Source organism: Ixodes scapularis, unplaced genomic scaffold, assembly GCF_016920785.2.
Source record: "Ixodes scapularis isolate PalLabHiFi unplaced genomic scaffold, ASM1692078v2 PGA_scaffold7__128_contigs__length_106722199, whole genome shotgun sequence".
NCBI lineage: Eukaryota > Metazoa > Arthropoda > Arachnida > Ixodida > Ixodidae > Ixodes > Ixodes scapularis.
The window spans coordinates 72978411-73222203 of NW_024609882.1; the positions used below are offsets into that span (position 1 = coordinate 72978411).

The window sequence follows — 243793 nt, forward strand, 5'->3', positions numbered from 1 at the left end:
CTTAAGAATACTTCACATATCGGAACGAGAATGTTGTGAAATGAAAGATGTTCTTTAATCCCTTAGATAAAATATTCAAGCATTTTCCCGGGATCTTTTAACTTGAATGACGTTGACAAAAGCCTATCGAAACCGATCGAGCAGTTGCTGCAATTCTTATAGTGAGTCTAAAGATACGCAGAGATCCTTGATTTGTACTCTGTTTTACCTCAAGTACGAGTGCAGCGAACGCTACGAGACGACAGGGCCAATCAAGCGAGGACAAAGGGGCAACATCACGAAGTACATCGCCGGGTGATCCACTCAGATGCAGGAAGTGCACCGTGACATCGCGCCTTTGTCGCTGCTTGACTGGACCTATCCTTTAGTTGTGGAGATGAGTATGAGTAGTAGTAGTAGTAGTAGTATGCGATCTAGTTGAAAAGGAATCCAGCGATTGCTAGTGCGTTCAGGACGCTCATGTCACCGCTGGTGGGGGGGATGGAAGTGTGAGAAAAAAGGTGGATAGGAAAAGGACGAGGATATGAGTGATATAGGAGCCTCGTCTGGTATACGGCGTCCCTTAGCGAAAACTAATACGTTTGAAATATACCACATTTTAATTTGAGTATATTTGAAATACAGTTCATAATTTTAAGTACACGAAAAATAGACCGAAAATATAAACTTCTTTTTTTTTACTTGGTACTAAAATATACTTCTAAAAATCATTTTAAAATACCTTTACTTAAACTACATTTGAAGTTCCCTTCATGCGTTTTGAAATATGTAAATACTAAATTAATAGGCACAAAATACCTTTCACGTATATTTCTTGAAATATTTATTTAATTCATGCAAAATATACTCGAACCCTAAAAAAATGGAGCAATCAAAAATACGTGCAGAATACTCTTAAAATACCTGAAAATCGTAAATACTGTTGTGTTATACTCGAGGTACCTTTTGACTTCAATACTTTGGTAGTTTGACTTAAACTACCAAAATATTGAAAAGCTCCCCTTCTAGAAGTTCACTTCAAGTAGATATGGAGTACACTGAAGCGCCTAATTACAACATTTGATTAGTTTGTCAACTGAATTGCGCAGCATCGCACTGATAAATCAGCCCAGTTTATGTTATTGTTTCCTTTTTTCTATCAAGGACACACCTGATCAGTTCCTTGCACACCAATCACAAACGGGGTTCGGGGACTACAACTACAATATTTGCTGATACTGGAAAGCTTCAGCAGGTGCTGTGACCAGATACGTTTGGAGTGGTTTTGTTAGCACAATGTTAGTTCACTGAACGTGTATACTCACCATTGTACGTGATGTGAATAGTGACTTTAATATAGCGATATTAACTACCATATTAAATAGTTAACTACTAAAATGAAAATGCAAAACAACTACTGTAAAATATTTATTTTTCGCGGGCTCAATATTTCGCGATTTAGGTCAAAGTTCGAGTTTTGGAATAATTCGCAAATTCTAATTTTCGCGACGCGCTGGGATCGCAATATAGATTTTAATATTTTTGCATTTTGCCGGAATTGTTCACGGGACCTATTTTTCGGAATTGTAGGCGATTCGCGAACTTTGCGAGAATTAGGTCCTCACGAAAATAAAGCCGTTTACAGTATTTTAATGTGAAGATACTGCCTTGATTCGCTTCGTCCTGAGTGGTGCTACGCAGAGAAGCAATAACATGTATTTTATGAGCCGTTTGTGTGGATATTGTTTTAAGGACGGCGCCGAATTGTTATTAGTTGTACCAATGCCTTTTACTAAGAGATATCGTCCACGAACTTCAAAACACTGTTTCCTTTTTGACAGACTCCCGAGGAGAAGATCGAATACATGGAACCTTAATAAGCGCAGAGGTGGTCACCGAAAAAATGATTACCTTCAATATGTAGGCTATATAAGGCTCTAGAGCAGTCAACGGGACTGTGAATGGGCTGTTCAGTGCGTCATGGTGTTTGTGTTTGTGTTCGTTTCTAATGTACCTTTGTGAGATGTATCTAGTAGTGCCTTCAAATACCACAGGGACACCATTTGCTGACAAAATCGAAAATAAAAAAAAAATTGTGTAACCGGTTTTTAATGCACAAATGGCATCATGCATGTGAAGGGATAATATTTTTGGTATATCTAAAATATTTTTTGATTCATATTTATAATGTATTTTGAATACATTACGCGCGTATTTCGAATGCGGCCAAAATAATACAGAATAAATACAAAATTAATATCCGTACTAAATATATTTCAACTATGTTTGAAGTACGGCCTCTTTTTGCTAAGGGGTCCACCACATATTTGATGCTTTGCAGTCTTTAGTCCTTGTCTTATGTGGCGGCTGAAATTATTTTGTCACATATTCACTATGGTGGTACTAGAGTCACTATATAATCTAGGCTTAGAGTAACGACACTGAGTTGCGCAGCGGAGCAGCGGCGACCATATTAAGTCGGGAAAAAAGCGCCCGCGGAAAGCTAGGCTCAAGGACACAATACCCCCTCAAACGCTCACCATTTCCAACTTCTTTGTCCAAACTTCGGGGCAAAAAATAATCCCAGTGCGAAGAAAAGCCACTTTTCGGGCTGCCCGCCCCTTAGCAAAAAGAGGCCGTACTTCAAACGAAGTTGAAATATATTTAGTACGAATATTCATTTTGTATTTATTCTGTATTATTTTGGCCGCATTCGAAATACGCGCGTAATGTATTCAAAATACATTATAAATATGAATCAAAAAATATTTTAGATATGCCAAAAATATTATTCCTTTACACTCAAGATGCCATTTTTGCATTAAAAACCGGTTACACAATTGTTTTTTTTATTTCCGATTTTGTCAGCAAATAGTGTCGCTGTGGTATTTGAAGGCACTACTAAATACATCTCACAAAGCTACATTAGAAACGAACACAAACACAAACACCATGACGCACTGAACAGCTCATTCACAGTCCCGTTGACTGCTCTAGAGCCTTATATAGCCTACATATTGAAGGTAATCATTTTTTCGGTGACCACCTCTGCGCTTATTAAGGTTCCAAGTATTCGATCTTCTCCTCGGGAGTCTGTCAAAGGGGAAACAGTGTTTTGAAATTCGTGGACGATATCTCTTACTAAAAGGCATTGGTACAACTAATAACAATTCGGCACAGTCCCTAAAACAATATCCACACAAACGGCTCATAAAAACATGTTATTGCTTCTCTGCGTAGCACCACTCAGGACGAAGCGAATCAAGGCAGTTTCTTCACTTTAAGATACTCTAAACGACATTATTTTCGTGAGGACCTAATTCTCGCAAAGTTCGCGAATCACCTACAATTTCGAAAAATAGGTCCCGCGGCAAAATGTAAAAACATTAAAATCTATATTGCAATCCCAGCGCGTCGCGAAAATTAGAATTTGCGAATTATTCCAAAACTCCAACTTTGACCTAAATCTTGAAATATTGAGCCCGGGAAAAATAAACATTTTACAGTAGTTGTTTTGCCTTTCCTTTTTAGTAGTTGACTATTTAATACGGTAGTTAATGTCACTGTATTAAAGTCACTATTCACATCACGTACAATGGTGAGTATACACGTTCAGTGAACTAACATTGTGCTAACAAAATCACGCCAAACGTATCTGTTCACAGCACCTGCTGAAGCTTTCCAGCATCAGCAAATGTTGCGGTTGTAGTTACCGAACCCCGTTTGTGATTGGTGTGCAAGGAACTGATCAGGTGTGTTCTTGATAGAAAAAAGGAAACAATAACATAAACTGGGCTGATTTATCCGTGCGATGCTGCGCAATTCCATTAACAAACTAATCAAATGTTGTATTTAGGCGCTTCAGTGTACTCCATATCTGCTTGAAGTGAACTTCAGAAGGGGAGCTTTTCAATATTTTGGTAGTTTAAGTCAAACTACCAAAGTATTGCAGTCAAAAGGTACTTAGAGTATAACACAACAGTATTTACGATTTTCAGGTATTTTAAGAGTATTCTGCACGTATTTGTGATTGCTCCATTTTGTTAGGGTTGGAGTATATTTTGCATGAATCAAATAAATATTTCAAGAAATATATGTGAAAGGTATTTTGTGCCTATTAATTTAGTATTTACATATTTCAAAACGCATGAAGAGAACTTCAAATGTAGTTTAAGTAAAGGTATTTTAAAATGATTTTTAGAAGTATATTTTAGTACTAAGTAAAAAAAAAGAAGTTTATATTTTCGGTATATTTTTCGTGTACTTACAATTATGAACTGTATTTCAAATACACTCGAATTAGAATGTGGTATATTTCAAACGTATTAGTTTTCGCTAAGGGGCTGCCCCTTTGTTCACATTGTAGTCTACCTCTCGCGTCGAAGATCACACAAAAGAGGCTTTGGCAGCGCTGGATGTGGTAAGGAGGTTATTTGACTCAAAATGGCGGTGTGCCGGCATCGAACAATGGTGGAAAAAAGTGCCGCTACTCTGAAACGTAGCTTTATATAGTGACTCTAGGTGGCGGTTTGCTGCCATGAGCGGAAGCCGCGAAAGTATTTTTTTTCTTCTCGTTCAATTTGCGTGGTGTTTTGTTAGGCCGAACTTGCCGGAGTAGTCGGGGCCATCGAAAAGTTTCAAACGTACTGGCGTTCATTCGGAACTACAACGCGCCAGCGCGTAGCAGACGCCTAGTCTGCAGCCAAAATGGCTCCGGCAGACGCGTTCAGAGCGAAGGGGACAAAAGTAACCGGCATAACTATGACGCCGAGAGTTTGGTCGTCGCCGAAATCACTTGCTGTGTTTCTAGACTCAACATAAACACGGATCATGAAAGGTTACCAACTTTGTGACGGCAAAACTGGGTTCAGAACAGTGCCCGGATACGTCAGAGGCAAATATGGCCAGCGTACACGAGCATGCGGTCGTCGACCGGCTGGCGCTCGGTATAAAAATCGCTTCGTTTGTTAATAGTCGGATTCGCATTACAGGTTAACCAGCGCCAACGGAAATCAACAGCGAGAATGTCGGGAGCACAATTCGTGCTCCTAGTGTTTCCATCCCGAGACGGAATGTGAAAAACATTGAGGGCATGACGAAGATAAATCTCGCAGGTTACAAGCAAATTTTCTCTTGTGTTTTCTTTAGCAATCAGTTCGTGAAGTTGAAAAAGAACGCACGCTACTATATTATAAACACCATACATTATAGCTATGCAATATTTAGCAGTGGTGAGAATAATTTACGCTCCCTTTAAGCTGATGTTTATTGGAATATATCTATGGAAGAACGTTATCAAATCTACAGCACAGGAGACATATTTTACAGCAGAGTTCACATTCAACGATGTACATGTCATTTATTTGGGCAAAAACACTTTCCTCGTCTTTATGATTGGTCTATTAGATATAATTACCGTGTCGCTCAAAATAGTCTATCCGATCACTGAAACGTTGCTGAAACCGATACGTGTGTGATATATTAACGCGATTATTGTAACTCTACATTAAAAAGAAAAGATCACCATTTGTTAGTGGAACGGCTCAGCACGCTGCGTTTGTGTCATCTAGAAGTCATCCTAAAATTATTGAGGTAGCTAAAAAGTAAGGTGAAATACTTCTTATTCCTCATTACAAATTAGCATTGCTACGCTATTGAAACTTGCAATCCAGTTGCGGCCACTCATTCGATACGGTTCAGAACTTCACAATTTCTTTTATCTAAACTTGGGGCAGAAACGAGCAACACGCCAAAGAATATTTTCATGAAAATTACACACAAATAATTAGCAATACAGTGAAATCATATTTCTCGCGTTGGTCTTGGGACGGTTTGAAAACAATGTCGACACCAGCCAACCTGTGGAGCATTATATACATTTGCCCCAAACTGCAGCTCCGTATATTCTACGCTTCGTCAGGGTACGAATCCCTTCAAGTGCAATCCAAATTTTGTTGTGGCATAATTAACTTTCTTTGAACTCGAATCCTGGAGAATTGACTGCGAAGGTTATCCGCCATTCGAATTTCAACGAGCCGTACATCCCTTAAGCAATACGAAGGACGCGGAGGCAAGTAATGCACTGTGATTTACGTAAAAAATACTGTTTTATGACAAACAACAGCATTTTCTGTCAATTGGAGAGAGATATATTCTGTCAGGTTTGTTTCACGCAAAAAAAAAGTCTGTTATAAAACAGACAATCTCTTTTAATGTTTTGTTATAATAATAAAAATCATTTTCGTTTCAAAAATTTCTCTGCTTTGTAACCTAAACAGGTATGATCAGTTAATTCGGGTAAAAAATTCCATTTTCACTTCTTGCAAACATTTTCTGTAGAAATAATTGAAATTTTCTATTATATGTATGTTATTTAACAGCTATTTTTTACAGTGTACGTATGTCCAATGTCCGGGCTGTAAAATTTATAATAAACATACCATGATAACTCTTATTAAATAGCAAAGAGTAGCTTATTTTAAGAATATCAAAAGTAAACTACAACGACGCGGTCAAAAATTCACTAGGCAGAATGCTTAAGCCACTTAGTTGTATTTTGCACTCATTAGGTTCGTTCATACTAACTCGAACCGATGAATATACAAAACGTTTTTGCAAATACGTCGGAAAGGATCAATAATTAAAGGAACATCAATTCATGGATACTTAGAGATTGTGTTAGCATGACTATTGGAGAACGCCAATGGCATCCGCTGCTTGACGCTGCTTTCGCTCTTCACCGGTTTCGGCAGCCCTTCGTTCACAATCCGTCTTATTTTGTCGCCTACTTGAACCAGCACTAGTACTTGGTTCACACTCCATTTTGTAGTACAAACCAAGGCATACGCGCTCCGCGCACCTGCAAGTTCAGTGCACGAATCTTAAAGAGCATAGCATTGAAAAAATACGTATCATCCTTCTTGAATCTGGATTTAGCTCTGATCACGACAGAGAGTTGAAGGAAGCTTTTTTTATTCACAAATTCAATTCGGTAGCTTGTGTTATTAATGCAAGTCCAGGCGTGCTCACTTGGCTGCCGCGCTCTGTGCAGGGCCGAGGCCAAACAATTATTTTGGTTCTGCACGGACTGTGCTAGCCGAGCGCGTCGATCACATTGTTGCGCCAAAGGCGCCTGCTATCGTGAGCTCGTTCTGTGCCTCTCGTGAACACCCTCGCGAGCGTGCGTCCCGGTCAATTCCTGGGTAAATTCCTGCGGTAAATTCCTGGGCGCGTAAGCATAATTCAAATATGACATAAATACTTCATAAAAAAAAGTGAAAGCCGTTTACAACTTCCTGTAACACCGAATTAGAGCGCAGCTCTTGAGGAGGAGGAGGGAAGGGTACTTGGGGGGGGGGGGGGGTCACGTGACCTTGGGGGTCACGTGACGATGCCGATGATGTCATCAGTGACGTCACTGATGACGTCATCCGTGATGATGACGATGACGATGCGGATGCCGGTGACGTCATCAGTGACGTCACTGATGACGTCATCAGTGATGATGACGATGACGGTGCGGATGCCGGTGAGGTCATCAGTGGCGTCACTTATGACGTCATCAGTGACGATGACGATGCGGACTCCGATGATGTCATCAGCGATGATGACGATGACGATGCGGATGTCAGTGACGTCCTCAGTGACGTCACTGATGACGTAATCCGTGATGATGACGATGACGAGGCGGATGCCGGTGACGCCGTCAGTGACGTCACTGATGACCTCACCGGCATCCGCATCGTCATCGTCATCATCACTGATGATGACGATGTGGATGCCGGTGACGTCATCAGTGACGATGACGTCATCGGGGAGGTCACGTGACCTCGGCGGGGGTCACGTGACCCTGGGGGGGGGTCACGTGACCTCGGGGGGTCACGTGACTTTGGGTGTCACGTGACCTTGGGGGTCACGTGATCCTGGGGGAGGGGTCACGTGACCTCTGGGGGTCACGTGACCTTGGAGTGACCTTGGGTGCCACGTGACCTTGGGATGACCTTGGGGGGTCGCGTGACCTTGGGGTGACCTTGGTTACGCTGACGCCGACAGCGACGCCGACGCCGCTCAAGCCGGGAACGGGCCCCTAAGAGCTGCGCTCTAAAAAAAGAAAGCCGTTTACAAATCCCTGTAACGCCGAATTGGAGCGCAGCTCTTGAGGAGGAGTAGGGAAGGGTACTGAGGGGGGTCACGTCACCTGCGGGTAGTCACGTGATCTCGGGGGAGGAAGGGTCACGTGACCTCGGGGGGGGGGGGGGGGTCACGTGACCTCGGGGATCACGTGACTTCGGGGGGTCACGTGATCTCGGGGGGGGGGGGTCACGTGACCTCGGGGGGGTCACGTGACAGCCCCCGGTTACGCCGACGGCGACGCCGACGCCGACGCCGACGCCGCTCAGGCTGGAAACGGGCCCCTAAGAGCTGCGCTCTAAAACTGCCACGGCACTCTTGCGCTGTCAAGATCTCCGCTCTCGAAGCGGTGTTAATCGCGAACACATCCTCATTGCTGTTTTTGTGTGCGCTCCGGTTGCTCGGGGGTGATTGTGCTTAAGAACTGTAACAAAAACTATGGCAAATACTACCAATCAATTTATTTAGTTTTAATGATTTCTATTAATACTGTTTATAATTACTAATTTTAAAGATTTACCATATTTTTGTTGCTCCTGTTCCGAATATTTTTAATACCCTTCATAGTCACCCTTCCTTTTCCACACGAACGTCAACAAAAAGAGGACAATTGACACACCATCCCACCCTGAAGAAAAGCGGTCTCCGCTTGAAATGTTGGTGAACTAAAGGCCTTCCCTGGAACTCCTCAACTTTCGTTATATATATATATATATATATATATATATATATATATATATATATATATATATAAAGTCTTTTTTGTTCTTAGCACCGCATTGTGGCAAGCTCTTCAATATCAGCCACCGGAGAGCACGATGCGTCTCGAGATGTCCATCGAGACAGGTTACGCTCGTGACGTCATAGACTCTCTCGTGGCCAAGCGTGCCGTAGGAGCTTCGCCACTTGGTGACCTCAACGCGTTGCTACCTCGCTTAGTCGAAGTGTCCAAGCACTGAACGACCACCAATACCATAGCTCACAATTCTTCTCGCCCCACCGCCACTACGGCTTTCGCGGAGTGGTAGCGTTCCAGGCTACCTATGGGGTTATGTGTGCTCTATACCCCAACTCGAAGATTATTATTACGATTGCGACATCAGTCACCTACGCCGCTGTCGGCTTTCTTGCAGCGAGATCGCAGACTCGCAGTCAGGTGAAGTGGTTATTCGGTCAAGCCGTTATGTTGGTTGGCCCAAATACTACTTTAGCATCATTATACTCCTTTTGTAGTGACGTTCTGGCTACAAAAAATTGTTACCGCAAAGCGTGGCATACGACCACGCGCGAGACGAACGTATGACATGGAAAGCTTCGGTACTTCCTCGTCTTTCGCAAATTAATGTACGAGTGCACCGGCGTTTCACAATCGTCGATACATTACGCTGCTGCCTATGCCCTCTGCCGCACAATAGCACGTTGTGTCGCCATAAACGCCCAGAATGATTGCGAACCTTCAATCCAAGCAACGACGCAGACCAACTTTTCGAAGGGGACGCCCACCTCGCTGTCAAATTCATCAACATCGGAACCACCCTACGAGGTTTGTTGACGCAGCCTGGCGTGGCCTACCCAACGGTGGCACTCTCCGCCAATCCCTCGCGCTCGTGTACTGGCCTAATTCATATACACTAATACGCCGTAATTCTGAGGCTCAGTGCAGCTGTTGCGGGGTCAATGACAACTCAACCCACCAACGGAGCTTCAGGGACATCTGCTGCATTAAATTTGCGAAGCGTTTAATTCGTTTCGGAGTGTATTTTTAGGCATTTTCCAACCAACAATATTTTTTTCAGAAGTCATGGCATTAAATAGCTCATATTTAGGAAAATAATTAAACACTAAATTATTGTTCTTTAAGTTTAGTTTGAAAGCTGAAGCAATTCGAAGTTATCGTTGCGGCGTTACCAAAAGCAATCTTGAAATAGGGATTACTTAAGAATGTGTTACTCCATTAAAAAGACAGAATAACAACAGTTTAAGCGATTCATTTGCTTACAACCTGCCCGCATACACCCTATATGTCCTTTAATTTATTTTGTGTGCTTGCTAAACGTTCATGCAACAATAAAGCCAGTCTTTAGTACTCAAACTTCTAGTTCAACAATTTGAGAAGCCAGCTTGTGCACACTACTCAATTAAAACTGGCCTGAAACCGTGAACCGTCACTCACTACGTTACTATAACATACCCATTATTAGATGCGGGGGCATCTCTTGCTCGGGTCTATGTCCCGCGGCGTCGTAGTCCGCACTCACACTACGCATGCGCAACTCTCCTCCTTCCTTCTCTCCAACAGCTGCGCGTTACTCTCTCCGCTCTCTCTCTACCAGCTGCGTGCACTTCGCGTGCGTTCGCTTCTACTGACACCGCGCGCGCATGCGCAACTCTCCTCCTCTAGTCTCCTCTCCTTCAAGTGCGAATATAAGCAGCGGTAGCGCGCTGCGCGCGTTCAGTTCACCGCTGTTGACTCCACTCCAGTACTTCCGATGAAGTGTGATGGAAGCAACAGTCCCGTCAGTTAGTGGGTTGGCGCAAGCAAGCGTCAGCACCGCCCCACAAACTAACAGCAACGCTACGTCCACTGAAGACAAAGCTGCGCAGCGAAGGGCATGCGACGCTGAGCGCAAACGCTTGAAGCGAGCGGCAGACCCTGAACTACGGCAACGAGAAGCGGCGCCCATTCGTCAACGTCGAGCGGCGGATGCTGAACTACGACAACGTGAAGCAGCGGCGGTTCGAGAACGTCGAGCAGCAGAACCTGAGTTTCGGGACCGTGAAGTTCAACGTAAACGTACGAAGTGAGCGGCGGTACCCGACTTTCGAGAACGGGAAACCGCGTTGGTTCGTGAACGTCGAGCAGCGGAACCTGAGGTTCGGGACCGTGAAGTTCAACAACGTCACTAACACCATTAAAAACACCGTTAATAACGGTCCGCGATGCTCCGCATCACCCCATGGTTCACCTCGGGAAGATGGTGTAATTTTTTTACTGAATACAAGGTGTGTCATGTTATTTTACGTCAGGAGTGACGCGTTACTTTTCGCGCTAGTCTGCATAACATATGAGCACGTAGGTGTGTTGCTACAGGATGTAAGCGTTTGACACGGCTAAAAACAAACGGTTGGCATTGGAAACTAACTATTATTTACATATTTACATTTACATATTTATATTTTTGTACATATTGTGATGTTTCGGAAATTGCAGTGTCTAGCCTCGCGCGCTGCTCGATTGAAAATCATATAGCGATTTCATGACCTTCTGTGTGATAACGCAACCTCGACACAAGTTACGATTTGACAGAGTTGCTGTTGCGAATGTTCCTAAAACGCTAACCAAATACACTTGCTTATCACTCGATCAAAAAAAAGCGAAGAAAGGTTATTAGATTTTGCTTTCAGTAAAATTGTTAATTTATTACCAGAGACACAAGGAGTTACGAGGAATGTCGTTACATACGAACCACGCTCCGTATGAGCCTGCTTGTACACGGCAGGTCAAGCGAAAAACAATGAAGATCGAATGGGATTCAAATAGAATTTTAGCAATGCGTTATCGTAATATCGTTTCTGCTACCCATATGCTGGTCCCAAACAACGAGCCTCTTGTAAAAGGAAAATGCCTAAGTCAACGTTATCTTATAATCCGTTACAATATGCAAACTATGGCGATTATGATATGTATAATTGCGCCGCGGTACCAATGCAGTAAGTTCCTGACCCGATTCCACCACGGTGGTAAGGCTAAAAATGTCACGATTACGTTACTGTAAAATATTCCCCTAGTTCTGTGCTGGCTGGCGATGGAAGTGTCAAAACTCTTCAGTTGCACTCACGCAGCTCATGCAACCTCCAAGGTACATGGTGTTCGCTCCAGATTTGACAACAAAAATGCCTGCGGACAGGAACCAAGCATGTTAGTGGCAAATGTATTGCATAGATACGTAGGCTTCGATCATGTCTGCAGACTCTTAATGCGTTGGCATTAGTAGCCTACTTACATGACAGTGAAAAGCTGACGCCGTTCGTGTGCAGACGAAACAAGGGGAAGGAAAGCGCGCTAGAGAGAAGGAGAGCAGTTAAGGACAAAGACGAGATGGACGTGACGTCACGGGGCGGAAGCCAATGCGCGCGCGGGAAACCGATGAACAGCGAAAGGAGCACCAGACAGCGGATGACGCTGCTGAGCGTGCAAGGCGGGCGAACGAGACAGAAAAGCGAAAGCAACGGCTAGCTCGGGTGGCCGAAATGCGGCTCAAGAAACGGCAAGCCGACGCTGGTCTGAGTGCAACAGAGGCTGGGGCGAATCGGGCTCTTCACTCCCGCTTCGCCGAAAAGATATTAAAAGAAGATTCATTGGCCCTTGAGAAATTCATTGACCCTTGAGAAAAACCACACACGACTTCCTTTTGGGACACGCTAACGCCGACATGCGTGGCGTTTCCCAGAGGTCATGATAACGCATTCTCAAACGATCCACCATTGTATTTTCCTTTAATTTTGTGTGGCCAATATGGCGGGTTCGTGATGCCGCCTTTTGTATGATGTACGCAAACCGCCTTTTTTTATGAAGTACAAACAGTGTGACCGCGACCTTAGAGGCAACATATTCAAGTAAGAAAGAATATTCAGTATCTAAGAACACTATTTTTAGTGATAACGACGGGCTTATCAACAAATCACGATAAAAGAAAGAATAAACATGTAGTACAAAGACAACACAACCGCATCCTTCAACCCCATTAATACGCTCCTCGTCCAGCAGTACTGTCAACAAACTTGGCTCTTCTGTGGTATTAAGGCTTTACGCCTGCGTTCCTCCTGTTAGCCTTTTCTTTTTTTTCTTCTCTCTTTCGAGGTTTCTGCATGCTGGTTTTTATTGAGCCCGGGGACACCCTTAATATCTCTTGGTAGCTTTCGTCTCATGCGATGTCGGTCGCCACCGTCGTCCCATAACGCCGACTGAGGACTCGGTGTCGTAAACAGGGCGGCACAACAACGCCCCGGGGACCAGTTGGGGACCGGAACCAAGGGTTGTGTTAACGCCCGCGAATGACCCGACTGCGAAGTGACCCTCCGAAGCCCGTTATTAAAAGCGCCTATCGGAGAGAAACACGGCAGAGGCACGAGCACCATAGGTTTATCTCATGTTCGGCGCTGTTCAATCATCAGAGTGGTTGATGATCGGGCAGCTCTAATCTGAATATGAATACACATGATAACTTGGAGGTTATATTCTAAAGAGAGTATGATATAATTAATATAGGCTCGACGAAAGAAAGCCCGATGGTTATGTTACAATAATAAATATGAATAAATAAAAAGGTCGAAGTTAATAGCATTTTCCCATCTGTGCTCTTTTCGTTGCCCTAGGTCTAGTTTTGAAATTATAATGTTCTCAATAATGTCAAATCGGAGCAGATGCATTCATACTTAGAGCTGACTGTAGAGTGCCTTAAACACTCGAGCTTTAATATAATTCGTTGCAGTACCAACACTGGCTAGAGCAATTAAAGCAAAATCAATTGGCGGGCTAGTTGTTGCCCAGAGAGAAAAACACAGCGCAAAAGTAGAGGACCAGTAAAAGGAGACGACAGGTCAGCACCTGTCCACTCGACTCCTTCTACTGGTCCTTGCTTTTGCTTTCACTCTGCTTTTTGCCTGACACCTATTGAAACCTGAATTCAATGCCTGCTTTTTTTTTCCACGAACCATCACGCAACAACAGCAATAACTTGACTTTTGGGTGCCAAGCGTCTGGCAAAGTGCTCATGAAAGAGTAGTCCCAGCAAAACATTAGTCAAAGTATTAGGCGTCAAACATCAAGCGTCCAGGTCTCAATAGTCTCGGCGTTATTGGCTAAGCACGCACTTAAATCACTCTCTACTCGGCAGAAAGCTGTAGTATATGGCCATCAGTAAAATCAACCAGAAAATCTTACCACTTTTTATGGCGTCAAGCTGAGAAATTTACCGCAGCTTAAGTTTATTTACGGGATTCCGCGGCCATCATGTAATAAAATTAAAATTAAACTAGTAAAAAAACGAGTATCATTTATATCATGCCTATTTAAGAATCGTTAAACGAAGAAAATGAAGGGGAGTGGACGACTGCGTGAAGGCTGAGTATTACAAAGTATTATGAATAGAACACTCAGTCTCTGTGTTTTTTAGATGTGATTTCGGTCTTTGAAACACTCTATTTTGTGCTGGATGAATAGATCTGGTACGTGGTTACAACCATCCTCGGATAATTCAGCTGATACGTAAATTGTTCTTTTGTTTGTTGTGTTTGTTGTTGTTTTTTGCGGGTTCACGGTTGGATACAATTTTTCGAGCGTAATTCAGTAATACGTAATTTTTTTTTAGTTATTTTGCGGGTTTACTACGCGGGGGTCACATATAAAGCAGAGGTTACTTCCAAAGCCTCTGCCCCTTGAAGTTCAGCACGTCAAGAAAATTACACAATATTCTAAACGACACTCAGGAAAAACAAATAAGATCATAAATTAGCAGTAAGCAGACGGCAAATTTGTTTTATGTTTAGGCATCCATGTTTTTAGCGCCCTACACAAACTGCTCCAATGAGGATTACTTGTAATGATAAAAATTTAAAATAAATATTGATTTTTGTGAGCCAGATGATTTTCTAGATTTCTTCAGTTCATCACGGCGATTGGCTTTTTGCGTGCCAAGCAAGAAAGTAGACAAGCAGACGTGTTTTAGAAATATATATATATATATATATATATATATGTATATCGTCTGACAACATAATAAACGCGGGAGTCGGCTTATTATCTCCATGCTTCTTTGTTCAGAATTTGGTTTTCGGCGTTAATATCTTTAAATGCTACAATGACTTTGGAAGCACAGCCTTAAAGACCCTTGAATAAACTATAGGCCACCAAGTTGATGACATATCAGTAAGGCCCGGTCACGCGCTTGCGATATCTTAGGACCGAGTACCTTGAAACCTCTTAAAATCTCTCATGGCGAGGGGACACACTGGCACCACCTGTTAGGTAGCCGTGAAACACTTTGCGATCCCGTATATTTCCTATTTTTTCGTCTATCATGCTTTCTTGGCTCGAAAACCTTTTTGTCGGTGTTTTAAACAGCCATTCCTCATATTTAGTACGTACGTTTGGCCTCGTAAATACTGCAAAACCTTCGATCTCTAGTGAAATGTAGTTCCATGGTCACTGCATAGATGGCGCTAGCGTGCCCGTGTGTTCTTTTGTCCTAAGAACTTTTAAGGGGTTTTCAGGCACACTTTTTAAGGAGTCGGAAGTGTGTGAGCGGGCCTTAATGTTTCGTATGCTAATGCCGATTTGTTCGACATTGGCTGACGTACAAAAGCGGCGGTAATGTTTGCCGCACAGTTTTTTTTTCGTCGTTTTAGTTTTGTTGGCCATAAGAAACTGACTTCCTGTGCAATACGCTTACGCGAGTAACACTCCCAATAAAATTCCTCACCTCAAGGAGCTCGAAAGGAACGCTGACGCAGCATGCTATGAGTTGCCTGGGACGTGTCCAAGGTGAACATTTCAAGGATTTTGAATACATGAATCCCCGAAGACATGAATATGTCGCGTGCCTAATCTTATATTTTACATCACTTTGTCATCAAACAGGAAAATAGCAGCCTAGCGTCTTCACTGCCCAGGCTCTACCCTGGCATTGTGTTAAACGCATAGAAGCCTGCAGCTGGTCTTCAAATTCCTTCATTAGCCACCAAAAGGCTGCCACTGTCATGGGCAGATACCATACGCTAAGATGATTATAGTTTACGTAGTTTGCAGACTATACTTTTGAAAGCGTCTATAAATTATCTATACTCACCGCCGTCCTGCGTTTCATATTATCATATATGGCCTTTAGAACAAAACTCCTTTCAATATTCAACGAATCAGCTCGCGATCTTGAGCTTATCGGCATGCGCTGGTTTGCCGACCCTTTAAAAGAGTTCGTTCTGTATACCTTTAACACCCTATCTGACCGGAATATATGAGAAACGCAGGGCGTTGGTCGACATGTTCACGCTTCGTGATTCGTATTTCTTCGGCGTTCTACTCTGTCAATGCCTCAATTTCATTGGCAACCGAGCGATGATAAAGTGCTAGGGACGTGTATCAAACGCCTTGAGGTTTTTACGGTGTCAGTAACTATAGCATTTTTTTTTCTAATCTTGCTGTCAGGAAGCAGACGCGTGCTTCTCGCTCAGTGTCGGACCGTATACGCCCGAAGCAGGGTTGTTCATGTGGGTCCCGTAGTGTACTACCGGGACAGCCTATACCCTATCGGAAGTAAGAGTGCTCGCTTCGGCGCTCTTGAATGCCCTGCAACTCTCAGTACATTCACCTTACTAAAAGGCCGAGCGGTCATCGTGCAAACAGACTGAATTCAAACTGTATGCTAATCCCCCCCCATGCCTGTCTAATAAATTCAAATGCGCCTCTGACACATATTTGCATATAGTATCGGCTACTGTCCCACACTCATGAGGCGCATAAACACCACCATTGAAGAACAAATAAGGGAAAGTGTTCTCTACTCAAGAGATACGTCGGGAACTAAAAGAAGCCCATGTTTCGATGCAAGCAGATATGATGATTTAGGGCGCAATTTTATTTTGGAACTGCACTAGCATCTTCGTTTCTGCCGTACTGGGGTTGATCGTTGACGTAAGTCGGGCACTTTATTCCCTGAAAGCCCGTATACTTCCTGGGGAATTTATTGCAACCGCGCTCAACTCTTATCCTGCCTTCCGAGTCATGTGCGCAGCGATATATAGGTGGGGACACAAAAAACAGAGATTCCAGATGAGTTCTCTTTTCAGAGTCTCTAGCGTGCGCTGCCGGCGCCTGGCTCCTTCGACTACAACCGCGCCGTGCCGAACCAGAGCGCGGTTGGCGGAGCGCCGGAGCGGCAGAAATAGCAGGCCAACCACAGCGCGGCGGGAAATCATATTACAGCAGACTTGTACCTAGTTCAAGTACTATACTCAAGTTACTGTAGTTTAACTACTTTTCTGAATAGGTCAGCGACTTTCGATTACATTTTTATATCGGTATTTAGTTGTTTACTTTGATTAGTTTTTCGAGTAACTTCTATTCAAATTACAAATTACTCTCGAATTTTAGTGGGAGGTTTGCTTACAAGCAAACATTCCTGCACAAAAGGGGATAAGATGTTAGAAGATCAGCTTATATTTGCAGAAGCATTTGGCATAGGCTAGGCGGGAGATGTGGTTTGGAGGGTGCGAAACACGCTAAAATGTTCAGGAGCCCCCCACTGCAACAATTCCCTACAAGGTGCGTGGAGCGGACAGACACATCGCAAGTAAGACCGAGTAACTGCTGGATTAGCGCCGAAGTCTAGCATTTCTATGTGTCCCAAATCTCAAGGAAACATGACCCGTTTGAAGAAAGGCTTGTCCTCGCTTCTCCCCAAGTTCGAAACTTTTGCCCATTACAGGAGGTGAGCACATTGCATTCTCGCTCAAAGGAGACAACAATATGCAGCACCCGCTCCGAAGCTCATCTGGTGCTTCCGTAGTTTGTGCTGTACTTGAAGATTCGCGTGATAAAGGGCAACGCAAAGATGGTCGTTTTGTGTAGCGTTTCCTGCCAAAACTCAGAATATGCAGGTCTTCCAAGCTTCGAAGATTGTTCGAGAAACATTAGTAATTCCCCCAACGTTTTTACATAAAAAAATAATAAACAATCAGTTTTGGCAAGTACTTGAAGTACATGGGATTTAACGTATTACTTTAAGTAGGTTAAAAAAAAAACTTGTACTTTACTTGAAATCCATTCTCTGAGCATGTACTTGTACTTCACTAAAATATTCTGACCTAATAAATCTTCGTAAAAAAAAAAAAAAAAAAAAAAAACTCCCGGTTTTAAAGTACATTTTTAAATTTGGAAACAAGAAATAGCGTATCGTCATGTCAAAACGCGCTATCGTCTTTCAATGCGTCATCTGGTCATTCCTGTGAGTGAATTAGTGGCGGCTATAAGACCGACACAAATGAGCGCCGTATAAGTTGATTGTGTTAAATAGTTCGGCAGCGAGAGTAAAATAGCTACTCTCTGGCGACATGATTACATCCTATATTTGCCATCATTTCTGAAAAAAAGGGTATGCCTCCGATAACCCCTTGAGCAAGGCATACCAAAAAAAGCACACTCTATAGAGAACGAAAAGTCATCACGAAAGATCTGCTAAAAAGTACTTGTACTTTACTTTGAACAAAGTACAGTCTACTCATTATAATTTACAAGTACTTTTAGATACCCTTTACGCAGCACCATAAACAATGAAACACTGCCCTCAAGATCAAGCTCGGGCAGTGCTAAACCTTAAAAGGAGGGTGTAACGATTTCCGTACTTCGGTCTAAAATTTGTGGCAGTTTCCCTCTGACACTTCTCAAGTAAAGAAACGAAAACCAATTTCGCTTGCGTGTCCTAGTTTTTGTGTAATAAAATGATAAATATTGGCATTTCTTACGCCCCTCAACTCACTCACAGTCTTCAGGATCACGCCGTGCGCAGTGACGTGTTTCGGGGTGCCGTGTAGGTTCTCGTGTGCTCTCTCGGAGGACGCTTCCTCTTCCTTTCTCTGCTGACGTTAGCGGGTGTTATGCTGCAGCTTAGAGCCGAGCGAGGTCACGTAAGCTTCTCGCCGTAGTTTCCTCGGCTGCCACTCGCGTCTGCAGGTGGGGGAAGAAGCTCGACTTCTGCTTTGCGGTTATGTGGCGGAATCGCGACATTTTAAAATGAAGGAGATGTTTTCTCTCTCCTCCGGGACACAATAAATAACGTAAAAATGACGAGATGCAAGTTCTTTTAATATTAAAATCGTTGTCCTTTAATGTAGAAATGATACATTCGCAGTACATCACTGATCAAAACTTAAAAAAGTACAAAACGTGAAGAGAAAAGCCTCTTTATATTTGTCAAACAGAATTTCTCTAACAGCTAGATCAAAACCTATGTACTTACTTTTTCCCATACAAAAAGTAACTTCAAAAGTAATTCGCTACTTTTTACTGCAGTTAGTAATTGAACCAATTATTTCTTTTTTGAGTGATCTTACTCTGCTCAAATTATTTTTGAAGCCAATAGTCAGTAACTTAACCTAATATGCTGTTTTTTTAACTTGTACATGTCGGCATTACAGGGTGAGGAACAGTGCGGGAACGCTTGTACACAGGACGGCGTTTTTACGTCTCCAGCAGACTTGCACACGTTACTCGAAAAAACTAAGCGATCAGAATTGCAATTACTTTTGATTTCAAAGTATTCAATTAGATTACATGATTAGTTGACAAGAAAAGGAAATTGTTACTTTTCCGATTACTTCAGATTTTTAAGAACGACAAATGTTTCTACCATGCAGTTTGAAGACTTTCGTACTTTCCAATATTGCATTAGACTCACCGAATTTCAAGAAACTTACCTTCTCAATCCCCAAATTTTCGAGGACCATTCTTCTGTCGGAAACAAGGTTCAGGGGTTATTTACTAGGAAACTTGTAGATACAACATAAGTTCACCGTTCAAAAGTGTAGAAGGAAATAAAATCGGTTACGGCCTTAGGGGAAGCTTGTTTCTAGTTCTTTACTCTAGACGGGACAGCTAGAAACTACTCCCCTAATTAAATGTCTGAAGTCCAAACATTCTTGTACGGCCCCTCTAAAATAGCAAGCTAATGTTCGTTCGAGTAAGTTCTTTGTCAGATATCCTTTTCTTCACAACGTATTTGGTCGGCATCGTTACAGAGTACATACGTACTTTAATAATGATAATAATGATACTTTATTTTGTGGTCGTGTCTAAATACGGCCACGAAGGCCTACTTATTGGTACACTATAAACAAAATAACCATCACATTGAAGATGCATCTATCTGTTGAGGCACAGGTTAATCAATACTAGCCACACAATTAACAAACGCAATACACACATATACCAAGAGGCTACAGTTAACACAAAGCGCTAAAATCAAAAGAAAACACAATGCTAGAAACGCAAACAAAATTTCACACTCTATAAATACTTCACCATTTTTAAAAACGCATCTGTGTAGATGTCAAGGTCAGGAACAGAAAGCTCGTTATAAAGGTGCTGGATCCAAGACATTGGCGGGGCATGGTATGGTGTATTTGGGTAAAAATGCCAAAGAAATCTACTAGTACGAAACGGTACATGAAAGTTCACAGATGATAAGAGTGAAATACTATCAATCTTACCACATATAACTTCATGTAAAAACGACAAATCACGAATGGTACGCCGTTTACGTAGCTCTCGTAAGTTAAAACATTTAAGTAGTGATTCGTAACTATAATAAGTTTGAAGTGCTATTTTTAAGGTATTGAGAAGTAAAGTAAACAGGGGGGGGGGGGGGGGGGGTTACGACGTCCTGTGAATCTTCGAATAGATGTCGATTGTGTAGCTGTCTCATCTCCGCACATTAATTGTAGCGCTGTTATGGCGTAGACATCAAGTCCAGGCTGGGACATTGTAAAAGTGTGCCTATCTTAAGTTTCGATTTCTGACCGGCAAGCCAAAAAGCATACTTTAGATTCCCCGCAAAGCCAAACTTGAGTCGCACTTCTGGCGAGGTAAGAAGAAAACACATTGCAAGCTCACTGCATGGTCTAAGGTTGATTTCTTCAAGCATTCCCTCTGTGCCCTCGCAACTCCGTAGATAATAAAAAGTCGATGAAAGCACGAAACTGTAATACACTTGTAACGCAGAATGTGTTTCATCAGCCGATTTCTCTGGAGTACTTTAACGTTCGGCTGTAAGAACCGGCTGTAACGGCCGGCTGTTACGACACCGAATTACGCCCATGGGGGATCCATGTAAGAAGACTTCAGTCCCTCGGTAAGAATTTAAATTCACCGTCTCGAGATTGTGAGCCAAGTGTTTTGCGGACTAAGCGATCCAGAGTCGGTGAACGGAGCAGGCAAAGGCGAAGGCATTCGCGGGACGCGCTACCAGGCGGTCGCGCGATTCCCGGCCTTTCCTCGCACGTTGCGCCATCTCACGGCATGCGTGAGAAATGAGAGGGAATCTTCGGTACGCGCTGCCATTAAGATGTCCTTCTTTCCTTCCCTGGAAAGCCTATCAAACATTCTGTGCTAAGGAGTCTTTGTCAATATAAAGCTTAATTTTTTTTTTTTTTGTTTTGTATGTAGACAGCCGGTTTTTGCCGATGTTACGGCCCATGGCGAGGCAACACGTGTAATCCGGGAGTCGACGAGCCCATTCGCAAGCGGACTTCCCGAAACGTGAAAACGAATTATGTGGGAATGTTTTTTTGTAAGCTGTCCCAGCCGCTGTGTAATAACACAGAAATAAGTGGCAGCGGACAGTTGTCACTTCCGCGCGTGGCAAAGTCACGACCAATTTTATCTCCGCAGATGCCTAACAGCACATCAACTTGCGTTGTTCATGGTGTATATGCGCGAGTGAACACGCACACACATTTACAGTTTTTCTTTTACTTCATAACATTCTTAAGTAGTAATTCAATTACAGTAATTGAATTACTCTGATTTATTTAAACTTCTTGGTAATTTGTAATTGCAATTAATTACTTTTGACCAAAACAATTGTAATTGTAATTTAATTGCCTTCTAGCGTCAGTAATTGCAAAATTTCAGGCACAATTACAATTATTTTTGAAAAACTTTGCGGCGCCGACAGAACTTCTCTGACAGCCTCAGCGCTCGCACAAGCGGCATAGCTCTTGGTGAAACACTCGCACAAAGACACGCACTCACACATTAATAGCATCGCATTGTTTGTTGTTTTGTTGCTTACACTTCCGGCTGAGCGACAATCCTTTTTGGAGCGTAGCTCAACGGCGTCGTGTTGCGGCGTCTGCTGTGCGAGCAGAAACCAATAGCGTAAACATGTCAAAATATCGAAAGAAAAATAAAATTGAGCTTCAGCTTTCAGTTGAACTAGAAATTTTTAATTGTGTATGAAGTGTTTCTTTTTTCTTTTTTCTTTTTTTTTTTTGCCAGCTTTTTTACGTTTTCTTTCGGTACGGTCGCATATTTGTGTCTTTGTATTATTTTCAATTTTATTTCTTGTTGATTTTACTTCGTATACACCAACTCATGTTTACAAACAAACCGGAGCGCCCCTAGCGGACGTCACCGGCGCCGCGCATGCGCCGTGGATGGTGGGCAAGAAGCCCGCCGTCGCCCATAAACAAACCATTGAATTGCGTTGTTGTCGGCGTCGGTGGGAGTCCCCGTGCTCTTTTTCGCGTTGGAATTGTTGATTCTACGTCCTCCTAACAATGTCTGACTACTTGAGCGGCTTCAGCAAAACTATCAAGGCAAAACTTTGCGTGAATAATGTGACGTGCGGCGGTTCATTTCACGTGAACGCCGCAGAATGGGCGCTAAAGCCTGACTCCCACGTCGAGATTCTGCTCGCTATTTTCAGTCGCGACGTCGCTTGGACTGCAAAAGCGTGGACCGTAGCTGAGATGGTGGACATCGATACTGAAAACCTCAAGTAGAATCGGGCATTACAAGTCGGTGATGGCCACTGGTAACAATGATCAACAACTTCTTGTATCTGTTTACACTTAGCCGACTTACCCCAACCAACCTTCAAAAGTGTTTTGAGGCCTGCACTTAGTTCTTATCGCAATTACCGGGTCAACGTTTGGTTTACGAGCCGCTGTCGTTTGAACGAACTGACGACAAAAAGCAGCCAAGTTTGAAAGAGCAGACGACAGTTCGAACGCACGCGCAATGGAGTGCGAGCAAGAAGCACCGCGTCCCGCGTCAACAAACCATTCGAATGTCACGTTGTCGGCGTCTGTGTGAGTCTGCATACTCTTTTTCGCGGTGGAGTTGTCGATTCTACGTCCTCATCGCAATGTCTTACCACTTTAATCGCCTGAGCGAAATCATCAAGGCTGTTACGCCGCTAAACTTTGCATAAATAATTTGACGTGCGGCGATGTATTTGCATGACCGCCGCAGAATGGACGTACAAAACCATGATGAGACTCTTCTAGATATTTTCGGTCGCGACGACGCTCGTGCTGAAAAAGTGTAGAAGGTAGCGGCAATGATCGACGTCGATACTGAAAATCGGAAGCGGGAACAGACAAAGCGTAACAAGTAGGTGATGGCTACCGGTACCAATAATTAACATCTTGTATCTACTGTTTACACCAAGCCTACTTAAGTCTTTTGAGGCCTGCAATTACTTCTTATTGCAATCACCGGGTCAAAGTTTGGTCTACGGGCCGCTTTTGTTTGAACGAGCAGACGACAAAAAGCAGACAACTTTGAAAGAGCAGACGAAAGTTCAAACGATCAGGCGGCCGTGTGAATTTGAAGACGCACTGAATCCTTGAGTGGTCCGGACAACTTGGGGTTTTTTTCTCGGTCATGTTGGAACAAAGCAAATACATCTGGCGACTACAAATTGTGGCCCGCACACGCAATCGTAGTTCGACAGCGTCAGGTTTGCCCTTTTGACGGCTGCTATCCACGTTCTCGGACGAACGGAGGGTGCAAAAACACATGAAAATTGATCTTCAAACCTTCCCAGACTCTCTTGGTAAAGCCCCCATCGCAGCATTTTGACGAGAAGGCAGGTTTTTTGTCTCGTTTCTTCCAAAGGAACACAGGAATGCATGTCTGGCACGGCGACTTCTGCCCACCACCCCAGACCGGAAGTGCGTCCGGCGCGCCACCACCGCGGCGTGACGTAGGAGAGTTGAGTTGGTGTATATTTTTTGCGTAAGCATTTTGGAGACTGACCTTGAACCTGTGAATATTGTTACCAATGATTCGGGAGCCCCGATTCGGTCTTATATATTCCTGAGCCATTAAAATTTCAAATCAATGTAAATAATTTACAATACCATGATATTTGTATGTCAATGCTGTCGTATTAGCGCGTGTGGATCTGAGTTTCATATTAACACTTGTCATATATTCATATATGACTAATTGTCATATTTTTATTTCCCGGGCTAACAAAACTCTGTCAACACAATTTTTTCTTTAGCGATCTGGCGTGTTCCAGCACATGCACTAATATATTATTATTTATAAAAAATACAAGAACGTAGTACTTCATTGCCTCAAACTGTCAAGCTACATCATTAATTAAAAAAATCCATAAAAGGAAAGTACAATAGGTGGCATTTATGCAGCGATGCTTAAGCCTCCTCAAACATTGGGGCAAGGAATGAACAAATACGTTCCCATTCTATACAACTCGTTTAAAGTTATGTGGACCAAGTCGGGTCGCTCTCAGAAATAGGCAACTTCTTAAAAGTAATCTGTAATTGTAATTATTTACTTTTTACGTAGTAGTAATTGTAATTGTAGCTAAACTACTTTTGAAGGAAAGTAACTGTAATTGCAATCAAATTACATTTTGAAAGTAATTTACTCGGGTACGCATAATCACTACAAATACTGAGTACAAGGAATATTGGTATGTGACGGAATAAAATTAAATACAATTCGAAGATCGTGCATCCGAACCCTCCAATGACGGAAAGTTGAGACTGTTGAACAAAGGGACTAAACGCGACGACTAGAGATTAATGAATGTGATTGAAGGTCAACGAATCCAACGCCTCCATAGTCTCTAGGATAAACAATAAGGTCGAGCTCTTTCAAAGCACGGGACGAGTGGAAATACGGCTAGACCGGGAGCGGAACAGGCTGAGCTATATATTGTGTTCCGGGGGCACATTAGGGAATGCAACAACATCACCAATCGACAGGATTCATAGATCTCTAGAAAGTATGCAAGTTCCGCCGAGCGTTCGCTGGCGGCTAAAGTTGGTTTGTAAAACCAGAGAGGCGTCGGGAAAACTGCCGCCGAGGTTGAGCCTGTCACGGTTCAGCCTCCGAGGTGGAACACCCGATTTTTTTTTTTATCGTTGGGATGACTTTCGGCTATACTTCATGGCGAGGCGTTTCGAGCCTATTTACGCTACGGGCGCTAGAAGAAACTATTTCAGTTTGGTGAAAATAACTCCTGGAGAAGGGGTACAAGAGGGACAAATAACAGACACATATCTCCAAACACAGCTAGGTAACTTGTGCGCGACTGGAAGAATCCGACTGGTCCGTGTGTCGAACCCGGGACCTCTCGACACCCGGATTAGGCGGATTTTTTCGGTCGCGCACCAGTTACATAGCTGTGTTTGGTGATTTGTGTTTTTCCTTTGTCTCTCTTGTTCCCCTTCTCCAGGGATTATTTTCGTCATTATCGTACAGTTCGCTTGCACCTTTGCATTTCACTGCATTATAATCTATTTCAATGTATTTCAATAACATCACATTAACTTCCTTTGTGAAATTGTTCAATTTCCAGTGAACGTCCAGGCACACCTGAAATCGTTTCGGCATTTTACATGCAATGCAAGTCAGATGCATTTTTCATTACACAGAGGACACAGAAGCAGAAAAGCGAAGCGCCATAAAGCAGGCTCAAACGACGGGATCACGGTCCTGTTAATTGCTCCTTCGCGTCATATGTCTTACATTTTAGACACAATAATTTCGCCGGTCTGCATCTTCGCATTTAATTAGGATCCAAATGTTTTTCTCTTTAATCGGAAGTAATTCAAATGAAAAGGATTGGGTTTATGAATTCTGTCTCTTAGTGAAGAGCACACTACAGGCAAAAATGGTTCATCTTTTTTTTTTATTATTCTGTGAACCTTGCGGTCTGTACATGCGAAAAACGGAAATAACAACTGTTCATTATTTACTCAGACAATTTAACTAAACAAAAACAATATGCATTAAAATATTCAGACATGCCCTCAATCGCTTAAATGGGCAAATAATTAACTGAATATCTAATCTAAACAAAAAGAAAGACAACTTACGCGGGCAGAGCGAAACAAACAGTAATTTGAATTGCAAGTACTAGTCCACTCGCTAAAACAACTTAACTAATCGAATAAGAATAATTCATGCGAATGTTAAATCATTGCAAAACTACAAAAATTTACAACTTGCCCAGGTAGAGTATTACATCAACTGTCCGCTATACTGCGCTTGCCATATTCTCAAAACCTAAGCTGGTTTAATGGTTTTCGTTACCTGAAATGTGAGTATGCACCGCTGCACTATAGCTAAGGAAACACCGCATTGCTGCTATAGCAGCCCAAACTGCCGCGCTTGTGTCAAATACGTAATCCTGGCTCTGGGATAATAAAGATTGATTACGTTAACTTGCTCCGCAAGTTTCATTGTGCTTCCCATGTTCAGCAAATTTTTATGCATAAGAATCCCAGTCAACAAAGAACAACACTTGTATTTCATAAAACCTTTAAATAATGTCATTCTTGGGCGCCTGAAGTTGGGCGTGTCTGCCAAAAATACTAAAATGATTGACACTCGTGCCAAGAAATATGTGGGAGCCCGTTTTCTCCCTTTATGGATGAACTGTATACATTGATGGTATTCGTTTCTTAGAATAGAAACAAAGCTGTCAAAGCTTAAGCCACGATTATGAGCTTGCCTTTTATTTGCATGTGACCTCCAGGAAATACGCAAGAAACTCGAGGGCAACTCGCTGTGGTAATGCAGCCAGAGGTACGGGCGCGTGTGCTTGAGCCCCGATTCAAGCCTGACCAAGGACACCTAGAATGATGAAAGCCTGTGCACTAAAAGTTTGACGTCATTGCAGTGAGATTGAGCGAAGACGCAGATTGGACACGAGTGAGAAGTCAACGTTTGGCTGGGCCTCGTATCCAATCAACGCGTCGAAGCACGCTCCACATATCCGGCTCGGGAACCAATTTTTGAGCTGGCGCCATATGACTGTGGCGACGTTTCATGGAGGAAGAGGACGATTCTCGTAGGCCTGGATTATTCCAGGTGGCGTGAATGCAGCACGAAGAAAAGCAGTCGTAGCACGTTCCTTGGTGATTGGATATTTTCGGTGGACTACAACCGAGGAGAAATAATTTACCTACAGTTTTAGTTTGCATGGATGTGGTACACAGTCCCCGCTGGGCTCTCTGCGAGATAGCTGTTTTCTTCTGGAACCCCTTCCCTTGTCTCGGTAACTCCTATTATTAAGAACTGAAAGATTTGCATCTATTCGGGTCCATCCCATGTTATCTGGAGGCTGAAAAATCCCATTCCCGTGTCCCGTTTTTTTTAAATATTGTTTATGATTGAAAACGAAAGAGGTGTCTAAAGACGGCCAGAAAGGCAGCCGAAATTTCACTTGGGCTTCGAGCATTTTTCGACAGGTGCACTGTCAGTTTAAAGCCTTTGCGCCGGCGTGGTTCACGCCGGGCTACCTTGAAAACGTGTGCATGAATGAGGACGGTTTGTCGAACCGAATTCCAGTCATATTGCGCATATATCACGGCGTCTGCTAGAAATGGGAGCGAACCTTCGACGCAATTGTTCCATGTCGAGGCGGCGCCGTTCAGATACCTCTCCCGTCTTCCGTCGGGTTCCAATAAACGAGCAATTTTTTTGTTAGATGCAGTGAATGCTCACCGAGAACAACCGAAACTGTGGGAAAAAATACTCCCACCCCCCTCTCCTATCAATTTTTTTTCTTATTTATAAGGAAAGTAGTTTTTGGAACTTCGGAATTCGAGATATTAGCCACTAACGACGAAGGGTAAATGTAGGAAGGAAGAGGGGGAGGGCTTAAGCACAAAGTTTCGACATTCTTAAACCCCTGGCTGCAACCGTGCTCTTGCTCTTTCAGTTGTCAGTTTGATTAATGACACGTTCACGAAGCTTGCACCCTGGCCTCGTTGACTTGGAAGCTGATCTTGCGGCAGTAATATTAGGAGGCAAAGGAAACAACGCAACCAAAAAGAAGAAGGAGGAGGAGTTGGAGGAGGACGATAGATGTATATGTCTTTATGGGACCACTGACGTTGACAAAAAAAAAAAACGTATGGTGGGGTCTATTTTGTAGGCGTTTTACACCTCGTGTTCTCTACCACCTCAAAATACACTTTTTTTGGAGGTTTTCCAATAAACATCTACAGTTCTTTACTTAAAACTTACTACCTTTCCGAAGCAAAACCATTTGAGACATATAGCTTTTAGTCCTACAGATATTATTGTGGTTTAAAATGGGTCATCGCTGTGTTCCAGATAGTAGACTACAGCATGGCGCCAGAATATAAGAAAATAATTAAAGCAATGTTTCCACGTTTGTTGTATCAAACCTATTTTACATGTAACGCAAGTCAGATACATTTTCAATACACAGAAGACACAAAAGCAGAGAAGCGAAACGCCATGAAGCAGGCTCAAAGCACGGAATCACGGTCCTGTTATTTGCTCCACCACGTCATATGTCCTACATTTTAAACACAAAAATTTCGCTGGTCTGCATCTTCGCATTTATTTATGATTCAAATATTTTTTTCTCTTTTATCGCAAGTAATTCAAAGTAAACGGATTGGGTTTATGAATTCTGCCTCTTAGTGAAGAGCACACCACCGGCAAAAATGAATCATCTTTTTTTTTATTATTCTGTGAACCTTGCGGTCTGTACATACGAAAAACGGACATAACAACTATTCATTATTTATTCAGACAATTTAACTAAACAAAAACAATATGCATTGAAATATTCAGACGTGCACTCAATCGCTTAAATGGGCAAATAATTAACTGAATATCAAATCTAAAAAAAAAGACAACTTACGCGGTCAGAGCGAAACAAACAGTAATTTGAATTGCAAGTATTAGTCCACTCACTGAAACAACTTAACTAATCGAATAAGAATAATTCACGCGAATGTTAAATAATGCAAAGCTACAAGGATTCACAACTTGCAAGGGAAGAGTATTACACTCAATCATCGTCCGGCAAAAAAAAGAAGACATAATTCCTGCATTATTTGAGTCAGTAGCCGAATAAACCTAAAAGAAGGCGGTTCCTAGCCGATACATGCTGCAAATTTTATGCCAAGTGCCACTTAGGACAAGGCAGGTTACTGTAGCTGCACCAAATAGAGAAAATCAAGTTACTATAGAACCTAAGCTCAATAATGCTGCCTGCGGTGCAGAATCGGCGTAGCTAAGACCAGAAATGTCACGAATAAGTCAGTGTCACGAATAGGGTGAACTTGTGCCGCCTTCGACGTCGCGGGCGTTAAAGGCGGCGTGACAGCTGGATTGGACGCTGGCGAAAGACTACCTCCATAGTGCACCCTCTGCACGGCGCGTCACAGCTGCTCTTAGAGTTTTCCCCGAAGCATAGAACATTCGACCTCAATTGTTTTGGAACTTTGCACTGTGATTATAAACAAAGTACATGATTCTCAAACATCCTTCAATATTCCATTAACTTAGCAAAACCTAAAAATAGCAGGCGACAGGAGGGATCTCACGCTGGCGGACCCCGTCCGCCAGCGTGAGAGCCACACAAGTGGCCGGGGTCCGTTGTCGACTAAACTACGCCGTCGTTTTTTTTTTTTTTTAATTTTAATTGTTTGTCTTGGAATAGGTGACAAATAAGTCACACATACAATAAACGAATTAAAACAAAAAACTTCAAAGGCTCTTGTGCACATTTAAAAATCAAGCGGATCAAAGACCTTCAAGTACCAGTGGTGGTCGCGAGCATCTCAAGAAGCGGCAAGACGTCCGGGGTGGCTGCTGCACCTCAAAGATTTCTTTAAAAAAACGCGTCCTTTCAACAATATGCGTCTGCGCAGGACGAAGGTCGGCACCCGCGTGTCTTACAGCCATGCTGCAGCGCCACAAGCTATGAAGTTCGACCAGCATAATCAAATAATTAAGCACAATGTTAGCTCCTCTAGCTACTGACCAGTAAAAAACGCCACTGTTGTGTTAACGGTAGGTCTTTTCTAAGGATCTTCTGAAGGGCGTCCCAAAAGAACACTGCGTCCCAGCAGTTAAGAAAAACATGTACCCTTTCCTCGAAAATGGTTTGACGGGTATGGTGTCACTGTGCAATTTGAAAGATGAAATATTTTTGTGAAAGCGTGGCCCCTAATTCGCTTGACACACTTTAACACATCGAGAGCATTTTCTGCCCTGTACAACGAACGGTACAGCGGAGTAGGAAGAAGGAAAATAAGCACGTCTTTGGTAAAACGCTTTCGTGACACACTGGACAAATACTCGAGCGACAACCGCGTTGCCCAAAATCAATATGCAGACACAACCTCCCAAAGAAAACCGGGTACAACAGAACTAGAATCAATATCAGGCGAAATAATAAATTCTGGCAATGCTCTGCTTAGCCGCACCTGAATGACTGGGCTCTAAAAATGGTCCTTCTGGTCTCTTAGAAATCGAAGCATATTAATGAGTTGTCCGACAAAAAGGTGCGACAGCCTCGGCTCGCCCTCCTTGTCACGCACAAAAAGATTGGTACGACTCGTTCTTTCTCACGGCGCGCTCGAAATAAGCACAACAAAAACACGGTGTAGGCGCTGCATGTTGAACCGCGAACCGTGCAACGGCTGCAGCACGTACCGGACCTTCGCAGCTAAAATGGCGTCGCTGTCTGAGGCACGGGCAAACATTGAAAAGCCTCTACACAATTCACCCCCCCCCCCCCCCGCCCTTTCACCGTCTCTCCCCTTATCCGCCCTCGCGCGCAACACTTGAGCATCATTTCAATACTCCTCATTGTCGCGGTACTTTTCCAGCGGAACTCCAAGATACCGCACCGGCCTGTCGGACCACGTAGCACGTTAAAAAAACATTAGGATGTGCTGCCAATTTTTATGCTGAAGCCCATGACACGTTCGCCAATTTACAACACTACATGTGTTCTCGTAGAACTACTCTGTCATTCCTACAACTTTCTTTACACTCCGCACATAAATAAGCCCACTACGTATCACATTTAAAACAAAAGGGGTCTAGAAAAATACAAAACAGCAGCGGCAAAAGCGGGCATCCATGCCGCATAGAAGAAAAAAGGGGGATGCACGAACTCACACTCTTATTCACAACCAGACTTATAGCCCAGTTGAAGTAAGCCATGCGTACCCTATCGCGTAGCACCGGACCTAAATTAACATGCTCTTAGGTGAAAACAAAAACAATTTTCGTGGGACACGTGGTCACAGGCTTTCTCGTGATCTTTCTATAGTACTGCAACCTCTTGTTGGAAATCCTCGCAACACTCCGAAAAATAGTTCGCGCTACATAAAAAAAGTTTTTTTTTCTTGATTTTTATTGAATTGGAAATAATTTACACATAGGGCCCTTGTCGGACTTCTTTCAAGTTAAACCGACCAGGCTACGCTGGCGGAAATATTTTGAAATCGTCAACATTATTTTCAGTACGGAGTGAACTGAATGACTGCGGCTTTTGCATTACAACTCGTTGCAAAAAGAATATATAAAAAAGTGTTACCACGAAGTTACCAAAACGTTGGCAAATTTTCTAATTTTGCTGTCAACAGAAAGTAAGCACGGCTCATTTCAACCCGTAGTCAAAGCATTTTAAAGCATTTCTACAGACATTTACTTGGTAAAGCAAAAGGTATCTACACAAAATCAACATGATGTGGTCCTTTCTGTGGACCACATCATGAGGAAGTCAAAGCCAGAAAGAAAATCTCTAGAGTCAACAAGAAGTTGGGTTCACCTCTTCAATCAAAAGTGTGAAACCTTATACATATACAGCGACGGCGGCGGCACGCAGCCCTCTCCCGTGACGTCACGGAAGGAGAACTTCGGCCGGCTTTCCCTCTCCAGCTGCACACTTCAGGAGAAACACGCGGTTCACCCTGAGCGTCCCGGGAGCTCGCGCATGCGCATTTTGTTCCGCACTTTTTTTTTTTTCGGAGTTGAGCAGGGAAGCGGCTGCCCTCCCGCTGCGTTGTTCAGTCAGAGCGCAAACGCCGGCGTGGCAACGTGTACTCGCAGGCTCTCTCCTCCCATCGCACGCCTCTCACCCCGAGCCTTATCCCTAGAGAAAATCCGGTGAACCGATGTGAAGTTTGACTGAATAAGATGCTGTGACTGCTGGTGCGACCAACGAAGGGATAACGGAGGTAGGAAGAAGGAGAGGCGACATACCGGCTAACGCCAGCTAAACGAGAAAATCCTCCAGTGAAGCCGGAAGTAGAAGTCGCGGTCTGTGGGAATGCCCCCAAGGATGACCAAAACAGCTGTTGGTGTCAAATGAGCTGTCTTTCCGCCCAATAGCGTCTTTTCGTTTTAGTCATCGTTGGGGGTGTGTCTCTACGAACCGGATATCTTCCGGTTTGGAGGGACCGGAAGCTTCCTACCTCCGTGGAAGGGATCAAAGTGCGCATTGTTGTAATCGAGTGGCGGTCAACAGACGTCTTTGTTCGTGTCTCCGCGCTCGTGGTGATGGAGTTATGACGCCGCCGTAGGTGGATACGCTGTTAAATATCCACGCGAAGGCTTTCTTTAATCATGTATGTGCTTGTCTGTATGTGTGTACGTGCATTCCTGTATTCGTGGTCCCCTTTCTTTTGAAGCGTAGTAAAAGACTTCAGTATTTGGTTTATCCGAAATTTCTAAGTATACGGTGCACATTGAAAGGTTAAACATACAACACACCTTGATGATAAAAAGTGTGATGCACGTTTGTTTATAACTGTACGTGCCCGTACCATTAGGTCATGACCGCAAATGTTTGTTTGTAGTCCGCGTTTACATTCTATGGTGCAATGTTTTGTTGTCAGAACGGATTAAAGGCTAACGATATTAAGGAATTTCACGTGTGGATGTCCCCTTTTAGCTTTTTTTTAAATATAATTAATGGTTTATTTCACTGTTTCCTTTCATAATTGATACACATATTTTATTTCACTCTCTAACACCCGCGCACGTCTCACCAAATTTTGGCGCACAATCGTTACAGAGTGCCCCTTGCGAACTGCCTCTTTCCAATGCGTTCAGCCAATAGAAGAAGCACTGTTTTGCGACCTTTTGTTTTTGTTTTTTGTTTTACCTAAAATGACATCCCACAGCGCTAAAAAAACGAAATGAACAAGCCAGCTTCTGAAAGATACGACACGCCACTTTCATCATTTCAAGCCATCGCCATCCCAAGACCAACTATAGCATCTCAGCAGCGGCAAGAAGTCTCAAATCAAGAATCAAAAATATTCTAAAGGACATGTTGCTCTGTGTGTTTTTACAGAACCAACATCGATCCGGCACTGTGCTTCTATCAAACTGTAACTTCAAGGATCTTTTACTAGACCAACAGGAACGGAGCTTCGTCTCACCCAGTGCTTCCAAGTAGTGCGACGTTCTTCTGCTCCAAATGCCAAATAAAAAACAAAACAACAAAAAAAAAAAACAGTAGTTTACCCACGCCTTTTTCGCTATGCCTGATTCATATATGCTGACTGATGTTTTCGACAGTTTGTGTGTAGCAGACGACGAATAACTTTCCCAGACCGTATATTCCGTCCCTCGCTCCGTTCCACTTCAGTCGAGCTCGACAAGCAAAGCATTAAACCTGGAAAAGATAAAAACAACTGCCCATTACTTTTTTAACATGTTTGTGGAGAGCTAAAGATAATTAGCGTCACTTTAGGAGCTGGGAGTATCTTGGTCTTTCGGAGTGTCGAAGAGGTCCACTTCTCCGACCGCAAATGTCCATAACCTGTTCAATGTCTCCATACTTGGTGCAGAAACGAAGTGCACTAAAGGTACACTTGTTGTGTACGTTTATGAAACGAAAATTTATAGGAATCGTAATAGTTCCAGATTTTGAGTTCACTAATTGAAAATGGGAGCTTCAGCAAAGAATTTCGAAAATTCCTACCAATAGGATGTTTGAGAAAAGTATTACGAAAATTGTGTTCCGAAGAACGGTTGGCTAAGGGAAAAAAGTCTCCCCCTGTTCGGAATACCAATGCGGTGTTCGCGGCGCTAACGTTGCTGCACCCACGTCCGTTTGCAGTTAGGACATCAACCACGAAAATAGTACAACTGTTTTTCCTAGCCTCCTCGCTGTCGACGTCTCCCCTTATTTTCCGAAGTTTGAGGACTGACAACTACAGCGAATGCCTTAACGACGGCCAGCAGATCCTGTCAGTGCTCAGACTCACGTGATAAGCAGGTCCCAATCTATCCCAGAACAAAAGCAGAGGAAATCTTTCTTCCCCAATAAAAAACAGGTATAAAAAAAAAAAAAAATAAACGTCCTAGAACAAATTGGGACCGCGGGAGCAGCATTTGCAATTGGGACCGAAAGGAGCAGCATTTGCTGCTCCTTTCGGAGCAGCAAATGCTGTGACCTGCAGAAATCGTGCCCTGTACGAAGAGCTCTTAGCGAGGTGACGGGACATCGAAATTGGCTCCTGCTTTGGGATCCCGTGGAAAAGTCAAAGGAGGTCAAAGTGGCGTCCGCATAGGAATCACCTGTGGACGTGTTGAGCATTTCCAAGAGACTCTTGTGTGACGCAAGCCTGCTTTCGCTACTTCACCGGTTTGCTATTTTTGATTGTGGATATCACTTTCAGTAAGGGCATTGACTGACTAAAAAGCCATTAAGGAGGTTTAGTAGTTCGTTTCGATAACTCCGAAAACGACACCCGATGCTTCGCTGACGCTTTTCAGCATATATCGTATTGTTAGGAAGTATTCTTATTGCAGGTATCGGAACGACCTGCTCAAACACCATCTTACCGCAGCGTGCGTTTAAGAAAATGAGAAACAAGGACGGTTCTTTCTGGAAATCTGCGAGGCAATAACGCATCTGGCCAGAAGTTTTCCGTCCGAGTAATGTCTCGTATAAAGGAATAAAAGCTTCAGGTAAGTCTTGCAAAGATATGTACCATCTTTTTTATGTTTGGACGTGCTGAAAGTATTGTAATTGTTACTATAATAGTATAGAATTGATGCATTTATTCAGTAATGCAAGCCGCGTAGAAGGAAGCCGCTTGAAGTATGAACTGCGTTTAAACCTAGCTTAGCGTGAATATTGATTAAAGATAGACCACGCGAGAAACTCCGAATGCGCCTTTTGCAAATCGTTTTCATTCACGCCCAACAAAGTGTGTCATTTCTTGCATCAGAGAGACCAGTGGTTCTCAAGCATTGATGTTTCGCGGACCCCTTGTGGATCGGCAGATATTATGGAGAACCCCGCTCGTGATGAGGGTAAAAGAAAGGTATAAGTTAATTATGATATTGACTTAAGAAATGAATATGGCTAAGGGATACTGTGACATAGACGTTTCTCAATGACATACGTCCGCGAAAACTCACCCAAAAATTGAAACGCTTGTTTTGAATCTGAAAAATACACATTTTATTGCCGGGCTTGACAAATGAGGCAGGGTTTCTCGGTCCCCTAGAATGCCTTCGCGGACCCCCATTTGAGAACCACTGACATAAATCATGGTTACTTTTATCTTGTTTTTATGCAAACGATCATTATATTTTAAACTTATGTCCGTGAAACAAACAAATGTGTGAACAGACAGAATAACATAACCACACAATTACGCGCATTAATTTAACAAATACGAAAAATACAGATAAAAGCAATAATGGTTATTGTGAGTCGCAAAGAGAGGGGAGGGATTTCAGTAAAATTTCTCTACATCCTCAAAAATATTCAGGCAACCAGAACAACCAGTGTATGTAACACTCACAAGAGACACTGCGTAGTGCTCCAGCACTTTAATATTATGATACAAACTACGCCGGGTTCAGCAATTTAATAACCACCCCCATATACATAGCTTACACTTTCTACACTTGGACAGCGATAATTGGAAAAAGGACGCGTGGGAACGTAGATTCTGCTGCGCAAATGAGGCACTTACGCCACCAGAAAGAAGGGCGGACTGATTTCACGTGAGTCATGTATAGTGCAAGACAGTGGCGAGAGATGGCCCTAACTAGCAAACACCGAAGGACTATGTGGCATGAGGCTTTCATGGTACGAGTGGCGCTTTGGGTGGTGGGTTTGCTATCGCTCCAAGAGCGGGAAAATGAGACGAGAGACGGCGCTACCATGCGAAGGTGACGGCGCCACCTGGGTAATGCTGGGCGCCAATCACGCCTTCATGATGTACGGGTAACATAAAAAGACTCTCGCAGGTGTCGTTTTTTGGTACTCTGAGTGACTTCTGTTTCCAGAGAACTATAACACTTTGAACTGGTTCATGAGAGAACAAGAGATACGCTCTCTGAGAGCATTGATACAAACAAGATAAATATTGATTACTGACAAAATTGTCCAAAAATAAACATAACTTTTCAAGAAGCTAACGCTGTCTAATACCAACAGGAAATTGTGCTACACCCGCTCCAGCATTAATCATATGAATAATATTAATATTGAAACTAAGAATATCCTAACACCTAAGTGCCCTTTCAAGTTAAAGCAAAATCAAGAAGGTTACACGGTACGCGTAGTATATTTCCACATGGACGGGACGCGCTTGTATTCTTTGACGGGGGGGGGGGGGGGGGGGGGGGGGGGGGAGGGGAGGCAGACACCAATATTAGGCCGTGGAAACGATTTTCAGCTGGTGTCAACTGAAACTGGTCGGTGGGAAATGGAATCGTGAAACCACTCGGCGTCGTATCGACCTCGGCGAAGGCGCGGAAAAGTAGAGAAGAAAAAGGCGCGGTTCTTAAAGCGATTCGATCATAGCGCCTATCTTCTGCCGCACGCCTAAAAACCAAGAAGAGTAAGAGTCCCCCTCCAGAATGAAATCCCATATGACGGGCGCCGCCACCCAGACGTCGAGCCGCGTGATCCTAGCTTACGATGTTATCCGACAGACACCCTCGAAACACGAATATGGATCCAGGATATAAATATGAAGTCCCTGTGCGCCGCTCAAAAAATAAAAAAGGAAATTTAAAAACAATTGAATCCTGGATCCAAGCCGTTAGACACGAGATAGGAAAAAGTTTTTCATACGTGTAATATTTTTAGTTATATTTAAATACATTTTTACGCTAGAAATATTCAGATGCAGACGATGCAAATAAATAAATAATGCATTTGGATGCAATGTATGTGAATATATTTTTTACGTATTGCATGGCTGCGATGCATTTTATTTTGTTGCATTTTTTTATGTGCATGTTTACAAACAATTACTATTGTCTTTTAGACATTTAGAAGAAACCCGAGACTGAGGAAATAGGAAAGCTAACACCAAGAGAAGAGAAAAAGAACTTTTGTTCACTGTCTGTTTTTCTTCTTAATTTAAATTGCTCGTGCACGGCCTGCACATTCTGTCTTGGCTGCTGCTTAACGCTTTTATTTGTCCCCCTATGTTGTGAAGTGAAATATTGCCATAGCTCTACAAATTATTTACTTTAAGTTTGTAATGCTCACAACCAGGCACGTAGCCAGGGGGAGGCCCATGGGGCCCGGCCCCCCCCCCCCCCCCTTGAAATCTTCCATTTTGCATGGGTCCTCCTCTCCCCCCTCCCCCTCATACAGCATTTTGTCATGAGTGGGCCCCCCCTAAAACAAAATCCTGGCTACGTGCCTGCTCACAACTAAGGCTTGAGGAATTTCAGCGTAGTCATTTTATAAATTATGATTATAGAAACCTCGGTGTAACAAAACCCCCTCACAAAAAGAAAATTACTTTGTTTTTAACATACAGCTTAAAGTGATGAGCGTTGAATTATGAGGAAGCTTAAGAGCAATACTACAGTCTCCGATAGCCAGGTACAGCACTCTAAAGAAGTTCTGTAGTTCGATTCAAATAAATCAACAATATACCTTTCAAATGGCTTTTTATAAATCCAATCAGTTATAACAAACACTCAGTCTCTATGGTTCACTCCTCAACTCCGAAAGCTGTCAAATAAAAAAAAAACAAAAAAAAAACGTTTGTTCAGAAATACAAAGCGCGGTGACTCGGAGGAATACTGGCAACGTTATAATCCCGCAGCCAATGAATACAAAAATCAGTCGGGGAGACTAAATATTACTTTTTAATGAGTGCCTCCCATCTATGCTAATCAATAATCCTAAACAATTTTGGAGTGTAATGGATCCCACTGTTGAGCGTTCCCTTTCACTTAAAAATGAGTCCGGTAAAATGATTGCCGATTCATTGTGTTCGACTATTCTCAATGACATGTTTTCTAGTGTATTTAATAATGTTACCGATCCATTTTGTCCATCAGATCCTTCATATGACTTTTTTTGCACGAATCCAATGGTCATTGATGTGAATGGCATTTTAAAAATGATAGAGTCAACTAAAAAATCGTCTGGTGTTGACAATATCAATTAAAAGTTTCCAAAGAATACGAAATAATATACATCAATCATTTTGTCTAAACTATTTGAGCAATCTCTTTCACTAGGTCAGCTTCCAAACGACTGGAAAACTGGAAGGGTGATTCCACTACACAAGACTGGAGACAAACATTCCCCTTCTAACTTTAGACTTCTTTCACTTACAAGTATTTGTTGTAAAGCAATGGAAAATATAATTTATTCTACTCTGGTTAATATTTTTTTTAATCTAATTCATTCTTCGGCGTTAACCAACATGGTTTTAGGATATCTTTTTCATGCGAGACACAACTTGTAAGAATAACAAATGATTTCCATCGGGTTCTAGACAGTGGTTCAAAATTGACAGAGTTTTTCTGGACTTCTCCAAGGCATTTGACAGGGTCTCTCATAAACTTCCTCTTCTCATGCTTCACAAACTTAACATTGAATATCATGTACATTCATGGATTCGCTCATTTCTGACTAATCGTTCATAGTTTGTAATTTGTAATAATACCGATTCGTCCGAAAATTCAGTAACGTCTAGAGTACCTCAGGGATCTGTGCTTGACTTCTTCTCTTTCTCATTTACATAATGATTAACCATAGAATGTTACCTCTTATCTTTGTTTATTTGCAGATGATTGTGTTGTATACCGCGAAATTATTAACAGTTCTGACATCTTACTTCTTCAAAATGATCTCGATTCCATATCAAGTTGGTGTGACACTTGGCACATATCATTAAATGTTGACAAATGTAAACATATGATAATTTCTAGGCAAGTTAACGATACTCTTTCCTATATCCTTAATAATATAACTTTAGAGCAGGCTGACACTTATCTGGGCGTTCATATCACATCTAACCTCTCAAGGGAATCCCATGTTCACCACGTCATTTCCAATGCCAACTGCATGCTTGGCTATCTAAAACGTAATTTCTTCCAGGCTCCTTCGACTTATAAACTTTTTTCTATAAAACACTAGACCGGCCAAAACTTGAGTACGCTTCTGCTGTTTGGGATACTCACACTGAGAGCCTCGTTGGCGCCTTGGAAGCTGTCCAGAATAGATCTGTGCGCTTCATTCTTTCTAATCACCATCGTACATTAAGCGTAACCTATATGAAAAAATGCCTAACCTTGCCAACTCTTTCTTTATGCCGAAAGTTTTATCGATTAAGTTTATTTCAGAACATATTTTCTCACGACCCAATCTTTAAGCCTGAACTCCTACTGGAGCCATCCTACATATCATCACGCAATGATCACATACATAAAGTCGAAATTCCACAGGGCCAGACTAATACCTACTACAAATCATTCATACCCCGTAGGTCTGCTGAGTGAAATCACCTTTCCACATTTAACGCCAGAATTGTTAATCCTGTTGATTTTAAAAATGCTGTATCGATGCTACTAGAACTTGATTCGTGATTTGAATGTTCTTTTAACTTGAGCGTAATAATCCCACCCCCTCTGTAATGCCTTGGGGCCCCGAGGGTACCAATCAATGGAATGAAATGAAATCCTAATTATTTCTATCAGAAGGGTATACCATTAAGTTCAAAATGTTGAGCCTATATGTTAAGCGAGTATAGCAAGCTGAATCACGAAGAAATAAGTGAGCTCCATGTATCGGTTGGCTATATTATAGCATCAATCGATGTTCCACAGAATTCAAACGTGTTGTACACAGAACCGCTTGCAAACAGAGGGTTTGAAAGTAATAAGGTTCACAATAGACCAGTACTTATCAAAAAATTATGACATAAGAACCACATTACAAATCTCACTATCATCAAACCTCTAAAGACAAGCACGTAAATACATGCTAAAATGTATCAGCACAATAAAAGTTTGTCCAAACGGACACTCATAAGGTAATTTTGTTCGCGCGCCCGAGAACTTTTGAAGGCCACCAAATATCAAATTTCAGCATCACTTTCACGTTTGTGATCGTTCTTCAAGCAACTATATGGTACGCGGTGGCATTCGTTAGGAAGTGTTTGGACGAAACGAAGACGAAATCCGCTGCACATTAGCCACCCATCAGCTGCTCCCATATCCAAGACAGTGTGCCAGACGTCACATCCATTCTGAAAAAACTACAATGCAGCCAAGTGGATTGAGTTACGTGCGTTGTTCAGACACGTCAGTGCTTGTACCAATAAAGAATTTCAGCAATGTTGGTCAAAATGTGTATATGTAAGCAGGGCTCCTGCCTTTTGCTGTACCATGATTGATATTCACGTTTATAGCATTTTAGGCGTTATATTGAGGCACCTGAAATCGTCGAATTACAAAGAACTTGTATTCGTCACTCAGACCTCCACCCTGATCATTATGCGAGCTAAAATATTCATCAACCTTCTAGGTAGGTAATGTCCCTGAGCCGCTGATGCGCTGAGATTGAGGGATTTTCCGATTGGGTCTGGTGATTGCGACAAAGGCCGTTGGCAGAGTAGGACGCGCAAAAAACAAGCAAAAACAAAAAAAAATTTAAGAATTCACCAAGGTCCTAACAATGCAGGACGCCGTAAAGCCTCCCTAGCTGATTATCATGCTCCCGTACTTCGACTAATGTGGAAATAGTCAGGCAGCGCTAGTAGCTAAAACAAACGTGCCTATTAAGGGCGTTCTTTAAACTACGAGGAATCACTGCAGAAAAATTCTTCTCTGATGCATCACCCGCGCAAGTGAACGTGTCATGAAACCGTTGAGAACCAAAATTCAGAATCGTAGTTTGTTACACACTAAAAAAAAGCCCGCTCGTAATCTCAACGGGCTTACCCGGAGAGCCGGTCACCGCTGTTAACCCAACGCACAAGCGCCTGTCTTTTATGCAGATCACTCGAAAAGCCAGCCAATCACTTGAATGTCCAAAGAAAGTATACACAATTTGCGACGTTAAAAAACAACTAAAAATAACCTTTCTTATATAATGCTCGACACAACAGGAGTGTGACGATCAGCTATCAAGCATAATGAGAACAGAGTAATCGCTCCAGTCGCTACTAAGGATATATTCACAACTATAGGCACAAAAACTTAAGAAACACAGGGTACGGACTTGCAATACCCTGCGTTTCTTAAACTGTCAGTGACAATACTTTCGAAATTTAGCTTCGTTTGTTGAGTGGAAAATATTAAGAACATCATTGAGCAAATAAAAGATAAAAGAACACGTTATAAAATCAAGCAATTTATAGGATTATCCATTCAGTAGCAGGCAGTAGGAAGACCAAAACGAACATTTGCCATTTTTTTAGTTTAAGTTTTAACAATCATGACCTTTAGAATTTCTGGCATTTATTGGAAAAAAATATTTTTTTCATCGCCAGTATTTCAGCTTTAGTGAAGCGCATAACATGATTTCGTGTTATGCGCCTTGTGAAACAAACTTTACATCAATTTTTTCACTAAAATTAGTCACGCTTACGTGTAAAGATTTAACCTTGAATTTAATACATCTGAAGTTTCTGATGTTTAATAAGTCAGTAGTCTAATTCAATACGTTTGGCATCATGAGTAATTTAGTTTTCGTACGCGTAATAACTTCTAACACTCTTTAGGAATATCCTTAATTAACCTATAAATCAAAGAAATGTTTTCCTGTAATGTGAAATATAAAATAAAAGTTATAACAAACGGCGAACCATTCACAGAGAAAAACAAAATCTGGAGATCCTTATGTCTTCGAACCTTGGCCCTAGAATTAACGAACATACATATTTTTTCCTTCAAAGATAAATTTAAACATTAATGAAGGATCTATGTGAAGCTGACTCAAATAAATCAAAATCAAAATCAAATCAAAGTTTATTTCGACAACCGTCGAGGAATACAGCTGTCTGGAGGGCCGTCACAAAAGGCATCGACATGCCTGACAAGGCGACAGCCCCCCGCCATCTCCACGTCCAGACAAAATGAAAGACTTAGATGACGAAAACTACTTGATCATGAAAGATCAAACATAAAACCCCATAAGCGGTACAGAACACTGTAAACAAAGAGAGGAACCAAGGCTTGAAACTTATACTACTTTGCGAGCTTAAAAACCTGACGCGTTCTTAAATCACTATACGGTTCAGATACCCCAAAATAAACATAAGCATAGCCATTAAACATATCCAGTGAGAAGCCTTTAGGTTTTGCAATGATTTTAATTTATGCAATCTCCTCTTTCAAAGTACACCTGAAAAAGAAAAGCATAAAAACGTTTCCTCTTTATCAAAGCCCCATTTCTTTCTCATTCTGAAATGAAGTAATTCTATATTGTACGTCAGAAGAACACCAAAATATTAAAAGAAATAACAAAAACATAAGAGCTCCCTCTTATGTTTTTTTATATTTTCTTTATTTTAACCGCTCTTAAAACATCGACTTTTCCGGCTTAAACAACGGAAGCTCACCAGGAACCTGAGATCCGTCAGGGTCATATAGGCTTCCGGTTTCTTTGTCACAACTAGCTAAGAAATCTAAAGTCCATAGTGATAGGTCCCTGTAGCCTCTATAGATTAAAATAAATCAACAAAAGTAGGGTGTGGCTTCCAAAACATCTCACCAATTCAAGTACGATGTTAAAGTAGTTTGGTTTATTTAACATTCACATCTTAAGCCCAGACTTGTAAATAACGCGTTACAAGTAATGGATTACTTCTAATCGATTGCATTTTAGTGTAATTTTGTAACGCTTCATTTACTTACTTTAAGGAGTAACGATCCCTGTAATTGAATTACTTTTTGGTGTAATCGATTGCGAAATTACGCATTACAACTTTTCCTAATTCCTTCGTTTGTTGTTGTTTTTTTCTTTTTCTTTTGGGGAGGGGGGTTAGATATGCTGGAGTCAGTCAGCTCTGGGCAACGGTCTCTTTCTTTTCTTTTTTTTTCGAAACTACTAGGCACGGGATTTTGAGGATTAGTAGGCCACTTCACTATGCTTCGTTTCCTGGGTACATTTATTTTTGGGGACACCGGAGACTACGTCCGGGTATGAAAAATGACCTTATCCGGCCTCTTGTGAGTAATGTATTTAAACAGCGCTCTTTTTATTTTGTTTTTATTTTTTTCTGAAGAGGGAGGTGTTGGTGTCACTCAGTCAGCTCTAAGCAAAAACAGTCAAGGCTTTCTTTTTTCCTTGGGAAGAACTGAGCGCGAGACCCCATGGATTATGTTACCGTAATAAAAAAAATGTTGAATAAAAATTAACGTGGGAAGTAATCGATTACTTTAGAGTAATTTTTCTATTACTTTTTTGAGGTTGTAATTGTAATCGTAATCGGTTTCTTTTTATGGTGAAGTAATTGTAAATGTAATCGGTTACTTTTTTCAGCAACGTGTACAAGTCTGCTTAATTCGCATCTAAAAATGCTAATCAAGCAAATACGTGCTTCGGACAGAACTTGTCTATGCCTAACAACAAGAGTAAGTCAGGATTGTGTTTTTATTTCTTTCATTTGAAAGATTTATGTTTTATTGTTAATAATTCAAATAATTATGACCCAGCGGAACGAGTCCAGGTGTGTCTGGCATATTGTGGAGAAACTATATTGCCTCCGTGTAAGATATTTTAGTTCTACATGGCCCGTTCCTACCATTGCCGTTGGAGACGGCACAGCCTGTCGCTACCTATCACGATAACAACCAGCGCCGTGACAATTCAGTTTTGGCGATGATTATTTGATTTCCTCGGAGCGTGGTGTCGGCTACGGTGTAAGCAAGTAAACACCATCCCACACACCGGAAAGATTTGACACGACACACTCGACTAAATCCCAACCGGTCAATTCAAACACGGCGCGGTCTGCTTCAGTCGTCTTTATAAGAAGTATCCAGGTAAGAATTAAACAAAAAACACAAAAACATATAGTATTTTTGGCTGGAAATGACGCGGCATCTTATTGCTTGACAAAAAAAACCTTTTTGTATATTTCGATTGCTAAGAGAAAAAAAGGAATAATTTGACGTCACTCAATTTTCACCTACATTATTATTTTCTCGAGTCATTGGCGGTAACGTTCCTGCCGGAGTCGCTTTGCATTTCTAAAACTTGCACGATGTAAAGCGACTTTATAAAATTGCACTTCGCGTGATTTATAGATCATAATTTAAAGTGAGTCTGTCACTATAGTCAGTTGCAGGTTAAGAAAGGTTTCAGAAGGAATGACGACTGGGGCGGAAGAATCAGACGGAACGCTGAAGAGAGGAGGAGATTTTGTCCTCTCCTATCCAGCATTCCATCTGCTTCCGCCCCCCCACCCTTCAATTACATCCGAAACTTTCCTTAACCTGTATCTGACTATAGTGCAGATGCGGTACTCTGTTTTGAAAAATTATATACGGAAAACAGAAGAAAGTACACAAAACAAAAACCAACAACACATGTAAGCAGAGATTAACGTGCGCATTCTATCAGTAGCAGGTTGTTTCTGAAAACGAGGCCACACAATGTGACAAAAGTAAATAATGAGGCGCTAGAAACATCGTTCAGTGGAGTCGTGACGAAATTGAGCCTCCATTCCCGTGCTGGGCAAGAGCGCTAGTAAATAATCCAGAGGGGGGGGGGGGAAATTTCTTTCCATTTTACTTTCGCTTTGTTTTTATTGAATCTAGATAAATTCAGATTATACGATATAAAATTCGCAAGTTCTAAAATTTCGTCCATTTTCGTTCCGTGTCACTTTCAAGTGCACAGCGCTAGCGCCACAACTTGCCGATCTATTCAATAATCTTATTCTCACTTTGATAACAAATTACATAAGTTGTTTTTCCTGTCACCTTGAAGTGCACAGCGCCTGCGCGACAACTTGCTTATCTATTCGATAATAGTTATTTCCTATGCAAACTAACCGCGACCATCTATCGGTTGTATTGATACACTTCCAGCTTCCGTATTATTCAACATTCTGAAATATCGAGACTCTATATTTGTCTTGAAGTTATCTGAATAATCATTAATAATAATTTGGGGGGGGGGGGGGGGGAGAATGATGTCTGGCTAAATTTTGAAAAACCCTTATAAGTGAACCAAAAGAGTGTTAAGGCGATTGCCATGCAGTGACATCAACTTGTGGCCTCACTACTAAAGACTACTAAAGAAAGAGTTACACGAGTTGAGTTACGCTGGTTTACGAGCATCTTCATTATTTTTTTAATTAAAATTGCTCCTCCGTTGGAACGTATTTTTAAATACATTTTCGAAGCAATGTTACCTCTCTGGTACGCGAAGAACTTTTATATACGCCGTAGTTCTCAATTTACTTATAATTTGTTGCAGCATCTTTTTGTGTAATCTTTAAATAAAATTTTTGTGTTGTTTAAACTCTGGTATTCGGAAGGAAACTTTAAGATATCTTAGAAGAAACAGAAGAAGGGTGACATACAAGGGTCTCAAAGTCAGCTAAGGAATCGTTTTCGTACAACGCTTTCATACCCTTCTCCCGAAGTCGTCCACAACGTGAAACGAACGGACACACACACACAAACACACACACACACACACACACACAACAAAAGCTTTGTTTTCAAAGTGATTCAATGCACTGTCGGTTCGTTCCAAAATCATGTGTTCGGACCAAACTGATTTAGAATTGAGCCATTTCAAAACAAAGTGTTTGTGTGCGTTTTTCTGACGTTGTGGAAGTCCTTGGGAGAAAGGTATAAAAAAGTTGTATGATATAAATTTTGTTAGTTGAGTTTGATACGCTTGTGTATCACATTTCTTCTGTTTCTTTACGATATTTTCAAGTTTCCTTCCTAGTCCTAGGGTTTAAACACCATGATTAATGCACACCAGCTTGACTGCACCTTAACCATGTTTTAGAGCTCAGCTCTTAGGCGCTCGTCGGCGTAACCGCGCGCGTTGCATTATGGGATGTCACAGACCTATACGCCAATTCAATGCCATGCTAAATTTAGCGAAGGAACTGAGTTGGTGTATAGATCTGTGAAGTCCCATAATTCAACACTGCGCATTCAGCTTCCACGCTAAATGTAGCGGTAGAACTGACACGTCACATGACCTAAACACCCATCCAGTTTTTTACGAAATTTAGGGGAAACTGTGGGAGGAGGGGAGGGTATGGAGGAGGAGAAGGGTCCTCCGTACCCTCCGCTCCTCCGCCTAATTATAAATATTACGCTAAGAGTAATTAATTGATATATATATACATATATATATATCCCGGGCACTTCACACCATCGTACGTGGTCTCCGAGGAGGATATAAACGAATATGTGCAGATGAATGAACCGTACTTAATCCAATTAATCAAAGAATCAAAGTTTTCAGGAACCCGCCGAAAGCCAAAAATCGGCGGAGCCAGGATTTGAACTCTGGGTCTCCCAATGTCCGGTCGGGTGTGCTAACCTCTACACCACTCCACCTTGGCTTTCTGGCGTTTCCTACCTGTCTTATTAATGCACAAGAAACGAAATGTATCCAATCGCAGGTGTTCTGGAAACACACGCCGCCGCGTGGAACGCGGTACGACGCTTAGTGTCACGTGGTACGTGCTCGTTTGTGCTCCAGAAATCCTCCTACTGTTTGTCTCGTCCCGTGTACATGCAGTATTCTTTGTTTGTGAGCTTTAGAGACGCGGTATCATCATCATCTGCGAGAATCAAGAGCCACGTTATTGAATATACAACACGGGCACTTCACACCATCGTACGTGGTCAATACCTGGCTCCACCGATTTCTGGCTTTCGGTGGGTTTCTGAAAACTTTGATTCTTTGATTAATTGGACTAAGTACGGTTCATTCATCTGCACATATTCGTTCATATTCGTTTATATATATATATATATATATATATATATATGTATATATATTTTTTTTTCCTCAAATTTTTTAGCACGGTATCTTGAAAAATCAAAATACGTCTTGCATTACAGAGATTTGTAAAGGTCTTTAAATTTTTCCTACTTTTATGATTGTTAAACATATTTTATTTGGCGTTCCTCAACACGCGTCTGGCAAATTATGATCGAGGGATGTAAATTTTGAAGCTGATGACGCCTTTCATAAAACGCGCTTGTCTATATTGTCTAGAAATAATCAAAATCATTAAAAAGTGTCCTCTTTCCCGTTAATTGTCATCCTTGCCAAAATAGTACAATATGCATATAAACTTACATTTGCGTCTGTCCGTTTTTTTTTTAATGCAAATAATTTTAATGTGAAATAAAACGTGAGGCGTTAAGGTCAGCACTATATCAAAAATAAATAAACTCCATAAGAGAAAATTAAAGACGATTTGAGAAAGTGTTTTACGAATTGCAGACTATTCCTTCAGACCTAGCCATATGTACGTGTTTAAGAACCACTTTCGATAAGTTATTCAGGCGTTAAAGGGGCTTCAGGGATATTTACGGCGAACTTTCAGAAGGTGGGTCATGTATGGTGTATAGATATTTATACTTATTAAACAAACCTTTCAGCTGCATGCGTGTTCGTTTGCTTAAATAACAATTAAGCTTTAGTAGCAAGGGACTTTCACAGAAAATTACGGCTAGGAGGGATTTATGAAGCTCGGATTAAGGAGGGTCATATTTCGCGAGCCGGGAGTCAAGCTTCCAGCTTTAAAACTCGCTTCTGGTGGGAAAACATAATGCAGCCTTCTTACGCCTCGAGGTGGAGGTCGGGTTCCCAACAATGGGCCGAAGGGGCTCTACTCCCATACAAAGGTGGCGCTGCTAAAAACGGCGGAACAATTAGCGAACCCTTAGTGGAAAGTCCACGCTCTTTCGAGTGAAAATGACGAAAGGCGTGCGAAGGAATCATCACACATACGCAAACACGCGAAGAAATGAAAAGCTAAGAAACGAGGTAATATATAGTTCAATATAAAATTTGACATTTAACTTAAAAAGGATCACAAATTAAAACAATCTGTCAACTAAATATTACGTCTCCCTCGACAACGCAAACCAAAACAGAAATAAAAATAAATCGTCAGTTCCCTAAAAGTTATGTGTGTACTTCTAATTCGGAGTTACAGGTTCAGTTGGTTTAAAATATAGTTACAGTTATCATAAGAAATGCTGGGCGTGCCGAGTCTTGGACATTCAACTACTGCTCCGCGATCAATGAGATGGCTGCGTTAGTTTACAAGAACGCCACAGGACGAATCAAGGAGCCAAAAGAGTAAGCTTAAAAATCCACACCTTGATTTTTTTAAAGATTTTCAGTGACTGCAGACACCGCAACTTCAGGAAATAAACATAAGTCCTTTGTGAGTTATTCTATGCGTGTAAGAGCGAAAGGGGCTGGTGTCGTTAGCTTGGAAAGTAAGATACAAATCCTTTCTACTTTTGTCGGGATCATTAATATATCAGTTAAAATGTAAGAGACTAATGTGCTGCCTCGGAAACCACAATGCTTGATGGGCATCATAGATAACAAACTATCACCAATGCTTACACACTGAGGCCGTCACTTTAGAGTTTTTCGCGAATTGTGGTTCGAACCGAATAGCAACGCGTCGTCCATAGTCTTCGCAGTGCTAGGGTGACCACATGACAACGGGTCTCTTGGCCACTGTTGAAACAATAGATGACGCTGCGCTATTCGATTCTACGCAGTATTCGCAAAGCCCTACTCGTCATGCCAGGTGCTCGTGTCGGCACTTGATTAAAGTGCTTTTTTTATCTTAGGGGATATTCTCCGTTTTATTTCAAGTCTGATCGCAGCCGGCGCAACGACTGGACGGAGCCAATCAAGCCGCATTCCAAAAGTGCATTGTCAGGGAGCTCCCTGTCCTTGTGAGTTTCGGTATATCCTATAAACTAAAGAAGCATATCATAAATGCACCGCGCTGCTGCTATTTTTTTGTGCTTTATTGATTTAGCCGACGATAGCGAGCCCACAAAAAGAACGGCGCCGTGTCGATGCACTTACGGTGGTGCTTTATTGGCCCTATTGGATTCCATGGTCGGCGATGTTCGGACTTGATCTTGCCGATCGAACCAGATGAATACACATACAACCTGTAGTGCCCTGACGCTTCGATTCCACTTTGAACACTCCGCAAAAATCGGTTTCTCAACGTATCAAGCTCGGATTTATTACAGAGATTGCGGGTTGGTGGTGCATGCAGGAAGTCAAACTATCAATGAATAAACTTACCTCGTTTAAGAAAGAAAAAGGATAACCCCTTTAGGGTAATCTACGGCGCCATTTCCCGGGCGACGCAGACGGTGTTCGTTGACTTGGACACGCTGCCGAGAGATGGCGTATGCATCGAAACTTTTCGCTAGGTTGTCTGCTGTCGAACCCCGAATCCGCGCGACCCGCGCGCCTTCGATGTGCACGCCATCTCCCGGCAGCGTCTCCAAGTAAACGAGGACCATCTCCGTCGTCCCGAAAATGGCGCTGTAGAATGCCCGAAACACGTCGTGTTTTTTTTTCTTTTCTTTCTCTCTTTTTTTTTTTTTTTTTGAGCGAGCTAAGTTTATTTCGACGACGTCATTCTTGTCCAGCTCGCTTGCCCCTTTGCATTTAATTGCATTATAATTATAAGTTTATTCGTTGATATTTTACCTCCTTGCGTGCACTACCCATACATGGGTAAATTACATTCAAAAGGTAATTTAACTAAAAAATAGAATTACTTTGGCTCAAAAGTAGTTTAACTACAATTACAATTACTACTTCGTGAAAAGTAATTTATTACAATTACAAATTGCTTTAAAAAAGTAATGCAATTACTTTACAATTACTTATTTCTGAGATCGACCTGACTTGGACCATGTAACTTTAAACAAGTTGTATAGAATACGACTTATTTGCTCATTCCTTGTCCCAATGTTTGAGGAGGCTTAAGCATCGCTGCATAAATGCCACGTATTCTACTTTGATCTAGATGAGCATCGTACCGGCGTGCGGTCGTGTATCACTATTACGTGATGCACGTTAAAGACCCCAGGCTAGCGGCTGTACCGCAATGGCTAAATTTCTCATCTACAGCTGGGAGACTCGTCGCCCCTGTGAGGCAGACCACGTTCTAGGCTGTATAAACACACACACAACCCAATTAATATTATTATATTATACTTTCCTTTTGTGAATTTTGTAAAATGCATGATAGAATTTGAGAGTTTGAGGCAATGAAGTACTACATTCTTATATTTTTGTTATAACTAATAATAAATTAGTTCCAATGCTGGAAGTCGCCAGATCGCTAAAGCGAAAATTGGGATGACAGTTTTCTTAGCCCGGCAAATAAAAATGCGACAATTAGTTATATATCGATATTCGACAAGTGTTGATATAAAACTAAAATCCACACGCGCTAATACAACCACATTCACATACAAACAGCATGGTATTGTAAATTTTTTACATTGAGTTGAAATTATGATGGCTCAGAAATATATAAGAACGGAATTGAGGCTCCCGAATCATTGGTGACAATATTCACAGGTGCGAGGTCAGTTTCCAAACGCTCATGCAAAAAATATACGAATTAAAATAAGCAGGAAATATAGTTGAAAATAATACAAATACAAATGTGCGACAGTACTGAAAGGCGTAAAAACCTGGCAAAAAATACTTCATAGACAATTAAGGTTCCCCAGATCAACTAAAAGCTGAAGCTCAATTTTTTTTCTTTCAATATTTTTGCATGTTTACGCTATTGTTTTCTGATCGCAAGCAGACAGCGCATCACGGCTCCGTTGTGGCAGGCTTTAAAGAGGATTACCTCTCAGCCCGCAGTGTTAGCAACAAAACAACAAAGAATGCGACGCTATTTATGTTGCCCCTGTGTGTGAGTGCGTGTCTTTGTGGGAGTGTCTCACCGAGAGCGAGGCCGCTTTTGCGAGCGCTGAGGCTGTCAGAGAGGTTCTGTCGGCGGCGCAATGTTTTGCAAAAGTAATTGTAATTGTGCCTTAAATTTTGCAATTACTGACGCTAGAAAGTAATTAAGTTAAAATAACAATTCCGTTTGGATAAACGTAATTAATTACAATTACAAATTATTAAAAAAGTAATAAAATTACAGCAATTCAGTAACTGTAATTGAATTACTACCCATGTATGGCACTACCTAGCCGCACCTCTGTAGTAAATCTCAGCTCGATAGGTTAAGCACCCGATGTTCGCGGACCGCCCGAAGCGGGATAGAAGCGTTAGCGTACATGCTGTAGAGCAGGCCTCTCAAACGCGCGGCCCGAGGCCCGCGACTTTCTGGGACGTGTCTCGCAAGTGTCTTGTGGCTGTGAACGCCCATTCCTATTCTTTGAGCGCTTCATGTGTCATCGAAAATGACCTCTTGTTCATTCATTTTCACTGGAAACGTAGCTCTTATGACATTTTAAGATATTTGGCACTAATCCATTGTCTATCAGATTGAGGATTGGTTAGCTTAGGGGATTGCCCGTTAATACAGAAGTATTTTCATAAAATTCTACTATAATCATTGCCAGGAAAGCGAAACATAGCGTACAAAAAATAATTCCTTTCGACAGATATTGAACTCGGATAGTTTCCGTGTGAATTAAGTGACATGGTAACCATTATGTGCGTGCTTTCTAGTTGCATTGAAACATTTCAGCGCGTTGGCTGGATGGTGGTATTTTAAGTCCTGTGATCCCAGTATACTTCGTTTCAGCTTCGGTCCGAGCGCGTCCGATGTTATGAGCCGAATGGCCAATCAAACAGCGAAAGAGACTCAACGTCATGGCGTGATCTCTGCAGTTAATAGGACCAGCCGGTATTCGCCGTCTCTCTGTGCGTGCTCCTCCGCCGGCTAGTGCCATCAAGTGCAGATAGCACGCCATGATGTTGCGCTTTTTGAGCTGTTTAATTGGCCCTTTGGCTCATAACATCGACCGCGCTCGGACTGAAGCTGAAACGAAGTATAGGTACAGACCCGAAGTGATTGTAGGAATAAATCAAAGCTAAAAACGGCACTGCCAAAGCGGCAATTTTACAAAGAGTGAATTGCACGAGATCTCTTCTTTATGACATGCCTGGGTGTCGCTGAAAAACCCGGCTACTTTGCAACGTGGACCACCATTGCTGATTTTTATGCTTGTCCTGATATATATTACGCCCCCTCTTCCCCCCTTCCCCTCTGTCCTATTTCAGCATTGCACATTTCCTGGGCGGGCCATCTGGCGCCTTAACTCAAATCAGTTTGAGTCTTGAGACCCTTGCTCTAGAGAAGGGCAAGGGAGTTGAGAAAAATAGAGACCGCGAGATTCTAAGAAATGCCTGCGCGTCTACTTACCCGGAAAGCACTCGAACAGCCAATCTTACGATCTACGAAAACAGCTCAGCGAATGATCAGGTGGAACATCTGTTTATACCTTAATATTAAGTCTGCGCTGTAGCATTACGCAATTCAAGCATTACGCTTCGCTTTGCGTAATGCCAGAGCGCAGACTTCAATTTTAGGTCCTAAACGTATGTTCCGCCTCATCATTCACTGAGCTAATTTCCTAGAACGCAATGATTGGCTCTTTGAGTGTTTTTTGGGTAAGTAGACGCGCAGGGCATTTCTTAGAGTATAGCAACTATAATAGTTTTGTGGGACAAAAGAACAGACCAATTTCAGCACTCTGTCGTGTTTTCATGAATGTCACTGCTCTTGGTTTACTGGGGGAGAGTGAAGGGAGGAAGGGGAGAGGGAGGGGCGGACTTGAGACTTAGGTAAACACACCTGAATGATTCACGTGCTACCCTTTATCCGGCAGCCCGAATCGCATACCCGATAAGTACCTGAAAATCAGGGAACCGGCTAAAAGCTAGCGCGTGAATCAGGTAGGTGCATTTACCTAAGCCTCAAACCCCCCTCTCGCTCCTCTTCCTCTCTCCCCCGCCGTAAACCACGCGACCTGATGTCCATGAAAATGTGCCAATAAGAGTGCCAAACTGGGCGTGTTGAGTTACTCCGCAAGCTTTTTCGAACAGACACCCCGCCTGCCCCCGGTTTCCTTGGGGGTTTCGGTGAATTTCACTGCGCCCTTCACGTGTTCAAATCGCGCAGTTTTTTTTTTTTTTTTTTAACTTTGCCATTTATTTGACGTTTCTTGTCAGGTGGAGGGACTGACACTTTCTGCTGCAGTAGGCGTACTCAAATGTTTTGATAATATGCTTCAGCGCTCTCAGGGTATCTGGGTCTTTTATCAACTCATTACAAAAGAAAAATAACTGAAAGCAAGAAAAGTAAAAAAAGACAGACAAAACATTGAAAATGTTTCTTATAGTTAATTTTGGGTTCCAGGAGAGCGTGCTGCTTTAAATAAAATGTAACCTAAATTAAATTATATTAAAATATATACAACACATACACTAGTCAAGAAGCCTAGAACATCTAGAAGCATTGCTTCATCTCACACGTTGTTCCCAACTTTGACGTGCATTCTGCTTCCACGTTGTGCCCTTGGAATGCTATCTCCTCTACGTAGCCATAGTGACGAAGTAGTCCAAAAAGTCTTGCGTTATGTATAACTGGCGACGTCACCACATTTAGATGAACTACAATAAATAAAACAGCGCAATTAGAACGCACAGAAGGTGAGACATACACAAGGACAGCGCTTTTTGTTGACAGATACGCAAACACAACGGACTGAATAAATAAATAACATAAAAAGAGACGTTCTGATAATTACATTTTGTTATTTTAATTAAAGTTTTGGCTGGAGGTGTGAAAGTTTGCTCTCATTTCCACTTTAGAAAAATCCGTGAGACGCATATTTTCTAGTTGGAGTAGCCTTTGAAGGTGTGCAATGAAAGCGCATAAACAAATTCAGCCAGTACCGCTGCAAATGTAGAAACAACTAAAAAATCAAGCGAACTAAGTGAATAAGAACAAAGGCCCGGGTCAACATCATCTGTAGCATTACATGAGGGGGGTTGAAGTACCAAACAGGCTAGCATAAAAAAATTATGCTCCATGCGAACAAAGGAAATGATGGGGAAAGGTGTTAAGATAAAGCGTTCGTAATTCGCATGAAACAAGGATGAGGGCGCAAGAAAAAAACGTAAATTAATCTGAGAGTGCGAGCACAACGCAAAGTAATGCGGACTTAATTAAGTGCAATACCATACTTCTCGAGTGTTACTCAGAAGGACACACGACCAAAAACACAATTACGATCTTGGAACACAATGTTTGCGCTAGGACACGATTTAATACTTTTGTCCCTACCAGCCACAATAATTCCTCCTCGTTCCCCAAACATCACTATCATTCCTGCACTGCCATTTTGGTCTGTCTTGCTTTTTTTTCATCTGTATCAACTTTGGAAGCACACTTAAAGAAACGCAACAATCTCCGGAAGTGCCTTAAACTTCAAAAAAACCAAAAAAAGAAAAGAAAAAAATACTCGAAACCCGGTGCGCGAGTTTTTTTTCTCCTGAGTTATTGAAGAACAGCGGGCGTTTGAAATACATGTTTATACGGTAAAGGGGTCTTGCTTACATTTTTGGAATCCTTCAGTGTGTGGCCACGCCTCGCGTCTTTCTAAATATTAATTTTCTAGAAAAAACAAGCAAAAAAAAAGAAAAAACTGACGTGCCAATTTCCTAAAGTGAATAAACAAAAGATTTCGGCTTTTACCGAAGAACATTCTCTTCACTGTGACTGCTTCCAAACAAAGCGGGGTCTTTTTTCTGCTATTTCGTTTTGCAGGAAAAGCTCTGTTTCAGGAACTGAAGCTAAATTTTAGCATTTCTATGTTTCTTCCTTATTAAGTTGCGTTTCGACAGCTGAGGTTTATATTGTAAATATTTTGGGAGGCAGGTCATTTAAGAACAATCACACACACACAAAAAATTCTTCTGTGAAAACAACCTATTAAGGCTGAGGTCCCACGACGGCCATATTGAAAAAGCTTAAAATGTGACCCCTAGATGGCAACACCGATCCGTCTGGCCGAGAAACTGTAGTGTGACTCGTGGCACCGATGTTCCGGCTATACTTTGTTTCAGCTGAAGCCGAGACGCGGCCGATGCTACAAGCGCGAGTTCCAGGCTTTCAGCGTCCCTGCCAAGCACGCGTGCTCGTGTAGTGCAAGCTCCGTTCAGAGCCACATGCTCGTGCTTGTAGCATCGGCTGCGTCTAGACTTAAGCAGAAAAAATTATTTTCCCCTGTGCATGTTGTGCCTTCACCTCGTGCTCTCGCTCGCTCAACGCAGTGCCAGCGCTGTTTAGTTTGCCCGGCTGCTAAGCAAAACAAGCTAGCCTAGCCAGCTCATCTATTAGAGGACACCGAGCTGGGTGACATTTATTCTCTGATATGGCCTTCTGATCCGTGGTGCACCAATTTCTACATGTTTTTGTGCAAAACATCACCAAGTGAGAAAAGGGCATATCGGCTTGACTTGTTAATTTTTCGTAACTAAAAAAATAAAGTTACTAGGCTGAAACGTTTAGCATGCCCCCTCTTTCAAGACACAGGTTGATAAGGACATCTCCCAGAAAGGTAGTTATGCTCGGCGATTGACTTAACTGATCAATACGATAACAATTGTAAAGCGACTGGATGTTACAGAATACTGCATCAATTTAAAAAAAGTTGGAACTCAAACTAACTGGGGATAGTAAAACATATTATAAGACAAAACTCAGACTGGAGAAAAAAGTGAAGGACCTTGTCTGTTGTACCTTTGACTAAAACCCCGAGACTAGGACGAGAAGGGACGTACAAACACAGTCTCAAACACAGCTGAACTTTATTCGACAACGAAAGGGCTTATATCGGCATCAAATTATACACAAAACACTAGAGACGAGAGAGAAAGAAAGAAATGGGGATTCCCATGCCACATGCAGTACAACAAAGCAACCGGTATAATAGAGATGAAAAGCAGTGACCATCTTTATACAATGAAAACAAATAAAATTTATTTTTTCAGATTGTTCACACCGGATTGCACAAAAAAAAAGAACACCAAAAAGAAAGACGTTTTAAGGATTCCTCAAAACGTGCACTTTTCTGCTGAAAGCCGGAACACTAGAAAAGGAAGAACGCAACGAACAAAACGACGAGGAATCCAACACAAAGCAAACTGATCTTGATATATCTTAAAATTGGACAACAGCAACCGAAACCTCCTAGGCCGCAATGAAACACTTGACCTCACGTGCCAAGGCATCAAATTTGTAGGAACCTTTTATGGTCTGTATCCAAAGTGAGTGATGGCTTATTTACCGCATTCCCATGGTTCGCGATTGGTTCACGGGCTTCCGACATCCAAAATACTCGGGGTCTTCTGAAGACAGGACGTCACCAGTTTTTGCCAAGTGCCGTTCCCATTTACCACAACTCGAATAAGAAAATCCACCTTATGGCCTTTCAAGAAAAACTTGATTCCAAAGGTGTCTCTTAAGGTTAAGTTTATGTTGGAAACCAAGGACGGAAATTCACTGCCCTTCATTATACTAACAATCTCCCGCTTGATTTATCTAAGGTTTCCATCGAACTGCCTAATTGACCCCTCTATGGCCATGTCTGGTTCTTTTGTGAGCTCATTCACTGGTAATGCGACAAATTGTCCAAATTTCTCAGTTTCGAGACGCATGATTTCTTTTTCTTTTTAACTTTTGTTTCACGGAAGTAACTTTTCCGAAATACCTACGGTCAGTCCGGAAGACGAATTAACCAGGGAAGACATCATTTTCATCGATGTTAAATCCAATGCAGTTTTTTTTTTCAGTAGGATTCGGCAAAACATTTGACAAGCTCTGGGTGGCTGAAACGATATCAATTTTAGAACGGTTTCCCGTTTTCGCTAAACTTAGTACCGTTAGCCAGGCACACTTGAGTTTGCTGCGTCAGCTCAAGGGCGAATGGATTGATGGCAAACTCACACACTTTTGATGCAACTGAGGAGAGAACCGGTTTTCAAACAGACTTAGGAAGTATGTTCCCACGTAAGGTACAGACGTAACATTGAAGTCCTTTTTTCTAGAAAATTCTATTACGTGAAGAGAGGGGAACAGTCAAACGTCTCACAAATGAGTGCAGTCAACAGATTTTCGCTGAGATGGTTGTGTCGTCCTTCGTTTTGTTTTTCCCTGTCTCGAGATTTTGTTCAATAAATTTGTTTCGCAGGAAGGAGCTGCATACTCGTTGAACTATAGTTCCTAGATAAAAGCTGTGCCTACTGTCAATTGTAATTTTTGAGGTGCAGCCTAAGTTAATCAGTTTGAGAAGAACGTTCCAACATCTCCGATAGCTGATACTTCGCAGCGCCTTTGTGTATGCGTACAATATTGCTATCAAAGCGTAAAACGTATCCGGGAGTTTTCTTAATTCAAGCACAGTTTATTGTCAAGATCTTAACTTTGACAAAAATATATAATTTTTGAGTTTACTCTTGAAATTAAAGATAACACAAACGGCAAGATAGGCTTTTTTGTGTTCTTTTTTTTTTTTGCCATTAAGCGGCCGAGGCCATAGATAAAGTTTCTCCCACCGGTTGAAAATGACAAGTTTGACCGCTCGCTTTTTTTTTTTTCACTTCTCAAGCTATGCATTTAAACTCCTCTCTGACATTATGAAAATAAATTTCGCAAAGTTAAAATAAATAAAAAATATTGTATTTTAAAACAATAAAATAAAATGTCGAACAATCTCCCGTTGGTCATATTCCGCAATTTTAATTACCTTGATATCACAAGAATTCTCTAATTATTTGCTATTTATTATTTAATAAAAGTTCAATATTATTTGTACAAAGGAAAATGACTTATCTACCTTTTCTTTATATACCAAGGTATTATCGCGATCTATCATGAAATGTAAATAAAATATAGTATTTTGTGTATATAACCGGAAATAAAGCTTGAATCTTTTGAAATGTGCGTTGAAAAACGGCACGCTTCTTTGCGGATTAACACAACTTTTTTACTTCTAATTGCACACCATTACAGGTATTTTAGGCGCAATGTTTCGGCATTTTTTGGTAATAATTTATATGAATGCAAAAGTATTGTCTAAAATATCACCTCTGCGAGAACTCTGTCACAACGCTCTAGTGACAAGTATCAAATTTAAATTGCAGTCCCACAAAAAATATATCTTTATTTAAATTTTCTGATATAACAACCATTCGCTGCTACAGTGAACCACGAAGAAAATAAAATGGGTGTCTATTAAGGAAATACGTTTAAAGTTTGTTAGGTTTTTGAAACATTTTTCTCAGTCAGAAATAGAGCGTGCAATCCCCAGATATTTATCTATTTTCACAGCAAAAACCAACTACGCATCGCCGAACGTTCGTTCTCCGCCTAAATGTAGTGCTAGCGCTCTCAACGAGATGCCAAATTTTCACCACTAACCGTCACATTTTTTACAAGTTAGAAGTAATTATTTAAAAAATTTGAATGAAATGTGACCTATTTTTGCGCGTTTTCGGTAACTAGCGCTATAAACATCTTACGGCGCGAGTTATCGAATACGAGCGAAAATCGGTCTCATTTCCCAATTTAAACATATCCCATCGGGAGCTCTGTCAGAGTCTCTCCATTAAAATTTAATATAATCCAGAAGTGTCGAATAAATAAACGGTTACTGCTAAAACTTTGGTATCTGGTTCGCACCGCTAGCGCTACATTTGAGCGAAAATGAGCATTCGGCAATGCAAAGTTTATTATTCCGGTTATACAAAAAAGGACAACCCTGCCAATCTTTTGCGAGGACAGCCGGTATTTAGCGGATATTATTTTGCAGATATAATATTGAATTTAAAGCAACTGAAAGAAACAGTAACTAAATAATTTGATTGCCTTGGTTAAACATGGTACACAATATTAGCGCAAAGGACGAACACAGGAACAAGGAGTAGACGGGACAGAGCGCTGTGTGATGTCAAGTTCTTTTTGTGATATCTTTTGTGGTATCAAGTTTCTTAAAATACATTATGTGGGTCACCTAATTAAGAACTTTTTAAACTTTACCAAAATTCATCAAAGGAGGGAAGTTCGACTTTTCTTTTAGTCAAAATTATTCTAAAATGCTAGCTTTTAAAATTGTTCTTAATGCTGATTGTTTGTAATGCTGAGTCAGGTCCAAGAAGCCCCTGCTGATTTCGACCTGACTCGATACAAAATGGAGATCGTTGCATTTGTGAATGAATTATAATTATTAGTAGTAGTAGTAGTATAGTAGTAGTAACAGTAGTCATTGATAGTAGTAGTAGTAGTAGCAGTAGTGGCACTAGTGGTTGTAGTAGTAGTAGTAATAGTAGTAGTAGTAGTAGTAGTAGTAGTAGTAGTAGTAGTAGTAGTAGTAGTAGTAGCAGTAGTAGTAGTAGTAGTAGTAGTAGTCATTGATATAATGAAAGAGCCCCATTTTACTATGTTCCAGCATGATTTAATAAACGCCCGCCAAGTGGTATGAATGCCACAACAATGTATAAACTGAGGAAAGCACTGAGAAACATTAAGGTGTAACCCCCCCCCTCCCCCTCCTCCCCCGTCCCCCGGTGTTAACTTTGGTTTTGGTCTTGGTTTCGTTTCGTTTTGTATATGCAATCAATTTGTGTCTGTGTGTTTCGTTTGCTGACTGCCACACGCTGCCAGTCTAGCCAGAGCAGGCTTTGGCAGGTCTGTTCTTATATCAAAACGAGCTGTTGGGCTAGTTGGTTTTGCATATTTGCAGTGTAGCGCAAGGACAAAACAGGAAGGAGACAGAGATAGGAAAGAAGGCTACTCACAATTAGATATTTACTGTATGTATCGTGAAAGAGGTAAACGAAGTGACAAAAGCGATGCAACTCAGAAAAAGAAGAAAATGTACAAAATGCAATGCACACTAAAGGTCGTGAAAGAGGTGAACGAAGAGACAAATGCGATGAAACTCGGAAAAAAGAAGACACTTCGATCTACACTGGTGATCGATTTAAATTACCCCTCCAAAAAAGAAGAAAAAGATGACTGAAAAAATATTTTCAGCGACCCGCAAATGTCTAGATATTGCTGCTCTTTTTTAGACAGTGCGACAGAGGGCGCACTTATGCACTTGGTCCCTTGAGTCATGACACTTTTAGCCACGACCTACTGTAATCATGACCTGCCGACAGAAGGGCCCCTATGGGACCAGCAGTCACCGGCGGAGTGCCTCGTTCCTCCGTTGAGGGCGCGCGGTAAATGTTTTTTCTGGGACCCACACGCACCTCACAGCCTGCCTTCGGCGCGGCCTCCCACCCCTGCCACTAGCTGATTACCGCTCTTCCTTCTATTCCGCAGAGGGTCCACCTCGCCTCAGAGTTGCGCCAGTAGCGGTACCAACCGTTTCTCAATGTTGATCTAATCGCCTCTGTCTGGCTGATTAGGGCACGAGGGGGCAGTGCCAGGAGGTAGAACCAGATTTGACTACAGCACCGAAGTGCTTTTATGTTTTCGGGCTCTGCAACTTGTACTTGAGATTGAACCGTAACGATCCACCAATGGTATGGTTTACAGCTGTGGCGACAGGTCCGGTTCTATCGGTCCTGTCTCAGCGTCCTTGCCGGTTATGGCAACCCCCATCTTGGTCATAGCCCACGGTATAGGCCTTCCTTGACCAACGCAAGCCAGATGACGGAGTTCTTTTGGAAGACCTACGTCCCTCATCTGAAAAGTCTCCGTGCACCCAGGACACTGCGGAAAGGTGAGTATGTCTCTTTACTAGTGGATGTAGCTCTCCCGGAAGGCATACGTTCAGTCCTCGAGCATGGCCTGGATTTTTGCACAAAACCTACACAGCGAGGTGCAAAAAATGGCGACAAACTTCCAAGACATTGATGCCATGGGCCAACAAGATGTCAGGTTTATGTGTATTGAGGACTGTAAGGACGTACTACTGAAAACAAGATCCACAAACACTAGGAGCTTTAATGTTTCCCACATTGTTGATTTTTTCGACAGAATGATTTATATCCACTCATATCGAACATGGAATGAGGACTTGTCGCGTCATTCAAAAATGTATACCATGAAAAGGCTCACAAGGCTGTTGATAAGAATTTCAACTGCTTGAAGGGGTAAAAGGCCGAAAAGATGAAGGCGAAGGCTCTCCAGTTATGACATAGGAGGGACTTAGATCAGTTGAGGGAGCAGATTAGAGCTACCAAAAACGACCAATTGCAAATGTTTTTCACTGCAAAAATGCACAAGGAGGGTTTCCCTTTTTGCGTAATAGTTACAGAAAAGAGATCGTGGCAGGAAGCTTTGTTTCGATTTGTTTTACGTAACCTGAGCATCCTTAAATTGAATGACCTTTTTTAATTAACAATCCAGATGCAGTAATTGAATATCTAACACAAGATGCGATGACAGTAAAGTTCGGGCTTTTTATACACGTGGATAACCTATTCCACTCTGTACCAGATAAGGCTCTGTTTAAGGCGGTAGGCTCTTGCATTGAGGTTACTGGGAACGTGGCCGTCCAAAACCAATGTGGTGTGCCAGTAGAGTTCTTCCTGGACCTCCTGAAATTTTACCTTACATCCACCGTCGTCATGTTCAACAAGCACTCCTAGATACGAAAGCAAGGAATATGCAAAGGATCCTGTGTTGCTCCAGTACTATGTGACAGTTTCCTTTCCCAGTGTGAGCGTGAAATATCCCAGAACCTTCCCAACAATCTGGTGTAACGTGTCTTTATATATGTGAATGACTACATCGTACTCTTGCACGAAAGACCTGCCCAACTTCAGTCAGTGACAGTCGAAACCATTCAGTCTAATTTTTGTAAACGGGCCAAGAGATCGAAATTTACACATGAACCACCAACCGACAGTTAGCTTCAGTTCATAGACCTCCAACGTTTTATTGAACATAACCATACGTGTTTGACATACTCACCACGGTCTAAGAAACGACTGCTTAAATGTAATTCGGCCCTTCAAAAATCATAAAACGAGGAATTGTGCAGAGCTGCCTCAAAGCCGCCTCGCAAAAGTCCTGCAAACATGCAGCCAAGAAGAGCTTTGAATCACAAGTTCTAAGACTACAAGAATCAGGATATCTTAATTCCTTGTTGTTTGAGGTTGCAGAAAGCTTGGCAACTCCCAATGAAAGAAGTACAAGAAGATCTGAAAGAGTAACAAAGCCAGGGATAGCTTACATTCACAAAATATCTCATACCTTGCAGCGGATAGCTTCAAGATATGACATACAAGTGGTGCTCTCAGCCCCGGATAAACTCAAGAGGCTTTTCCCAAAAATCAATAGACCTCAACAAACTCATAGTCTATGCACTCTCCATCATAAACACAGGCAGTAAATCGCGACGTCAACGTAGTCTACGAAATTCCTTGCTCCTGTGGGAGAGTGTACTTCAGAAAACAGGCCGTTGTGTAAATGTGCGACTACGAGAACATGCCTTAGCTCTTCAATCATCACCATCATGGCATCTCGCCATCCATATCAGAGACTGTGCCTGCACTCCTGTGTTCAATCAAACTGGAATCCTCACGCGCAATCACAGAAAGAGGACAAGGGACATCTATGAGGCTAAAACTATCATGGCTCAAGGGACCAAGTGCATGAGTGTTCTCTCTGTCGCACTATCTCGGAAAGAGCAGCAATATCTAGACATTTTTTCTTATATCTATCGGGTCGCTGAAAATATTTTTCAATCATCCTTTTCTCATTTTCTGGAGGGGTAATTTAAGTCGATCATCAATGCAGATTGCAATATGTATTCTTTTTTTTCTGAGTTTCACTGTATTTGCCACTTCGTTTACCTCGACCACAATACATGCAGTAAATGTCTAGTTGTAAGTGGCGTTGTTTCCTCTCTCTGTCAGTTCAATCCCCACTTTTTCCCGTTTCAATCTGGATGAGCATCGTACCGGTGTGCGGTCGTGTATCACTACTGCTTGGTGCACGTTGAAGGTCCCACGTTAGCGGATTTACCGCACTGGCTAAATTGCTCATCGACAGCTGAGACACCAGACGCCCACTGAGGCAGACTAGCTTCTGGCTGTATAAACATACACAAAACAATTTGCTTTTTGCTATCTCTGTCTCCTTCCTGCTTGGTTTTTGTGCTACATTGTAAATAAACTGTTTTTCTAGATACATGAACAACAATTTTTTATTATTATTATCAGTACTATTATTATAATTTTATAGAAATGAAAAATACGTTTATAAAGGCTACAGTAACTGGGATTTTCCTGATGAAGAGGATATCTCCCTCAGTGTTTTTTTCTGGGGTCAATATTACGGTGTCGGATATCCTGTTTGCCATAAAGCAGCTCAGTAATTCAATGTCGATGGGTCCTGACAATATTCCTGGTTCCACTGTTAGGGCCCACGAGGAGCTCTTTGCACCTACCCTGGCAACCGTCTTTAATACGTCAGTAAAATCTGGTGTGTTTCGAGTGTTATGAAAAACATATATCGTTGTACCTGTTTATAAATCTGAAAAAAAGTCGGGGGCCTCAATTTACCGACTTGTGTCGCTACTTTGTGTGTTTCCGAAGGTTTTTGAAGCTGTGGTGCACGAATGCTTGCTCATCCCATAACTCGCCGAGAGCAAAAATCGCTTCATCGTTCCGGCAGAAGATGGTGTCAAACGATAAGTTGAATGATGTGTGAAGAAAAACATGTGAGAAGCTTGAAGTCACCACATTCTTACACCAACAGCGTCAAAGTTTACAGCGTCATATTGCTCTCGTGATGCACTCACACGTCGCAAGTTTTCTCTAGGTAGACGAATATACGTCACCGGTGTTTTGAGGTAACGTGTCTTAGGTCAGCTACTCTCGGTAATCCCCGTACTCTGCAAGGAGCCGAGGACAACTTGTTCATTCCTTTAGATTGTCCCATCGCTCCGGCGAGCAAGAAAGATGGCTTCAAACGATGAGTTTGATTAGTTTCTTGATATTTGTGAAAAACATTGTGGATGCTTCAAGCCGCTGTATTCTCGACAAACAGCTTCAAAGTTGACAGTCCGACGGTGCTCCTATTTACACTGATGAAATAAAAGTAATCCCAATATCAGACTGTCAACCTTGTTGCGGTTGGTGCGAGAATGCGACCACTTCAAACTTCCACCCTTCTTTTTACAGACAAGATCGAATTTTTGTTCGAAGCCGAATGATATTCTCGCCAGAACGGTGGGACAATCTCCAGCTCTCGGCGACGTGATGTAGTACGGGTATTAGCAAGCATTGGTGTCTTGGCGCACGAGACTTCGAAACGCGATAACGACTGTTCATTTCTGTTTAGGAAAACTTCGTGGAAGTACACGTAATTTGTTGTTAGATGATTAGGCAGAGAAAAGTTAAACTACCCTAAAAAACTCCTGGTGTCTGCGACGTAATTGAGAAATTTCGTACGCCGGTACGTTTCTTATGCATATCGAAACGGGCAGCGGCGTGGTTAGATTCGATGATTCCTGGGTTCTGCCAGCGCAAGTTTTCCCTCCGTGTTATTCTCCTGGCGTGTTTAGGTTTGAAGCCAAATGTGCTAATTATTATGCGCTTGCCTTGTTCAGTAGTTTGAAAAACAATGACCGGGCTAGAGCAAACAGGGGCTATCTTTTACGGCCTTTGCACAAGGAGTAGTTGTTTCTTGCGGCGGCAGCTCGAAGAGGTCGCTGTAACCCTTCCGCCCCTACAGCGCTTTAATTTTTTCTGAGAAGCGCTTCCTCCTCACCAAGTTGTCCTCTTTGCTTCGGGGTTCAGCTGGAGAAGTTTGTAGAGTAATTAGACTCACCACAGGTCATGAGGGCGTCTGCCTGCAGGGACTTATGCGGAACATCTCTTTTTCTCGTCTCTGAATAAGCTTGTTTGTATTGAGGAACATTTAATTATTGTAAGCCGAAACTTATATCGATCGGTTCACTGCAGCTATTTCAAACAAGTATAATGAAACACATTTTCAATCCACTGGGCGGGGAACTGTTTTTCAGGATGGCTCAGGCTGTGTTGGGCATGGTAGTGTGGTCGCACCGCACGTGGCTAAAAACGTCCCATTGCTCCTAGGCAAAAGTGAAGGCCTCAAAGAAGACCGCTTTCTAGCACGGTCATAGAAGAACAATGCAGGGCAGCACTGAGCATCTCACTTAATTTTATTTCGCAACACTGATTACGGGGACAGTTTGTTCTGCCTACATATTCCACAAGCTCCACTATCTCACAAACTGTCAAAGGGTTTAAATAGTACATCCTAATCTTCGTCTTCCAAGTCAAGCCTTGAATAATATCTACTTTGAAAACTGACGGCAACACCAAAGAAGCATAAAGCGCTGTTTCAGCTCATTGTTTGCCTTAGTACTCTCCGTTAATGGCCCTAAGCGTTACACTGGAAATGAAGTGGGGTTTGTGACTTTCCAATATCGTCCGGAAATGTTTACTTACATATTTAGTCATAAAAAAAGAAATAAATAGGCTTGTGCTTTTGCGACGGTCTTCTTTTATAAGACGAAAAGATGGTGTTTTGTCCAAGTGTTTATTGTGCGACTACTAAGCAGCTAAAACAATGTATTATTTTAATAAAGATTTTTTTTAATAGTCACCCCACTCCATGGCTTTGAGCTGATCACACTATAATGTGAATGAGCTCATGTGCTAACACACGTGACGGAACTTCTTAAAATTAAACACCAGGTATATTTCACTGAGCACTTCGTTTGCTTGATTGGCAGTGACATCTTCAGGTAGACAGTTTTGCTCGTAAGAAAATGTCAACCTCAACAGCCCCTAATCAAAATTCTCAATTCTCGTTCGTTCAAGATAAAACTAGGACCTTCTTCGATATCTTTTGATTACTTTTTTTTTTTTGCTGGGAATATTTTTGTCACCGCAGTGGTCAGACGACGTAGCCGTATTATCTTCAGATGCATCACCGCGGCGACAGCAATTACGGCACTTGAAAGCACTTCAAGTATTTGCATTAGGACTTTATATTTCGCAGGTTTCACAATAACACATTCGACGTAATATCTGCTTTGGCAAGCACTAAAATATTACATAAATTACTGTCTGCCAAAACATATCCGTCAAGCTTATTCGGGTCAAGGGTTACGAATAAACGTATTATCCCCAAATCCCTATTTTTAGGTAGTGTCAATTGGCCCGATAACTACTTCGCCATAATTTGTCACACCATCTTGTTTTTTGTTGTGTGTTTTACAAGGTAATTACTGTCGGACCGCGTGTGCTTTCTCTCCCCATCCCTTATCACTCAGCGCCGGACCCTGGTAAACATTTCGCCAAGGGCGTCCAGTCAGTTTTCACATAAGCTCGTCCCAGTCACCTCCTTCATCCATAAGATGAAGTGACAAGGCAGCGTGGGAAGGTCGGTTAAACCCTTCCGAATCATCCTAGCTTCTGGCATTCGCCCTCTTCATCACCAAACTCTTCACACTCTTCATAATTAATTTTCCTTTTCTTTATGTATCCACTTTTGTTGGGTCATTTGAGAATCTGCCAGCGATCGAAGGCAGATTGTTCCGGTACGAAGTCCGTGATGAACGAGCGTTCCGTACCCTTATCATAAGCCTCCCCCGTTTCAGGTTCAATTTGACTTAATTTCATGAATCGTCCTCGGGGGCCTGCTGACTCAAATGCCTACCAACCTCATGAAATTAAGTTTCTTTCGGGAATATTAATCAAACCAGGCACGTAGCCAGGATTTTGTTTCGGGGGGGGGGGGGGGGGAGGGGCGCCCATGACAAGATGCTGTATGAGGGGGAGGGGGAGAGGAGGCCCCAGCAAAATGGAACATTTCGGGAGGAGGGAGGGAAGCGGGCCATGCTTCCCCCCCCCCTTTCTGGCTACGTGCCTGAATCAAGCATATTGAAAACAAAGACAAAGAGAAAATGGGTCCGTGGCTGTTTCTTCGCTTCCACCTAATAGATCTGCACTTATTAAGAAAAAATTGTATTCACTCATGCTTTCTTTCACCGCTAACAAGGCATAGAGCGTCTTGAACGTTATATGAGATCTCATGTGCGAGCCTGCCGATAAAATTTTTTTTTTCTTTTTGTGAGGTACCTTTTAAACCGTCTTTGGCGTATGGCCCTGCATTGAATGTTTGACGTTATTCCAGGCAGCACGCCGAAGAAACACCTAACTTGGGCCAAATTTGGCAGTACTGGGGACCTTACTTGGGCCTAATCAAGTTTTGCTGCAGGTTAGTAAGTGCCAATGTACATTTTTCTTGCTTCTCAATCGGTTGACCACTTTGTTGTGAAAGCGCCGCACATGAACCAAATTTTTAAGTATCACTTGAGCATCCCCCAGCAATGTACATGCCTGGCACTCGTTGGGCAATTTAGGCCCGATGTTGCAAGGTTAAAGCCGAACAACCGAAAGTGAAGCTTAATTCAGGCATTTCCTCGGTTACCAAAAACAAAGAAAACCAGGTGAAAACCAAACAGCCAGGCAGTGAAGCCTAACTCTGGCAGTTGTTTGGCAAATTAGGGCCCCCAAAAAACGACACAAGAATATCAAGCATGGCTATATATTGCTATTTTGGAGGCTTTCGGGGCCGAAAACAAGCAAATCTGGTCCCAAAGAATTGTGCTGCGTGGGTAGCGTAGGGTGTGTTTCGTTCCAACGAACGTGTTCCATGGCGAGTTTTTCAAATAGTTCTGACGCGCTCTTAATAGTCTAATTAGAAGCGACTCCTCTTTCGTATATTGTTAAAGATCCTTGAAAATCCGAACTCGCTAATTCTGCCCGACAAACAATAATTTAATTTAATAACTGCTAATACCCCGTTTTGTTGTGAAATAAAAAAAAATGTATTCAACAAACAGCCACGGTTTTAAAGTTTGTCTCATAATGCTAGACAATAAATATTAGAAAATTTTTCGGTATCCTTTTCCAAAGCTGTGTAAAGCATATACAATCGCGAAGGCGCCAAACGTCTTCAGCGCGGTCATCAGGAGCGAAGTCTGCGGACGGAGAGACAAGGCGTCACCAAACTTGCCTCGTGGGCATTAATTCCTGCCACAAAATTTGTTCTGCGTTTTTTTATGTATTTTTTATTGCAGAAGCTTGCTTGACTGGAATCAAAGCCACCATTACTGCCATTTCCCCTGCCACTTTTGCCGCTGAAAATGGTGACGACGATCTCCCTACAAAGCATGCCGTTGCGATAGGAACACAGTAGCCTTCAGACGAGCAGGTGCTATTGCAAAGCAGTGAGGTAATATGGGACAATACGGAGGAGGAAAACCTAGCGTTGATTTATCCAGGAGTCAACGACGTGTTGAACATGACAATACTGCAGCTTAGAAAAGCAGACAGAGGCTGGACTGGGAAAAATGATATCGGTTAGTGAGAGATTACAGGTGGAAATATGCACCATCCCACGTGTCCGGGGACAGTCTTTTAATATCCAGAGGGGGGTCATTTAGGCTAACCAAGTGTTTAAGGGGATAAGCCACCACTTCAGTACTGTGTAAAAGAGATAAACTTGGAAGTTTATGCGGCTGACCCCTGTCCTTTTACACCGGGTAATACCCACTACATTGAAGACACGGGTAAGAGAGTGGGAGAGAGACTGGGTCGTCATGGTGCAGATTTTCGGGGGCCCACAGAGTTCGCAAAACAGCGGTGTAGATGTACAAGTACCATGTGAACCGGTACCAGATCGCGTGAAGCTCCTGGATGCGGGCACGGCAGGAGCAGCAGGGAGAACAGAAGGAAGCCCCGAAGAAATAGAGAAAGAATCGGCTCAATATGGGGGTTCATACACATGCAGGGAGATAGAAACAAAATAACGTGGGAGGATATTGGTGAACAATTAGAGGTTAGAAATGAAGGACGTTTACGTTTCTCTCTAATGCGAAATTAGAATGCAGCTCTTGAGCAGGAGGAGGGGAGGGTACGGAGGGGAGTGTATGCCTCTCCTCCCCCTTCGTACCCACCGTTCCTCCACTCCTCGTCGCCTCCCATTAAGCGAAAGCTTTTCGCTAAATGTCTCGCTGAATTTGGCTCAAATTTATCCGGTAAATTTTGCCGGGACATCTTCCCGCAATATTTAGCGGGAGTTGAGCGAAAACTTACCTTCTAAACGCAACAAAAATTTCCCCGCTAAATTTAGCGGGTTAAGTTTTCTTAATAAATTTAGCAGGGAACATGACGTTGCATAACCCCAACACCAATTCAGTTTTCTCGCTAAATATAGCGGGGAAACTGTGGCGTCCGATAATACAAGGCGCGCCGTCATGCCAACGCCGTTGGCGTACCGTACACTGAGATGGCGTCGGCATCACAATACGCTCTATGGCATCGGCGTCACCATACACTGAAAATTCAGAGCTGTGCTCCGAAGTTTTAGCGTGTAATGTTGCAGAATTGCACCTTGGAAACGAGGAGGAACCACCGCACATTCCAGGCTACTCCTGCATGGAATGCAAACGGAGTAGATATGAAAGCAAAGGCGGAAGTCTAGGCATATTAGTTGAAGGGGAAGACTGGGACAAAAATATGGAAAGCTGCAGAGAACACGTACGGCTGAAAGGTAGAGCACCAGGTCTGAACACTCTTCTGGGGTTTGCTTGCCTGAAAACACAAAATGACTCAAGGATGGAAAATACAGAACACTTTACATGTATATCGAGGGACATCAGAGAAATTGGCCTTAATAAAAAAATTATTATCCTACGAGACGTGAATGGCCCCCTTAGAGGTGTCTGGCGGGCTAACAAATAAAACCGAAAAGTTTTTAAAAAATTTTAGTGATGTCCTGGAAAATAACGTGGGAACGAAACAACTCACACTCAAGAATAAACTACTATCTCCTGTCCCACAAACTGTATGACGGGTTAGGAAGTATGGAATTGGATGACGAAGGAACAAAAAGCTTAGAGAGTGAAAACAAAAGAAGATAAAATTTCGCGCATCCGAACCAGAACAACAAGCTCAGGAACGGGGGGTAAGCCGAAACAAAGTGAAGCTCAAATACAAAAAGAATGTAAAAGTATTAAGAACATCGTATCAAAACAACCAGAAAGAAAGTGGGCATATGAGGATCTAATAGGGATATTTAAAAACTATATAGAGAAGCATCGAATTAAACGAAGAGAAAAGCATAAACAAAGGCACAAACCAAAATGCTGGTGGGACAAGGGGGTCAAAGACGACATAAGGCGTCGCCGAGAAACATCTAGGGATCATAATTGGGCAAAGAAATAGGGAACCTTGCCAGCTGAAGCAGCATCAACATAAAAGAACTTCCAATGAAAAAAGAGGGAGGAATCATCTTTAATACAGGCCACAATTGGTAGTGCAGGAGTGCAATGGATGGATGGAAATAATAAAAAAAAAGATAAGAAGGCGGCAAAATTTTTTGTGAGCACATTAAAACACAGGGGAGGAAGATGGAAAGTTTCTAACAATTACATACCATTCAGAAGGAAAGAAGAGTAGATGGGGAGGAGAGAAGACAATATACTACACACACAATCAAAAAGACTTTTTTTCAGCTTGAGCAGACGGGGACTGTGGTTAGCACTGACAGCAGCAGTGTAGGGGAGAAGCAGTATTATGTAACAATGGTGACGACCACAAGAGAATCGAACAAGGAAGAAAGTAAGCTTTCAACAGGTACAGCGACCGGTCCATATGACATATTCATGGAACTCATAAAGACACTAGGAAAAACAAGCAAATTAAAGTTACCCCCTATGTGGTTAATCAAATATTTATGGAAAGGGAGGTACTCAATGGCTGTAAACTAAATAAAATGAGAATAACATTTAAAGGCCGAGGAAGCAAAGGCAACATTTAGTCATGTAACCCGATAGCGCTAACTTCAGTTCGGTACAAATTACTTATGCGGATAGTTAAGCGGAGAATGCAGGAATGAGAAGAATATGTGCAAATACTGGGTGAGCTCCAAAATGGATTCCAAAGAGATAGGAAACTGCGAGATAACTTATTCGTCACCACTCAATGTATATAAATATCGATGAAGAACCAAACGGATTTATGGTTATTTTATTAGGACATCAAGGGAGCATACGATAATGTGAGCCAGGAAAAACTGTGGGTTCAGCTGAAGGAGTATAATTTAGATAGACTTGGTGAGGCTTCTTCAGAAGTTGTATAAAGGCAATAAGGTAGTCATAACATGGGAAGCATAAACTACACAACTCGCAGCAATAAAAAAGGGGCTCAGGCAGGGCTGTCTACTATAACCTCTGCTCTTCTTGATATACCTCGGTGAAATGGAAAAAGTATTAGAGCAGAGCAACTTAGGTTTTCATGTGAGTTTTATGGAGGGGGGGAAAATGTAATACAGGTAATACCACAACATAGTACTCACGGCAGACAACCAGTATATATTACAGGAACTATCTGGAATATGTGAAGAGGAAGGGCACACCTTGGGCATGAAGTTTAGTAGTGACACTTCTGGAGTAATGATGTTTAATGACGAAAAGAAGGAACCCCTGAGGATAGAAAACATTGTAATAGAGCACGTAGGAAAATACAAATATTTGGGAGTCTGGCTGAATGAGGGAAGGAAATACCTAGAGGAAGATGAGGGGAACATAATTAGAAAAGTGAAAAAAATTTAATCTATTATAAAGCTCGAGGCACTATGGAACTATAATAGATATAGTGTCGTAAGGGGTATATGGAAAGGAGTGACGGTACTAGGGCTCGTTTTTTGGCAATGGCGCACTGTGCATGAAATCAGAGGTTCAGTCAGGATTACAAATTCGACAAGGAAGCGTAAGCGGATTGGCAATGGAAGCACAGTGTAACACACCAAATGAAGGAGTACAGGGGGACATGGGCTAGACGTCTTTTGAGAGCAGGAAGGCAACTAGTCATTTAAAATTTTAACAAATGTTAACCGAAATTGATGATACGCTGTGGGCACGGAAGGTCTTCAAGTATTTATACATAAAAAATGTAAGCACAAGACGGACAAACCGATCCCGAAAGTTTATATTTAATTGCCTATACACCTGTGATGCGACTGAGAAGACTACTTCAGGGGTAAATGAGTAAAATAGGCAAAAAGAAAAATGTAGGAGGTAAGAATTCATACAAAATCAACTCTAACGATGTACAGGTAACAAAAAAATAACATAAGAAAGGAAAATATGTGGTAGCAATCCACTGGGAAGTACTTGAATATTTGAGGGGAGAACGGCAGTTTTAAGCACGAGGACGTATAGGACTAAATTTTAGGAGACGGACATATATGTGCCGCCTGCCATAATGAGAGCGAGACACTAAAGCACTTGGTTTTGAAGTGCACGGGGCTTCGCCCTGCCCTCCCCGAGGGTCTAGGGATTTGGCCGGGGACCTGCGTTTTGCTGGCGACAGTGGAAGGGAGAAAGAGAAAACGATTACAGTCACAAAGAAGCGATTAGAAGATTCATGGAAATTATCTAGCGAAAATTGAATGATGCACAACTAACGAGCACAGCAGTGGACAGACGGGGCAAAGAAAAATTAGTAATTCCTCCCGCGTGGCTTCGGCTAAAAGTCTCAACCCTGCCTACCAGTGGGTCCGGTGCTGGGGTAACACGGACAAAGATTGACTAGAGAAAAATCGGCGACTCCCTCGCTAGGGGGAAGCAGGGGTGATTTTTTAGTTTTTTTGCCCGATCTCCCAAAGGTCATTAATGTGAAATCCCAGAATGCCTGGTGATAGTTAGAGACAGAAACTTGGTTTTAGTAGGGCGAAAGGAATCATATGCTTGTCTTTATAGACAGCTTAGGTGGCACAAGCTACCGCTCGTTACAAAGGGTGTAGCCATTAACATTCATCCAACCATTCAGGTAGCCACGTGACGCCATTGTGGTGCTGCGGCGCGACTTCAGGGAGGGGGGGGGGGGGGGGTGCTGGGCAATTAACTCTTGACTAAAAGCTAACACTCTCGCCTCCCGCTAAAGAACAGCCGGTCGCATCTTTAAAATCGGTTTCAGTGGAGTACGCCGCTTTACTTTGACGAAAGATTTCGGCTGTGACCGTATTTCGTGCCACTAAAGCAATACAAGTAATTCATTTTGGTTTCGGCTTTGACTGGAGTTGCCCTTTATTCAAATTTTCAAAGAGTAGTTTTGGGCAATCGTGTTTTTGTTTTCTAAAACTTGCGTCGGTACGACATGGACTTGTACGCACTTCCCTCTATAAGTATGGACCCTAAATGCGGATATATTCCGATCACAATACAGTTATGTGGGCTTATCAACACAATTCGGCTACGCCGATGGCGCAAGTATGTTGTTAAATGCGACTCACACTACGGTAGGACTGATAGCCCCAATAGTTCGGGAACTTCCCCCGACTTCAGGAATATTTGGCGCCTCAAGCAACCGTGCTGGGTGTCTGATTTCGGTTTTGTGCTGTTCGTTCTATTATCAATCATAAGCTACCTTAAAACGACCGATATTTCCGATATTTACTTTGTTGACATGAACCACATAATTGTACTTCGCGCGATAAATAAATTATGTAAGCATGCTTAGTTGTCTTGTTCATTATGATTGAGGAGAGAGACTGCACTGAAAGGCTAAAGCAAGCTTCTCGCGGCATGCTCCAAAGTTCTGCCGAAGCTCTTATTTAGCGCTTACTAATGGCAATGGCAATTCAATACAGTTGGATAAAATTTTCTTTATTTAAACGTTGATTTTGACTCTCGACCCTTTTAAAGACCGGTAAAAGATCTCCGAAGTGAAATTAAATTTCTTAATATACCAGTGCTGGCTGCATATCGACATTGTTTTTCGGTTGGTTCATGTAACTTTGTCCGCGCACAAATTGTTAGGAACGCGGGAAAAAGTAACTCAGAATCGTTACAAGCTCTACTTCCTGCAGCTGTAGTACGTGTTCTAATTCCTTGTTTCTATGTTAAATGTGTGATACGAGTGAAAATGGGAAATAAGCGCTGTTCAAATCTCAATGAAATGAGTGTGAAAAAGATATATACGAGCGATAATATTTTTTTTACCAATTTTTAATTTGACGTTGACTAGTGCCACTTGGATGTTTAAGGGCGTAATTCAGTAATAATTAAAGTAAGCGCGCAACATTTAGTCCCAGTGACCTAAAGGCAAGGGTGAAAATGTTAGTCCTGGGTGTTCAACTTTGAGGGAATAACGGGAGGGGCGTAAAGTTGCTCCCCTCCTCGTTAGTCCCCCAGGGGAATAATGGTAGTGTCAGTGCATTTGGTACCCGGAAGGACTAAATACCGCTCCCTTTTTTTTAAGTGTAGACACACTGTTGACACTGAGGTTTCGAAACGACCTTATAAAATGTATACATACATACATACACATATATATATATATATATATACGAAAACATTTAGCCGACTCATAAAACGAGCAATGAACTTGCGAAACATGGGATATAGAAGCTACAAAACTTTATACACTTGAGTGAGCTCGTAGAGCTACAGTAGTTATAAAGTCTATTAAAGAACTTAGCGACGAAACTGTAGCCTAGATCATAAACTGGGGACCTCGGCCTGGTATCTACGAAAACCAAAACCTATGAGCAGACGGGGTATGGTATGTGCTCTGCCGGCGCCGGAACTTTTTTCGCTTCCACACGAGAGGATAAAACACTCGCCTTCTCTGTGGCGGTGTCCGGGTCGCATTACGGGCCGCTACGTGCCGCACCCACCATCCCCCCCCCCCCCCCCCCTCCAAGCGACCTCCGGTCAGACTATAAGTCGTCCGGCTCCTGGAGCATCTTCTCCCAGCGGATTACTCGCAGAGCACCGGCAGTTTTCGCCAATCCAATTTGAAGCGCACCTCGTGGAACGCGGATAAAAATAAAGAGAATTCTATCAAAACTCACGAAAAAAGAACGTAAATCCTTCACGTTTTATAGGTCGCATTTCGTGTCTGCTTCTTATTATGTGGCTTGTAGCTTCTGGCGAGCGGATGTCTAAGAGCCGTCAAGAAATACTTTGAAGTGGAGAGAAATGCTACTAGCAAAGGTTTATTTGTATCGTGGCATACAGTCTCCCATTTATTTTAGTTTTAAATAATGTTAAATGGCGAGAAGTAACGTATTCATATTACATTCAGTCTCTAAAGTTCTAAAGGAATGACACTAGAAAACTAAGTTATAAAAACCAACCCGCAACTTAAATGCTTAAATTAAAAAAAAATATTTGTGATATTTATAAATAAGTAAAATATATCCTTGAGATTTTTTTTTGGTTCTGACATTCTCACTCAATAATCTATACAGCGTGCAAGCTAGATTTGAAAATGTGATTTTATAAATTAAAAAAAAAAAACGCTTTGCATGTGTCTAAATTTACGGTCCTCGAAACCTTTCTTTGTTGTGATACAAAACTTCTCACTGCATTGAAAGTTTAAGTAACTGTCTTCGCTACTTTTCTTCACATATAATAATGCTTCGACAAAGAACAAATGCGGCCGTTCTCCAGCTATGCTACCCCTAATTTAATTGATTGTTATGCTCGCATTAAGATTTGTCGTTCAATAGGGAATCATAAAATTTCTAAAGTAATACTCTTAATATATATCTATAAGTTATATCACGAAGATTTCCCCTTCATAATTTTGTCCTTTAATAAATGATGTCAAAGTAAAATAAACGATACAAAAATTCCCAACAAAGAAAGGTCGTGCTCGACTCTATAAAAAAATCTACAGCTGTGCACCCAATCCGAACTCAACGACTGGTAGTCAAAAAAGAGCGCGCCCGATTAAATGACAATACCGCTGGACTTTTGCTTCAGGAAACGCCAGCCATAAATTCAGAAGTGATGTGGCTTTCACTCAATATCAAAAGAAGCGCAGCAATACACGTCAATGTCGAGACTTCCAAGTATATGTCTAGGCCAAGCTGTTAGAAACATAAATTGCGATTTGCGCTCGATATAATCTCTATTCCCGGACATCGGCGACAATGGTGATTTGAAACCGCAGATATCTTAGTCTCAATTACCTTTGAAGTTGACTTTGTTTAGTTTCGATCAAAATATTACTCTCGCCATTGAACCATATTACTCTCGCCATTGAACACGAATTTGCGTTGCCTGCGGAATGTCGATCACCTAAAACCTTTTTAACTTTAAAATGTTTTTATTGATGTATTACCAAATTGTTGATCGCGAGAATAAAGGGAGGTTTTAAGGGTGCAGGCGAAGCGCGTACTAAATGTATACCTATTATGTTCAGATCTTAGACACCCAGATCTGCGTGAGCAATTTCTGGGTCATCTTTGAGTTTAAGAAACTCTATCTCTGTTCTACGAGCATGCATACCAATTCTCAATCGAAAACAAGTTTTGTTTAGCTAGCTTAACCACGCAGGCACTTCTTGCGAGGTTTCAAGGAACATAGACAATATTGACGAGAGTGGCGGTATAGACACTAAGACAGACAGGGAGGTCGCAAACGCAGCTTGCGTTTGAGATTGGTCTAGATCTGTTGCTGTCTGTGTCCTGTCCTCAGTGTTGTGAGCATGTTGGTTATGTTTAACTCACATGCTTCTCTGCTCAAAACAATATAGTTCTTGAAAGCAAGGCATTCTAAACGTCCGGTAAACACTGATAGAGAACAGCTTATTTGCACACATGAGTTTACACTCCAAAAGCTGGGACACCTGTACTATACTCCTTCGCGCGATAAGACTCGAGTTCAGCGATCTAAAAAAATGTGTTCCCAGTGCGCATTATGCCAGCTTTTCAACAAAAAAAAATACAGAATCAGTAACTTTTTCTATGTAAACTTCCTTATATAAGATTATCGGAACGCGAACAACGAGGAACAACGTCGGTTCAAACACAAAAAGAGAGATGCCAAATAAACCTTCAATCAAGGGGATGAAAGAGATCCTAGACGGATTTGGCATCAAGCTCCGGTTGGCGGGCTTTGTTAAAGTCGGCAGATTTCTAGTGGAAGGACAAAAACAATGAACCACGCGAGGCGCTGGCAAGACAAAGGCAGTTCGGAGTCCAAGCAGACGAGCGTGCCAACGATAAATGTGACGGGGTCCCGGGAACGTTGGCCAAATTAGAAACAAGGCTGAAAACAAGCGAAAGCACACTAAACAGAACAATCGACATTTTTTTAAAGGAAATAGAAGACGCAGCTGACACATTTACGATGGAAAAACAAAGGAGGCGAGATTAAGTGTAGCTATTTTCATTCGCAAGGGCCACATACATGTACTCTTTTATAATTGCATGCCTTACACCTCTCTACTATCAGGCGGCAGGTGGAACATGTTCTTCGGGCTAAGTAAAGGTAGAATAGCGGCATCCAGGTAAATCAAAGCTCATATCTCGATTTTTTTTTCTTTTGACGGCGAGGAATTACTGGAGGGCGCCTCTATACACCTTTTCCACAAGGGCGCCGCCATCTTGAATGTCGTCACTTCTGGGATGCGGTGTAACATCGTTTAGATCTCTCCACGCCGCTGGAAGGTATTTAAGAAAAATGAGTGATTGTCACACATTCTTGTTCTGTCTCACCAATATTTTCTCGCATATTGCAGGTTGAAATTTTTTTTTTGTCCCGTGTACCAGATACGGAACTAAGGGACTGAGAAGGACAGGAAACAAGATACATCTATTATATATACTATATAAGAAAAAAAAAGTATTTATTCTGAAAAACAATAGCGCAAGGATTGCCTTATGCCTACCTACGTTCCCACACCTGGGCGGCAAGTGAACACAAGAGATAATGTATACTTCATCTTATTATTGCAGTTTCTGGAAGCTGAAAAGGTGCATACTACAGAAAAAAAAATAGTGTGGGGTACTTACGAACTAGTGATTGCTAGTTTTGTTGTTTTTATGTCAAATTGTCGCACGAACTTCTTATGTGGAGAAAGTTCTCGGCCAGAGCAGTAAACTAAGCGGCCCCCGCTTTAAAGGCCTTACCTTCTTTAGGGTTGATACGCCACGTGGCGTGAAAATCTGGCACTAAGCCGCCGTGTCCCGGAAAGCTAGCCATGAGGAAGTTGTGGAAGCAAAAGCCGTTCCAGCACCCGGACATCTGGACGCAAGTGCTTAAGCACGTTGTGTTCGCGTTGCAACACAAACACAACAAAGAGGGCTTTTGTAATAAGCAAAACGTTCTGAAGTTTTGTTATATCCTTTTTTTTTTTCGAAACAAAAAAGAATTTTAGACACCACTTTCTCGGCGATATATGTTGAGAAGTCCACTATCAGAAAGCGTCTCACGTCGGGTCACTGAACATGCTTCCATTGCGAGTACGCATTCGATGTCCGACCACTTTAATTGAGACATCAGAAACGGGTGTTCCAGACGCTCTCCGTGATTGTTATATATAAAGCGTGGATCGGTATAGTAAATAACTAAAAACTCGGACGCCACTCATAAAACCAGCTCGACGACGCATCGATAGGAGAAATACAATACCACATACAAGCGGTGATGGCTATTTCCGAACCAAGCCACTGCTTTTCGTTTTCACATCTAAGCCTAATATTAAAAAAAAGGCTCGAGGTACACCTAAACACTTCTTATGAGTGGAGAATGCGAAAGCATCCATGTCGTTGTTCCGCTCCCTTACTTCGTCCGCTTCGCACTTGCGCGGACGGGCAGGTTGCGTCACTGCCGAGGAGGCGGGCGCCAACGATGTGGATGCTTGAGGCGGCGCCATGTTCATCGGCGTCGAGACGAGCAGGAGCCCCGCCGGCGATGCGAATGCTGGAGGCGGCGCCATGTTTGTCGGTGACGAGGCGAGCAGAAGCCGCCGAGGGCGCGCCAACGTGTTCGTTTTACCGGCGCGGGGCCCGTAGCGCCATGGGGTTGCGCCGCTTCGTTTTACCGGCGTGCGGGCGGCACGGGTCCGCAGCGCCGTGGGGTGGCCTTCCTTGAAACTGTCGCCCGCCGGCCAATGGGAGCCTCGTCCCTTGAAGCTATGACGCACGCCAACCAATTGGATTCCACTGACAATCCATCAGATTTCGGCTTCACTTCGCTTCATTGGGCGAAAAAAGACTAGGCGCAGTTTGGCTAGGCTTTTTGCGCCGCTTCGAAGCTGGAAGCCATCAGATGGCGGCGTCACTTGTAGAAAGGATTTTAGGTGCCGTTTGGCGCGGCTTCAAAGCTGATGACGTCGGCTCGCTCCATGGGACAGTTAATGCTTTCGCATTAAGAATATATTGAGCACATAGCAGTGAGCACGTCAGATACTATAAAATTCATAAATTTAAGAGTGTAGTAAGTTTATTGGAGAAAAAACAATAATATAAAGGTTTCCGTTTTTTATAGTAGTTTCGTTTGATACAACCGGGTGTCACCAAAAGTGGCTAGCTAAATCATATTTCGGACGCGCCGTTCCCGTAAGGCAGAGCAGGTAATTGCCAGCGGAGCGGAGCGTACAAACGGCCAGCTAAAACGTTTCAATGAATCCATCGGTTCGTACCGGTCACTGCATTAGGACTCAGCGTGAAACGGAGTATTGTATGATTCCCTGACCTGCAAAACTTTAATTCCTTTTCTGAAGATCGCGTTTGGCTGCCGAACAACAAAGTATACTGGACACCAAAGGTCTGCACGTCCATGATAGGTCATTGTGGCGCCCTCGCACTATAGTCAACTCCCGCGAATTCGGCCGCTTCCATTTCGACATGCCTTGGACCACCATAAAAGGACGCAAACCTTCGTCGATGTTTCGACCGGCTGGAGCAATAAAAGCTTCCGGCGTGCCTGTGAACCTTTATTGATAAAAAAAAAAAAGCGGGAAGACCGAATGTCGTTTAGGGAGGCGAGGAGCCGGAAAATTTGATTCCGTGTTTCTAAGGTATCTGGTGTCCCCATGAGGAAGCGGAACGGCAAAATGGGGAAAGGAAAGCGACTTCTATAGTGAGACTGTTTACCTTCGAGGCTCCCGGGCAGTTGATCGCTTGGGCTTTGAGAGACGCTGCTTGCATCACAGGTTAACAGCCTTGGTTAAACTTAAGCCACCAAGAGGTTTAGTACGCTGGAATCATATTTTTAGAGGACATATATTAAAAAAAAAACCTTGATCTGCGACAGAACCTTCTAACATTGATTTAATGGTAATATTTGTATAACGTGCTTCGGTCAGTGTCGTTGTTAGGCCGATCAAACATGTCCTGCCGTAATCAACTCGTATATTAAACAAAAAACGGAATGAATATTTAAAAACAAAAATGGGCCAAAACCGCTTCTGTAGCTACGCTGATTCTCGAAGAAATGCGTCTGTATTTCACGCTGCGGTTATATAGTATAATAAAGCACTATGAACGCAGCCTCTCAGCACTTGTCTGCTGGGTGAACATTCCCGAAGCCCCTCTTTTTCCTGGTGCAAGCGGATCGATTTACTTTGCGCGTGCATAAAGGCCGGTTGCCACACAGCACTGGCAGGTTATAGAGAGCAACTGCGTGACGTAAAACCTAGAAACCGAGGTACAGTGGGGGACCGCCGGGCTAGTACGTACTTGGGCCGCCCGCCTCCATCTGTCCGCGTTTGCAGGCGTTTCCTAGCCAGTTTCCTCCACAGCCAGTGGGGCTCTGGCGCCATCCCATGGCGACGTTGCGAACTTTACACACGGGTGCTCCACACCAGTCCAGGTTCAGCGCATGTACCAGTGTACTAATGCTAACGAATTAAAACATTACAGATTTTATTTAGTGAGCGAAACATACATATCTTCAAGTATCCCTAACTACCAACTAAACCGGCCACATGTTGAACGTTAAATCTGCCTCGCCTCGACTATTGTTACGTGCATTAATGCTTCAGTCCACCATACTGTGCTTATAAAATAGCTTGAAGGCCACGTAATTGACCGTCGCTGTGTTGTACGCATTTTAAATAACTTCTCTGATCCTTTTTTGTTCGTTCTCGGGAATACCACGAGTCCACTTTTGTTTCTGATTTTTATCAATGATATATCCACTTGTGTAGTAAACTCCAACGTGTTGTTATTCGCGGTCGATATCAAGCTATCTTTTTGAATATTAGTTCGGTTGACGACTGTGACCTTCCTCAGAGTGAAGCATCGCATATTTTAAACTGGTGTCGGAAAAATTGCTTGATCATTAATTTAGAAGAACTAAGGTCCTGTCTCACTAAAATACTTTAAATTGTGCACAATTCGTACTCACTTGACGACAAATCTTTTTTAAGAGTTTAATCGCTTCGTGATCTTGGAGTTTACTTTGACACAACTATTTCATCTGGCTGCCATGTCAGCTACATTGCCTGGTCTGCATTTCGATTACTGAGAAGGATTACTCGATTAACTAGAACGTTTGTGAACTATGCTTGTTTCCAATGTTTATGCTGTTCTATTATCAGATGGAGTGTAGATATTGTGTCGGTACTATAGAATTCGCTCACTGCACATAGTGCAGTCATAGTAGAATCAGTTAAAAGACGCCTATTGCGTATATTCTAAGACAAATATCTTGGCCGTAGGCATTTTTGCAACTACAAACTCCTGCTTGACAAATTTGGATTACAGTGTCTATCCTTGAGAAGATTATGGCGTGGCGTTACATTTTTACATAGAATAGTTCACGGGGGCATTGACTCAACACGTTTATGCAGAGTGAATTTGAACGTACCGGCTCGCTCAAATGGGAGAGCTGTCTCTTTCTATCCCCGCGATCAATAAATGATATCACCAACAACAAGAATGCATATATGTGCAAACAATCTTGATCATAAAATTTTGATATTTTTTCATACCTACGTAAATCTTAATAGACAATTAGATCGGATTATTTTCCGTCGTGAGCAATGCATTGTCGTGGTTTTTTGCATTATAGTTTTATTGGTATTTGCATTTTCTAAAATAAGTATTGCTGAGCACGTTTTACGTCTGTACAATTGTTTCACACCGCCACATTGCAGACAATTATTGGTCGTTTATTGGCATTAATAAGGGCATTATGATGGTACGTGGAGTCATAAATTCAGCACGTGTGGATATTTCACTGTGCATGAAAAGCCAAAAGCAAACTTGAGCTGCATTGGCTGCTTAATAGGAGGGAATTTAAAGTCTTTGCTGAAGGTGTTGGCATGCTTCCGTAAATATCTAAATCACAAAAAAGCCACTCAAGCAAGGCACAGCGCGTGCGTACATCACCCTTGGCCCTCGCTCCTTCCTGTTGCCAGTTTCGGAGGGCACCATCCCGCACGACCAACATTGTCAGCAGTAAGCTCCGGCGCATTTTGTGTTTTTTGCAATTTTTTTTGGCATATGAAGTCTGGGCTTGATGAGCATGGAAAACCGACACAACGATAGAATGCCGATATGGTCTCAAGGGTGAAGGAACGTTTGGCTGCCCTCCATTTTCACATTATATGCAACCCCCCCCCCCCCCCCCATCCCTCCTCCCGGCCCAGATGGCTCTCGTGAATTAAAAAAAATATTAATTTTACAGCGGAGCTGTAAGGGCTGAAAACAAACAGCGCAAGGACAAGGACAGAGTAGAAGGCGGTAGACACACACAGCGCTGTGTGTGTCTACCGCCTTCTACTCTGTCCTTGTCCTTGCGCTGTTTGTTTTCCGCTAATATGAATGACCAACTAGCCCAATCGTCAACACTACTGTAAGGTCTGGTTTCCCCAGTATCGTGTCCGTCAGCAAACCAATCATGACACGAAACTATGGACAGCTACCGCCACCTATAAGCGACGGCGGCAAGCAGACAGCCGCCTCGCCGATTGTCTGGTTGCCGCCGTCGCTCATAGATGGCGCAACATTTCGAGCCTTACCATTCTGGCTTGCCGACTCGCGGGAGGCCATTACTTCATTCTCATCATAGTACCGCTTAGCTGGTCTTCCTTCTTCACCAGATTGGAAAGGCTGAAAATTTTTGTTAATTGGCTAAACAAAATAAAAGAAATAAAAGTTTTAGCTACGCGGCACAAGCCGCCGCCTGATTAACATAATTTACACACGTTCATCTATTATGCAGGTTCATTGTAGAAGTGTTGGTGCCTCGCTCAGAACGGCAGCCGGTAAGCCGAAAAGCCGAGAAGTCGGTCAGGTTAAGGCCTGTCATTATCACCTCGTTTAATCTCTCTTAAACTCTGGGAACTTCTTTTTTTCTTTCCACCTCTCCTTCTCTTCTTTTTGTTTTTGGCAGAAGGTGCTTCTGTCTTCTTAGTTTTACCTTTCGGCGCCCGCGTCTAATCTCAGAGTCCCTCTTCGCCAAAGGGGCTATCTTTATAATCCAACCAGATACCTCCGGGGCAATTCATGAGCTTCGGGAAACTTGAAGTGAGCAGGTCGAGACTTAATTAGAAGGCTCCGCACACTTAAGTGAAGGACTCATTATTAAAGAAAAGGATTAATACACCCCTTCTCCAAAATCTGTATTGATCGTTTTCTCAGTGTTTTCGCTTTAGCGAGAACTAAGCCAGCGACAGACCCCAGAATGGGCCGCCACTCAATTTCATGCACTAGAGAGAGAGAGAGAGAGAGAGCGAAGAAAAAAAAAGAAGAAATCGCTGTCTTCATTGCGTTACTCAAGTGCTTCACAAAAATTTGTAAAATTCCATCTAATCCCGAACAAATCCCCCCCCCCCCCCCCCCCCGGGGCCCTTCCTCTCCAAAAAGAAAGTTGCTTCCCTCCTCTTTTTATTTTGTTTCTTTATCATTGGTTTGCATTCATTTGGGAATTTGCGGCAGTTGTTTCACATCATCAAAGCAATTCCATCAACAATAGAAGGGAAATTTTAAGACTGAGTGCATAATATTTTGCAACAATTTATAGTGCTTAAATTCTTTTTCAGACGATTAAAAACATTCATCAAACAAATAAAAGGGTATTAGGCTAAACTTTGGTACCAGTGCTGGTTTCAGTGTTCTGTTGGGAGTGTCCTTATTGTTTTCTCACTGTTCTGAGTAGTAAATCCGGATTTAGTATTTTAGAATGCATTTCTGAAACATAACACAATTTTGAACTAGCCCCTGGCTGAATCCGGCCGCTCTACATACATACAGTCTGTTTGATTTCAACGCGAAAAATATTTAAAGAAGAGGGTAAGAGCTAAACGAGTGCCGTCCTCTCCATGTACACATTGGGCTCGGCAGACATTAGATGAGGCGATAATTGTCATAAGTTGACTAATTAATAAAATGTGTTAATTAACTTTTTAATGATTGGTTTAAGGGGTCATGTTGCAAGTGCAGTATTGACGGCGTTTAGTGTTAAAGGCCAAAATATTTTAAATATTTTGTGTCAAAGTATTGATTTTGGAGATACTAATCGATCAAGTTTCGCGTTTTTATGCCTATTTTTAAAATTGCGCCCGAAGAGAGCCACGCAAGTACTGCCGACAATGACCCTTGGAAGAATGACGGTGTTGTTTGAATCATTGCATGATTATTTCGCCAACAAATACTCTTAATAGGTACACCGATGACAAAAGTGATGACGTGACAAAGAGCACTACGTCATTATTCTAAGCATCATTGTAGGCAGGGGTTACGGCACACTTTTTCCGTGGGATTTCGAATAGTTCAACAAAACAGAACTTTAGAGTTAAATATACAGATATACCAGCTTCTTTCGCAAATTTGATATATTGGCATGGCCTCTAATTGTAATTTCCCTTAATGGTGCAAGTGCAACTGGACCCATAAATCTAATTATCCACTAGGTAATGAATAAACTTTTGTTAATTATTCAGCTCCCTCTCACAATTATTCCTTCATCTAAGGACCGCCGGCGCTAATACAAATAAGGTGAAGACGGCATTCGTCTAACTCTCACCCCATTCTAAGTAAAGCAAAAAAGCTTGAAAATAAATTCAAACACCATGTAAGATATTCAAATTTTGTGTTTCGTGGTTAGCGTAACCGACGGATAATCTGTCTTTTATAAAAGGGTCTTCAACATTTTCTAAATAGCAATTGTCTCATTTATTAGACAAATGGGCACTCATCATTTGAAAGGGGTCATCCTAGCATTGAAGAAAATAAAACATGTATTATTTTTTTGTATTTACTACTATTTAATGGCAACTGGTGGGAATTAGAAAGAAGGTTTAAGCAGGCCATGTCGCGGGTAATGTGTAAATACAAAAATATATTGAAATTCAAGTCAGTTGAGAATGTAGAGCCCATATCATGCAGGAAGCTGTCAAGTGAACGGCTTAAGTGATGCTAAGAGGTAGTTTACTCTAACCATGCATAGTTAAAAATAAACTTGTTAAATGTGTCTAGGCGGTTTTCAAAGTGTAGGAGTCTAACATTCGTTCTAGCAGACACATTCGACCGGGATTATATTAAATTTAATACCTCGCCCGAACGCATTGCACACTCCAAAGCACACTGTTCGAGTAGGTGACTGTTTCTCTGAAAATGTTTTTCGACGTCCGGTGTTCCCCAGGGATCAATACTGGGCCCTCTTTTGTTCTTGATATTCATAAACGAAATAGTGTCCTGCGTAAACAGTTCTGAACTACTTCTTTTTGCCGGTGATCTTAAGTTGTTCAAAAGCATTAATAGTCTTAAAAATTGTGATGTCCTACAAGGTGACGTTACCAGTGTTCTTCAGTGGTGTAAAAATAAGCAATTGCTGCTTAAACCCCGAAAAAACAAGTTATTTGTTTTTGCCATCGGCGTCCTTTTTCTAGTTTATTTATTATTTCGAGGGATTGCCAATACAGCGTATATCAATCTAAAAAAGGACCTTGGTGTGCGTGTTGACAGAGCTTTATCTTTTAGAAATCAAATGTCGGCCGTGGGAAGAAGAAAGTAGATGGTGCTATGGAGAATTTGGCAGTCTTGTGGGAAATGCGTTTGGAGTGTTAGGGGTAATTTCTCGTTTGACACGTAATTTTAGAAACCCTCATTCATTGATTCACTTTTTTAATTCTTTAGTGAGGTCACGGCTTGAGTTTGGTTGTGTCGTGTGGAACTCGACATTTAAGACACAAGCTATGAGCATAGAAACTGTTCAGAAAAAAGTTGTCCGGATTGTTTACGATAGATACTTTGTGGGACGCTTTTATTATAGGCATGATTATATAATGAAAATATTTTTATATTCCTAACGAGCGTGTTGGTACGATGTACTAGATAACAGAAAGTATAAAACAGAGAGAGGACGAGAGGAATGTACTCGTCTGTGTTTCGTCCTCCCTCTGTTTTATACTTTCTGGTATCTAAAATATTTTTACTTTCGCTACTGTCTACAAGAAGGACTGTTCGAAATTTAACTTTTCTGCACAAGGTTGCAAATGGTGTAGTTGATGCGGCACAACTCCTTGAAAGTAAACTTCCATATTCCATTCCGAGTAACAAGACACCCTGTTTGTTTTGATGTTCGCTAGCCATGTAATACCTCACCTCTTTCACAGATTCCGTCATTATATAATACCTTCGCTCCACCCCACCTTGACATGTCTGCATTAATTTCTATGTACCGCCACGATTTGATTGATATTATTCTAGCAACTAAGCATTATGTTTGTGTTAGATGTTTTATCTTTTTAGTAACCGCGTTGTTATCCTATGTATTTTCTTGCTGATTTTGTTTGTTTATGTTGGTGCAACAATGAGATGACCAATGTGGTTGCTTTTGGGCACCCAAAAATAAAGATTATTAAATATTATTAAAGCGGTATCTGCTACAGTCAGGTGTAGAGACTGAACGAATACCATCAAAACATGACGCCATTTTCCACCATATTTTGACCCTGTGCGTGGCGGCACTTATCTCTTGGCACTGTGAGCTGAGGAATAAACACACGCGTTTTACAGATAGATACAGCTGACAAGGACGCATCAGGCGAGGGACAAAACATAATACGCCTTTTCTTGGCTGCTGTGAAAGGAGATGTAATGTAAGACCATTTGGGGATCATTGGCCTCTGTTAACCAAACTACTACATCACGGTACTGCGCGCTCCTGCAACGCGCGGCTGTTGTGTGTTTGTGCCACCCCCTCCAGATCACGACGCAGTGCGTGCTCTCTGTGTGTGGAGCTCATTCGCGCTGACGTAACCTGGCATGTTGACAAAGGAACGTACTCAAAGGCATTGCGGTAGCGGTCAATACATGGCTACTGTCTCATTACAACTTATATGCCTTATTGTCGAAGATACTAACGCTAAAGTCGGTATATCGTGCGCAATATCCTCTGTGGAATTTTGTGGGTTATGGGGTTGAGTTCGAACCAGTTTTTATTTTTGAATCATTTAGATTATTATATCGCTAATATTAATATTTAAGTTAGATTGAGTTGCCTTATTTTATCATATATGATATCGCTACGCGGTTGACTGAACGGTTACGCGGTTACCATTTACACAGCTACCCACACGTTCCCGGCCTTGGCATAGAAAAGCAATCCCTTAGTCCTCAATTATCGCCTTGGCACTCTATTAGGCCGTCGGGCACAGAATTGATTCGTCTTGCGCTTGAATTTCGTTGCAGGACGATTAAAACACCTTACCGTACATGTTCTTCTTGTCGTGTGCTGCCTAACGCATACATTCTTACGGTGCGCTAGCCCTATAAATTACATCGCATTCCAAGTATACGCGTGTGCACCAGTAGAAAATATATGCGAATATAAGTGACTAAAATTGTTTGATGCTGAAGCGCATATTTAAATATATTTATTCTCAAACTTTTGCTATTCAGGTGATTGATGTAAACCAGCCTCTGCAATAAGCCTGCACGCTCTTCCACATTTCTTGAGCAAAAACGTTCACCATTCCTATCAACCGTTGGTGGGGAGTCACACGTTTGCCGTACTTGCGAGGCAGTGGCGACGCAGAATGTGATGTGATAGTCAAAAGAAGCTGGGCACACATGTGGAGACTGTGTGGCGCGAACGGTAAGTTGTGTAATTTATTAGTTTAGAACAGCGGCCTCCAAACGGTTTTGCTAAAGGTTGTGGAAGACGAGGGTTGAAGACGACGTGGCGGAGGGTACATGAGAGGCGGTCGGCCGAGAGACACGAGCTGGCACCAGACAGTACGTGCTGTGCAAGGCTGGGGCCGGGCAGGAACGATGAAGCCGTTCTGCCTGGTCTGGCCCATGGAGAACCCCAGAGCGGTCCACCAGCGAGGTTTGAAGACGGACCGGTGAAAACGACGAACCCTGGCCATACCGACCTGGGCCATGACGATCCCGGAGTGGTTCCGCAGCGAGACTCGAGCTGTGATAGCCCGGAAGAGCTAGCCTACGAGCGCTGGCGTAGGAAGGACGATCCGCAGGCATGGACACGGAGTCCGTCGGCGAGCTCTGAGTGACGGCCAACAACCAGGGTCGGAGAGTCGGTGGGCCCGGACTCCCGGCTCTCGAGGACGCGCAGCCGGGAAGTACAGTAAACCCATTCGCTGTCTTCTCGTTGTAGTGTTTTACTTTTTGCGAGACGATCGGAACACAGGCCAATTGGACGGCACTAATTATTATGGAGCGAGACTACCAAACAAGAATACCACAGGGTTCGGATTGGGGACCTGTGGCAGTCTCGACGGCCAGAAAATAGATAGGATTGCATAATTGAGGAAATACTAAATAAAAAGCCTAAATAAATGCTTCAATACAAAAAAAAAAAACTTGAGTGGACATTACGAAAGCTAAGGTGGATGAATACACATATTTTTTTTTAAATGCAATATGATTCTAATTATGATTATGATCAATTATTTGCGATCTAGAGAACTCACCAGGCATAAATCAAAGCGCATATGAACTTTGGCATGTTAACACAGAGCAGAAGGACGCTAATTAGAATGCTAAATCTGATGATGATAGTAAGTCAGAGTTGACACAGTTCAAAGTTAAACATGCATGAAACAGGGAACAACCAATAGTTACACTGGTGATGACAGTGTACAACAAATACTATGGCGAGAGAACCTGCGTTTTGATGTAGATGTTCTTTCATCTTTATATATATATATATATTCGCTCGCGTTTTTAAAGCGCTTCGAGGCACAAACTTTTTTTTTCTTACACGCGCCTGTTTTTCCATTTGCAGCAGCGGTATACGGGCCGGGCATCACTGAAAAAACTCCGGAGGGCCTCCGTTAGCTGAACCTGGCCCGCGGGCCGGGGTTTGGACAGCCTTCATTTAGAACCAACAGGTGGTGGTAAAGTAGGGGGCACCGTATGAGCGCCAGCTGCTTGTTGTTTACCTTGTGCTATAAAGTGCTTGGGTCGGCGACATCTCATCACATCATGACACGCAGCTTTAAAAGTACTATCACTATATAACCACGTTTTTTGCCGCGCTTTAGCATTTACATGTTTATCTACTTTGTAAAATGTGAAGCGCTACTCTCATTGACATTGGTATCTTTAGAATGAATAGCTGATATAATTAAACAAATGTAAAAGTCACTACATTCATTCTATCGTAAACGACAACAAAAACTATTCGCTACCCTTTTTTCAGAACCGAAAGGGGAGTGCCGATTAAACTACCGAAGGTTGAAGTTCACCTTAGCTCATTGAAAAATAAAAAAAAGACGAAAACATACGACTTTCAAAGTGTTATACCTCCTTTCTTTCTGAAATGGTTGAGAGCAACAACGCAAAAGGGCATGGACACAACATGAGGACACACAAATGAGATAAGTAAAGGGCTCTGACTTACAAGTCTGTCTTTTTGGGCCATCGACTTTCCTACTATGTTTCACAAACTCGTCCAGCCGCCATCTCATAAACATAATTTACAAATTGCAATGAACCAATATTCCGCTACGGGCAAAAGCAAGGGAAAAATGAGTTAGAGCAAGTGAGCATTTTTCACAAAAACAGTTACTTGTTATTTGATTACCTTTTTCATAAAAGTTTTTCGAGCATTCCCTTTTCCCCGAGTCTAATTTATACCGACACTAATTTGTTTTCCTGGTCTTGAAACCTGTGCAATAAAACAAATCCTCAAACGTGAAACCAATTTTATGCTTTCCCTGGAAAACTCTTTATCTACGAGTAGGCACGGCCACACCCCAACTAACGTTACTATTTCATAATCACCGAACGGAATAAACTATTTAGAAACAACAGTGGGCGCTTGAAAGGGGCCGGTAGGAGGTGTCACTCCTAAGAAAAATATAACGATTCGTAAAACAAATTATAAAATCACATCCTTATATACGACCGTCTGTTCCGAACGTGACGACGATTTTGGTATGACTGTTCTTTTCCTGGTTGCCATACATTTGTTTATTCGCGTGTTGGTCGGGTAATGCTTTTTTACTGGTACTCATCAAGCAATTCCCATTGTGCGTTATGCCTCGTTTGCTTCATGTGCTCGTATCTAAAATCATGGCGCAGCGATGCGATAACTGTAACGACGGCGCATGAACTACCGAAGGCGGAACTCACACTAAAAGAAATGGCCATGAAATCTCTGTTTCTGGAGCTCAAAGTTCCAGTAGTTCCAAGAGCGTAATTAAAAAAAAAAAACTTGTTGCGTCAAAAGAATATATATATATATATATATATATATATATATATATATATATATATATATATATATATATATATATATATATAATGGGATTGCCTTTAAGTACAAGCGATGCCGAAGCTACAAAAACTAGCATATGTTTCCTCCAACTATGCTTGCACTGCAAGATTACAGAAAGTAACACTGAAAGCCCTTAGCTCACTATTGTAGCTTTTGTTATCTACTCTGGCACTTAAAGTGAAGCGCAGTGCTTGTTCACGCGCACGAGAAACGTGTTCACTCTTTAATTTTTGCACCAACGCAAGATTTATTATTGAGCTCAAAAGGTTTTGAAATGTAGGTATGTATAGACTGTTACAACGTGGGAATTGTGGGAGCGGCTCCGCTTTCTTATTTCTGGATTAAAATGGTGGAACTATATCACTATGAACATACACATCGTTTGTCTGACGTCAAAAAAAGGAAAAGCAACAGACAGAGCAGTTTTATTTAAGGCTTGGTGCACACAACAACGTAGCTTTCCCAGATGCCTGATATGCGTAAGAATTTCCAGCACTGACTGTAGGGTTGTTTAGTATGAGTGTGCAGGTCCTCTACAGTTCTTATTTTTTGCAGCAGATAATTATGTTCGTCGCATTCTCAAGTCCACGTCAGCAACACTCGACAGAGTAATATATTCCTGGAATATCTTAATCCTAGTTTAAGAGCACACTCATTGAAATATGGGAAGAATGATCTAGACAATTTGAGCAATCGTCTGCTGCTCGCTGCCATCTTTGTCTACTGGACTATGGAACGCCTTTCGAGTATGCGCGATGGCGCTCTTCTGCTGAACACTAAACTCCGCGCATGCGTCAAAAAATCCCAGTTTCTCGGCACTTTTTTTTTGTGTGTTCTGCAGTGGGAATAATCTGTAGTTTGTTACAAGATGAGAAGTAAGACTCCGAAGCAGATGAAACGGTTTTAGCTTCTTTGCCAAAGCTATATACTTTATATCAGCAGTGAAAAACGTGGATTGTAACTACGAAAGAATTCTAAACATGCACTCATACTATCATAAATAATACCCTTCGAGAAAATAAGCAGTAAGTAGCGACGCAGAGACCAGAAGGTGAAAACCTCAGATAAACACAAGACAGAAGAAAATCGGCAGAGACAATTAAGACTGCTTACATGTAGGAATGCCAGGGCATTCCTACACGCAGCGGATTCCTACAAGAAGCACGCCATATTTTCCTTTTTCAGACTGCGCTCCAGCCGTGACATCACTGTCATCCACTGCGCAGGCGTGGCGCACCCGCCGGCTCCACGGCTTCCGTGACGATGCACCTGCGTTGCTGTGTTTTTCTTTGTGTTTTATTTCTGGGACGCGACCCCTTTGACTTTCAGCGGCCCGCCGGCTTGCCTGACGAGGTATCTGATATGACGCGTCGCAGCCAATGGAACTTTGCATGCCGTCTCGCTCAGCGAATGGGCATTTAGGTGCCGTTTTTTTTGCTGCTACAGACAACGGCTACAAACGCCGCCGGCTTCGCTCCATGGGACAGTTAGTGCGTTCGCATTAAAAATTATTCTGCGCAAATTTCAAAGCAGTGTGTGCGATCCTCCCTTCCCTGACGGAGAAAGCAAACTGAGCGGTGCCTTTAATCAAGTTTGCTGAATCAACAACAAATCGCCCGTTCCCCTCCCCCCTCCCCCCCCCCCCTCAACCCCACAAAAAAAGGTTATATAGTTTGACAGCAAATTTCGTTGAACTAAAGAGCCGATAGAATTCACACTATACCCTAAAATATTCAGTACGACACACATGATAACTAACCCTCATAAAAAAAAAACTAGAACGCACGTACATACGATATTAGCTGGTCCAAACGTCGAGGGTTTCCTAGTCTAAGGTTATGAATAAAGATAGCAAAGGTAATACAAATTTTACGCTCTGGCTTAGCAAAACGCAAAACTGCTCACATGACGTGTTTTAATATTTCTTTTATTTTGTGACTAATCGATGTTTTTTTTTGTTCTCAGATTGCAATGTAACAGCACCCGGAGCCCTTCTAACAAACTTTCATTTCTAATCCATGAAGTGTATACATGCGAACCTTCTTGCGTATATTTAAAACCACAATCTGGTGAACAACTTTTGATTAAGATCCCAACAAGTATGGTTCTTGTAATTTCAAAAGAATGGTGGGTGCCTTGAGGACGAAATTTATGAAAGCCTAATTTTGGAAGCGAAAGATTCGATTAAACAAATTAGCTAAGTTCCTTTACGAAATGTTGACTGTTACACTGAGGCTTATCGGAAGCTTCTTCTCAAGTTCTCTCCATGAATATCGGCTACCTTAACGGTATCGTTTTTCCTACAATCGTGGATATCCCAGGGGGACATCTTAGTAGTATGTCGTTTTATGTGCAATACTATTTTACAGTTTAAGCACCGAAAGGATAAATACATTCGCATATATCCTGCATTCAACCTCGACTACATACTATGCTATTGTTTACTGGTTTGTAGCATAATTACGTTCGAACTAAAAGTCCTGTACAGCTCACAAATAACGCGTGAAGCGGCTGAAAAATTTAATTCGCACCATATATTAAATATGCTATATTTCTTAAACCAGCTCTTGAAACAATCTTGATTACAATGTTAAAAAAGCTTGTTGCTTTTGTAGTGAGTACATTGCTTCCTAATTGACCATGCATGATTATAGGTGCTTATTCTTTTTATCAACCTAAAAATATTTGTTTTTACTTTACACGTGCCTGATGCGAGCAGCATCAAACGAGTAATGTTTTCACGTTCAATAGCATCTGCAGTGCAGCGGTGACCGTCATTGTGCCGCGTTCTTTTGCACAGCGAACGCAATGAATGCCGCATTGGATGGATAGAGTCAGCATAACCACGCCTAAGTTAATGAAGTAACACTCGTTCAGGTGTTTAAGTTGAAGGTCCTAGAGGAAATGTGATCTATGTGCATTTCACCTTTATGGCAATGTTTTCTGCGCAGGATAGCGTTACCCTCTTGCTTTTAAATAAGATACACTGAATCTGTGTAGCAGTGTAATGAGCACCAGGCCCTTACATGGTTCCACTTATAGTTCCACTATGGTAGATTTCGTCATGCGTGCTGACTGCAATGCTTGTGAATGCATCGCGGTCCTTAGATGTAAGTTTTACAGAATGATATTTTGGGCTATAGAAAAGCTTTCCTTACCGAATAAAGCAACCATCAGAGACTACAAGAGCCTACTTGAAGAAGTGGATATAAATCCATAGCCGACTAAGAAGCTCGCCAAATGTTGATAATAGCTTCGTGGATTATCCAGCGTTTCACGAGACAGCGTCGGTAGTGGTGTCCACGCCCGCGTCGGGAGAGACGGGTCATAACAACGACTCCCGTATAGCAAGGCCTATAGTACTGGAGTTTTTACGTCACTCGCTGGAGGCCACCAGGTGGACACAGATTGAACGCGAGTGCTGGTTTAGCGTTCGTCTCGGACTCGTGTCATAGCTGAGCAAGCACGATTATCAGAAAAGCGCTCACGCAGCACTCGTATCACCACGTATACAATTCAGCAATGTTAGAAGCCACAACTTGCACAAAATTTTGACACTGGACGCTGCTTTTTAGGGATGGTGCCTGAAACCCGTGTTGGGCCAGGAGTGTTTACTGCATCCCAAAAAAAGTAGTCCCTCGATTTCCCCCTGATGACGTGATAGGAGTGTCATGCTGCCGCCTGAAGGCGTCTCAGCAGCAGTAGTACTCGGGGAAGCTCCGGGAGCCAGGAGTGGGACCCTGTGACGACAGCGACCCTCGAGTTTGCTCGTGCTTTTTGCCCTTCTAAGGTCTACGGCCACTGCTTAGTTGACTTCGTTAGTATCTAACGCAATCACAGAATTTATACCGAAACAAAAAGCACGTAAATCTAGGTGTCCTGGCTGGTGTTCGAGAGAGCTAACGCGCCGGCTTTTTTTATAAAGTCGCAATTATTCGAATGTATAAGAAAACTGAGGTGAACGTCTTGTACGTTAATTTCAGTGTTTATCGTTATTTAGTGAAGAATTTATATAAGACTGATAAACTTTTGCACACATCGAATGTTGAAAGAAGTTTAAAGAACCTCGGACGTTCTGGTGCTATGCTAAAAACCACAAAGGCGACAATGCACAAACTTTGTGCTTACGAGGATCAACTGACTTCCTTTCCTCGCCAATGGACATAGCAAATAGTTTCGTTTTATTCATTTAGTTACTGCTATTCCAGTTCGAGAATTTCCGGTACAACAGAGACTTTCAAGTTTCAACGAGTGCACATACTTTTTATCTGCCTTTATTGTCGACGTTACCGAGATTCTGGAATCTGTTATAAAAGTAAATTCTAAGTTCTCTATGGGAATTGACGGTATACCCAATTTTGTTATTAAGGCTTGTTGTGACATATTTGATTCCTTTTTGAAACATATATTTAACTTATCTCCTATGAAGTGTGTTTGCACTGTTTTGGCGAAAGTCTTCAATAGTTGTACCCATCTTCAAAGCTGGTGATCCGTCACTATAGTTAATAACTACCGTCCCGTTTCGTTATTTTGTGGTTTCGCAAAAGTTTTCGAAATGGTTATGCATTACCGGATCTCTAGTTATGTCAGTCAGAAAAGTAGTCCTTTAGGCAGGGTTTTTTAAAGACAATGTTCGTACAAACATTTCTGCTCTTTTTTTTTAGATTTCTCTGTACCGGTAATCATAAACAGAGTACAACTTCCGCTAGTATGTTTTGAGATGTGGTAGGTCTTTGACCGTGTGGATCATTCTTTACTCTTTTGCAAACTTTCATTTTATGGCTTGTGCCCTAAGCTGTGTAAATGGTTCAGGAGCTACGAGTATAGGCTGTAACACTGTTCGCGCTGGCAACTCATTTACAAAACTATTTTTATCGACTTCTCGTGTATCCGAAGGTTAGAACCTGAAGCCACTGTTTGATTTTTTTTTTTTTTTTTAATTGTGTATAAACGATAAAGAAGGGTATTCGAATGCGACAAGTATACGAATGTCTTTTTCGCTGGCGACATCAAACTTTTTTTTTTAATGTTCAGAACTATGCTAATTGTACTTTATTGCAAACTGATATATGTGCGATTCTCGAGTGCTGTGCAAAAACGCTCTGTTGTTCAATCCAGAAAAAAACTAAATTGACTTCTTTATCAAGAAAACAGGACGTTTTCTTGTTTCCTTTTGTGCTCGAGGGCAATGCGATAGATCGCGTATCTCTTGCAAGAGACCTTGGAGTCCACACTGATAGAACTATTTCGTTTACTGCGCAAGATAGACAACCTTCCCCATTTGTCGCTTTAAGTCCCCACGCTTTGGTCCTACACATTACCTGCTCACTGTTTGTTGAGACGCAAGACCATGCGTCGCGCAAAGGCGCCCGGCTTTTCGCCATCAGGAGGACATCAAAGTATATGACCTATGGAGGCCGTTAAAAAAATTTATCCTCGGGAGGATTATCACACGGCGCGTCGCAGCTTATATCACTGAGCCGTGGAGACAAATCCCGGCTAAGACTGAGGAAATTTAAAGAAAGCCATACCAAAAGAAGCGGCACGAATCGCCACCCCTGGAGTTGACAAATGAAGGCACGGTGAGTTGGTAGCTCTGTGTTATTTATTTCGTTGTTCAGCAAAGAAGAATAAGTGAAAATGGGAAGAGGGCTAGGAATGAGGGGTAGATTTTTGTGGTTCATAAAACTACCGCCTCATTGATTAGTCTCAAACTTTATATGAAAAGCAAACACCTTGGTTCCGAACGTTAACAATACCCGTCGTCTTAGATCAATCTAAGACGACGACAATCTGAGGCCACCCATCCCGGGGGGATTACTGGCCGAGTGGGCTAGCGTACACCAGCTCGGAGCACGTGGAGCGAAAGCTTGCGCTGCACAACTTAGGGATCCTGGGTTCAAACCCCGCCCCTGCACGTTTCGGCGTGCGGTCGTGTATCACTACTGCTTGGTTCACGGTGAAGGTCCCATGTTAGCGCTTGTACCGCACTGGCTAAATTGCTCCTCCGCAGCTGAGACACCAGACACCCACTGAGGCAGACTAGCTCCTGGCTGTACAAACATATAACAATATTTTTTTTTAAAATCAATCTCCTTAATTATATTAGCTTCACGTCTGGTTGAGGCAGGTCCAAATCTACAGGTGGCCTTTAGAATCGGCCATTTTCAGCAAGAAAAGGTTGATGCAACGATTATTGCTACAAAATATGAAAAACAAATTGTGACCCAACAGAGTGATAAATTAGAGCGAAGGAAACAATTTATTAAATTTTGCGTCAAGGTGGTTTCTAAGAATCCAAACTAACAGCTACTATAAACATAAAAACGTCACAATAAAAATAAGCGGCCAACTGGAGTCTCTTTGCTACATTACATCTTGGAATGTAATGGACGTCGAAAAAAAAAAGCTTAATACCTAAAGTTCTCCTCGACGAAAAGTAAGCAAAAACTTGTTGGGTGCTATAATTTTTCTCAAACGTTCCTGAAAACGGCCGCTGTGTCAAAGGAAATATATTTTAGCTTCACTGCGGTTGGTAAGATAAAGTTTCGAAAAGGCAATATTATGATTACTTCCTAGAATGACTAAAACGAGTCAAAGTAATTTGAAAAGTGGCTGCTAAATTACGTACATGGTATAGGCAATGTCTTTAGCAACTATCGAGTGTCCAAATGCATATATGCTCTCGACGTTTAATAAGCTGCATCGCAAATATTAAAGGTTTGATGTGTGGAATTTGGTACACTTGAAGAAATAAAACTACTACTCTCTCCGTTTTAATAAGCTGTCATCCGGGAGTTCGAACAATTCCTACTTCTTCACTTCATGACGGGCTCATTAGTGAAACATGACAAAAGCACTCAAACGTTGCATGATTGACAGCAGGCTGTTTTAAATTGCTTTACTCCTCTTTAGAACAGCGCTTCTAATCACTGGTGCAAAGTTTATGAACGGATCTCAAATCGTATGTTTTCGGGAATAACATTATTTACTTCATCTACGCGGCAACAGCTAAAAAATTATAACCGGAGTAATAAATGATGCATGAGGGTTCTGATAACTTACGGCTACGTTTTGGCATGAATAGATCCTAGCCACGCCCAAATTCCAGGGTCTCTCACAAGCCAAGAGTACTCAAACTGCATCCCTAAGAAGCCTCTCCTCAAAACCGAAAGGCAGCCACTGACATCTCAGAACGTTAAATCATAAAAAATAGGGAATGATATTCATATACTTCCTCAGAAGATCCCAAGCCCTTCTCTTAATATCCTCCCCAGTAACTAAAATAGATGTTCCCTGCTGAAGTACTGCATTGTTAGGTCTGCTCAGCCAACGCAAGCTCGACCGGCCCTCCTATACCCAAAGACAAAGTAGCTGTCAACCTAGCCTTCATTACCCAAGCCAGCGTGAAGAGGAGAGGGAGAGCAGGACTAAATGGATTTAACCTAGGAGTCACGAGGCATCTAGCCCTCTCATCCGTGACCTGACAGAATAGAGCGCATGATATATTCTAGGTTAACCTATCAGTCCGCCGGGTGGACCCACGTGACTGCGTCCTGGGTGGTCTTTAAGCGGTCTAAAAACGGTAACGTGTCCAGACGTTCAGGATGAGCTGGTCCGGGCAGCATCGTACCTTCCACCGCGCTGTTAGGCTAGGCATGCGTGCGGAAGGTACAGTAAGTAACATGCGTTTCACTCTGGAGCCGCCATACCGACAGAGACCGGCGAGGAGTTATGGCGTCCAATTTCGAGTTAACCCGGCACGGTCTTCACTCGCCCGCGAGCCAGGACTGCCCGAACGTGAGGGGAGGTCGAGGCATATGTTTTCGTTTCTCGCCAAACGAGCTGACCGCGCAGATGATCCGCGGAATGAGTCTGGAAAGGAGGTGGCTCTCTGGTGGCAGCGCTTCGCTTGGACGGACTGCTCGCATATTTGTTGTGCGTGGCACGTCGCCAAAGTGTGCTTTGTTTTTTTTTTTTTTAACGGGGGCCTTGCGGAATTCGAAAGGTCTAAAACACAAATGAATATATATATACGTATATGGGGAAAGTTCCACGCGAAAAAGAATTGGCTGTCCTTTCGGTGGCATCTCAGCTGTAAAATAGTTTCACTGCCCGATTTGAAAATCGCAATATTTCTGACTCTAATGTCAATGCGTTACAGCTTATAGCCCTAGAACCCATTCGTGAACGTTACGTTATAGCTCCTTCCTTAACGTCAGCTCATAATCACGGTACGGTGTTTTCGAAGAAATTAAAGAAAGAACACCGAGAAACAGTCCCCGGTAACACTTTCTTGTCAATTAAAGTTTCTCCGATAAACCCAAAAATGTAATGTCCCATTGCAAAAAAAAAAAAAAAAAAAACTGTATTTTTTGCGATTTTGTTTGGTCAGAGCCGAGGCTCAGAGCACACGCCACAGAGTCAATGGTCCTAAAACATTGCCACCCAGTATTCTTTTTTCTTCTTTTTTTAAACTTGGATTATTAACTAACGGCGTTTTAAGTTCATTTTGTCATGGTTTATTCAGGAAAACGGTTAATTGTACTTCTTGGTTGCAACTAAGGCTGGTAACTTGATCGATCAATCTGCCGATTAATCGAATAGTGCTTTAATCGGGACCATATTTTAGAGCGCAGCTCTAAGGCACCCGTTTCCGGCTTGAGCGGCGTCGGCGTCGGCGTAACCGCCTGGTGCATGATGGGTAAATTTTCACGCTAAGTTTACCGGAAAATTTTCCCCACTAAATCTAGCGGAAAATTTTCCCCGCTAAATTTAGCGGAAAATTGCCCATGCTAGATCTAGCGGAAAGTTTTCCCCGCTAAATTTAGTGGGAAATTTTCCCCGCTAAATTTAGCGGAAAATTGCCCTTGCTAAATCTAGCGGAAAGATTTCCCCGCTAAATCTAGTGGGAAATTTTCCCCGCTAAATTTAGCGGAAAATTGCCCTTGCTAAATCTAGCGGAAAGTTTTCCCCCGCTAAATTTAGTGGGAAATTTTCCGCCGATAAATTTAGCGGAAAAATTTCCCGCTAAATCTAGCAAAAAACATTTCCCACTAAATTTAGCGGAAAAAATTCCCCGCTAAATTTAGCGGAAAAAATTTCGCCGCTAAATATTGCTGCAAAAAAGTCTCTCCTAGATGTAGCGGAAACTTTTCCCCGCTAAGTGTAGCGGAAAAATTTTCCCGCTAGCGGGAAAAAAATTCCCCGCTCGATCTAGCGGAAAAATTTCCCCACCAAATTTAGCGGGAAAATTTACCCTAAAGGGAAGGCGAGCAGGAGAGGGGGAAAGGCTCTCCGCACTTTCCCCTCCTCCTCCTCAAGAGCTAGTCTCTAATTCGGCGTTACAGGGAGTTGTAAACGACTTTCATTTTTTAACCGGTTCATATGTAAAATTTGACGAATGTTTCTTAAGTGTTCTCAACTACACATGGAGGTTTATTTATATTCGAAATCTTATATGACGCCGTTTTTCTCAAATTTATAACAAAAGCAAAAAAAAAAAAAAATATATATATATATATATAATTTTTATTTTTAAAGATATCATGCATGCAAAGGAACGAGACCGCTTTATCGATTATAGGGTGATTAAAGGGTGGCAATTAATCATGTTAAAATATTTATTCGACGCCCTGCTCTAGACATCCGAAGACGTTCTTCTGGTTTCCAGTTTAGGTCTACTATAACTGCTTCTGGAAGAGAGGGGGGATTTTATATTTGTAACAGAAAAACTATGACCAATAGATATCTTATGGAAGCATTTTTTATTACATCCTTTCCCACTCCATTCCGCGCAGCCGCGGGGCAGAGTGTTAGAACAGGATGAGCTGAAAATGAGCTTCCCAGCAACTGCTTAGAGGAATTAGGGGATTTTAAGACGTTTATCGAAGCAACACTGGGTTGCGAGTTTCGTCGTGGGAAAGGTTAGTATTGCCAATGGCAAGGTCGGCAACGCCAAATCCAGCTAAAACGTATTAATAAATGCAAGCACATTTCTTTTATATACCGCACGCGTCTATATAAATATTATTTATTTTTATTTTAAAATATAGGAAACACTGTAGGATTGAACTCAAGATTTCGAAGAATTGTGAATCTAACAAATATAAATCTGTTCAACCTTAAATTTCCGGCAAAAAAAAAAAAGTAAACTCTGTACAACATCCTTCGAATTCTACAAAAAATAAACTAAAAAAACACGGAACCTTATACACTCATGAGATTGATCAACTGAAGATCTATGAAACCACCTTCCTACTTTCCGTCAATACTTCCCAGAATGAACCCTTGACGTTACAAACGCACATTCGTTTTCGCGCTATTTGCCATGCATCGAAAATTGAAGGAATATCAAAGAAAAGGGAGAGATATTCATCCCTCAACTTGTTTCCCGAACAAGCGTCCGCATGATTTGCAGCCGAGTATTGGTTAGGAGTGTTTATTCTAAAAACACGCTGCAATTGGTAAGGCAGAGGGCACGTTCTGAACTTCGGACATTGGGAGAGTTTCATTATTCCCGTCAATAACGCGAACGAGGGAAAAACACATCGGAGAAGGACGCACACCCTTTTCGCGCCGTACTCTCCATCTCGCAGCTTTATTAGTTTCCAGAGGCCCCAAGGAGGCGCAACATGTGTTGACGCCCACGCTCTCGGCTGTTCGTATTTCATTCGAACCGGATAGTACATTAACGCTTGGAACTCGGTTTAAACAGTAGAAGAATCGGTGTATCAGCCTGTCATGCTGCGATTTTCCTGAAGGTGTCACTAGGTGGCTGAAGCTTGGAGTGAATGTAGAAACAGTTGAACATACCTTGTTCAAAGAAAGAGAAGAAGAGGAACCCCTGCTTACTGCTTTCTACAGCGCATTCGCAGACGATGTTATATCCCTGCTCGCCTCCTTGTATGCTGCGTTTCTCCCCGAGCGTAGAATGAACCATGCGTGTTATTCATAATTGCTGATAAAATTGCCCCATGATGGCTGCAAGTGTATTGTAAACCGGTTTAGTGTTGGAATTAAGATATCTTGAAAAATGCAGTACCGCTATTTGAATCGAAATATATGCACTCGCGAAAGTATTCTAATATCCAAAACTATCGGCAACTGTGTCCACTGATAGCCCAGAAAATGCCGAGAGAAGTTATTCATCTTCAAGCTTGTTGATTCTCCCTTCTTCGCTCTTATCCCTTAATGCTTCTATAATATCGGCTGCGGATCACGCCATGCGATTCTTACGTTGCCATTGACTATGACAAACTCTGCATTGTGTTCTGTGCATTACTTGCAGGTCCTGCTCAATCCGATCTAGGGAATGGACACCTCAACTTCATCAGTTGCCGAGGTGATTTATCATGAGGTAAATCGAGATTAGAGACCGGAATTAACTTTTACGGGGACACATCTCCGGAAAGACCATGTGATATTCGCACGAATTTCGGAACATACAAATATAGTTTCGCAACATTTATTCGAGAAGAGGAAATACACCAGGGTATTGGTTGTATAAAAATCCCGAATATGCTTTTGACGACTCATATATATGCGATTTGTAAAATACATAATATCGTTTCTCACAAACAGCCTGAAGTAATGTTCTTGCATGTTCCGATTTTGTTTTTCTTTTTTGCAATTGAATTTTGGTTTACACTCATGTTTCAATGCCATATTTCACAACACATCTTAGTAGGAAATAACGGATAGTGAAGAGGAACATTTTCAGTACCATCATGTTTTAATATTGAACTTCTGATTTCTAAAAAAGTAGCGTATTGAAATTACAACACCGCATTATCACGTTCATCATGGTGCATGTACTTAGTTTGTGACTTTAGTGCTGCTTAACGTAAGCTGAGGATGACTGAATGTGAAATTATTAAAATCGAATATGACAGTTTCCTAATTCAGGCAGTCAATTTTAAAGAAAATCTAAACATTCGTAATCTATATTTTCAGTACTTTGCGAGTTTATATTTTTAATGTTTTAAATATGTTAAGCTGAGTTTTATAACAATCAATTCAATTTAGTACAGGCATTTAACGGAAATATTCAATCCCATGATTTAGTCAAATATTGAAATTCAAAAGTACCTACAGCTAGGATTATTTCCAAGAAAGTGAATTTCTAGAATTTAATATTTTAATAATTATAACTTTATTTGGCTCTGAAGAACCACATCGAAACATTTTTCTTCTAATATTAAAAAAAAAAAAAAAAATTCTGCCTTTTTAATTTGTAAAACTTACTTAAATAAAAAAAAATTTAAAATATATATTTTTAAATTGCATTTTGGTTATTTACTAAATGCCTCGTACAAGACCGAATTGTCATTACGCGTGGCTCTCATTCTAGTGCATGTGGTTCGAAGCCACCAGCCAAGTTCTTTTTTATTTTATTCTTCGTGGCTCGTCGAGGAAGAACTAGATTTGGGAAGATGATGAGCGTACGATGAAGCGTAGTTCACGTAATCGTTTGCCCAAACACTCATGCAAGAAAGCGCGTTTTAGAGCGCAGCTCTTAGGCGCCCGTTTCCGGTTAGAGCGGCGTCGCCGTAACCGCGCGTTGCATAATGGGACGTTTCCCATAATGACGTAACGCGTGAGGTCACGTGTGACGTCACGAGGGCAAAACTTTCCCGCTAAATTTGGCGGAAAAAGTTTCCAGCTAAAATCAGCAAAAGAATGTTTCCGCTAAATTTAGTGAAAAAATTTTTAGCCAAATTTAGCGTAAAAATATTACCCTCGTGGCGTCACCTGACGTCACACGTACCGCCACTCAAGCCGAGAAAATATTTTCCGCTAAATTTAGCGAGGAAATTTCCCCGCTATATTTAGCGAATATATTCCAAGGAACGACGTTGATGCTAACTCGTTCGTTTTTTTGTCTAACGTACACACGTACTTGTCAGGATCGCAAATGTCTAATGAGTAAAGTAATGTCGTCATTACTTTACGGTATCTCCTATCAAATTACGTTACCCGTCACTGGTTACTTTTGAATAAAAATGGGAGCGTGATTGTTTGAAAACACACTCATCTTTATTGTATACAGTACGTATAAGTGGCAAAGAAACCCCAGCAAAGCTATGCTTAAGCGGCGTCATTTTAAAGTCCTTCGGAAGACGCTATTAACGTTGTCACGACCGGGCCCCAGAGGCGCAAGATTATTGCTGCGCGGAACCGCTAAGCGTCTTTGTTGCAGTCTGTGTGTTCGCCTCGAGATCGTACAGAGTCGCCAACGTACGGCCGACGTTGCAAACACTACGAGTGTGGATACCGCCGCACGTCGTCTGCTCTCGGCGCACGTTGAAGCATGAATCCTCGCGACGATGAAGGCTTGTTTTCAGGTAAGCTTCGCTATTTGCGTTGGGAATGCTCGTTTCTTTGAAAATATTAAATCTTTCCGCCAGCGTGGAAATACGCGAAGGAAAGGAATGCCAAGCCGGACACTTACGTAATTTTGCTACTGCTGTTGGTGTTGTGATGCGGCTTTTTGTTTTAGTTTCAGTCCCATTGCATACTATCATAGAGTACATTGCCACGGAAATTTGTTGCTTGTCAAAGGCGAACAACTTGTGAATGTCGGGCACATTATTGAGTGCAGCGTTGTGGCCCCAACGACCACGTTGATGAGCGTACACGTGCGGAGTTACGTGCTGCTACAGTCGTCGGCTCTCAGCAAGGGTCCCCACACGGTGGATCTGAAACTCACGAACGTTGCCACGATTTATAAACTTTCGTGCACTTGCCCTGCCAGATTACTGTAGTTTGTAACTCCAACCGCCAGAAAAGTATTTGAGGCGATTGTTCTAAACGCTGCGTACGTAAAACCCTTTATTTTTGCAATCCCAATTATTCTTAAATGAGGCATGGCGACCTATTCGCGGCCGCTAAATCGCCCGAATTCTTAAGCTTCAATTTTGGCCTCAAAACAAGAGAGTTATCCGCGTGTATTTATATTTTGCTAATTTTGTAATTCTCACAAATTGGGGGCTCGCGAAGGGTTTTGCAGTAGGCGGTGCAGTCACTGCAAAAAAACAAAAAGGAAGACTCAGGCTTCGTACGTAGCACCCATGCCACTTGGTAAGCTGTGGACGCCAAATGTAATTATGCCGTTTTTATGTAGCACAATTTGCCGTTGAAAATTCGTTTTTCAATTGATGTGGTACGAAACCTTCGTCACGCGGAGGGTACGCAAAATTTATGGAGTGTAAACAAGCAATTGATTAGGCTCGATAGTCCCTGTTGCTCCCTCGGTAGATTGACCAGTTACAATCAGCACTATTTATCGCGTCCTTCCGACCGAACTTCAAGAAAATTGATCAGGTACGTCCGCCGCACACGCAGACAACGAGCGAGTCACTTCCGCTGCACTCAATGCATCCTTTAATTTGTCATAGTGTAGGGTGGTTCGTAAGAGTGACAATTCTACAACGTTTCAAAAGTTGAATTCTCACACCATAAAAAGTTCGTTGAATTATCATCCTCTCCAAAACTACCGCAACGGGAGAACGCACACTGAGGATGATCACACTGCCTAGCCGCGAGCGAGTATCAACGCGCACGCTTTACGCGTAATCTACCTTGGGCCACTCGTTACATTTATGTAAATAGTTTTCTTTTTCGACTTACATCCGTTGTCATGCTTCTTTGGTTTCAAGTCTTCAGGGGTAAAAAGTTTAGAGCAAACCATCGCGTGAAGCAAAGGCTTTCTCGACGATATCAACTTCGAGAGTCCCTCTTTCTTCAGCGCGCCGGCCGCTGTATAGCGGTGAAAACCGACCCCCACCTCGGTGAAATAGGCATGCACTGAGGCGATAAACAGTATCGGATAATTTTCCGTTAAAATTGCGTTCATAGTGGTACTCAGCGAGGAAATAAACACGATATTCTCCAGATTCTTGGCCACGACCGCAGATAGCGTATGGGGCAGCCATCTTCCTAAGCACACATTGCTGATGATCATAGCGCGACAGTAGCGCCACCTTTAGTTCGATCTCGAGGCGAATGGAAGCTGCTAAAACCACTGTCGCCGTACCCTGAAGGAGCAGCCGTCTCGTTAGGAAGAGACACCCGTTCAGGGAGCATAGCCTCCTCTATACTGACAACGCCCGGTAGATTGCCATGAGACGGGGCCACCGAAAGTGAAACGGTAGAGCGGCAGACAACGGATGAGAGAAGAATCATGTAACGGGCGCCCCGCTGCGGCGAGACGCCGAAACACACTTCTCCCGAGTGATGGAATGTCCGCTCGTTCTCCTCGCGTTCCTCGAACGTTCACGCCGCTGCAAAAGCTGTGCGCTTAATATCCAGCTTCCCTTAGAGCCCCTCAGTCCTGGGAAAAGTGGCGCAATTTATTGTTGGGGAAATGCTCGAGACACGTGCCGCGCGCCACTTCTGGGAAAAACATGGCGTCTGAAATCTAACTCAGTGCTGCGCTTGTCCGGCATGATCTTAACAATGACTGCACGTTGCACGTGCCTCTTGCATCGACGCACCTTGCGCTACTTTTAAAGCATCAAGGGGCTTTAGCTTCCCCGAGAAATGCTGTTCCTGTGCTACCAGATCCTAGCGCTCCAAATCTGCGACCGGGCATTTATGGCTCCGTCGTCGAACTCCCAGGCATTGTGAGTATAGAGGGCGCTATGGCGGGAGCGACGAAGATGCTCCAAGCACATGCAGGAGCAGGCCGTTTTGAACAAAGCTTACTTCCACGGCACGAGCGTCCGTGCATGCCAAGTCGGCAGTGTTGGGCGTCCTATTACATCGCTCAAGCTTAGGGTGGAATGAAGTGGATAACTCGCTTTAAACAGCTGTCTTTTGACATTCTGATGACCTTTGTACAGAGCACTCACCTTTCATAACTTCGCGGCTTCCGTCGGGTAGAAATGTTTTCGACCGATTCGGCGAAGCAAGATAATTCTCTGGGATTTATTTTCCGTTCTAGAAGGAACACTGAAAAACTCTCCGCCCGTATTTTCCACAGACGCAGCAGCCCGTCACCTGCGGCATAACATCTCTTGGAAAAGGAATGACAGCCAGAAATCCAAAACCAAAAGTAAGATATCACGTCACCTTACTGGCCAACCGTGTGCTCGGCGTCTTGTTCAAAGAATGGCCATACTTTTTCCAGTATGGAGGGGATTTAGCTATCCGCTTGTCCCAGAATCTTTGGCTTATACATGAAAATACATGTAGATACAAGCTGTCCCACGAAAGCCAAAATGCTTGTACATGAGAACAGGTACGTCTATGGCGAAGTCCGCGGTTCAGAAAGTCACGAGTGTTTGTCTATGTCACATAAACGGAGCTATGATTTAAAATTTGACGCGATGAAATTCACTTCTGAAATATACCATTGTTAAAGATGCAGTTTCTTATAGGCAGGCAAGAGATTTTCTGTCTTCCGTTTTGAAGTGAGCCCTTTTATTCATAACAGCCTATGCATCTTACTTGCGAACGGAGTATCACGTATCTATGAATCAGAAACTAAAGACCATTCTAATAACCGACTGTGGCGCGCTGCCACCTTAGTTTTATCGGCTGCAGAAGTTCTGAACATGCGCTGTAGTTCTTTATTGAAGAATACCCAACACTGTGTATGCCTCCACAGCTCAAAAACGCGGCATTTTTCACTTGGATGTTAAGCTCCGAAAAAAGTGTGCAAACAACACAATGAATTCAAGTGATCTCACATCCTCTGTACTCAGAATGAAGACAGGCATCTGCACCAGCAAATCCAAGAGAAATATCAATGCTCCACGTAAATAACGTGCACTGTTAGAAAACTGCAACCCGCAAGTTTTTTCATTTTGCTATTGGCTATAATGCAGACAAAAACAAATTACGACTAACGACCTTTATTGTCCTAAAACTGTGGCTTCTAGACAATCAATTTGGAGAATTCGCGACCGCGTCTAAGCTCATTTCATAGTAGATCAGATTTCGGGCACGATCGCCTCTTCCGATAGTTGATGGCCAACTATGCGTTTAAAATTCGGGAACTAATTGTGCCGAGTGAATTTTCGCTTTTGCGAAATGCGAGCATTTCCTACGAGTATTTCCAGAACAAATACGAGGCTGGCACAACCGAGGACCATCGTCCAGAGAAAGAACCACGATGCGCTGTCGTCCAGGTTAATGTTGCGCAAGCGAGAACCACCTCCGCCTTGAATGCACTGCTGCCAGTTTCCGAGACTGTCCGACATCCATTTCTGAACGAGCCCTGCTTCGAAGAGCAACTTGATTCTGTAAAAGGTAAATGAACCATGGGAAAAAATGTGGCAGCTTTCCGCAATGGCATCTTTCGTAAAATTGCTGCTTCGCTTTTTTGTATTCATTGGGGTCACCGATAACCTAAGAAGCGGAGGGCGTGGCTTGGGATGGCCACGCCCCTTGCTTGTTGACTCGTTCTTCGGCGTTCCTATTGTTTAATGTCGGAATATCACTGGCAGAAAAACAGTAATCGCGATACACGGGACTCGCCACACCCTTTTAAGCTGTAGGTGCCTATTCGCGACTCCAGCAAAACGAACGGCACCTAGCGGGAAAACACTGAACTGGCCGGAACAGGTCCCTTCGCGATTTCGGCTCGTCTCTTCTGGCTTTCGTGTTTACATGTTGTCGGTGGTTTCCGAGACAGAACAGTTCTACCGGTGACTGTGTCGTAACCGCAGTATCGCTTCGTGACCCAGGTTGCTCTGCACGCGACCTATGGAACCACGTGAGCCAGACATTCTGCGTTTCCGTGGAAGGACAGTGGGCGGTCCTTGCGTCGTTTCATCGAAGAAAGTCAAGTCTCTGGAAGTTCGCTTACCCCAACACATCGCCGCAGGTTCGAAACGTGGAAAATAAAACGCGAGGCAAAGCATTTTGAGTCGAATGCTTGCTTGCTGGTGCAGCAGCGTTGTGCGTTGAGCTGGCACAGGGCACGGCACGACCTGGATTCGACCGCCATATTTGCCCGATAGTGGCGTTCCCTACAGGTCGCTAGAGTCGCGAATAGTCACCCAGGTAACACGCTAAAGAAGCGCCTAACTTGGCACAGGTTTGGCAATCCTAGGGGCCTAACTTGGGCCAACTATCCAGGCAGTACAGGGTATTGCGCCAATATTGGCTTCGAATTGGAGAAATCGGGCCAGTATCATTATGATACTGCCAAAATTGGCACTGTATTGTAAAGATCGGGCCAGTATTACTATCATGTGGCCTATGTCGGCGGAGCATTACTTGGGTTGGCCAACGCCACGCTGATATACAGTATCCAGCGTCCTTTACCGGTAATTTGTCGGGTCTGAACGGACTATATCGGCCGCTGTTAGGGATTTTTGATCGTTTCTAAAACGATACTGAATCGGTCAATTACACCGGCCAATCGCGGCGGCCGCCGCTGTTGCCACGGGCCGCGCGGAGGGCTTGCCGGGCAATCAGCGGCTGTTATGCCGCTGATTGCCCGGCTTTTTTTTCCCCAGCCAGCACGGTTTTAGAAAGCACCACTCATGTACTAGTCAACTGTTTGAGTTTGTCACGGATCTTCATTTTAATAATCATTCCTCTCAACAAACAGACGTTATATTTATAGACTTTGCCAAAGCATTCGATACGGTCCCCCACCAACGACTACTCCTAAAACTTTCTCTCCTCCAGATTAACCCTGTAGTAATAAAATGGATAGCTTCGTTCCTAACAAATAGGCAACAGTCAGTTTCGGTGAATGGTTCGTCATCTAACTCAGTCCCAGTATCTTCAGGCGTCCCCCAAGGTGGCGTTCTCGGCCCCCTTCTTTTTCTCATTTATATCAACGATCTTCCCTCTTCGATTACCTCAACTATCCGCCTATTCGCAGATGATTGTGTTATTTATAGAAAAATCTTAGACCCGACAGACCATAACGTCCTCCAAAATGACCTTGACGCTATATCTTCCTGGTGCTCAGAATGGCAGATGACGGTTAACCCCAACAAATGTAAACAAATGACCGTTACTACGAATTCAAACAAATCATACAGCCAATATACATTACTCATGCAGCAACTTGAATGTGTTTCACTATACAAATACTTAGGAGTGAACATCTCTGAAACTCTTTCATGGAAACAACACATCGATAACTTAGTCACCAACGCATTTAAACCTCTAGGTTTCTTAAGGCGCACCCTACACTTGGCCCCCACTTCAACAAAACTGCTAGCATATAAAACAATCATTCTCCCTAAACTAGAATATGCAAGTATCATATGGCATCCGCATCAAAATTATCTTTCTTCGAAATTAGAATCTGTCCAAAGCAAAGCAGCCCGGTTCATATCAAACGACCTTTCGCCTCAAACTAGTGTCTCAGCTTTAAAAACAAATTTGGGTCTCGCTCCATTGCCTACCCGGCGCATTTACCGCATATGTTACTTTCATGACTTATACTACAGCAAATCGTGCTTTAAAAGCACCTATTGTCATTCCGCTCATTATATTTCTCCTCGAACCGACAATTCCTGTAAGGTGCAGCAATACCAGTCACACACTAATTCCTTCCTGTTTTCACCTTTAATATTATCGATTACTGAATGGAATAACTTGCCAGACGACATGGTTACTAACACAAATCCCGTTGAATTTAAAACAATGTGCGAGCGCCTGTGGCATGAATAGTACACGTACATGCTTGTTTGTTGTTTTTATAGTCGCTTTCCGTTTCTCCATATTGAAATTGTTGTTTTATAGATAGTTACGTCCAGTTCAAAATTGCAGTTGTGTACGTACGATGTGATTTCCTTTTTGTAAACTGTGCTGGGCTGATTGCGATGACTTTGTTATACCAATGATTGTGTTTGGAAAATTGTGTTACTATGTTGTTACGAATGCATGTACCACCTACCCCCCTCATGTAATGCGTCCTCAAAGACGCCCTTGAGGTAAATAAATGAAATGAAATGAAATGAAATGGTGATTGCGAAGCGGGAGCGGCTCGTTCCGGGATCGTTCACATTTTCGTCGTTGCATGCGTCAGTTTTCGTCCCATTTTCGTGTTTATTCTTTCACGTTGTTAAGCAACCACACTGCGCTTCTCTCTGACCGGCAATGGGAAGGGGGTGCAGGGCCGCCAGGCAACTTCTCCAGCGGTCGGCGGGAGACAGTGGTGTGAGGAAGCCGAGCAGAAGGCCAGGAGGCCGCAATAGCCATTTTTTTCTCCGCTCGCGGGTGGTTTGGTTTTCACCATCGTGGATGTCTGGAGCGGCTGGTTTCCACCAGGAAGGTGAGCATGGCTTTGAGGGCTCGCCCCTTGGTCTCTTTTGATCCGTGCAGTTTCTTCCTTGGTTCCGCAGATGAACAAGTTTGGTGTTGGCCGCCTTGAGCACCGCACGTTCAGCGCATTCAAGGAGATAGTGGCCGGTGGCGGCCTACTCGCCGCAAGCCCGGCAGTCGGGGTAAACATCCCACCGCATGTGGTGCCTGCACACCGTTATCATGGCACTGTGGGTCGCGAGATGGTGGATTACGGTGCTCTCCGGCCTTGTTCCTTGCACCTCTTCGATCCGTCCGGTTTTAGAAGCATTCAGCGAGCGAAAATCACGCCGAAGACGCCGCCGCGACGGCATCATGAACGAAACCTTAACTCTGCTCAGGATTTCTCAACAGTGGCGGGTGCTGCTTGCGGGTTCGTGGTTTTCGCTAAACATGCTTACTGAGACTGTGTATGTGTCCTATTTGATATGATCTCTTTCGTCTACAGCTGCCTGCACCCGGGTTTGAACAAACGTTGGTTTTTATCGTGCTTTTGAGTTGTAGTATGCTTAAAATACTAAATGTCCACAATAAATTTTCAATAACGTCTTTAACTGCATTGTTGTGTATCGTTCACAGCTATTTGGCCGTCTAATGGGTTGATGGGCTAAGGGGTTTGGGCTGAAGGGTCCGACGGGTTGAAGGGTTTTTCATGTGGGTATCTCTGCTACGAGCTATTCCTACCAAACAAGCACGGCGAGCGTGTCACATAAATGACCCCGCGCAGCTGTGCCCTACCGGAAAGCTTGATGACATGCTTTCAGCACTATATTTCCTGGGATGCCTTGTAGTATCAGCTGCAGTGCGTCGGAAGGTGAAACAGAGTAGGTATGTCACTCGATTAAACTATTCCTATTATTTTCCGGTGTTGCCTAATACGGTTTAATATACGGTTAGACCCACTCCGGTCGAGCTCTACGGATCCACCAGATACGATACAGCTTCCGCTTCGACCAATTACGCTTGCATTTCCGGACTGGTTATTTCCGGTTCATTTTACGTTTTCGAAAATCCGGTTTGCTTCTGGGCCCATATGACGGACTGAAATGCCGGATACACTCGGGTTTATTTTTGAACCGTTTTTGGTAGGGCATGGATACTGCAGCATGAAATATGGCATCGCGTACGTTCTCAGATGGCTTTTGTAGTGTCTGTGGCCATTTCCTCACTTTGTTTTCGTGAATGTCAAGTGCTTGGCATTGTGATTACATAGGTTCGAGGCTTGTTTCTAATCAATAAAAACGAAGGGAAAGAATACGGATGCGCACCGCTACGCGTTAGAATGCAAGAGTACTGGCTACCCCGGTTTTCACTACATATCTCTAGTAAGCATTAAACATTAATTCATAGACGTTGAAACAGCCAGAAAGCATACATAGGCCACACTAATGAACCGCTAAAATCAAAAACAGCCACGCTTGGTGCGAACTTCGCTTGCAGTAGTGCTCTGGAATCGAACACAAGCACTACCTGGTTGGTTCTGCACGAAGCGCCTCACCTGGTGGCCGACTATTTTTCCACTACTGCTATTTTAGTTCATTGTAAGGCGGGACAGCAGCAGATCATAACCTGTTTGTCTTCTGATAAAAAAGAAAAGGAAATTAAAAAGGAGAAATTAGGAAATTGAAAAATTGTAAAATAACATTTAAGTTATGAAGACGGTCATTTCTTCAGCTTTTTCGACAGGACACGGAGGCCATGTGCGTACAATGAGGGCAAAGTGCTCAGGGACCTGTTTAGGTTCCCTGGCGTATGCTGGATTTGCCACGATTACAAGAAAAGTCTTCTTCGAAAATTGGGCTATGTGTCCACCACGTGCGCGTTCGCAAAGTCAATACCATGGTCTAGGGTATAGCAATGTTCGGCCATGGCGCTGCGCTCACTGTCAAACTTCCGCATGTCTTTCTTGTTTTGGCGCTTGTGGACCACCAGAATACCTTCCTTTCCCAGTTCTCGTGCGAGCGCTTCGCTGGTTCCCTTTACGTAGGGAACGCTGATGCGCGCGACTCGATAGACTGTCTTTCTTCTACTGGCATCTGGTTTTCACTGGCGAGACCTTAGCATCAGGCGATGCACTCTGTGTGAATCTACTAACGTAGCCGTTTTCTTTTAGGCTTTCAATTACGGTCTTCTCGATCTTTTTATCGGTTTCGGACGAGCAGATAGTCGTTGCCCCACGCAGGAGGGTCAAAACCACAGAGGCCTTATGACTCGTTAGATATTTGAAGTCAAAATTGAGGTAGCACCCGGTGTGTGCCGGTTTTCGGTACACCGCAAACTTCAGATCTTGCCCTCGTCGGTTCACCAGCACATCAGGGAACGGCAAGGTGTCATCCGTTTCCCATTCCATGGTAAATTGAATGGCCGGCTCGATAGAGTTGAGGTGTGCCGAAAAACTAGTAACGTCCAGATTTTTTTAGAATTCAGAAACAATTATCCACATAGAGCATGAATACTTTAAGGCGTTTGAGGAAAGACCTCAGCGCTTTTTGTTCGATTGTTTCCATCGTGAGGTTCGCCGTTGCGACCGAGATGGGTGGGCGGCAGGCTCGGTAGTGGACAGGGCAGAGGGCTGGGCGAAGTGCTGGCCAAAGGGCTGGCCAAAGGGCTGGCCAAAGGGCTGGCCAAAGGGCTGGGCAAAGGGCTGGGCAAAGGGCTGGGCAAAGGGCTGGGCAAAGAGCTGGGCAAAGGGATTCCACGCAGGGGCCTGGCCACAGGATTCTGAAAGAGAAAGAAGCGGGAGTTTGGATTCAGGTGAAGGGTTTCAGAGGCTCTCATTTCTCTCTTACGCTAGTCAATAATGAATATAAAATAAAACATAGCTTCATTATTAATCGCTGCCCTTTAGTTAACTATTCGATTCATCGGCTCAGTTGGTCTTTAAGTATGAAATCTCGGAAATGCCTACACCGGCTTTTTTATGTTTACTTTTTCATATTATAAAATTTCGTTTCCAGTGGATTATTCTTCGTCATTTTGTATGTAAAAACTTAGTATTGCCTTCTAAAATAAATAGATGCGCAGGTAAGACCGGCTTGCTGGAATCAGTGTCTCAGCTGAGACTGGGTGAAAAAAAGCGCTGTAAAGGGTGGGACGCGTCAGCGTTTTGAGTCGAGGTTTGAGTCCTGTTCAGCTCGTACGCTGGCTTTGACAGTGTTTTCTTTCCCCCCGTCTCAGCTCAGATGCTGTTTCTAGCAAGACGGCCCAGGCGTCTAGTATTGTTTTGTTCGTCCGACTTGTCCTTGCTCAGAGCTCGATCGATCTAGATTAAAATATTCATAGTGATTTAAAAAATAAAACAAATAGTACGAAGTTTATTTTATAAATTGCTTAGCTCTACTCTTGCAACATCATGGCGTCCCTCAACCTTTCATCTAGCTTTAAGAAGTCTTAAGATTTACAATCTCGCTATTTAAGTTCACACCGATATTTCTACGTTGATTTGAAGAAAAAAACTTTTAAAATTTACGGTATTTGTGGCACGGAAATATGTAGTTATAAATATACCCATATTGCCTCCATAACATCTACAATTTATAAATCCAACCGCTGGCCTCCCTCGTCAGCTCACCAGTGTCAAACGACTACTAAATTAACAGTTCAATAAATACCCCGTTATACGTAAGAACATGACAGCTGAATAGAACTTGATGCTTTAATCAATCAAGAATTTAAAATAAATCACGCACATAAAATAGCATATCGTGTAAAGAGAATTACTGGCAATTACACTCGCATAGCGCGGTGAGATAACTGGCACTCCACTCGCACCCAAGCCGAACCTTGGCAAATAAGGACTACTCAACGCACTGTGGTATTCGGCTTTGGACATACCAGGAGGACTTTTTACTGCAGCACACATCTACCGTCAAGAAGACAGCCAATTTTAACAAGAAAAATTAAATAAAAATGACTTCGAATACAGAAATAACCAATCAGAACGTCTTTCACGGTCTATTAGAATAAAAAGCACTTACAAATAGCGCTGTACAGGGGCTTTCGGGCCGATCGCTGTGGACTGTACGTTGAACTCGTCGGAGATTCCTGGCACAGAGCCTTCGACACGGTTCAAACTCATCGGATAGTGACAAAACGTACATTTCGGAGCAAGGACACCTATCCCCAATGGTCAGGAGGACCTATCGTTGTCACTCACATAGGAAGCGAGCAAGCCGGCCGTATCGCGGCAGTCGCCTATTGTTCGCCGCGACCTGGCGGTAGCCGCCGCAGGAGCATCGGGCAGCAATGGCGACGAACAGCACTGCGGATAGCGTCCCCGTCGTGATTACGACGGAATTTAAGGCAGTTACGAGTTCGGAAAGTTCCTTCGGAAGCCGGTGCCGCCGGCTCAGAATCATCGCGAAGTAATAGCAACGGACAGCACAGAGGACAGTGGCCGACTACGAATCCGAAAAGCTTCTTCGGTAGCCGGTGCAGAATCATCGGGGGGAAGCAGTGGCGATTAGCAGCACAGCGGACAGTGTTCCCGGGGTAATGACGACGGGGTTTAAAACGGTTACGAATCCAGAAAGCTTCTTCCGTGGTGCTAATATGACGAAGAGAAAACTGTTTCATGAATCTGGCCGCGTGTACGACGTGAAGGAGGTCCGTTTCAACGGACAAGTAGATGTCAAGGAGCGCCGTACTATGCAAACAAAATTAAGCGCGCCCGCAAAAAAATTTAGTTGGCGTTGAGTGGGCTGCTGTAATTATGTACGTTTATTTCTGAATCAGCTTGCCAATAACTGGGCGATTTTTTTCTCGCGCCGTTCCGCGATTCTCTTTACTATCTTCCTGTAGGCTGATGGAAACATCCAAGGGTAGGCTTAAGAGGGCGACCGCATTCCGCTTCTCGACTCCGGTGAAGTATTTGCTGCATACTTTAGAGTTTGCCGTCGGTGTCGATGCTGTTCTATCGTCGCTAGAAGAGAAAAAAAGTTAATTGTATTATTTGTCAGCAGCTTAAACAAAGCCCGAACTGGAAGGTAAGAAACACCACTAACCTGTATGGACGCACAAGTCGAACCCAGGTCGCGCAGTACTCCGCCTCGTACGGCTTCGAAGGGACGATGTAGTACTTCGTGCCGTGCGCGATCTTGCCGACCACGCAGCAATTGTTGCAGCTTTCTTGGTGCGAAATAGCCATCTCAAAAATTACAGCGCTAACCCACTACAACGCACAGCCAACGCAGCGACTGGCAGAAGATGCCCGATGCAACGGACCCGTTTGCCGCTAGGGGCGCCCTGGTCGGGGCTTGATTTAGATCTGCACGGTTCCGAATGGTCCGTCGTGTCTTCGGTCCGTCGAAGCTAGTGGTCACATGTATGCCCACAACAAAGGAAGATCACCGGTGTGTAGGCACTGACGAAAGAATATCCATGGTCTTGGCAATTCGCATGTTGAAGATCGCACTTGGCACTAAGATGAAATGTGCTGCTGGTGATCGGAACTCTAGAACCACCGTTCTTGCCGGTTCCAGTATAGGGTAGCGTGGATGTCGAAGATGCCGAGTCGCTTCGCCCGATAAAACTCAGAAAACTTAAAAACGGACACTACGGTGTACTGATATCCGCATGATTATCTTGCCATTCTTGTTCCTGGGAGAAACGAGCTATTTCTGCCTCAAAAACCAAACAAAAAAAAACATGCATAAATTGGGAAGCGTATCTGCCCACTTGCAGTTCGTGGATGCGCGTGTTGGAAATTGAGGAGACCCGTCCCCACCGTCTCCCACTCACTACCTTATCGTGTGGCCTTGGTGCACGCGATTCCACTTTCTGTGTGTGTGTTCGTGCATGTGTGTGCGTGTATTTCGCGGGCTGGACTCCATCACCCCTAAGCTGAGAGGGCAGAGGAAGCTAAGAAGCTCGATGAACCAATCGCAGGTCTATTTTTATTCACGTGATCACGCTCTCTCCCGTAACCACGTGGTGCAGGTGATTATTGGTCCGGCCGGCGCGTACCCCCAGCACTGTCAGCTTAGGAATGCGCAGTGTCCTCCTCCCTCAAGGACGCCGAGTCCTCTTCGCTCACAAAGGAGAGATTCGGAGAGATTAGTGATGGCGTGGGCGAAACGGGAAGGGAACTGATCTCTCAATACCCTCTCTCGCCCTTTCCGAAGCCGTTCCGAGGCACCCTCCAACGCACACTTCTCTCTCTCGAATTCTTTCGTTTGTCTGTGGTGGTATTTGCTATCCGGGTTTCCAGAAACCAATGTAGTAGAGATTGCTTAGACATGATAACTCTACAGCAAGAGGACGAAAGGTACTGACAGACACGAAGCTCCAAAATCAGCTAGGAGCCTAATGTCAAAATTAAAAAGACAGTGATAAATGAAATGCGGAAAAAAGGGGCTAGACTCGAAATCAAGACCAACATACGGCTAGACAATTCTATCCGTGCCTCGGCGCCATGTAGGAGGCATTAGGGCTCTCAATGTGGCGTCAGTGGTGCGGTAAAGTCATAGAGCCGTCATTGTATAACCACATTTCAGAATAGTGTCTTGTTCGAGTCAATAGCAAAGAAGTTCTTCTCCTGATACGAGGTGCAGTCCACAAGCCCGTAGTTAGGGTACGAAGCTTTTCTATCGAGATCATAGAGTCAATATAATGATCTATTATGTTGACTCTATAACGCGGACATCGTTTTTTTTCCTGTTGGTGGTCCTGATGAGCCCATATTGCTGGAGACTCCTTAATATGCACATTGAAGGAGAAAAACATCACCATTAAGTTCTCTACCTTGGTATTGTCTTGTTTACTTTGCAAAAAAAGCAACTGAATCGCGCTTTGACAAAATAACATAAAATTGACAAGCGCTCGAGCGATTTCAGCTTGTTGAGGTAAAACGAACACGCCTTAACCAGCCTATTCCAACATGCTTCCACCATTAAGCTAATGATATTGTCAGAATAACACACACAATGATCATTATATGCCACTCTGTTCTTGAAATGAAGATGAGCCAATGGTACAAACAAGACAACAGTTACCATTGTAAGGTCGTGTTTATCCAACATTGGCAAGCCAATGCAAGAGACAAGCCAACAGTGTCCATTTTATGCCAGTACCATTAATATTAGAATGTCAACGGCACGGACAGGCCAACGTTGACCATTTTATTCCAGTGCTCATCCAATGTTAGCAAGCCAAGGGTACTCAAAGGCCAACATTGTTCGTTTTAGGCCAGTATTCATTCATCTAATATTCGCAAGCCAATGCAACTGACAGGCCAAGATTGCCATTTTATACCATTGTTCATCTAATATTCGAAGGCAATGAAACTGAAAGGCCAAAATTGTCCGGTTTACGCCAGTATTCATCCAACATTCGCAAGCCAATGAAACTTACAGGCCAAGATTGCCCATTTTATACCAGTGTTCATTCAATATTTGCAAGCCAATGGAACTGACAGGCCAACATTGCCCATTTTCTGTCACTGTTCATCCAATATTTGCAAGCCAATGGAACTGTAAGGCCAACAGTGACCATGTTTTGCCAGTCTTCATTCAATATTCGCAAGCGAATGGAACTGACGGGGCAAGATTGTCCATTTTATGTCAATGTGCTTCCAATATTGGTTGGTCATTGGAGAAGCTGCGCCATCAATGAAGATTCTATATTATGACATAGACAATATTGGGAGCAGATTGGCTAAAGTGGACCATCATTAAACCTTTTTTTGCCAATGCTCTTCCAATATTGGCCCAATACCTTGTGCTGTCTGGGACGTCTCGCCCGGGCGCTCGATCCTGCGGTTACACCGCCATCGACGACTGCAACGCTAGCTTCCTTCTATTTTGTTTTCAGCGCAAATTCGCCACATGAAACGTTCAGTTTCTTTTAGTTATTCGTCGCCTTATCAATTGCCATTCCTGACAATAGGCCTTCCAGGAAAGAAGAGAAGGGCACCCGAAAGGCCCTTCTCTTCTAACCAAGATTTGCTTTTATTTCTGACGCACGCCGGGAGATGGTGCGACCTAACAGGAAAAGCCGCGAAGCACTCGGCCGCGCGTTCGCGCCCCGCGCGAATTATCGCGCATTTTCATGCTCGCATTCTCGACCCTGGATAGCTCAGTCTGATAAACAAAAAAAAACAAAAATGAATAGCTCAGCCGGCGAATCACTCGGCTCACAATCCGAAGGTGGTGGGTAATGTTCCCTTCAGGGCGTAACGCTTTTCGGAATCGGTCTTCTGCTAGAGCGGACCGTTAAAGGCGGCCATTACGGCCAAACGAAACAAAACTTTATGTAAATAGAGAGAGAAAACACTTTTTGTGTTAATATTCACATTTCATTGTCTACACCCTGTTTCCTACTTGACTTGCAACGCTGTCAAAGCGGCTAGCGCTAGCATGGGGCTTGATCTCGTTGCTAATTTGCACGCGTTCTCAAGCAGCGTTGTGTATTAGGAATGAAAGAGAGCATAAATATTTGTTAAAGAGAAACAATACACTGTTTTTTTTTTAATTTTTTGTGCATGCCCAGAATAGTCAAGCGTGAGTTCGAAGTTTGTCAAACTTTTTCAGTAAGTGTTTGCAAAAGTCTATCCTTGCCGTACTCGATCGTTGGCAGGTACGCGACAACCCTAGTTCATCCCGTGAGGCACACTGCACTTACTTCTTGAATATTTCTTCGTAGATCCGGCGATCCAGGTGCTTGGAAAACATGTACACGAAGGGCGTCTGCTCTATAAGCTGCTGGGCCACGTAGAAATTGCGCACGCCTTCGCGTTCGCAGAAGGCAGCCATGTTGAAGAGCATGGAACCTCGCTCCATGGCCATGACGGCTTGCCGCTCCGCCACCTGTCGAAGGTTTCCATCGGAGAAGAAGGTGTGCAGGGGTACCATTCCCTTCTTCTTGCGGGCCATTTCCCATACTTTCTTCACGTGGGGTGAGCTTGAGTCCTGTGTCAAACGAGGTCCCGGCGCCAGGACTTCACATCCGTAGATGGGAGGCGACAAACACTCTAGTATCAAGGCAAACTGAAACAGGGTAGGAAAGGAAACACACAAAAAAGAAACGCGTTGTTCACTGTCGCTTCCTTTTTTGTTTCTTTTCTTTTCTTACCTGGCACTGATTAAGTTATATCAACTTTTCACCAGCTCGTATGCGCCCCCACCCTTCTTACAGTAATATCAGCGGGTGTAGGTAGCTAGCTGTAAAGGAGGTCACATAAAGCACGGCCAGAGTGGAGGCTCTGCTCAGAGTATACGCATTCAATGCATAGATTCTGTTTTGAGTACCGCCATTTCGCCAATTAGTTCAGAGCGGATGCGATGTACCTTTTCCGAGAAGAGATCTACGCATGTGCGAACTCAGGGAAGGTAACTTGGAGGCAGCGTTGGCAAACATATTGGCTATTTGTAAAGGAATCATTCCAATTTACGGTGCAATTACCGTGGCGATACGAGGTACCTCGTGCCTCACGAGCGGCGCGATTCGTTCCATGAAATAACGAAATAACAAACGACGTACATCTAATTTGTTTTTTTTTTTTTGCGGGATGCGATGTGCTAGATTTTAGTAACTAGGGGGCAAAGAGGAATATTGGGTGGCGTGACAAGTTCTGTGAAGGGAAAAGCAGGACGAACACGTCGAAACCTCTTCACAGAAAAAGTACCGTCCTTTTGGTTCAAAAGAACCATTAGCTAATTAAAAGGGGCTCATGAATTGGTTTCTTCAAGTAGAACTCAAGTGTTTCTTGTAGGAGTTTTTTTTTTTTTTTAATGGCATATTTTTGTTGGGCTTGAGTCAATAAAATTACCGGTTCTTGATGGCAAGACATTCTAGTAAACTCACAGGAAGAGTAATGCACGGCCACTGTTTTCTCTTCGTGAAAGAGCGCGGGTTATCATCGGGTTCTCACCTCCTCGATAAAATTTGTTTTAGGTTGCTCAGAGTCCGTACATATAGGAATCATTATAAAGAAACGATCTCAAAGTCCATTTGAGTGCCCCTTGAACGTACCGAACTAAGATGTACAGGTGTGGTCGAAGGCAGTGCAATTTGTGCATCAAAAGTTCAAAAAAGTGATTTGCCTGATTGAGTATGAGTTACACATGAAGAGCGTGAATTCACTGACGGTTTTTTGCTAGTGAACGGTGTCTGATTGACGGAACAACCAACATATGCAGGCGGGTAAGAGCTATGGCGCAGATACTGATCTCTGAAAGCAGATGTTCTTTGGTCAAACGCGGCGCAGGCTATTTTTTTTTTGTAGTGCACGATTTGGTTATTATTACTAATAAAACACATTGAACAAACATTTAATGAAACAAAAGATTTTTTTTTTTTGTGCGGCTCATTCGTTCATAAGTAGGGTTCTCTATTGTCGGTGTTTATTATTTTGTATTTCGAATGCGCTTTTTTTTGCGGGGGGGGGGGGGGGGGGGGTAGTTTTCTTACAGATTCATTTTTTTTTTGTAAACTGGTTATAACTTAGCCAAATTACACAAAAGCACCGAATCTGATGAGAAAAATTAACCCCGAAAAACGAGCACCCCCCCCCCCCTACCATCAACTTGAAAAACAAAAATAAACACCGAAAACGCGGAACTCCATTCATAAGTCAACAGCTGCCGTCATCTGTTGGCTACTGCACCAATCACACGCTTGTTGCTAGCGGTAGCCTCCATAGGAAGCGAAGTCACACTCTTCATTTCTTACACTTCACTCGTCTAGGCTCATTCCCTGAAATACTGACACACAAAGTAAAGCGTCTTCGGCCGCGTCGGTAAAAAAAATCTTCTCCTGATACGTTAGGAAACCGATTTATGCGGTTAATTTACACATCCAACGATCCCTTTGACTCTCGCATTAGTTGCGCGGAAGACAGTCCTTCTGCGTCCTTTGAATTCGTTTGTCCGCATAGAGATGGTCAGGCGATTGCATCTAAAGGGCACTTAGTGATACGCTACGCACCTTTCTCACCTGGAATGGCCAGTTTGAGATGGCTATAATCTAAAAAATACGACTTTCTAAGCTACAGTTGCAGAGTCACACTCTCACAAATAGGGGGTGCTGTACTTACACCCCTTATTCCCATATATGACACCCCAAAAACTATAATTCGACGTTCAATCCACTGTCGTAGAAGCGACAATATCGACTTTCATGATCGGCTTGATGTACGCATTAAAGACTAGAGGAAAACACTCAAGGTTTTGATGGCCCTGCTGCAGAAGCTACTGTTTTTATGCTGTAGTCGTTCATACAAACATTAGCTATTTAGTAAGTTATATGCCAAAGCCACCAAGCCGCTCCTAAAAGTTGGTAGCATCGGTTCCACGTCAGTGGTCTGAACCTCGAAATGGACCAAGAAGCATGGATTTTGGCGAAGCATTGGCAAATGGCGGCCGATGATCGTTTGGCCGATAGAAAAATAGTGGCCGTTCATCGGCTAATTTTAAGCCTATGGCTGATGGCCGGTAGCCATTGCCCCATGGCCAAAGATAGTCCAGTCATCGGCCAATGGCTTACGACTGTCTGGCCACTAACCAATTGGCCATTGCCAGCCATTGGCCAATGATTGGCAAACTCTGTGCTGCTTGGGGTTGTTTTGGGGTGTTATATGTGAGGCAAGTGGAGTAAGTACTACACCTCCTCTTACTGCGAGTGCAGCAACCTCAGGCAATATTGCTTTTTTTGTAAACGACTTTTTAAAATTTCTAGAGGACGTTTGTCGTAATTGGAGATAACACTTAGAATAATTGGTGACAATGATTTAAAGTGCCACGACGGCTGATGTGTAGTAAGTCGCAAGAGTAGTAGCTTTTTTAGAGGCTCCAGATGTACCAAAATGCTTCGGTTTCAACAAATCACTTATATCGTCATCGTTGAGGATCTTATCGAGGAGCAATTCAGATGGTGAGGACTCAACGAACCTTATCGAGCTGTTCGTAGTAAGTCCCCGCGGCAATGATAGGCCTGAGGTATGACCTAGCCGCCACGTCGACGATGCTGTCCGCGATGGGCACGGAGTTTCCGACTGCATGTCGCGACTTGAGGAGACTCGCGAACGTGTTCGACAAAATGACGACCGCTGCCAGCCAGACGCCGACGAGGAGTCGCTGCGATATGCGGGCGAACGGCTTGGGGAAACCTGGAATTGTAAGGAATAACGTCAAAGGAATTGAAGACGTCGGCGCGCTTTGAAACATGCCGCTACTGTAGGCACAACCACGCAAAAGCACAAACACGCACACGCTGAAGCACACACTCGCTCAAATGCACTTGCACACGCAAACAGGAACTCGCGTACACGCCCACGCACACGCAAGCACGCATACGCACGCACACCCGCGCACGCACATGCACACACAAGCACGCGCACACACGTACACAAAAACTTAATGCCATAGCCGTTCTCACACTCGCAAAGAAGGCAGCCGAAGAGCGTCCAGGCGTTCTCGTGAATCTGCGCCCCAAGACTTGAACCCCGGTTTCCGCCTTCTCTTGATTTTAACCAGTCCGGGAGAGAAATCAGGAAGGCAAGGACCAGAAGGGCTATGAAGAGCATCAGCCAGGTCTGAGTGAAGGAGATTAATGGAATTATATTTCGGTTGGCTATATTGGGAAGTATTGCGTTTGGGCTTGGTAATCAGGCCAAATTTCAAAGTAAACCTTTTCGTCAAAAATGTGTCTAGTTAGGAATAGGCTGACTAAAAAATAAAGCCCTGACCTAAGAATAAAAAAAAAAAATTCTCAACGTCTCCGAACAACCTTGGGACACTTTGGCGGTCAACTTGGACACCAGGGCGCAGTAGTGCGCTGCGTGTGCGACTGGCTGCGTCCGTGTTTCTCCATGATGTGGCGGAGCTCTTTGACGGCCATGTTTCGGAGAGTTTTCGACGACCTGTTGATATTTACTTTCCTTCTCTGGATGTACCATGATTCGAGATGCAGATGTTTCGACCAGTGTTGCTTTGTGCAGGAAGGGCACGCAGAGATGTTATTTCGCTACGTGTTCGGCGAGGGCACTTGATTCTAAGTCGCTTTTCTTCACGTCGCATTTGTGGTGGCGAATGCATTCTTGAAAATTTTTTATTTCACTAACGAAATCAGCCTGAAGCGTCTAAAATATTTTTAATTAAAGTTTTAGTTAGATTTTAGTTTTTCAGTTATCAAGTTAAATGTTAAGCTGCTTGTTTGTATAGAAGCTAGCGCCATCTTTGTCGATATGGCTGGGAAAAATTGGGCTCTAGACGGATTGATTGATTGATTGATTTGGGTTCAATGGCGCAGCAGTGACCAAGGCTATAACGCGTTAACAACTAGGACTATTGCTGAAATCAAGGTGAAAGAGAAGAAAGAACTATAGTAGCTTGTAATTTAATAAAACAATGATCATGAAAGTACAAGCGCATAAGATGTGGCAATGAATACGACAAACTATTAATATTATAGCTGGGTCGATTCCGGTATGTTTGAACAGACTATATTTTTAACTCGCTTTTTCGCTTATACACACAATGAGTGTTGGAAAAATAGCCAAAATGGCAAGCAAGAATGCGGCAAGGGAGGATTTATTGATCATGCAGTGGGGAGGGGAAAAGCAAGCCTCTAGAGAGAAGTGGCGTCACGGACGGATGTGACGCCACGATCGAAGCGTTGCCCAGGTCTATTATGTTAATCTTATATTTGGCGTTCCAAGAAAAACTGCCCATATCTTTCTAAAAAAAGGGTTGGTGTATGCAGTATATTTTATATAAAAAAAAGCTCTGTGGCGCTTAGTTGGGGGGGGGGGGGGGGGAATGATTGCGATCCCTCTCCCTCCATTTGAATCCGCCCCTGGAATACAGATATGCCTTATAATGAATATACAACCAGTCTGAATTCAGCCTTGTTGAAAGTTGCAAGATAAGCGTTCAACCTATTAGTGAGGGTAAAGCACTAAGCATAACGAACCTTGCGGTCGAACGCCTGCAGATATTCGAAAGCGTCGAAGCGAGCGGTCTCACTTCCCGATAGAATAGCGTTGTCTTGGTAGGACACAACGGGACCCAGACGAACAACCTTGCTTCGGGCGTACGAGCCGATGCTGAGCGAGAAGCACGCATCTGCTTCCTGAAAGAAATACAAGAACAAAAGGCTGTGCGAAGCGCAAGTTTGTCTGCTCCTTGCACAGGGGCTGCGATGATGTCCAAATCCCAAACTCTTATTGGCTGATTGAAAAAAAAAATAGATAGTAGACATCAACGCATCTAGCATTGAGAACTACCCCCTATCCGTTTAATCAAAACCAATCAGAGCTCGGCGTCGTTTTGAACTCGCCGCAAGTCCTGCGCAAGAAGCAGGCAAATTGCTCTCCGCCTAGATGCGCAAAAAAATTAAGAAAACGATGAGTGTGACGTCATATTGAGAGGTTTCAACACCATTGCGCGTGCCACTTGTCAGTGAATCCGTGCGGCGTTCTTGACCGCTCAGGTGGGGTTTGCGGAAGGCTCGGAAAAGGCCGAAATCTCTGCATAATACGCCACGATTTCTACTCCAACCGAACACTCCGAGAAAGAGGGGCTTCATCGTAATTTTTGAAAGCGCCGTGGTGACTATTTGGCGCATTACTCTGAAATAAAAATGTTATGCTTAAGATCCTGGAAATCAAAAAAAAAAGATTGCTTTTTTTTAATATTAAGTCGCTTTAGTTTATTTTTAAGTTGTCATTTTTTGTATTAGAAAGAAAGGCACGAAACACGTCTGCTCGTCTACTTTCCCCCACGCCACGCTAGAAGCAAATCGATGTGATCAACCGAAGAAAACAAGATAAATACCTGACTTACAGAAACCCGCCTGACAGTTTAGCCAATGACAAGGGCGAGCTCGGTGGCGCGGCCAACTTTTCCTAATTGGTTGAAATATGTATGCTAAACTCAGTTGAAGGTTCCGGAGCGCACCTGTCTGCAGTCTAAAGATGGCGGTTTTGAATAATATTGTTTTCTTTGTTCTTTTTGTTATTCACTCCGTCACCTGTGGCGAAATATAATTGGCGAAAGTTTAAAAATTCAGTTACCTTGTCGGTAGGTTACTCTATATAGATGCTTTACACACGCGCCAGATTAAAGCCGCCATTGCTGACCTTCTTTTGTCTTACAGAAATGACGATCCACTGAAACGGGCGTCCACGAACTTCCACAAATGCCAATTTTGAAAAGGACACAGTAGAATCTAATGCTTTTCGAGATGAACGCTTGACATTGCTTCGTTTTTAAATGTCAAGGTGAACAAAAACCTTAGCTCCGGAGCGAGGTGGAGAAACTTGCGGCCGTTGAAGGACGCAAACGTAGCCAAGACGTCGCGGGAGCGTTAGAAGAGGTCGGAGCGGGCAGCGCTGCACTGTGCGACGTAACGTAGACGCTGTTGTCAACGGCGCTGCACACCAGCTGTCAAGGAGGAGCGGTGCGCCCCTCTCCCCCTCCTCTCAGGTGTCGCACGCACCCAATGGGTTGTGAAGCGATAAAAAGTTGTTCCGGATTTGCCACTCCCAGGGTCTTTGTAAGCTGTCAGCGACTATCTACGGTCCTATTATGCATCCAAGAGTGTTTCATGGAATGTTCTTTAACAGGGGTATCCGAACCCCAAACCGGGGGTCAGATTCGGCCCGTGGAAACCTGCGGACCAGCCGGCGCCTGGACGCGGTTTTTGGATCCGAAGCCCGACCTGTGGCCTGCGGCCCTTCTTCCAGCAGTCCCACTGCTAGTCGCGCAACAGCGCGCGTCAAAAAACGGCTCCGCGAAGCGCTCGAAATGCGCAAACTAAGATACAACAAAGAACGAGAGAAACTGCATCGTAACACGGGTCCTCACGCCATATTATTAATTGAACCTTGTCATTACTAGCTTGCCATTCTTAGTCCTCTGCTTCGTGTCTGTATAGCCATGAAAAAATGCTGTTGCGTTTTCGTGACCACTGCGCTTAATTAGTGCCCGACGTTACGACTATCGCATATTGTCAGCATTAGTTTTATCATTCTCATTAGTCTTCTTTAGGTGCGCGAATGTGCTAACGTTCGCATGCGCTTTGAGTTATGCGTGTGAGTTTTCTTGGTCACAAGTGTTATGCAATGTCATATTTATCTAAATATTAAATTTAAATTTAAAATATAATTATTCATCCATCTTGATGCTCTCTTAACACTTATTCTTCGATTCATTTGTGTTCAAAAACTTATCTAGACTTAATTACTTCGTTTTTCTTTGTTTATAATCGCGCTTTTTTTTTTCTTTTTTGAGGTGCACTCGAGACTGGCAGATCGCTGATCCGACCCCTTAGCCAGAAAGTTTGGAGAGCCCTGGTCTAAAGACATTTCCGATGTGCGGTGAATGGTTCTAAGGCAACGCAAGTAGAGGCTGCCTTTTAAAGGGGAAACATGTGGCGGTGTGTGCCCATCGTTTTCATTTACAACTTCGGGGGACACTATTGAACCCGTGCTCCGAGCAACTTCAGCTGTTCAAATGATACGAAACACTCTCAGAGAGCAACGCTTGACGTTACTACGTTTTTGGATGTCAAGGTGAAAAAAACCTTTACTCCGGAGCGAGATGGAGTAACACTTGGCCGCTGCAGGGCACACACGCGACCAATACTTTGCGGGAGCGCAAGGAAAGGTCGGGGCGGGTAGCACTGCACCATGCGACGTAATGTGGACGCTGTCGTCGGCGGCGCTGCACACCAGCTTTCAAGGAGGGGCGGTGCGCCCCCTTCAGGTGTCGCACACATCCAATGGGTTGCGAAGCGATAAAAAGTTCCTCAAGACTTGCCACTCCCAGCGCTTTTTTTTTCTCTTTTTTTTTAAGGTCTCATCGGCCATTCATGATCACATTATGTGCCCAACCAAGTTTCGATACTTCTTTGCGACTGTCGTATCACATATTTCGGTAAAGCCCCTATCAGAGGGAGCGCTGCTAAACGCAACATTTAGTTGTTTTATTTTATTAAAAATTTGTTATCAAACAGGTTGTCCAAACGGCGAGCAAAACGTACCCCTTTTTGTAGAGCTCCGACCATGCCTGTCCATGTTCCATTGGGCAACTCAGTGCCATAGTTGGAGTGCGACACGCGACGCACCTCAAACCTGAAAACGACAGGTCCCGTGAGGGAAGTTGTAATTACAAATTAGTCACGCAAAAATATTTCAGTGATAGAATTTCTAAATGCTTGAGAAACCGCGCACGAGCAATTTTAGTCGAGATTCGTCGACACAAGTACTACCAATTACACGGATTTGTGTCCGGCTTGTTTGATCGATTCCAGGAAAAGCATTAGAGAATTGCGAGTTGCGAGTAATGTTCTTTTTATTAAAAAAATGAAAAGTTAAGTTTTTAATCGCTTAAAATACCTTTGCACAATTAAATCCAGATCAAATTGTGTTTTTATTTTCACATTTAGTGTTTAGCTGCTGGCTTGTGGTTCCTTGACATGTCAAGAACTTTATAAAAGGGGGGGGGGGGGTCTAAAGCCTCGCCAGGTTTTTTAGCTTTTTGCCTCTGCCTCTCATCCGGATATTATCTAAAAAATAAAGATAAAAGATACCTGATACTCTGACGTGAGCATAGCGAAGCTATCATTTCCCCACAATCCGCCATAATCATCTAACTTAGTATGTTAACCTAGGCTAATCCAACCTACCGAACTGGATTGAACTCAATTTGAAAAACCCAACTAATATTAACGTGAACTATCCTATCTTGACCTAAACATTACCAAACCTTTTATCTCGCAAGTTACGTACTTGAGCAGCCCAGACCAATGTTGAACACTTTACTAGAAACAAATAATCGATTGCAGTTACTCTTAGTTTTGCTTAAAAAGCAGTTATTTAGAGTGCTTGATTACTTCACAAGAAAAATAATTGACTGTTACTTGAAAACGCAACCCTTAATTTTTAACTACTTCAAATTCTCTGACCATCAAATCCTTCTGCCGATTTGAAAACGGTTATTTTACTCTAATCTAATATTGTTCAATATTACATTAAAATAACCGGATTACAAACTACTCCTCGTCTGCACCCGCCCCATTTTAGTAGACCGTCCTTATGTCAGAGACTTTATTCGTTGAGGATTCCTTGGTACGAAGGATAATTGACTGTTACTTGAAAACGCAACCCTTAATTTTACAACTACTTCAAATTCTCTGACCAGCAAATCCTTCTGGAAGAGGAGGGGAAGATAGTAACCTTTACTCGTAATTTTATTACTTTCAAAAATCATCATATTAATCTTGTGATCACTACATAATAAAGACAATAAAGTTATTTCAAAATTATCCCAAGAAAAATTGGATTACATGTAATTTGATAACTTGCAATCAGTACTGTACAAGGCTGGACCAGACTAATCTAAAGTTTCTTGAACCATTGGACAAGTACTAAAAAGTAATGGCTGCTTCGCGCGCTTTGCGTTTGAGTTCGCCCCACTGCATTGGCCCGCTTGGGACAGCTTGACAAGAAAACATACTCAGAGCCGTGTATTGGGAGAATTTGGCCATACATTGGTTTGAATAGGCGAGCATCTCGGGGCCAACCAGAGGCCGCCAAACAGCCCCTGGCGGTGGTCATACGCTCTAAATATGCGACTCGCCTAACTAAAGCCGCTTTAGCGTCGCTCGAGTAAGAAGGTGGCTCTTGGCGCCTGAACACTTGGCGCATGGGAGGTTTTCGTCACGTCCATATTCAACGGTGGAATGAACGAACGTGTGCTCCAAACCAGGGCCAACTTTCTAGAAACAGCGTCTCCGCTGAGACTAGGGGAAGGAAAGCACTGCCAAAGTCAGCGCACGAGCCGAGCGGGACTCAAGTCGCGTCTCAAGACGCTCGCGCGCCCCATCCTTTGCTCTGCTTTCTTTCTGCCGGTCTCAGCTGAGACGCTGTTCTAGCAGGCCTGCCCAGCGCAAACGGTCACCAAGAAACCGAGATTGACCTTTTCTATTTCATACTTTAAATACCGTTTCCAATATTGTGACGTCGTGGTCTGCTGATTGGTCAACACTGTGTCGCACCTTTAGTTTACGTTCTAACCACGGGGGGAGTATTCGGCGCCAGCGGCGGCCTTCGCTTCACCCATTGACCAAACTCTCCCAATATACAGCTCTGAACATACTGGCACCCTGGCGCCATCTATCTCGTGCAAAGTGTTTCAACGAAGACCTTAAAAAATACTTAACAGTAGGGTGGTTGAGAAAGCAAGGTACTCATAAACTGCCAAGTATGGCGGACATCAAGGGTTGCAATAGACGTGCTAATTACAAATAATTACCTAAAATTTATTAACGTTTTAATTAGTAAAGATAAACATAGGGTTTCAATAAAAAAAACTGTCCGGCATCATCGAAAAACAATAAATCAACTCATTTTACAAAGGTATAGGGTACATGTACGGCGTCTCACGGCGTTCGGAAAAAACGCGAAATTTGGACGAGTATCTTGGTTTCGGTTTTCTATCAGGGCTCGTTGTCGAACTGGAATCACGTCTCATTTCTTTCATTGAAATGTTTATACATATATTTTATGCAATTATTTATTTATTGCGTATGTATTTCTTTTTGGAATCATTAATGTTCGCCGTTTCTAACAGTTTAAGGTTTTCTGTTCTCAAACACAATAGCTTTTTTTTTCTTTTTTTTTTTTAAAGCGTTTGTCGAAACACCGGGTATACTGCTCGATTTTGTACTCACCATCTTTCCGCCTTGGGTGGGAAATAATTTCGCAATGTTATACGCCGACTTTTCTCGTAAAATAGTACGTAAATCTGTTCTCCCAAATACAAAAAAAAAAAAAAAATTCAGCTCGGTTTTACGCCGATTAGAGGTATTCCAAGATGACCCGATGGATGGCGCTAGTGAGCCAGTGTTTTCTCTCCACGTAAGCGGTGACAAGTGGACCCAATCGAGTCGGTCAGACCACCAAAAATCTGTCAAGCAGCCTTAGAGGGGGGGGGGGGGGGGGGGGGGTGCAATGATTTCCGGACTTCGGCCAAAAATTTGCGGAAGTTGCTTTCTGACACTTCTGAAGTAAAGAATAGAAAACTGATTTCGCTTAAGTGTCCTAGTTGTAAAAAAAAAAAAAAGATAAAGATTGGCGTTTCTGGCAACCCTCAACTCACTCCCAGCCTTCAGGGTCGCACCTGGTCCCCCTCCTAGTGACGTTACTCGGGATGCCGTGTAGCTTCCCGTGTACTCCTTCGGAGGGCGCTTCCTCTCTCTCTCTCTGCCGGCATCAGCGGGCGTTATGCTGCAGCTTAGAGCCGAGCGAAGTCACGTAATCTTTACGCCATAGTTACCTCGGCTGCCACTCGCGCCTGCAGGTGGAGGAAAAAGCTCGACTTTTGCTTTGCGATTATGCAGCGAAATCACGACATTTTTTTGATGAAGGAGATCTTTTCTCTATCCTCTGGGACACGATAAAGAAAGTAAAAATGACGAGATGCAAATTCTTTTAATCTTAAAATCGTTGCACCCCCCCCCCCCCCCTTTAAGGAAGTTACAGGACCTCTCATCCAGGAAATAATTAACATCGTGGACAAAGAATCTAAAGTTATTCGCTGTGGTATGCCCTCGCCGCTTATCCCCTGTTCTTTTGCCGAAATCTCGAATCTTCACGGTGTTTCGACTTTCATGTTTCGACTTCATGATGTTTCTACAACTCACGTCGCATTCATCGTATCCGCAATGGCGTCCAGTATTTTCCCAGTAGGTCCTCCCAGGGCAGGCTTGCCGTTCCGATAGACTGTGCGTTGGTACGGAAGTATCTGTACAGATCGGAGGGAGGGGCTACGTTATCGAGAAATCAAACGGTATACAGTGTCTCGGGCTCAACCTATACGCGTGACAAATTGACGCACATACGTTGATCCCATCAATGATCGGTTACGTCAACAGCAATGTGCCTCTAATCGAGCAAGCCTTTAAAGGAAGTGCTTATTCTTGTACACCTATCAGCCAACACACTGTTTTCAGACAAGCCCGCGTCTGCCCACACCGGGTGTGGGCACTGCGCGTGCGCACAAAGCAGATTCCATCAATGCGAAGCATGTGCGCATGCGCAATGCCGACAGCAGCGCCAACAGATTGGTGTGACGTCATAAAGTTCAGTTGGTCTATAATAACTTCAACCATACCTTGTTTCACTTTTAGCTCGACCGCAGTGGACGCAACGGTCCTAGAGAGCCAATCAGGCAGCGCCAAAAGTGTATCGTCACTGCTTCCATCGTTTTTTTGTTTTGTTTTGTTTTTGTATTTTTTTTTTTGCGTTTGCTACTACCATCTAAACCAATCACGCATGCGCCTGGACCGTACGATATATTTCTGTGCGTGATTGCATAATCGCTGCTTGTAAATCCACATAGAAAACGAGCTCCTTGACTATGCGTTTTTTGAAGCTGCTTGTTGGCTCAATCGGAACTTCGGTCGGACTTGAAGTGGAACCACGCATACGGACATTTTGTAGCATGTTGTCACCGACGGCTTGAGAAACGCAGATCGTGAGTCATCACGACACGCCTCTCAATTCGTGATTCACTGTATGGCGTTCGTGCGTACTTAAGCAGCATTCTCATTGGCTGTAGCAATAATGAGATGCTATAGGATCTCGCCACGCCGTGTGTCACTTAAGTTGTCTGACTAAACGCGAATGAAATATGAAGTTATAAGAACATTTCCATACGTCGGCGCTTCAAAGTTAAGTCATAACTTCTAACGACACCACGGCAGGCTGAAAAACTGAAGAGGATAATAATTTTTTTTACAGAAAAGTTGAGTTGGTGTATGTCACCATACACCAACTCAACTCTCGTATACTTTATGCCCCGGCGGTGGTGCTTCGGCCGCTCTTCCGGTCTTGGGCATGTGGCACGAAACGCCATAGCGTCTTGGCATTCCTGCGTTGTTTTTGTAAGAAACCAGCCTTTTTCTTCCGCGGAATTCTGTTGACTGAGGTTGCAGCGGATGATATGGAAAGAGTGTCAAGGTCTGTTATCACATGTTTTCTGCCTGCCCGCTTTACCCGAGAACGCGGATAGACGTCGTGAAAAGGAAAACAAAAAAAATGAAAGCCGTTTACAAATCCCTGTAACGCCGAATTGGAGCGCAGCTCTTAAGAAGGAGGAGGGAAGGGTACTGAGGGGGGTCACGTCACCTGCGGGTAGTCACGTGATCTCGGGGGGGTCACGTGACCGCGGGGGGGGCCACGTGACCTCGGGGGGTGGGGTCACGTGACCTCGGGAGGGGGGGGTCACGGGACCTCGGGGGGGGGGGGGGGTTACGCCGACGCCGACGCCGCTCAGGCTGGAAACGGGCCCCTGAGAGCTGCGCTCTAAAATTAAAGTTGTTTACGAATCTTTGTAAGGCCAAATTAGAGCGCAGCTCTTGAGAAGGAGGAGGGGAAGGTAGGGAGAGGAGGGTATGCCCTCGTCCTTCTCCTCAGTACCTTCTCCCCTCTTCCTCTTTTTTCTCTACCCTCCTCCTCCTCTCCCCTCCTCGTCTTGCGTACCCTAGCATCCTCTTCCAAACTACTCTCCCCTCCTCCCACAGTCTCCCCGCTAAATTTAGCTGGAAAATTGACACCACGTGACGTCGACACCAGTTTAGTTGAACCACTAAATTTAGCTTGGAAAATGACGTCCCAAGACTAGGTGTCACGTCACCTATGAAGAAATTCAGTTTCTACGCTAGATTTGGCGGAAAAATTGACGTCACGTGACCTCTACACCAATTTAATTTCCCGAATTCAGCGGGGATTTTTCCCGTTGAATCTACCCGAGAAACGGTATTTGTCTGCTAAATTTAGCGGGGGAACTGAGTTCGTGTTGGGGTCACGTGACGCAAGTTTTCCCGCTAAATTTAGCGCGGTTACGCCGACGCTGAAGCTGTGAAACACGGAAACGGGCGCCTATAGAGCTGAGCTCTAAAACTATAGACGACGTCGGACCACTACCACTTGTGATGAAAGCACATTCATGTGAGTTCCCAAAAATCTGTTTCACAAGCTTATTGTTGTTGTGTATTTTTTTTTTTTGCTGTTGTTGTTGTCTGTCGTTTGCTGTTTGTTGTTTTTGTTCCAATGCGAACGCGGCGACATGTCAAGTGATTTGCACTGCTTGGATTGATTTCAGTGGCTCTCCGTCTTCATATTCAAGCGACAACGGACCGTAGACCAGGCGAAGACTATACGCGTCCAGGACACGGTAATTGTGATACGAACTATTTGTAGGCTTCTAACGACTTTTAAACTTGGTGTGTGAGTTAGCTAAATCGGCTCTCTGTTGACGGTAGATACAAGGTGTCATTGATCGTTTTAACTCTTGGCGATCGCCGATTTCTTGTTCATGATTCGCAGATCTGATTCAAATTGTGATTTGAACTTTCGTCCTCGAGTACCGCAGTTTTCGTCTACGCTTCTTTACAACCCGAACGACGTCGAAGCTAAAAATAACGAGCAGAACGTCGTCAGCGAATAAGGTTTTGGCGTCCATTCTGCTGAGTCCACCCGAAACAAACCGCCCTTTGTCACCTTATTTACGAGATGTTCGGCAGCTTAACGTGCCTTGTACTTGTCTAAAGTAATCAAACAATGCCAGGAAAATGTACAGTAAACAACTAAATTAATGTTAAACTGAAATAAACGGTTTCATGACGCGAACTTGTGCCTACATTACCAATTCAGAAAAAGGTGGAGCACATCTTTGTGGGAGGCGTAACACCGACTGCCCCGGTGTTTCCAGTCATTGCTTTTTTTTTTTTTTTTTTTTTTACAAACAAAGAAGTATGAAACACTTCAAACGGCAACAAGAGATACGCTACACGATTCTACTACAACTTTCTAGAAGAGCTAAGAAGGTTAAAAAGAAGAATTTGGCTGGTGGGGCTCGAACAATCAAAGATCCCGAGCAGTTCAAGAACGCCATAGCTAACATTGTAGAAATAAGAGTCAATTTACTGTACTAATAACCACTGCATTTTTTAACTTTATACTTACACATTGTACCCACTCCCCTCTCTAATGCCTTTGGCCCTGAGGGTATATGAAATAAATAAAAATAATAAATAAACTCCGTGCCCCCGGAGTGGTAGCCGCGCGCAATGACATGTTAGCCATGTACGCTGCAGTTCGTATAAGGACAGGACGCGCGTTTAAAAGTAAATATATCACGTTCTAGCAACTCAGTCACTTCAAATTAATAAATATAATTTCAAAATTCACTCTGAATAAAAGCTGGTGATCAACACTATCCTCTCAATTACCCTCCCAAATCGCTAACCAGCATGCCATGCTAAGTTTCTAGGGCATATCTTATCTTCAAGGCTCGCCGACTTTTAGGAATCAAATATATTTTTCTCGCCGGCGCAACACGGCTTTTTGATTTTTTTTCCCTGTGAATCTCAGCTACTTACGACCTTCACGTTTCCTTGATGGTAGTTCCCAAGCTGATTGCATATTTCTTGATTTTTCCAAAGCATTCGATAAGTTGTAACATAAGCTACTACCGCATAAATTAAGTTCACTAAATCTTGATTCCAACAGAGTTTCTTGGATTCATGCTCCTTTAACTAACCGGTTTAAAATTTTTATTTGTAAAGGAAACTTCCTCACCTTTAGTTTCTGTAATGTCCGGGGTCCCTAAAGATTCTGTAGTGGCCTCTCTCGTTTTTTACTTATATTAACGACTTGCCTCCCTGTGTTTCATCCTCAATTTGTTCACTTGCCGATAACTGCGTTATCTATAGTGAGGTGAGTAATGATTCCGGATGTATATTTTATTCAATTTGATATTAACTGCCTGCTTGAGTAGCGTTACTTAAATAACAGAGAACTTAACACAGGTAATGAGAGTTTCTCGACATCCCAATGACTTGTGATTTTTCTAGCCAAGCTACACTTCTTAACAGCAGGTATCATCATACAAATACTTGCACGTTGGTATTTCTTCTAACCTTGTCTTGGGACATTCATATTCAATACATAACAACTGAATGGCAATCGAATGTTACGATTCATAAAACTAAACTTTACGTCCGTCCCCATGACTCTGAAGCTACTTCTGTACAAAGCTCCTGATCGCTCCAAACTGGAATATGCCTCCTCAATTTGGGACCCCGATATTGAAATAATATTACATGCAGTGAAAGAAATTCAAAATGAATATTTTCGCTTCGTACTTACTATCATCGCACTGCCAGCGTAAATTTTATTAAATGTAGTTTGAACCTGCCTAACATCCCAACACGCAGGGAACTCTCTCGTTTGTGACGATTTCACAAATTCTATAATAATCCTCCTTTACATGAAAAACTACTAAACTTCGTTTCACTTTGAGTTCAGACGGAGTCGACGCTATGAGCTGATGGGACAGAACAAACAGCGTCAAAAGCGCACTATCCATGGTGCTTTCTTCATTCTTTCTCTGCGTGTCGTGTTCTATCATCGGTGAACCAATCGTAAACAGCAGAGGCCAGCGGCTTGCACTTTTAACGCTGCTTGATTGGTGCCACTAACTCGTAGCATTAGCTGCGTCTGGACTTAAGCTGAAACCAAGTATAATACCTCGCTTATACATAGCACCGGGTCTCGATCAGCAACACAAGATAGGAGATAGGCGTACTATCGTGTAAAACTACGGCTTTTCACAATTCATTCCTATACCAAACTACGCCTTCTTGGAACCACCTTCCAGCGTCGCTGGGAACTTTATTTGGTGACGTCGCTTTTGAATTTGCCTTAACATTGACACTATTTCAGTGACTTAATACATATAATTATTGCATTTTTCTATTTGTTTTTGTTTGTTTTTCTATCTATAACTTTAACCCTCTAACCTCTGCAATGCCTCTGTGGCCTTAAGGGTATTTGAAGAAAAACATGAAAATATATATTGCCAGGACGTTTATCATGGTCTTATGTTGACACATGAGGCAAAAAGAGGGCATGCTGACGAAGTGACCGTTGGGGCGCCTGATCTGACGAAGAAGTATCCCGCACTAGCTCTGACTGGCGTGAGCCTCCCGCACTAGCTCTGACTGGCGTGAGCCTCCCGCACTAGCTCTGACTGGCGTGAGCCTCCCGCACTAGCTCTGACTGGCGTGAGCCTCCTGCACTCGTCCAGTATGTGCTTTGCCGGCCGGCTCGCGTAGCCCGCAGCCAGTACCATATGCCCCCATCTGCGAAAAGGACATCCTTGCCGTTCTCGTGGCGGCTGTAGGGTTTCATTCGTGTGACGTGGAGGACTTTGGAATTGCGGGTTCGGCCGTCAGTTGGTGGGTTGAGGAGCTGAACGCGGTGGTTGATGGGTACCGTCTGTTGGACGACGCGGTAGGGCCCTTTATAGCGTGGTAGAAACTTTTGGCGTAAATTAGTCTTGCGCAGGGGGAAAGCGACGAGGACGTCGTCTCCAGTGGAGTAGTTGACGTTGCGATAAACTTCGTCGTAGCGTATTTTTATTTCTGCCGTTGCTCTGATATGCGACAGTGGGCTAGCCGGCAGAATTTCTGGGTGTTTGAAATAGCGTCCGCCACAAATTTGTCTCAGTATTGAAGCTATCCCTAGGGAACGGTGGAATCCAGGGTGCAAGATGCGTCATGTCTATTGAAGCTATTCCTAAGAAAAGGTGGAATCTAGGGTAGAAGATGCTTCATGTCTATAGAGAAGATAGAAACGACAAAACCCCGTGCTATCTTGGCGTCCGCTGTTTTATGCGAATGTTATGAAGGGCATTATGCTAACTAAGTTGGTGTGATTTTCTGGTATGTACATTGCATTTATATTGGCTAATGGTTGATGGAACTGCTCGGTCAGTACATTTGTCTGAGTGTGATACGCGGTCGTGGTACGATGTGATGTTGCAGGCACTAAGTAACGCCTCCACGGGGGTAGACAGGAAGGACCGTCCGCGATCACTTATGAGATTACGTGGAGCACCGTGGTGGAGAACCACCCGCATAAGCAGGAACTTAGCAATTTCGGGTGCTGTGGCGTTGTGAAGGGCCGCAGTTTTGAGGTAATGTGTTTGATGGATGATAGCCGCAATTATCCAGATGTTCTGGGAGGTGTATGTCGGAAGGAATCCAAAGAGGTAAACTCCCACAGCGTCGAATGGTAAATTAGTTGGAGCTATATGTTGGAGAAGTCCTGGAGGAGACGACGTGTGACGCTTTTGATGCTGGCAGGGGTGGAAACTTCTGACGTACTTTCGTACGGTATACATTCCGAGCCAAAAGAGCCGATGTCAAACTCTTGTGTAGGTTTTTCGGAAATCCAAGATGAACGGCAGTGGGGTAATCGTCTAGATGTTATATTATTTCTAGTCGGAGGCGTTGAGGGATGACCAGAAGCCAACTGCTTACCTTGTTGGTCATACATTTAACGAGACAACATCCCGTCAATAGTTTGAAAAACCATGACGCTTTAATAATAAAACGTAAATTTTGGGGCGGATTGGTGACATTAAAGTGGGAGATTATTCGATTTATCCACGGATCTGCACGCTGCTTGAGAGACAAAATCTTGCAACAAATAGGAGCGATTGAGGATGTGGTGTCTGTGTCAGGTGCAACTCTAGCAGTGTTAAAAAGAAGTGGACACCGAGAGACGGAATTAGCGCCTTGATGTTTTCCACTACTTTTGTGTTCAATATAAAATTCCTACTCAAGGAGTTTTAGCGGCCATCGTCTGAGACGTCCGGTTAGTTCCTAAGGGTTGTAAGCCAGCAGAAAGTGTGGTGGTCTGTTACCACTTCGACGTATTTTTCATAGAGTTGTGGTCGGAATTTGAAAATATCTCAGACTACGGCAAGAGCTATAAGAAGTAACTTGTTCGTTCGGCCAATATTTTTTTTTTATATTTTAATAGCTCAGCGCCAAGGACAAAGCCACTTGCATCAGTATTAATAATTGTAGTAGCAAAAGGGTCAAAGTGGCCTAAAATTGGCAGAGTTGTGAGGATTGACTCCAAGAGGGTAAATGTATGCAGGTATTGATTGGACCTTTGCAACAACGCGGCTTTTTTGGTAGTAATTAGTGGAAGGGGCTTGCTATTTTGGCGAAGTTACAAACACAACGACGGAAGTATGAGCAAATCCCAATAAAACCGTGAAGTTGTTTAATGTTTACGGTGTTTAGAGTAGTCGGCCACTAATCAAACTTTGCCAGTATCAGTGCCGTTTCCTACTGCATTTAAAATGGGACCGAGAACATTTATCTCCTCACCAGCAAATCATTATTTCTTTGTGTTGATCTTGAGACCGGTGTTTCGGAGACATGAAAGACCTGCTGAGAGTAAGTGGAGGTGATCGAAAAAGTTTTTTTTTTTTTTAAATTGTATTGTTGTCTAAATAACATAAACAAGTTTTCCACTTGAGACCTCTTAGGAAAGAGTCAATTATGCGTTCAAAGGTAGCTGGTGCGTAACAGAGCCCGAAAGGCATTACGTTAAATTCATATAAATTATCCGGTGTGGTAAAAGCTGTTTTGCTTTGTCTTATTCGGCTACCGGTATGCATTCGGCTACCGGTATTGATATTAGCTGTGTAAGTCTCGCCTGGCTATTGTACGTGAAGGTTGTGGCAATATTCTACTGTGTGGAGGCGATTTTCAGGCCTGCCGTATATTTCCTTAGCACAGGCTGTAAACGCTTCCCGTGTGTGCCACTCCGTCTCCTGATTTAGATACCAAGTTGTGGCATCATCCGTGAAGTACAATATATTGTTGGCCAATTTACTGGCGTTAACCTACCGGTTGTAAGGGCTAATCTGCACGTAGCAGTCTAGCCAGTCCTTGATTTTTTTCATCTTCTAGAGTCTGGACCATAGAAGACTTTCGAAACCTTTTAGCACGAGGATGGATGTCAAATGGGCCAAAACTGTGGAGGCTGTATTGGGTTGCAACCTCCGGCCGTGGGTGTGATGACGGCGGGTGAGAGAGGTCGAGAGATGCCAGAGGGTGGCGAGTGTGCGGCCGACGTACTGGGCTGAGATAGAATGCCATTACGAAGTCCCGTCGTCCTACCTGAGGGTCAAGAAAAAAAATCGGAGCCCGCATCTCCCCGAGGATGTCACGACGTTTATTGCGCTCCTATGTTGGCACTCGATGCAAAGACAGGGCATGCTGATGACGTGACCATTGCGGCGTTTGCTCTGGCGAGGAGGTATCTGGCCTAGCTCTGGCTGGCTATAGAGCCTTCTGCGCTCGTCCCGCGTGCTGTGCAGGCCGGCTTGCATTGCATACTCCGGTGCCTTTAACAATATGAATCATGAATGTTTAAACCTTCTCTAAAGTTAATTCAGTGAATTATGAATTTTTTTATTCTAGACTTTTACAATTTCATAGTCAGTAATCCTCAATTTATATTAATCTGCACTAAAATCATACACTAAGTAAAAGCATCATGATGAATTGAGGTGTTGGTTGTCACAATATGCCACTTTTTAGATATCATAAATTCAATACCGACAAATGTTGGTCCTGTGTTGTTTTTAAATAGTACTGGATCTGCGTTGTTAAACATGGCATTTAAAGAGCAGTAAGAAGAGAAACAAATAGTTGCTAAAAAAAAACCTTCCCAAAATTGAAGAAAACTCGGAACGCGGCAAATTCTATTTTTTATTTTAAAAAGTTATTTTTTGTTCGTTTGTATTTTTTTTAAGAAACGATGATTTGCACGTTGCACAACGGGGATACAAAAGTCTCGTTAAGGGAATATTTGCGACTTTCGTATCACAACTTCCTGGTGTATTTTCTATCTTTAATACATGGTATGGAACTATATTTTCATGTTCACAAATGCCTTTTTTGCAAAAGTGTTTATATGAAAGGTAACATCCGGTCTCTAATCCTGACTTACCTCGTGATAAATCACCTTGACAACCGGTGGAGTTGAAATGGCCATTCCGGAGATCGGTTTGAGCAGGACCTGCAAGTACAGCGCAAAACACGTGGAGTTTTCTTAGCAATTAGGCACTGATGAAACGCAAGACGCAGTAGGATTCGGGCCTCTTAATATTGTTCCGCAACCACCGAGACTGAAGCAGTCGATACGATCGAGGAAAGAATAATTAAGAATTAAGCTCTGCACTGAGTTTCTGATGCGGTCAATGGATGTAGTGTCGTATATTTTTTGGATATCAGAATATTTGAACTTGTGCGAAGATCCTGATTCCGAGCGCGGTAGTGCATTGTTCGCAAAAGGTTAATTCGAACTCTAAACCAGTTTTCCGAGTGAAAAAAAAGGATAGGTATAAACAATGCTTGGTCCAATAAACGCATATGATCAAACAACATATCAAAAGAACATATAGGAACCTCACAAGAATATATAAGATCAATATAAGATTAGACAACAAGTTATAAGAAAATTATGCGTTTCTCATACCATCTAATATATTCTTGCGTGGTTCTTACATGTTCTCATGTGATTTTACTTGATAATATGCTTTTATTCGACAGTAAAATGTTTTATACATATAGGTCTTTTCAAAAAGGTTAAAGTGGATCTGAAGAAATCGTGCACCAATTTCATCACAATTTAGAATAGCACACGTGGTTCACTCTACAGTTACTAAGATCATAAGAAAAGCAGCACAAAAAATTAGGAGAACACAATAAGAACATCGTCTCTGACCGCTGCCTCCGATTGACGAAATCGTGCTTTCTTTTTTTTCTATTTTTTGTGAACGAGGTAAAGTGTATTGGAGTATACTTTCACTCCAACCTTTAGCCAGCTAGCAGCACCTACGTAGTAAATCACAGCACAATACGTTTAGAAACCGGTTTTGACGAACCGTCTTAACTGGTTTCTGAGCGTTAGTGTACATTCTGTGGAGTAATGTAGAATCATTTTTTTAGTGAAATACACGAATCAAAGCGGACTACTTCTTTCATAATTACCTTCGCGAAGCATGATTGAGCAGCGGTTTGGATCCCGAAGTTTCAGTAGTTGATATCACCGCGGAAACACGATAATCGAATAGTGTCACGGATTGGGCACTGCGTAAGCATTTTATCTGGCTTGGTAGCATTTGAGTCCATGAATGATATTCAGGTAGTTGCTCGCATTATTGACGGCTACAGCCAAACTCTGTTGATGTGTGAAGCACAGCACGTTCCCTATGTATTGTCAAGTGCAGCGCGTTTCTAAGATAACATTCATAACGTATACTCGGCTCCAGATAATGTAGCCGATTGCTCGGAAAGCAAGTTGAGGGATATCTCTAATTTTTTTTTTTATATTGCCGCACGCGTTTCCGGGCAATCTCGCCCGTGACCGAATGGTTATTGTGATAGGCTCCCACGTAAAGGGTCGAAGTTGGAAGCCTGGTAGCGGATGAACCGTTTTGCTACTTCTGTAAAATATCGCGTTTTGGTAAATTCGAGAACCCTGTTGGGGGGCTTGTTCGAGATACGAATTTTCTACGCACCGAACATTCTACGCCGATTATTCCAGAAGGCCACGCGTGTACATAAGGCTGTGGCGAGCAGGAGTCAATCTTGCTCTTGCGCTTAAACCTGCTGCCACGCCCACCTCGACGTCGGCAACGCCCTGTTGTTATATTATGCTTTCTTTTGGTTTGGCACATGCTCCCCACATTAAAGGCCTAGTTTTTTTTTCAGTTATTCGCCGCCTCATCTTGTGTCATCCCTGACGTTTTGGTAGAGGTGCGGAGTAACGCATGTTCCTGCAGCGTACCCCTCCGAAGGCCCGCAGTGCAAGTACGATCCCAAGCTCACAAAGAGCCGACAAAGAGAAGACCGAGGCCCGATCAAGTCGCCGCACCCAAGACCTGCCCTCGGAAGGAAGACGACGAAGGGGGCCAAACACCAAGATGCCCGGCACATGGGCTCCCAACTTGAAGGCCGCAGTTTGCGTTTTTCTTGTGATATCGCCATTGGAATTAGTACCACCGGCTGCCTAACATCAATACCGATGGAGTGACACCAATTTTATCGCAATCGGACTGACCATTCGTTCAAAGATGGCACTTGAAGACCGGATCAAGCCGCCTTTAGAATCTAGGCCTAACCTCGAAACGGCGCTGGCGGCTGCGGCTGCGGCTGCAGCTGCCATGCCGAAGCCCCCGGTGAACGATCAATCCCCAGCAGTGATGGAGCCAAATCCCAACGACGATACAATAGAATTCAACGAGTTAAGTGGCCGTACGGCATCCCACCTCGGACCGTGGAAGCAAATGCTCAGCGACAGACGTAGAGCCAAGCAGCAAGCCTTTTCAATGACACGCAGCCGGCGCCCGGTAAGCCTAACAGCTCTCTTCTCGTTTCGCGAGCCCCCAGACTCCCCGACACCGATTATAAACTCATATACCACCCGAGAGACGGACTACGCATCGCGGCTTGGAGCGACCGACAACTTACAGCAAGCATACAAAAAGCCAGCCGAATACCCGAAGGAGCATTCAACCAACGCGTTTTAATTCAAGTGCAAGCAGTGCAAACCCTCATCGTGGCCAGCACCCTTTACGATACCTATGCCGACGCCTTCAGCGACGTCACGTCGCTACAACTGGATGACGCAACTTATGAGATCTCGCCGTACGTTAAGCCTTCCCCCGCAACAGTACGGGGAGTAATACACGGCCTAGACACCGGAACCACAACGGAGCAGCTCCCGAACATCATTGTCTCTCCGGGACATAAAATGCGGTAGGCAAAATGCTGAAAAAGTCCACATCTGAAGTTGTGACATTTGAGGGCCCGCACGTCCCTTTCTGCATCCATGATCACGGATTGTACACTCGCTGCCGCCCATACAGACACTCTATCCAGTGTTGCTCGCTCTGTGGTGACATTGGGCACAGACGGGACATCTTCCCTATTGGCAATCAGGTCAGCTGAACGCGGAAAAAACAAGAACACGCAGGAAAGAACACGAAGGAAAGGACGAAAGAACACGAAGGAAAGGAAAGGAACTAGCTCAGCTAAAACCCGTAACTCATCTTCCCTAATTCGGAGGTGACTGTGTGCGAGCGGTGTCATGAGCGAAACCCCTCGCCGGAACACACGTGCACCCCAAAATGTAAGCTGCGTGGACTCGACCACCTGACTGCTAGCAAAGACTGCCTTAAGAAGCTCTGCCCACCACCGCCGCCACTGCACATCCGGGAGCGCCTTGTTCAGACTACGCCGACGTTCCAGCGGCAGCCTCAGCACCAGGTCCCAGCAGCTCACCCACCACCTCCCCCGCAACCGCAGGTCCACACCCAACGACACCACTTTTTTTCGCAACAAGGAAGCTGGTCCGGAGTTGTACCCCCCCCCCCCTTTTTAGAAACGGCCCCGAACGATTTCTCCCCATTGCCCGCACAGTTAGCTTCTGTGCAAGAAAATAATAGCTGCATCAAAATAGTAGAACGGGAGAATGCGCTACTAAGAAAACAACTTGAACTGCAAGTCGAACGCACCGAGAAGTTAGAACGTCGCACAGAAGAGCTAATGATCCACTTAGATACAATCACGAATGCACCGGCGCAGAATACTGTGCATGCAACGCCAACTCGGCAACCAACGCAACAGCCCTCCACGTTCCCAACCCTACAAAATATCCGAAGGCTCGATAGATTAATTCACGACCTTATCCAAACAATTGAACGCCGTATCGATGCGATTGAAAAAAGGCTGGAAGCCACCGGGACAGTCAAGCGCAAGACGCAAAAGAAGACCAAGCAACCAGCCCCCAGTGACCCACCCAGAACTATGCCCTCCGACGATGCATGGGAACAGTACCAAAGTGGTGAACCCCAAGGGGTCTCCCCCAACACCACTGATGATTTGGCAATGGAATTGTCGCTCATACTACAGCAAGCAAAATTCACTGTCACTGTTTGTAAACATACGTTCGCCGGCTGTCATCGCTCTACAGGAAACTGGCACAGATCAGATAACGCTCAGGGGGTACACCACGTAGATCACCGATCCTGACTCACGAACGGCCACTTTGGTCCAGACAAGCCAGACAGCGCGGGCACACATCCTCTCCACATCCTTGGACTATGTTTTCGTAGAACCAATCCCAAAAATGAAGACATAAGGCAGTCTTTTCATCCTCAACGTGTATAGCGCCTCATCGTCACCCCTCAACGAAATTGGCCGCGTCTTCAAGACCGTTAAACAAAGAACAAAAGGGCACAGACTGGTAATCATTGGTGATTTTAACGCGCATCACACAATCTGGGGCTACCAAAGGGACGACAAAAAAGGACAACAACTCCATGAAGTCATTAGACAAAACAATCTTCACTTGGGAAATACCCCAAATGCCACCACGCGGTTGGGTAATAGTGTCTTACGAGACGCTACTCTGGACCTAACGCTTACATATGGACTCAAGGATCCAACCTGGGAATGCCTCATAGAAACATTGGGAAGTGACCATGATATCATACAGCTACAGCTCCCCCCATCATAAGGCCGCAGCACAAAGGATAGGCACTGACCGTCTCACCGATTGGAATAAATTCCGAAAAAAAAAACAACCACGAGCCCTATCCACGCGATTGAAGAGTGGAAAGCACAAATGTTGGAGGCAGCTCAAAAACATACCAAGGAATTACCGTTAACCCAAGACTGCCCCGCATTTGACGCACGCCTTTTACACCTATGGGAGGCCCAGCGAGGGATAACAAAACGCTGAAAAAAACGAAGAACCAATCAAAACCTTTGCATTCGCATAGCCCAGATAACACAAGAAGCGGCAGCATATGAAAAACACCTCAGCCAACAAAACTGGTCGCAGTTCTGCACGAAGCACCAAGGTACCCTCGGCACCCGGCGCACGTGGCACCTGCTTCGGTCCCTTATGGGCAACATAGAATCCAGATCGGCCGCAGCCCATCAGCTGAGACGGCTTATTCATAATTACCAAGGCACGGAAGAAGAGGTCTTCGAGGAGCTCAAGAAACCGTGGCATGATACAAGCGACAAGACCCAGCCTCCCCCCCCCCCCCCCCAACAACCGTACATGGGTGGTCCCAGTCCCGAAATAGACGCCCCCTTCACCTTAGTGGAGCTTGTGGAGATGGAAGCAGCGGTTCACCACTCAACCAGAAACCCCACACCAGGCAAAGACAAGATTCCCAATAAGTTGATTCGGAACCTCGACGCTACTGCGTTGGAGACCCTCCTAAAGTATATTAACGGACATGGGACTGCCGGCACGCTGCCCCCCCCCCCCCCCCCCCCCAGTGGAAGCATGGTGACATCGCCCTAATACCAAAACTGGGAAAACCGCTTGCTCCAGGTAACCTCCGTCCCATCTCCCTCACGTCCTGTGTGGGAAAGCTCCTGGGACAGATGGTGCAAAACCGCCTCTCTTCATATATCGAAGACATCGGCCATTTCCCGACCACCATGTGCGGCTTCCGACCCCATCTCTTTACCCAAGATATCCACTTGCAACTAAAAGAAGAAATCATCAATCGGCTACCCAGCGCACAGAAGCATTTCATCCTTGCTCTGGACATTAAGGGTGCTTTTGACAATATCTCCCACCAAGCCATCCTTCAAGGACTAAGCTCTATCGATTGCGGACAACGAATCTACGATTATATCATGGCTTTCCTCACCGGTCGTACTCCAACTATCGGCATCGGACAGCTTCGCTCAAACTCATTTAAGACCATCTCTAAAGACCCCCCTCAAGGCTCCGTGATATCACCACTTCTATTTACCATCGCTATGAACGACCTTCCCCCCCCTCTTCCAAAATACCCCGCATCTAAGGCACGCGATCTACGCAGATGACCTCACACTAAGGACCCCTAGGCGACCAGCAGGACTCCATGCAAAGCGCCATCGAAGAAACACATCGGTGTCTCAGCGCCAGGGGCCTTGAGTGTGCCCCAGAATAATCCGCCCTCCTTACTCGCTGTACGAAGACGGCACAATAACGTAAACGAAGCATTTCAGATCCGGAAATCACCATAGCAGGAAAACCTGTCCCAACGTTTCCCACCTCCGTATCCTTGGCCTCACGATCCCCCAAAACGGATCGGGTCTCCACACCATTGCACCGCTTCAACGGACACTCTACAAACTGATGCACCTAATACACCGTGTATCACATCGTAAATTTGGCAAGCGAGAATCTGACACCTTACGCATTGTACAAGCCATACTAATTAGCCGGGTCGCCTATGGCACGCCATATTTGGCCCTCAAAATAACCGAAAAATCAAAAATTAATATTGCCTGCGCCAAGCATGCAAAACCGCCTCAGGACTACCTCCCAAGACTTCAACGAAGAATTTGTTGCGACTAGGAATTCACAACACCTGGGAAAAGATACAGGAGGCACATCACATCTCCCAGTTAGAACGCCTTAAATTAACGCCTGCCCGACGAGCCACACTAAGAAAGTTAGGCTACGCGACGCCCCCCTTGCAAGAACACAAAGAACGAGTACCTTTGCACCTAAGAAAAGCCATTCGTGTAGCCCAGATCCCGAAAAACATGCATGCGGTTTACAATAAGGCTCGGCGCATCGCTAGAGCACAAACCATGAGCACCAATACGGCGATAGCCCAACTACGAGAGACACCGACACGTCCTTCACTTTCACATTCGCATCAGCGAGCCCATGTTGTATGTGTAACCAATGCAGCAGGGCAAGAAAGGACCTCCCTCACAGTTCGCACAACATCTACAAAAGCCGCCAAGGAAATTGCCATTGCCCTAGCAGCAACGACAGACGACAATATAATCACAGTGCTCACAAACTCCCAGGCAGTCTGCCGCAATTACCTACGGGGACGCATCTCCAAAACCAGAGTTTTGGGGAGCCGGGAAATGGTCCTCAAGACTATCCCCCGGCTCCCTGAAGTACACCTGGTCTGGGTACCCGGACACGAATACCTCGAAGGTAATGAAGCGGCACATGCCGCTGCCCGCGCGCATACACACCGGGCCATTTCCCAAGAGGGAGCAACTTCACTTGTTGTCCCCCCCCCTCCGACCGACCTGCTCATCAAGTATGCCGTCACACTAGCCCGCTACCGTCACGACCAAAGAAAATACCCAGCCCCGCACCCAAGACTATTAAGAGATGAAGCCACCACCCTCCGAAGACTGGAAACCAACACATATCCCCAAAGCACCCTTCTTCACGCCATCTGTCCCGCTCAATACCCCGCCACCTGTAATTTTTCTCCTTCTCCCGGCGACCTTTACCATCAGGTATGGGAATGCCAACAAACCCCGGACCTCACTCCCTAACCCACCCCATCCTACGAGCAATGGATGACCTATCTGACCAGCCCGGACCCTGGGATCCAGCAAGACATGGTTACGAGGGCCGTGATAGCCAACAGCAGCCAGGTTATTCCGGACTAAGGATTCCCTCCACTGGGCAGGTGCCCTAACATGTGCACCTGATGATTGCTAAATAAAGATTTATACATTCATTCATACCCCCGGAATTCAAACTGTTAACACCCAAGACCAGGCAGCCAGCGAGGCCGACGATATGCAACCAATCGTCGCACACCCCGGCAGCCGCCGCCGTCGCACCACAGACTCAGACGCCTCTCCACGGTAAGGTCCGCGAGGACATCGAGGATTTGCTGCAACGCTACAGGAACGTGTGGCCCGCCATAACGGGTAAAGAGCTAAGCAGTGCTTGCAGAACATCTACTTCTCGCTGGACGGAACTGCAAGGCACTGGCTCGATGACCACAAGGCTTCTTTAACTTCATGGGATGTGTGTAAGCAAGAACTCAAGACTAAATGAGAGCATCACCAGCTTCATTCAGGATGTTCTGCGCCTGAAGGCTCGCGCCGACCCTCAGGCCCCCGATGAACATAAGCTGCGGATCCTCCTGCGATCTGTGAAGGATGGCATTTTCGGTGGTCGTGTTCGCAACCACTCGCTTATTTTATCATGGAGGCCATGAGCATGGGACGTTCTCTCCTTGCAAGAGCCAGTCACTACGATCGGCACTCGAGTGTAGCTGCTTCTTCGCCATCGTGCTACGAGCACCCCCGGCATCTGCGACATCATCCCTGAAGTCGTTCAGGACGAGCTGAAAAAGTGAAAGCCGTTTACAACTCCCTGTAACACCGAATTGGAGCGCAGCTCTTGGGGAGGAGGGAAGGGTACTGAAGGGAGGGTAGACCCCTCCTCCTCCTCCTTCTCCTCCTCCTCCCCTCATTCTTTAATATGCTCCGGAGGGTCACCTGACCTCGGGGGAGAAGGTAACGTGACCTCGGGGAGGGGGGTCTCACGTGGCTTCGGGGGGGGGGGGGGGGAGGGGGTCACGTAACCTCGGGGAGGGGGTCACGTGACTTGGACAGTCACGTGACTTTCGGGTGACCTTGACTGGGTCACCTTGGGGTGACCTTGAGAGGGTCACATGACTTGGGGATCACGTGACCTTGGGGTGACCTTGGTTACGCCGACGGCGACGGCGACGCCGACGCCGCTCAAACTGGAAACGGGCGCCTAAGAGCTGCGCTCTAAAAGCTGCTGCCCGCAGCCACACGCCTGGACTCGCTCTCCATCGCCGATGTGGTGAGAGAGGAGATTCAGCGAGTCATCCAACCAGAGGCTCCCGTTATCGTGGCCCCACCCAAAGAACCAACGGAGGCATACGCCGCAGTAGCCCGACGGTCGCCGCCGGCTGCCCCTCTATACCAGGTGCCACTTTGACGAGACACACCTTCTCCGCAGTATCCACGACGCCAGTAAAATTGAGCATACGTGTGCCATGAACCAGTTGTGCCAAGGACGTCCGACGTCTGGCGAACGGCTGACCGACGACCTGTGTGCTTCCACGGCGGTGAAGCTGGCCACGTATATTGACGACGAGCTTACCGTAAAATTGGAGGTCGAGGGTTCGCGGCAGATGCCACGCGCTCAAGGTACGGTGAGCGACGGTGGGATATCCCGGAGTTCTTGCACCGGCCACCATCCCCTGGGCAAGCTCATCCCCGAGAATCCCGCTCGCCGTCTCCGCGCTGTCCCGTGTCACTTATTAGCCGATGCCGTCGAGAAAGCCGGTCCCCTTTTCTCGCGAGAGAAACTAAGTGCGGCAAGGCCTGGACGTGGCATTGCCGAAGACGACCGAAGTAAAGACCCTTCAAGAACGGCGGAGCGCTCACACTCTCCCGACGCCGCGCATTGCAATGACGCTTCTGCGACGGTGCCCAACGAAGTAAACGTTGTTCTTGATCACCACGATGCTTCGGCACTCGTGGACACCGGAGCAGACTACCCAGTCTCCAGTGCGAGGCTCTCTCACCACCTGCAGAAAGTTACAACGCCCTGAGGTAAAGCGCAAATTCTAACCGTCGGAGGACACCGTATCACGCCCGGCGGAGTGTGCACCAGTGTTGCGGAGTTGCCACTCCGGAGTTGGAATGATTCCGGAATCATTCCACATTTTCGCGACCCCGGAATGGAATGGGAATGGAGTGGCGGCAACGTTCAGGGGAATGGAATGGGAATGGAATTAGATGCATTTTGTCCGGAATGGAATGGGAATGGAATGGGGCCAGGTTCTTTATATTTTTTTTATTTATTATTAATTTTTCTTACGTTCAGCTATACCGAGCCAGTCAGGGAGTCGGTTGTTCAGAAATAAAATAAGCGGGAAACTGCGAACCCGCGTAAGGCCCTAACAGATTATACGCAAAAAAAAAGTTCAATACAAAAAACAAGCATCAAAGCAAAGAACAGAGGGGGGAGAGGGGGGGTGGGCGGCGGTGGCGTTTTTTACCAGTGAAGTGCAACACATATCCGAATGCGTCTGCGCCTCTAATACTGCACGGCTCAAGGGTACGTCATCAGCCGACGTGAACGTGACCCGCTGCTCTGGTGATCTTATACCCAGGAAGGACGCTAGACGTGGCCTCGCTGTGCGGACCGAGACTTCGTACACCTGCGACTCGTCTCGAGTGCGCTGTTTCTCGGAGAGCTCGCATCTGTGCCGGCCACCTCAGGTCGCAATACACGAGGTTTCTGTTTGAATGATGCTAGGCGAAACTTGAAGACTGCCATTCATGCGTTGGAGGCGAGAAGTCGGCAGGAAGGACCGTCATAACAGGGATGCCACCGTATCGATTTTTCAACCGTAACAGAAGATAATACATGTGCTTCAGAATGCTTCAGGTGGCCCACTTTTCTCGAAAATTCCAAATGCAACAGCCTGCATGGTCTTCAACGAGGTTACCTACAAAGAAAGTACGTATTGTCCTTTCATAAAGCAGCGTGGGTAAAGTTTCAGGTTCAAGGCAACACCTACAGATTCAAGAATACTAGTTCATCCCACCGTGACGTCATGTAATCAGTGCTGACAGGGGTGCCCTTATTGGACAGGGAAGTGGTGATGTTTTGATGGAATTAATTTAGAGGTCAAAGTCTTTTCGCATCACTGGTCAGTCAGACAGGATGTCAGGGAAGGACCGCGATCAACCCTTGATGGAACGTTTTTTAAACCCATTGAAGACTCTTCGTCCGGAACGACTATCATCAAGGCGAAGTGCCAAGCCTGCGGAAAAGTAATTTCGGGACAAAAAAAAAAAAAAAAAAACTTTTGCTTGAAACTTAAAGCCTCATCTCAGTTAGCGTCTTAGAAAATTTGGAAAATGTATTGCATTATCAGTATTTATATTTCCACCCTCCCTAAAATGGATTCTTGTGGTTGAATTTCTAGACTTTTTGCCTATTTTTAAAATGTATTTTCGATACGTATCGCGATACATTTTTACAGATATATTTGAGACTTGAGTATCAGTATCTTAGGGATTATTTTCATCTCTCCCAGTATTTGTATTTCCAAATACATTTTTTTAATATTCCTGCCCAAACCTGCAACGTAATGCAGCTGTGAAGTGACACTTTTAACGTTTAGGAATTAGAGGAATGGAATGAAACGATTCAGCCATTCCAGGAGTTGGAATGGGCCCAGTGTCCCCATTCCTAGGAGTTAAAAGGAATGGAATTATCGAAAACTCTAATTCCCCAGAATGGAATTGGAATGGAATGGGGGTGCCCATTCCGCAGCACTGGTGTGCACTGCCCGATTCAAGATTCACGGCAAGATATGTCCGGTGAAATTTGTCGTTCTACAAGCCTGTTCCAGATATGTTATCCTCGAAAAGGACTATCTCTGTGAGTATGTCGCCGTCATTGACCTCGTGGCAAACCAGTTGACGCCGCGAAAGCCAGTTCTGCCGCCGGTCGAAGCCAGCACGCCGTCTGTCGTAATCCCAGTTATTGCCGAGAATGTGATCCTTCCGCCACGGTCGAGTGTTCTCGTACCCATTATAACCGACGCAGTCATAAGCGGTGAAGCCCTTCTGGAAGGCAGCATCCAACTGCTCCTTGAAAAAAGCATTAGCGTAGCACGAGGAGGAACGTATTTTTAAGAAGGACCTGCAAGTGCTCTCGTGACGAACGTTTGAGAGGATTAGCAGCACCTGGCAAAGTGAAACATTGTGGAACATGTAGAGGAGCTTCAAACGCCAGCCGTCGTCACCGCAATCTTAGAGGAAACCTCTTCGTCATAGCACAAGAACACGTCGCTGACGCATCTTGACAACGACCCCGAACTCCCAGTTACAAAGAGCCGGCAACTGGTTGATCTCCTCGCTGAATAAAGTGACTGTTTTGCCACGTCGTTGTAAGTTCACCAAACACCAGTGGCGAAGCATCGCATCATTACCTACGGCGAAGTGCACCCAGTCTACCAGTAACCGCACCGTGTCTCTTTGAAAGAGAGGGAAGTAATCCAAGAACAGGTTCAGGGAATGCTCGACAATGACATCATCCAGTCGTCAAGCAGTCCATGTTATTCACCAGTTGTGTTCGTAAAAAAAACACAGAAACCTGATGTTCGGTGTGGACGATCGTCAACTCAATGCTGTGACGAAGCGACGTCTGCCCACTTCATAGACCGTCTGCGACATTCTCGATACTTTTCGCCGATGGACTTGAAGAGTGGCAGCTGGCAGATCGAAGTTCATGAACGGGACTGGGAGAAAACTGCCTTCGTCACGCCCGACGGATGGCACGAGTTTAAAGTGATGCCCTTCGGAATATGCACAGCGTCGGCGACCTTCCAGCGTGTCATAAACACCGTGCTAGCGGGCTTCAAATGACAGAGCTGTCTAGTCTACCTCGACGACATTCTAATGTTCGCCAGCAACTTCGACGAGCACTTACGAGGACTCCGTGCGGTACTTCAAGCCATCAAGGCCACTGGGCTTGCTCTAAAGCCAATGAAATGTTAGTTTGCTATGGTGAGCCCGAGTCCCTAGGCCACGTCATCTGCAGCGAGAGTGTTTGTCCTGACACCGAAAAGACCAGCGCCGTAGCCGCAGTTTCCCCACCGTCGGATAAGAAGGACTAAATGCGATTCCTATGTCTCTGTGCCAACAGCAGGCGCTCCGTTCGAGATTGTGCGAAGCTTTCTGCGACACTGACATACTTTACAAAAGACGCCGTAAAGTTTCAGGGAACAGAAGTGCACCAGCGCGTGTTCGACGAGCTTAAATAAGACTCCATACACCTCCCGCCCTTGGCCATTTCGACCAGTGTGCACAAACAGAAATTCACATGGACGCAAGTAGAACGGGGCTTGGCACGGTGCTGGTCAACATACAGGAGGAAACAGAGCGGGTCATCACCTCTGCAAGCCGAACACTGTCCAAGGTGGAGGGCAATTACTTTGGACGGAGAAAGAATGTCTCACCGTCGTCTGGGCCATCACCAAGCTTCGCCCGTACTTGCACGGAAGTCCGCTCCGAGTGGTTACTGACTCTGCTGGCTCGTGTATCTGAAGGGCACTTCAGGACGCCTCGCCCGGTGTAGTCTACGACTGCAGGAATTTGATATGACTGTGGTTTACAAGTCTGGCCGAAAGTACAGTGACGCCGATTGTCTGTCAAGGGTCCGCCCCGAGGCCTGTACTGCCTGGACTGAATATGACGACGACAGTGTTACCTCGGCGCACTAGATATCAGTGACATGGAAGCACTCTAGAGAGATTATCTTGAACTTCGAGGACTCATCGAGAACCTGTTGCAACAAAACAATGCGGTTCCCCGCGTTTTCATACGAACCCTACCAACTGTCTCCATCCGACAAGGTGGTCTGCACAAGGTGAACTTCAGCGACAACAACACGGTGTGGCTGTTGGAAATCCCTTCCAGTCTTTGAAAAGAGATATTTCAAGACTGCAACAATATGATCTCCATGTATGTCGACGAGGAGCACAGAGCGTGGGACGAGGTGTTACACTCCGTCACGTTTGCCTAAAACACGGTGGTGGAAGAAACCACAGGAGGGACGCCGTTTCAACTGGTGCATTGCAGAAAGGTGACAACGATGTTCGATGCAATGCTACTTTAAGAACCAGGAGACGACGGAACCGACGACGCCCAGTAGATAACTCAGCGAGTATAAAGGAAATGCCAGCTTGCCCGCCTTAGGATCCATAACCAACAGAGTGTTGACGCCGGACGGTACAACCTTCATCGTCGCCAAGTCCACTTTCAACCCGGAGATAGAGTGTGGGTGTGAACACCGATTCGGCTCCGCGGTTTCAGCGAGAAGCTATTAAAAAGGTACTTCTTACCCTACAAGGTGCTTCGACAACTCGAGGATCTGAACTACGAGTTGATGTCCGAAAAAACACGACTTCATCACGCCGCCCTCCACTACTAGAAGTCGTCTACCTCGTGCGCCTCAAGCCGTACTACGCTTGGTAGGACTGTGAACTGCGTTTTTGTACTACGCTCGATAAATCTGTGTTGTACAAAAATCCGTAGTTTTCCATTCTTTTGTTTCTTTTGCTTTGTTTTGTTTTCCTGCACGTTGCATCGATGCAATGCTTTTTTTTTATATGGGGAGTAATACCACGCGCGTTGATGACTATCGTGCTTGCCTCCCACGCAATGGGCCGAGGCTGATGCCAGGTAGCAGATGTATAGTCTTTGTTATTACGTCAAATGCCTCCCTCTGGTAAATTTAAAAACGCTGTTGCTTGTTCGAGGTCCGAATGTTCTACGCGCCGAATATCCTAAGCCGATCGTTCCAGAAGCCCACGCGTGCACGTTGTGGGGACCCTCTCCCTGGCTCCTCCGCTCTCCGTGACCTTGCCGGTCCCCGCCGCCGTATTGTCGGGCGCTCCTTCGTTCCCTGTGACCTTCCCGTTTCCAGTCGCCGTCCTGTCGCGGAACGTCCGAGCTCTCCGGGAGGGACGGGGCAAGCGCCCCCTCACCCAGCGCTGACGTCGGAGGATCGGCTCGCAGCAAGGTTCCCGATTGGACGGTCGGCGGGACAAGGACTTGGGAAGGTCTCAAAAGGGGAACGGAGACAAAGGAAGGGGGCTTGGGCTGCCGACTACAGAAGGGACCGGTCACGGAGGCGAGCTCGGACGGCGCTGGACGCTGGCGCAGGGAGTGCGGGCACTACGTCGAGTGGCGGACTCGACAAGCGGACCGGACAGCGACCCTGGACGACGGTGTCCCCAAGACGCGGTGTGGACGACCACCGCTGGGACTCGGAGAAGCTGCTGTGGCAGCGGACTCTCCCCCGGCCTCGCTGATGACCGTCCCCCGATCCCGAAACCCCCCAAGGCAATGAGTGAGTGAATAAACTCTTTTGCCGAGAGCGAAGTATTGCAGTGTCATATTCATCCGGAGACAGGGTCTGTGGGAATCGGAGCTAGAAGATGCCCGCATAAACTGGCGCCGCAACGTGGAGCCTGATTTTTGATCAGGCAGGCATTTCGATTCCCAACCTGTTTCCGGTTGAATTGGGGCACTGTTTCGCGCTCTTTTTGGGGGTCATCTTTGTCGCGGGAGCGCCGCACGAAGTTTCGTTGCGGGAGCGCCGCACGGAGGCCCTGACATTATCGCCTGTCTGACTAGGAGGCGCGGATTTTGACCGCTGTTTTAAGGGATTAACCCTTTTGCCCAGCCTGTCAGGAATTTACTTATCCCCCGTTACGAGAAGCACCATGAGTATTTGCTGTCCAGCGCACCGTTGGATGCTGGCAGGTTGATCCTGCTACGCAAGAGCGCTGTGTGCGTGGAAATTACCGCACCCCTCGAGGCATGTAGCGTCGGGCGTCACCCCACCTACGCCTCCGGCCGTCCGCGTCCGCTGGGAAAGATGCCGGCTCACGCTTCGGGGGATGTGACGCGCCTAACCGCCTTTGTTCGCGTATCGATGTAATGGTTTGTAACGCTTGTTACGGATCGGACGCGTTAAAGAGGCATCGCTCTAGGTGGACAACGCTCCCATTGCGGATGGCGGTTGCATGGACTGTGTTTGGAAATTATTCCCGCATTGCATTTTGTCCGTGAGGAGACTAGCGTCTCGGTTTGAGGGCATGCTAGCTCCCAGTTGGCCTTGCTTGAGCTGTCGGCGCGGTTTTGAGCGTCGTTAGTTGACAGCGTTTTAAGGTACGGATGCGCTCTTGTGGTTCCGACCAAGATCGCTTTGAACGAGTACCTTGTGGCCAGAGGCTACATTTAGGGGCTGAGCCCACTAAACCGCGCCGGGTACGCGATGTCCGGTGCGTGGACATCGGAATCCCGAAAACCACCGAGTTTCCGTGTTCACTTATCAGTGGCTGTGCGTGTGTAATGCTCCGTGGAGTCCAGTCTGACGCGATGGGCATGACCCGTGCGTATCTGGTTGTAGAGTCGTGAGGTCGATTCCGTTTGATTTTGCGCACAGTTGGTTCCGGATCCTCACACCGCCATATCGAAGGTTGAGCCTCGCGGCGGGAGTTACTCTTTAATTTCGTTTTCTCCGTTTCCGGAGGAGCGGCGGCCAGCGCGCGCTTTGCGCTGCCGCCGGAAACGGTTCTCGGCCGTGCTTTGGTTCGCGTTGGGACGCGAGGGCGTAGAGAGCGTAATTGGTCGTGCAGAGACCTGGATTAGAGATAAATTATAAATTTAGGGCAGAAAAGACAGCTAGGTGGGGAAAGAGCTGGGCTCGTGCAGTCAAAACCTGCACGAGGGGAGTGGCGGTCTTGCGATGATGTGACGAGTTGTTCATAGTTTTATCCTGTACAGATGCGCGGTTGGCCCGGGAAAACGTACGGTTCACGTCGGCGGGTACGTGCCCGGGAAGCCTAGAAATTATGGCAGCGGCATGGCCGTCGGCGGCCTATAACTGTTGTGCGTTGGGTCAGCCCGTCGCTGTACTAAGTGCAGCCTTTGCATGAATGGGTAGCGGGTGTTGGAATGCGGCGGTAAATGCTGTAGACACTAGGACGCTGCGGAAACTGTTTATGCAGAGCAAATATAGTTTATTAGCTCGTCCATTTCCAAGACCGGCCGGTTAGATTATTTGGCATTTCGGTATCGCGCTCGTTGCGCGGAAGTTGAGAGGTGCGCGTGTGGGATACTTACATTGTTCAAACCCTGCCTGTCCTCACAGTCGCAAGAAGACTTTTCAGTCAGGCGGCGTGTTGACTTGGCTGGGGGCGAGCTTTGTGCGTAACCTACTGCGTTTGTATGCGGACACGTTGCTCGATTCGAGAACGTCGAAGAATCGCGAGACGCGTGGACGGCGTAACTTTATTGCTCGATCCCGGCCGGCCTTTTCACCAGCTGGAAGACTTTTTAGTTATGCGGTGTCGGGGTTTGGCCGGGGGAGAACTCTAACGTGCGTCGATGCGCTTGTCGCGGTTGTCAAGCCCGTGCGGGGTTCGGTGCGGACCGCCGTTACGCGCTCGTCGCTCCTGTTGGGTGGTCACCTCCGAGCGGTGAAGCGGCAACGTCTGGTACATGCCCAGACGTTACGGACATAGCCGTGTAAATAGGCTGTCCAATGAGATCTGCTGTTCGTGCGATCCAGGTACTGTTCCCTTTGTACTGGTGTAAGTGGCCGGTACCACGGAACAACGGCCTCTCAGTAAGGTGATTACCCCCTCTGATGATGGCCTGCTGCGTAGCTTGGCTGTAGCGTGTTTGTAGCTCGGGTAGCGTGAACGCCGAGTGCATGAGTGCCCGTCATGGGTTGTTGGCAGCGTGTTTTTTCGAGTCGCACCTCGCGAACGGGACTGGATTTGTGACCGCTTCTGTTTTACGGAAGGTTATTTTTAGTTTTTGAGGTTTTGTGCGTTCTTCGCGAGTGTGTTGGGGATTAATAATGTTGTCAGAGGTGTCCGGTTCTGACGCTCTGGTAGTTTGCTTACTGTTTTAAAAGAATGCGGTTGAGTTTGATAGGAGCAAATGTTGTATAGTGGGCGTATGTACGATTTGAGCATACAATGAGTGCTCACGCTTTTTAGTTCAGGAATAGATTTCCTCTTATGTACCTCTTGAACGTGTAGCTTGACGTTCTTGATGATTGCCTGCCCGTTAGTATTGAAATGAAAAGTTTTGTTTTTATTTCGTGGCATGTCCAACGATCGAAAGATTTTGGTTTCGTCTCGCTGTCTGATATAGCGTGCCGCTATTCGTTTTTGCGCATTTCGCTGTCTGTTACATTAGGGACGGAAGCGAACTTTAAGTGCCGGCGTGTTGTGTGTGCCTGAGTGCCCGTCCGTGTTGTGAGCTGTGGTGCTCCGGACCAGTTCGTGGACCGTGCTCCGTCGGTCACGAGCTTCCCAGTGAATCAACGTTCACCGCTGACCTGCCTGGTTTGATGCCATCATCATCATCGAGGGTGCTCGTCGTCATCGGCGACACTCAGCTGAACGAGCTCCCTGCCCAGGGTCCTGGGGACCACGCAACCTCAAGCCCCCCGGGGTCCGAGCCTTGAGGGAGGGGAGGTGTGGGGACCCTCTCCCTGGCTCCTCCGCTCTCCGTGACCTTGCCGGTCCCCGCCGCCGTATTGTCGAGCGCTCCTTCGTTCCCTGTGACCTTCCCGTTTCCAGTCGCCGTCCTGTCGCGGAACGTCCGAGCTCTCCGGGAGGGACGGGGCAAGCGCCCCCTCACCCAGCGCTGACGTCGGAGGATCGGCTCGCAGCAAGGTTCCCGATTGGACGGTCGGCGGGACAAGGACTTGGGAAGGTCTCAAAAGGGGAACGGAGACAAAGGAAGGGGGCTTGGGCTGCCGACTACAGAAGGGACCGGTCACGGAGGCGAGCTCGGACGGCGCTGGACGCTGGCGCAGGGAGTGCGGGCACTACGTCGAGTGGCGGACTCGACAAACGGACCGGACAGCGATCCTGGACGACGAGTCCCCATGACGCGGTGTGGACGACCACCGCTGGGACTCGGAGAAGCTGCTGTGGCAGCGGGCTCTCCCCCGGCCTCGCTGATGACCGTCCCCCGATCCCGAAACCCCCCCCCCCCCCCAGGCAATGAGTGAGTGAATAAACCCTTTTGCCGAGAGCGAAGTATTGAAGCGTCATATTCATCCGGAGACGGGGTTTGTGGGAATCGGAGCTGGAAGATGCCCGCAACGTAAGGGGTTCCCTGTGGAGAGCCGCAACAAGTCTTGCTCTTGCGCTCGAACCAGGTGCTACGCTGACTTCAACGCCGGCGACGCTCTGTTGTAATCTTTTGTTTCCTGTTTGGTCTCGCACAAGATCGCTACATTAAACTTTTAGTTTCTCCGATTATTCGCCGCCTCATCATTTTTATTCGGGACAACATTCCTGCTATCTTCGATGCACCAGATACAAAAGAAAACAAATGTGCATTTGTAATGTCAAGGGCTCATTCCGAGAAGTATAAAGATACAGTAGGTGAATGGTTTCACATACCTTAATTTGGTCTATCTCATGAATATAAACAATAGCGTGTTTACGAAGCTTTTTTTTTATTTATTGTGGGGGATGTTGTGCAGGGTTGTTGCATTTCAAATTTTCCGAGATTTTGAGTTCTATTTGCCGGGGTTCCCTAAATCTAAATTATAAAAATAGAAATAAATATTATTTGAATGTAAACGTGTGCAAGTTTAAAAATAAAGCGCTTGTGCCATAAAATGTTTTTTTTTTTTTTTTCAGCTAAGTTTGGGCGTTGCTGCTCATGACATTTCCGATACTGCTATGTCCCACAATGTAACTCGCAAACGGCCTGATGCTTCGACAAACGTCTTCAAATCCGTAAATTCCTCGAGGCAGTGGCTGGGAAACTAATTTTAAGTACGTCCTATTCCAACGTCCTTACCCACAGTTGCGCAGAGTAGAGTGATAAAGGGTGTAATAACAAAAGATACTCTGAAGTTTGTATGGTTTATAGCATTTGCTGTTACAAAAACATAATCCCTCCTTTCTTAAGGAGCATAAATAGTAGGAGTAAACTGAAAACCAAAACACTGTCCTTGGTTGCGACCTAAAAGTACAATTAACTGTTGTCCTGAATGAACCTTGAGAAAATAGGACGTGAGGATTCTTTTGTCATCCATTTGAGACTTGAAAAAGAAGCTGAGGTAGCATTTTTTGGAATTCCTTACCCTGGCCTGTGCTCTGATCGTGGCTCTTATAAACGTAATCGTAAAATTCCATCTCTTTTTTTTTTCTCTCAGTGCAGTTTTTAGTGGAGTTTCGTTATTTCAAAGGTGCACAAAAGCGCACTTTAAATGAGGGGGGAGAGTATCTAATATAAAGTACACAACAATAAATAATAAAAACGAGACTAGAAAAAATAACACTGTACACACTTCACAAAAATAAATCACACATTTGACGGATTTCTTTTTTTTTTTCAAAGACAAAGTGCGTGGGCAATGAGTTCCAGTCGGCAATGGCAAATGGGAGGAGTGTTTTGAAATTTGTTAGTTCTGTAGAAGGGAGGCTGAACTTGAAGGGGATGATCAAGGCGCTTGCAAATGTGAGATGGTTTTCGGCGATGTAGGCTGGGAAGTTCATATGAATAATACTAAATAACATGAAAGAAAACATGATCGGCAAATTTTTGTCTATCGGTTACCGGTCTTAAGTGTTTTCTTTTAATTGTTGTGACAGTTGCGAAATACGAGTAGCCGTGTGTAATCTAACTTGATACTTTATTTTCTACCGATTCGAGCTTGTTGATAAGATATACTTGATAAGGACACCAAATGATGTTAGTGCATTCTACGTTTAACCTGACGAATGTTTTATATGCGCGTCGTTTTACAGCTTCGATGAGCGAAAAAGGGTGCGTTTAATATATCCTAGTGCTTTACGCGCACTGGACACGATGTTATTGATGTGATCATTCCAAGTGAGGTGTTCTGCAAATGTGACTCCTGGGTTCTTGTAAGTACTAACTTTCTCTTTGTCTGCATCGTTGAGTGTATATTTTCTTAGTGATGGAGAGGGTCGGCTGGCTAATGCATAGTCAGTTTTATTTGTATTTATGTTTATTTTCCATCTGCTGCACAAAGTGAAGTTATGTTGCGATCCTGTTATAATAGTGCTTAATCATCCGAGCTAGTAATGCAACGACAAACAACACAGTCATCCGCAACGAACCTTATGTGGGATGATAAGTTGAGTTGGGGATCGTTAATATATATTAGGAATAGAAGTGGTCCCAGGACGCTACCCTCTGGAACCCCCCATTTCACTGGAAAATTATGAGAGTTTCTTTCCCCAACATACGTAGCTTGCTTACGGTTAATGAGAAAGTTAGCAATCCACACTATAATAACAGGATGAATGTTGAATTGAGTTAGCTTATAGAGCAAACGTTGATGGGGTATGGTATTGAAGGCTTCATCAAGAACTATGAAAATGGAATCAGTACTTTTATAAGCATGAATATTGTCGTGCAAATTAGTAGCAAATTCAAAAGTTGGGTTTGGCACGAAAACTTTTTTCTAAACCCATGTTGGCTAATACACTAGAGGTGATGGTCACATAAATAACAACTAACATCGGAATATATAAATATATTATGCTTGATAATTTCACATTGTATACGTGTTAGGGATATTGCTGTATAAATACATACACAATTTTTATCTCCAACTTTAAGAATGGGCAACGCTTTCACAAACCTTCAGTGTGCCGGAAGGTAGATTTGTTCTATTGACTGCTAGAAAATAAAAGAAACCAAGTAAAAATACATTGTTCGGGTTGTTTTAAGAAGTTTAGGACATATTTCTTCATCTCCGGGTGCCGAGCTTGGGAAAAGTCGTTCAATGCTTGCCAAATTCCTTCTTGTGTAACTGTGAGAGGCTCACATAATACAGTAGGCGAAACACATACTATGTAATCACATGGTACAGGAACCAAAGTTAAAACATCAGAAAGAATAAACAAAGGGACGGACAATATGTCCTGTCTTGTCCGTCCCTTTGTTTAATCTCTCTGATGTTGTAATTGTTACCAACACGCTCGCCGAAACAGTAACTCTAGACGGCAAACAGTTCCTCGGTAGTAACAGATAAAAAATACTAATTAAAACGATTGCTGACTTGTGGTTTGAGAGATCCTATCTATGATCATTATAGATACTTGGCAAAGTTTTCAAGGGATTAGTTTTCAAGGGATTTAGGATATCACTCATGTAATACTTCTTTTTTGCCTTCTTAATTTCTAATTTGTATTTTTTGTAGCCTAGTTGTAGTTAAACCAATCTGAAGAAAAATCGCTTAACTCCGCTTTAAAAGACAGACGTTTCTTTTTTGGTCAATTCCTTTATTTTGTTATTAAACCAAGGGCGTTCGATTCGTTTTAGTACAACTTTTTAATTGAAGTAGATTTAAAAATTTTAAACTCTCTTTTTAGTATATTCCACTTCACTCCAACGGATATTTTATCAAAATCACACAGGTATGTAGACGGAAAATACTGAACAGAAGCAACAAAGGCGTTTTAGTCGATCTTACTGTTGTGATCAATTACTTTTGGCGCTGTATATCTATATTCAATCGGAAGTCGCGGTTGAATAGAAACAGTATTATGGTCACTGCCTTTATCGAGACCATGAACTGTCTTAATATTATAAGGGGAAGATACAAAAACTTAGTAGAGGGTAGCATTTTTTCTGGTTGGCTGAGTCACGACTAGAAAACTATTGAAACGACTATTATATCAGGAAACTTTGAGGCTTCACCTGGGTTTCAAGATCAGGTTTAAATTTTCCTTCTTTCCAGTTATCGCTCGGGTAGTTCAAGTCCCCACCTAACATTTTTCAAGAATCAAAGTTGCGATATAAGATACTTTCACTGCACTCAAAATATTTTTCCAAAAGCCTGCTATCCCGTCCCGGTGGGCGGTAACAGACGCCAAGAATAAGTCGCAAATGAGGGAATTCTAATTTGAACCAAACTATATCTAGGTCGCTATCTATCGATGTCTGTATTGCAGTAATAGTTTTGCTAACTGCTATGAAGAACCTTCTATCCCATGAAAATGTACGATCTTTACAAAACAGATGAAACAATTCCCTCAGAAGGAGCTCCTCGCTGAGAACTTGGAGGGTTAACCACGTTTTGGTGCCAATTGCTCTTTTGGCATTTGCACCATCAATGGAGGAAGCAAGATCTTGTTATTTAGAAACTTAACTACGAAAGTTAGTGAGAAATATTAATACATCTATCCCTTTTTGGTTGCGTATCAATTTATGCTATTGTTAAAACCTGCTCAGGCTGAAATTGCATCAGCAAAATAACCTCGTCACTCTGTAGTGAATAGGCGCACTGCTTGCCATTCGCGTAGTGCTTATCATACACAAGTTTGACTTTCACCTTTCTTTCCCTAAATTGCTGACTAAACTGCGATAGCTTACTTTGATAAGGACGCGTTCGAGGTGTTAAAGCTTCCGAGTTCGAAACATGTTAATCAAATGTACCCACCTGCTAAAATCCCTATCAGAAATTGCATTATCAATAAATAAAATAAATAAATGTGGTGTGTTTATGTGTTTTTTTTAATTCTGTTTTTTAGTTTGTATGCATTCATCAGAACATCGTGCCTACTTCGGTAATCCAAGAAGCGTACAATTGGGCATGTTGCATTACAACGTTTGTTGCCTAGATAATGCGCGTTCTATTGCATTAACCTCGAAGTCCAAACAGCTTTGAACGAACTCCTTGATAGTACTCGCTGTTTGGTTCCATGTTTAGCTCGTTTTTTTTTTTTTTTTTTTTTTTTTTTTTTAGAAGGTTATTTTTTCTCATCCTATTGTTTAGGTCGTCGATTCCAGATTCGAGGGAGCCATATTTTTTGCGTGTACAACAAGGTTCAGCATTGAACTTGGTTCGCTTCAATCTCTTCAATCTGCTTCTCAAAGGTGCTAAATTTGTGTTTAGGTTCGCCGATTCCAAAAGTGATCACATTCATATTTTCTCGAGTTCATTTCTCATTCTCTTCATTTGATTCCGCAAGCTTTGCAAGCATTTTCTCTTATTTATCATTACCAGGTCCAGGATATAGTTCAACGTCTTCGGAGAGTAGTAGCAATCCCTTCCAAAAAAGGAAGCACATTTCGTGTGGAACGGAAAGAAAGCAATCGTAAATAATTGATAGTACACTCCGAAATTTATGAAAACTTGTTAGTATCAACTGTTTGTCGATTGGGCACAACACTTAAAAAAAATCGGTTATTACTGCGTTTGCATTCTGAATTTTTAGAATATTAACCTTAGTTGTGAAGCGTGATAGATATATGCGTGAAGGTAAAAATTAAACGTTGGGTCCGAGTTTAATTTTTTGTTGGAGTCAAATATTTTTCCATTAGATATACACAGCATTGCTGCGTCGTGCCCTGCTGGTTGTAGGCAGGGTAGCTAATTTTCACGACGGTCCGTCGGTCGAGAGAGAAGTGTTAAACAGCGTGCCACCGACCGGTGATCTTAACACGGTGACGATAGAACCATGGCACACCGAATGTGTTTGTTTTTATTATTATTTTATCGCAGAAATACGAATTGACAAAAATATTGTACGGCGACTGCTTTTCGTAGTTTTATATTTAATTTTGTAAAAAGACATGAAACCTTACTTTTGGGTTGACGTTAAAGAACGAGTTCTAACATAATGTTCACGATTGAGTCCTAACGTTAGTGAGCCCTAACGTACAGGAATTTCAGCCACAAAAAATTTTTGATCTTCAAATTCTAAAGTGGAAATCTTGGGTATTTGTTTGCGTAGACACCACGAAACTAAGTCCATTCATTCTCTTTCGCGCAGAGCTCTCTTCGACTTTAACAAGCAAACAAAAGTTCAGTTGAGCCCTTCGCAGTTCGAATTACGCAACGCCCACGTAAGACAACAAAGCACACTTTCGCGGCCTGCCACGCATAACGAATAGACGAGCACTCCGTTCAACCGAAGCGCTGCGACTAGAGAGCCTTCTCCTTCCCAAACTCATTCCGCGGATCATCTGCACGGTCAGCTCGCTTGGGTAGAAACTAAAACGGATGCCGCCACTTCCCCTCACGTTCGGGCAGTCCTGGCTCGCGGGCGAGTGGAGACCGTGCCGGGTTAACTCGAAATTGGACGCCATAACTCCTCGCCGGGCTCGGTCGGCGGGGCTGCTCCAGAGAGAAAAGCATGTCACATACCGTACCCTCCGCTCGCACGCCTAGCTTAACAGTGCAGTGGAAAGTACGATGCTGCCCGGACCAACCTGGTGTGAATGTCCGAACACGTTACCCTTATTCCTCCACTCTTCCGTTTGGAAACCGCCCAGAACGCCGCCACGTGGGTCCAACCACCGACTGATCCCACCAAAAGTTTAGCTTTCACTGTAGGTTGTCAGGTCACGGATAAGGGGGATAGAGGCCTCGTGACTCCTAGGTTAAGTTATTTAGGCCTGCTCCCCTTCCCCTCTTCACACTGGCTTGGGTGATGTTAGGCAAGGTTGACAGCTACTTTGTCTTTGGGTGTATGAGGGCCGGTCGAGCTTGAGTTGGCTAGGCATACCTAGCAATGCATTACTTCAGCAGGGAACAACTTCTTTTGGTTCCTGGGGAGGATATTAAGGAAAGGGCTCGGTATCTGGCCAATAAGGATATGAATATCAATTCCTCTTTTTTAGATGTAACGTTCAGAGATGATCAGTGGCTGCTTTTCGATTTAGTGGGCAGAATTCTCAGAGATGTAATTTGAGTATTTTTGACCCCCGAGAGATGCTGAAATGTAGGCGTGGCTAGGCCTGCATCTGTGTCAAAACGTAGCCATGTGCTGTCGAAACAAGGATACTTGTATTTTCAGTTATAACTTTTTTGCTGTTGCCACGTACATTCTGAAGGTCAAGTTATCGCAAATATATTATTTCAGATCCGCTCATAAACTGCAGACCAGTGATTACTAGCAAATGTCTAAAAATGGTTCTAGAAATTTGAGACCGCTCGCGTGAAAAGGATGACAAACAAAATGATCTGCAACGCCAATCAACCATGTTACATTTGAGTCCTTTTTTTAATTCTACTAATTAGCCCGTCATTCAGTGAAGAAGTGAAGATTGGTCGAATTTCCGAATGGCAACTTATTAAAATAGAACAAAAAATAGTTGTTTTTCTTTCCAAACCTCAGATATAACAACAATATTCGTTCCGCTGCAGCTTATTATGCGTCGAGACCATATATCTATTTCTAAACTAGATAATTGCTGATTCCTATTGCAGTGCCCCCTGTCCACTGCTCCGCAAAGCTTAAATGCAAGGGGAGCGGGAGGTAGAGACAAGTAGAGTCCTGTGTGTTCATTGCGCAGCATTTCCGGGTCTTCTACATGAGGTTTGGGCTATATCGCGATACAAATGTATAGCGATAGTGTTTTTGAAATAAAGTGTTTTTAATTGCAATCCAGTGTCGCTATAAAAATTCTTAGTTTTATATTGTATTTTTGTATTGAAATTCATTAGCGGATCTATCCGTAATAGCGTGATGCGATTAAGGGCCGATGTGTTTCGTTGCTATCCTTATGGAATAGCTGACCTCCAGGCAGTAGGTAAAGCCCAAGTTCAGATAGCTACACGCTGCCCTTCTCTATTCTGCAAAAAATTATAAATATTTTCTCGGAATTCCATGGTCGATGATGTCTGTAGATTCAATAGTTGAAGGCGCTATCTGCGCATATAACTGAGAAATAAAAGAATACATGTTCATTAAACTTCATTCCTTGGTGACGTCGTGAGATCAATGCTGAAAGGGGCGCACGAATTAGTCAAACTCCTGCTGAATTCTCAAGGTTATTTTAGGAGAAAGCAAAACTGCTTGAGTGGTTTCTGTGATTTTGCCTCACAACGACGACATATGGTAGGGAAGCCGCGCGTGAGCCATGGGGAAAAAAGTAAAGATTTGCTTCCTTACTACAGCGCAAATAAGAGATGTAAGTTCAGTAGGACCCCAAAAAGTCAATAAGACGCCTAAAAAAATTAAAAAGAATGTTGAGACCTGTTTTTGTAAGGCCCGATAAAACTCGACGATTTTCCGTCCAGTCGGGGGTTATGACCGAGCACCCAAACCTGTCCAATCCAATCAGGGTATAGCTAAAATCTCTTTGGGTACATGCCCCACCAACGTACTTTCAACCAATCGGACAGGCGAAACTACCTTCGCCAGGAGGCCAAAAGGTCAGCTCCCAAGGACAGGCCCCATGGCTAGAACCAAAACTTTAAGACACGAGCTCTGGTGTGTTTATGGTCGGAGAAAATAAAACGACTCCGATGATTCTAGTGATAATCGCCAGGACGTGCCTCACGGGGTCGACCCTCCATCATAGTGTCGACATTAATTAAGTTAAAACCAATAGATAAAAGGCGAACTTGCCAGACACAACGCATGTGGGTCTGGCAAACACAAACGCCGCGAAAGATCACACCATATTCTAAGAACACAGGGACCTCCCCTGGGGGTTCTCCCGATGCTTTGTCTATGTCTGTGTGTAAACCTCTGTTGCGCTCGGGACCCCCGCAGCCAGCCCCCCACAATTATTGGAACATGATCCGCGGTCTCCGCCGGTGTAGCCTGCGCCCAGGACTCGAGTCCGCGGTACGTCGTCCAGTTTACGAAACGGCCTGCCCGTTTACAAGTACACTTAGGACTTATGCTGACTATGTATAGGCTTGTGAGCCTGAATGCAACAGCCCTCACGATAGGGGGAAGACAGGAGGGCAACGACCCGCCGCGGGAAAGACGCAACCCTTGTCGTGGTGTAAAAACTCTAGGTTCAGCACGTATCGGCACGTTAAACAAATTTTTTGAAGGAAACGCCGTCTCTGCGGCGCTCAAAAATGCGACCACCTCTACATGTCTCCTCCAAGACTGCGCCAGGACGTCTTGGACTGTGTAGCTGTTAAAAAAACGGAGTGGTCGCATAAACAAATATTAAATTAAACTTCAAAGTAAAACCGAACTTTCGTAAACCGCTACAAAATATTCCACGAAAGCCGCTTTAAACAGTACAGAAAACGAGGGATCAGTGTAACTAGGGCTCACCACGATCATTGTCATGTCTTCAACCAGAAAAAAACATTTGCTGAACACAATATACTTACATGTACAACTTGTAAAGATAAAAATGCACGCAATCGTATGCGGCAACAAAAACAAACTGACGAGTATGGTGAGAACAACACAAATACCACAATCGTGACAACTTTTCCGCAGTCTCTCACAATTTCAAAATGCCAAGACGAACGGAGGCCACTGAAGGGTTTCACCTGGCGGAATGTCCCAAACGTTTTACACACATATACACAACCCGACGGTTCAAGGGGACAAGAGAGGATACTCCTTTCGTCTGTCACCGCTGGGGGACACCCTATGTCTAAGGCGGAAAATACTCTCCCGGGTTCCCCGCGTGGTTCTCGCAACAGGAGACGGTCATAGCCACGGCGGATGTTTTCGACCCTGCGATCGCGGTGCGCCCGACAAAACAGCACAAAGACCACGAAAGAAAGAGCAGTCTCGCGTTGGTTCGTGCCAATGCCGACGCGAGCCCCAAGAGGTTTTGGCCCCATCAGCACCACACCGACCACGACGCGGAAAAGAGCGTTGATCATTCCAGTCTCCTTGGGGTCGTTCAACATCCGTCCGACCGCGCTCGCGTTTTATGCACCATTTACACAGAAAGCAGCGTCCAGTGACAAAATTTCGTTCAAATTGTAGCCTCGGGTGTAGCTAAATTTTATACGTGGGGCGTACATTAGAGACAAGTGTCGCGTGAGCGTTTGGCTGGGAATCGTGCTTACTCAGTTATGACACGACTCTCAGACCAACGCTAAAACAGCACTCGCGTTCAATCTCTGCCCCCTCGCTGGCCTTCAGCAAGTGACGTAAAAAATCCAGAGGTATCGGCCTTGCTAAGCCGGAGCTGTTGTACAGAAGCGTCGCTACCGACGCGGGCGTGGGCACGATCTCTCCCATAGTGCAAAGAACACGTTTCCGTATAACGTCTATGTAAGGGCCGTGATAACACCTACTTTTACTAGTTGTGCATTCAACACGCGTGACCGAGCCTATTTTAGCGGAAGCATGTAACTCCTTAATGCTCAATACGCCGCCACACTACTAAATTGTATCCTCTTTAGAAACTGAAGGGAAATGTAAATCGGTGCAACAAACATCATCATTAATGTAAAATGTGCATAGAGAATCCTTCCTATAGAAACTTCAACTGAAACACTTGGACGATGGACACTAACTTAGGCGTGTGGGTATGGTAGCGCTAATCGAAATCAATGCGGCATTTAGTGCGTTCGCTGGGCAAAGAGAAACCGCACAATGAAGGCCGCCGTTGCACTTAGAGGTTCTTGAAGGGTGAACACTACTCGATTAAAACTACTTCTATCAGACCCATGTAAAATTTAAAGAAACGATATAAAGTAGAAAAAACGAATATAACCCTATGATTATAGTTCATTATGATGCAAAACACTCACTACACATATAACATTTTTCTTTGTGCATCCCGATCAAGGTTATTTCAATTGAGCTTGGTTAACACATATAGTAGATTCCAAATATAGTGCGAATAAAGTGTTTCAACGCTTAAACACCACTTTCCGTGAGCTGTACAGTACTTTTAGTTCGAACGCAATTATGCCATGTACCAGTAAAATTTAAGCTATCTATAATGCCTTGAGGATGATCCCAGAATATATACAAACTGCCATTTGTTTTGGTGTTTAATTAGTGCACTAGTACAGCACAAAAGACAAGCATAATTTCCAAGCGTCGCCTAAGAATACCGACGATTCCAGCAAAGAAACAATACCCAAACGGTCATCGACACATGGAGAAGCATCTATAGAAAAGCTCCCTATAATCCTCAGTCTAACAGACAATGTTTCGCAATGGAACTGAGCTAATTTGTTTAAGCGAAACTTCGGCTTTCAGAATGACGCTTTGATAAAGCTCATCCTCAATAAAGAGTACTTTTGAAGTTCTAAGAACGAAATTGTCAGAAATAATTGTTGGGTTTCTAAGCAAGAGTCGTTTACGAGCTTGAGATTTTCAATTTCCGCAAAAAGGTTCACCTGGATACATTTCATAAATTAGAAATTACCGTTGTGGCAGATATGCTCCAAGTGATGTTACCTTGTGAGGACAGAAAAAAATCAAGGGCTAACAAAATAAAATAGAACATTAAAACACGCCAAATGTGCAGTTTTCCGGCTCGCTAATCCAATACTTAGAATGCACATCACAACTGCCATCGGTGTTCATGTCCTCACAACTTGACATTCTCGTAAGTTCCAGAACATTGTCGTCTGATCGAGTTTACGAATGTTCTACGCGCCGAATTTTCAACGGTCCGGAGTCAATCTCGCCCCAGCGCTCGATCCTGCTGTTTCGACGAAATCAACGCCTGCGACGCTAGCCTTTCTCTATTTTGTTTTGGGCACAAGTTCGCTTCTATAAACGTTTAGTTTCTTCGGTTATTCGCCGCCTCGTCATTTGTCATTCGTGACAATATCCTGCTCCTTGTAGTTGAACTGCATAAAATAGCCCTCTGATACTTTTTTCTTTCCGTGTGTGTTGTTGCGTGCTAATAAACCATTCTGGTAACCCAGATTTGCACAGCTGTATTATTGTTGTCACTGACGTCCATACAAATTACGCAATGCGGAAGTATCTTCAAAAGTAGTTGAATTACATTTCTAAGTATTTGTGTTCTACTCAAGATACTTAACAGTGAACGTAACTTGAATAGTATTTCAAATACTTTATGAAGCAGGCAGTTACTAACTTAACTTAAATATTTTTATCGAGTATTTTGGCAAACAATGCTTTAGACGTATCAGGGGAGTGTGATGTTTTCCAAAAGAGCGCCATTGCGGATGCTCAGAAATCCTGCCACGTCCAATAGACAAAGATGGCAGAGCGGAGAAGGCGATTGCTTAGACTGCCTATAGCACTCTTCCAAACTTTTACTGAGTATGTACTTTAACTACAACCAAGATATTCCAGTGTTTATGCCCCAGAAATAATGATAATCTATTAAGTGCCGCTGACGTGAACTTCCACATGTGAATGACATTGCTATCTGCTACAATAGATAAGAACTGCAGAAGACCTGCACACCCACGCAAAACAACCCTCCACTCAGTGCTGGAAGTGCCCGCGCGTAATAGGCATAAGAGAAAACAGCGTTGTTGCGTGCACCAAGAATGAAATAAAATTGCACTGCCTGTTGCTTTTCCTCTTCTTGACGTCGGACAAACGATGTGTTTGTGCAGATTGGTTTGGTAGCGACATATCCCCTCAGAAATGGGGGAGCCGAGCCCCTCCTACAAATTTTTTGCTATAACAGCGTATGCATTCCTACTTTCCAAAACATTGTGAGGTTAAGAAGAACCCTTGCATCGGCGCAAATATTAAAGGATGAACACGGTTCGGCTGTGCGTTAACGAGCACTACATTTCGCTCTAATGGCGAGTGTAGCAGAAACAACAAAAGCGAGCTCTGGGTTTTAAGCATCACCTTCAATCACATGTAATCTTGCAGTGCAAGCAATGTTCGAGGCAACATATGCTCGTAAGGTGAAAGAAATTATATATTCAATTTTTTGGGACGTTAAGAGTCTTCTGAGCACGCGCTTGGAGGTTCTGGAACATTGCACTCAAAAAACGGGAATGGCACGACCATTTTTTCACAGTGTGGTACAGTCTTCGGTTGTTAATGCGCCATCGTTACAGTAATCGCATCCTTGCTCTCAGATCGGAGCGCATAAAGCAAAGGAGGCATAATGTACTGCATGCATGTGCCTGCAAAAACGACATCCGCGACCATCACGCGAATGAATAAATAAATGGGAACCAGGAAAAGAACAACCATACCGAAATCGTCGCCGCGATCGGAACAAAGGGCGTATGTATATTATGGTTGTAACTTCTTTTTTTAATAATTGCTGTCATTTTTGTTAAGAAATGGTGTTCTCCACCATACTTCTGCAAGCGCCGACAGTTGTTTTGAAACTGGGTTTGTTCAGTTCGTGGCGATAAAATATTAACGTTAGTTTCTTTGCCGCGCAATATACTCATGCACTAAAGGGTTTTCCAAGCAAACTTGGTCTTAAGTTCTAGAATTAGTTTTATTGGCCAAGTTTTAAGTCCGGAAAACAAATTAGAAGGTTGAGGGAAAGGGAATTCGGAGAAAGTAAAATACTTGTAAAAAGTTTCTGACAAAGGGAAAAAAAAGTTATTTGTTTTTGTGCGGAGGATTCGATTTCTGCCCCTTACGTTTCACTTTCTTGAAGTCAGTCTCGCCCCAGCGTCCGATCCTGCTGTTTCGCTGCCATCGACGCCTGCGATGCTCACCTTTTTCTCCATTTTGTTTTGGGCACAAGCTCACCCCATTCAACACTTAGATTGCTTAAGTTTTCAACGCCCCCTCAACTGTCATTTGTGACAATATCTGTCCCACGTGATTGGCTTCTCCGCACCAGCAGTTTATAGGAAAGATAAAAATTTGTTGTTCGAGTAAAATAGAAGAGCAGCTGACTACCAAAATGGCCTTGAACCAATCACCTGATCAGAAAAATGTTTCAGGTTAAATATCTTTAAATGTACACTTCATCAACAAAACATTCTAGTCCCATATATTCGCACATATTTTCGAGTGGTGCACACGCGTATACTTTGAAGGCAATATCCCTTATAGGGCTACCACACCGTAAGATTGTATGCCTTAGACAGCACACGACAAAAAGAAAATGTATGGCAAGGTGTATAAATCCTGTTGCAACAAAAATCAAACGCAGGACCAAAAAGTTCCGTGCCCGACGATCTATCGCAGTTACAAGGGGATAGTTCAGTACCAAGATGATGCTTTGCTATGCCAAAGCCGGAAAAGTGAAACTGGTGGACGGCTAACTATGCAATCAGGCGAGTGGCGATATTATCTATGATCATGCAAGGTAACTCGATCTCACTTAAATCATACAAGTGTCACGATGTAATCAAATATACGATACAAATTAAAAACGGGTAAAAACCTAACCACAAAGGCCACAAGGTACCAGAGAAGAATATATTCCGGGTACTAAATCGACCTTAACATTAAGATCAACGTAAATTAAGCAAAAAATTTTATAAAGAGGCAGTAGCCATGTATAGACCAGCACCGCGAATGCATTTGAGTATATCCCTTTTGAAACATGCAGGTTACGTCAGCGGGAATCAGCTGCGCGCATCGAGAGCAGGCGCCGTGGCGTGATCTGGAGCAGGTTGCATAAGCACACAATATTACATAGTGTTCGATTTTATTTCTAGGATTTTTTTTTATTGAAAAAGGGGTTAGAGCCAGACGAGTGCCGCCTTCAACATATTGTTGTTAGGCTCGGCGGACATTAAACGAGGGGAGAATCGGCAGGGTAAGCTTTCTGATTAACAAAAGTCTGTTTATTAACTTTTTTAATATTATATTTAGAGGTCATGTTGCACTTGCAGCATTGAGGGCAATTACCTACTATTGAGGCCAAACTAACGTATAAAATGAGCAAAAAAGCATTCTTCCCTTTTTTATCACGATTTGAAAATCTTCTTTAAGAAGAGTGCCGCAAGCCCTGCACACAATGACGCTTAGAAGAGTGGCCCAGCGGTTTCAGACACGTCGTCTCCTTTGTCGTCGACGCATCTACAAAGGACACTCTGTCTAAATAGTGTTGGCGTGTTTAAAACGACGTTGTTACCCTTCCAAGCGTCATTGTGGGCAGGACCGACGCACCACTCTTTTCGAGCTCAATTTTTAAAACGAGCGAAAAAACGCGAAGCCTGAACGAATAATATCTCAAACACAAATACTTCTTTACAAAAGCTTTAAAATATTATGCCATTTAATAGGGAGTGCCGTCAATACTTCTATTAAAATATGACCCTGATGATTATGATTATTATTATGATTATCCCCTTATCTAATGTCCTTCGACCTTGATAGATACACGATAAATGCGGCACTTGCCTAAATCTCAACCCTTTTTTTAAAGTTTTAAGTGTGTTTGAAATAAAACCAAACACCCTGAATGTTTGTATAGTGGCCGGACTTACCATACAGGGGCAAGTTCGAAGTTGTGTTATGTTTCAGAAAATATATTCTCAAAAACTACATCGCAGGTACTACCCGCAATAGTAAGAAAGGAATAAGGCACAGCTGAACCAAAATTAAAAGCAATACTGGTACCCTACTTTAGCCTAATAGCCTGTTATTTATTTAATGAATGTGTATCTGAGAAGTAATTGAAGCACAATGAATATTACAGATTAATATGCAGTCATTATCCCTGTTTCTGCTCTTTTTTTTTATGCAATTATTTCGATGCTTTGAAACATCTGCTCTAAATTCCCAGATGAACGCTACCCAATGGCAAAGAAACAAAATGGAACAATGAAGGGAGCCACCTGTCGGGAAAGGACTTTGATTCTGGACTATACAGCAGTTGATTCATTTTTTGGTGAGCCTGTTGTGGATTGCAAAAGACCACTGGTAGTGCAAGGAAGAAAAAAAGGAAGATCCGAGATCGGCAGAGGCACGAGAGGAACGGGTCGGTGGTGAGAGACGGAGCTCGGCTGTTCAGCTGCATGATCAGTGCTTCCCTTGACTGTATTGTACATATGTAAATATCTCGCTCAGTAAATAAGTGCTTTGTTCCCGCTGAACGGTCTTGAACGACGTATTACGCTAAAAACACAACAGAGCCCTTAAGATACAGAATAGAAACAGCTATTATTATATTTTGATTTTTTAAACATTTTTATTGCAATAAATCGATTAGTTCTGGGGTACGTATTTAGTTTAGTTCTCGCTAAAACGGAAAAACTAAGAAAACGATCAAAACGGATCTCGGGAAAGGGTTGTCTCAATATTGTATTTTTTATGCGTCCCGCATGCGTGTGCGGACTCTTGTAATTAGTCTCGGCTTGTTCCTTTGAAGTATCCCGAAGCTCATAAATTCCCTCGGAGGTAAGTGAAGTTGGATTATAAAGATTAGCTCCCTTTGGCGAAAAGGGACCCCAGAAGGGATTAGACGCACCCCCAAAACGGTACAACTAAGAAGACAAGACAGAAGCATCTTCTGCCAAAAACGAAAAGATAAAAAGAGCTGTTAAAGAGAATAAAAGCGCTCAGAGGTTAAGAGAGATTAAAAGAAGCGATAATGGCAGTCTCTTAGCCTGATCGACTTCTCGGCTTGCCGGTTTTCGTTCTGAGCGAGGCGCCAACACTGCTGCAATGAAGCAGGATGAATGAATGAACGTTTCTAAACTCTTATGATTGGGGGGCGGCTTGCGCCACCTAGCTTTTATGTTTCAATTAACTTTTTATTACATGAATTAACAACAATTAACATTTTTTCGAGTAACGAGAGCTGTCTCTGTGTGTGTGGGGGGGGGGGGGAAGAGGGAGGGGAGGAAGGGTTGCCTACGAACTGCAAATGGAGCGCAGCCAAACGTTCCTCCCCCCGTAAGAACACATTTCCGTCATGCCCTTCCGAAGCTCAAGAATTATCGTAATAAAAAAAAAAAAAAAGAAGACATAAGCGCTGACAATATTGGTCGTGCGGGACGTAGCCCTCAGATAATAGAAACTGCAGGAATCAATTTTCAGGAACGAGGCTGTACATATGCGCAGAGACTTGCAGGAAAAACGATCACTGAGGCGGCTTATGAGATACCTGAAGTGGCATTTTACTGATTTAGAGCTACGCCGAGTTATGCCAACATTTTCAGCCAAGGCTGTATATATGTTACTATTATAAGCTATTAATAGATAGCAAGCTTTTTTTTGTGAAAGGGAGGGGGGGAGTGACATTAAATACTTAAAAGCGTTGAATTTGTGACAAAATGTATCGTAAAGTGTTCACTGTTCATGTGTGGAAAGCTAGTTCCGCCGAGGCAGACCTAGCTTTCACCACGTGGCCGCTTTAGTTAGGGACACTTAAAAAATAAGTAGGTTTTACTCACTAAATAAAACGTGTAATGCATTCAAGAGAATACATACCGCGTTTTTTTTTTTTCAAACTAATTGCTCACGACATGAAATGTTTAATTGTCTTAAAACGATCACAAATGGAGCACATTATATAAAACAACTGTCATAAAATGAATGTTCGAAATGTTTGTCCCAATTCAAACGTTTGTTCTAATACCCATTTAAATGAATATTATCCAGTGTGCCAAACATCTTGATGGCATAAACCCAATCCAACACTGTTAACATGTGGGCCAACCATTGTCTCCAGTAGCCCAACCGGCCAACGTCCCAGACGCCTCCAGGGGGAACAGTCTCGCCAAAGAAGCTTTTCATTCCCCATTCTCGGTCGTTTCACTTCCTCGTGGGAACACGAGATGCCTTGGAAACCCCGAATTTAACTTTTCGACCCTCTGTCATCCCTAAACGCCCTTCGATTTCCCCACTGTTTTTTGCCAAAAAAGATTCCCAATCATACAGAGAGCTCACCCCGCTTCTAGCCGGGAGAAGTGTAGACGAAGGTTAGGTTCAGATATTCACACAGTCGTCTTTCCCACCGTTCCGGCGCGAGAAGCTGGCTGCGTTCCCGCCGAGGGAGAGGGATTTAGGACCGGTTTCTGACCCAAAGCGTGCTGCAGGACCCGAGGAGTGCCGAAAGACGACGTTCTATGTCTCCGGCGCTGACGGGAGACCGAAGACGCCGGAGTCCCGCCCCAACGGGAGAAGACCAATTTAAAGGTAGGAAATTTTCGCTCAATCTGGCGGATTCTCAAAAGTTGGGTGACCACGTGCACGGTCGCGGGAAGAGGGGATTGACCGTACCCTGCCCCAATGACGAAGCCAACGAGGCTATTTTCAGGAAAGAGAGGGACGACGCGCGCGTGGTGTGACGTTTACGGCTCTTGAACAACGGGCATAAAGAAATTTGGATTTACCGCTGAGCTGCTGCTCGAAATGATGAGACCATATCGGCTTCTTTACAATAGACGTAAATTTGATTTTAAGGGGGAACTACCAGAAAAGAAAATACGCTGCTCGATCATCTGGAAGGAAATGTGGCGTAATGAGTGATTGATGTGAAACGTGCTCGCAGTGGGTCTTGTCGTTTTTGTGATGAAAAGTAAGGACCAATAAAATGTTTTAAAACATGCAAGGCAGTTATTGCTGACCGAAACGTAAACAAACGTGAGCTAAAAAAAAGAAAGCTCTTGTGCCAGCGCCCGTCCGCTAGATTTGGTGATAGGTGCCACCACAAAGATGGGGTGGTCTAGGGAAATGTGAAATTCCAGACGAAACTAATGGGTTATACCGGTTATACAGCCCAACGGGGTACAAAAGTTTGACGCAGAATTTAAAAGGAATGGGCAGAAAGGTTTCTAGGCTAGATAGCGCACACTACCCCCCAATAAAGAGGGCACAGCTAACAGCACTCATCGGTCTATGTTCCCAGCGCCAGCAGCACCGTCGCCACTGGTTCGAACACTCCACCGTTCCCGTATTGTCCCGATTTCGGCACAGCGCCGACGGCGCTTACGCCGGGACGAGGCAAGACACCGGCTGTTTGAATGGGGCTTTCACGAGAACTTTGGCACATTCGCGCAGTGCAAACGACTCATGGGAATTATAAAACTAATGCTGAAAATTCGTCATAGTTGTGACAGCACAATGTACGCGGGAAAACAAGAAAATTTTGACAGAGTTACACGGACATAAAGCAAGGGACTAAGCATGGTGGCCAATGACGACAATGTTAAACGAACAGTGTGGCAAGAGGACCCGCGTTATGCGATGCCGTTTCTATCGTTCTTTCTGGTATCTTCGTTTGCGCATTTGGAGCGCGTCGCGGCGCAGTTTGCTAACTCCCACTTATTTTTTTGCGCCGCTAGCAGAGCGTCTGCTGGACGCGGGCCGCGGGCCAGACTTCATTGGAACGACCGCGGCCGGCCGCGGACCAATCGGAAGGGTTTCACGGGCCGGGGTTTGGAAACTTCTGAACAAAAACAATCACGTACAGTGATACGCGCAGCGAACCTGCAGATTTTTGGCGTGTGATTGATACCAAACACGCAACAGACATGGCCTCCTATATACTGACAAAGCCTGGCAGATCGCAAACGTGGAGCGGCAGACAACATATCAGAGAAGAACACACACAACTGGCGCCCCGCTGCAGCGAGACGCCTAAACACACTCCCCCCAAGCGAAAAAGTGTGTTTCGGGTCCTCGCCGCTGCAAACGTTCTCCTCTGACGTCCAGGTTCCCCGAGCAATGGCTCTTTAATGATCTGAACCAGACTTGTGCCTATCTCAAGTAATCTACTCAAGATACTGTATTTCAAATACTCTTTGAGGTATCTTGGTATCTTGCAAATACTTTTGGTGTAGAGTATTTGATACTCTGTTTTAATTACGCTTCTGAGTATTTTGTACTCATTATCTCGAATACGTTTTGACATTCCGCCATTTTCCCACTTTTTCGGTATGAAGTGGCGTGGGCGTGGCACGAGTAAACGTGAACAATCTTTGGAGCAACCAAATCCTGTTGCTATCGCTAATTAGCTACGGTTACTTTGATAGAGCTCGTGAAAACATCGCTTTTTTGCCGATTTTGATTCATATTTCAGGCCGAAGTTCTTACAATGAAGGTTTTCGCCTCGGCCTTTCCAAAGGCGCCTTTTGTTTCCTAGAGTTTCCCCCAAAAAAATCCTCAAACAAAAGGGGTGGTTTTACGGAAGTAAAGATTGCCACACTCAGGCGCGATACCGACGGGAAACGACCTACGACAACAATGAAGACTTGAGTGTCAAAAAAAGTATAAATAGAAAAAAAATGATAGGTGGACAAAAAAAAATTGTTTTGCCTGTTGTATAATTGACCCTGCTACGGCAAAGCGTAACGGTTTTCTGTTGTTTATTTTCTTATCGTGGTCAGCTCGTCACTTATTGCTGTCGCGAACACTGTATGTAAGCGAGCATTGATAAGCAGAGAACAGGACAGGAAACGGACCACGAGCAGGATGACCTCCCAAAATGCCAACAAAGCGTCCCCAAACGCTGAGTGCCCTAGTGAACGACACCTACTTGAAGAAGGTGGGACCACTCCCGTGGCTATTGTGTAGCTTCTCTTTGTTATCTATTCACTCATTTGCGTATCCCAAGTTCGCTTATGATTGTAGTTAAACGATCCGTCTAAGGTGCGCCACAGGACCTGATATTCAGTGATGACACTATTGGCGAGGGGCTCTGACCCGTTTGTTGACCCCACACCTCGGTGTATACCAAACACAAGGCCTTTGCATATGCCCACAGACCTTGTGCGCATGTTCATGTCATCTTTTTAATAGAGCGCGGGGCACAGTGTAATTTAAAAATACTAACAATGAATGAAGAGACGTTAAGTGCCAGATCTCTCCCGAAAGCAGTCGTCAGAGGATGCGAGCTTGACCCACTTAGGCTTTTGTGCGGAGCTGGGCACCTTGCATGCTGCATTGTTCGTGCAGGCTGGAGTGGTAACAAAAAAGACCCTCTTCGCACTCGCCGGAAAACACAAACTCCGAATCCAGCCAAACGCTGACGCCGCGTTCGGTTATGTCAGCCGAGCGCTGAGTCATTGTATTTGTTGTCCCCATCCGTGTAATCTTAAAGTTAACCACTTGGGGCGCCACGGTCTGATCTCCTCCCCTTGTTGTCTCAGAATTGTTTTGTAACATTTATCAGTGATATTGCCAGGCGTGTTGCCGAGCGAGCGCGTGGCCGAATGCTTACCGCGCTTGGCTCTCGCGTGGAGGCTCCGGGTTCGATGCCAGGGAGCGCATTCCTCTTTTATGTCATCTGTGAACTTGATATTCTCGTTACTGATCTAATTACGAATGTTCTACACGCCGAACATTCTAAGCCGAATGTTCCAGAAACGCACGCAGGTACAAAAGGTGCTCCGAGTAGCGGTCCTTAGTCACTTTCGCCCCAGTGCTCGATACTGCTGTTTCACCAACATCGACGCCTGCGACGCTAGCCTTTCTCTATTTTGTTTGGGTACAAATTTGCCTCATTAAACGTTGCGTTTATTCAGTTATTCGCCGCCTCATCATTTGTCATTCGTGACAATATCCTGCTCCTTATAGTTGGACTGCATAAAATAGCTCTACGATATTTTTTTCCCCGTTTTGTGTTGTTGCGTGTTAATAAACAATTCGGATAAACCAGGTTCGCGGAACCGTATAATTGTCGTTGTGTCTGACGTCGATAAAAATTACACAATGCGGAAGTATCTTCAAAAGTAATTGAAACACATTTCTAAGTATTTGTACTCTGCTCACGATACTTTACAGTGAAAGTAACTTGAGTAGTATTTTAAATACTTTATGAAGCAGGTGTTTAGTAACTTAACTTAAATACTTTTATCGACTATTTTGTGGAACACTGATCTGAACTAAAAGATCCTCGCGCTCCAAATCTGCGACCGGGCACTGTATAGCTCCGTATCGAACTGCCAGGCTTTGTGAGTCGACAGGAGGCTATGGCACCGAGAACAAACGAACGCCATGACGAGGCATATTTCGACGCCACTTGACTGACTCCATGAGATTGTTTGCGCGGCTGCGGTTGGCCTTAAAGTGAAATGGAGTATATATTACGATAGAGAGTAACGGGCGGTTTACAAACAAGCCCGCGTCTTCCCGCACCCGGTGTGGGCACCGTGCGCCGAAATCAGATTCTCGTGAGATGAAGCGTGTTCGCACGCACAGTGCCGACAGCAGCGCCACCGTAGTGGCGTGACGTCATATTACAGTATCTTATCAGGGTCAGTAACATATATCTTAAACGTTTACAAAATAAATCTTTTTGACTGTTACCCCAGATGCGATTCGCAAATCTTCCCAAATATATATCGCGCTGACTTGTATTGTTTTCTTTTTTTTGTGTTCAGTCTGTAATTTTACAAGTCGTCATAATTATCACTCATTAGCTATAGAGCGATGTTCTTAGCCCGGTAAAAACCCGATTTTGTAGATCTTTGTCAAACTGGTGTCTCAATTCCAGCAGACATTAACGATTACATTTCTCGTCAGATTTTCAAGAGCCACCCGTGCATGCGCTCGCTTGAAAGCTGGTCAAAACAGTAAAGATTAGCACGCTCTTGACAAACAAGCCCGGATTTACCCATGACATGTGTGGCGCATGCACTGAAAATGAATTTGAATGAAGAGAAGCGTCTGCTCTCGCGCATTTTCATAAAGCAGCGACAGCACAGCAGTGTGACATCAGGGCCCCGCGTTGTTGTACAGGATAGCGACAGCCCTTCGAAGTGCACGACGAGCGTACAAGTCCAGCCAACCGAGCAAAGGAAAACAAGGGATCGCAAAGTAAACGACGCGAGCCTCCGAAAACAGCGGCGATACATTAGCTGATCCGGTAACCCTGTTTTCGCCGAGGTATACCGTTCGAGCGTGTCGTGGGAATAATGGTACGGTTTGCGCCGCGAATGCTACAGGGATCGGGATCCACACTCCGGTGGTTTGCAGATGCATGGTCCGGACATCTCTTCTTTGCTTCAGATGGCGTTGTGCTTGTTTATCTTCGGCTTTCTATCGGCAAGGGGATGCTGTCGGTAGGCCGCTCGCATGGGTGTTCGCCGGGTCGTTATGGGGAGGGAGGAAACGCCGGTCTCTGGAATGGCGTCGGTATCGTTTCCGAACACGCGAGTCGAACGGAACGAGGCAAGACAAGTGCGTGCTCGTTGGGTTGCGGAAGGTGTTCGTGATCGTGCGTATTGTTTCTGCTCAGCTAAGCTTTTTTATACGCGTTAAATTCGAAAACAAGGGGCACAATTCATTCCAGTCGGACTCCACGGGCAATGACCGCTTACCCGATCCTGCGTTGTTTCCTGGGTGTTGCGTGTTGCTGTGGTTAGAATACACGCGATGTTTCGGTGGTTTCATGCATTATTCAAACATCCCTTCACCTTCACATTTCTTTATGCTACAGTGGGGTTGTTGCTGGCATCCTAAATCCATCTTTTTAAACACGCGAACACGCGAGTTTGCAGGTACGAAAGGCAAGCGACACAATATTAAGGTGCAAAACGTTCCAAAAACCGGGTGAATTCATGATTGAAAGGTTTACCCCGACTTAACATGACAAATTAATAACGAAAAGGTACAGACGTTTCGTCACCAATGCAGGTGGCATCTTTAGTGTATACTTACGCAAATGAGGTGAGGTCGACCAGTCTACTTATCACACACATTCCCGTAAACGTCCCGCAGGGGGCCACGTTTGGTGCTGCACACCGATGCGTCACGACCAATGAAGCAGGACTTGACGCATTTCCTTCGCCCCATCCTTGCTCTCGGACCAGCGCCGTCTCATTGTCCAGGTCGAAACTGTGTCCCGTCGTCCAGCAGTGTGTGACAAGTTCCGTAATGGACCGCGTGGTATGGGCGGCCTTGGCAACGTCTCTTTTGTGTTCTTTCAATCTCGTTGCCCTCTTTCTGCCTGTTTCGCCAATGTAAGTCGGATCGCAATCCCTGCACTTCACTTAGTATACCAACCCGCTCTGACCCTCCTCAGGGGTACGGTTCTTCGGTTTCGGGAAGTCATTCGCCAAGGGGTAATGTGGTTTAAAAACAGTTTGTACGCCCAGCGGCCGCGAACCTCTCCGTACAGCATTTGACACGCCCTGGACATAGGGAATAGATACAATAGATGTTGCCCGCACTCGGAACTCACTCCCCCTTCCCCTCTGCATTCACCTCTGCGTATCATTAACAATCGTCGTGGGATAATTGCGTCGCTCTAACCTACTAACCACATTTTCTACATTTTGCAATTGTAGCTGCTCGTTAAAGCACACTGCATCACAACGTGATATAAAAAGTTCTTACAACGGACCGTTTGTGCTCGGTCGGGTGATGCGAGTCAAAGGAAAAAAACGTTTCCAGCATCACACTACTTACGGTACATCGTCGTTTCCACACTGCCATTACTGCCATTGCTGCCATTTCCACACTGCAACCTAACCGACACACACCTTTTTGTAATTAATTTGTAATGTTAGGTGCTCACAATTATAAGCTTTGAGGAAAACATTTGTATTAGCGGTAGACGAGGTCAATGCTATACCATATTAGGTAATTTTCGTAGATGGTTTTCGCCGTCCCTCAACGCTTTCCGCAACCGGCTACGATACCCGAAATTCTACAGCCAAGGCCATCGGCGCGCAGGCGCAGTAGCAGCTTCATCCTTGCGGACTGCTTAGCGGAGGGTGAAACACGATCTAGGAAAACCACCTATTACACCCAACAGTAGCCAACGCTGCGATCGGAAGCAGCCAATTAAATAGCGTCCAAAGTAAATCGTGACGGCTCTCGTCGTCTTTGTGCGTTTGCAATCTTCCGCTAAACGAGTCACACACAGACGAAAGAACTGCTTCACGGTGCATTCACTGTGTGATTGGCTGTATCGGATTGCAGCGTTGTCTGCGGCCAGACGTGATGTGAAACGAAGGAAGACCACGTGGTTCACTAAGATGTAGAGGAGAGGTGAAGAAGTTTTTTTGTTCAGTGTCTTCCGCAGACTTAATTTTTTTGTTTAAATATAAAGGTAAAGTTTAATTCGTAGAACAGCTTCGGGTCTTAATGAGAGAGCCTAACCGACACTCATTGTACCGCCTCATAACTTAAACAATTATGCTAAAACAAATAGTCTTTAACTCTCTGAAGAAAAATCAATCGCGGGAAATCGGGTCAGAGTTCAAGGAATATTAACATCTTCGAATTCGCGCTGTTACGTTGCGCTTGCGCTTTCGGTGGCCATAGCACGGGCGGGCACATGGTTCTTTGGAACGACGTTTTTCCTACAACCTTCCGATTTTCCACTGCGAAACTTCTCCTCGATAAATTCAAAAAATGTTTTCTGAGTAGCCACGCTGTGTTCAAAATTGATGGTTATCTTAGATTCTACGAACATATAAAATTAGGGGAAAAGGCTATTTAATTTTTTTTCCTGAACGTTGTGTGTTTTATATAATGCAGTCTCTTTTAAATGATAACGGTACTCTGTTTATTCCTTCAACTTTTAACATAAAATTACGGGAAGCCGGTTATTTTTGGTTGCTTTATTTTCTCTTTCTGGTGCACCGATACAAACCAAAATAAATTAAAAAGCTATTCATAAATTATTAAGTTAGATACGAGCGGTCATCCATTTTGTTGATCTCCTTTCTAACGGTGAATATACAAGAAAACGTCAGCAGTATTTCGCTAATAAAACTTTAAAAAAAACTTAAGCTAAAAAAAATCGCATACCCCAGAGAAACGTTTCCAATACCAACCAGAACGCAGTCCACACATGGAATACCAGAGAGTGAAAAGCGCGCGCCTTTTGCCGTTGAGTCATCAGCTTGCGACATCTGTAAATATACAGGTTGTTCTTTAAAAGGATGATGAACCGTAATTTGGATTCCAAAAAACAATGCAGGAGATGTAGGCGGGACGCTACAATCCCTACAGCACTTCTCGTAAGGCGGTATGTCGAATGGACAATAATTTTTGGAAAAAGAGGTCGAGATTGAACGAGGCCGACGAGGCGCATGGCGTCTAGATATCTTGTTTCCTCCTCTCTTCGCTTCGCCCCCTCAAGGCGGCGAGGTCTGAGAAGACACGAGGCCGTTCCCCCTCCTTCTCGAAGAAACAAGACGTAAACATGCCTGTCAAATGCGCCTCTTTTTTTGAAAAATACGGTCATCAGTTCGAGATATCGCTGTACCAGTGATGTTATGGTGTTTGTAACAACCCGTTGTACGCTTTTGCAGCCGTGTTTTGTGGACTCCAGATTTCGGTTTAGCATCTCTATAAGGCTTTACAAAGGCATGCAGAAATATGTTTCTTTGGTTAGTGTATCAAATATGTTTATTTCCACTTGATTACATAATTATTGATTCGTAGCTCATGGTTTCATAACGAGTTCTTTCTCCGAAAGTCTCGTGTCAGGCGTCCAGTCGTAGTACCTGTGCTCCTTCTTGTCGGACGACGCTCCTGGCACGTCGGTGTTCAGTTTGGTCGAGTGGCAACTTTGACCAACTGATGCCGTCTTGTAATCATACGTCATGTACCGCCACTGGCATCTGATGCACTGAAGCTGCCGGGCTGGCTTCTAATGCGCAAATTTTCCTGGTAGTTTTGTGCGTCAATGCAGCAAGCTCGGGCATGTATTGCCTACGTGACTGTATCTTTTGGCGTACCGTTGACTTCATGGCTGGCAACAATATTTGCTTGATATCCAAGCCATTTCACTTCCCTTCCGTAATGGCGATTTCTTCTGCATCCCGCGACCACTGCAACTTGTGCAAGTCTCGTGTGGCGAAGTGAAGTCGGGGGATGCTTGGTGTCCACTTTTGAGAACAACCAACCATTCTATTTCTTCAAGTCACTCAGCGGCATTCTCCCACAAAGTTGGAAATTGTGTGCGTCATGGAGTTGACACAGAGAATTGGTGTCAGCAAATTATTAGGTATTGTCCTTGGACGACAACCGACACCAAATCAACTGTCATTGCATTGCCGCTCACCCGCTTTGTCGTGCTTACCTCCTGTTGAGGTGATGGGGATCAAGACCTTCGGGGTAATGTCGGCCCCAGGGACAAAGGCCGCCGAAGATAATCCTCAATGCCCCGCGGTCGCTCCTCAAGACGTGGTGAAGGGTCGTTCGGCACGTACCCTCGCGGCCCAATTCATTGGTACGGTAGATATGGTCGGCCTCATGCAGTGGTAGCAGAGTGGTTTTCGGTCGGCCATTCGCAACACCTTCATTTTCGTCGGTGTACTTTGTTCAGCGCAGGCCGACACCCGATGTCAGGAATGCTTCAGCGTTCAGGTGTCTCATTGAACTGTCATTGAATACTAAGGGGCAGCCGGTGGCGGTCGTCGTACCATTGTGGCGTAAGTCTCCCTCGGTTCGTCAGATGCCGCTTCGCTCGCAAAAGTCTCCGGTTGAAATGCCTGTCGAACTTGTACCAAAACTATTTCGGCAATAAAATATAAGCAGGGCAACTGATGGCAGGAAGTAGGTTCCTGATCTCCTCCCGGAAAACGTCGTGGATGATGTCGCCGATTCCTGGGAGGCTGGCGTCGAAGTTGCAGCTGGACGACTCGAGTGTCGAGACGCTGGGAAGTTGTTGATTGTGACAGGCTCGGGCATGCAGTGCACATTCAGTGTTGGAAGCCTCGGTGATATGAACCCTTCGACTGTTCTCAAGGGGTTACAGACAAGGCTGCTGAAGCTGTTGTCCCTCGCATGAGAGACGTGAGATTCTTAGCTTCTTGTCTTCTGTAGTGTCAGGGTCGCTGAGGGCGCTCGATCAGCCGCAAAACATCCTCCACGAAGGCGCTGATGCCCTTGTTGGGGCCGTGTCCTCGACAAAATCAGGAATTTGGCTCTCTCTTGTCGATGTTGGCTGATAAACGTCCGCTTCAGCTCGATCTTGCAAACTTCCCACGACGTTAAGGAGGATTCATGGTTCTCAGACCAGTGCCTGGCAGTTTCTTCCACGAGAAGTATAGGTTCTGCAGGAGCTGGTTGTCTGTCCACTCATTGTGGCGGGCGACATGGTCATATTTTTCAATCCTGTTTTCGACGTGTTCATACACTTTGCGTGAAAGGGCGTCGGAGTGTGAGGTGCGACATGCATGCAAACAATGGTGGGAGCGGACGCGGTTTGCTGCAACAGGTTTGTCATTGTTGGCTTAGTCAGCTTCGGTTTTTCTGGCAGGAGACCGAATTTCGGTGGTTCTTCCTGGTAGCAGCGACTGGCTCAGATTTCAGGTTCTTTGTTGTGTATTTGCGAGGTTCGTCCTTGCGGCACTGGCTCGTCTTGGGGCCTTTCTGCTGGGCTCGGGATAGGACTTGGTTCACGGCCCGCCGGCGGCTTAAAGGGATACTACAACAAAATTTCGGCGCACATTTTTTGGTCTATATGTGTTCAAAGGAACAGCATCACATCCAACATACTAATATCTTGTTTAAAAAGTCACAAAAAGGAATTTTAAAACGAATTAAACGGTTAGCAAAGAGCACCTGGTGGATGTCGCTAACGCCTCGTTTGTAACGCCCGCCTAGGAATCTTGACAGCTAGTGACGGAGGTTGTCTCGCCTCCGGCCACGACGAGAGAAGAGGGGCAGGAGGAACTACCCTCTTCCCGAGAATGTCTTTTGTGTGTCGCAGAAGTCGCTATTGTCCCCCTACAAGATTACAGAAGATTAACCCGTCACTCAAAATCCGTACAAAACCAGCCGCTTCGGTGGCTGGAACGACTAGGCCATCCTCTCGACGTCAGCCTCGCCGTTGCTTTGCTCGCCCTGAGACGACCAACGACACGGTTGCGTTTGATGTCACGTGGTGTCCGCTGGGCCTTCTCCGAGCGCTTGCCAGAGTGGGCCGTTTATTACGAAAAATACAGCCACCAGGCTCAAAATACAAACGTGCGATTGTCATTTACGGATATAGTGGATCATATTCAACCTATTTTTGAACACGACGGGAATATTTCAAATTTTGTTGAAGTATCCCTTTAAGACGCGGCATTGTCCGTCACCCGTGTCCCGTTATTGGGCAACTCAGCTGTGGGGCCGCCAGGTTGCACACAGAGTGAAGGGCTATGGGTAAAGTACCCACCACCTCCACCAGAACATACGATGACAGCTGAGCATAGCCTGGAACTTTCCAGAATAATAAATATTGATAGAATATAGGACTTGAACAAGCATCCGTGACAATATAACAAAACTGACAGAAGAGAGTTTATCCTGACCACAAAAAAGCTGCATTTCTTTAGTGGCATTCCGACTGAATAAATTCTCTCCTTCGGGGTTTCGCGACTGCCGTGGACGAACGGATGTGGGACGAACGCATGTGGGACTGAAATGGATGTGGGACCACTTTTCTGGTAATGAGCCACTGCAGACTGTCACCGCATAGCAGCGGGAACTGGTGATCTGGGTAGGTAACACGCTCGATGAAATGTCCATACAGCTTGCAATTCGCGTAACCAGTGTTGATGAAACGTTTGTTTCGACGAAACGCGCAACAGACCAGCGGAATCAATATCAGCAACAACACCTGTGCTCCGTGAAAGTGCACCTCTACGCCAGATAAATTTAGGAAGCAGCACAGTATCACCTAAAGTACGTCACAGGAACTACCAGCTTAAAGGCAGCTCTTCGGTGCTCCGCACAGCCGAAATGAGCCTTCGATTATTTGAACGATGCGGCACCACGATTGCACACTGTCAAGCACAACTCGCGCAATTCTCGTAGCTCAATTGTGTATCCAGATGCATTGCACACGCTTCACTGTGCAGACCTCAAAGATTCCAGCAACGTAGGTCAGATTGTCTTTTTCGTGGCCATATCGGCGTGGATCACCAGTGATATGCACACCGTTCCTCCGTATTTTCACGTTATGCCTACGTGAGACACCATGCTGAACTCTGAAGTCGCTTTCGACCGGCCTCATATGACGGCTTCCGCGTTTGAAATGAACTCGCCGAGACGAACGACAACGAACAAAGCATCCGACAAGCTACGGCCAATGCTCCGGCGCAGCTGGGGCCAGCCGCTGCCTAGGCGCTGCCATCTTCCATGTGCCGTAACGTATTTGGCTTGGTCACGTGACGCGTGGTCACATTTGCGTTCAATGACAGCGGCCTTATGGGGTCCACTTTCGAGTGGAAACCGGAACCCCGGTTTGTTGCTCTAAGCCCCTCCACCTCGTTGGTACCTTTGCACGTAGCTACGTCCGCCGTTCGGAGTCTATTTACTGTGTATAAAAGACATCAAACAAGAACAAGCGCGTCCTGTGTGCTCTCACTTCGGCAAAAAGGCGCGCGGCTTGCTGGGCTCGTCGCTCGCCAGTTCTCGGCTGCTGGCCGCCATGTTTTATGAGCAGCACGCTCAGCCGTGGTTTGCGGAAGGCAAACACGGTGCATCGTGTTAAGTTTACACGGCACCTGATGTGTAGACGAATAAAACACACGGCTGCGTGTAAGACGAACACGTTTTGACGTGTCCGCTACGGGTCAACGGTTTACACGTCTAGGCGTGTTATTTTTGCTAAGTATACGGTACCATTCCGAAACTTGCTCGGCTTCATCAAAAATAGCCAAATAAGTACATGTTATAAACATTGGGGAGCAAGGGAAATGCGGTCGTGGGCTAAAGTCACCACGCGGACAACAGGCGCAGGGCTAGTTCTGCAAAAACACGCCAGCGCGATATTTCCGTTTCTTAACACCCCGTTTTAGCACCGCAAGCATTGCGCCTGTCACTTGAGCGGTAAATGTTCCACGCACATCAAATATTTCTAAGATTGACTTATTTAGCAATTTTAGATGAAGCTCAGCAAGTTTATAATTGAAGTCATATGTTTATTTCCAATCATTGAAAAGTTAATTAACATATATCAGTTCATTACCCAACATATCGTGGCGACTAGCCCAATCTATTATGTCCCCCTGGCCGTATAACTCACCTGCACGGACAAATCTTTCGAGGGTTACTTTAATCTGTAAATTCTTAGGATAACACCCTGTATTCAACGGCTATCAGGAACAGTGTCTCTCAATAACACAAAGTTTACCGGCGCATGTTGGTTCTTTGAACACGTCCTGATTTGGAATCCTTCTTCCCTGGGTCTATAGGATTGTTGACCTGCACGTTAAAGGTTTCACGGAGTACCTTCGATTTCTTGAAATTTAAAATGACCGAGTTGTGCCAGGAGGCCAGCAGTGCTTGTTGCCACGACCGTCGGATTGTGCGATCACTTGGAACAAGGCGATATTCTAAATGTCTTCCTGGCATGAATTACAAACGAATCCTATGATGTGACAAATTCAGCATAGCGTATATAAAAAAGCCCACTTTTGACTGTCACTAATTCAATATGTGCATCTTTCTTTTATGTGCATGCCTACAATATCCAGCTATTAAAACTGTACCTTATAATCCCATTTTAAATTTGTGGATCAGTTGAAAGGTACGGGAATGAAAATATTCGGTAATTATTACATGGCGCATCTCACCGTTTCATCACTGCAACGAATATCATAAAGGTACAAATTGTAATCGATTTTTTTTGTGAAGAAACCATTAAAAAATTGCAAGCGACCAGATGGCGATAAGCTTACATCGACACCACCCGGTATCCTGTGATGCCTTTCATCATCATTTCTACCATATTATTTCCTTAAGACCGGGATTCCTAATTTTAGCACTCAAGAAGCCCGGTGACAATAGTACGCGTTAAAAGAAAGGTAATTGAAAACGTGCTCCGTATTTGACTTAAAAATATAATTCGTTGGCCTCAGAAGAGAGAAAAAAAAACTCGGAAATTACACAACGTAATGCGATTTAGACAGCGACGTCTTTGCTACTTATTGCACGATATGAAGATGACGACCGACGGACATTGCACCTATCGTACGCCATAAGATGATCTGATATTGAAATGACGTTGCATTGATTTAGCGTCGATACGTTGTTCATGAAAAAAAAATTAGTCTAAGGCCGTGATGTGTTTTCCCTACAAATTTAGCGGGGAAAATGAATTGGTGCATAGATCATGTGACGCAAATTTTTCAGCCAAATTTAGCAGGCAAACTAAATAGTTGCATTGGTCACGTGACGTCACTTTTTGCACTACGTTTGACTTCGAAACTGAACTGGGCATAGGTCATGTGACGTCAATATTTTCGCTAAATTAGCGGGGAAATTGAATAGGTGCATAGGTCACGTCACGTCAATGTTTTCGACAAATTTAGCGGGGAAACTAGATTGGTGCATAGGTCACGTGACATCAGTTTTACGGTAAATTTAGCGGAGAACCTTAATTCGTCTGTAGGTCCCGTGACATCGGGTCACGTGACATTAATTCTCCCGCTGAATTTAGTCGTGAAACTTTTCGTTTATGCCAATGCCGTCGAAAAACCGGGGTACGGGCCACTAAGGCGCTGTACCACCAGCAGTGCGATCTAGTCGCGCGATAACTTTCATCGCGAAAATGACCACTGCGAAAGAAAGTGACGACGTGCGAGCAGTCGCACGTTGAATCGACTTTTCGCGATGCGATCTAGTCGCAGAGCGGCTGAGCCAACCAGCCGTGTTCGGGGCGAGAGTTTTCGAGAAGCGACTCCGGCGACTCGCTCATCGCGCACGTCAATGTGACCATCTGAGATTTTTTTATCTTTTTTTTTTTCGGCGATGGAATCTAGTTGTTTTGCGCGAGTGCTTTATATCGCCGGTGTGAATGCGACTGAACAGCTGTCGCTGTAAAAGAGAAAAACAAAACTACGCTGCACGATAGTTAGCGAGAACAAATCTGTGCTTTTTCATTTCACTCAAACAGAGTAGCACCAAATAGAAGCGCTGAGTTTACTGTCTTCGTTGAGGACCTTCCCCCACACTAAGTTGTTCTTACAACAGCCGTCTTGTTTAATGTAAAAACTATGTCAACTGGAAATTTCTCGCTGACTCTTAGTGTTGCGCAGTATAGGTGACCCAGATTTAGAATATTTTTATCATGCATCTTTTCAGCATGCCGAAACGTCAGTAATAACATCAGCACTCTACATTATGCGTTATTCGATCACTTGATGCCAAGAAGTGGTAATGTAGGTCGGCAAAGGCAATCTTGAGCCATTATCTTTTCAAAAGAAATATTTTTTTTTGTTTAGTGTATAATATAGCCTAGCCTTTGCTAGTGATTCCCACAACGAAAATACAAATAGTTGAAATAAGAACTTCAGATAACATTGATACGGCTATTCCGCCTTTAATTAGCGAGAAGGTGACATTCCGCCTGGCTCCAAAAAGTGGAGACGTGTAAAGCATGAAAATTATAAACTAAAAGAACAAGTATGCGGACCCTCGGAATCGAATTAGTTGCTCTTCATCTCGCCTTCCTAGTTTTCTCGTCGTTTACCCAGCAGCGGCGTCTTCTATTGTCTTTAAAGAATCGGCGACTGTTCTTGGTGTGCCTTTCTTGCCTTGGGATTTGTTTTTAATTTGGCCAACCTGCCCGGTACCCTGTCTCATTTAATGTTGGCGCGCTCGGTTGCTTGGGCTCTGAATAGTCCTTGTCTCGCGAGATCCTACTGTGGAGCATTGCGCTCGTCCTCCCTCGTGAAATCTACCCACCTTAACAAAGACCACCAACTCGAGCTTTAGGACTACTCGGACTAGGATCTTTCCGCTTCCTATATTTTAGGTTTTATATTGACATATATTTATTTCTCTGTTTGAAAGGACCTTGTTCTTCGGTACAGTCGTTCCGATTATAGTATAGAACAAAGTTTACGTAAAACAAGCCGCTCATTCTTTTTTTTTTTCTTTTTTCTTTTTCCTTTTTTTTTTTTTTACATTGCATACGTTCTTGTGATGAGCTAACGGGGAAGCGTACTATGAAAATATTTTTCTGGGTCGCTGAACTCGACTCATATCGCACAAAGAAATACCGTACAAGTGGCCTGGCTTTTCAAATGTGAACTCCTGTTTTTTTTGTATAACTCCTTCTCTCACAGCGCACAAGTTCCGTTTACAAAGCCTTGCCTTCAGATACTATAATGGTTTGAGCAGAGAAGCATGTGAGTTAAAGATAACAAAGATACCCACAAATCTGAAGACAGCACGCAAAGAGCAACACAGCTAGGCTATTGTCTCAAATACAAGCTGCGTTTGGGACCTCCATGTCAATTATGTAGCTTTTATATCGCCAGTCTCCACGTTTGCGTTAGTCGCGTTCAACCTTCGCCCGCTAGATAATACCCAAAATCGCTCGTCAATACTGTGAGCGTTGCTTGAAGCCCCACAGTAAGCGTCTCCGTGATTACGCTACTAAAACGAAATCTGTGTTTGAGTTGGAATGTGTATATCTGCTTGTGGAACAGAGTAGAGTTTCTTGAACTCAAAGATGACCCGAATATTACTCAGGCAGAAGGTACAAACAGAATTTCTCTACATTAAGTAAGTGCTTGGCCTGCACATGTGACACCTACCTTGATTCTCGCAATCAACACATTGTTATTAGACCAATAACAAACATTTTAAAGTTAAAAAGGTTTCAAGTGACCCACCTTTTGCATGCAACGTAAATTCGTGTTCAATGACGCGACTAATATTGTGAAGCAGTGTAAGCGTTTCCTTTTTTATTCTCACCCAAATGACTAATATTTTGATGGAAACCTCACATCGTCGTCTTTATAGATCATTGAGGCTCAGACATCCGCAGTTTCAAATCGCCATTGTCGCCAGTGCCCGGGGATAGAAACCATATCGAGCGAAAAGCGGAATTCTTGTTTTCTAACATCTCTGCCCTGACATTTACTCGGGAAGTTTCGGCTGTGACGTTCATTGCTGTGATTTTTTTCGTTCTTTTACTATTTTGCTTTGTTCTTTTTTATACGAGTGAAAGCCACCCCACTTTTCGATTTATGGCCGTTGTGTCTCGAAACTATAAAGTCCGGCGGTATTGTTATTTAATAGGGAAAGGATTATTTTTACGACCACTCGTCGAGTTCCGTCCGGGTGCAGATCTGTAGATATTTTCTTTTAATTCGACTGCGACTTATTTTGGTCTTGTATTTTTGTAAGGTTTAGTTCATTTCGATATCATGTTTAAAAGGAGGGGTATACATACACACATATATATATATATATATATATATATATATATATATATATATATATATATATATATATATATATATATATACATATATATGTGGCCCGGGCTCTCATAAGAGACTGAACAATTGCGCAGGCACCTTACCGCAACCGCTAGCCTTGTATCTATTCCACGAGTGGTAACATTAGTGCACTACAACGCTTCTCACGCGCTCGAAGTCTTTCTCAAAATTACTGATTTAGTAGCTTTCTATGACGATCAGCAAGTTTTTGTTTGGAAATATATGTCTATTTTTATTAACTAAAATTTCATCAACGAACTTTACTTCATTGGCAACTGATCATTACGATCATCCCATATTCTATGTCTCTTTGGCCGTATAACTAACCTGCACAAACCGCATAAGTTTAGCTTTCAGTACTTTTCAAAATCAAACCTGTAAAGCTTTGAAAAAAAAAAACTGTATACATACACATATATACATGTTGTGAAGGTGAAAATATAGGTGTAGTTAATGAGGGGATGTATAAATACAATGCTGTTCGACCGTTATGAATGTCCTCTGGGGAACAAAATGCGCGCGCCCATCCCACCTGCCAGAGACTTCTTCGTCTTCCATTTATTTCCCAATAATATATATATATATATATATATATATATATATATATATATATATATATATATATACCATAAAACGAACATTATTGTCAATGAAATTGAAAGCTAGGATGATGGGAGAACCACACCAATTCTTCTTTGAGGAGGTAATCCTAGAGGAGCGGAAAAAGTAGCCAAGACAGCCCAATCAGCACGACGATACTTGGCCGGTGTCGTGGCAATGTCGGCTAAAGACTGGCTCAAATATCCTTGAACTTTAAGTATAGCGAGAAGTTGTGGATCGCCATAACGGACAGGTTCGAGGATAATGAAATTAAAACCATGCGAAAACACATTTGTACTCATTTGCAATTAAAATTGTCACATTTGCTAATTTCAGTCTCACACCGAAATCTAGATTATTGTCTCAGAATGTAAGAAGAAAACAATCTCCCGAAAACAGATTTTTTTTTTTAAAAAAGAGCTCTTAAATATTTAATTAGCCTTTCACTTGCGTGTTGGTTTTTATAACTTCGTTTTCTAGTATTTATGTTGCTTTAGAAATTTAGAGTCAGAATGCGATATGAATACGCTACATTTCGCCATTTTACAATATATTCAAACTATGATTAACGAGAGACTATACGTTGCGATCAAATATACCTTTACTAGTCGCATTCGTCGCCACTTCAATATAGTCATTGAGGGCTGTGAGACATTCGTTTGCCAGACGATGCAATCCATGCAATACCAATCACACAAAAAAATACGATCTATAAACACGTGAGATATTTATGTTCTTTTTTCGTGAGTTAGGATTAGATTTTATATATCTTTATTTGCGTTCCACAAGAGTCTTCTAAAATCGGTTTGGAGAAAGCTTCCGGTGCTTTCCGGGTAATCCGCGGAGACAAGACCCTCCAGGAACCGGACGACTTATGGTCTGACCGAAACACCCCATAGGACGTTGAGAGGTGATACACGAACTTGCCGGTAATGCGTCTCGAACACCGACACAGATAAGCCGATTTTTTTATCCTCTCACGTTGAACCGACCAAGGAAGGACACATACTCTGTCAACTTTGAGCACTTAGTACCCATGGATACCAGCCCAAGGTTCCCGGTTAATGATCTGAGCTACAGATTCGTTGTTAAGTCCTTCGGTAGACTTGACTCCTTTCGTAGCCCAACGAAGTCACTAAAGTGGACAACAGGTGAATGTAGTGGATAACCTCTATACCCACAATGGTTGAGAATGCAATGCTCGTCTTAAGTGATTAGAAGCTTCTAATTCATATTACGTCTATAAATTGTACAAAGCTGTTTTGCAACCTGAGTGTCAACAGTGTGTCTACAGTTTGTCTACAATGAAAGGCCCAAGTTTTATTTTGTTTTCAGGCAGTTAGAAATAAACGTACGGCTCGCTCACTGAAAACTAACTTGTATAACCTAGGGCGCTAAGGAATAAGAAAGCTAAGTTTTGTTTTCTCCAAAGCATAAAAAGTATTGACTACTAACGAGCAGAACGTAAGGGCGCAAGTGAGCTGGTGTTTATTAAACATTTTAGTGAAAAACCCGAGACTGAGGGGAGACTGAGGATGTTCTCCTTCTCTTCCTTGTCGTCGTTTGTCATTACCTCAGTCTCGGGTTTTTCACTAAAATCTTTAACGACTACTACTGTTTTCACATTTTATATCAAGCTTAGTCTCGTAAACATTTATTAACAACGTTACTTTTTAGCAGTGAAGATTATTAAAACCATTTCGCCGAGCTAGAAGTGTTGGGAGAGTAAAGGAGAAAGTAGAAGATAAATCACCGTGAGTTGGAGGTGTTGGGAGAGTAAAAAAGAAAGTACAAGATAAATCAACGTATCAACGAGATATCCGCTCAATCGAAAAAATTTACAAACTTCCGGGAAGGGAGGGGTTACAAAGGGGAGAGGAATTGTGAAATAAGGAAGCGATTGAAGTTGAAAGCCTTCAAGAAAACGTAAAAATTTAAAGCCGTTACCTTGTTCAAGCTTCTTTAAAACAGAATCCAGTTTGCACACAACTGTCTGCAAACTAGAGTTCAGATTTTTAGCAAACAATCTACTTAGATTTTCTGTTCCATAATTCAGTTAGCGAAAAGTTATACTGTTTATTTTTCTTCGATAGGGACAGTTGATGAGAATGGTAAGGTACGCTGTTGGGCTAGTCGGTTCATCTTAGTAAAACGTATAAAATAGCGCAAAACAGACAAGGACAAGAAGTATACAGTACAGGCGCTAACTTTCAACTAGTTTTATTCGGGAAAAGTAAACATATATATACACACGACAGGCAAAGCAGCACCACATAAAAGTTCATTATTTTTTACCCAATCACTCAAAACTAAAATTTAGTACAATGAAGTACAATAGAAGTGTCGCTGACACATGCCGTCCCACTTTTTTTTCTATAAAGAAAGCTTCCAATAGCTCTCGAGCGACCGTCTCTCGGCTTCTGCCTAGTATCCTTATCTGCTGAAGTCGCGGAACACAGTCACACGTGTTGCAATGTAGAGGTAAATGCGAGCCATATTTATTTTTTACTGATAATGCGTTCTCCCGTGCTCGGTCATTGATGCACCGCCCCGTCTGGCCGATGTATACCTTTCCACAACTCAGTGGGATTTCGTAGACCACAACCACTGTGCAGTCCACGTAAGGGGTGACGTGTTTCTTATCACATGGTGCTTTTGCCTTCTCATCAGAAATGCGGGAGCACAACCCAGCCAACTTCTTTGGGACAGAGATCACAACGGGAACATCGTACTTGCTTGCAACTTTCTTCAGATTCCGAACATCCACAAGGTTCGATCTGATACGTGCGATTACTTATCGCACATATCAACACCGTGTGCGAAATGGCAAATGGTGCTCAACGCTTTGAAGCACGTCCACATGACAGTAACCAATTGAAAACAACCGCTTCCCTTCGCTTACACAATCGGCGATGTCTGTTTAGAAACAGTCACAAAATTAGATACCTCGGCGTCACCCTAACTTCAAATCTATCGTGGAATTTTCATATCAGCCACCTTGTTAAGAAAGCAACAAGATTGTTGTGGCTTTCTGAAAGTAACCTACGCCACTGCCCCTCCGCGGCTAAATTAGCATTTTAAAAAAAGCCGTATTCAACCCGTGCTAGACTATGCAGACATAGTATAGAACCCATGGCTGCAAGCGCGCATTAATCCGCTAGAAAATGTTTTATGAAAAACCTTGTGGTTCATCTACAATCAGTACGACAAAAGTCTTCGACAACAGATCTCTACCAGCAATTTAGCTTGCCGCATTTTGCTATGCCCAAGAAGCTGAAAGGCTAAAAATATATTTCTAGCTTTTTAACGGCATGAATGATCTAGATAATTGGCGACTGCATTACAACCAACGCAAGTCGTCTAAAAGGGTGCCCAAACAGGACACTACAAAGATCGTCAGGCCACACGACTCCGACAAAGACAAATTGTTCGGCGCTCGGCTTCCAACGTTTTTTTTTTTTTTTTTTTTTTTGCCGGGGAGAATTTTTTACTCGTCAAATTTCGCCCGTGCCCTCCACGGCGACTTTGATCTGCTCATCACGTGGGTCCGGAGAGCCACTCACATTCCTGTGTCGAAGCTTGCGTTTCGCTTCCTGCAAGGAAAAAAACTTCGTGTCATTCCCTTTCCCGTTTTCGAGACCTGAAAAACGGTGGAGGCCTTGAGCGATTGACTGACAGCTAACAGAGCGTGCGAGTGGCTCTTCGCAACCACGTGATGAGCAGCATGGCCGCGGTGGAGAAAGCGAGGGGGAGATTTGACGGGGGGAAGTTTCCCCCGGCAAAGAAAAGCGGCCGGAAGCGGAGCGCCGCACGATTTGTTGGAGTCGTGTCGCCCGACGAGTTTTGTAGTATCCTGTCTGGAGACCCCTCAACCAGGATGAAGCACAATAAAACAATGGGAGAGCCTTTGTGCCACAGCGATGTGTTTAAGAACGGCTTTTTCCACGGACTCTCACAGTGGAAGACTCTCTTCTGAGCTCGCTGATCTAGACCACCCTGAAAAAAAAAAGGGGGGGGGGGGGGGCACCACGAGAGCGCCGGCGGCAGAGCTCACGACGGGAGCGCACGTTAGCGCAGCGCGCGTCACGACAGCACTGAACAACAGCTGCAATCATTAAGGTGCCTTTCTTTCTTCTTCAAACGAGCAAATCACGTGGCATATGCACGAACACTGAACATGGAACCGGTCAGGAACCCTTTTTTGGGAAGGTTTATAGTAACTGGGTTGTTATACATCGCATTATCTGTAATCCGATAGCCAGGACTGTAGAATACGTGAGTTCAGCTCTATATTTCGTCATTAATCAGACACTCTAAGAAAAAAAGGGTGTAGTCGGGTGCATCGGGCGCACATGCACCCTTCTTCTGAAATATGCACCCTGCGTTACCTAGCCAGTGTACTTGTACACCGGCAATGAGCATCCTCCTCTCCCTTAAAAACCTCTAGGTGTATCAGTGCACCCCCACGCTAGCCACGCGCGCCGATCAGCTTGTGCTTGGATTCTCTCTTGGGGGTCACTTTTTGAGTTGGGCAGTTTCTTAGGAAGTATGGAGCTATCCTGTTCACTCGGTACTAACAGTAGAGTGGACGCTATGCTTGTTTTAGGCCAATCGGGTCTCCGGGTAGGATCACGTGACCAGAGTCTCCAAGCTAGAGATAAGGGAGAGCACGGCACCTGCCTGAAGGCCAAGGCTACCGATAGCATCCATTCCACTATCAACTTTGGGTTGAACTTTCAAGAGGATATAAGTGACAAATCCTCTCGTTGTGTTCATTGTTGGGCTGCCTCTGAAGATAAGCCTTTGCGAAGACGCCCCTCTTTTGGCCTTGAAGAAGCTGCTTTTCTTTTTTTCTTTCTTTCCCTAAGCTGAAAGCATGGAAGAAGGTGAGCAGTGGACGGACCAATGAACCGGAGGCTTTTTCATCCCTCGACTCCGCTGTCTGGGCGCGGGTGACGGCAGGAGCGTGATCGTGTGGTAAAGGTTTCACGGATGACGTAGTAGCTTTTCCCGACCTCGGAATGTCTGCTTCTCGGCCTAGTTTGTTGTGTGCTGTGCTGCGACCAGCGGGGCTGCCGTAGATTTCGTCCGCGACAACGTATTCGACTGTACCAAGATTTTCAGTGTTTGAAAAGTCCCACGCGTATATCGGCAACCAGCGATTTCTTCAAAGAAGCCCAAGGAATTCATGTGATGCGTTTAGTGTTCGGTTCGGAAAATTACTGCTTCTGCCACATCGTGTTGAATCTTCACGGACCCCTTTTCTTGCGTTTTTGTGTTCGTGTTGTGCTGCAGTTCCCGTGTCGACATACATTTCGGATTAGATATTTAGAGTCCGACATTTTCATCGTAAGTACTCTGCAACCTACTCCTTTGCAACAATCGACCGTTCCGTTTAGAATTACCTCTAGAATTAGGCAGTGCTTATTTTCTAGCACCCGGGAGAATAATTTCCCCGAAATTCTATCGGCAGTCGCCTGCCATTAGCTGACTGCAATCATGTGACAACTGCAGGTAGAATACCGACTTTCTTAATCTCCTGCTGTTCTGTGAAAACACGTTTTCGTTGGTACGCGTTTTGTAGACACGTTTCATCGACACTAATGTTTCATCGTCACTCGTTACGCGATATGCACGCTGTAGGGACGTTTAGTCGCGCGTGTATCTCTGAGGCGCGTGCTCACCGACTCAGCCAACACCACCTAGACAGAAGGCCACCACACGCGTCATCATAGTCAGATCGATCGAGGCGAAAGTTCGCGCACGAGTGCTGCGTCAGTGTTCGGCTCCGGCTCGTGGCCAACCAGCGCCTCGAAGGTGGGGCTCGGGTCCAATAGCCGACCGAGCGCAATCCGACTGTGATGACGTTTCATAGATCAAGAGGAAACCATGCTGGAGGCCTTCTGTCTAGGTGGTGTTGACTCAGCCCACCCGTTCGCACCGCTTCGTGGCGACAGTCTACGGTGGCTCATTACAAAAATGTTAACCAACCTGTCCCTGTTCCCCCCACGTCGTTCGATGAATGAATGGCGACTGCCGGTGGAATTTCGGGGAAGTAATTCTGCCGGCTGCTTGGAGAATAGGCACTACCTAAGACTCACTTCCTTTTCTTGTTTGCTTAGTAATCTTCTCAGTTGTGTAACAGCTTCTTCGTACCTCTTCACATATCACGAATTGCTTGCAAGTTTGTACTCGTTTACTGAATAAGCTGTCTAATAAACTTCTATGAGATTTGAAAACAATCCCGTCTGTTCGTTTACCTGCCTTTTTGCAATCACCAAGGCGCATACATTTTTAAAGGTTTCCTTGATGTCTAAAATAGGTTTATGAAGTTGGTTATGAAGCGGGTGCATAAAGTGGTGTGACCATGCACCTTTCAATCGGGTGCATCTGTATTCTCTTTGAATTCAGTGGGCGCTGAAACAGGTGTAACAGTACACTATTCAACAGGGTGCTCCTGTGTTCCCTTTGAGAGCAGTAGGTGTAGGAAGGGGAGTAATGGTACACTATTGAGGCGGGGTGCATCTGTGTTCCCTTTGAGTGAGGCGGGTTTATGAAGCGGTGCAATGGTACACCTTTGAAGGGGGTGCATCTGTGATCCCTTTCATTTCATTGGGTGTAGGAAGAGGTGTAGCCGTACACCATTGAATGGGGTGCACCTGTGTTTCCTTCGTGTGAGATTTCTATAGAAAAAGGTGTACATGTGCACCCCACCAACGGGTGTACACGTGCTCCCATATTTGGGGTGTGCAAGTGCTTTCCCAAAGGGTGTAGTAAATGTGACAAGCACTTACACCCCTTATGGGTGTACCCCATGACACACGTTTTTACGAGTGTAGACACGAACAGGTTGTTTTTTAGTGCGTTCCGAATTGGACGTTTTCGCGACGAAAATATACCTTGGAGAAAGGGAACAAGGGGGTGACCAACTACACGCTGAATAAATATCCCCATAACCCAAATGACAAACTAAACATACATCTCCAAACGCAGCTAAACTATACTTCGTCATTCTTATCCCGCTCCCTTGCACCTTTGTAATAATAGCATTATCATCATAACCTTAAAATGCAGGTCGTTCACCCTTGTTGGTGTTACAGTGATGGCAGCTGATAAAACGTCTAACTTCGGGTTAGCTCATTTGGTAGAATGCTCCACTGATAATTACGAGGTTTCTGGTTCAATACCAGGACCAAGCAAATTTTTTCGGTCGCGGTCCAGCCACCTAGTTGTGCTCTGAAATATCTGTTTGTCCTTTGCCTCGCTTGTTCCCCTTCTCCAGGATATATTTTCGTCATTCTTGTCCAGCTCGCTTGCACCTTAGCATTAATTGCATTATCATCGTTTTCCGGACGTTTGCCAGAATTAAACTAGATAATGATGTAACACCTGAGCAAACGCTAGGCTGCTTTAGCCTTACTCTGAGTAACGAAAAAACATTTGCAATGCCCCCCTCCCCCCCCCCCCCCCCCCCAAAAAAAAAAAAATTACTAAGCCGACCTTTTTTTTTATTTGTATTGACATGTGAACCGAATTTTGGTTTGTGCCGGAAAAAAACGATGCATAGAATTGTCTCGAGATCGAAAGTGGTGACACAGTTTAAAAGGAGCACTCTATGTCGTAGAGCTGTTCTGTCGTGTCGCTCTCCCGTCGCGTGCATTCCCGTCGGCGCTTTTGCCTCGTGCGATCTCGTGGTATACAAGCCTCGAAACGCACTCTGTCAGCGTGCTGACTCGTATCTAATTAGATGGGCATTATATAAATAACAACTCACCCCCTGCACTCCTTTTACTCTACCACGAAGCCCTCGTGTATTCTACGCCTTTTATTATTTTTATGTTTATGCTACACGCGTGTAATCTAATTCTACTGATGACTTTTCACGCCGTTAAATTTGTGACGTTTCGTTTTTTTGGTAGTATTACCTAATGTTACTGCGGACATATGAACCTGTTTAACTCATGGTGTTTCCTTTTTGCTGTACTACCAGTACTCGAGTGCTGCCTCGGCCTCTCCTCAAATAAATAAACAAAGTCCTCAAATAAATAAGCAACCGGATTACAATTCTCTCGTTCTGAAATCGGGAGTAATAGTAGAGGTAACAGTTACTATTCCAAGTAATTGGCTGATTATATTTTTCGTAAGTAATCAAGTAAATGTATTCGTGATCGATTACTTTTTTTGAGTAACGTGTCCAAGACTGCATGGAGGATTGTCGTGCGAATAGAAAGGAGAGGTCCTTCTAAAGATGTGCCAACTCGATTTCGAAGCGGAAAAATAATGACGAAAGAAAGAGTAAAGCAGACATGTAGTTACACATAAACGAAACAATTAACAGAAGGTAATTATTCCAGGTATTGCAAGGAGAATGCCGTTTGAATTTCCTTGCGGAAACATATTTAACCAATGATGCGTGGCACTTGAAAAAAAATGACAACCAGCCTTTTTCAGTTGGTGCCTTTCTTTTCTTGTTCACTGTTCCCTCGACTTTAATGCCATCTATCCCTCCCGCCGACTCCCAGAGACGCTCACCGTGCGCTAAATTTTATACTCGATAACTTGGGCGCACCGCCCTGGTAACACGAGGTGAAAAATATTTATTTTTAAGCCCAGTTAGACAAAATTGGCAGACCCTATTTTTGAGCGCGAAGCACATGAATGACTCCGAGTCATCGCCAATAGCTGCGCTGCACTCGTGTCCGTGCGCGCTCAGAATACGTGCGCAAATAATTTCTCACCCTGATAATTGGCGCTACAGCAAATAGATGGTGCGCATTTTTTAAAAGGGTAAATTGACTCCCTGGACAAACTCCTCATCTAAAGGCTACTGTGTTCCCATCGCAACGGCATGCTTTGTGGGGAGATCGTCTTCACCATTTTCAGCGGCAAAAGTGGCAGAGATACTGGCGGTAATAGTGCCTTTGATTCCAGTCAAGCTAACATCTGCATAAAGAAAAAACGCAAAGCGAAATTCGTATACAGAAATTAACGCCCACGAGGGAAGATTCGCGACGCCTTTTCCCTTCGTCCACAAATTTTGCCATTCTTCATTCTACGGTAGAAAGGGAAACACTCATTCGCTCCTGGTGGCTGAGCGCAAGACGTTTAACGTCTTCGCCCTTGTGCATGCTGTACACAGATCTTGAGATGAATACAGAAGAATATTGAAATATTTATTGTTTAGCATTATGAGAGGAAATCTAAAGAACGCGGTTGTCAATTGATTAAAATTGACTTTTCTATTAGTTTAGCAAGAAGATGATACATCAGCCGTTTCTGACCAGAATTATCGTTTATCGGACAGAACTAGCGAGAACGGTTTTTCTAGAATCTAGAACAAAATAAGTAAAAAGTGCCGCTTCTAATCATATTATTAAGGGCGTGCCAGAGGCATATCAAATTCTTCCCACGAATTGTGTTCGCTGAAACGAAACAGGTAGTACACTACCCACGCAGCACAGTTTTTTGCATCCAAATCGCTTTTGTCTAGCAGTGTATTGCCCTGAAAGCTCCAAAATGACTGTAGTATAACGGTGCTTGATAATATATGGCCGGAGTTCGTTTTTGACCCTTTACATTGCCAAACAAGTGCCAGATTTAGGCTTCTTTGCCTGGTTGTTTGGTTGTCACCTGGCTTGATTGGGCCGATCAGTCCCTAAGGAAATGCCTGAATTCTTTACCTCCTTCCGTTTGGAAGGAAGTAAATAACTCATATAACCAACGGAAGCTTTACTTCCGTTTGTTATATTTTCACCTAGAAATTTTGGGCTTAAATTGCCAAACAAGTGTCAGGATTAGACTTTGCTGCAAAACGCTCGGCTGATTCGATGTAATTTTGGCTATATTCTGGCACTTCAACAATTATATGTCCAACTACAAAAATACATAAAAAGCAACAAAAAAAAAATTGGCACTTACTAAAGCCCAAGACCAAAACCTTATTAGGCCCCAGATACGCCCCAAGGACTGCGAAGCCCGGTCCAAGTTAGTCGTTTCTATGGCGTGTTGCCTGGCGTAACGTCAAAAACACAATAAAGACCCCAACGCCACAGGCGTACTTCCGAAAACCAAAAAGGCGAAACAAAAAGGCGCTCCGCGTGCCTGGTTAGCTCTTCAACAAAACATGTGCGGATAGTATTCTTTTTCTTTTTTATGCAGATGTAACTAGGTGGAGGCAAATAAACGGCAACAGGTCTATTTGCTTTACAACTGTTTTCAATATGTTTTGTTGTTGACCCCGAAAGAAACTTTATTACACGAGTTAGGTGCGCATTTGAGCCGGAAAGTCTCCGAAAACAAAAATTAATAAACTTAAGTTAAATCTAACCTGAAACAGGGAAGGTTCTTTATGAGAGTAGGTAACGCTCGTTCATCACAGATTTGGTACCTGGACAGTTTGTCTTCGAACGCTGGCAGACTCACAATTGACCCCACAAAAATTAATATCAAAGGAAAAAGGGAAAGCAATTATTAACAGCGCGGAAGAGTTTGGAAAGTTGAAATGGGCGAACGCAAGCAGCTGCAATGATTCGGGAGGTTTTTGCCGGCCCTCCCACGTCAATCCATCAATTCTTCTTTTCGTTGAAGATGGTGATTAGGACAAGCTTACGTAAACACTGACAGGCGCCTTTTGCAGGAAGTTTGTCAGGTTCCGGCGCTGAGTGGTAAAGGATAGGGAGGAAAAGAACGCGCGGTCAACATTAGTTGCCTTTTCCCGAGGGAAAAACTGGATGACGTTGTTTATTATAAGATAGATGTTAGTTACGGTGAATTAAAAGAACCTACGTATCGGGAGTTGGAGAGAAGACGTATTTCCTCGGAGCCGTCACTCCAAATAAGCTGAACGCAATTTTCGTTTAGATTATAGATTATATTCTATATAAGGCAAACGGCACTTTATAAAGTTTCTTGTCATGTCGAATATGTTTCTGTGAAACCTGCCAGATATAAAGCCCTAATGCAAACAATTGAAGTGCTTCAAGTGACGAAATCGCACTCACTGTGGTGATGAATATGTAGAGATAATGAAATGTGTGGGTATGTCATGTTACCACAACGATGACTAAATTGTTTCCAGCAAAGAAACGCGCAACAAAAAAGAATCAAAGAAAGTGCTAGTTTTACAACGAACGAATTAATATTAAAGGTTTGGATTGGGATCTGTTGAGCTTCATATTTTTACGCGCGAAACTGGCTATTTGAGCAAGTCAACGAAAATCAAGAAAACTGATTACTATGCATGAGCATATTTTGATATAATGAATAACAAACTGAGCATACGACTGTATGCACTGCTTTACTGAGTGATAAGTGCTAATAGAAGAGAGTACATGTACTAACATAAGTGAGTCCCTTATATTACCACGCGCGCCCCTTTGCGTGTAGTGTCATAAGATAAAGTGTCATGATATAGGGTGACTCTAAAAATGATCATTAATTAAAAAATATGTTTCTTTTTTTACCGCTTAACTCTCGAAAGATAAACACTGTTGTACAAAACGTGATTTTCTCGCGAATGTCTTGAAAAAAAAAACTGTCGAGGGACCAGTTTCCTACTTTTTAATATTTTGTCCCCAATCATGTAACTGAACATTTCCGGACGATATTGGAAAGTTATTTACCCCGCTTTCATTTCTGGTGTAATTCTCAGGGCCACTAACGGAGAGCACTAAGACGGACAACGTGAGCTGGCACCTCCATGCATCTTTGGCTTTCCTGTCAGTTTTTAAAGTAGTTTTGGTTCAAACTTCACTTGGATTTGACGCTTTTAGAACAAATAATTACTATTTTAAAGTTTAGAAGATAATGAAGCTTGTTGGAACTGTAGGCACAGCAAACGTCCTGATCGTGTGTCTCATCTCATATTCTTTGGTGGTTAACCTAGTGAACTTAGCTTAATTGTTTCAAATTATATTTTTGTTAGATTTTTTATGTTCTCGGTTGCCTTTAATCATACAGTATTTTTTTAATGCCATTTCGGTATTATATCCTTTGAAGAATGCCAAGAATGAATAAAACCCTAATATTTCTTTCGTAGAAGCATAGTTACTGTTAATTATATTTTGAACAACAAATGATATTAAGGTACTATTTATTATAATCAATCTTTTTTTTTAATTTTTCGACCAGTAATACTGCCAAGAATTTGGAAGGGTAGGGAAATGGTTCGTATTAATAGAAGTGGGGATAAACGCATTCCTGCTCAGCTCCATTTCACGTCTTTAACGTATACCTCTTGGAAAAACCTGGAACTCGCAATTTATTTTATCCTTTGTGCTTTCTGAACTCTAACTTGTTCTGCAATTAAGGAAGTCATAATTTTAACGGTGCTATTTTTACGAAATACAATTTTAAAAAGTAAGCTATAATCATCACGTCACTCCCGACCAAGAAACCCACTTTAATTTTGTTTTCGTCTCAACGAATGCTATTCTTTACCAACACCTGTTGCCTCCGATGTCCCACGGCGACTTTGTATACGAATTGCCGTTATTTCATATTTATGAATGATCAGTCGTTTTTCTCAAGCCTGTGTCATCTATAAAAAAAAGAAAAGAAAATCCTATGGTAGATTCTTCATGAATGCTTTAGCATGGCCCTTGGAAAGGCCAGACACGTCTCCCTTTGGGAAAGCTAACGCTGCTCCCTTTACTTTTTCTTTTGGCTTTCTCTTTTGCTTCCTCTATTTTTCGCTGCATCGTTTCGTCCTCGTTACAGGGTCACTGTTAGCGTTTCTGAAAGGATGACGTGAGTGGCGTTTCATAAGGGTCATGCTAACGGATTCCCCAAGACTCCACCAATGGATCTTCCTATACTTTATTTAACCCCTTTCGTGTACACTGCCTGTCAGAGTACGTCGATGCCCTTTGATGCGGTCATCGATATCAATCGTGGAAAGAACCACATCTATACCATTCTTGGAAGAAGCAGCATCCACATCACTCGTGGAGTGAACCGCATCCATCGTTTTCACTACACACAAATATCACAGCCCACGCACCGCTACTACGGAAACCCAGAGCGAAGAACAACCGTCGACAAAAGAGCGTCAACTTAGCACGACCGCATTCCACTGCGCCGCGGCGCAACACCTCGCAAATAACAAAGTCGTAGTGCTAAATGGGACGGCGTCATCAGAGACGGCCAACACTGGGCACAGCTCGGACACGACCATAGCGTCAATATTCGGATCAAAGTTGACTCGAACTTGAGCGCTGGCGCAGCACTCGTTTCTAATCTGTGTCCAGGGTTGTTCTTCTCTAATTAAGCCATCGCATTCAGCACCACGGCTTTGTTACCTATGAGGGGTTGCGCGGCGCCTCCTCCTCTCTGGCTCCGCCGCAGCTGTGCATATGACTTTGCCAAAAACGAAAGGACTCGTTTTGACGAAAACCCGGCGGTGTCTGTCAGTTCGTCAGCACCGGGGAGAGAGGGAGAGGTTGACGCCTGCTCACATCAGCGCTTCGGACCAATGGCAGCGTCGCACGTGACATCTGACAAACAAAAGACACGACGGGGTTTTCGTAAACGAGCCTTCCAATGCTCACGCATAAAAAATATGCTTAATGTATATGACATTTCTGGACTTTACATCAATATTACCAAGGACGCGCAGTGGTGCAAAGTATGCATCATGGAGCATAATATCTCAAGGTATAGATTGCTGAGAGCATTTCGTCTAAATAACACTAGTATTTGTCATTGCATACTTGACCCTTATTTCTGGGTGATCGTATGATTATCTCAATGTTGACATAGCCAGTCACCTCTCCTGGCATGTGCATGTGGCTAATGTCACTAATCATGATAATCGCGTTTTTGTTTATTGATATAAAAAAAAAACATTTCCGTCTAAACCTGTTTCACAAAAATGTCTCGTTTGCATAACACTAGTGATTCCTGTACTTGTACATACAGCTTTTGGGTTGGGACTCTTGTATCAATTTTTCTACTCATCTTTGAATTCCTTTAAAATCGCTTGACTTCTTTCATTCTTTCAAGCTATCAACTCACGGCTAGCATCAGTGTAGTTTCACAACTATCTCTGTTTAAAGGGACCATAAAATAATCTTTTTACCTCTGCCCGATAACTTTTACGTTGAAGCTTCAATGTTCACTGAATGCCCAACAAGCATCTGTTTTCGTCTCGGTTTATTAACTTCTACACAAAAATTAATGAAATAACGACTTGTTTTTCTCTCGAACTGACCGCAAAACAAGTCGCGGTGTAATTTTGACGGGCGTGACGTACTCTGGCACAGGAACCGGAAGCTCTCTCGGCAGTACGAGAATGGGAGCGTTAGCGGATGCGAGTTCTGGTGCGCCGCTATGTTTTACTCCGCTGATGCCGCTGACGTTACCGATGTATATTCTGAATCGGCGCCTCTCATCGCCACGATAGCCATGGACACATCGCAGCTGAGGAAACTCTAATTAGATATGTGGCGCTACAGCGACAGCATAGGACTAGTCCCATACGCCGGTATGCCTGTTGGGAAGTGCCGCGAGTCTTCCGGCGAAGATTCCAGTTCTTCATCGGAATCAAACGATAAGGAGTTGGGTGGCTTCAAAGAACAAAATGGTAGGTTACGTTTCGGCGGTATATTCAGATGTACGGAAGTAACATAGATATAAAATGTTTTGTTTCTTTAAAGGTGCCGGGAGTGCGTCACTCCCGGCACCAATTCAGAACAACGGCCGCATTCGCGGAAAACCTTGTGAATGTGGCTGGAATCACGCTCGGTGTTACAATGTTCCGAGCATATACGAATGACCGTAGGACCGGGGTCCCTCGAACCGATGAGCCTGCACCAAGTGCTTCGACGTGGTTCATCGAGTGGCAAGCGGTGAAACCGCAACTGTTTCTTTTTAACCACCGGCCTGCAGCAGCTGCGATTCGGGCACTTCGGTACACTGCAGCCTTTCGGCATATCCATCGAGGTATCGATCACAAGCAGTGTAAACAATACTCGAACAGCCAGAAAACGAAAGTCTGCTGCGAAGAAAACGCGACCAGGAGCAAACCTGTTCAGCAGACGGCGCTTGTCGGTTGACTGCGCAGGCGCAGTCGGATCTTTTTCTTGCTTTGTTTATCCCACGATAGATGGCGCTTGGCTCTAAGCATTATCAAATTTGGCAATTTTCGTCACATCACTAATTATGCTACAAAATGTGGATCTGAATATTATTTAACAAAACTTTTAGGAAACATTCGCCGGCTATTTATTGTTTATGATCGCGGTGCTGGTGAGGTAGGCTTTTACCCAATCGGCGACGTGGATACGGCTGACGTGCTGCGGTTCCGCGGATGCATCGCAGTGAGAAGGCAGAGAGCTTTTAAAGGAAAGAAGACGCAAAATAGTCCGGTTTTCTTTTAAAAGTTCTATAGCGAAGAATTTTGTGGGCTCCCTATGTTTGTGTTTTCGTGTTTCTTTTCACACCTTTTACGATGATCGGGTGATGAACTTCGATTTCAGAATTGTTTCATGGTCCCTTTAATAGTTTTTTATAACTAATATATTTTCGGTGTCTGTTCTTAAATGACCAACTGCTCAAGTGTTTTTTAGAATAAAACCCTCGAATATTGAATCTCATACTTGATGACAAAAACACATAAAAATACTCAATTTTATCTTCAGATCATTAAATACTGCTCCTTTCCAGCAAAACAACATAGCACAAAAAGGACTCCGTGTTGTCTGCGAGCAGTCACAGAGAAGAAAATGGGCCTCAGCAAAAGGGTTAATCCTTTTGTTTATTCATTTTGGGAAATGAAAACGCGGGCGGGATAGTTTCTTTTTTTTTTTTCTAACAAATAAAACCAAATTTGAAAAATAGGCGATGCGTGAAAACACATGGAAATTTTTCGAAACGGAGAACAAGAATCCTTTATCCGGACAAACATGTAATCAAAACGCCCGTTCTTCGTCAACAACGCTGGAGAAACAAACTCGCGCAAACGGTTTCGAGTTTCTTTTTTTAGGTTTATCTTGCATCATTTGCACCTTCAAAATTCCAGAAACTTCGAGACATTTTTGTGTTTCCCGAAGTGTGCTTCCAAAGTTTATATAGATCAACAAAATGCTAAACAGGGCAAATGGCAGTACAGGAATTAGACTGATGTTTGGGGAACGAGGAGGAAACTTTACGGCTGATGAGAGGGTTTTAAAATTGTTACCTAGCAGAAGCGTTGTATTTCAAATTTGTAATTGTCTTTTTCGTTCCCTTTGCCTCTGAATAGCGGTCGAGAGCTGCAGCGTTGCAGCGAAGTTCATTTTAGTTTGCGTGGTGCTCACACTCTCAAATAATGAAGGCTTTTTTTCTGTGCTCTCAATCTTGTTTCGTTTTGATTACAAGCGCGTCATCTTAACACATTACTCAATTTCTTTTTTTTCGCTTGCACCTTAAATTGTACTTTATACTTTTTCCTATTTTTACTGGGGGCGTCTTCAGTCCCCATCTCTCAAAACAACAGATGATGTTGACAAGGGTTTTTGTCCTTATTTACTTTGTTCATACGAAAGTTTTTTACATGTTAAGCTGTCCTGGTACAATTTTCCTTTTCATGCGCCGGCTAGAAACAATGCGTATCGCGACATTTTTCAGAGTGGGAATGAGATCAAACTTTCACTCATCTCGCCAAAAGGTTGATTAAAATCAAAAGTCTAATTTTCACAACGTTTCCTTAAACTATCAATTTGGTCTGTCCCTTATATTTACGTATGTAACCAACACACAACCAGCCCCGTGCTTGTGCATGTCTTCCACTTTTGTTTATGTTATGTCTTTTGAGTTGTTTTATTTATTACGGTGGATCCAGATGTATATGTTTCATTAAAAACTTATTTGAATTACAGATTAGTCCAGGCTACATATGCTCTAACGAAACCAAAAGAAAGCTACTAAGCATTTTCTGTGTTTTTTTTCCTCTGGTTTACTTTCCTGGTTTTTCGTTATTTTTCTTTTGAAATAAACCGCTGATGAAAGACCCAGATAACTTGATAGCGCTAAAACATCCAATATATTTAGTTTAGACTGCCTTCTGCCACAAAAAAAGAGTCAATCACTACACTCGAGAAAAGACGTTCAGTGAATAGCCAAAGAAAAAAACTGCAGGACTTGAAAACGTAAAGTGTGTAGTGAGCAGGACATGTACACGTTACCCAAAAGAAGTAGTTAAATGCCTTTACTCGCTGCTTCCTCAAAAAGTATGTGAATACGTTACCCGTTATCGATTCTCAAAAGGAACGGTTTGCTTGACATCAAAAGTATCGAGCTACTTTTCTCGCTACTTTGACGACCAAACACACAACTGCTTCTGTTTCATGGTTTATTGTTTTCTTTTCAGTACTCGTTGCACTTATTCTACATATCACTAGTTGCGTGCAGTACAGGTGAAGGCAACGCCAGGCGAGGGATGAAAGGGCAAGCACAAGAAGGCTGGGAGGTTGGAGAGAAACCTCCTCTGCTTTTTAACAATCCTAGTGCTCTCCCTTTCTCTCCTTGCCCTCAAACACCCTCCTTTCCCTTCCCGCCTTTTTACTGCTTGTATTTCCTCTCTTGGCCAGGCGTTGCGTTCGCCTGCACTGCACACAACTACCTTAGAATTCCAAGGGGTGCGTGGGTTACCCGGGTGGGTGGGTTACCCGAAAGGTAATTCAACCGTATTGTTGGCTTGATTTTCTATTTTCTTTTAATCACCGAAAGATAGCCCACTCCTAGTAATCGAACTGTTGCAACCAATGATATCCTCGGGGTAAATGAATCTAGTTAGCTATGGCGGGATATAAGCGAACATCGGTGACTGGGAAGTTCAGTAATCTTCGATTTATTACCCCACTGCTATTACAAGTTTGCAAGGGACACATGATCTTAAAATAGAATTGTTTAAGACTTTTCTTGATTACACGCCGAAAGTTTAGCCCATTCCTTATTTTCACCCATTTTTCTCTCGATTTTAGGTGGGCTATCTCTCGGGATATTACGACAGTGTGACACGGAGTACAAGAAGTAGCCGCCTCTTGAAGTTTTTGTCACGTATGTTTCCCCGCTTCATTGAGAATACATCTCCGGCGACGCTGAAGGATCGTTCTACTGACACCCTCGAAGAACGGCAGTGTTTTGCTTCAGCAAGAGCTGGTAAATCTGGGATTCCTCTCTCTCTCTCTCTTTCTCTCTCTCTCTCTTGTTCTTTCTGCTTCTAAAGATTCAAGTTGATAATGGGTTGTGTGCCTTCCCGTGTTGGCAACCTAAGCAATTACATTCGGCCAGGACACGATTCTAGAAGGTTCAACCCACGAATCTTATTGTGTTCGCTGGGTAAAGGATATTCCCAGCTGTAGAGTTCAACTCACGTATTCAGCGCTAAGCGTTGCTATACTCTCCCAGCTGTTTATTTGTATTTCAGGTGGCCCATATGGCTTTGTAGCAATAGACGCTTACACAAGCAATAATTGAAACGAGGCTGTTTGAACGGTGATGTACACGTTACTCCTTAAAAGTAACGGAACATAGTTACGTAATACTTAGCCTTAAAATAATTGAGCAAGTTGCTCGTTCCCTTTTTAAAAAAGTAACTAAATAAGTTACTCGTTACCCACAAAAGTAAGCAGGTAAAATTACCTCGTTACAAGTAACGCGTTACCTACATATCTGGCAGTGACCCCCACCGAGACCCCAGATGACGCTCGGGGCATGCGGGGCGCCTATTCGGAAAAGCTTCTGGAGTAATTCACCTGGTCAAGTTTGATACGCTAATTAACACGACTTCATTGAAGACACATCGCCTGGTTTACGGGTCGAGAGAAAGGAGGAGGGGAGAGGGTTCTTAAGGCTTAGGTAAAGACACCTCACTGGTTCAAGCGCTAGCCTTTAGCCGGATCCCCGATTTGCATATGCTTATTAGGTATGCGTTTGGGGAAAGGGGGAGGCTAAAGGGTAGCGCATGCATCAATGGGGCCTGTTTACTTAAACATCGCCCCCCCCCCCCCTTCCTTCACCCTCCACCCTCTCCCCCAGTAAATCAGGAGATCAAATACCTATGAAAATGCGCCAGAGTGTCGGTATCGGCATGTAGACTTGCTCCGCAATAATAATAAGTAATGATAATATTGCTGTTAATACAGAGGTGCAAGCCAGCTGGACAAGAATAACGATAATAATCCCCGGACAAGGTGGACAAGGACGACAAAGGACAAGCACAAATCTCCAAACACAACTAGGTGGTGGTGCGCGACTGAAATTTGTTCGGTCGCGAACCAGCCACCTAGCTGTGTTTGAAGATTTGTGTTTTTCTTTTGTTCCCTTCATGCCCCTTCTCCGGGGCTATTATCCTTAATAATAATAACACGGTTGTATGTCCAGCGATTGGCTATTTCTTTCAGATTCCTGACCTTTTTCTATATGTGTTCAGCCAGTTCTATCCACAAGAATATGCTACTTTTCACACTGGATCCACCCGTAGCCAATTGCTACTACTCGATGAAGCCAATCGCTCAGCCCTAAAAGTGCGTCGTCACGGCGGTCGTTCTCGTTGTGTGTTCGCTACCGCCAGCTAAATCAATCAGGCACAAAAAAAAAACCACAGCATCGCATTTATTGCGTTTCATTGCTTTATCAGTGCGAAGATATTAACTGTCTCACGGAGCGAAGCCGGTGTTGTCTGTAACCGTCTGTAGCAGCGAAACGGCAGTTAAATTCTCCTTGGCTAGAAGCGCAGTAACGCAGATGCTCCGTCACGGAAGCCGTAGGGAAGCCGGCGGGGTTCACCACGCCTGCGCAGTGGGGGAGCGTGGTGCGCTGCGTGTAGGAATGTGCTGCGTGTAAGAATGCTTCTGCATTCCTACACATAAGCAATTTTAAGTGTCTTTGCCGATTTTTTTTTAATTCTGTCAATTTAAATATTTGCACACTATACTTGATCCACTTTTTGAGAGTTCGCCGTAAATTTCCCTCGAAGCCCCTTTAAGACCGGTAAATAGTCCTTAAACTCGCGCAGAATTCTAACTTTTTGAAGAAAAAAAAAACTGAGCACTCCAAATAACACTTCTTTTTCAGTCATCACTAATTTTCAAAATCGCTTTTATTTTTTTTTATTTGGTGCTGAAATTGACGCCTCGCATTTAATTTAGCGTTAACCCTTTTTACATTACATAAAAGACGGAAAGGGGAAAATGCCTATTTTTCGGTATTATGCTACTTTTGCAACACTGGAAATTACCGGGACTGAGGCACCTTTTTGTAATACTTTTGCCTTTTTTTTACAAAATGTATGTGAGAGTTTTATGAAAGATGCTATCCGCTTCAAAGTTCACATCCTACAATGAGGACTTGCCAGAGGCTGGTTAAAAGAACACTAAAATAACAAACAAAACAAAAACAAAAAAAGATTTTAATGGGCTTAAAACGCAAACATGATTTTTCTTCCTTTATTTTCCACATAAAATAAATATTTTGGGCAATATGTAATATGGTAGGTGCAATTTGGGTGGAGTTCACTGCCCGCTCCGCGCCCCGCCACATGGAGGTACGAATAAAAGGAAGCGACCTACCGGCTCAAACACGTCGAACGCGAAAATCCCCACTGAAGCTGGATGTAGATGTTGCGGTCGCAGGGAACGCCACAAAGTGCCCAAGTCCGTCCAATAACGTCCCAGCCCTTACAAAAAATTTATATCTGGCCAGATCTGAAGATTTCAGATATGGCCATATAAAAAATTGGCCACATATAAACTGATATGGTATATCTGCCAGATATAAACTGATATGGTATATCTGCCAGATATAGTCTGATATACTTAGCCAGATCTGGAAATTCCAGATCTGGAAATTCCAGATCTGGAAATTCCAGATCTGTTCTGGCATATCAAAAGAAGCACACGAAGCCTGAAATCAGCACTTGATATCTTTTATTGTGGTGGACCACCTAGACTACTCCCGTTTCTTGCTGTGCTCGCTCCGGAGCTCACTCAGCTTCGTGCCAAGCGACTGCATTACGGCCTTTGTGTCCAGACAGCCGTCCTTTGTCTTGACGTACTCTGCAGAGAATCAATAATAATGCATTAAATATGGCTATTGAACTACATGCATTAATGAAACTCTCAATCACAAATAAAGCTTTTCAGAACAATTAATGTTATTTTTTTTTAATTGCATTGACATTTAGATTATTTCTGATTTTTGATAATTACAAATATATTTGATGCACCACTGTAAATCAGGTGGAAAAAATGCTGCTTTGGTGAGCTTTTATGTCACTTGCATGAGCAGACATAAACAGTACCTATGTTGTCCCAGGCATAGGACTAATAATGTTTACAGTCACAAGTTTGCCTGCAGAGTAAAATATTCTGCAGGTAAACACAATGCTATTCTGAGTTACAGTATTGCGGCGTGCATGGCCAAGCAGGCAATGCACGCGGTGCTCCGTCCCTGGTTCGATTCCTAGCACCGGATATGACTTGATTAGTTCTTTAGTTTCAGTGTTTTGGAAAATTCATGAACCTTATCATCATCTTGGAGTAAAAGTGTTTTAAGCTCGAACGTTTGAGTCCGAATATTCGAGAGGTTTGCGGTATGAGCAGTATGATCGTGTGTCCCGCCACAATGGGTGGCTGGTGAATCAACGACTGTACAACCTGTACTTCGCACTTGAAGGTATCGCGAAACACTGGTTCGAGAATCACAAGTCCTTTTTGACGTCATGGTATGCGCACAAAGATGAACTGAAGCGGGCCTTCGCCAACAGCCACGGACGGGAACAGGCCATGGTATGAACAAGGATCAAATCAGAGCATCACTAGCTTCGTCGAGGATGGTCTCCACCCATCGCTAAAACTTGATCAATGGAAATGCTGCACCTCGCGGTGAATGCGAACGTTACTGTTGTAACACTTTTTAAGCTTGTTGTAAATTAGAGTTTGAGAAAAACGTAAACTGATTGTGGTGCGGGAAACATAGTCTGCAGTTGTCGCTCCAAAACCAGCGAACTATGTTTTCTCCCCGCAAGCTTGTTGCTAGGGGGTGATGTCGGCGCGTCGGCTCGTCTGCTTCCCGGGGCGTCTGCAGGCGTGCGTTGGCGGGACACGTGTTCCTTCTTCCCGTGGATCCCGACTCCGAAGCCAGCTTTGCGATCCTTTCACGTCAACGAGTCAAACTTTTCCTTGTCATCTGTGGAATGCGACTGCGTATTGCAGTAGCAGCGCGACGGTGCGGTACGCGACGAGCGACGACTGCTGAGCACAAAGTCCGGGCCCCTTGACGACGGTCCGCGAGTGTTCGAGAGATTTCTCCGCGGGTCAGCGGTCGGCCGCGTTGGTGACGCGCAGTGACGCCAGGATCCTTCGTTTGCTATTGGCTGACGCGTAAAGAGATGCCCCTCCCGTTTTCCGGGGTCATCTCAGAAAGAGGGGCGTGCTGGGGACTTTGATAGCAATTTTAATAGGGAAATCCGCCGCGCATGACCGTAATTTTATGGTTTTTAGGATTCTTAGGGCCTGTAGATCGAGTTACCGCCATAAATAGACCATCGCAGAACGCTGCGGAGGGCCCCTTTAAGTTCACAAGCTAGCCTACTGCTGCCAGCACAATTTAGCTTATTTTTATTGAAATCTTCTGAAAGTAAAACACGCATCTGAAGCCCGTAGGTGGGATATAATTACCTAAGATGCAGCCCGTATGGAAATCTTATATCTGGGCCATATCTGGCCATATCAAACATTATATGATTATATACGGCCTATATACAGTCTTATCTGGCGTATATACAGACTTATCTGGCGTATATACAGCCCGATATGGCGTATATACAGACTTATCTGGCGTATATACAGTCTTATCTGGAATATACACAGCCTGATATGGCGTATATACAGACTTATCTGGCGTATATGCAGACTTATCTGGCGGCCGGTTTTCAATATATTAAAAAGTTAAAACAAGTAAAAAAATTCTTTGTTAGAAAACTCTGAATGACTTATTGTTCGCGACCTAAATGTTAGCACAAATAATTCCAAACTTCAGCTTCGACAAGCTTAAGTTTAAGATTATTTGTGCTAGTTTTCGCTAGGATTTCAATGTAGCTTAAGTATTTCAAAGTGTTAACATTACGCCCGAATAGACAATTCGCTAAATCCCGTAAGTGCCTCGGCCCGTACTCGAGGAATCATTGCGACGGTGTTTCTTCAGCTGCCTAATGATCGAAAGTTTTGAGCAATTCTATGGTTACACAGATTTGAGTGTAATTCGGAGTCGCCCTGAACACGTGCTGTACAGAACCCAAATACCTGCCATACGACTTTTAAAATGTCCCGCCAGTGTCAGTACTGTGCACTCCGTCCAACCTTCAACCTGGGTGAGCCGCAGACATATCTCTTACATTATTATCATTCTCGTGCAACTTCAAAGACGCTGATATTAAGTTAGAAACGCTAAAAATGTCATAAACAGCTCCGCAGAATCCGAGCTAAATCCCGGTTCTGGTTCTTGTGATTTCTCAGCTTTTAAGTAATTCCTGCTAAAACAACAATCACGAGAATGATAATATGGTAAGAGATTTCGGCGGCTCAGCCTGGTTGAAGTTTGGACAGAATGCACAATATCCTGAACGCTGCCATTGACGAAAAACTTAAAAGTGATATGATAGGTACTTGAGCGCTATGGGAGGCTTGTTCACGGTGACTACGAATTACACTCGAAACTGTGTAATCATGGAATTGCTCAAAAGTAGCGATCACTAAGGAGCTGAAGGACCACCGTTTCCATAACTCCTCGAGTGCGGGCCGGGGCACTTGGGAGAATTGTAGACAATAAAAAGATATAAAGTGCTGATTTCAGGCTTTTGTACTATTGAAATGCCTGGCCAGATCTGGAATTTCCTTACTTAGCCAGATCTGGGATTTCCATATCTGGCCAGGGGTATCAGGCTATATCTGGCAGATATACCATATCAGGTTATATGTGGCCAATTTTTGATATGGCCATATCTGAAATCTTCAGATCTGGCCAGATATAAATTTTTTGTAAGGGAGCTCACGCCAGCCCAAAGGAGAGGGGGTCGTTGCTCGGCGGGCTTCCCAGAACCCTTTGCCTGGCGGCCTTTCAACGAGCAGGTTAGGAGAGCTTGAAGAGTGAAGACGTCCAAAAGAAGGGTGCGGGCGGTGGCTGTCGCACTTTTCGACTGCTGGAGCCTTGAGGTTGTGTCCTTTGGCACATAAATGCCTGAACCAGGCACAAGTTCGATGACCTGCAGCATATAATTAAAGGCAATTAGTGTGAAAAATATTGGAATTCAGTCAGATGTCTCAACAGCTCTGATAAATCTTTTAAGATAAAGTAAAATCCAGAGAGCATTATGCGTCAATCTCCCAGCACTACAAAATCCGATGGGCAAACTCATCCCTAGGAATCCCGTCATCCAATAATGCAAGTCTGGGGATGGGGAAGCTAAGTGTGACTTGGCTAAACTTGGTGCAGTTGAACCTCTATCTAATGAACCCCAATTTAACAAAATTTGCAAAATGAAATTTTTCATTTTCTTATCGTCCTTTCTATTGAAGACCATTGTTACGTTGCAAACCCCGTGAAGCCCTGCTCCATCTAGGGCGCACTTACAGGGATGGTCTGCAACACCATATCGCTCGGCAAAGACCCTCTCGAAGACCCAGAACCAAGGCTTTCGAACATGAGCTGAAGTAACCAACATCAACATGTCTTCATCTTCTTTTGTCTCCAACATCAAGAGAAGCTGCTGCTGCGGCGGCATAAACCTCCGGGCCAATGAGAGTGGTTGTTGGACCTCATCTGGTTGCAGCGGTGCCACCAGTTGTAGAGGGCTGGGGAATGGACAGGTCGGAGACTGGGTTTGCGCTATAGGGAGTATTCACTGGCGGCCATATCCGTGTGCGCTGCTACTGAGCGCGTGTTGACGGCGGGCTTCCGTAGTCCTTTTGGAGCGTGTATTTAACACCATCAAGGTTGCCGGTCTTAGCAGGCTATTAATGTGAGCTCGTTCCGAGCATGCGCTCTAAACAGCACCCACAAATATGGGGTCCCGTAAATACCTCCTATATGGATGACTATGTTTTAATGGGACATCAGACGATGGTTGCATTCGATAGTAGGTCCCATTCCGTCTCGGTCGCGCTTGTCCGCGGGTCCCCCTTTTATAGCCGCGGTGATGTGAAGGTGTTCCGTCACCGTCACATCACCTGGCTTCGATGAAGATAATGTCCAACAGCCACTCTCATTGGGCCGGAGGTTCATGTCACCGCAGCAGCAGCTTCTCCTGATGTTGGAGAAAGAGGAAAATGAAGACCCATTGATGTTGGTTACTTCAGCTGATGTTTGGAAGCCTTGTTTCCGGGTCTTCGAGAGGGCCTCTGCCGAGCTATGGTGTTGCAAACCATCCCCATAAGTGCGCCCTAGATGGAGCACGGCCTCGCCGGGGCTTGGAACGTCACACCATGTATTTTTTCTCTCGATTTAGAGAAGTAGATCTGCACCACGAATTCGATTTAACAAAGAATTCATGCGTCGCCTATGGACATTTTGGCAGCCTCCGCGAGAAAAGAAGAATTTGACAGAAGTTTGATTGCCCAAAACCGAACATAAAAACGTAAAGCCTTTATTGGTTTAAAAATTGAAAAAAAAAACAATACTGGTGATGATGACGACAGCTTGCATAAAGAAAAATTACCCGCCATATTACATTAAGAACAAAGCAACTCCGCGACTTTGCAGATGATGTACAATTAGTTGTCTATGTTGTCTACTATGTTTGTGACAACAAAGATCTTTTCTTGACTCGATCTCTGCTTTTTTTTAACAATGAATGACGCACCGCATAAAATGAAAGTTTTGTTGCTTGACATCAAAGTCAAAATAATCACCAAAGTGAGGAACGAGGAGAAGAAAATGACAGTTGCTAAGAGGTATGGCATCTTACAAAGCTCCCTGTCGACAATTTTGAAGGTGAAAGACAGCATTATGATTGCATGACCGTGATTCTAAACACTTTGACTCGGAGGCGCTGTCAGCGTAGCTGATTCTAGATCTGTAGGTTCTATCGACTTTCTTCATTTTCGCTGCCCGCAAAACTTGGGAGTCACACGGGATCCTAAGGCTGTGTACCACAACTTGCTCTACCTGACTTTGGAATGGGCGTTTCGTAGCCAGGCGCTTCAAAACGTACACGCGCGACTGCGTCCGGCGTGACATGACCTGCCGGAGTAATGCGGGTTGGCTCGAGTTACTTCGGTAGCCGCTGCAAGGGCTGCAAGCAATGTCGGCTGGGTTGGCTGCAGGTGCAGTGTAATCACGTGACACCTGCCGGAGGAACTCAGGACGGCTCGAGTTACTCCATTAGCCGCCGCTAGAAAATTTTGCGCTAACACAGTGGTACAGATAAACAAACAAACAGGGCATGTTGACAAACAATGATAGTCATAGTTTCTTTTTTTGTTTCCCCATGTGGCACCATCGGACGCTTGCTACAAGTACCAGCCATGGCCTGTGTCACGCAGCGCTTTTGCTGTTACAGGGGTGGAACTCATGAAATGTATTTGGGAGCAGCCACGGGAGCAGCTGAAACCGCTGTTTTGGAGCAGGTTGGGAGCAGCTAAAACTATGTTCTGGAGCAGGCTAGGAGCAGCTCAGATCAGTTTTTATTGCACTTGAGCTTGTGTGTTAGACAAGCACAGGAGCAATTTCAATTGTGCTTAGGAGCACAGATGAACATGAGTGGTTAGGAACATAGGTAGATGGGATAACAGTGTAACAGATGTGAAAACTTGAAACTTTGTGAGCCTTAATGCTAACCAAAAAGCAAGTATCATATGTTTCTGAAGATAGTGTCCTTGATATTTTCTGAGTGGCTTCCAGCTGCTCAAAATGTAAATCAACACTGCTTATCACACAACCCACACATGCTCGACATAGTAATTATATGTGCGAACCTCTTGATGTGTGTAAGCAACGGACGTGCAGTTGCGTGGATGAACAGGGCAACAAATTTTGAGTTTATCCTATTGTGCAACTCAATATCGAAGCAGCAGACTACGATTAACGGAGTTATCGTATTCAAAGCGATAAGCAGGAGCAAGGTTAAAGTATGCAGAGCAGATCTACCACTCGTGTGACAGCTGCTAGCCGGCAAGGTTTCGGATCGGACCGCGTTTCAGTTCTATCAAATCACGATTTATCTTGCGGGAATGCGATTCCAACTTCTAACGATGAAGTACTAAAAAGAATCTTTTGCTTATTTGTTTTCAACTGGCTGACGTCCGGATCCTGGGCTGCAGAGCCTCAGGCAATCCGACGCTTAACGACTCGACCTCACCTTGGCCGACAAGCTTAATCGCTGATGGTTGAAGAATAACAATCCAGTCGCAGGTGTAGCGCTTCGAATCCGATCCCCGAGTTTTTTTCGCGCGCTTCCGAGTCGGGATACACAGGGAGAATAAACAGAACAAAGGATTGCAAGGCCGACAAGGCTAAACGCGCTCATTGTTGCCAATCGAGTCGATAGAAACCGAAACCAAGACAAAATACAATTTGTTTGGGCGCACGTTGTGCGATTTCGTGCATAATGGCGCCGGGTATTTATTGGCTGTGGTTCAGTTTCCGCGAAATGGTGCAGTATGGCGCAAACAAATGCATCTGGCGCAAAATGGCCCAAATAGTGCAGCCGTTCCACCCCTGTGTTAGCATTCGGTTTTTCCAGATTGACCAATCTGGAAATTGCGACACAGCTCCCTTAAATTTTGCGAGGAATTTAGAGGATTTTGTAATGAAAGGCTAAAATTTGATATAACATATTCCATGTTAAGAAAGGCATATCTGATTCTCTTATTACTCACATCAGTGTCACTCCATTGGTGCTTGAGCTGTGTGCTCATGGCCCCTTCATTGCCAGGGTCCCTTGAAGGAGGTGCCTGCACATTCAGGGTAGGCAAAAGCTCCCCTCCTGTGGGCCTTTGTCCATTGGAATGAGCTGGCAGCCCAGTCACAGGTGCTTCCTCCGCCACAAGACGGCCCCCACACGTGCATCGTGGAATTTTTAAATGACGCTGTAGTTTTCGTGCAGACTTCAGGCAGCTGTCGAGTTCTGATAAAAAGCAGAAACCTGTGGTCAGCATAAAAAGGTTCTTGCAGTCGCAATGAACGGCTACAATATACAGTGTACAGTGAATGCACAGCTTTCTTTTTGTGTGTGTGACATGGAGTGACAAGAAGCAAACTTCTGGCAAACAGAACACTTTCTCAGATCAAAGTATCTAATCTTCAATGATGGTGAACCAGTACTAGACACGGTTTGTTAAAATTGAGCTAAGGCAATTTTAAGGCATGCAGTTTAAAGAAGCTCGTTTTAGCGAATGCCGTCTTACCGACCCCGGTTTATCAAATGCCTTTATAGAGAACCCAGTTTAGAGAAAATGGCAATGAGCCTCCTTTTAGCGAATTCGGCCGCCGCAAAGCGGCGTGTGCAGGTAAATCAGGCAAGTTAACATATTTGTTATGAGCTGTCGCAGACTGCTGCCGCAAAACGGCGGGAGCGCAGCGGGGGGGGGGGGGGGGGGGGGGGCATGGGTTAACACGCGCACCAGAGATACACGCGAGAAGTAGAAAAGCCTTTTTTGTTAAAAAGCGTTCCCATTTCGATAAACAGCGTGTCTGAACTGAGGCTCTGCTTTCTCTAAACCGTGCTTCGATAAAACGTGCCTTTTCTCTAAAACGTGCTTCAATGAAATGGCATTCGATCAACCGTAGTAAACCCATTGTGAGGCAAGCTAGTAAACCATCATCTTACAATGCCTGCGCATGCACAACATCTGGCACATCGGGAACCAGCAAAAAGGTGCCCCCGTCTTCTCGTATCGCTCGGCAATGCTTAAAATAGTGAACATTTGTGGGAAGACACCTGATCGAGAACACAAGCAGTGTTACCAGTCACGACATGATGTCATCAGCCAAGGTTGTTTAATCGACACAAAACTCAATGGCCAACTGGCTCCCGCAAAACACAGCGTGGCACCTTTTCACAAGAAGGAGCTTCAAATTTTGGAAATGGTCTGATCGAAGGTTGTTCATGCCATTCAGTAGAGCACAGGTACATAGCTCCCTGTTTTTATTTCATTCCGCGGGTAAAACCCTCGGAATGAAACTAGCCGAAGTGCATACCCACCAACTAGCCCAAATGCATACACTTATTTCCCTCCTTTTTTTTTTTTTTCCTTCTTACCTAGGCTTGAATATGGCTAGTTCCATGACTGCGGCAGACATCCACCAACCAGAAAGCTAAATTACGATACAATAATGCAACTGGCCTGATACTTCTGGTCAGGCCAATTGAGGCTAATGTAGCCATGCTCACTCTCATGAGTGGCACCCACACAAAATGTTGTGCGGCAAGATGCGAGACAGCACAAAAGAAGAAGTCACTGGCTCCTGTAGGTTCTTACGAGAGGGAAGGCATGCACGTGTACGTCAAGAGTGACACCTGGGCAGTGTCAAATGCGAAGGCTTTGAGTTCTAACAGGCTCAAAAAGATCTCCTGCAAAGATCACCTTCGGCAAGGTCGGAATCATCGATAAAAGATTCCAACAGCTCAAAACACGGGAGGGAAACAAGGAAACAATGGCAAAGTCAGAGTTTCGCTGGCTGTGCTGTAGTGCCGCTGGGAATCTAGCAAATGTGGAGGCAAGCTATGTTTCTGGCCTTTCAAACATCGCAGCCTTCCTGAACCAGGGGTTTCAATGGTCCCGTGACTAAGAGGAATTTAACACATCTATAATGACATCCAAGCGGTCCTCAACTACACCTATTTTTGAATTTTTCCTTTCAATGTATTTCTTACACTATGTTCTAACCTCAGCAAATCAGACCCAGCCAAAGCCAAGCCAGCAAAATGCTCATATACTCTGAGAAATTTTGAGAGAAAGTTACCTAGAAGCTTGTCGAAGGACTCCTCCTTTTCCCTCAATTTCTCCTTGAGGTGGTCGATAACTTGGTTTAGACGGAGATTTTCTTTCCGAAGCTCAGCCTCGTCGCCGATTTCCGAGAGCAGTTCCTCATCTCTTTTCTTCTGCAATGCAGATGTGTTCTAAAACAGAAAAGTCAAAATAAAAATATGCGTGTTTAGCATCTTTGGTATATTCAGCGTAATATCTCACAAAAGCATTCTTAAAATGTGTTCACACGTGAATACTTGAGCCATGTTTCAAAAGGTACTGCACGCGCTTTCACTGTACTCTGCTCACCATTAAGCTGACAAGGTGGTGCAGACCGTGATTGGTGGACCGGTCACATGCCTGCCTTTTATCACCTGATTCCCCTCTCTTCATATCAGCATGAGCAAAGGGCATGATCATGTGACACAGTACAAAGAGTTGACTGGTCTACCCAGCAGATAGCTTCCACGGCCCTCTCAGTTTAGGGGTAAATGGAGTACAGCAATGCAACGGTGACAACAGCCCTAAACTAAAACTTCCCGACAAGAGCACTGGCTACTCAGTTTTCTTTCGCCACTGCCCGCTAAGGTCATGAAATTGTTCCCCACTCAATGCTGGCTTTAGCACTGACGCTTAGCTTGTTCGCAAACAAAGCAGAAATACCTTTAAAACATTTAGAATTTTTAAATAGTTTATAGGACAAACAAAATAGAGCATTTCACAATGCACAAGTAAAACTGCTTGTTGTTTATGATTGGCCTAGCTTATCTCAACACACAACTAGAGGAGTACTCGCGCTTACAGTTTGTAGTGGAAAGCTGCAAGCTTTATCTAAAATATGCAATGAACAGCGTCGACCCTGCAATAGCTGGCAGACATGTGGTAGTGACGACAAAAATCAATAGCCTGTCGAATGCTGCTTGTACACTCAATAGCCTCGCCATAGATCAGCCTTCTTCTATTAGATAGCACTAGGATCCTTTAGGCTGTGCGGTCGCTTGGCCTTTTCCATATCTTACACGAATGTACAGCTGCAAAAGTTTATGGACCACGGGAAGATGTTAAAAAATGTATTTAATGCAGTGCCTTAAATTCTGGGCATGTTGCTTGAGTGTAGATGATTCTTTGAGGGATGAAGAACCGCTTACACCCATAAGTAATTGCAAGGCAGTGCCACAAATAAATTTTTTAGTTTCTTTCCGCAGCCCGTGAACTTTTGCGACCGATAGCACAGCCACTTTGCGGGCATATGCATCAAGCTTCCACAACACTTCAAAAACGTGCATTCCACACCACTGAGGTTCTTGTTATTCGCAGAAGATCAGTAGAAGCCTGCTAGCACGGACTGAAAAGTAAGCTCAAATATGTCCTCCAGGGAATATATCAGATAATGAAACTAATTGTATAGCTTACGCCCGTCTTTCCATGAGCTGCACCGACAAGAGCCTTGTTTTTTCTTTTTATTAATCTCTCCATTTTCCTCAGGAGCTTGTCCTTGTCAGCTGAAATTAAAAAAGAAAGTTCTCTGCTTCACAACCATGACATATTTTCAGGGAAACTTACACTAGATCACTATATAGCTCCTTCGGAGCAGAGTACCGCAATCTAGAACGCCCGGAGGTTCCAACTTTGGTCAGAAATGCATGGGGAACGTGAGAAAATCGCTGCTTCCTGATTATTTTAGGGATCTATGGAACTACAATAGTTTTTGACATAAGGGAATAGTTTACAATAATTTGCGCTAAGTTGTGCGCCATGAAATAACTTAATATTATTTTTAAAAAATTGCCTGAGCAGCATCATGCAGCAGACGAAGCGGCGACGTCACACCGTTCATGTGACCCGCTCCGGCCAATCCATAAAGTCCATCTCCGCTGCGTAAAACAATTGTCTGCTTCAAACGCCATTGCTTTGAAAATTGCCTTTGCAAAATTTTCAAACGCATCCAATATTATTAAAAATTTGATAAAATGTTTATTGCTTTACCAACTTCACGACAGACTAGTTTCGAAAAGTGTGAACTTGGCGTTTATTTTTTAATAACCCGTGTTGAGTAGATCTCCATGTATTCTCCCATAGAGCGGGCCGCCTCCTGGAACCCTGAGTGCCACGTGACTCGCGCAGAGCTGCTCTGTCGGCCATGAAACGGCGAAACACGCGGATCAAAGGATTGCGCTACTCTGCACCGTAAGAGCTATATAGTGCTCTAACTCACACTAGTCTCCGGCGCAAAGGTCGAGAGGATTGTTGTAAGAGTAAAGCCATACGCACTATGTCGTGCACCTTGACCGGAATTGGCTAACGCACTACGTGAAACTCATGTAAAACGAATGGTTACAACCAGCTTCCGAGGCGGTGGCGTAGCTTAGTGGTAAGGAGTCTGCTTCCTAGGCAGCAGTCTCCGGTTCGATCGAGTTCAATACCTAATACAAGCTCCTCTTGTTTTTCTTTTTTTTTTAAGAACATTTGTTTTTGTTGAGCATTTGGCGATATTTATGGCATTTCTTTTTTACAATTAACACTGGGGAAAAAAAAACAACTAATGTTGTCTACGAAACTTCGCTGAACTTCGCCGATTGCACCTTCGCTGAACGAAGGTGCAATCGGGGACAGCAGGGCCTGAGTTGCCGGCTGGACGCCGCAAAGTGGCGTGTACGGGGGGGACATGTGGGTTAATAGTTTTGTACTGAGCAGCCGCACACTGTCGCCGCAGTGGAGGGCTGGCTTAACACGCTCCATAGTGATACATGCGCCGTCCAAAAAGTGTGACCCAAATGGAGAGAGCTCTTTGCGTAGTGTGTATAGCCATTTCCGGTCAAGGTGCACGATGCAGTGCGTATAGATTTACTCTTCTTGTAAGGTTGTGGCTAGCCTTCCGTCCAGATGGAACGATAGTCGCCACTAGAGTTCCATCTAAACTGCTAATGTCCCGACTCCGAAGTGATCTTTCTAGGGCTTAATGAGCGTCGATTAAACACGCATGTATCACTAGGGCACGTGCTAACCTAAACACCCATCCACACCACTTCGCGACAAAAGTATGCGACGGCTCATTTCAAAAATGTTAATTCCCCTTGCCTACCCGTACACGCCGCTTTGCTGCGACGGTGCCCCCGTCTCTCAGTTTATATAAGTTTATAGTTCTGCCTGGTCGTAACTTTACACGGTTTACTAAAGTTCGTTCAGAATGGAACGAACTTCAGTGGCGACTACCGTTCCGTCTGAACGGAACTCTAGACACTTCCTTCTTGTAATCCTTATCGAGAGAATGTGAGAGTGACGCCAGGTAAAAACATATTAAGATAATTCTTTTTTCCCTCAACTCACATAACAATACAATACATGCAAAAAGGTGGTCGGCATAGCATAGAGTATCATTATTTGAGCGTAAAAGCGATCTGCTAAAACACCGCCCGCCCTTTCTCCCCTCAGATATGATAATAGTGGGTTTTAGTGTTGCATATACGAGCAAACGTAAGCGCTGTGCGTTTGCGTTGCGTGTTCCACACTTGCGCGAGCGCGGAGCCTAAACTGCGCCCTTGGATTGGCGCATGGCGATTTCGCGCATGCGCAGCGTGGAGAACGCAATGCTAACGCACAGCGCTTGCGTTTGCTCGTATACGCAATACTAAAACTCACTAGTATGGAGTTTTCGTAGACCGTGTTTCCCCCTCCGCTAAGCCCTCGACAACGAAGAATCCGCTACTGCTCATGCGAGCCGATGGCCTTGGCTGTAGACTAGTTCCGGTTATCGTAGCGGGTCGGGGAGGACGCTGCGGGAAGGTAAAAACGATCTACGAAAACCCCCCGTAACTGCACAGTGACCCTACCTTAACGCAACTGCCAGTTGCACCATTTGCTCAATAAACGTTTTACATTTAAGAACTATGAAGCTGGGTTCTTACCGGAAAGGCCCATTACTACAGCAGGGAAGGCGCCCCTGTCCTGCCACAGCACGTGGACTATGGCTCCTACGGCTAAGGGCGCTGCCGAATCGCACAGCTCTTCTATGTAGACGTCGCCGACAACATCGTACTTGTTCTCCTCTTCGAAATAGACGAGCACAAACTCGGCGTCGATGCGTTCAGTCATATTGCGTTGCGTTAAGTTACAGCTGACAGAGAACGGTAAACACACAATGTTAAGACTGCTCAACGGATTGGATTGGCTGGTATCTTTTCAGATTAAAACCTTTTTGTGCTTGACCGATAAAAGCGCACAAAAAGAAAAGCCGAGAAATGTATTTACTTAATAGTAATTTAGTTCGACTAATTACATTTTACACTGTGTTATACTTCGTGTTTTTCGCGACGAGTAATTTTTTTTGTATTGCAATTTGGGTTTCAAGCTCTATGGTTTCAAGGCGTTGGTACCGGGGTTGAAGAAAACAAAAATCCAGGGTGCGCCACGGTCGATTCGCCATTTTTAAAAGGTAGATATTTTGCTGTCTGCCGTACATTCGACCTACCAATTGTGGCTACAAAGTCCTTGTAGAACGTGTAGAACGTTGTAGAAAGCCAAGCAGATGTTCAACGCGATATTCTTTACGTGCACGCGTGAAGAGGATTCGTCACGACACCTGAGGCAGCATTTCAAGCTCTGAACGCGGAACGTTTCGTTCATTCCGGCGATGGTTCATTATGCCGTGTGGGCGTAGCAACTGCGCCAAGAGAGCTCGAAACGATTAAAACTCTACGAGTAGAATTCTTCTCCACCCCCAAAGTTCCTGAAAATCAGCGTGCGAAGACGGCAGCCCTCACCGCAGTCACAATTTCGTAGAATTAGGCACGTCGACTTCGACGATCCTCCCGTCATCTGCTAGTCGTATGGCTACCGCGTGCGTTTTATTGCGACTTTGGTATTATTTATTGCACTTGGGGAGGTAGAAATGTACAGGCGTGCTGGTGTTGGGGGAAGGCTGACGCCCGTGCAACTATAGTGTACCCACAACAGTTTCAAGGAAGATAGAAAATGCATTATGTAAAACCATTTTTTTTTTTTTTTACAGCTATCAACAGTTAGATGCGCCACAACGAACGGAGAATGTCTAAATACGACGACGCCTGCTCTCTGCGAGGTCGGTGCACCGTTTTATGCGCAGCGTCGTCTGCTACTCGCGGCGATGGTTGCGTCGCCTTTCCCTCAGCTTTCGGAAATTCATTGTTGCTTCACGAACGAGACTGGGCGTTCGAGGAAAGGGAAAGAAAATACCGAGAAGCGTACGTACTTTATTTATTGACTAACAACCACGAGACGCGTTTCAAAAAGCAAATAAGATCTCGCGGCCGAGGTGTTTCCCGCCGAGATCCGCTTGCTCGCCGCAGTTGTTTTTATATCGTGCGGTAGCTTAAGCCACCCAGCCTTGAATTATATAATTGAAACATGTTTTCTTTTTATTTTCTACCATACTACTTCTTCCTTTACATCCCTGCAACTATCGCCGGGCGGGTAGAGTACTTTCCAGGAAGAGCTTCGCGCCGGCTGCTCTTGTTGCCAGCAAACGGGGCGAAATTCCAACGCAATTAACCAGCCGCCAACCCATTCAAAAACAGAATAAATCTTTAAAAAGTCAATAATCGAGTTATATTTTGTATAAAAAAATGAATTACCGACTTGATTATTTATGAATGAACACTGCTCCTAATAAAACACTGAAAATTCCCTCTGGACTGACTCGGCTACACGTGGTTTCGCGCAGCCGTCTGTGGCTGGAGAGGCGGGCGGGGTGGCTGGAGCTGCCGCACGCTGCACTCGGCTGGGCGGGCGTCGGAAGAGGGCTTTGCGTGGAAGCGTTTACGCGTGGTCAAATGGCGCGGATTTGCCACTGTTTGTGGCTCTACTAAAGGTCGAGTTACCCGTGTTGGCATCCTGGTACTTGGTCATACTGCACAGCCTTCCAGAATGAACAGGCAGAAGCGCGGTCCCTACAAGAAGTATTTGACAAGCAGCAGCGAAGTCGTAAGTACCTGCGTCACACTCAAGCGGATCGTTCCACTAAGGGTCTGCCGCTTCTGTAGGCTGAACCTACTGTATGGATGATTGAAATTTTTTCGACGTTCCAATCACTCCCGGCAGCGTGACAATTTAGGGGCAAGGTTAGAAAGATTTTCATTTCTAGTTACTTCAAAAGGTTCACCGCTGCTTTGTTCTATCGAGAAGGGGGTTAGGCCTTGGCTTAGGCTAGTGTACTGCAATTGCTATCGCACAGTACGTCGTATATTCGTAGCACCAGGCTATATGTAGATTTTTCGTCTGCAAGTAGAAAATGATGCCTTCCTATGGCAGACAACTTACGCTGTACAAATGTGTAATATTTTAGCAAGTAATTATACTCGGGAATCTTTTCGGCAAACTTATCCAAATTGACAGTTACGATTTCTGCTCAGTCCCAGTAGGCATGGTACTCGCATACATCGATTGCAGCTTGCATGATGTAGACACAAAGAATGAGTGCTGCTATAGTAAAATAGATAAATGGGCTAGTTGGTACATCATTGAATGGAAAGCGCCGAATAAACAAGGACCAAGAAGGGGACAGAGACGAAGCGCTTCGTCTCTGTCCCCTTCTTGGTCCTTGTTTATTCGGCGCTTTCCGTTCAAAGAGTGCTGCTAGCAATTTTGATCCGAGCTGTCAGCTGGCATTTTGTTTCCAGGCCTATTTTTCCATCTGCTGGCAGAGTAACAACCACAAAAATATGCCAGCCAACGTAGAACTGCCGGCAATTTTTTTTCTCTGGCTGCCATACCCTATAAACCCATGTATATATAATGCCGACACTATAGTGACGTGTTTGCAGCCCGCAAAAGGGAGAAAACTGCCAGCATTTGTCCGCCCAGACAACTCTGCCAGCTGCCGGCAAAATATTCGCAACTTTCAGCGATGGTGGTACCGCGGTGTGAGAATAGCGCTCCCTAGCTCCTGGATGATCGGCTTCACAAAAAAGGTGCTTGCAAATACCTTCCTGACGTGCAAAAAATGAACTTAGGCTATATTACAGCTCATTTACAGCAAAGCTGGAATTACGCGTCGCAAGCCCAGCCTCGTGCTGCTCTTCTACGACGATCATCCAGATAGCAGCCATTTTGATAGGCGCCAGTACGCCCCCTATAGGTCGTGAAAGTTGCGAATAGGCTCGTCTTTCTTTCCCGAAATTCAAACGAAGTGAACGTCTCGGGAGCCAGCTACTTGCTTTGTACTTGTCATGCATCTGCACAAGTTATAATAGCAAAAGAAAGTGAACTGTTTACAAGACACAAATTAAATCTGGATATTCAACACGATAAAAAAAAATGCCTAGACCAGCATGCTAACCGCTGCACCATCTGAGCTCATTGTTGCTGAGTTCTTGGTGATAGCAAAGTTGGGGCACGGATATCTACCGAATGTCGCCTCTGCTAGCATAAATTCTGCAACTCGTTTCAAAGGTTCATTATTTTTTTATAGATATGTTTGAAATTGCAGTACTCGTAATGAAAGAAACATATGTTTTATGTTTTCTTTTTCCAAATTGATAGGTCCCACGACGTACCCAAGCTCGGTGGGACCAGCTTTCTGAAGATGCAGGCTGTTCCGAACCTCCGAACTGCGCAAGCCCTGATCAGCTTGCAAGCAGCCCAATTCCTCTTCGACAAGAGGGTGGTGGAGAGGATGCAAGTGATGCCGAAGAAGAGAGGAGCATCTGCTCGGACATCAGTGTTTCAAGTTCTGATGAAGCCGATGACGGAGACAGTACCTCCTCCGGTGAACAATGCCCAGGTGACAGCTATGTACAGGAAGGTTTGGCCCACACTCCCCTTTTTGATGGGTGTTCTATGTCCTGCATTGAAGTTTGTGTCATCCTGATGAACTTGTTCTTCAAATTCAACCTCACGCGAGAGTTTCTTTCAGCTTTGTTATTTGCTCTCAACTTATTTCTGCCCCGCCCACATTCTCTTCCGTCAACGACGTACACCTTTTTCAAGCTCCTTTCCAAGTATCGATCCGGTGATCCAGCAAAAGAACATTTCTTTTGCAAGAATTGCCACACCTCTGTTTCCGCTGGAATCGCATGCTGTCCATTGTGCACCAAATCACTTATCAACTGCGGCAGATTTTTACAGATAGAGTTAGCTCCAACGCTGCGCTCATTCTTAGAGGATGAAAGGATGTATGAATACTTCTCACCACCCAACCATGGCACTTCTGATACCTACAGTGATCTAACAGATGGGGATGAATACAAGAAGGTGAGGTCTGGAAGCGGCAAATATGACTTCTCTTTGTTCTGGAACACTGATGGTGTTAAGGTGTTCAAAAGCTCAACCTCTTCCTTGTGGCCCTTGCACTGTGTAATCCCTGAACTGCCCCCCCGACTACGCAAGAAATTTCAACTACTGACTCTCCTTTGGTGTGGCTCAAAGCCTGACGTTAATACCTTTCTTCGACCATTTTGTTTGGAAGTGAAAAAACTCGCATTGCAGGGTTTGAGATGGACTCATCCTGTAACTGGACGACAACTGATATCCCGTATTTTTGCACCAGTCACATCTGTGGACGCCGTAGCAAAGGCTCTGCTGCAGAATATTCGCCAGTTTAATGGCTTGCATGGGTGCTCTCTATGTGAGGCCCCTGGCAAAACTTGTCAGCGCAATGGCTCCTCCCGATCATGGATTTATGTTCCGGGTACGCATGCTTTGCGAACGGGGAGTGGCATGAAGCAGCAGGCCGTACAGGCTGTGAATAGCCAAACTGTAGTACAGGGCGTAAAAGGGCCGTCTGTATTGAGTTTGATTCCCCGTTTTGATTTGGCGTCCAGTTTTGTAATAGATTACATGCACTGTGTACTGCTAGGGGTAGTGAAAATGCTAATGGCCACCTGGTTTGACAGTAAGTATCATGCAGAGCCATGGTACCTCGGACGACAGTTGAAAACAATTGACGAGAGGCTGCTGGCCATCCAGCCACCCGATTTTATCACTAGAACGCCGCGCTCTGTCAGGCATAGAATGTATTGGAAAGCAAGTGAGTTCAGGGCATGGCTACTTTTTTATTCTATTCCAGTACTTTCTGGCATTCTTCCACTGGCTCATCTGCAACATTTTGTCCTCCTCGTCTCCGCCATCCATATGCTGTTGAAGCAGTCTGTGAGACGTCACGAAATTGATCTGGCCGAAACTTTTCTTAGTCGCTTTGTTGAAGAGTCCGCATCACTTTATGGACCACAGTTTTTAACTTTCAACATGCACCAGTTAACACATCTCGGTCTTTCTGTAAGACGTTGGGGCCCCCTCTGGGCAACGTCTGCATTTCTTTTTGAAGATAGAAATGGTGAACTAGTTAGAGTTATCCAAGGCACCAGGGCAATCGATAAGCAACTTGCTACTCTTGTCGGGATCGGAAATGCACTTAACTCAATTGAGCGACGCATGGATAAGGGCTCTACTGCATTTTCTGTCTTGAACAGAATTCGGAATGTTCATTTTCCAAAACAGACTACAGACGGATCTGTAAAACTCCATGGACGCCCATGTCAAGCGAACAGAAAGATAGCAAGTTTCTTATCGACCCAGTCTATGTTCGACAATGCATTGATCTACAAGAGGGCAACGATTGGTTGTGTCACTTTCACATCTAGTATTTATGAAAACCAGAAACTTAGAAATAACAGAACAGTCAGATGTACTACTGAAAACGGTATTTGCTATGCATCCATTGAGTGCTTTGTGAAGAACAGCATGGAAGTGTATGCTGTCCTCAACGAGTTTTTTATCGATGATTCTGAGACAATAGTACAGGAGAGCATGAACTACTCACTTTCCCAATTCATCCCTGTGTATTCCGCCGACAATCAGCTTGTCATTGTCCCCCTTCCCCAAACAGAACTCCACAAGTGTATTTTTGTTCTCGATTACATTGTTTCAACACCGAATCTGTTTGAGATGAATTTGTAAAGCCCAGTAGACTGCTCCTTTCCTAATTGTTACTGTACATGCCCCCTGGACATTGAGCTGCAGCACATGATCAGAACCTTTGCTATGTTGTCCTGAGCTGCCCGCAATATAACAGAGGCTTATTGCGGAAAAGGCGCCGTGTAACCAAACTTTTGGTTGCACATCTAGAGGTCCCCAGGTGGTTGAATTAATCCTCAGTCCCCCCTTGGGTGTGCCAAATACCCTTCGTATGTTTGGCACGTAAACGCCCAAATTTACTATTACCTTGGTTTCTCCAAAAACTCTTGTGTGGTTCCACTTGATCTTAAACACTTTTCAAAAATGTATTGCACAAATGAACTTGGTACGCATGGTGTGCCTTGATGGTGGACTTAGATGGTCTTACACATCACTTTGGCTCCCAGCTTAAAGCAAAACGAAACAACAAAATGTCATATGTGGGGTCATAAGTTTTACATATATTTGTACTGTGCATATCTTTTCAGCTCTTACAAAATGTGGGGGTGGGCACTTAATGTGAAATGGGCGGATGCTCGGTATTTTACGGTATTTACCAAACTACCTCCCTTCCCCGCTGATTGAGGAAAAAGTTTTGTGAATTCTGCTTTAAAAAATGGTGAACCGAAATTTGGATTAAAAAAAAAACAAAAAACAATGCAGGAGATGTAGGTGGGATGTTACAATCGCTACAACACTACTCGTAAGGCGATATCTCGAATGGACGGCCATATTTTTGGGAAAAGAGGTCGAGATTGAACCAGGCGGACAAATCATGTGACGTCAAGATATCTCGTTTCCTCCTCACTTCGCTTTGCCCTCTCAAGGCGGCGAGGTGGAGAAGACGCGAGGCCGTCCGCTCTCCTTCTCAGAGAAACAAGGTGTAAACATATCTGTCAAATTCGCCTCTTTTTTTCTTTTTTTTTTAAATAGTCATCCGTTCGAGATATTGCTGTATGAGTGATGTTTTGGTGTTTGTAGCATCCCGTTGCATCCTTTGCCGCGTGTTTTGTGGAATCCAGATTTTGGTTGCGTGTGTCAGGATTGGACCAAATCATGTCTGGTAGTGTGTGGCTTTGCAACAAGTAATGTTTATGTGTGTTCGAAGCAGGCGTCAAATCTGTCATTTTCTCCACTGCTGAGCAAATTAGAAGTTTTCTGAATAATTGTGATTTGACTGTGTTTGTCAGAACCTGACGAAGCCATGTTTTTGTGTGTTTAAGCATGTTTATTTTCGATGTGTGATTTACATGAAGTTGAATTGTGGAGATAAAAAAATATTTGTTATGCCCAATGCAGTTCTCTGACTTATTTGTACCACATGCATATCAAATTAACCTGCACTGTCAACATTAACCAACCCAAACTGAAGGGGGGGGGGGGGGCTGGTACATTTGTCAGACTCCCATAAAGCAGCCTTTTTTTCCTGTCGTTTGTTGGTGTACACTATGTAGCACATGACAACAAATGAAAATTGAGCCGATTTGATCAAACCATAAATAATAATCTCAGTACACGTTATGTATGTTAATGAACTTTTCGGTAATTCGAAAGACAATTTTGGTTATGTATTTATTTTTTTTCACGTGCTTTTTCACATATATTTAGATGTAAGATCATACCAATGTAAAAAAACAGTAGACTTGTGGAGAAAAAAAGGTTTGCAGTCTTATAACTGCAAATTTTTAATGGTAGACTGGTCATAATTGTGCAAATAGACTACTTGATGAGGAAAAAGGGGCAAGAATATTGAGTGAAAATTTATCAATTGTAATAATTCTATTCTTTGAATCAATGGTCATGTCTCCTGCTGTCTTGATTTGCTTCAAAGCAGCTTTTATTTATTAAAATAAAAAGGCAATTAGTCCGAAGTGGCTGCTGTCATATTTAGTTGGGCATTCGAGGGCGAAGTATGACTGCCATAAACTAATTCATTTAGATAACAATGAAATATTGACACAGTTTTATATATACTTCCTCCAAAATTAATGTTAGGAAAGTGAAAAGTTACATATTAGATACTGACTTGGACAAACGCTTTTTGAAATGTTTGCTGAGAGGTGAAAAATAGTGTATGTTTTCTAAAACAGCTAGTATTGTTAAACATTTCAAAACAAATTAGAAATTCTATTCGTCCACTTATATAGCACCGAGTACACAATGTAAAAGCATCACCTTCCTAACAATAATATTAGGAAATACAAACCCAGGGGAATATTCGGTTGTTAAATATCTAAATTATTTGACTTATTTTGTTTTGCCCTGGAATGCCAAACAGGAAAGTTGATGCTGTAAATTACTGAATTTTCGTGAACTTGGCGAATCGTCTACGATTCCGAGAAAATGGGTTTCCCGAACATTTCGGTCGTAATGTTAGTTTTCGAACTGAAATTGATTGAAATTGAAATCCTCGCGAACTTTAGCACAAATAATCCCAATCTTAAGCTTGCCAAAGCTAAGGTTTGGGATTATTTGTGCTATTTAGATTTAGTAATTTACGAATTAGCTAATTAACAAATTACTTCTTAACTTTTTTTTTTTTTTTTTTAGCGCAGCTCTTAGGCGTTTGTTTCCGGCTTAAGCGGCGTTGCCGTCGGCGTAACGCGTCACGAAAAGGTGTTACGGTGACGCCGACGCGTCACGAAAAAGCTTTATGCCGACGGCGACGCGTCACGAAAAAGCGTTACGCCGACGCGTTACGGCACGCCGGCGTCGGCGTGACGCGTCGCCGTCGGCGTAACCGCGCTGTGCATTATTAGAAACGTGCCATAATTAATGCACACCGCGGTGACGCGCGCGTTGCATTATATGGTACGTTTCCCATAATGCACCGCTTGAGATGGAGCGGGAGGAGGCGAGGAGCAGATGAGGGAGGAGGAGAGGCCTGCGCATACCATATCCCCTCCGGATCCTCTCAAAAAGAGAGCCAATTCAGCATTGGAGTTGTAAACGTCCTTCTTTTATTTAACTTATTTATACACAATTAATTAAAAACCGGCCGCTAGATAAAGCTGTATACGACAGATAACAAAGTATATATATACCTCAAATGAGGCTGTATACATTCCCAGATAAGACTTCATATTCCCCGGATAAGGCTGTATATACGCCAGATAAGTCTGTATATACGCCATATCAGGCTGTATATACGCCAGATAAGTCTGTATATACACCAGATAAGTCTGTATATACGCCATATCAGGCTGTATATACGCCAGATAAGTCTGTATATACGCCAGATAAGTTTGTATATAGGCCGTATATAATCATATAATGTTTGATATGGCCAGATATGGCCCAGATATAAAATTTCCATACGGGAGGGTGCCCAGGTCAATTTAATAGTCGTTTGGTGTTGGTCATCGTTGAGGGGAGAGGGGGGGGGAGAGCTCTTCAAGACCAAAGTTTTCCCCGGCTTCACTTCTGAAGGCGTCATGACGCCTCCGGGAGCTTCCTACCTCCATGCCCCTTCCATTACTACTGGATTGGCTTGGCTGCTTGGCTGGACAAGCTCGCAAGCTTAATGTCTCCTTGGCGCGCCGTCCTGTGCGTCTAGTTTGCCGTCTGACATCGTCTGCTGGAACGCCGTAAGATGCGGCCTTGAAAACAGCGCGTCCGCCGTCGCCCGCGTCCGCCTGCTATTCCGCCCCGTCTAAATCCCTCTGCGACAATCGCAAGACACGACCATGACACGGCGTTCCAGCGTTCCATCATGCAGACGCGACGGACTCCTGCAAGCGTCTGCCAGCGTATGTCGAAGTACCCTAAAAACGCAACAAAATAAATATGCAATCCGTCCAGGTTTTTTTGTTTTTTGTTTTTTTTTTGCATAGCGTTTTTGGGCATGGTGGGTGAGCGTCATGACAAACAAAACGTGGCGAAATATTTTTCGCCTCAGCAAATCAGGTGCATTGCTCAAAACTTAAGAGCTAAGGGCCTTCCAAGGCGAAATGACGAAAACATACCTGAAAAAAACAACTTGATGCAAAGCGAAGACCCCATTCATATGCCTCGCTATTTCTGTGCGGTGTAGGTTACATCTTAATACTGAAATCATGGTTGCAATCACGACGGTTACACGAGTCCCAAAGTAGCGGGGTCGCTTTTACGGGAACCAACAGATTTATTCAGCATCAAAACGCGCAAACAAGTCAAGCCAGATCAAACAAGATACAGCGTGTCCCACCCCCACCCCCTCTTTCAAAAAAAAAAAAAAAGTAGTAGTTTTTTTTTTGTTATTATTGCAAAAATAAACTACGGATTTCCCAACGCTCGTTATCTTCCCAAATATAGCACTTCGCGTCTGCTCCAGATGCCAGATTTTAAGCCGGAACCATTATGTTATTTAAAATTATGCGATTTTTTTTTAAATTTTAATGAGAAGTTGGGCTAACTTTTGCCCGTTTTCGGTTACTGGCGTCATTGAGGTACATGGATTAGACAGCTCTGTTGACCGCAATTTTCCCATTGAAAATTTCCCAAAGTCACTTATAAATTTTGAATAAAATAATGTTTACTGCTGAGTCCTTGGCATCTTGTTTCGTCCTGTAACGATGCATTTTGGCGAAAAATGAGCGTTCGCCCATGCGTAGTGTATATTCGCGGTAAAGAAGCACGTGTTAATTTTTTTTAGGGATACCCTATAGACCTTTCCAGCGGCAGTCTCGAACGAAGCGATTTACAGCGCGAGTCCCTGGTTTTGAGAGTGCACGTCAGTGTTGCCCGATTGCGCTGAGCTGTGGAGTTTCTCGTCAGTGGGCCGTGGCAGCCTGCGTTGGCGCAATTCCGGACGCTGGAGGCGGCTGAATTGCCGCGTTTTCTTTTTTATCTTGTGTTCTGTGGCGAGCATAATTATTAGAGGTCTTTAAGAAAGCAGTGCTCTATTTTTGGGAACAAAAACAAAGAAATGAAAGCTGTTTTGGTGAGTCCGTGCGAGACAAAACAAATGCAACTGGAATGTTTGTATCCTTTTATGTTCATTGTTTTACGGCACCGTACACTCAGCCGTGTCAATCTATAAAGGTCAAAATATTTGACCACACAGGATATCCGTACTGCATGGATATTCCCCGCCCACAACATAAAATTCAACGATTCTGATCACTCGAACAAAAAATATATTGTACGTACCCCACGGTGCCGCGTTATCCGAACAGGATTTGAGAAAGGTCTCAAACAACACAGCATATCCAATATACAGTGTCGACGATAGTCACTTCACGACGATCGGGCGGAATCCGGCGTTGATTGGGGAACATGTAGAAGAGAGCTCCTTTTTTGCACAGCTCCATAGCAAATGAACGAACGTGCTTATTCCGTCGCCACACCTCGGACCCGACCCTATCAGGTAGTTTTTGCGAAGACCCGGAACACAGCCTGGAAGGCTTTTTGGACATTATCTCGACGGAAATAATCCTCCAAGCAATTCGAACTGCCTGCGTCGCGGGCTGCTTGACGTTCGCTCTCTTCGTTCGTTTCCTGCGAAGGCCCAGCGGGCTACGAGCCCTGGTATTCCCTGGTTCTCACAGTGGAAGATAACATGCAAAGGGTAAGCCCCCTAAACAGGCGAATAAAATAAAAAATTCCAAGAAAAGCCGCCGAACTCCGAATGCAAAATGCAGGTGGGGAGTCACGCTGACCGGGTTTCCACAGCTTAGGCGGGTGCGAGAAATTTCTGGCTGATAGGGGTCGCGCGATTCGCAAAATGGCGGCAGCCAGAGCGCTCTTTTTGCAAAGCTCTAGGCTTAGGCAAGTCCCGCTGTGAAAACAAGCGCCCGCACAGCCCTTACGCAGTAGTGCCCTTGCGACAGTTGTTTGCTGCAAACTACGTTGGTTGAGTATATTTTCCGTTAACCATCTCGGTGAAAACGAAACGTCCCGCCCGCATCAAAACAGGCGAGCTCAACCAGCTACGCAGTGTGTTGAACGCTCGCCGCAAACGCCGGCAGCCATGTTTCTTATCGTTTGAAACCAAAACGGAAAATACCATCTCGCGATATATTTGGAAACAATCGGGACTCTATCTATATAATTTGTTTCTGAATCATTAAAACGTGTCAAATAAAAGATTACCGCGGCATGGTGAAGCAACTTTACAACGTACATTTCACATGTCACACGCAACCAGTGAGAGCCGGGAAATGTAGCGTAGCTATAACTATGTTCCTGTGCATGGCCTAGAACGGGCTATCTTCATATGAATTGCGTCCTAACGACGTAAATATTCAACGTATTTTTCCTCACGCAATTTGTTTTATATGCACGCGTTTAATTTAACTTTTAATGGCTTATTTTACTTCGCTGTCCCTTTAAAGAGACACAAACACCCCCAAAAAACGTTTCTTGTCAGACAATTTAATATCGCCATCAGGGGACTACCCAATTAATATTTTGCTCAAGAGCCACGCATACTTTAATCAAGCCAAAATACTCAACTGATTGAAAGCGAAACCGAAACACGAGCACGGAAGCTCATGGCCGGAATTCACGTGACTACACCGATGGCGTTCTTTTTTTTTTTTTTCTCTCTCTTTCCACTTCTCCGGCGTGTGAAGCAGACGACGACGACGACGAGTTCGCACGCACCGTTTGTCGTGGATTTGTTTCTTACTTACTGTATTCGTTCCGCTCGATGTTTTGCGCTTAAAGATTGGTCGGTACCACGAACGACAGTTTCGAAGCGGCGGCGCCATGTCCGTCGTGCGCAGCAATCGCGTCGTGGAGCCCACAGTACATTGTCATACTGAGAATGACGTGTAAATGTACTAGCGAATTACAATTATCAAATAGATAAGCCAAGTTGTTGCGCTAAGACTGTGCACTTCAAATTGACACTAAAGATCAACTTAAATAATTGGTTATTGAAGTGCTTCATGATTGCGACTAGGATCAAGAAGTTATGGTATCTTTTCAGCTACCCGAAACGCGAGGAAAACTGAAATGAGAACAGGGTAGAAACTTCTGCAAGTCACTTTTTGCTCAAATTGACCCCCTCTTGGCGCTACTTCATTGGTAGATAACACGGCGCCTTTCCACGAAAGTATTCGGTCGTGTTTCAATTATTCATGTTCCATAACTTAGAAGGTTGATTTATATACACACGACGAAGTAGTCGCGCAAAGCTGTGATGCATACTGAATTTGCGAAATGCTAATGCGTTTTCTCTTTTTCTTTTTTTGTCCAATTGGCAGTTAGGAATACAACATTTAATAGTATAAAAGTTGGACGAGAAAAAAATTGTGCACATTTTGCAGTGGTGAAGTTTACATAGTATGGTCTGCCTCCTCTGAATTCGACTACATTCGGTAAAAGCAAAGCAAAAAGAAAGTGGAAAGTAATTTCCGCCCCTCTGGATTTCTTACTGATCCTGTTGCGCAGCACGAAAATGGAGTCTGTAATTTCCGCCGCGACTCCACTGGATGGGATTTTTAACGTTTCATGATTTACTTTTGTCACTTTCTCGTTTCTTTTTTTTTTTTTTTTTTTTAGAAACAATCTGCTTCAGAGAGTGCTGACGTTACTCCCTACTTTTATGTACCGATGATTTTTGCTTTGTGTGATATTTTTTGCCGTGTGGGATTCTTCGGGTCAAAGGAATGCATATGCTCTAGTAACAGACTGACTTTAAATTATAATCGTTAAATCACGCGAAATACAATTTTATACAGTCGCTTTGCATCGTGCGTTTTTTTTCGAAAGGTGAGGCGACACCGTCAGTTACCTTTATCATCAGTGACTGGAGGAAATAATGATGCGGGTGAAATATGAATGACGTCGAATTAGTCCCCTTCCCATTTACATACTCGAAATATAGAGAATGGGTCTTATGAACAAGCAACAAGATGCCGTGCCTGCCAGTTAAAACACAGCAGTATTTTTGTCTTTATTACTTACGTTGATACTTCACCTAGAGCCGTCTGAAGCAGAATTTGTCGTGCTTGAATTTAGGCTCGATTGAATGTGTCGCGTATGTCTTGTCCCTTTGAATTCTTTATTTGTTCTTGTTTTGTTTGTTTACGGAGGGGGGATTACTTTTTAGGGTTTCAAATGGGAACACACGACAAATTCTGCATTGGTGTGCTTTATTTGAAATACTAAGGTCAACGTTATTATTTCTAAATGCGGGATGGTGTTCATTTGTGTACACACTACCGTGGCCGACACTACGCTTCGATGAAATCAATCAATAATCGCAAAACCTGCATTGCCACGGCGCGGGTTGTTTTCGTGAGCCTTGCTATCGCCACCCATTCCAAACAGACGTTGGTAAAGCGCAGGATCGCGGCGCATTCACAGCGCGTCATTCGTTGAGCACCTGACATATCCAATCCTCAAAGAGGATTAGCGCCGTTACTATGCACGTTTAGCGTTGCTTGATTAGCTCCATGGGGTATTAGCATACGCTGCTGCGGTCGGCCTTCACATGAAATGGAGGAGACGCCGTCAAGCCTCCGCAGGTGTGTGTGTGTGTGTTTGTGTGTAAATGTGTACGCGTTGAAGGTGAAAGCGGGAAGGGGGGGGGGGGCAGTTGAGAGTCAATTGTACCTCCGCAGGTGATAAGCCACGGTGATATGCAGCGACAGGCGGCGTGCTATCTCCTACGTCGTTGGTAAAAACGGTCACGTGCTGACCTGGTCTCGTTAGCGTGTTACGTCACGCGACCGCGTCAAATGGCGTGGTGTGACGCCACGGCGTAAGCTCTCGTCACTAAAGCTTATGCGATCACGTAACCCGCATTCATAACGTGATCGCATCGCCTAGAGTGATTCCGTCGTCACGTTACAATACGCTGCCTGTCACGATATTGATCAGACACATTTCTTTGAATGCACACACAAGTACAAATACTCTAGATGAAATAGCACTTTCCAAGCTGCTCCAGTAGCCTAGAGGTAGAACGGACTAATAAAGTATGATGGTTCGATTTCCGTAAAAAAAAGAAAAAACGAGAGTTTTCTGCAAAAAAACAAAAAGAAAGAAAGACAGTTTGGCCACGCCGAATAACCTGAGACTGGGGCAGAAGTTAACAAATAAGTTGAAGGAACAGAAAAGGACAGGACGACGTGTTTTGTGTTTTTCTTCTTATTCGACGAGCGTTTGTGGCGCGCTCTGTACTTCGTTTTATTCGAGTCAGAGAGCATTCGATGATGCGGTCCGATGGAGCTAATCAACCTGAGTCAAAAGTACGTTGTCATGGTGCTCATTGCTTGTCTGCATTTGCTATCACAGATTAAATCAATCACGCAGTGAATGCGCGCTACAACCCCACGCTTTCTTCCTTTTGCGCGTGATTGGTTTCGCAGCTGATAGAAAGCC

The 243793-nt window shown here is 44.0% G+C and overlaps 3 protein-coding genes and 1 pseudogene across 3 annotated transcripts; 2 read left to right on the forward strand and 2 right to left on the reverse strand.

The window, feature by feature from the left end:
* Positions 1-119643: 119643 nt before the first annotated feature.
* Positions 119644-139800, reverse strand: LOC121048553 (glutamate receptor ionotropic, kainate 5). Its single transcript, XM_042286273.1, has 6 exons — positions 139745-139800; positions 128009-128099; positions 124937-125095; positions 123371-123557; positions 122914-123131; positions 119644-120012 (listed from the first exon to the last, which is right to left on the reverse strand). The coding sequence occupies exons 1-6, from the start codon at positions 139798-139800 to the stop codon at positions 119644-119646; spliced, it is 1080 nt and encodes a 359-aa protein (XP_042142207.1).
* Positions 139801-144728: 4928 nt separating this feature from the next.
* On the forward strand, positions 144729-173526 carry LOC115327357 (annotated as a pseudogene).
* Positions 173527-174519: 993 nt separating this feature from the next.
* LOC115326046 lies at positions 174520-228696 on the reverse strand. The gene is made up of 6 exons (XM_042286274.1): positions 228457-228696; positions 225965-226053; positions 224547-224703; positions 222461-222708; positions 218638-218847; positions 174520-174534 (listed from the first exon to the last, which is right to left on the reverse strand). The coding sequence occupies exons 1-6, from the start codon at positions 228641-228643 to the stop codon at positions 174520-174522; spliced, it is 906 nt and encodes a 301-aa protein (XP_042142208.1). The 5' UTR covers positions 228644-228696.
* A 4082-nt stretch (positions 228697-232778) lies between these two features.
* LOC115326038 lies at positions 232779-234646 on the forward strand. The gene has a single exon (XM_029986766.3). The coding sequence runs from the start codon at positions 233243-233245 to the stop codon at positions 234479-234481; it is 1239 nt and encodes a 412-aa protein (XP_029842626.2). The 5' UTR covers positions 232779-233242; the 3' UTR covers positions 234482-234646.
* Positions 234647-243793: the final 9147 nt, after the last annotated feature.

What these genes read in the sequence shown, in the direction of transcription:
- LOC121048553 (XM_042286273.1), bottom strand. Translation starts at nt 139,800, where the DNA reads ATGAAAAAAATCAAGGACTGGCTAGACTGCTACGTGCAGATTAGCCCT. An exon ending in CAGATTAGCCCTTACAACCG is followed by an intron (nt 128,100 to 139,744) that starts GTAGGTTAACGC and finishes TGTCGTTTTCAG; the next exon opens with GTTTGAGGTGCGTCGCGTGT. An exon ending in TCGGAGCTCTACAAAAAGGG is followed by an intron (nt 125,096 to 128,008) that starts GTACGTTTTGCT and finishes TATTTCTTTCAG; the next exon opens with GAAGCAGATGCGTGCTTCTC.
- LOC115326046 (XM_042286274.1), bottom strand. Translation starts at nt 228,643, where the DNA reads ATGACTGAACGCATCGACGCCGAGTTTGTGCTCGTCTATTTCGAAGAG. An exon ending in CAGCTCATGGAAAGACGGGC is followed by an intron (nt 224,704 to 225,964) that starts GTAAGCTATACA and finishes TTTCTGTTTTAG; the next exon opens with AACACATCTGCATTGCAGAA. An exon ending in ACCAATGGAGTGACACTGAT is followed by an intron (nt 218,848 to 222,460) that starts GTGAGTAATAAG and finishes TATATGCTGCAG; the next exon opens with GTCATCGAACTTGTGCCTGG.
- LOC115326038 (XM_029986766.3), top strand. Translation starts at nt 233,243, where the DNA reads ATGAAGCAGCAGGCCGTACAGGCTGTGAATAGCCAAACTGTAGTACAG.